General features: G+C 53.2%; 2 protein-coding genes across 8 annotated transcripts; both read left to right on the forward strand.

The window, feature by feature from the left end:
- Nucleotides 1-6270: 6270 nt before the first annotated feature.
- PMVK (phosphomevalonate kinase) lies at nucleotides 6271-20338 on the forward strand. Its single transcript, XM_002715454.5, has 5 exons — nucleotides 6271-6632; nucleotides 11826-11889; nucleotides 15552-15704; nucleotides 17268-17397; nucleotides 18453-20338. Exons 1-5 carry the CDS (start codon nucleotides 6538-6540, stop codon nucleotides 18587-18589), a joined length of 579 nt encoding a protein of 192 aa, XP_002715500.1. The 5' UTR covers nucleotides 6271-6537; the 3' UTR covers nucleotides 18590-20338.
- A 1311-nt stretch (nucleotides 20339-21649) lies between these two features.
- On the forward strand, nucleotides 21650-224473 carry KCNN3 (potassium calcium-activated channel subfamily N member 3). Of its 7 annotated transcripts, none has more exons than XM_070077616.1 (8): nucleotides 21650-21740; nucleotides 110958-111053; nucleotides 159492-159910; nucleotides 198772-198913; nucleotides 206561-206671; nucleotides 216143-216270; nucleotides 217045-217114; nucleotides 224150-224473. In XM_070077616.1, exons 2-8 carry the CDS (start codon nucleotides 110964-110966, stop codon nucleotides 224444-224446), a joined length of 1257 nt encoding a protein of 418 aa, XP_069933717.1. In that variant the 5' UTR covers nucleotides 21650-21740; nucleotides 110958-110963; the 3' UTR covers nucleotides 224447-224473. The 7 variants fall into 7 exon arrangements, with proteins under 7 accessions (XP_069933717.1, XP_069933715.1, XP_069933718.1 ...); XM_070077614.1 differs by lacking the exon at nucleotides 21650-21740 and adding an exon at nucleotides 31551-31682; XM_070077617.1 differs by lacking the exon at nucleotides 21650-21740 and adding an exon at nucleotides 33573-33701.
- Nucleotides 224474-282667: the final 58194 nt, after the last annotated feature.

Below are 282667 nucleotides of genomic sequence, written 5' to 3' on the forward strand. Positions count from 1 at the left end.
GGTAAAGTCACCACTTGTGACACCAGCATCCCATATGAGCACTGGTTCGAGTCCCGGTGGCTCCACTTCCCATCCAGCTACCTGCTAAGGCACCTGGAAAAGCAGTGGAAGATGGCCCAAGTACTCTTGGGCACCTGCCACCTACTTAGGAGACCCAGATGGAGTTCCAGGCTCTGGGCTTTGGTCTGTCTCAGCCCTGACCATTGCCCCCATTGAAAGATCTCTTGCCTATTAAATAAATAAATCTTTTTAAATAGCAGCCATTTTTTTACCTTTTTTTTTTTTTTGACAGGCAGAGTGGATAGTGAGAGAGAGAGACAGAGAGAAAGGTCTTCCTTTTTGCTGTTGGTTCACCCTCCAATGGCCGCCACGGCGGGCGCGCTGATCCGAAGGCAGGAGCCAGGTACTTATCCTGGTCTCCCATGGGGTGCAGGGCCCAAGCACTTGGGCCATCCTCCACTGCCTTCCCGGGCCACAGCAGAGAGCTGGACTGGAAGAGGGGCAACTGGGACAGAATCCGGCGCCCCGACCGGGACTAGAACCTGGTATGCCAGCGCCGCTAGGTGGAGGATTAGCCTATTGAGCCACGGCGCCGGCCAATAGCAGCCATTTTTATTTTACTTAGCCACTACGAGGGAAATTGGGAGCTGCTGACACGGGAGGAAAGGGTGTTGCCAGAGCAGGCGGCAGGTGCCCATGGTCCCTGGAGTCAGCACCGTGCTTGGTGCTCTGGGACCTCCAGTACTGGCTGCTGAGACTCCCGGGGTACGTTTAGCATAAAGCACCCTAATGCTGCTGGGAGGAGTGGGCCAACTGGGTGAAGAGGAAGGGTGGGGGCCTCAGAGTTGAATCTGGAAGGATTTCTGTGATGCAGGTGCAGCCTGGGTGGAGGTGAGGCTGTGGGTCCCTGGCTCAGGCTCCACACAGGGTGTGGATTCCCCCAGGGCCATCTGCATGTCTGGGAGAATCTAACTCTGGACCACCAGGGTCAGTGTCATTGAAGGCAGCGAGGGGCTGGGCACCTGAATGAAGACGACTACTCAGAGACGTGGCGTGCTGGCAGCCAGAAGGCTGGAGGAGGGGTGTGAGATTCAAGGAGGTGGCCCGGAGTCAGCCGGCTGCCCAGGAGGGAGGCGGCGCTGGCCTGGAGGGACAGGGGCAGGGGCAGGGACAGGGCCAGGGGCAGGAGGGGTCAAGGACACATTCATCCTCCCAGCCTCATTGCAAGTGCATGACTGTCCCCTCTTGCCGTGCTGGGAAAGCAGGAGGAAGGGCCCCAGCTGGACTGGGGGAGTTCTGGGTGGGCTCTGCACCCAGGAACAAGGCCAGTCGAGCCTCAGACCACTGCTCTACTCCACTGGGTGGCGCACCCCTGCCTGGTCCCTTCAGGGTGGGGCCTCTTTGCAGAGGTCCTCACCAGCTCAGGGCACCTGTCTACACTGAACCTGCGGGGGGTTTGCAGCAGAGGCCAGTGACTTACCCACCGAACTCCTCTCTGAGACCTTGCTTAAAGTCAGAGGCACAGGTCCCTGGCCTAGGGCAGGGCAGACTGCTGCCTGAAGCCACACATTGTGTAAGGGTCAGTGGCAGAAGGGTCTAACAGGCCACCGCTAATGCCTGCTCACCTGGGACGGTGCCATTGGCCCTCTCGGAGGGCAGCTCTGTAGGGACGGACTGGCATGTGACAGGGCTTGCAAAGAAGCAGCCACCCTCTCACCTATGCAGAGACCTGTCTACTGAGAAGGAGACTTTGAAGAAGGTAAGAGGGCTAAGGGACGCAGAAGCTGAGACAGAGAGATGAGATGACACACCCCACGGCCCATTGCACCTGCACAGGGACAGTGGGAGAAATCTGGCCTGGGCAGCTGTCAGGACACGATGGGCATTTGAAATGGCTGTGCCCCTGTCCTCATTCTCTGACCCGCACTGACCTTGAACTCTCGTTGTGTCCTCTCTGATCCCTCCTCCTGGGTCCCTGGGCTCCATTTGCCCCCTGCAGCTCCCTGGGTGCCAGGCCCACAGGCATTTTCCCTGTGGCCACCAGCAGCTACCTCACTAGGATAAAGACCAGCTTGGAGAGGCCTTCTTTTAAAGATTTACTATCTAGTTGAAAGAAAGTGTGACGGGGTCGAGGACTGGAGAGAGAGAGAGAGATCGTCCATCTGCCGGTTTGCTCCCGAAATGCCAGCAACAGCCAGAGGTAGGCAAGCTGAAGCCAGGAGCCAGGAACTCCATCTAGGTCTCCCACATGAGTGCAGGGGCCCAAGTACTTGGGTCATCCTTTGCTGCCTTCCTAGGTGCATTAGCAGGGAGCTGGCTCTGAAGTGGAGCAGCTGGAACTGGAAGTGACACTCTGATATAGGATGCCAGCGTCACAAGTGGTGGGCCAGGACGCTGGGGAGGGGCCCTCTTAATCCTTAGTTCTTCTTGTTCAGGGGCAGAATCTGAGGCTGGGAGAGCAAGTGACTTGTCGAAACTCACAAAGCTTGCTAGTGACAGAGGGAGGCTGGAGCCCATTGCCGCCGGCCCTGGCTGACAGTTCTGTTCTTGCCTCCTGCTCTCTCTGCCCCTCCCCCAGCTCTAAAGGGAGGTGGAGAGGAGCCGGGGCTTCTAGTCGGTGTCTTCCTCACCCTGACCAGCAGCCGTGGCTTCCCTCAGCTCGTCCTGCAGAGGTGTCGGGCAGTGGCCACAGGGGGGCAGCAGCAGGAGCACAGGCGTTGCCCTGGACTTTGAGCAACCAGACTTGGAGTTTTGAGGTCTCTGCCTTGAGGACACCCACAGAGTGCCCCCCAGCCCCAGGGATGAAGTCCCAGCCTTCCAGCTTCCCTCTGAAGAGCCCCCATTCATTTGTTCATTCGTTTATTCATTAGTCGTTTATGGAGGACTCCCCTGATGCCTGGCTCTGTCTGGGCTGGCATCATTTGCCGTCCCTTCCCCGTACAGCGCTGGGGGAGGAACTTAGGGGAGGAGCTGCCACTGCCTATGGGGTGGGGGGAGGGCAGGGGCGGGGCTGCCGCCTGTCCAGGAGGCAGCTCCTGGCTCTAGAGCCCTGGCCCCAACTTAGAGCTCCTACTTTTTTTTTTTTTTTTTTTTGAAAGGCAGAGTTACAGAGACACACACACACACACACACACATCTTCCATCTGCTGGTTCACTCAAATGGCTGCAACAGCCAAGGCTAAGCCAGGGGCCCAGAACTCAATCTGGGTCTCCCATGTGGGTGGCAGGAATCCAAGTACTTGAGCCAGGGGTCTCCCAGGGTGTGTAATTAGCAGGAAGCTGGGTCGGAGTGCAGGGGCTGGGACTCAAAACCAGAAACTCCATGAAAATGGGATGCAGCTGTCCCAAGCAGCATCTTAACTGCTGTGCCACACGCTGGCCTCCAGCTTCCACTTCTCAGTGGCCTTGTACTTCTCTGTCTCCCATGAGCACGTGTGCCCTTTGAGAGCAGGTTCTGTTTTGCTCACCATCATGTCTATAGCAATAGCTGATCCATTTTAGATATTTAAATACACGTAGAATGAATGAGTGAATAAACAGACTTTCCTCCCCAGGTCCCCAAAGACTCAGCCTCCCCTTCTTCTCTTGCTCTGTCACTTTCCTTCCTTCCACCTCTCATCAGCTGGGCTCCATTGCCCCTGCAGCAGTGGTGGTCCCACGCAAGGGAACTGAATGGCAAATCCCATTCACGATTGCAAGCAGGTCAGCTGGGCGGCCGCTATGGGAAGAGCATGCAATCAGCAGCGTGGAGCTGAAGCAATCGCAGGTGGTGGTGGCCCTGAGCCTCGATGGATGCCATCAGGAGCTGCTGTGGGCCAGGCTTGCCTGGGGTGGGGGGATGACTTTGGCTCCCTGCTGCTCAGGGCTTCACCCCCTGGGCAGGGCTGAGGGGGCACCGACAAAGCCCAGCTGTCCTGTCTTCTGGGCTCTGCAGAGCTGGAAGAGCTGGGGCCCCTGCAGGTGCAAGCTGTCTCTGAGTGCGTTCATATCGTGAGCAAGCTTCCTTTGAAGAGGCCTGGAAACTCTCTTCTAGTGGCCAGCCCCTTCCATGGCCAGGAACTGTGTTCCTGAGTTCTGGGGCCCTCTCTGTTGTCCTGGGCCAGCCCCAGTTTCCTCCTACATCATCTTCCTGAATCACCATGAGGCAGTGGGGTCAGATACCCTGGGCTCCCAGGCTGAGTCCCCAAGGCCTCAGGCCACTACTGCCCCAGTTTATCTCTCTGGCCCTGTCCTATGCCCACCCACCCCGCCCCAGCTTTCCTGCCTTGCCATCAATCAGCCTCCAGCCTTCTAAGAGCGCCTCACAGGGGCACAGCCCTCAGCAGCTTCCCTGCTGTCTGCACAGTGCCGTTCCACGCTCCCCTTGGTTGTGGATGGCAGAGTGGGAGTCACATACTAATAACGAGTTTCAGGGGTTGGTGGTGGACTTGGGAGGGAAGCACTGTTTGGGGGAGTATTTGAGCAAGTGGCCAGGAAGGGTTGGGGGGTGAGTACATGAATTTGTCGGTTGAGCGGCTTCTGGGGATGACAAGGCCCAGGGTGTGTCCATGGGAGATGCATGAGGAGAGGAGGGAAAGGCTGCGAACAGTGCAGGCCAAGGAATCGGGCAGCAGGGAGGCGAAGGCCTGGCCCCCAACATAGTGAAGTCACTGAGGACGATGACAGCAACTGAGCGGGAAGGGGGCTGGGGGCCAGGGGCCAAGTCTCGGTCAAGCAGAATGAGACACCAGGATTGGGAGTGCAGCAGAGGGGAAGGGGGTGGTCCAGCCTGGGAGTCTTCCAGGAGCCAGAGCTCCCAAGAGGCAGGAGGAACGGAGGGAGGGAGGCAGACTCCACATCTGCACTTAGCCACAAGGCACAGAGCGAGGAGGGGCCAAAAGCCCCTGTTGCGCAGGGCAGTGGGGCCAATGGGGCTGAGCTGAGGCCGGTGGCAGGGAGGAAGTGTCCGAGCAGAGGCTAGCTTTCAGATCACTGCCTGGATTTCCAGGGGTCTTGCTTCCAGGGTGGGGGGTCTGGACCCCACAGGGAAGAGACCCTGGGAGCAAGTTCTGACTCAAGTCAGCAGGAAAGCGAGAGTGGAGCAAACCCTTTCCTTTCAGCCTCTGCTGGCAGAGCTGAGGGCTCGCCTTTCAGTGGCGTCCCAAACAGGCGTGGAAGACAAACCCCCTGTGGCATTACCACCTGTGAAACCACAAAGCGCCAAGTCCAAAGCAGTCTATTAGGACTGGATGACACTGCGGGACTTCAAGGCATCTAAGGGTATGTCATCACATATTTTCCTCTCTTCCTACGCAACCCTGCAAGATGGGCCATTATCAGGGTGAACTCAGAGTGGCCTGCTCAAGGCCACGTCCTTAAGAAGCATCAGGGCCGGGACACAAGCTCTCTGCCCTCTGCGCTGCCTTCTGAGTGCTCTGAAGAGGGCTGTGCTTTCTGAGTCGCTTGCAATCCTCGAAAGGCCTGCTGCCGCTCTCTGCGCTATCACGGAATGACTGCCTTCTCCCCACAGAGGCCTCCACGCTCCACCTCTCCTTACAGGACTTCCTAGCTGGTACGGTGGGGGCAGTGAGGAGGCCAGGCCCGCGAGTCACAGCTAAACTGAGCACAGCTCCGTTTGCTCAACTGGAGCAGAGGCAGAACTGGGGACTCAGGGAAGGAGCGGATCCCCACCTCTCATTCTGCCTCCCCAGCTCCTGGCTGGGCTCCGGGGGAAAACTCAAGTTATCTCGTCCAGGGGTGGCTTCCAAGCGCCTACACTATCGCTGTCACTCCCTCTCTGGCTTCCGAAAACCCCTGGACGGAAGAAGGGCTTCTCGCTGGGCTGAAAGCGCCAAACTGCAGCAGCGCCTCCAGTTATCAAACCTGTTCCACAATGAAACCGCGTGCGTCCCACGACCCCCCCCCCGGCGTGACGTCACCAGACCTAGCCCGGTGGTGTCACCGTCTCGCTACCTCTCCAGAACAACCCATTTTCACTGCGGGGAAAATGAGGATTTGCCTTGGCACAGGCATTAAGATATACAAACACGAAGGCAGTTTGAAAAACGTCTTTGACGTTTTACTCTCTGTCATTTTTCCCATAATGTTTTTAGGGCCGTGTGTAAGGGAATGTGAGGTTCATCCCAGGAAATATTAACGTGTAACCCCTCTCGGAGGAAAGTAGTCGCGTCCGGTCCGCCCGGGAGTGGGCGAGGTGGGCGGGGCCGTGACGCACGGCGTTGGGCGGAGCTGGACTCTTCCACGTGAGTCCGGGCAGGGGAGCTGCTCTACGGGGCAAGGCGGTAGTGGGAATGAACATTTGTCTCCGGGTCTCTCTCGTCCTTTCCCTCCATATTTGTCTAGACATGAGTGAAAGCCCATAGAAGCACAGTTGCGGGCTGCCCGCCCTTTCCATAGCCATGAAGAAGGAGAGCGGGCGGAATCCCTTCGGCTGCAGCTTCAACCTGGTGGTCGCGTCCATTTCGCGCACCGGGGCGGGGGGGCGACCTTAGGAGGTAGGGGAGGCGTAGGCTTTAGGGATCCCAGAGTGGTGGCCCCATGGCCCCGCTGGGAGGCGCCCCTCGGCTGGTGCTGCTGTTCAGCGGGAAGAGGAAATCCGGGAAGGACTTCGTGACCGAGGCTCTGCAGAGCAGGTGTCCGTGGGTTGGGGGAGGAGGAGGAGGAAGGGAAGCCCTCTACATCACGTGACACGAGGGGTGTGTTTGGAACTGAGGTGGTGGTGGGGTCCTGCGGGTCAGGGCAGGAAGATCACTGGGGAAAGGGGGAGAGGGGAAGATTGCCTTTGTGACAGCCAGTGGTCTACACACCCATCCCTAAAAGCAGGCGACCACCTTTCCAAAACCCTTAAGCTGTAGATTTCGAATTGCCTTAAGAAGCCCGAATGACAGTTACTGGCAAGGCGTTGTCTATGCGCTGTAGGGTTCCTGATTCTCACTGCACTGTTGCAGGATAACTGTCACAGATGGGGAAACTGAGGCTCAGGTAGGGGATTCACCTGCAACCCCTTCCCAAGTGTGTCTGATTCCCAGGGCAGGATCCTTGTCCAGGACGACGCCTAACAGTTGGGGTGTATTGAGCCTTTATTACTTGCCTGGTGTTGTGTGTATATATAAATATATATATATTTAAATGTTTATTTATTTGAAAGAGTTACACAGAGAGAAGGAGAGGCAGAGAGAGAGAGAGAGAGAGGTCTTCTATCCAATGGTTCACTCCCCAATTGGCTTCAACAGCTGGAGCTGCACCTATCTGAAGCCAGGAGCTAGGAGCTTCTTCTGGGTCTCCCACGCGGATGCAGGGGCCCAAGGACTTGGGCCATCCTCTACTGCTTTCCCAGGCCATAGCAGAGAGCTGGATCGGAAGTGAAGCAGCTGGGACTCGAACTGGTGCCTATATGGGATGCCGGCACTGCAGTCGGCGGCTTTACCTGCTACGCCACAGCGCTAGCCCCTCTGTGCATATATTATGTTACCTCTTTGTTAGGTGCAGTGTGGTATTGTTAACAATTCCACTTCACAGATGAAGAAAGCCAGCCTCTGAAATGGTAAACAACAAATGGAGACTGGTGCTGTAGTGCAGTGAGTTAAGCTGCCACCTGCAATATGGGCACCAGTTGGAGTCCTATCTGCTCCACTTCTGATCCAGCTCCCTGCTGATGAGCCTGGGAAAGCAGTGGAGGATGGCCCAGGTCCCTGGGACCCTTCCACCCACGTGGGAGACCGATGAAGCATCTGGCTCCTGGCTTCAGCCTGGCCCAGCCCCAGCCATTGTGGTCATTTGGGGAGTGAACCAGCGGATGAAAGATCTTTCTCTGTCTCTGTCTCTCCCCCTCTCTCTGTAACTCTGCTTTTCAAATGAAATAAATAAATCTTTATAACAAAACAAAAACAAAACTAACAAATGAAAACATGCCAGGGTTACAAAGTGAGTAGCAAATCTAGGATTCAATTCAGCTCTGACTACAAGGACTGGGTTCTTTCTGCTTTACCTCACTGCCTCCCCAAATACTAACACAGCCGACCCACTGATTCCACAACCACACATTCCACCAATTGCAAATCAAAAATCATTACAGGGCTGGTGTTGTGGTATAATGGGTAAAGTTGCTGCCTGGAATGCCAGCATCCCATACGGGTGCTTGTTTGTGTCCCAGCTGCTCCAGTTCCAATCCAGCTACCTGCTAATGGCCTGGGAAAAGCAGCCAAAAATGGTCCAAGTGTTCAGACCTCTGCCACCCATGTGGGAGACCTGGAAGAAGCTCTCAGCTCCTGGTTTTGGGCTGCCCCAGCCCTGGCTATTGCAGCCATCTGGGGAGTGAACTAGTGGATGGGAGATCTGTGTCTGTCTCTCCCTCTCTCTAACTCTGACTTTCAAATAAATAAATAAAAATCATCAAAATAATTGAATGCTATGTACATGTACAGATTTTTTTCATTTTTCTCTATACCATACAGTGTAACAAGTATTTACATAGCCTTTATTTGGTATTAAGTATTATAAGTAATCTAGAGATAATTTCTTTTTTTTTAAAGATTTATTTACAGCCAGCACCTCAGCTCACTAGGCTAATCCTCCGCCTGCGGCGCCAGTACCCCAGGTTCTAGTCCTGGTTGCTCCTCTTCCAGTCCAGCTCTCTGCTGTGGCCCGGGAAGGCAGTGGAGGATGGCCCAAGTGCTTGGACCCTGCACCCGCATGGGAGACCAGGAGAAGCACCTGGCTCCTGGCTTCGGATTGGCGCAGCGCGCCGGCCGTGGCAGCCATTTCAGGGGGTGAACCAATGAAAGGAAGACCTTTCTCTCTGTTTCTCTCTCTCACTATCTAACTCTGCCTGTCAAAAAAAAATTGTCATGGGACTATTAAAAAAAGGATTTATTTACTTATTTGAAAGAGTTACAGAGAGAGAGATACAGAGAGAGCGAGCAAGCGAGCTTCCATCTGCTGGTTCTCTCTTCTAATGGCTGCAACATTATGAACTGGGCTAGGCTGAAGCCAGGAACCTGGAACTCCATCCAAGGTCTCCCATATTGGTGGCAGGAGCCCAAGCACTGGGCCTTCTGCTGTTTTCCCAGGTTCATTAGCAGGGAGCTGGATTGGAATTGGAGCAGCCAGGACTCGAACTGTTGCCCATAACGGATATTGGTATCACAGGTGATTGCTTAACCCATTGTGCCATGATGCTGGATCTTAGAGATGATTTAGAGCCTAGGGGAAGATGTCTATAGTTACATGCAAATGAACCATATAGTTACATGCAAATGAACCTTTTTTTTTTTTCCTGACAGGCAGAGTGAACAGTGAGAGAGACAGAGACAGAGAGAAAGGTCTTCCTTTTGCCGTTGGTTCACCCTCCAATGGCCGCTGTGGCCGGCGCACCGCGCTGATCTGAAGCCAGGAGCAAGATGCTTCTCCTGGCCTCCCATGGGGTGTAGGGCCCCAGTACTTGGGCCATCCTCCACTGCACTCCCTGGCCACAGCAGAGAGCTGGCCTGGAAGAGGGGCAACCGGGACAGAATCTGGCGCCCCGACCGGGACTAGAACCCGGTGTGCCGGTGCCGCAAGGCGGAGGATTAGCCTAGTGAGTCGCGGCACCGGCCGAACCATCTTTTTTAAAGATTTATTTATTGGAAAGGCAGAGGGGTAGGGAGGGAGGGCAGGGAGAGAAGTCTGCTGGTTCATTCCCCAGATGGCTGCAACAGCTAGTGTTGAGGCAGGCTGAAGCCAGGAGTCTGGAAACTCTATCTGCTCCCATGTGGGTAGCGGGGACCTAAGTACTTGAGCTGTTTTCTGTAGGAAGCTGGCCTTCCTACGTGTATTAGCTGGAGAAGCCGATTGGAAGTGGAGCATGGCCGGTGCTGTGGCTCAATAGGCTAATCCTCTGCCTTGCGGCGCCGGCACCCCGGGTTCTAGTCCCGGTCGGGGCACTGGATTCTGTCCCGGTTGTCCCTCTTCCAGGCCAGTTCTCTGCTATGGCCCAGGAGTGCAGTGGAGGATGGCCCAAGTGCTTGGGCCCTGCACCCCATGGGAGACCAGGAGAAGCACTTGGCTCCTGCCTTCGGATCAGTGCAATGCGCCGGCCGCAGCGCACCGGCCGTGGCGGCCATTGGAGGGTGAACCAACGGCAAAGGAAGACCTTTCTCTCTGTCTCTCTCTCTCACTGTCCACTCTGCCTGTCAAAAAAAAAAAAAAAAAAAAAGAAAAAGAAGAAGAGGAAGTGGAGCGGAGCAGCAGGGACTTGAACCGGCACTTGATGTGGGCTGCCGGCATCACAAAGGGTGGCTTAGCCCACTGGTGGCCACCATGTTGGCCCCAAAGCTGTCTTACATAAGGGACTTGAGTATCCTCAGAGTTTGGCCTCAGCAGGGGTCCCACAGATACTGAGGGGCAACTGTGGTGGCTTTTACTCAGTGTTTCCCCTTGAGTAGGATACTCTGTGTGGAGCATTTTGCTGGGGCACAGGCTGGGTGAATAGAGGAGGGGGAGGAGTGGGGTGAGGCAGTGCTGCCCTTGGAGGCCAGTGATTGGGGTGCCGAGAGGTCGTGGCAGAGCCGAGGGCAGATGGTGCCCCCTGAATCTTGGACCACCAAGTATCACCACTGTTTCCCAGGTTGCTTCCGTCCTTTTCCCAAACACCAGAGTCACACAGTGGTTGGAAGCATGGCCCCTAGGAGGAGACTGCTGGGACTGCGGTCCTGGCTTGCTGCCGCTTCATGTGTGATCTTGCACACGGTGCCCATTCACAGGGGCTAAGAATAGGGCGGTTGTCTGGGGAAAGCGAGATAACGTGTGAGAAAGGCTTAGGACAATTGTTGGCACCTGCCAAAGGCAGGGGTGAGATGTTGGCTATTTTTATTTCACCAGTGCTGGCTTCATTGCCTACAGTGTGGCTTTAGGCAACTCAGTTCTTCTTATACAACCTCAGTTTCTTACTCAAAACATGGAACAATAAGAACAGTTGTCCCATCGTGTTGGAGTTTTTTTTTTTTTTTTAATTTATTTTTTATTTTTTGACAGGCAGAGGGGACAGTGAGAGAGAGAGAGACAGAGAGAAAGGTCTTCCTTTTGCGGTTGGTTCACCCTACAATGGCCGCTGTGGTTGGCGCGCTGCGCTGATCTGAAGGCAGGAGCCAGGTGCTTCTCCTGGTCTCCCGTGGGGTGCAGGGCCCAAGCACTTGGGCCATCCTCCACTGCCTTCCCGGGCCACAGCAGAGAGCTGGCCTGGAAGAGGGGCAACCGGGACAGAATCTGGCGCCCCAACTGGGACTAGAACCTGGGGTACTGGCGCCGTAGGCAGAGGATTAGCCTATTGAGCCACAGCACTGCCCTACATGTTGGAGTTTAACTCTGTGAGCACTCCAGGGCCAGAGCCAGAATCATGGGTCGCATTCCCATTGAATCACCTGGGTCCAAATACAGTCCCCAGTACACAGCCGGCTAAGGATGTGGAATCAATGGGTTATGATTGCCGGGGTGACCAAGCCAGGTGAGACAGAGAGGGCCCTGGCAGTGACAAGATTAGTTCATTTTACCTGTGCTGACCTAATCTAACCAGAGCATGGCCAGGCCTGGATGTCCACACTGTAAGTCGGCATTTTGTGCATTTTACCTGTTAGCCTCAGAGCTCTTTTGTATTTATTTGAATTTTGCAATAGCAACAGAACAGAAGCTGACAAACAGAAGTTGTCACTCCTAACTTACAGATGTGGAAATAGGATCGGAGAAGCTGAGACCCACAAAAGTTGCAACGTCACTGGTAGGAGAGGTGGGCGCCACTCTCCAGGCTCCTGGAAGCTCTGGGTTAACCTGGTTCTGCTCTCCCTGTCCCGCAGGCTTGGCGCTGGCGTCTGTGCTGTCCTCCGGCTCTCGGCGCCGCTCAAGGAGCAGTACGCTCAGGTAGCTGGTGGCCGTGTGGCGTCTTTGGGGTGGGAGGTGCCCTTCCCTCGGCGTAGGAGCTGTGGCTGCTGCTGGGGGCCTCTGTGCGGTCTCTGTGACCCTGCTGGCAGGAGCGGCCGCAGCTCTTGGTTTTCTGTGGGCGACTCTTTGGGGACACTTGCAGCTTCAACTTCTTTCCCAGCGGCCTCACTCACTAGAATGTGCAAGGGTGTGTGTCCTGGAGATGCGGGAAGTGACAGCTGTGATTCGGTGTGGTTAGTGAGGGTCTGCACGTGTCCCCTCACTCAAAAACCAGGGCACTGATGTCACACAAACACACACGCCCCACAGCTGGCTGGAGACCAATCCTGGGATTCTGCCCTTAGAAATTTAGACACATGGGTTGTCCAGATACATTGTTACCTGAGAGAAAACCAACAACCAGGAGTAGAAGGGAGTATACAGAGTGCTACATTTGTGTAAAACTGAAGAGGAAACCTGGGGTTGAGTGGGAATTATAAACGATGTATAAATATGCACTCAGCTACTCTGCAGATACTCTGGGGTGCCTGGGTCACGTGAGGCACTGCTGTGGCTGCTTTTATGTGCACCTGCTACCACCTGGGACCAACACATAGGGGCTGCATCATGGGTTGACTCCAGGGAGGGGACACGGGTAGGAGAGAGACTTTTTCACTGTAAATGCTGTATGGCTTTCAGATTTCGAACCATGTGGTTTAAAAATACAGCTTTATTAAAGCAGAGTTTTTAAAAATAAACAGGAACTTTCAGAAATCTTAGATTTCAGGAAAGGCACCTAGGACGTGAGATTGGTTTCTTGCATAGTGAAGAGCCACCCCCCCCCCCCCGCTTTGTCACCTGTGTTTTTGCTTTTGACCTCTGGGTGCACCCTGCCAGGGACTTATGCTCATGGGGCGCTGGGCAGCTGACCCAGGACTGGCTTTGTACCCATCCCTGTGGGATACCAAAGAGCAATGAGGTTCATAGTTTTAATTTTTTTTTAAAAGATTTATTTATTTGTTTGAAAGGCAGAGTTACAGAGAGGCAGAAGCAGAGAGAGGTCTTTCAGCCCCTGGTTCACTCCCCAAATAGCTGCAATAGCTGGAGTTGGGCCGATTCTAAGCCAGGAGCCAGGAGCTTCTTCCAGGTCTCCCATGTGGGTGCAGGGGCCCAAGGACTTGGGCCATCTTGTACTGCTTTTCCAGGCCATAGCAGAGAGCTGGATCAGAAGTGGAGCAGCTGGGACTTGAACTGGTACCCATATGGGATGCTGGCACTGCAGGTGATGGCTTTACCTGCTGTGCCACAGCACTAGCCCCTGGTTTTAAATTTTTTAAGAAATGTATATAATTGCTAGAATTTATTAGGTATATTTACATATCAGGACCCATGCTGGAATTTTATCTTTTTTTTTTTTTTTTTTTTTTTTTTTTAAGATTTATTTACTTATTTGAAAGTGAGAATTACACAGAGAGAAGGAGAGGCATCCTCTGGTTTGCTCCCCAATTGGCTGTAATGGCTGGAGCTGAGCCAATCTGAAGCTAGGAGCCAGGGGTGTCTTCCTGGTCTCCCACATAGTTGCAGGGGCCCAAGGACTTGGGCCAACTTCTACTGCTTTCCCAGGCCATAGCAGAGAGCTGGATTGGAAGTGGAGCAGCTGGGACTTGAACCAGTGCCTATATGGGATGCCGGCACTGCAGACGGCGGCTTTACCCACTATGCCACAGCGCCAGCCTCCTGTTATTTTTAAAAATAATTTTATTTGGGAATAATTTTAGATTTATAGAAAAAATTGCAAAGATAGTGCAGAGAACTCTTGTATACTCTGCATCCAGGTTTCTGGTAGTAACATTTTACCAAATCATTTACATTTGTCTAAGCTAAGAAGCTTATGTAGGCACAGTATTATTGACTGTCCTTCAGATTTCGTTTGGATCACATTAATTTCCCCTGAATATTCAAGTTTTCAAAAAAATATTTTTAAGCAGGAACTTTTCCCAGTTGAAATTGGCTGCAGAATATCCTTGGATCCAGGCAGGACTCTGGTTAGAGGGGATTGGGAAAGAGAAGGCATGGCAGAGGCACCTGGGAACTTCTGTAGGTCCCCAATGAGCAGTTTCAAACCACCAATCTGCTAACAAGGTTCCCACACTAGGCCCTGCTCTGGACCCACTGAGCTGGACAAAATATGGGGATGAGGGAACAGGAGTTTGAATTTTTTTTTTTTTTAAGATTTATTTGTTTGACAGGCAGGGTAACACACCCACACCCACACCCACACCCACACCCACACCCACACACAAAGAGAGAGAGAGAGAGAGAGAGAGAGAGAGAGAGAGAGAGAGATATGATCCTCCAGGGGGCCCCAATGGCCAAATAGCTGGAGCTGGGTCAGAACAAAGCCAGGAGCCAGCAACTCTATCCAGGTCTCCCACGTGGGTGCAGGGACCCAAGCACTGGGACCATCTTGCTGCTATCCCAGGTGCATTAGCAGGGAGCTGAATTGGAAGTGGAGCAAGCTGGACTTAGTGGTGCTGTGATATGGGACACTGGCATTGCAAGCTTAACCTGCTGTGTTACAACACTAACAGGAGTTTTTATTTTAAAAGATTTCTTCTTATGGATAAAATTAATGAATTTGAAAGGCAGAGAGACAGAAAAAGAGGGGGAGTCACCCAGTGGATGGAAGATCCCTCCCTCTCACCCTGCCTTTCAAATAAATAAAAAATAAATAAATGAATAAAAATAAATAAATAGGCTTAGCCCTCAACAAAAGTGGAAAATCTGAACAAAAGCTGCATGCCAGGGCCTCCCAGCAACCAAAAAGAAATGTTCGTGCACCGATTTCCTAAGTCACTGTGGGAACTACTGCTGATGACCTGGAGGCTCCTGGAGGGAAACCGGGTCCCGGCTTTGGCACTGTCAGCTGCTGAGCCCGTGGGCCCAGGGCAGTGGTGGAGATGGACTCACGTGCTGCAGGGAGGGCAGTGGTGTTTCTCGGACTCCTGCCTGTCCTGGGGCCCCCTGGAGGGAGCCTCCTGCCTGTCCGTGTCCCAGGAGGGCAGCCAGGCCTGGAAGTGTCCCCAGGAGATCAGAGCAGCCCCTCCCTGCCTGAGACGGCCTCCATCCTCCGGGTACGGGAGGCCAGGAGTGCCTGGAGCCAAATGGAGTGATCCTGTTCCAGCCCAGGGCCGGGAACTTGGGATCCAAAGGAGGGGTTGAGTGGAACACACAACTTCCCTGGGATTCGGGGCTGGGGGCAAATGATGCAGAGGGGTGGTGGGAGGCCCTGGCATGCAGCTTTGTTCAGATTTTCCACTTTTGTTGAGGGCTAAGCCTGTGCCCAGGGGATGCAGACTAATTTCAGGATTAGTTTAAGCCAGAAATAATTGGGAAGGTTAAACTTGCAAAACAGAAAAAGCACACAGCACACTTCCAAGACGAAACCCTTTCTGGATTATCCCAAGTCCTAGCCTGCATCTGTCTGCTCTGGGCTGGGGTTTCCTTGTTTCCTGGGCCCTCTCTCCTATAGACCTTCATCTGACTTGACACTCACTTGTTGTGGTATTGGCCTTGGGGGAGGCGGGCAAGGGCGGAGTGGGTTCTTCCGGCTTTTAGGTAGAGAGTCTGGTGCCGTAGACTTCCTACTGTGCTTTGGGCAGGAGCATGACCTGGACTTCCGGAGACTCCTGGATGCCAGCACTTACAAGGAGGCCTATCGGAGGGACATGATCCGCTGGGGGGAGGAGAAGCGCCAGGCTGACCCGGGCTTCTTCTGCAGGAAGGTTGTGGAGGGCGTCGCCCAGCCCATCTGGGTAAGAGAGCTCCGGGGCGGCTCAGAAAACCTGTGCCCCGGCCCTCTGCCTTGGCCTCCTCGCTCTGTCTCTCCTGCCACCGCATTGGTCCATGACCCCTCTGTCAGTCACCAGGACAGTCGCCATAGCCTCTGCGCCAGTTCCTGGCTTGGGCTCTTGCCCCCTGTGACCCATTCTTTGCATAGCAACCAGAGTGACCTTTTGAAAACATAAAGCAAGTCCTGGCCCAAGGCGGCTTCCCCGCGGTTCCCGCCCCAGCGTTTGGGTTTGTGCCGTGGGCTCCGGCCACCCTTTCAACCTCCTTCCTCTTTGAGCTGCAGATGACCCAGCCTCTCTGTGTTTCTCATGTAAGTCCTGCCCCTTCTAGAAGCAGCGCTTGGCACATGTCCCTCTAGCTGCCTGCTTTGCCTCGCCTCCCCGGCCCTCAGCTCCATGTATAGGACACCTGCCCAGGGAAGCCTTAGCTGGGGCTCTGTGACAGGTGCTCCCGTGTGCCCCTCCACTTTCCCACCCTCATCCATTCTGCTAGGAAACCCTGCGTATCTCCTTAGGCCAGGCATGGTTCTGGGTCTGCAGATCCAGCGGTGTGCATCTCTGACTTCCGGGAGCTTATACTCTGGCTGGGGGAAGGCAGGAGGTGGGCACAAAATAAGTGAAGATGTGTCAGGTGGGGGCTGATATTAAGGAGCCAATGGCAGCAGGCCTCACTGACAGGGAGGCATCAGAGCAGGACCTGAAGGAAGGAAGTGCAGGAGGTGGGGACTGGATCGTGGGGACAGAGTTGCATGGAGGCCAGGGGTGCGGCGTGTGCCTCTGAGTGTGAGGAAGAGAGCTGGGGCAGGAGTGGGCAAGGGTGTGCAGTGGGAGGGATGGCCGAAGAGCCTGGGTTTTGCTCTCTGTGAGTGGGGGAGAGGCGTGCTCAGATGGAAGACATGAAGGGCTCTCCCAATGCATAGGCAGGAGGCTAGGTCGAGGGTCATTCTGTAACCTAGACAGAATGACCGCCACTCGGCTCCACTGGAGAGAAGGGGTTGATTTTGCACGTAGTTTGAAGATGGAGCCAGCAGGGTATGCAGATGGGTTGGCTCCTGTGATTGAGCACGGGACACTGTACCAAGGATTTTGTTCCGAGCAGCAGGAGCAGTCAAGTTGTCGTTTTCTGAGGCAGGCAAGGTGCAGAACAGGATTGGAGAGAAAGTAAGGAGTTGCGCTTGGGCCATGCTGAGGCTGGGGCGTTTGCCTGCCTGCACGGTGCCTGCCCGTTGTTGGGAAGCTGCTCATTTACCATCTGTAAGGTCCGAGGGACGGGCATGTAGTTGGTTTTCTGACCACGCTACTCGCGTTGCTGGGCCCAGTGCCAGCACACAAGAGGTGCTTGCTGTATACTCGTGTAATGGTTGGGGGAACGAATGTGTCATCTGTGCTCAGCGGCACACACATCCAATGAATGAGTGAATGAATGAACACGGATGTGTTCCTGCCATGGGGTGGGGGGTGGAGGGGCACCACTGCTCTGGGTTCTGTAGCCCCCTTCCCCTCACCTGTTTGTGTCCCTCCCCTCAGCTGGTGAGTGACACACGGAGGGTGTCCGACATCCAGTGGTTTCGGGAGGCCTATGGGTCCGTGACGCAGACGGTCCGCGTGGTAGCCTCGGAGCAGAGCCGACAGCAGCGGGGCTGGGTGTTCACACCAGGTGAGCTGCTCGTGGTGTTTGTCTCCAGGGCCTGGTTCACAGCTCAGGCACCCCACATGTAGGACTGTAGGGTGCAGGCATGTACCCCCACGTTCTAAGTCTCCTGTTCTTCCCCAGCAGCCCTAGGGGAGTGAGAGAGAGCTTATCAGGGAGTCTGAGGCCTGGGGCTCAGGAGTAGGAAGTTGTGGAAAAGAATTGGAGAGGAAATCAGATTAGGGAGTGGGGTGGCAGAGGGCATCCTTTTGTGACCTTGGCCTGGTCCCTTTCCATGGGCTATCTTCTCAAGGCCAGTGGGCATCTCTGGAGGCCTGGCTGGGACCCACCCCCGTGGTCTATTGCCATTGCTTTCCAGCCTGCTGGGGGCCTGTGATGGCCAGGGGGCGAGCCTGATAAACCTCTCTCCTGTTTGATTAATGGAGCAGTGGGGGCAGCAGAGGAGCTGCTACTGGGCACCTCAGCCATGTCCCCTGCTCCCGGCACCTGCTCTGTGGGTTCAGGGCACAGCTCAGGCATCCTGCCTACCTGAGGTCACTGGGACTCCAGGGAGCTCAACTCCAGTCATATGACCATACAGGCCAGACCTGTGCTAAGCATTCTATACACATTATCTCACTTTATCTGCCTTCCACCCGGTGGCCACTCTTACTGCCATTCCCATGGTCACATGTGGGCGTCAGTGGGGAGGTTCAGTCTCTTTCCTAGGGTCACAAAGAGTGGGAGGAGGAAGTGACTGTCAGCCCTCTGCTTCTAACCCCGGTCACACACTGCCCCCAAGAGGATGGGGTCAGACAGGTTTAGGGTTGGAAGTGGACATAGACAACTTGGCCTAATGTGAAAGTGTAGTGGCCCGTTTGGGTGGTCTGTGTGGTGGCAAGAGAAGAGGTGACTCCACTGGAACCGCTGGGGGGCTCCGGTGACCATGGCTGCTGAACACAACCAAGCATTTCAGGATGGGAGCACGGTTCTGGGGGTGGGAGAGCCTGGCTGGGGACAGCAGAGGAGAGGCAAGGGGGTCTGGGGGGCCTGGGTCTCACCTTGCCATGCCTCGTTCACAGGGATAGATGATGCTGAGTCCGAATGTGGCCTGGATGACTTTGGGGACTTTGACTGGGTCCTGGAGAACCACGGAGATGAACAGCGCCTGGAGGAGCAGTTGGAGAATCTGTTGGAGTTTGTCCGCTCCAGACTTTAGGGCTCAGCACTGCGGCGGGATAGGGGTTGGGGGAGGAAGGTCCCTGATCTTGGCTCGGGAAGGGGGTTGCAGACAGAGGGCCTGGGTCTGGATTTCTGCGGGTGTTGGTGGATGTTGGGTACATCGGAGGGCCAAGGGGGACCCTGTTTTCTCCATGGAGAGAGTGTTTCAGCCTCTGGCATGAGTCTGGCAGCACCAGAGGGTGAACCAGCTGTGGGTGAAGCAGAAATGTCGCCATCCCTGGGGCCAGGCGTGTCGGCACGTGGTGGCCTCATTTCTCTGTGTGGTGCTCTAGCTGCAGGGCTCCCCAGTGTGAGTGCCAGTAAACCGCCTTGCAGCACACGCTCAGAGCGGGGTGGCGCTCATTTCCCTCACACGCTGCGGGCAGTAGGTCTGTCAGTGGCGAAGGTGGGATGGGAGTCTGAGGGTCCTGGCTTTTTTGGGCTGGCCTCAGAGAGGCTCTGTATTCCCCAGCAAGTGCACCTTTGATTTGTGAGGCCTTTGCAATTCCTGAATTTCTTCTAGATTCTTCTCTGCCGCCTTGTGAAACAGGCAAGGAGAGTCATTACCCATCCGTGTTTGGCAGATGCCAAGAACTTGGCTTGCCCGGGGCCAGAGGGTTGATAAGCATCGGTGCTCAGTGTGAAGCAGAGCAGAAGCTGCCTGACGCCTGGCCATGGCCCCCCCTGCCATGTCCCTGGGCGTGTGGTGCGAAGGCCCTGGCCGCTTGGCATCTTCAGGCCGAGCCTCCATGCCCCCTCTGCTGCCTGGCCTCATTCTCCCCCCACAGCTTGTGTTAGTTCTGCTGGATCAGGGGCCATCCAAGGACATGATGATCTCTGTGTGACCCAAACTGAACGTGGCCCAACTCTTCATCCGCTGCTGCTGCCGCCTCCCTTGCTGGGTGCCAGGCCCTGGGACACAAAGGTGAACTGGACACAGGCTCTTCCTCAAAAGAGCTTTCAGCCTGCAGGAGGGACTCAGGTGTACCTGAAACCATGCCTGGGAACTGAAGTCAGAGCCAGAGAGAACAACCGTGGAGCCCCAGGGCCAGAGCTGGGACTTCATGAGCCGAGGCCTGACACGTCCAGGTGAACACGGACCCCTCGTCTCGGGCGCTGCCACCGCTGCTTGGACATTGTGCTCTGGAGCCCAGAGCATATGCTGGAGAGCAGTCCTAGCCATGGAAGTGACCGCAAGTCCCTAGGGCTAGTCTGGTGAATGTGCAGGAAAATGGGTCCCAAAACCAGGAAGAGTATGAAGCAGGCGGGAAGCGTGGGGTAGGACTCTGCAACTGAGAGGAGCCCTAGAGCCCAAGCCTTGTTGTTGACAAGGGCCCCTGGGCGGCTAGTGCAGAGAACCCCGCAGGGTGCCCCCAACAAAGAGACATGCAGGTACTCCAAAAAGTTAGTGGAAAATGGAATTAAAAGATAAGTTTATATAGCACTTAAGGTGCAGTGAAGGTGCCGCTTGGGATGCCTGTGTCTTATATTGCAGTGCCTGTGTTCTAGTCCTGGTTCTGCTCCTGATTCTAGCTGGCATCCTGCTAATGTGCTCCCTGGGAGGCAGTAGCCAAAGACTCAAATAATTGGGTTCCTGCCACCCATGTCAGAGACCTGGATTGAGTTCTGGACTCCTGGCTTTGGTCTGGCCCAGGCCTGGCTGTTGCAGGCATTTGGGGTTTGAACTGGTGAATGGAAACTCTGTCTCTCTGCTTTTCAAATAAATAAAATAAATTCAACATTTTAAGAGATTAAGTTGTTTTGGGACCAAAACCCTAGAAGTCACGCTTAGGTTTTCCATAATACACATTTTCCTTAAACTTTTTGGAGCCCTCTGGTATGTAGAAAATGTTTTGCACCAGAGGCTGGTGCTGTGGTATAGTGGGTAGAACTGCCACCTGTGGTGCCTGTATCTTATATGGGCTCTGGTTCCAGTCCCCTCTGCTCTGCTTCCCATCCAGCTCCCTGCTAATGCTCCTGGGAAAGCAAGAACAGAGGGCTCAATTGCAGGGGCCCCTGCACCCACATGGGAGACCAGGAAGAAGCTCTTGGGGCCTAGCTTCAGATTAGCCCAGCTCTGGCCATTGTGGCCATTTGGGGAGTGAACCAGTGGATGGAAAATCTCTCTCTCTCTCTCTCTCTCTCTCTCTCTCTCTCTGTAACTGCTTTTCAAATAAATCTTGAAAAATATTTTGCACCAAAATAAATTTATTTTTAAATTTTGTTTTCCATGAACTTTTCAAAGTCCCATCATATTGAGCAAATTTAAAAAAAAAAAAGATTTATTTTCTTTATTTGAAAGGCAGTTGTAAAGAGAGGGGGAGAAACAGAGAGATCATCCATCTGCTGGTTTACTGCTCAAATGTCTGCAACAGCTGGGGCTGGGCCAGGCTGAAGCAAGGAGCCAGGAACTCCATTCGGGTCTCCCAAGTGGGTGGTAGGGACCATTTTCTGCTGCTTCCCAGGCACATTAGCAGGAAGCTGGATTGGAAGTGGAGCAGCTTAACCTGCTATGCCACAACGTCAGACCCCCAAATCCAGCAAATTAAATCAGACAACAACAAAGTCAAGGGCTTAGTCTCAAATCGCAGCTGCCTGCGGGCGCCACTAATCTGTGATCCTCCTGACTATGGTTACAAGTTGTCCCCATTTCAAAGAAGAGCCGACAGACTGCGGGGTCTTGTGATACAGTTCTGCTCAGCTGGGACCACAAATTCTGCACTGTGTGAGCTGCCGTTTGAGTTCAGGTTTGTCTTGCAGCCAAGCCCACAGACTTGAGCCCGCCTCCACTCCCCCAACACCTCCTGCATCGCCACTTCAAAGGAGCCCCTTATTTGGGCAGAAATACTCTGGTATTTGTCTTTAGGAAGAACAGTTCCCGTAACTAAGGTGTGTGAGCAGAGCCGAAAGTGAGCCGCTTGTGGCCAGCCGTGCAGGAAGCCGTGGTCGCGCGGCCTGCCAGGAGCGCCCCCGACAGCTGGCAGGGGACGTTTATGTGTAATTCCGAGACTAGGCAGCAGGGGGCGTCTGTTGTGGATTCAAGGGCGGGGGGCACTTGAAGGAGGGTGGGGGAGAGGCAGGGTCGCCTCCCCTACGGAGAAGGTGGTGATGAGGACATCATGAGAACACAGGAAGCGGTGTGAGGCCAGGTACAGCGTGGGAGAGCGCGAGAACCCTACGGGGTCGGAGGGCAGTTCACGTGATGGGGCGGCCAGGGAGGCAGAGCAGACCCAGGATGGGGGGCCGCGATGTCTGGCCGAGGAGGCTGAGAGAGGCCCGTTGATGGCTCTAAGAGCGGGGGGAGCACAGGGGTCCCTGCAGCAGCTTCTGTAGGGTTCCAGGCAGGCGGCGGTGAAGGCTGAAGAACAGCTGGGGTTGCTGGCGGTGGTGTTCAATCCTGTTTCGCCTCAGCGCCCCTGAGCCGGGGAGGCGGGAGTTTTCTGGGCAGCGAGGCCGGCCCGACCCTGGGAGCCGAGCGGTGCGCCGCGCCGCGGGACCCAGCCAGGCCTCTGCGCGCGGGCCCTGGCTCCGGAGCTTCTGCTTTGTGGGCACCCCCCGCGGTCAGCACCGCGTGGCTCTCGGAGCTGGGGGCGCCGTCCAGTGAGTGTCCCAGAGGACTGCACAGGGGCCGCGTCTACAGAAGCGGGGCACCGACAGGCCGCGTGCGTGAGGGAAAGCCATGGAGCTTCCCGCGCTGCCTTCCCAGGGGTAGAGCCCGAGCTCCTGGCCCGTGTGAGCTTGGGGGTCTCGTGGCCTCGGGGCTGGACTTGCCACCCTGGCGCTGGGCGCTGGGAGGAACCGCGGGATCCTGACTTGGGAAGCCAGAGGTGCATCCCCCACCTCGTGGTGGGTTGGCGTCGATGCCTCTTGAGATGGGAAGCCTCCTGGCTGAGCAGAGTCGCTTCAGTTGCGCTTGAAAGTTCCTCCATAGTTTTTTGTTAACCGGCACTTCTCTAAATATCGGGAAGCCACCGCGTGCAAAGCTGGCATCTCATATAGGCGGGGTTCCTGCCCAGCTGCTCCATTTCTAATCCAGCTTCCTGCTATGGCCTGGGAAAACAGCGGAAGATGGCCCAAATCCTTGAGCCCCTGCACACCCGGGAGACCTGGATGGAGTTCCTAGCTCCTGGCTTTGGCGCGACCCAGCCCCAGCCATATGGACATTTGGGGAGTCAACCAGTGGATGAAAGACCTCTCTCTGTGTGTCTCCCCTCTCTCCCGCTCTCATTCTGCCTTTCAACTAAATGAATAAAAGTAAAAAAAAAAAAAAAAAAAAAAAAGCAAAAGTCAGTAATGACACTGCCTTTTGACACCTTATACCATGATGACAACCTAAGCTGTGTTTGTTTCTTCTACCCTACCTCTGCCAGACTGTGCTAACTTCGTGGTTATATTTTCCCAGAACCTCTGTCATTTAGAACATTATGTATATGTTCTTTTAATCATTTGAATTATTTGTAACACATTCTCTTAATTTTTTTATTTGTAGACAACTTTGCTGAGATATGATGAGCATACAATAACTGCATATATGTCAGATGGGCAATTTGGTCAGTTTTGACATATGTGTGCTTAAAATATCACTGTAGTTATCACGGCTACATCTACAGCTCTCAAAATTTTTCCTCGTGTCCCCATTTAACCCCGCCCCTGCCTCTCCCTTCTCCTTACCTGCTCTCCAAGCGGATCTGCAGCTGACTGTATAGATTGGTTTGCATTTTCAAGAATTTTGTATAAATAATCATATAGTATATGTTCTTTTTTGTCTGGTTTGTTTTTTAAAAAAAATTATTTGGGGTGGACTTTGTGTGCAAAAGGTTTAACCACCACTTGGGGCGCCCGCATCCCATATTGGAGCGCTAATGCACCTGGGAAGCAGAGGGTATTGGCTCCAGCTCTTGGGCCCTGCCACCCACATGGGAGACTCTGGTGGAGTTCCTGGCTTCCTCCGGGGCCAGCCCCAGCTGTTGCCACTAGTTGGGGAGTGAACCAGTGGATGGGAGATAGATCTATTATCTATCAATGTACCTGTCTATATCTCTCTGTCACTCTGATTTTCAAATAAATAAACCTTTGCAAATTATTTTCCTAATTTATTTGAAAGGCAGAAAGAGGTGGAGAGGGAGAATAAGGTGGTGGTGGGGGGGGAGGGAGATAGCACTCCCATGCACTGGTTCACTCTACAGGCTGGGCCAGGGCAAAGACGGGAGCGAGGAACCACATCCAGGTCTCCCATGTGGACAGCAGGAGCTCAAGTACTTGAGCCATCACTGTTGCCTTCCACCCAGGGTGCATATTAACAGGAAGCTGGAATTGGGAGCAGAGCCAGAACTCAAACCCAGACACTCTGATGTGTGGTGTGGGAGTCCTAAGAGGTGGCTTAATTGTTTTGAGACTCACCCATGGTCTCGCAGGTACCAGTGGTCATTTCTTTTTACTGCTGGCCTTTGGTACGATTATACCACAGTCACCAGATGATGAGGGTTTGGATTCCTTCCAACGTTTGGATTTGACAAATGAAGCCACCATGAGCATTCATGCACAAGTCTTTCTGTGGACGTGTGCTTCCATTTCTCTCGGATAAAAACCTGTCTAACTTCATAAGAAACTGCCAAACTCTGTTCCAAGTGGTTGTAACACACGGCCACCAGTAGTGCAGGAGAGGGCCAGTTGCCCTGCAGCCTTCCCACTGATCCCAGTGTTTGATTCTAGCCATCCTAGTAAGGATGTAGTGCTACTCGCTATCATTTTATTTGCATTTCTCTAATATAAAGCTGATACAAATCCCATATTCCTGTTTGATAAAATCAGCAAACCAGAAATAGAACGCGATGTCCTCAGCCTGCTAAGAACACCCACAGGAGTAGACATTGTGACGCAGAAGATTAAACCATTGCTTTGGACGCCTCATCCCATGTCCAAGTGCCAGTCTGAGTCCTGGCTACTCCGCTGCCTGTCCAGCTTCCTGCTAATGTGTCCTGAGAAGCAGCAGGTAATGGCTAGCTCTTGGGCTCCAGCCACTCACATGCGAGACCCAGATGGAGTTTGGTCTCCTGCCTCAGCCTGCCCACCCTGGCTGTTGTGAGCATTTGGGGGGTGAGCCAGCACATGGAAGATCTCTCTGTCTCTTTCTAGCTCTGTTTTTCAAATAAGTGAACAATAAATAAATGGACATTAAAAAAAAGAATGTCTACAAAAACCTTAAAGCCAACAGCATACTTAATGTTGAAATACTAAATGTTTTTTCTGTAAGGCTGGGAAGAAGGCAACAGTGTCTGCCCTCATCACATAGTGAGTGTTCCACTGGAGGTTCTAGCCAGTGCAATAACACAAGAAAAAGAAATAAAAGGAATTCATGGGCCAGTGTTGTGGTGCAGCGGGTCAAGCCACCATGTGCAGCGCTGGCATCCTGTGGGAGTGCCTGCTGCTCCACTTCCAATCCAGCTCCCTGCTAATGTGCCTGGAAAAGCAGCAGAGGATGGCCAAGTAGAGGGAGGCCCAGATGAAGTTACTGGCTCCTGGCTTCCACCTGGCCTAGCCCTGTCAGTTGTGGCCATTTGGGGAGTGAACCTGAGGATGGAGAAATCTTTTTTCTCTCTCTTTCTCTGTACCCTCCCCTGCAAATCTGCCTTTCAAAGAAAATAAATTTAAATAAGTAATAAACAAGTAAATGAATAAATAAAAGAGATCCAAGGGGCTGGTGCTGTGGCATAGCAGATTTAAGCAGTGGCCCGCAGCGCCCACATCCCATATGGGTACCGGTTCAGGTCTCGGCTACTCCACTTCCAATCCAGCTCTCTGCTATGGCCTGGGAAAGCAGTAGAAGATGGCCCAAGTCCTTGGGCTCCTGTGCCCGTGTGGGAGACTCAGAAGAAGCTCCTTACTCCTGGCTTCGGATCAGCTCGGCTCTGGCCATTGCGGTAATTTGGGGAGTGAATCAGTGGATGGGAGACCTCTCTCTCTCTCTCTCTCTCTCTCTCTCTTTCAAATAAATAAAATAAATCTTAAAAAAAAAAAAAGAAATCCAAATTGGGAAGGAAGAAATAAAACTATATTTATAGATAACATCTATGTAGAAAATTTGATGAGATTTCCAAAAAAACTGCTAGAATTGATAAATGAGTTTAACAATGTAAAATATCATGTCAGTACACTAAAATCAGTTGTGTTTCTACTTGTTAATGATGAGTCATCAAAATGAAAATAAATAATAGTATCAAAAATATGAAATAGCGATAAATCTGGTAAAAGACAGGTGAGGCCTACACATTGGGAGTTTTACCCAGCAGTTAAGATGCTGCTTGGGACACTTGCATCCCATAGCCAGGGTGACTGGGTTTGAGCCCCAGCTCTGCTTCCAATTCCAGTTTCCTGCTGATGAATACCCGAGGAAGCAATAGGTGATGGCTCAAGTAGTTGGGTTCCTGCCACCCCACACGGAAGACCTGCCCTGAGTTCTGACTTTGGCCTGGCCAGCCCCAGCTGTTGCAGATATTTGGGAAATGAACCAGAAGATCATTCTATCTCTGTCTTTCAAATATATGAAAGAATAAAGAAATAAAAATTAAGAGGCCAGCGCTGTGGCCTAGCGGGTAAAGCCACTGCCTGCAGTGCTGGAATCCCATGTGGGTACTGATTCAAGTCCTGGCCACTCCACTTTCGATTCAGCTCTCTGCTGTGGTCTGGGAAAATGATGGAAGATGGCCCAAGTCCTTGGGCCCCTGCATCTGCACGGGATATTTGGAGGAAGCTCCTGGCTCCTGGTTTCACTTCGGATCGGCCCAGCTCTGGCCCTTGTGGCCATCTGGGAAGTGAACCAGCAGATGAAAGATCTCTTTCTCTGCCTCTGCCTCTCTAACTCTGCCTTTCAAATAAATAAATAAGCAAATATTTAAAAAAAATTGAAAAGACCTGCAAAACTACAAAACATTGCTGAGAGAAATTAAAGAACTAAATAGATTAAACCATACTTACAGATTAGGTGTCTCTTATTAAGATATTATTCATTTAAAAAATTAAGAAATGATTACAGGGCCGGCGCCGCAGCTCAACAGGCTAATCCTCTGCCTAGCGGTGCCAGCACACTGGGTTCTAGTCCTGGTCGGGGCACCGGATTCTGTCCCGGTTGCCCCTCTTCCAGGCCAGCTCTCTGCTATGGCCAGGGAGTGCAGTGGAGGATGGCCCAAGTGCTTGGGCCCTGCACCCCATGGGAGACCAGGATAAGTACCTGGCTCCTGCCATCGAATCAGCATGGTGCGCCGGCCGCAGCGCGCCGGCCGTGGCGGCCATTGGAGGGTGAACCAACGGCAAAGGAAGACCTTTCTCTCTGTCTCTCTCTCTCATTGTCCACTCTGCCCACTCTGCCTGTCAAAAAAAAAAAAAAATTAAAAAAAAAAAAAAAAGAAATGATTACATACAGGGACATGTACTGTATAGCTCAGTGAATTTTTAAAATCTTTTTTTTAATAAAAGATTTATTTGAAAGGCAGAGTTATAGAGAGATAGAGATATTCCATCTGCTAATTTACTCCCCGAATGACTGCAACAGCCGGGGCTGAGCCAGGCTGCAGGCAGGAGCAAGGAACTCCTTCTGGGTCTTCCACGTGAGTGGCAGGGGCTCAAGTACTTGGGCCATCTTGTGCTACCTTTCCAGGTGCATTAGCAGGGAGCTGGATCAGAAATGGGGCAGCTGAGACTGAAACCAGTGCTCATATGGGACGCTGGTGGTGCAGATGGTGGCTTAAGCCACTGTGCCACAACCCTGGCTCAGGTCAGTGGATTTTGACGAATGTGTCCACTTGTGTAATGTAAACCCTTGTGAAGACAGAGGTTATTTCTGTTATTTAGAAAGTTTCCTCTTGGCCGGCGCCGTGGCTCAATAGGCTAATCCTCCACCTTGCGTCGCCGGCACACCGGGTTCTAGTCCCGGTTAGGGCGCCGGATTCTGTCCCGGTTGCCCCTCTTCCAGGCCAGCTCTCTGCTATGGCCAGGGAGTGCAGTGGAGGATGGCCCAGGTGCTTGGGCCCTGCACCGCATGGGAGACCAGGAAAAGCACCTGGATCCTGGCTCCTGCCATCGGATCAGCGCGGTGCGCCGGCTGCAGCGGCGGCCATTGGAGGGTGAACCAACGGCAAAAGGAAGACCTTTCTCTCTCTGTCTCTCTCTCTCACTGTCCACTCTGCCTGTCAAAAAAAAAAAAAGTTTCCTCTTGACCCTTCCCACTACATCCCTGCCCTTCCGGAAACAAATACTGCTTTATTTTCTTTACTGTATGTTAGTTTTTCCTCTTCTAGAATTTCACATAAATGGTTAACATCCAATTTTAAACCAAATTTGCGATATTCATTAATATTTTTGACTTCCCTGATTGCTCACTTTTAACTTTCCTATGGCACCTCAACTTCCCTACTTTTGAAATTTATATTTTAGGGTGTGTGGGCGATGTGTTTTCTGAACCCACATGTAGGAGGGAATGACACTTGGGCAGCGCAGGACGCGTGGCTTCCACTGTCTGCTCCTGTTCAGTGTTGCAGAGTCTGAGGTCACCTTGACTTTGTTCCTTTGAAGGTAACCTCCTTTCTCTGCCTGCATGCTTTTGGATTGTTTCTTCTTCTTCTTTTTTTTTTCATTTCCCCTTCATTTTTGAAATTCAAATCCTGGCATTCTCCAAGGCAGACTGTGGACGTGTCATCTGAGAAAAAAGTTGGCGGCTTTATTGCTCTCTGTAAAACATTCTTGAGTGATGAGATGGAGATTGAAATGGCCTTGTACACCCCAGTGCCTGCTGCAACCTGATGTAGTCACCTTGGGCGTGTGGGCTCAGATGCCTCCCAGCCGCGGCCTCTGCCCAGGGTCTCTGAGGGCTTCTCTTTGCCCAGAGGGCCTGGCCTCAGTGATGTCCAGTTCTCATCCCCTGAGAGTGGATTTGGGTTTTGGAAATTTGGGGCTAAATTCTGGTGAGAGGGGCAGGGTGAAAGATGCCACTTTTGGTGAGGAAAAACAGTGCCTGTGACATAACTACTCTAAAACTGGCTCAGAGTTGATTCTTAGAGGAGGATTTTTTTTTAAATACTTACTTATTTGAAAGAGTTAGAAAGAGAGGGAGAGACAGAGAGAGACAAGAGAGATGTCTTCCATCCATTGGTTCATTCCCTAGATGCCCGGGACCATACCAAGCTGAAGCCAGGAGCCAGTAGATTCTTCTGGGTCTCCCATGTGGGTGCAGGGGCCCAAAGACTTGGGCCATCTTTTGCTGCTCTCCAAGGTGCATCAGCAGGGATCTGGAAGTGGAGCAGCCAGGACTTGAACCAGGGTCCATTTGGGATGCCAGCACTGCAGGTGGTGGCTTACCCTGCTACTCTACAGTGCTGCCCTGAGAAGGATTTTTAAAGGCTGCCTTAGCATTCGTGCCTCTCTACCTCTGCGTAAGGAGCCCTTCCCAGTTGCTAGAGCTTGGCTCCCCCAACAAGCTAACCCAAGCAAGGGACACACCCTCTCCACCCTCAGTGTGAACCTTCTCACTCCACACCCTCAACAACTGAGAACAGGGTGTTTTTATTTTTTTCTTTCTTTTTTTGAATCTCTGATGCTTGGCACATAGTAGGTCTCAATACATGCTTGTGAAAATGTAAAGAAAAATGTGTGTTAGAAGCCAATATGACTCCTACACTCACTGTCCTGAAGTTGCCAACATCCACCATGGTGAATGTGTTTGAACTATGGCAAGCTGACTCCTGTTGCATTACTTTGATTTTTTATTTATTTATTTTCTTTTATTTGACAGGTAGAGTTATAGACAGTGAGAGAGGGAGATAGAGAGAAAGGTCTTCCTTCCGTTGGTTCACTCCCCAAATGGCCGCTATGGCTGGCACTACGCCAATCTGAAGCCAGGAACCAGGTGCTTCTTCCTGGTCTCCCATGTGGCTGCAGGGGCCCAAGCACTTGGGCCATCCTCCACTGCACTCCCGGGCTACAGCAGAGAGCTGGACTGGAAGAGGAGCAACCAGGACTAGAACCTGGCACCCATATAAGATGCTGGCACTGCAGGCGGAGGATTAACCAAGTGAGCCACGGCGCCGGCCCCTTATTTTTTTAAAAGATTTATTTGTTTATTTGAAAGGCAGAGGTACAGAGAAAGGGAGAGGGAGAGAGATCTTCCATCCACGGGTTCACTTCCCAAATGGCCACAACAGCTGGGGCTGGGCCAGGCCCAGGCCAAAGCCAGGGGCTGGGAACTCTAGCCAGGTCTCCCACATGGGTGCAGGGGCCCAAGGATTTGGGCCATCTTCCGTTGCTTTCCAAGGCTATAGCAGAGAGCTGGATGGGAAGTGGAGCAGCTGGGACTTGAACCAGTGCCCATGTGGGATATCTAGTGTTGTAGGCAGTGTCTGACCCAATGTGCCACAATGCTAGTCCCCTGTTGCATTACTCTTATTTATGCCCTAGTGTGCCAGCTCTCTGGAAAAAAAAAAAAAAAAAAAAAAAAAAAAGCAGCACCTGATTTGTAACACTTGACCACTTCTGTGGTGTAAACACTCTCAGATGGCCAATTTCCAGTGGCCAGCGTGATGTCAGCAGGCTAGCGGGATTCCTGAACTTTGAAAAACTGGCTCTTGCAAGTCACTAGCAGCCGCTCCGATCCACTACTGCAAACATTCTGCAGCTCTGTTTCTCCACCGTCACCCAGTTCATTTGAGTGGACCTTTGACTGTTTATACAGCATGTGTCTATGCACTGTATATTCTCCCATCAGTCTGATTAGTACTTTTTAATTTTGTTTTTTTAAAAGCGAGAGAGGAGAGAGCAAGAGAGAGAGGAGGCTCCCATCGATTAGTTCACTCCCCAAATGTGCACAACAGTCAGGAGCCAAGAACTCATTCGGGTTCTTTCCCCTGGAACCCAATCCCTTGAGCCAAGCCCGCTGCCTCCCAGGTATGCATTAGCGAGAACCTGGACTCTGGAGCACGCGGGACTTGAACCCAGGCTCTCTGATTGGGGCTGCGGTGTCTTAACTACCACACCACATGCCCACCTTCTGACTGTTGCCTTTATCTCATTTTATAGCGGTCAAACAAGGCCCAGAGAGGGAGGGAGGGCAGGGTGGAGAATATCATTATGCTCTTAAAGCTATATGATGAAATACATGAAATTTGTTCCCTTTATATAAATTTAAAAAATTGTAAAGTTAAAAACAGGAGCAATAAGTGTTTACGAAATGAAACAAAAAACGAGGCCCACAGACTAAGGAACTTGTCCAAGGTGGCCGAGCTTCCTGTCTCTCCCTGAGGTCAGTCTCTGGAGCCCCCAGCCTGAAGCCCTGCACACAAGGGGCTGGAGAGGCATCTGCTCTGCCCAGTCTTCTGTTCCCTGGTGTCTGCAGTCCCCGGGCCCTGTGGGTGCCACCAGCTCACTCCTGCTGGCAGCTGGGCTCGAGCAGTGCTGGCATTTGTCTTGTTCACTTGTGACCTGATAAACAGATGACAGGGGATTTAGCAACTTTTATCATCTGGGGATCAGCTGCTATCACTTTCGTGGCCTAATTCAGGGTCTGGACAGAGCCTTATTGTCTGACAGCCCAATGAGGTGGTGAGTTTAGGGTTTAACCCTTTCCTCCAGGCAAGTCCAGGGAGTATCCAGCCCAAGGCCAAGAGTGACGGCTGCCCCAGGAGATGAGAGTGATTTTGTCTTTAACGGTTTCCAGTTTCAGGGCCTGTGGAAGGAGTTGTCGGGGACCATGTAAGACTTCCTGAGACAGGCGATGCCACAGAAAGCAAGTGTCCTAAGGACCTCAGTAATGTAGCTCTAAACCCTTTATCTACAGATGAGCAAACCAAGGCCCAAATAGTGGGAGTGGTTTGTTCAAGGTTAGATATCGATTAGTTGGCAATGCCAGGACTCAGCCCCAGGGCTCCTGGCTCTTTTTCTGCCCTAGGTGTCTCTCTCAGATATGAACCTGTGAACTTTATTACAAAATGGCAGAGGAGGCCCAGCCTGAGACTGTGGAGGCTTGTCCCCATTCCCTGCCTCCTGGACGTTTCCAGCTTTCCCTAAGGAGGTCAGGCCACCTGCCACTGCCACCTGGCATGTCTTAGGTGAGTCAAATTTTACCAGGACGAGGAAGACACAGAGTCACTTCCCAGAAGGGAGTATTTCTGGGTGCTGGGGGATGAGGGGTGGGAGAGATGGGTGCAGACTTGGATGTGCTGTTTCTGGAGACCGAGGCTGGGATGCTGGGGTGGAGAGCCCTGCCCGACGCCATGGCTGCCTTCCATCTGGCCACAAGCAGCGTCTGCTAAGTGGAGACATTCCCAGCAATGTTCCTCCATCGTGACGCCTCTGGTGAATTTCCAGGCACAGCCATACCTGAGCCGATGGTGGCCTTGGCACCTGCTGCTGCAGGGACAAGATGGTCAGGAGGCCTCAGGACAGCAGCCTGGGGTTGGGCACTGTTCTAGCAGATCCGGGCTGTTCCAGGAACCATGCTTTAAATCCTGTTGTGTATTGGCCTCGCGAGCCAGGAAGGGCAGGAAGCCAAGGCCTTGAGTCCATTTGGCAAGTCACTTCTAGCACCTGACTCTGGAAGAGAGCACCAGGAGGGAGGGGCTCAGACCCTTGCCCGGGAGGGTCGGGGCGGGGGGAGCAGTGGGCAGGGAACAGCATAAGCGTGGGAGGTATTCTTGACGGTTTGCCACGTGTTTTCCCGTGTACTAGTTCATCTGGTTCTCGCAATAGCCCTATTTCAAATTGTTTAAATAGTTCGCATTTTAAAACGGAAGAAATGGAGACACATACAGGTGAATTGACTTTGCCCGGCACACTGCAGCCAGGTTGAAACCTACCTGTCGCTGTCTACCTGTTGGATCTTGAACAAGCTGGCTCACCTTTCTGAGGTTGATTGCCACCTATAAAATGGTGATAGTGCTATCACTGATAAGGGTTGTTCAGGGCACAGTGTGCTACCACCTAGCAGGAGTTTGGTGACCATGACTTTCCTTTCTGCCTTCCCCCAGGTCACATAGGCAGAAGCAGTGGAGTTGGGCCTGGAATTGAACTTCTATTCCATTTTTAGTGCTTTTGTTTGCTTTCTTTTTGTTTGTTTGTTCTCACCTTACCCTTTGGTGTATGTGTGGTAAAATTGGCATTTTTGGGAAAGGAATTCTTTTCCGAGGTAAAGGGGAAACAAATGTAGACGTGAATGTGCACACAGAGTGCAGGCAGCTGGTGACAAGTCTGGGTAGTGTTGTGCTCAGGCCGACCTGCCTGCGGCTCCACCCCTGTTCCTTTGTCCCCTTTCAGCAGGTCTGGCTGGCTCAGACTTGCAAATACCCCGCAGGCCAGTCCTCCAAGGTGCTTGGGGCCTCTTGGAAGCTTCTCCCACCTGCTCTGGCAGAGGGTCCCACATGTGGGCTCACTGATGGGTGACTGCCGGGCAGCCAGCCACGGCCATCCCTGGGGAAGACCCAGCTGTGCATTTGGTGGGGATGGGGCCTGGAGCTGCTTCCTAGCATATCTGAGGACTTGAACTCCTTCCCACCAGGGCACACGAGCCCCGGGGGTGAATCTGGGAGGTCTACACTTGGGAGATATGGGCCATGCAAGCTCCTTCCAGGTGCAAGTCAAACCTTGGTCATACCTGTTTTCCTTTTGTCTGTCATTCTTCATGGGGCCCTACTTCCATGACATATGGTGGGATTGAACTTGACCAGCTCACAAATGACAATATTCACTCATTCAACAAGTATCCATCACCCACTGCACATGAATCAGGGTGTCTTAGGCTGAATAAGCGAGTCTTTGGGTGACTCTCGGATCAGCTGGAGCCACAGATGACATAATCTCCCGTTGCGATGCTACCAGCTGCAACATACATAGTAACGCCTTCAGGAGCAGGAAGGGCAAGGTGATGGGGTGGGGGCTGGCAGTCTGTGGAATTAGGCATGCGGACTCTGGTGAGCCGTCACGATGACTTGCCCGTTCTGCAGGTGCTGCCGTCCATCACGACCCACCCAGGCATGAGATGAAGGGAGCTTGGGCGCGAAGTAGTGTCACCTCGTGCCAGCCCCAATGCTTCCACTGTCTTGCACAGGACAGCTTCACCCGCCTGGACCCAGGTTGTATCCTCTCATATGTCCTGGGAAGGGACAGACGGTCACCTCCACGTCTTGACACTGTGGGCCTCTGGGACCCATCTTTGCTTTTGGGAGTCTGTCTTCCTGCTGGTCACTGCCTTGGCCCCTGCAGTCCTGCTCCCCTCCCCTTCCAGGGACACTGTGGACATGGCTGTTTTGGTCTCAGAATACAGTGACCCATGGAGGCCCCTACGCATAATGAGATTTTTTTTCCCACTTTTTTTGTATTGTTGTTAGCCATCCCACATAGGCCCTGTTCCTGCAGCCTGAGCCTCACCCTGGGGGTGACCACTTTGGAGCTCTGTTCTCCAGCCTCCTGAACTTTTTGATCCCGGTTCCTGGAACTCGCCAGCCCTTGCTCACCTTCACACCTTTGAGTGTGCTGGGCTTTCTGCCCAGAACGCTCTTACCCCTTCTGTTCTCCTGGCACTGGCTTGGACTCTCGGCTTCCGTGCCACTTCCTGCCCCGATTTTCCTCCGCCTCTGTGCCTCCCCAAGGTGAGGTGTCCTTGCTCTGGAACCCTACTATACCCTCTGTGTAGCCTTCCACTCCCCACGGGAAAGTTTAGTTCATTGTCCCACGGCCCCGTGAGCTCTATGAGGTCAGAGCTCGGTCCCTCTTGCTGATGTAACTCCTACATTTAGCACGTAGTAGGTAGGCAGACAATGTTGTCGAATGATGAAGGAGGAAGTGAGACCATGATCATGACTGTGAAAATGATATGGGTCCTCTCGCTGAGACCCCAGGCACACAGTGGTGGTGGCCGCATTGCTGCTACCCCTTTTCCAGGCATCTGGAAGTCTGCGCAGGTGATGGCAAGTGGAATAGCTGAGCCCCAACCTGTGCCCCCACCTTGCCTCCTCGGCTCTGTTCCTCTCCTCCAGCTCCCCCTGCCTTGGTGGTGAAGGGTCTGGGTCTCCACCTGGGCTGGACTCCTCGTGAGTGCCCTGCCTCCCAGCCTGTGACTTTGCGTTGCCAGTTAGCTGCCTCTCTTGCTTTTCCAGACTCTCCACCCTCCTCCGTGCTGAGCAGCCCCTCAAGTCCCAGCTCAGTCGCCCCGCCCCACTCCTTTGCCGTTTGACCTCTGTGGCTGTCTTCGCTGAAACTGCTTCCCAAAGGTCACCCACCACAGACACAGCCACTTCCCAATTCTCCGTCATGCCCTGTTGGCATCAGCCAATCTCATCACTCTTTTCTGAAATAAACTTTTTTAAAAAAGATTTGTTTATTTAAAAGTCAGAGTTACACAGAGAGAGAAGGAGAGGTAGAGGGGGCCGGCGCCGCAGCTCACTAGGCTAATCCTCCACCTTGTGGTGCCGGTACCCCGGGTTGTATTCCCGGTCGGGGCGCCAGATTCTGTCCCGGTTGCTCCTTTTCCAGTCCAGCTCTCTGCTGTGGCCCGGGAGTGCAGTGGAGGATGGCCCAAGTCCTTGGGCCCTGCACCCCGTGGGAGACCAGGATAAGTACCTGGCTCCTGCCATCGGATCAGTGCGGTGCGCCGGCCGCGGCGGCCATTGGAGGGTGAACCAACGGCAAAGGAAGACCTTTCTCTCTGTCTTTCTCTCTCTCATTGTCCACTCTGCCTGTCAAAAAAAAAAAAAAAAAAAAAAAAAAAGGAGAGGCAGAGAGAGAGAGAGAGAGGTCTTCCATCCGTTGGTTTATTCCCCAATTGGTTGCAATGGCTGGAGCTGCGCCCATCCAGAGCCAGGAGCTTCTTGCAGGTCTCCCACATGGGTGCAGGGGCCCAAGGACTTGGGCCATCTTCCACTGCTTTCCCAGGCCATAGCAGAGAGCTGAATTGGAAGTGGAGCAGCCGGGACTCAAGCTGGTGCCCCTGTGGGATGCCAGCACTGCAAGCAGCGGCTTTACCCACTACACCACAGCACTGGCCCCCTGAAATAAACTTTTATTTGTTTTTCATTTTATTTGAAAGAGGGTGGGGAGAGAAATCTTCCATTCACTGGTTCACTCCTCAAATACCTACAACAGCCAGGGTTGGGTCAGGCTGAAGCCTGGAGCCCAGAACTCCATCCAGTTCTCCCACATGGATGGCTGGAACTTGAGCCGTCACCTGCTGCCTCTGGGGTGTGTATTAGCAAGAAGCTGGAATTAGAAGTGGAACCAGGTCTCAAACCCAGGCACTGTGATATGGGATGCAGGTGTCCCAAGCAGCGTCTTAGCCACTGTGCCAAACACTGGTCGCATGGCCATTTCTTGAATACTCTTGTTCAGTTCTGTCTCTGCTCCTGCCTTTTCTGTTTCTGACTCCTCCCCTCTTCCCGTCCTAGAGATACAGGTGCGCCCCAGACCCCCTTCTTCTGCCTCCTCCCCTCCTCCCTTGGCAAGCTCCCCTCCATCCTGATGATGCTGGGCTCTTTGTGACTCACCGTGGACGGTCTAGATTGGACCCCTGTGTTAGCCATGCTTGTCATTGTCTCTCCAAAACCTGTGCCTTGCTTACGCTCCGCTCCTCTGTTCAGACTGAGACAGGGTGTCCGACTGACATGGAGCTTCAGATTTTTGAAAGCTTGGTAGACCAGAAAGGGAGTGACACTTCCACTGAAAAGGTGTCAGATGTTTTGAGATTCAGAAGTGGTGACTTCAGTTCCCTTTTTGGGATCACGGTCTCTTTATGGCAAGACAGTTGCACAGAGGGGCCCTATCATTGCACAGCTAAGTGGTGAGCAGGTTGCCTGAACACTCTCGCTTTGATTCAGACATCCCGTTTGGTGACATCAGCTCTTGTCATACTTGACTGAGCCTGGCCCAGCCTCTGAGATGGCATTCTTTTGAGGGACGGTGAGGAGGAGAACCATTTCTCGACTCTAAGGGGATCCAGGAGCACTGAGTGGCAGTGGGGGTGTTCTTGTTCATGGGGTGTCCAGGTCGAGGAGCAGGGGACAGCAGGCAGGCCCCACAGGTGTGTCCCATTGCACCCTGGAGCTGTGGAGACCTGGCACAGCCCCATGAGGACGGCTGGCAGTGGTGGCCTATCCGTGCTCAGATTGTGTGTGTCCCCCTGCACTGCAGGCAGCCAAGAGCAGGAACAAACTTGACTGACACAGCACCCAGCAGTGTCCACAGTAGAGAGAGGGCTGGACCTGCTGGCTGCTGTCTTTGGGGCAGAGCAAGAGCGCCCCCCTTTGGTAGGGCTGGGATTTCTCCACCACAGCCCGTCATCCTGGGAAGAGGCTGTTTTTGGTGGGGGAGGCAGGTTCTCCCCATGGCTGAGGAGCCCCTTTATCTCCGCGGGAGTGGACTGGGAGTGTCGGGGAGGAGCCTGTCCAGCAGCCCGTGGGCCTTCTCCCCTGTGCTGCACTTTCTGTCAGCTGTCCTCAGTCAGAGTCTAAAGGCACTGCCAGGGGACCTGCCTGTCACAGCTGAAGGGCTTGAACCTCCAGTAGATGTCTAAACATTCATATGTTAGAAATAACATGAATGAACTGTTACATAAAATATGTCCTAACCTTCTACTTTGGCAGTTCATGGAAAAATCCATAGTAGGGGGCTTTTGAAAAGTTCATGGACAGTGCATATTGCAAAAAAGCTATGCATAAATTTCAAAAGTTTTTGCACTGAAAAAAACTTATCTTTCTGAAAAAGTTGTTTATTTTAAAGGCAGAGAGAGAGAGAGAGATCTTTCATTGCTGGGACACTCCTCAAATGTCTGTAACAGCTAGGGCTGGGGCAGGCTAAAGCCAGGAGCCTGGAACTCCATCCGGGGCTCTCATGTGGGTGGCAGGGATCCAAGTACTTTAGCCATCTCCTGCTGTCTCCCAACGTGCACATTAGCAGGCAGTTGGAGTAAAGAGCAGAACTGGGACTCAAATCCAGGCATTAGGCCAAATGCCTACCCCAAATTTTGAATTCCATTTTCCATGAACTTTTTGAAGTACCCTTGTATACCTTAATGACAAAATTGGAAAATACATAACTCAAAGTTGCTAACATATCAAAATTGACTGTATTGAATTATTATTATGCCTGTCTGTTCTGTTACTGGACCAGAGATAGATGGATGATCAATAAAGACAAATGTCATTCATAAATTGTTATGTAGTTTACACAAAATCTATTTTTATTGCTTTTATTTTAGAAAAATCACAAATTTAAAAAACATAGTTCTGACTTTTAAAAATATCTCTTTATTCAATTACTTAAATTAAATTTTAAGAAGAAAGTGGTTGACCCATTTCCTTTTTAAAACAACTGTTTTTATTATTTTGTTTGAAAGGCAAAGACAGAGATCATACCTCCACTGGTTCACTCTCCAAATGGCCACAACAGCCAGAGCTGGGCCAGGCTGAAGCCAGGAGACAGAAACTCCATCCAAGGCTCCCAGGAGCCAGGTACTCAACCTAGGTCTAACCATCATGTGCTGTACCCCAGGTGCACATTAGCAGGAAGCTGGCTGGAAGCAGAGGCCAGGCTTAAATCCAGGCATTCTGATGTGGGATACAGAGGTCCCTAGCGGCATCTTAACTATTGCGCCAAATGCCTTCTGACTTTTTGTTGTTTTAAACTTCTTGGAAGAGGGGGAGAGAGAGAGATCACCCATCTGCTGGTTCATTCCCCAAATGGCCACAACTGCCAGGACTGGACCAGGCTGAAGCCAGGAGTCAGGTCTCCCACACGGGTGCAGGGGCCCAGGGGTTCGGGCCATCTTCTGCTGCTTTCCCAGACCATTAGCAGGGGGCTGGATTGGAAGTAGAGCAGCCGGGACTCGAACCGGTGCCGATATGGGATGCTGGCATCTCAGGAGGCAGCGTCACTTGCTGTGCCAAGCACCGCCCCCAACACGGAGCTTTAATAACTATGCCTGAAACTTTGAGAGGAGCACAGAAATGAATGCTCAGCCCTTCTGGCCAAGGGCGGACTCTGGTGCTGTGTCAAAGGATTTGACAGATGAGTTTGTCTTTCCTTTACCTAAGCCCCTCTCCATTGAAACCTCCTGAAGCAGGCTCATCTCCAGTGCTGCCTGTGACACCACCCACACACCTGTGTGGCACGGATTTCGCTGCCTTTGTTTGGAAGGCATGGAGAGACTTGAGTCAGAAAAGAGGATGCTGGCGTAGTGGGGCACCCCGTGCCGGCACTGAGCTCTGCTCTGAGGGAGCAAGGTTCCTCTGTGTCCACGTGTGTGTGTGAGTGTTTCATTAGAAGAGTTTTTTTTTTTTTTTTTTTTTTTAAACAGGCGGAGTGGACAGTGGGAGAGAGAGAGAGAGACAGAGAGAAAGGTCTTCCTTTACCGTTGGTTCACCCTCCAATGGCCACTGCGGCCGGTGCGCTCCGGCCAGTGCACTGCACTGATCCGAAGGCAGGAGCCAGGTGCTTCTCCTGGTCTCCCATGTGGGTTCAGGGCCCAAGCACTTGGGCCTTCCTCCACAGCACTCCTGGGCCACAGCAGAGAGCTTTATTAGAAAAATATTCACATACCATACAATTCACCCATTTAAAGAGAACTGTTTCATAGTTTTTAGTGTCATCTACAGAACTGTGCAAACTTCACCACTGATTGCAGGCATTTTCAGCCACCACCCCCCCAAAGAAATCCTGTACCCATCAGCAGTCACTCACTTTCTCCCTCCTCTAAGCCCCTCATAACCATTAATCTACTTTCTGTCTCTGTGGATTTGCCCCTTCTGGACACTTAATATAAATGGAATCATAATCGGGAGCTTTGGGACTTCTTCCACTTAGCATAATGTTTTCTTTCTCTTTTTTAAGCATTAATTTATTTGAAAGGCAGAATGACAAGAGAGAGGGAGAGACAGAGGAAGAGAGAGAGAGAGAGAGAGAGAGAGAGAGAGAGAGAGAAATCTTTCATTCGCTGGTTCACTTCCCAAAAGGCCTCAGTGGCCAGGGCCAGGCCAGGCAGAAGCCAGGAGCCCAGAGTTCCATCCGGGTCTCTTACATGAGTGCAGGGGCCCAACTACTCAGTCCATCTTCTGCGGCTTTTCCAGGTGCATTAGCAGGGAGCTGGATCAGAAGAGGTGCTGTTGGCCGGTGCCGTGGCTCATTAGGCTAATCCTCCGCCTGCGGCGCTGGCATCCTATATAGGCGCCAGATTCTGTCCCGGTTGCTCCTCTTCCAGTCCAGCTCTCTGCTGTGGCCCGGGAAGGCAGTGGAGGATGGCCCAAGTCCTTGGGCCCTGCACTCGCATGGGAGACCAGGAAGAAGCACCTGGCTCCTGGCTTCGGATCGGCGTAGCGGCCATTTAGGGGGTGAACCAATGGAAGGAAGACCTTTCTTGCTGTCTCTCTCTCTCACTGTCTAACTCTAAATGTCAAAATAAATAAATAAATAAATAAATAAAGAAGAAGAGGTGCTGCCGGGACTCCACCCTATGCTCTGATATGGGATGCTGGCGTCACAGGCAGTGAGTCAACCCACTGTGCCGCCACACTGACACCTAGCACAGTATTTTCAGGGTTCATCTGTGTTGTAGCAGGTTCTAGTACTTTGCTTTCATGACTGCATCAGATTCCAATATTTGATAGATTACTTTTTTTTTATTCACTGGTCAGTTGATGGACATCAAGAGTGTTTTCACTTTTTGGCTATTATGAATAATGCTGCTATGAATATTCATGCACACATTTTTAATGGACTTTTTAAAATTAAAGATCTATTTATTGGTTTATTTATTTGAAAGGCAGAGTTACAGAGAGAGAGAATGAGACAGAGAGGACAAGATCTTCCATCTGCTGGTTTGCTCCCCAAATGGCCACAATGGCCAGAGATGGGCCGATCTGAAGCCAGGAGCCAGGAGTCTTCTGGGTCTCCCTCATGGGTGCAAGGGCCCAAGTACTTGGGCCATCTTCTGCTGCTTTCCCAGGCACATTAGTAGGGAACTGGATCGGAAGTGGAGCTGCCAGGATTTGAACCAGTGCCCATGTGGGATGCTGGCACTGCAGATGGCGGCTTTACCCACCGTCCTGCAGCACCAGCCCCTGGATGTATACTTTCAGTTCTTTTGGGTATCTGCCTGCAGTGGAATTTCTGGGCCGCTGTGTTCTTCAACCATGTTGTGTGTGCATGTATGTGCAAGTGTGCATGTGTAGGGTGGGGTCCTCATGCCTGGGTGTAAGGGTGGCACTAGCAACCTCGGCTCTGCCACTCAGTGGGGAATGAAGGGAAGGGCTTTTGTCATACTGGGGCTGGGTGGCCACGAAAGGGTAGGGCCAGAGTGGTGGCTATTGCCTGTGGGAGAGACCATCAGTGAGACGCTAACACACTTGGCTTCAGGGCCGCCACCCTTGCTATCGTGCAGGCTTTAACTGCAGGGTGTGTGTTCTGTGAGTGTGTCTCATCTCCATTAGCTCCGGCATCTGTGCCCCTCCCCACCCCCTCTGCACTGTCGTGGTTTGGTCTCATGTTGTTCACTACCTCTTGGGTGCTGTTTATGTTTTCTGACCCCAGAAGCAATATACCACTACCCAGACTTAAAGCATGGCTGTGATGTGAAATGTAGCAAGTAGAACCCCCCTCCCATCCCAAATCCTAGAAGTAGCAGTCACCAACAGTGTTGTGTATCCTCTTCCAGAATTTCTCTGCGTACACTGACATGTTATTATTGCTGTTTAAAAACAGAATTGGGATAGCTCTGTGGGTGCTGCTCATCTTGCGACTCGCTTTTCCTTTCCATGAAAATATGTACAGATCAGCATCACTCCCCTAAATAGCTATATGTAGTCTATTGTGTGGCTCCACGATGGATTATGTAACCAGTCCCCTATTTCTGGACATTTGAGTTGTTCCCAAGTTTCTGAAATTATAAACAATGCTGCAATGCGTGTTTTTGTATACATACCTCTTTATGCACCTGTGGGCGTTTTTCTGTAGGATACATCCCCAGAAGTAGCAATGTTGGGTGAGAAGATGCAAACATTGAACATTTTAAATAGATACTCCAGAGGCGGGCATTGTGGCACGGAGGGTTAAGCTGCTACTTGAGATGCCCACATCCCATCTCAGAGTCTTGGCTACTTTGTACTTCTGATCCAGCTTCCTGGTAATGTACGCAGGAAGCAGTAGAGGATGGCTCAAGTACTTGGGTTCCTGCCACCCATGTGGAGGCTTGGATGGGTTTCCTGGCTCCTGGCTTTGGTCTGGCTCAGGCCTGGCCATTGTGGCCGTTTGGGGAATGAACCAGCAGATGGAAGATCTCCCTCTCTATCCATCTCTCAGCCTTTCAAATAAGTCTTCTTCCTCCTCCTCCTCCTCCTCCTCCTCCTCTTCTTCTTCTTCTTCTTCTTCTTTTAAATATTTATGTATTTATTTGAAAGTCAGAGTTACAGAGAGAGAGAAGGGGAGAGTGAACCATCTGCTGGTTCACTCCCCAAATGACTGCAATGGCCAGGGCTGGGTTAGGCTGAAGCCGGGAGCCTGGAGCTTCTTCTGGGTCTCCCATGTGGATGCAGGGGCTCGTGTACTTGGGCCATCCTCTGCTGCTTTCCCAGGTGTATTAGCAGGGAGCTGGGTTAGAAGTGGAGCCGCTTGGACTCGAACCAGCGCCCATGTGGGATGTCGGCACTGTAGGCTGTGGCTTTAACCCACTGTGCCACAGTGTTGGTCCCTTTTCAAATAAATCTTAAAAAAAAAAAAAAAAGAAAGAAAAACAGATGCAACAGGTTGAGCATCCTTAATCTGGACATCCAAAATCTGAAATGCTCCAAGATTTTTAAAACTTCTTGAGTGATGTCTTGAGTGATGACAAGATATCACAGAGTAAAATTTCATACCCGACCTCCTGTGATGGGTCATGGTTGAAATGCAGACTAAATGTATACACTAAAAATGCTGCATATAATTATGTTCAGGCTATGTTCAAAAATGTATATGAAATATAAATTAATTCTGTGTTTAGATATGGAACCCATCTGTAAGATATATCATTATATGTGTGTGTATGTGTATAAAAGCCCCCCAAAAGTGCAAAATCTAAAATACTTCTGGTCTCAAGAATTTCAGATAAGGGATTCTGAATCTGTAATAAATTTCCCTGCAAAAGCAGTTTGTATGGTTCATTCTTTTTTACATTAAAAAAAAATTTTTTTTTATTTTTTGACAGGCAGAGTGGACAGTGAGAGAGAGAGACAGAGAGAAAGGTCTTCCTTTTGCTGTTGGTTCACCCTCCAATGGCCGCCACGGCTGGCGCGCTGCGGCCGGCGCACCGCGCTGATCTGATGGCAGGACCCAGGTGCTTCTCCTGGTCTCCCATGGGGTGCAGGGCCCAAGCACTTGGGCCATCCTCCACTGCACTCCCTGGCCACAACAGAGAGCTGGCCTGGAAGAGGGGCAACCGGGACAGAATCTGGCGCCCCGACCGGGACTAGAACCCGGTGTGCCGGCACCGCTAGGCGGAGGATTAGTCTAGTGAGCCGCGGCGCCGGCCACATTTTTAAAATTTTTATTTATTTGAAAGGTAGAGAAAGAGAGAGAGAGGGTAGGAGGGATTTTCCATCTGCTAATTCACTCCCTGAGTGGCCTCAATAGCCAGGACCAAGCACTTGGGCTACCTTCTGCTGCTTTCCTAGGTGCATTAGCAAGGAATTAGATTGGAAGTGGAGCAGCTGGGACTCAACTGGCATATGGGTTGCCAGTGTTGCAGGTGGCAGTTTAACCTGCTGCACCACAATGTTGTTCCCAGGAAAATAATTTTTGAGGACAAAACACTTAAGTTGAACTCTGAGTGATAGCAGCAAAGACGCGGGGAAAGGGACCAGAGCTGTGTTGTAGGGGAAAAGCCTCACATCTGTGGTGCCAGCATCTCATATGGACACTGGTTTGAGACCTGATTGCTCCACTTCTGATCCAGCTCCCTGCTAATATGCTTGGGAGGATAGCAGAGGATGGTCCAACTGCTCAGGCCTCTGTACCTGTCGGGGAGACACAGAGGAGGCTCCTGGCTCCTGGCTTTGGAACTGCTTAGCCCCGGCCATTGTGGCCATTCAGGACAGTGGATGGAAGATTTCTCTCTGTCTCTCCCTCTCTCTAACTCTGACTTTTAAATAAATAAATAAGTAAATAAATAAATAAATATTTGAGAAAAAATGATGCAGGGAAGATGCTAGGCAGAGGGGACAGCATATGCAAAGGCCCGAATGTAGGAAGGACATTGGCCTGGTAAGGAGCTGAAAGGAGCCGAGTTGGCTAGAATTGGGAGAGTGTTGGGCCAAAGAGGATGTGATGAGAAGAGAGGCTCAGCCAGGGTCTGGCGTTTGAAGTCTGAGTGTGAAGAGGAGCCATTGGAGGATCTGAATCACGGGTGTGCTGTCATCTGAGTTGTGTTTTCAGGTCAGGCTCCTTGGGTGTGGAACATAGACTGTAACTGGGCGAGAGGAGGTGAGAGACCCATTAGGAGAGGCCGTGGTGAAGGCAGTGCAGATGGAGGGCGGTGAGCGGAGTTTTGGGTGGTGTAACTAGGTAAATGGTATTGTTCTGTGACAGGGAAGACAGAGCTAGTATGTATCTTAGGGGTAGAAAATCCAGAATTCTGTTCTGCCCAAGGCAGAGTTGGAGATGCTTATTAACCATTCACGTAGAGATGGCAAGTAGGCTGGATATTTAAGTCTAGGACTCCAGAGAAATCTAGGGTTCAGTATAATAACCATGCATTTGGGAACGGAGGTGGCCCACCTAGGAAGACTGTGGTGACAGAGATGAGAGGGATCCTGGGACCAGGCCCTGATGTCCTCCAATGTTTGAAGATCAAAGGAGGAAGGAGTCACAAAGGAGGGGACGGCAAGGGAGGCAGCCATGGAGGTCGGAGGAAATCCAGCCAAGGGGAGAATGTGGAGTCAGAGGAAGGAAAAATCCCAAGGGGAGGTGGCCATTAGGGTTGGCGACGTGGGGATCGTAAGACTCTGTGGCCAAGCCGTGTCCTGGGGTGAGTTTCAAGGTAGAGTGAGGGAGGCAAAGGTGGAGCTGGGGCGGCGGCTGCTCCCCTAAGCTCTCCAGTGGACGGGGAGGAGGCATGGGCCGGGTCTGGCCGGGGTGTGGGATCGAGGGAGGGCTTTCAAAGATCAGAGGACTGCACAAGGAGAGGGATGACACAGTAGAAAAGGAGGAATCAGTGTGGAGGAGAGGCATGGGCGCGGGTTGGGGGCAGGGCCACTTCCCCTCTCACGGGAGGGAGTGGGCAGGATGGTCTCCATGCGGGCCGGCTGAGGGTGTGTGGGATTTTTCCCCAGGGAAATTAGAAGCCGGTCACTTGGCCGGCGCCCCGGCTCAATAAGCTAATCCTCCGCCTGCGGTGCTGGCACACTGGGTTCTAGTCCCGGTCAGGGAGCCGGATTCTGTCCCGGTTGCCCCTCTTCCAGGCCAGCTCTCTGCTGTGGCCAGAGAGTGCAGCGGAGGTTGGCCCAAGTGCTTGGGCCCTGCACCCCATGGGAGACCAGGAGAAGCACCTGGCTCCTGCCTTCGGATCAGCGTGGTGCGCTGGCTGCAGCGGCCATTGGAGGGTGAACCAACAGCAAAAGGAAGACCTTTCTCTCTGTCTCTCTCTCTCACTGTCCACTCTGCCTGTCAAAAAAAAAAAAAAAAAAAAAAAAAAAAAGGAAGCTGGTCACTGTTGTGGTGGTGGGAAGGTGGTGCAGGGGAAGGGAGGTCTGGGGAGTGTGGGAAGGAAGGAGGCATCCCTGGAGCCTGGGGCAATGGCCCCTCCAAGGGAGCCTGGGGGCTTTCCTGGGAGACATCTGAGATGGACGTACAATATCCCCAACTCGTCACCCAGATCTCATTCATTTCTTCCCTGAGGTGTCCTAGGTCGGATCTGGTGGACAAGACCCAGCAGGTCCCCATCCCAGCCCAGGGAGTCACCACAAGCCTGGGCAGTGGCGGGAGACCCAGCTGGCCTGGCCGATAGGGCAGGGCGCAGGGCCGGCCCATTTTCGAGGGCCTCCCGGTTCTATTGTTTGGGCCAGGCTGGGCAGGAGGAGGTTGCTGGTTGTCGGCCGAGGTACCGGGGTGGGAAAGGAAGCAGGGCTGCCTTCACCCTGGGACAGGGATGGAAACTGTGAGCCTGGCCTGTGGGTTTTGGCCTGGGGAGGTCGGGCTCTGTTTCCCACGGAGAAGGTAGGAAGCTGCCCTTCCCCTGACCCCTCGCTGCCCCGAGCGGCTTTTCCATTGTCCCAGCAGAGCGTGGGGGCAGCCGGGGCCCTCAGCTCCCATGCGTGCCCAGGCTCTCAGGCTGGGGGAAGGCTGGGTGCCGCCTTTCGGAGGCACAGGGACCCTGTTTGAGTCCCCCAGTGCCAGGGAGAGAGTTGGGGCTCACACCTCGGAGGAGTTGGTAAGGCCTGGCCCACTGGGGCTGAGCAGTCGCCTGGCCCACTGGGGCATTCTGAAGCTTTCAGAAGGGCACACTTTGGTGCCCTGGTGGCGTTTGCTGCCACACACACGGCAGGCTGGGCAGGCACAGGGAAGATTTTTTTTTTTAAAGTTTTTGTAAAAGAACAGTGGCCGCAGTGCAGAGATACAGAAACGGCCCCAAAGGACCCGTGTTCAAATCCTAGTCCCTCTTGGTGTTACCCGGGTGACCTTGGACAGTGTCCTGGCACTCCCAGGTCCCCTCCGAGTCAGCCCTGCCTGGTTCTCGGGAGGCTGCGAGGCCCCTGGCAGAGATGGCCAAGGCGAGAACCGCAGGAGCGCTCAGGATCACGCCGCTCTGAGGCCACCGCAAAGTCAGGTCCACTCACAGCCCGGGAGGGCAAAGCCTGCTTTTCAAAGGCAGAGAGGGCTCGTGGCACTCATCTGGGGGTTCTAGAACTCTGCGGATGCGGCTGTTGAAGACTTGTGGCCCGCTGGGAGAGGAAAATTCCAAGCCCAGCTGGTCTCTGAAGCCCCGTTCAGGCGAAGCGGCCCTCGGGGCAGGGGAAGCCGCTCCCTCCTTCTCCGGAGGAAACTTGTGCGATTGAAAATTCCGAAGATGACTCGACAGCTGGGTATGTTCTTTGTTGCTGAATAGGTTTTCTCCAGCGAATTCTCCTGGGTTCTTTCTGCTTCCTGCGCAGAAGGAGTCAGCTTTAATATCTCTGCTCCCTGGCAGTGAGCTGCTGCCAGCTGAATGGAGATGAGAAGTCAGATGCATGGGGGAGGGCGGGCCAGGGTGCAGGGCTACTCAGGACCCCAGAGGCTCCCGCTGGAGGGGGACAGGCTGCCCTGAAGGTTAGCCGGCGGTCAAGGAGGGCCTCGTCAGCCATTGCCGGATTCAGCCCTGGTCATCCCCTTCTCTCTCGATTCCTAGCGACTCCTATGCATCCTGCATGTCAAACCCAAGTGATTTCTCCTCTGGGAAGGTTTCTCCATTGTCACCAGACAAATTAATTGGCTCTCCTTTGTGCTCCTATGTTAATAGTGATATTTTTTGTTGTAAGGAGCAGAGAAAAATCAATGTATCTGGGTCTAAAGAATTAGAATTGAGTAACTTAGAGGCTGAACATTTTAGAAGTGACGGCAGCTTCAGGCATGGTTTGATCAGGAGCTGTGTGTCTGGTGAGTTCTCTAGGCTGCACCTGCCTCTGTGGTGCTGGCTTTGTAGCCTGTCTGGCTTCTCCCAGGGTGGTAAGACAGCTGCCACCAGCAAGGGAGACAGTGTCCTTGTGTATTGACAGACAGGAGGAAGGTCTTCTTCCATAGCCAGACAACTCCATGGTTGAACTGGTCTGAACTGGCCAAGCGATGCATGGACTCAGATCAGCCAGAGTGTGCCTCAAGGATGAAACTGTGTCTAGCAGGGCCCACCTTGGAGATGGGGTATCAGTCTAATTCAGATGTGTGGCTGTCCCAGGTCTAAGTACGTGGTTCCCTCAGGGATGGTATGAAGAGAGGGAAAGGGTAATTGTTGCTGGGTGTGCTGCACTCCCACGGCACTTGGTACACTACAATCATGAGCACGCAGGCTGGGCTCCCCAATTCTCCATAAAGTTTTTTTTAAAGATTTATTTATTTGAAAGGCAGAGTTAGAGAGAGAGGGGGACACACACACAAATGCACACACACATACACACTCAGAGAAAGAGAGAGAGAGAGAGAGTGAAAGTAAGAGAGAGAGAGATCTTCCATCTGTTGGTTCACTCCCTGAATGACTGCAAAAGCCAGGGATACGCCAGGCTGAAGCCAAGAGCCAGGAGCTTCTTCCAGGTCTCCCACATAGATGCAAAGGCCCAAGCACTTGGGCCATCTTCTACTGCTTTCCCAGATCAAGCATGCAGCTTGATCAGAAGTGGAGCAACCAGGTCTTGAACCAGTACCCATATGGGATGCTGGAGTTGCAGATGGCAGCTTAACCACTTTGCCACGATGCTGGCCCCTGTCCCCTCTACTGTTTATTCCTTTTTCTGCATACTTTTAGATTATTTTAATAATTCAATTTTATCTCTCTTTTGTGCATATCCACATAGCAATTTTGATGGCTCTTATTCCTTTGTGTTGATTCATATACCTATCTGTTATTATTCTTCCTATTGCTTGAAAGACTTCCTTTAACATTTGTAGTTCAGGTCTCTTGATGATGAATTATCTTTTGTGTGTCTGAAAACGTCTTTATTTTTTCTTCAGTTTTGGAGTATGTTCCTGGATTCTAAGTTCAAAGTTGGTAATTTCCATCTCCCTACTCAGTGGATGTGGTCCCATTGTTCTCTGGTTTGCATTGTTTAGGACAGGAAGTATGCTGTCAAGCTCATCTGTGTTCCTATGTGAGTAATGTCTCTGGCTGCTTTCATGAGTTTGTCTTTATAAATGGTTTGAGCTATTTGGTTATTATGTGCTTTAGCGCAGTTTCTTCATGTTTCTTGGACTTGGGGCTCATTGAGATTCTTGTTTCTGAATTTATAATTTCACAAAATTCTGAATAATTTTGTCCATTATTTATTCACTTATATTTAAAAATTATTTAGCTTTGTATTTTGAGAGGCAGAAAGAGAGAGAGAGAAGTGAAAGGGCTCACTCACACCTGTTTGATTTAATCCTCAAATGTCCACAACAGCCTATGCTGGGCCAGGCCAAAGTGGAGAATTCAATCCTGGTCTACCATGTGGGTGGCAGGGACCCAACCACTTAGAACATCACCTGTTGCTCCCCAGGGTGTGCATGAGCTGGAAGCCAGAATTGGGAGCAGAGCCAGGACTTAGGTCCAGGTATTCCAATATGGGATGCAGGCATCCCAACTGGCATCTTAACTGTGAGATGGGGCTGGCTTGGTGGCATGGTGGGTTAAACTGCCATCTGTGATGCCAACATCCCACAGGGGCACTGGTTCCTGTCCTGGCTGCTCCACTTCTGGTCCAGCTCCCTGCTAATGGTCTGAGAAAGACAGCATAAGATAGACCAAGTGTTTGGACCCCTGCCACCATGTGGGAGACCCAGATGAAGCTCCTGGCTTTAGCCTGTCCTGTGCTGACTATTGTGGCTATCTGAGGAGTGGACCAATGGATGGAAGATTCCTTCTCTCTCTCTCTCTCTCTCTCTCTCTCTCTCCCCCTCTCTGTAACTCTTTAAAAATAATAAATAAATAAATAAATCTTGAGAATCTTGAGGAAAAAACCAACTAAGCCAAATGCCCTCTCTCTTCACATATTTTTTTTTTTGTTCATCTCCCTCCTTTTCCCCCCAAGACCACTTGAAGTTTACTGATGCTCTGAGAAAAGTATATTTGGCAGGCTTAACAGAGATTAGACATAGTAGAAGAAGATATTAGTGAAGCTGAAGACAAATGGATAGAAATACAGAACATGAAACAGAGAAAAATGACTTAAAAAATGAACCCAGCTGATGTTTGACTGCAGCCTCATGACAGAGCATGGGTCAGAACCATTCAGAATTCCTGACCATCTAAAGTTCTGGCTATAAATGTTTGCTGTTTAAGTCCCTACATTTTGGGGCAATTTGTTATGCAGTGATAGATAACAAATCCATCCCCTTCACATTTCCTTCTAGCTTTTCCAGGGGGCAATTCTCTCTTCTTTACTGAGCAAGTTCTAAGTAAAGCCACTGTCAAATCTACTTTCTTAACTTCCATTTGTCCCAAGCCCACGTCAGTCAAGTTTCTGTCACGCCTCCTTTCACCAACACAGTGATCCGACTTTCATCAGTGCCTTTGGTGAGCTCCTTGTGGCGGGGGGGGGGGGGGGGGGATCTTACACCTCACGTCTCCCTCTGCTGTCTGGGATGTTGTTGATCATGCTTTTCCTCTGACTTGGATGCTCTTTTCCTGTCCTTCCTTGTTTTTAGCCACTCTTCCTAGGTCTCCTATATGAGTTTCTTCTCTTTGGTCTGCTCTTTAACTGTTATTTCCCCCAGAATCTTTTTTTTTTTTTTTTAAGGTTTATTTATTTCATTTGAAAGGTGGAGTTACGGAGGATGGGGGAAGATCTTTCATCTACTGGTTCACTGCCCAAAATGGCCACAATGGCTGGAGCTGGACTGATCCAAAGCCAGGAGCCAGAAGCTTCTTCTGGGTCTCCCATGTGGGTACAGAGGCCCAAGAACTCGGGCCATCCTCCGCTGCTTTCCCAGGTGCATTAGCAGGGAGCTGGATAGGAAGTGGAGCAGCCGGGACTTGAACTGGAGCCCATATAGGATGCTGGCAACACAGGTGGCATCTTAACTTGCTGTGTCACAGTGCCAGCCCCACCTCCAGAATCTCGTCCTGGCCTCCCTGCTCAAGTCCCTACTCTTCATATTTCACACACTTCCTCCCAAGGACATCTCATCCACATGTGTGGCTTCCTCAAGGTCCATGCTGCTGCAGTCTTGCCTGTGGTTCCCCCAATCAGCATCATGGTTTTCATTCTTGTCCTCTGGGTTGACGATGGTGATGCTGGCTGCAAATAATAGAAAACCCAACCCAAGCTGGTTCAACACAAGGTGCCATGTATTGAGAAGGTCACATAGTAAGAAGACTGGAACAACTCTGTGATGTAATCAAGCACCCTGACTCTTTTCAACTTTCTACTCTGCCATCACCACTGAATTCTTGAAGATTTATTTATTTATTTGAAAGGCAGGAGCTGGTGCTATGGTGTAGTGGGTAAAGCCGCCACCTACAGTGCCGGCATCCCATATGGGTGCCGGTTTGAGTCCCGGCTGCTCCACTTCTGACCCAGCTTTCTGCTATGGCCTGGGAAAGCAGTAGAAGATGGCCCAAGTCCTTGGGCCCCTGCACCTGTGTGGGAGACCTGGAAGAAGCTCCTAGCTCCTGGTTTTGGATCGGCCCAGTCCTAGCTGTTACAGTCAATTGGGGAGTGAACCAGTGGATGGAAGCCCTCTCTCTCTCTTTCTCTTTCTCTCTGGCTCTCCTTCTCTCTCTGTATAACTCTGACTTTTAAATAAATAAATAAATCTTAAAAAAAAGAGAGGCAGAATTACAGAGAGCAAGGAAGAGATGGAGGCTTTCCTGGGAAGATGGAGCTTACCTGGGGACCCCAGGGAGAGGAGCTGGTGGCCAGTGAGAAACAAGGGTGGGGAGAGGTGTTGGTGGCACTAAAGGTGGAGGACTAACACATGGGAGGGTCCTGGGGTCTTTGAGGAACTGGGAGCAGCTTGCGGAAGCCATGGGGGACCAGGACGGATGACACAAGGGAACAGTGGGATCAGTCCCTGTAGGGCTTGGAGCCACCTGAAGCAGGACCTAGGGTTTCATCCTGAGAGCTTTGGGAAGTCATTATGAGGTTTTAAGCAGAGGATCAGTGGAATCAGACTTGTACATTTTATGTTTTGTGGCTGCCCTGTGGAGGGTGGATTTGAGGGCTGGAGAGGCACAGGGGGGGCCTGTTGGAGGGGTTGGGGTGTGCTTTTGCCAAGAGAGGTGGAGAGAAAAGGGGGTGATCTGGAGAGCTATCTTCCAGGCTGGGGCAGGGCCGACAATGGGGCTGTGCCTGAGGTGGAAGATCCTGAGCCAAGGGATGATCTTGGGGAAGCAGAGTCTATTTGGGACAAAGAGATTAGATCCCCATGGATGAACACGCATATTATTTGTCTCTAATTCTCTGGCCAGATGCAGTGGGGCTCCAGGAATGTCTGTAGAAAGAGTGATGGGAAGACAGCCTTGGGCTGGCTGGCGTGGGTGAACAGGCAGCCCATGGCGCTGCTTCTGGGACTGAACATGGATTGGAGTGGGTGTCTGGCACATTGCACAGCAGAGTACCTGGGTCCCAGTCCCAGCTCCAGCTCCTGACTGCAGCTTCCTGCCAATGCGGACACGGGAGGCGGCAGTGATGGCTCCAGTCCTTTGCATCCCTGGACTGAGTTCCCAGCCTTCCCCTCTTCCCACCCCTGTTGTGGGCATTTGTGGAGTGAACCAGTAAATGGGAGTTCTCTCTCTTTGCCACTCAAATAAATAAAATACATTTTTTTATAAAGTGGGATTATGTTACGTTAATAAGATGGGATTTACTGTAGCTGTGATCACCTTCAATGAAATAAGAGCATAAAAAATCAGGTGCACGCTAATTACAATTGCATAAGAACCCCTGTACATATATCGTAATCTCAATTATGGAAGGAAACCATGATGCATTGCTGGATTGAAATACACTGAATATTTTTTTAAAAAGTTTTATTTATTTTAAAGGCAGAATGATGGAGAGAGAAGGAGAGGCAGAGATCTTTCACCTGCAGGTTCACTCCTCAAATGGCCACAATGACCAGGGCTGGGCCAGGCTCAAAGCAGGAGCCTGGCACTCTATCTGGGTCTCCCACGTGGGTGCAGGGGCCCCAGCACTCAGGCCATCCTCTGCTGCTTTCCCAGGCCCATGAGCAGGGAACTGGATCGGAAGTGGAGTGGCCAGGGTTCTAACCTGTGCTCTGATATGGGATGCCATTGTTACGGGTGGCCGCTTAGCCTACTGAGTCACAATGGTGGCCCCAATACATCGAATATTGACAATACCTATTGTAGGTAGGGGATTATTCATGATTTTTTCTGTTTGTTTTTCTATTTCAAAACTTTTTATAATGAGTAAGTATTTACTGTGAAAATTCAGAAAGCTCCATGTTCGCATGTTGGTGTAGATCAGCAGAGGCCGGCGATCTTGCAACTGCAACTCTGTTCATATCTGTAGCGAGCTCCACACCGTGAAGTGAGAGCTGGGCGGGGCCCCCAAGGGCTGTTTTGCTCCAAAGTGAATTTCACCCAAGTTGAGCAGCTCACAGCTCATCAGGAGGCAGATTTAGTTCTTTCTCATTGGCTCATTCAGTCAACAAATACTTGCGGAACTCCTCCTATGTTCGGCACAAGCGTGGGATGCTGGGTGATGTAAGAAGTGCCTCTGAGGAGGCCCGCGATGGGTGTCAGGGCACAGCCCTGGGGTTAGGGAAGGCCTCCATGGAGGACCATCTGAACAGGGCCTCCAAGGATGAGCAGGAGTTCCCAAGGCAGCAAATGGAGGGCAGGGGAGCCTGCACTGCTTCGTGAATTATTTTTGGAGATGCTTGCATGTGCTATAGGGGAAGATGAAGTCAGCAGACTATTTACAGAGCGTTGTTCCCCATCCCAGCCAGGAAATCAGGGCAAGGGGTTGAGTTCAAAGGTCTGGACTCACCAGGTTAGAAGAACTCCTCTGTGTCCTGGCTATTTTCTTACCCCCACCTCCTGCTGAGTCGTTGTGCTCAAGGCCTCTTTGAACAGTGACCCCTTGGGTCCATCCATGCCACCAGGTCCAGGAACTGGAAACATCTGGATCCTGCTGAGCAGAGAAAACAAGTGAGAGCGCTGGCTTTCTACCCTCCTACAGAAGCAAGGATGGTGTCCTGAGGGAGCTTGGGGCTAGGAATGGCACTCGGAAACTCTTAGTGTGAACTTGGAGAAGTGAGCGCTGCGCGTCTCCTGCGTCCCTCTGTCTTTCCCTCCTGTTTCTCCACTCTCTCTCCTTTGCATCTATTTCCTTCTCTTTCTTGTCTCTAGTCTCTTGGTCTCATTCTGTGCCTCCCTCTGCCTTTTGCAGTCTCTCTCTGTCCCCCCACCGCCCCGCCCTGTACCTCGCGCCTGCATTACAGTCACCTCGTGGTGTCGCCCACTGAAGGGAGCAGTGACTCGCTTTGCTGGTCTTTGGGAGGGTGGCGCCGCTGGGATGATTTGAACTTGGCTGACCTCGCTTGACAAGGATCTCATTCGGAGGAGTGTGGGTTCACAGCGCGAGAATAGAAAGGCCTCCTTCTGGCTCTCACACGCCCCTTCCAGAGCAGAGACATTTCCAGACAGATAATCATCAGGCTTCCTACAGGAAATGAAAAACCTCGGTGCCGTGGACTTGTGCGTTGGCACTGCCCGCGTTGCCCACTAAGCTTCACCGAAGCCTCTGCTTCTCCAGTGTGAGATAGAACCAATCTTTAATAAGATTTCTGTCCCGAATCTCTCTAATGAAGTCGCTGGTGTGTGTCCTCTAGATAAGCTCACAACAAGGCCAGCAGGTCCCCATTCTGATGTGAGCTGGGGCCTCACACCCCTGCTTAGCTGAGCCACAGGGCATTGGGCTGGCGTCCGTACTCGGAGTCCACACTGGGGCACGGCCCTGGGGCCAGAACCCTTACAGTGGGGAGTGTTTGGACTCTGGCTGGCTTGATGAACACAGCGGCACAGCCCTTGTCTGCCCAGGAAGCAGCAACACCCCCCCCTCTCCCTCAAGGCTCTGGCCTCCCCACACCCATGTCCCCACTCTCCAGTCAGCATAGCTTCAGAGGGAGTCAGGACCCAATCCAGCCAACACAGTGACCCAGTCCCTTTCAGTGACTGGTTTAGGTCTGAGCATGTAACTCATTAAAATGTTTTCAAAAAGGTGTTTTATTTGAAAGGGAGAGAGAGAGGGAGTGAGAGAGCATGCTCCCATCTGCTGGTTCCCTTCCCAAATGCTTATAATAGCTGGGACTAGGCCAGGCCAAAGCCAGGAGCTGGGAACTCAATCTGGGTCTCCCACGTGGGTAGCAGGGACCCAAGCAGTTGAGCCATCATCTGCTGCCTCCCAGAGTGCACTTTAGTAGGAAGCTGGAATGGGGAGTGGGGCTGGGACTTGAACCCAGCACTCCTATATGGGATGCAGGTGTCCCAAGCAGCATTTTAGCCATTGCACCCATGGTTTTGACCAGTGTGATTGTGGAGACAGTCTATGGCCATCTGGGACAGTTTGCCTTGTTATTACAGAGAGTGTGACAGGGGCGCATCCCTCTGCAGCCTCTGGATCTGGAAGGGTGATGAGGGCTGCTGGGTGTGTGTGGCCCCCTGGTGACCATCATGCTGAGGGTAGGAGAGCACAAAGTCAGAAAGGATCCTCATTCATAGCGACGTGCGCCAGCCAATGAAGGACCCTAGTGCGGGGCTGATACTCGTCCTTGTTTTTGATCCCTTGAGCTGGGATTTCTTTACCAGCAAAGGGGAGTCTCAGCAGGTACAGACAGGTGGGGAGACCCGGGACGGGCCCGCCATGCTCTGTAAGGGAGATCTGAGTTCTCAGGAAGAAGGCTGGGGGCAGGAGGGTGGCACATGAGCCTTGGAATCAGATGGCTTCATGCTGGGCACGTCGCCACCACCCCTTACTGGACCCAGCTGTGGGCAGGTCCCTCTGCCCCTCTGAGTTGAAGTCTCCTGGGCTGAAGGGAGTCCTAACTGTCCCACGGGTGCCCAATGAGCATCAGCTCCCTTCTCCTTGGATGTGTTTATTTGCCAGCTATTTTTAAAGGGACCAAGAGGTGCCAGGCACAGAGAGCTGTTTAGTGACATTTCAGTGCCGGGGGAGTTTACACTGAGACCGTTCTGAATCCTTTACCCACAGTTGCTCTGAGAACAAATCACGTCTCTAATGCAGCGTTGAGGGGGAGGCAAGTACAGCCAATTCTCAATTCTCCATGGTGATGAGGGCTGTGGATAATTGAAAACAGCAGATAATCCTGAACCTGCTTTGAGTCACTGACTTCCAGAGCCTCCCCCGGTGTCACTTTCCTGGTGCAGCTGACAGACTGCCACGTGGAGGCATGGTTCTCCCCGCTCCCTGCTGGTACATCACCCGGCAGAGCTGCTTACCCACTTCCAAATGCCCAGGTGGACACCGCCTCCCACCCGAGGGCATCCTGGAAGCCCACGGCCGAGCCATTTGACCTTGGATGTGGCTTCTGTCTATTCCTGGGCTGATTTGACTGATTTCTCCAAGCTCCAGGTAGAAGTGAGCACCAGAGATGCAGGGCTCCTGACAGCCCCTGCCCAGCTCCTGCCCAGGCTGGCCTGGGCACCACTAAACCTCACTTGTGCCCAGAATGCCTTCCCACGGGCTACACACTGCTTGGAAACAAATGGCACAGCCTAAGATCATTTGTACTCACTGGAGTTAAAGCTTCTGGAATCTTGACCTAAGCCCCCTTCTGAGTCAGTGAAACACCTTTATACAGAGGGGTGAAAAGTGAGGGTAAGGGGCTGGGATGTGGTGCATCCAGTTAAGCCACCACCTGTGATGCCAGTGTCCCATATCAGAGTGCTGGCTCAGGTCCCAGCTGCTCCACTTCCCATTCAGTTCTCTGCTAATGTGTCTGGGAAAGCAGCAGAAGATGGCCTGACATGGCTTGGGCCCCTGCCACCCATATGGGAGCCCCAGATGAAGTCTGGCCCAGACCTGGCTGTTGCCGCTATTTGTGGGGAGTGAACCAACAGACGGAAGACTTCTCTCTGGCTGTCTCTCCCTCTCTCGCTGTAACTCTGCCTTTCACTGGGTACCTCCTGCTGTCCGGCTCTGTGCTAACCGCCTCACCTCTGTCACTCCATGCAGAGCCCAGTTCTTCCAATTTAGAACTTGTGTCGCCTGAAGCAGGAGATGCTGGCTGCTGGCTTGTCCCTGGCAATCTGTTCTGGAAAAGTCCCGCCTTTGTACCAATACCTCCCAAAGAGGTTTCCTGCAGTCTCAGAGTGCCTCTCAGGATCTCTCGCCATCTCGCTCTTCCTCAGCCGTGCTTCCAGCGGCAGAGGTGTGTGGTGCCGAAGCACTGGGCCACCTGCTGCTGCTTCACAGGGCAGGGGACGTTGGGGGCTCCCTCAGCTCTGCTGGGGGATGCAGATGTGCATGACTCGCACTGCCAGAGCAGCTTATCATAAGATACTGGGGGAGGCCTTCTCTTTGTGACTCCCTTCTGCAGCCCCCCTGGCTGGCCCAGAGGTCTTTAATAGACGTGGCCAAAAGTAAGTAGGAAGCCCTTTGGCCTTTCTCACCTGCTCATTTGCCAGTTCCTGGGGCCACCAGCAGGCTTAATCACTGGGCTTGCAGGAGGGGAAAGCTACGGTGCTGAGAAAAGAGGATTAGTGCCCACCAGGCCTCCCGGGCAGCTGTTGGAGCTGCAATTTGCCCTAAAATTGGCCTTGGGAACACAGTTTTGGAAACAACAAGAGGAGGCAAGGCTTTCGAAATGGTAGGGAAATACTCCCCACTGGCATAAAGGCTTGCATCTGGCACTCGCTCTCGCTGAGATGTCCAGCCTCATCCATTTCCACTTGGAGACTGGACTTGCAAATGCCGGACGGGCAGCCAGCCAAGAGGGGGGCGCTGGGCCTCGGGGGCGGAGACGCAGCTACCGGCTCTTGGGCAAGTCCCTAGGCCTCTCTGCCTCCCAGCCTCTCTTTGTAAAATGGGGACAGAGAGAGGTATGTACATGGGGGTGGGGTGGGGGTTTGGAAGCATCTTTGGCCCCTCCCTCCGTGTCTCCCCCAGTCCTTTTATGTATATCATGTATGCATGAGTGCACACATACATGCACCTATATGTGTCTGTGAGGACATGCAGTTGGCCCTGTGCACCCACGGGTACTGTGTCTGTGGATCCAACCTGCCCCAGATTGAAAATATTCGAAGGAAAACAAGTCGTGTCTGCACTGAACACGTAGAGAGCTTTCCCCTCGTCGTGATTCTGCAAACAATACAGTCCAGCAACTCCTTCCATACACTGCACGTGTCAGGTACCACAAGGCAGCTAGAGATGATTTAAGGTACTTGGGGGAGATGGTCTAGGTTATGTGCAACTACTTTGTGTCTCTGAGTTTGGGAATCCACCAAAGGTTGTGAAGTCAACCCCCCAGGGACAAATGCACACACCCACAAACACACACGTATCCATGTCCAGCTCCAGGGTCTCCTGTGATGGAGATGGGCTTCCCTAGGCTGTTCATCCCTTCCTCCAGGCTTGGCGGGAGTGGAGGGGGTGCACGGCTCTCTCTGCCCTCCTTCGGGCCATGCTCTGATGTCACCAGGCATTCCTTGTGCAGGGAGACAGGCACTGCGTCCAGAGGGCCACACCCATGTCTGGTGACCCCCATCAGGCCTGGCAAGCTGTCCTGTGTGCCTGCTATTTGAGGGTCCATGGTGACGCCTGGGGCACTGGAGGGTGAACCGGGCAGCTTGGGGGTCTTCAGTTGGGGTGCTCCACCTGGGGCCCATCCAGTTGGATCCACATCCGTGGATGTGTTCTTGGTGATCTTATGTGTAGGTGAGTCAAGTGGACAATGCCGTGATTTCATGTGGAGACCGCAGTGGTGGGGGTAAGAACTGTAGTGACAGTGTCTCAGTCTCTTGGAGCTGATGTTCCTGGAGGTGAGGGGCTCTTGCTCATGCTAGGGGCAGGATCTGAGCTGGTGGGAGCACGCCCTGCGGGCACAGCGGGGAGACCAGCAGTGGTGATAGTGATCTGATTTCTGATAGGGACAAACGAGGCAGGCCTGTGTGGCAGTGGCAAGCTGGGTGCTTCAGCCTGCAGGGCAGCAGAGCTGGCCCAGAGTCGGGAGTCGGGACCCTGGCTGTTCTTATGTAAGAGCCACAGGGTGGGGCAGGCCTCTCCTGCAGACTGCTCCTGCCCGGTGCCCTGGGGCCTCCCCTCCTTCTCCCTGCAGCCTCCGAGCCCGAGGGACACTGGCCACAGTGATTAAGTGTCCATGTGCCGGGAGCCTGTTAAGACACTATTGCTTTTCTAATTCCGCTGACATCGACATTGGTTTTGTCAATCTACCTACACAGGTGGAGCTTGTTGCTTCCAATTTCAGGCGATTTCCATCTTGTCACTCTCTCCTTCCCTGCTCGGCCCATCGAATCCTCCGGCTCCTGGCCCCAGCGCCTCCTGCCAGGCACCCTGGCTGCCTCAGAGACTTGGCAATTAGAGATGGGACTCCAGCAGGGAGGGCAGCTTTGGATTATTACCGAGGAGGGAGAGCCCGGCCACGGTGTCCATAGCAACCCTCCAGTTTCACCTTCGCTGGGAGAGCAGGCAGGCAGGGAGGAGGCATGGCCACCCTCTGCATTATTGATGGCAAGCGTGGGGCTCCCGGCCACGGTGCCCTGTGGACCTGGTGAGGGCACGCGGCTTCTGACAGCGGCGACTTGAGCCGAGCTGTAGCTGGCAGCGCAAGCTTGGGGTGTGTGCGTGGGAGGCCCTGCTTTGACCGTTAAACCACATGGGCAGGTCACCCTCTGCGCTGGAAGATCTCTTACGAGTTGGGTGGGCCCTGAGGCCTCCCTGGGGTCCCGTCCAGCCCCTCACTCAACGGCTTCACGCTGCCATCACCTTGGCCACACCACAGGTGTAGTTCCTTTTTCCATAGTGCTAGAAAACCCAAGGAGACTTGACGGTTGGGGGCTGTCCCTGGCCAACATCTACCAAGCTGGATCCTGGCACCGGGGTCCGGGGTCCCTGGGCTTCCAGGGAAGAAGGCAGAATGTTGAGGCCGGGGTTCAGGTGTTGGGCCTGGGGTCCTCTGCGACAGCCTCCGGGGCCTCGTGGGGCCAGAGGGCGAGGCGATGCACGCGTGTCACCAGCAGAGGGCGCCACACTCCTCACAAACCCGCACCCGCGGCTGTGCCCCTGCTGGGGGCGCCCGGGGAGTCTCGGGACCTCGGACCTTCCCTTCTGGGTGGTGGCTGGCTCCGAGGGCTTGCTTGCGCTTGTGCCTCTTTCTGTGCCCTGGGCCCTGCCTTGGGCAGCACAGGTGTCTGTCTGGGTTTGGGAAACTGCTTGAGACCTTTTTTTTCTGAGTCTTTTGGGCGGGGGGGTGGGGGGGGCCCAGGAAGCTGATGTGTCCCATAGACCTGAATCCAGAGTGTGCTCTGTAACAGAGCAAAATGGCAAAATGGACAAAAACCCCGCAGAGTGAAGCTGAGGCTCTAGGGCGCTGTTCCCTCACCTGCACTGCTGTGTGGGGCTGGGAGAGAGCACAGGCACCCACCCAGGACCAGTGCACAGGTCTGGCCACTGAAGGGTCTACACAGGCTCCCTCAGTCACAGGCCCTGGCACGTGCCAGGTGCACACTGGCAGGCAGCGCTTCTTGGTCTGCAGAGTGTGCACCTGTGCACCTCCACCAGCTCCCTGTGAGCCTCGCAGGCACGGTGGTGGCAGAATGCTGGCACCTGGTGCCCATTTCCTGGGTCTTCTTTCCAGAGGCAGTATGAGCACCTGATATTTGAACTTGACCCCCGCATCTGGCCTTATTTTGTCTGTCCAGACAGCAAGTTTCCACACCAAACCATGGAGGAGGGGGCAGCAGCAGCACTGGAAAAGCATGTTGAGGGTGGGATTTGCATGGCAGTTAAGATGCCACTTGAGATACCACATCCCATATCTGGGTTCCACTGCTGGCTCTGCTTTCAATTCCTGCTTCCTGTTGATGCTCACCCTGGGAGGCAGCAGGTGCTGGCTCAGGGACTTGGGTTCCTGCTACCCACATTGGGGACCCAGATGAAGTTCCAGGCTGCTGGCTTTGGCCTGGCCCAGCCCTGGCTGTTGGAGGGCATTTGGAGAATGAACCAATGGATGGGAGATGTCTCTCTCTCTCTCTCTCTCTCTCTCTCTCTGTGTGTGTCTTTGCAATATATAAAGTTAAATGAATAAAACAGTTCACAAGCTAGCTGTGGCGGGAGGCTTGGTTGCATAGGCTCAGAGTGGTGCACCTGGCTTGGCATGGTCCCCAGCAGGAAAATGCAAATTCTGAACCAGAAGGGTGGATTTCCAGCCCGAGATTGCCCCTGGCACCTGCCCTGGCGGCTCCGCCCACCTTCTCTCTGCTTTAGGAGCAGCTCTGCCTTCCACAGTGAAACTATCTCCCCTTCCTGTGGATGGAGGGAGCAACCTTGGGCCTGGGCCACCAGGGACAGTTTTCCACGCCAGGGGCTGCCATGAGAGCCTGGGACCTGCAGAGGACAGGTTTGTTTGGCACACGGCAGGGCTTGTTGCCTCTTCTGCAAACAAGAGCAAGCCACTTACCTTCCCTGGAATTTGGTTCGGTTTCCCCATCTGTGGAATGGGGGTGGTAATCTCTCTCCTGGGACCCCATTGCATGGGGTAGGCCCTCAATAAATGCCGCAGGCTCAGGGAGTCTGGCCGTGCATCCCCTTGATGGTGAGACCCGGGCAACGCACAAGCGTTTCAGCTTCTCCCCAGCAAAGCAGGGCACCGGGAGGAGCCGGTGATGCACACACAGGTGGCCGTGAGTTGTGCTCTGTGCCCTGGTGGCAGGAGGCGGGTGCTGTGATCCCAGCTCACTCCCTGGGCAGTGGCTTGGGGAGGGCTGGGTGGGTGTTCGTCAGCAGAGGTCTCACCCAGTGTCTGGACGTCCAGGGACTCGGAGAAAGAAGCACTTGTCAGTTGGCCTCCCAGGTGGACTGTGACCTTGAGAGGGTCTCTTAACCTCCTCCTCCCTCCCTCTCTCTCCCTCTTTGTCTCTCTCTCTCTCAAGGGAACAAATTTCATATATGAAGAATATAATGATACTTCCCACCCTCCTTCCTTTCTTGTTTTATTTTATTTTATTTTTTTAGGATTTATTCATTCATTTGAAAGGCAGAGGGGGGAGAGACAGAGAGATCTTCCATCCACTGGTTCACTCTCTAAATGGCTGCAACAGGTCAAGCTGGGCCAGGCTGAAGCCAGGAGCCAGGAGCTTCTTCTGGGTCTCCCACGTGGGTGCAGGGGTCCAAGCACTTAGGCCATCTTCTACTGCTTTCCCAAGCCATAGCAGAGAGCTGGATTGGAAGTAGAGCAGCCGGGACTCGAACCAGCACCCATATGGGATGCTGGTGCCTTAGGCAGCAGCTTAACCTGCTACACCACAGCTCTGGCCCTACACTTTCAATTTACTTTATAATCACAATGTAATCCTCCACTAAATAAATAATACAACAAGTAGTAAGTAGAAATCACTGTTCCTCAGGAGTATAGCCAAGAGCTGTAAACAATAATCAAATCTTAAGATGTGAATTTCGCTCATATACATTTTTTTGTGCTCTGTATATTACCACAGATCAGGGAAAACATGATATTTGTCTTTTTTGGGACTGTCTTATTTCACCTAGCATAAACATCTCCAATTGTGTCCATTTTGTTGGGAAAGACTGGATTTCATTCTTTTTTATGGCTGAGTCATATTCCATAGTGTATATATACCACATTTTTTTAATCCAGCCATCAGTTGATAGACATCTGAGTTGATTCCATATCTTAGCTATTGTGAATTGAGCTGCTTTAAACATGGGGGTACAGATAACTCTTTCCTATGATGATTTCATTTCCTTTGGGTAAATTCCCAGGGATGGCTAGGTCATATGGTATAACTATTTTCAACTTTCTGAAGAACCTCCATACTGTCTTCTATAATGGTTCTTATGCCTTCCTAACATTTGGTTGATGGGAGCGGAGCAACAGAATCTCCCCAGCTTGCCTTCCAGGGCTGCCAGCATGAAGTATTTTTCCTGAAAGCAATGGGGAAAGTATAAGTGCTACACAAACACGGTCTTTTTAAGTTATTAGAGCATTCATTGGTTCAGTAACCAAACCCCTAGGTGAGAACACAATAAAGACTGGACTAGAACCATCTTGACCCAACCATCTGGGGTCTGGGGAAGGGTGTGGTTGATTTAAAAAAATTAGTTTAGGGCACAGTGGCATAGCAGGTAAAGCCACTGCCTGTGACACCGGTATCCCATATGAGCGCCAGCTGATGTCCTGGTTGTTCCACTTCCCATCTAGCTCCCTGTTAATGTGCCTGGGAAAAGCAGTGGAAGATAGCCTAAGTGTTTGGGCCCCTGCCACCCATGTGGGAGACCTGGATGAAGCTCTTGGCTCCTGGCTTTAGCCTGGCCCAGCTGTGGCCATTGCAGCCATGTGGAGAGGGAACCAGCAGATGCAAGATCTCTCTCTCTGCCTCTCCCTTTGTTTCTGTAACTCTGCCTTTCAAATAAATAAATCTTTAGAAATTATTTTAGAAAAGATTTATTTGAGAGGCAAAGAGAGAAAGAGAGAGCGAGCGAGCGAGCCCTCTTTTGCTGGTTCACTGTCCACATGCCCAAAGTTAGGAGCCAGGAGCTGGGATCTCAGTCCAGGTCTCCTTGTGGGTGGTAGGAACTCAATTACTTGAGCCATCACTCCTGTTCCTGTTCTATATTGGCAGGAAGCTGGAGTCAGGAGCTGGAACCAGGACATGAACCCAGGTTCTTGCATGTGGGGTGTGAGCATCTTAACTGCTGGGCTAAACTCTGCCTCTAGGGTGGTAGAGCTTTATCATACTACCCCCAGAAGGCTAAGGATAGCCCTCAAACACCATAGGCTTTTCCAGAAAACCACACTGCATCTAACATCCACATATCCATCCATCCACCCACCCACCCATCCATCCATCCATCCAGTAGGCCTATATGAGTGTATTTATGGCTAGGCACCCTGCTCAGAGGTGGGGATGCAGACGAAATTCGATCCCCCTTTCTGCTCTCAGGGAGTGTCCAGAGCCAGGGAAGGACAGCCGTATCAAACATCAGTCATTACCTCTCTTAAGCCCATCTCCAGTGCATTGTACCTTTGGGGGATAGCAACTTCCATGGACCATAGATGATGGAATTTTAAAGCTGAGTGATCCTGGAAATCATCTCTTCCAGCTCACTGATTCCACTGATGGGGACACTTACTTATTTGTTGTGAAAAGGATGGCGACTTCGGCCTCTTCTAGGTCTCAAGTGCAAACGTCCTTAAGCCCGGCGTCCTACTTATTTTCCAGCTTCTGTGGCGTAGCTGCAGATCGGGAGAGGAAGAAGACATCCCTCGGGCCCTCCGGGAGCGGGCGGAGTCGGGGAGAGGACCACCGCCAGGGAGGAGGCGGTGCTGCCGGCCCTGCGCGCTGAGGGTCCCGGGCTTAGGCCCGGGGAGTTGGGGGCAGGCGTCTTGGAAAGGGGCTTTGGGTTTCCAGTGCAAAGGGAACCTGGAGGGATGAGACTGTCAGGGAAGGGCGTGCGGGAGAGGGAGCGGGAGCGGAGGGAGCAGAGGCGCGGGGCGTGGAAGAGCGCGTGGCTTGTGCGCGACCTACAACACAGTCGGTGAGGCTGGGACCTACGAGGGAGGCGCGAGGGGGGATGAGGCTGGGAGGAGGGCAGGGGCCAGCAGCAAAAGCAGACCCATGGCGGAGCTGGTACATCCGAAGGCCGCCGCTGCCCCCTGGTTCTGGTGAACGTGTCCTTGTTCCCTCCCCCTTTGCTTGCTGCGAGGAAGAATCCATCCGCCTTTCATTTTAGGGGCAGTCTGAGGAGTTGCTGCCCCTCCCTCGCCGTATGACCCGAGTCCCACCCCCTCCGGGAAGCCTCCCTGGACTGCCCTCTGCCTTCCGTGGACTCAGCTGTCTCCGCCAGGCTTTGGGATCTGACTGTTGCTCTTGGCCACCCTTCGGGTGTGCAGCGGGACTGTGGGATCCTGAGGGTTGACCCCGGGCATCTCGTGGTAAAGTTGGGGAACAGAAGCAGTGCTCCCCCCATCCACCTGGTGTAGGGGCCCTTATTTACTTCCATTTTGTAGGGTAGGGAGCAGCGGACCTCGAGGTCATCTTGTCTGGTCGTGCAGCTTTCCCATGGCCTAGAGCGGCCGTGGCCTGGCTCTGACTCCAGAGTCCTGGCTCTACCCAGGGCACTGTCCTCCTCCTGCTCTTGGCGGGGCAGCTGCGATGAGGGGTGTGAGCTACCTCGGTGGCTTCGGCTGTCAGGCTCCAGCCCATTCCCAGGTGGGCCCTTGGTTTCTGGCTGTGGCACAGTTTGGGCCCCTCCCAGGCTGCTTCTCATCCCCACTCACAGGGGCAGCCCCTTTGGAGCCCAGGGGCACTGTCGGAAGGACTGTGGCAGGGGGCCAGCCAGGAGGCCAGCACTGGCGGGAGGCAGGTCCGGGGGTGGGGGACCAGAAGTGCCTGGGCCTGGAGTCTGTTCCCACAAACTGAATTTTCACAGCGCAGAAGCTGTACCCAGCCCTGGAAACAGATACTAACAGCATGTGTCTGCTAATAACATAGTAATGATAATTTATTAGGAAATCATTCAACCTAAATATGTGATCTGGAGCCTTGAACCAAACAGGTGGCTCTGTTAAGAGATGGAAGAGAGGCAGAGAAATTAAGGAGCCAGAAGGGGAGGCAGAGCACGCGGTGGGGGGGGGTACTGGAGGGGCTGCATAGTCTTGGGAAGACATGTGAGGCCCAGGCTTGCATCTGAGCCCAGCGCTGTGACTCGCAGTGTGTGTGTGTATGTGTGTGTGTGTGTGTGTGCGCCTGCGTACGTGTCGGGGATGACTCCATTTCTGATGACGACACTCCTCAAGAGTCCCGCACAGGAGTAGTGAGTCAGGTATGTGGGGTTGCAATACCTTGTATTGCAAGTACTGCTTGGGACCTGGGGGGAGTGGGGAGGTGGGCACCAACACGCAGAGGGCACTCTGGGCTCCTTTGGTGGGAACTCTGCCCCCCCCCCCGCCTGCCCCTGGCCACTAGCGACTCACCATTCAGTGGAGTCGCTTGAGGAGCTCTCTGTGAGCATGAGCCAGGGTGTGCACACACTCACATACGTAGGCACGCATTTGTATCTGTGTGTGTGTGCATGGCTCTCCTGCCCGTCCCTCCTCCATCTATGGAAGGAGTTGGACAGAGACCAAAGCATGATGAGGAATCCACACCCAGACAGGAAGATGCCTGCCTCTTACGGCCCCAGGTGTGCCCAGGGAATTCCGTCATGGTGTCTTTTTCTCTGATCCCTAAGACTGCCGAGGTTAAAAATGGAAATAAATTCTACTCTTGCCCCATCCCTTTGGAACCCCCTCTGTACACAGTGGGAGCTTAATAAATACTTGATGGTGATGATTCTGAACCCGGGAAGCCAGCAGCTGTTCTGAGCTCCGACTCTCTGAGCCCCCTGGGGCAAATCAGGCAGGGGCGACCATGGGTGGTGTTTTTTCTTCCTGCCAGACCCTCTGGTGATCCCGAGTCTGGCAGCTGGGGCACGGTCCACTTCACGCATCCCATTTTGGGGAGGCTGCTTCTCCCCAGACTTCTTCTTTTTGGCTCTTTTCCATCAATCACTTTAAGGACATTTATTGAAAGACTACTTAGTGCTGAGCAGCCTGGGTGACAGTGTAGGAGCCACGTGTCAGACTGACCTAAGCTCAGATCCTAGCACCTTGGACTACAAGCAGGACAACCTCTGGCAAATTACCCAGGCTTGAGTGTTCGTTCTTTCTTTCTTTCTTTTTTTTTTTTTTTTTTACATTTTTCTTCTGTAAAAGGATAATGGTGACATCATTTCCATTGGGTTGAAAATAACAGGCACCTGTACACACATTGCAGGCACCCCCTCAGTGGTCGGTGAGCTTTTCCACCCGGCATCAGAAGGAGTGGATCCCCTGGGCTTTTGTGACCTTGACATCTCTGAGCATCAGTTTTCTTCTTTGTGAAGCGGGCACACAATGCTCAGCTCCTTGAGTGTCTGCAGGGTGTATGTACCTGGTGTGCGGCAACCAAGTGGACACTGCCATGAAGAAATGCTGCCTTCCCTCGCCCCGCCCCTCTCGTCACGGGGCACCGCTTCCCTCTTTAGGAGACCCTCTGTGCCTCGTCCTCACCGCCCCGCGGCAGTGTGCATCCCTGACCGCCGTGGGCTTGCGGCTTTCGGCCATACCTGTCAAGGGGAAAGGACGGCAGCGGCTGCGCTCCGGGTTCGGGGAGCAAAAACTACAGTTCCCAGCCTTCCCTGTGCGGCCACTGGGGCCGGACCGAGGGCGTCAGGCCCCTCCTTTGGGGAGGGGCCTGGGAGGGGGCGGAGTCAGGGGGTGGTTGGAGAGTTAAGCCAAGCCAATGAGACCAGCTGCTAATAAGTGGGCTTGGCTTACAATATAACAGTGGCAGGAGGAGGAGAGCAAAGCTACCGAGCCAGCGAGGAGTGAAGCAGAGCCCGGCCTCACGCGCGCTAGAGGACCACCTCCTGAGACAGAGTTCTTTCCCCCTTCTTCTCGCCCTGCTCCCCTTCTGCCCTCCCTGCCTGCCCACTACAATGCATTCTTGAGTGGCAGCGTCTGGACTCCAGGCAGCCCCAGAGAACCGAAGCAAGCCAAGGAGAGAGGACTGGAGCCAAGACACTCTGGTGGCGGAGCTTGGATGCCTGGCTTTCTTTGAGGACATCTTTGGAGCGAGGGTGGCTTTGGGGTGGGGTGTTGTGCTGCAGGGAATCCAGCCAGGCCCCAAGATGGACACTTCTGGGCACTTCCATGACTCGGGGGTAGGGGACCTGGATGAGGACCCCAAGTGCCCCTGTCCATCTTCTGGAGATGAGCAGCAGCAGCAGCCACAGCAGCAGCAGCTACCACCGCCGCCAGTGCCACCAGCAGCCCCCCAGCAGCCCCCGGGACCCTCGCTGCAGCCTCAGCCTCCACAGCTCCCGCAGCAGCAGCCGCCGCCGCCGCCGCCACCGTCGCATCCCCTGTCTCAGCTCACCCAACTCCAGAGCCAGCCCGTCCACCCCGGCCTGCTGCACTCCTCTCCCACCGCTTTCAGGGCCCCCCCCTCGGGCAACTCCACCGCCACCCTCCACCCTTCCTCCAGGCAAGGCAGCCAGCTCAATCTCAATGACCACTTGCTTGGCCACTCTCCAAGTTCCACAGCCACAAGTGGGCCTGGCGGAGGCAGCCGGCACCGGCAGGCCAGCCCCCTGGTGCACCGGCGGGACAGCAACCCCTTCACGGAGATTGCCATGAGCTCCTGCAAGTACAGCGGTGGGGTCATGAAGCCCCTCAGCCGCCTCAGCGCCTCCCGGAGGAACCTCATTGAGGCCGAGCCCGAGGGCCAACCCCTGCAGCTCTTCAGCCCCAGCAACCCCCCGGAGATTGTCATCTCCTCGCGGGAGGACAACCATGCCCAGCAGACCCTGCTCCACCACCCCAACGCCACCCACAACCACCAGCATGCCGGCCCCCCTGCCAGCAGCACCACCTTTCCCAAAGCCAACAAGCGGAAAAACCAAAACATTGGCTATAAGCTGGGACACAGGAGGGCCCTGTTTGAAAAGAGGAAGCGACTGAGCGACTATGCTCTGATTTTTGGGATGTTTGGAATTGTTGTTATGGTGATAGAGACCGAGCTCTCTTGGGGTTTGTACTCAAAGGTAGGGACTGTGGTTTCTCTTTATACCTTGAACAAAAGGCATCTGTAGGTATCGAGAGAGAGAGAGAGAGAGAGAGAGAGAGAGAGAGAGAGAGAGAGAGAGAGAGATTGACTGGGAGAGAGGAGGTGGTGGTGGGGAGAGGCGTTTGCTCAGTTATATTGAACACTCTAACTTCCCATGGTTTTCCTTCTTGATCCCGGGAGAATTCATTCCTCCCTTCCCTTTGGGGGGGACATCCCCACACACTGTGCCTAATTTGCCCACCGTGGTCGTGAGGATGAGAGAACCCCTTCTGAGAAATCGTTTCTCCTCCTGGCTCACTCGTACTGAAGCATAACCCAGCAGCTTAACGCACCAATTAATTACACACAGCCTTGACGTGTTTGCCAGTTCCTGCGACTTCCCCTCCTCGCCTCCCCTCCCTGCTCCACTCCATTTTCCTGAGGATAAAAAAGAAATAAATGCCTGGGTGGGGGGTGGGGATTCCGTCCCCTTGCCCTGGTCCCTTCCCTTCCTGTCCTCTCCCTCTTCCCAAGTTACTGCTTCCCTCTTCTTCCTGGAGGACTCGGGCGAAAGAGGAAAGCACCAGCGCCGGTGACCTAAGTCTCCGGAGGGCGCGGGGTGAAAATACAGGTGCAGGAAACCGGCAGTCCCTCCACTCCCTGGGGAAGGAGGACTGGGACTGAACCTGACACTACCTCGTAAACATCCCCTGATAAAAATGGCTACAGGTGTTCCCCGGGCCGAGCAGATGGGCGCCGCCTTGGCATCAGCGAGGGGAGCGCCCTCCGCGGGGTGGGATGACAGGGCTTCCCCCGCGTCCCCGTGAGCCCGCGCCCCCAGCTCAGCCCCGGCGCTTCCCTCCCGCCCCAGCTGCTTCTCCTCTGGATAAATAGAGATGAGTGTGTGTGTGTGTGTGTGTGTGTGAGTGAGCGAGTGAGCTGGGTGGAGAACGGCAGGCGTAGGCTTCAGGGGGAGCTGGCCCCTCTGCTCCAGTCTCTCAGTGCAGCCCCAAGACTGACGAGGGGGCTTCCCTCCCGGAGGGAATGCAGATGGAGGAAGGTGGGTCCCCATGGGTGTGATGCTTGCCGGGAGCCCTCCTGTTGCGAACTGCAAGGCTTGGAGACCTGGGGAGTCGCAGGACAAGTGGCCTTTCCATGTGTGCATGTGCGTGCGCTTGCTTGTTGCTTGGCTTTACTCTATTTATTTGTCATTTGGGGCAGGGGGTGGCTGGGCTGGCCGGCGGGGTAGCTGGGAGGGATTCAGCTGTTGAGGTTTCAAATAGAGCTTGTTTCAGGCCAGGCGCAGCTGCTGCGAGACTGTCACATTCCTTGTTGAAATCCAGCCGCAAAAACCTGGGAGGTGCTGATCGGATTTCCCCCATTCCCAGCATCTCGCTTTAACCGGGGATGGGCAGGCTCGCTTGCCCTGGAAACGGGCGGGGCGGACCTGTTGGCCGACCTGCATGGCAGAACACAGATTTCCAGGGTCCCCGCTGCTCCAAGGGGGCCGTGCCTGCTGCTCAAGGCTGAGCCCCTGGGCGAGCAGAAGCGTGGGGGTTTCCCCTGGAAGCGCAGCTCACTTAGTCATTCCCTCTAACGAGAGCCGGGAGCCGTGGAGCCCGCGGGTCCTTCTGCCCGCTGCCTTCTCAGAACTGCCTCTCTCGCGGGGTGCTCCCAGGGACGGGGCTGGCTGCTGCCTGGACACAGCCCTAAGCCCTTCCAGTCACACCCTGGAGACCTGCAAACCCTTGCTGGGGGAAACCAAGGATGGCCTAAGTGCTGGGGGGCAGGAGGAGAAGGGGTGACAGCAGCACCTCCAATTATAGTGGCCCCCATGGTCAGAGTGCTTCAGGAAGTGGCTCTTCCTGGGGATGGTGGCTGTATGAGGTTCCCATCATGGGAACCACACGTGGCTGTGTAACACAATGGAAGGAACACGTCCTCTCCCTGCCTGGGGCAGGAGGCACCCTGATGGAGTACTCAGGGAAAGGCTTTTGCAGGCCTGGGTGACAGAAGCAGACTCCAGGTGAACCAAGGGCAAGGCCACCAAAGTGCTTGTTCCCCATCTCCATTACTGACCGACTGGCCCATGGTGATCTGGCAGCTGAGCAGATCCTGCTCTGCCCCAGCCGGTGGGGTGGCTGCTTCCTGTGCACCTTGTGGCTGGTGCATGGCAAGCAGGGCTCCCTTTAACAGATCCTGCATTCCACCTGGCTGTCTGTTCTTTTGAGTCATGTCTTCCGGGGGCCTCCCATGTGCCAGGCCCCGTGGACACAGGCTGGGGAGCAAGGCACGTATCCCTATCTCTCCTGGAGGTAAATGGGATCATATTAAAGAATCAGGCCACAGTTGGAGTCCAGCCCTGCCACTAGTGGTCTTGTGATCTTGGACAAGTCTTATAGCTTCTGCGAGCCAGTCTTCGCAGCTGTCAAGTGGGGAGCATTATACTGGCTGAGTGTCAGGCACTCCAGACGGCGCCTGCTCAGTGTATGGACTCCATTGTGATTGGAGTTAGTGATGATAATGATGGGAGGAAAAGAGAGGTCTTTTCCCTCTGTTATTGAATAACACTTGCTCCAAAACTGCTTGGGGCCTTCCCAGATTGGGACTAGGATTTGTCAGCAGAGTGAGAAGTTGTGTGTTGCAGGGGAGAGGTGCTGAGCCAGGGCTGAATCTCAGCAGAGACCACCCTGTGAATGTGGGCCTGATGCTGAGGAGGTGAACATCCATCTCCCAGCCTCACAGAAGCCATGGACCTTGTGAGAGGGGAGTTTGGGTTAGAAGAAAGAGTTACCAGCTGGGAGAGTGCAGAGACAGGCTGTGCTGTGCCTTGTGGGAGAACTTGGTGTGCTGGGTTGGTTTTGCTTGCCAGTCTGGAGGCGGGAGGATGCACCGGGTGACAACAGGTCCTGGGTTAGGCTGGGTAAGTCTGCCTGGATGGTGGCAGTTCCCATGCAAAGACCCCAGAGCCTGGGCTCACATTTCCCCAACGATAGGAGACTTTGAGCCTGGGCTGATGCTTTTCAGGCTCCCTCTTATCCCGCGGGCTTATGGTCTTGTAGGTCGCGCCTGTCGCTGGCTGCCGTATGTTGTTAGGAATAGAATAGGCCCTGGGCTCTTGGAAAGGAACCTGGCATGTGCCCCAAGCGTGTGTGCAAAGTTCAGGCACCAGAAAGCTGGAGTGAGGAGGCTGAACAGCCAGGACTGCACGATCCACAGCTCCCACCCTCCTGGGCTGTAGGCGATGACACTGGGAAGAAGTGCTGAGCTGCGAGGGAGCCGGGGTGGGAGGTGGGATTTGCTTCCCAGGAGAGATGTTCGCTGTTGGCCTGGGCTGTGGGGAAAGGCAGAGGGGGTGCCTTGGATAGCCCCCAGGTGCTCCTGGGTACCCAGAGCTGAGTGTGTATGTATGGTTTTGTTTTTTTTTTTTTTTTTTTTTTTTGACAGCCAGAGTGGACAGTGAGAGAGAGAGAGAGACAGAGAGAAAGGTCTTCCTTTGCCGTTGGTTCACCCTCCAATGGCTGCCGTGGCCGGTGTGCTGCGGCCGGTGCACCACGCTGATCCGATGGCAGGACCAGGTACTTATCCTGGTCTCCCATGGGGTGCAGGGCCCAAGCACTTGGGCCATCTTCCACTGCACTCCTGGGCCACAGCAGAGAGCTGGCCTGGAAGAGGGGCAACCGGGACAGAATCCGGCTCCCCGACCGGGACTAGAACCCAGTGTGCCAGCGCTGCAAGGTGGAGGATTAGCCTAGTGAGCCGCGGCGCCGGCCTGAGTGTGTTTTTAAATAAGTAGATTCACCCTGAAGGCTTAGGTGCTGCCACAGGGCTGGCTGGGGATCCTGCCTGTCAGTGCTGGTCGGGGGCAGAGCCTGGAGGATCTTCACTCTCTTCTGGGGCACAACACACCATTGCCTTAAACTGCTGCTGGGACCTCGCCACTGGGGGTGGAGTGTGTGTGTGTGTTGAGTCCTCCTTCTCCTCCCCAGGCTGTGGAGATCACTCCTGCCACCGTGTCCTTGGTCGTGGGCTGTTGTTTCGACCTCCTTTCTTGGGGTCTCCAGCTTTGGGTTGTGGGTGCCCCCTCAGGCTGGCTGCAACAGTAAGTGCAGCCAGGCAGCTCTCCCTTCCACCAACCTCGGAATCCACCACGCCCACCCCAGCCTCAGTCCATGTGCATTTCACCTCCCAGGCAGAGACCATCCTCTGTCTGCCTGGCTCATGCCTCTCCTGTCTTCCCCACCAACTTCCTCCTCTCTGCTCCTCCCTGCCACCCCTGCAGGTTGCTGGGGTGAGCCAGGTGCAGAAAGCAAAGCTGGTGTGAAGATGCTCACCTGGGCTGCTGTCCCCTTGGTGGCTGCTCTTCTCACCTCTTGTTACCCTTCTTCTGGCCACCTCGTGGGAGGGCACGCTCTTTAAGGAAAGCGGTGTCCCTTAGGGCCAAGGCCAACTTGGAGCCATCTCTTTGCTTACCTGAGAGGCCAGTGGGCCGCCCCCAGGCCACAATCTAAAGAACCAAGCTGTATCCCAGTTGTTCTTTTTTCTTTTTAAAGATTTATTTATTGGAAAGGCAGAATGAGAGAGAGGAAGAGAAAGAACTTCTGGGAGAGAGAGAGAGAAAGACAGACAGACAGACACATCTTCTATCTACTGGTTCACTATCCAAATGGTCACAATGGCTGGTGCTGGGACAGGCTTAAGCAAGGAGCCTGGGTCTCCCACATGGGTGGCAGGGGCCCAATCACTTGGCCCAAACTCTGTAGCTCTTCAGGCACATTAGCAAGGAGTTGGATTGGAAGTGGAGCAGCTGGGACTCACACTGGTGCTCATATGTGATGCAGATGTCACAGGCTGCGGCTTAAACTGCTGTGCCACAGCGCTGGCCCCTCCCGGTTCATCTGAGCTCCGACCCTCCCTGGGGAGGTCTTGCCTGAAGCAGGGCAGAGCAGCAGCTGGGTGAGGCTGGGTGGGTGGCTGTGCACCTCCTGCTCAGACCCGGGACCACTTGTCGGGTGTAGGGGCAGTTGGAGGATGTCCTATCATTTTTGAGGAGATCCCTCAAACCAAGGCTCAGTGTCTGTGGAACCAGGCAGGTTGGGAAAGAAGGAACAGGGCAGACCCCTTTCCAGGGACCCTCCATGTGGGATGAGCTGTGGGACAGGGCCACCGAGGGTTGTAGACTGCTTATGGGTGATCTGGAGAGGGGCAGGAGCCGAGAGCCAGCCAGCTGCTCCTGGCCCCAGGCACACGCTTGGTCTTCACAGCCTCGCCGGGCATGTTGTCCCAGAGGAGGCGAGCACAGCCCGGGTGGCATGAAAGCGGCCCTGCTCCCTGCCAGCGTGGTGGCCACTTTGTCATCTTTGTGGACAGTATGCAAATGAGTCAAGCGTCTGCAGCCCAAAGGGGACAGCTCCCCTTTGAGATATGCTTTCCTTTGCATATCATCACACTATTTATAACTGTCCAGGGAGAGGGACTTCCTGACACGTCTGCATCCCTTCCCCACAGGCAGTGCTAGCGGGCTGGGCGCTGGCAGCGCGGGCTGGCCGTTAGTCCCCTCCCCGGGCTACTTCGGAAGCCTGGGGTTCCCCTGAGTCAGCTTTCAGGAAGAGGGATTTGTGAGGCCAGCATCAGAAGACCTGCTTCTAAAAATATGAGATAAAGAAAAACAAAATGAAAAGAAATTGGAGTAAGCTTTGTAGTGAATCGCAGGCCTGCATGGAATGGAGATTCAGAATGGAGAGTGCTGGTTCTGTGGCAGTTATTTGTACAGCACATTTTGGGGGAGAAAAATGCGTGTGCCTGTGTGGTTGTGTGTGTGTCTCTGTATGCACGTACATGCACCTGTGCATGTGTGTGTCCCAGTGTGCCTGTGTACACATGTGTGTCCCCATGTGTGTGTGCACATGTGCTTGTGTATGTGTGTGTGCACATGTGCCCGTGTGCCTGTGTGTGGTGTGGGAGGTGTCTATGTGTTGAGAAACACCACCTTACTCAGCTCAGTGACAGGAAGACCAGCGTGTTCATTCGTGGCTGTTTTTGTTCTTTTTCTTTCAAAACCCCAAAGGGAGAGAGAGAGAAAGAGAAAAGCAAGCCACCTATTCCTCTTTAAATAGCGAGGGTGGGGGATTCTAAGACTGCGCTGTTCTCAGGAGCCGTGGGGAGGAAAATTCTAGCGCCTGTTCTTCTGGTGAGGAAAGTCCAGAGCAGGCTAATGGTGATGGGGGCCCCCTCCCCTCACCCTGTCACCACCCCACCCAGGAGCTCAGCTGGGATCTGGGAGACAGGCAGTGAGGAAGGGTTGGGACAGTGGCCACACTGCTTCCTCTGTGCCCAGCACTGCATGGGGACAAGAATGCTGTGAGTGACAGGGAAGGGGAGGCACAGGCTGTTTGCTGAGCACTAGGCTGGTTTGTACCTGACCACAGTCCTGGGAGAGGCAGTGCTCATGGCCTCCCATGGAGCTAAAGTCACTGGGCCAGGCCACGCTACCTCTCAAGTTCAGGCCCTTTCCCTTGCATGTGGATGACAGACAGATGGCTTATTCTCTTTAAGGAGACAAATCAAGGTTTATGTGTCTGAGGTTCTTGATGAAAAATGTTGAGACAGGACAAGCTTTACCAAGAGATGGACAGGAAGGCTTGGAATACTGGGGAAAGTGCCAGTGCAGGTACCGAGAGCAGAGTGTTTGGGGGGCTGGCCAGGGCATGGGTGGGCCCTTGGGGGCAGCAACGTTCAGGACGAGATTGTGGATGGGCCCATGGTTGGTTCTGGAGGTGCCTCCCAGAGGGGGCATCTGGTGATCCTGACACTGGACCAGCTGTGATGGGCACAGTTGTGGGGGTTAGAGAAAAGGAGAGACCACCCTGCAAGCAAGGGATGCTGTGGGGACAGCCGGCAGGAACCCCAGCCCAGCTGCACACACAGCTCTCTTCCCCTCTTTCCCGTCCCTTGCTCCTCACTCACTCCTGCTGCCCTCTCCAGCTCTGCCCATGCGGTCACTCCCCAGCGGTGATGCACATAGGCTCAGCATTTTACGTCTTACTCAGCATTTTTGTGCCTCTTGTCCCTCATGGTCCTCACAATGGATCCAGGAGTCATCACCACCAACTGAGTCTCACATACGGGAAAGCTGAGCTGCAGTCTTATGATTTATCCAGTGCCTGTCTCAGGAGAGAAGGTTCTAGAACAAGAAGTCTGGTTTCTAGTGCACTGCTGATCTCCAGTTCCAAATCCCATCATACTCCTCTGTGGTGATTTGCATGCAGGGACCAGAAAGGGTTTCTTCACTGCTTGTTCTAGAATGTTCTCCCTCGCCCTGGAGTCCCATTTTCCTGCTTCTCCGCCTGTGCCTCGTGCCTTTGTTTAGGTCTGGCAGCAGCAGCCATGCTGCAGGCCTGGCTCTGCTTTGAAGGCACCCCAAGGAGGTGCTTTGACCTCTTGCTTCTGGCTTGGGTGTGATCTTCGCCATGTCCCTTCGCTTCTGTGGGCTCCAGAGCTGAGCTCCCTTCCTGCCCTGAGGCTTTGCAGCCTGACTCAGGTCAGGGTGGCTGGCTGTGGCCTGCAGACTCCTGTTCTCGTGGCGTGCTAGGCAAGCACCAGACACTACCTGGGGCTGGACTGGTTTATGGTGTTGGCGCTTGGGAGCCTGTGAACAGAGGCAGGAACCCAGGCTGGGGATATCAGATCAGCCAGCACGGGAGGGTCAAGGGCGTTTCTGAGCGTGAGAACACTGGGTGCCAGGGTAGAGGAGGTGATGAGTGTAGAGAATGGTGGGGTGTGGGGGTCAGCTTGACCTTTCTGCCCTTTTGCGTGCGCAGGTGCAGGAAAGGGAAGACTGGGCAAGCTGCTGGGTCGGCAACATCCTGAGAAGTCTGAGCTGGAAACACTCACTGCCAAGGGCAAGGGCACAGTGTGGACTTCATGTTTGGCTGGCACCTGTGATTGCAGGGCCAGCGTTCTGCACTCAGGCCGCCCTGAACACCTGTTGTTCTTTTCGCAGAGGTGGTCTTCACTGGCCCAGGTGGGCTGCTGTGGTAGTTAAAGACTTGGGATCTGGGTTCAAATCCTGACTTGGTGGCATGCCTTGGGCAGTGTGCTGAACTTGGTGCCTGTTTCTCCAGGTGGTAAGAGGGAATTAAATGCCACCCCCTCTCCACCAAAGAAGAGCACCTAGGACAGGGACAGGCACATGCTGAGCCCCAGCATTTGCCATTATTAGAATTGCTGCTTTGATTAGAATCGCTGTTGGAGGATGCCACATGGAGGGTCAGGACGGGAGGACATGAGTGCACATGTCAGCATCCACATGCTACGGGTGTCCTCGCTGGAACACAGGGGCTCTGGAAGAGCTGAGCATGTGGAGTGTGTGTCCTGCCCCTAGAATCCTGTGGCCTCCCTTTGGCGACAAGCTACCCAGTGCTCTTTCTGGCGGGTCTCAGTGAGAGAGCAGAGGTTGCTCCCTGGAAGGCGGGGCCTGGGCTGTGACCGAGGCTGGACTTCTGGAGCCTTCTTACCCTTGGGGCTCAGTTGTTCTGCCCTCGGAGTCAGCAGTCTGGGGCCTGGACTTAGCTAATTGGGTGTGGACATGCAAACAGGACAGGTGGAAGGAGAACAAAAATAAACCCGTGGGGCCAGGCCAGAAGCCAGGAGGCCTGGAGGAAGGTCAGGGGGACACATGATGACCAGGCAGAAAGAGGCGGACAGAGCAGGGCCTGAGGGGACGGCTGCCCAGAGGCTGGGTGGGACAGCAGCAGGGACGAAAAGAAGTGCTCCAACTTGCCTGGTGTGTCGTCAGAGCACAGCTTTCTTTTCAAGACTCGAGACAAGGTGCTCTCTGGAATTCAGAAGGTTCTTTCTGTCCCTTTTGCCCAGCTTCAAGCACCGGGCCTGTGGCAGTTGGTAACTTTTCCAGCCAGGTGCCAGGGGGCACCAAGAGCAACTGGGTAGGGGAGTGATGGGCAGGGGACCACGGCCTGCCCTGTGGAGCAGCCATTTGGCCTCCCCAGAAGGCCTGGTCGCAGGTAATCACAGTCGTATTCTGAGCAGAGCCTTGGTGATACTAAATGAACAATATGCAAATGATGTGTGAAAGAATATGCAAATTGGCATCTGTTATTTTTGAGTCAGCTTGTTGGGCATTTTCCTTAAAGGACGAGAGCAGGGCTCCGTGTCACGTGAATGGGAAAGCTGGCTGATGGGTCACTCCTTGCAGGGCTGAGGGGGCTGGCACCACCCCTTGGGGCTCACAGGGAGTAGTCCTGCTAGCCCATGGCCACAGGGACAAGTGCTGGGTGCTTGGGAACTTCAGGCTCCAAAGATGTGCCCAAGGTTAGCAAGCACACAGGGAGACGAGGATAGGTGAGCTGCTGCCTCTCCTTGCTGACTTGGGGTGACTGTGACCTGAGGGAGGCCTTGGCAGGAGCCGGAAGGAGTCTGCCCTGGCCCACTCCTTACTGCTGGGCTACTGTAAAGTGTGTGGTCTTGGTAAAACTGGGGATACCAGCATTCACTAGCCTGCTGAGAATTTCACTTGATAATGACCGGGTAGGCGGCCAGCCAGTGACAGGCCCATTGCAGGCTGCCCACAAATGGCGGTCCCTCCTCGCACCTCTCCTGAGTTGGCACTGCTGTGTGTTGGCCAGGCTCTGCCAGCAGAGCCTTCTGCAGAGCCTTTTCTCTCTCTTGAGATCTCTGGCTTCACAAGTTGGGGCTTAGCTGTTTTCTTCCTTTGCCAGCTTCCACTGGGAAGATGTTGGCTCCTGCACGTGGGAATGCCTGAAGTGGCTGATGGGGGGCTGGGTGTCACTGTCTCCCAAGGGGAGGGCTCGGGGTAGGCACGTTGTTCTGGGTCAGGGGCTCAGAGCTGGATGGCATGGGTGGAATGACCCAGGGCCCAGGAGAGGCAGCCAGTGGTGTATCTGGCCCCGTGTAGTGCCGCACCTGCCCTGAATGGCCAGCCAGGTGTGCCAGCCTGGAAGGGCAGGGCCCCTGCACAGGCACCACCCCTACGAGGAAGGCAGGTTAGGGCCCAGAGAAGTCAGGTGACTTGTCCAGGGTCACTCAGCCTTGTGAGTGGCAAGGGTACAGCGAGAATCTAGGAATCCTGGGGTTAGGGCTGTAAGTAGAGGTGATGACGTTTTCTCTCTCATGGGGGTATGGGGCGTGCAGAGGTAGTGAGATGAGATGCAGGCAGGGTGCATGCTAAGGGCTTGGTAAATGCTAGCTGTTAGTGTCATTAGTCTTCTCATCCCACAACTCTGACAACTCCAGGTGTAGACTTAGCAACACCCAGAGGCCTAAAGTGAGTCCTTGGCCCAGGCCCCTCCACACAGGGCCATTTGGGCTGCTAGGCCCCACACCCCTGGCCCTCATCTCTTTTTTTCTCTCCCATTCAGCTTCTCTAAACATGTCCCAGGCACCTGCAGTGTGGCAGGCCCCGTGCTGGGTCCCAGGAGTTCAAAGGGCATGTGTGTGTCCTTACAGACTCAAGCCAGCTACAGATCCCTCTTTGACGTGTGTGTTGTTTTCCACTGACTTCCTGAAGGAGCTCAAGCCTTCATCACAGACCCTGGCTCCGGCCTGGGCTGTTTGGTTGGCTGGCCTCATGCGACAGACTCTGTTTCTGGAAGGTGGGCTTTTCATTCCTCTCATTGGGAGTGCAGTGAAGGTTCAGTGTGGGACCCAGTGGGCACCATGGCCCTCATCCACGCTGGTCCGTGGGGGCGGGGGTCTTGCCTTGGCTGTTCCCTCCGAGAGTTCAATGCCTTCAGGATCACATGGGGCCCTCTGTGGCTGGACCCGTGTCCCCTGGCCTCTCCTGCCCTGGGCCTGGCCTTGTGCTTGGTTCTGCCCAGACTCCCTCTGTTCCTGGGGAAGTCACTGTGCTAAGTTGGGGGGGGCGTGTCTTGGCCCCAGACACCAGGCTGGGTCCACGCTGTCTGCTGATGATGGAAAGATGCCTTAAGGGTGCAGTGAAATGTATGGGAGCTGAGAGCCAGCCTGGGATGGAGGCTGGGTCACCAGGGTTTCCTCCTAGTGGATGGTACTGTGTACCACGGCCATCCTCCGCAGCCTGGGAGAACACACTGCTCCCATAAAACGGAAACGACTTTCCATGAAAAAGACTCCAAAGCAATACTGAGTCTTACTCGGGGATCAAAGAAGGGCTGGGTTGGGGAGCGGAGGAGGAAATGAGTATCTATTGAGGGCCTACTGTGTGCTTCGCCACCTCGTCCCAGCAAAGCCTCCTGACAGCCCTATGAGATGCTATAATCACCCCCATTTCACAGATGGCAGGCCCGAGGCTCAGCGAGGTTAGGAGGCTTGCCTGGGGTCTCAGTAGGAACCCAGTTCCCCTCCTGAACTGGGCTCTTTCTTTCTTTAAAGATTTATTTATTTATTTGAAAGAGTTACAGAAAGAGTGCTTCCAGAAGACAGGGGCTCCATCCAGGTCTCCCACATGGGTGGCAGGGACCCAAGGACCTGGGCCACCTTCTACTGCGTTCCCAGGCCTATTAGCAGGGAGCTGGATGGGAAGTGGAGCAGCCGGGACTCAAACTGGTACCCATGTGGCCTGCTGGCGTCTTTACCTGCTGCGCCACAGTGCTGGCAGATTCTCTTGCTCTCTCCCAGGGTTCCACCTGTATCTAGCCCACTTCCCGCCCTTCAGAGGGATTCAGGTGGTGGGGCAGGGGCGGCTGTGGAGGAAGCATCTGTGGCAGGAAGGCTGGGCGGTGGGGCTGGAGGCTCAGCACAGCTTTTGTTGAGGACGGTGACCTCTGTGCGTCTAGTATCCAGGTCTGTTGGTGGGGTCGATGGTGTTTTCTCCCTCATGGGGGTGTGGGCCGGGCAGAGTCAGGGAGACAAGGTGCAGGCAGAGTGCACGCTAAGGGATTGGTAAATGCCAGCTGTTGGTCACGTTGATCTTCTCATCCCACAGCTCTGAAAACTCCAGGTGCAGACTTAGCAACACCCCGAGGGCTGGAATCAGTGCCCTGCCCATGCCCTCTCTGTTCAGAATCATCCAGGCTCCCAGGCCCCCTTCTCCGGCCGTTATCCTGGGTTCATGCAAAAGCTCAGGCTTTCTGTCTTCTTCTTCCCCTGTGGGTCCCTCTTGTTTCCAGGAAACTGAAACCCACCTGCACCCTCACCACCACTGCCTCTCCAGCCCTGCCTCTATAGTGGCTAACAACTCACCAGGGCCTGCTCTGTGCCAGGAGCTCTGATGGGTTCTTGGGTTCAACACTGGGCAGACATGGAGCTCACAGGCTGGTGGCGAAGGCAGGTACAGTGTGGGTTTTTTTCTTTTTTACATATTTATTTATTTTTACTTGAAAGAGAGAGAGAGAGAGAGATCTTCTATCTGCTGGTTCACTGTCCAAAGGGCTGCAACAGCCGTGCAGCTATCTTCCCAGGCCATTAGCAGGGAGCTGGATCAGAAGTGGAGCAGCCAGGATGAGAACTGGTGCCCATATGGGATGCCAGTGCCACTGGCAGCGGCTTAGCTTGCTCCGCACTACCATGTGGGTTTTACAGGACACAAAGGTATACCCACAGGATCTGGAGCTGGCCTGCAGGCCCGAGCCCGCTCCTTTGCCCTGTGTCTCCCCAGCGTCTGTCCTGCTTTCGTTCCTCCTCCCTCCTGCCTGTCTCCTGGGTTCTTGTACACGGGCAGTGCAGCCTGGCACAGGGAGAACGGGCTCTGGCGCTGGGCAGAGCTGGGCGGCAGTCCTGGCTCTGCCACTGGCTTTGGGCAGTTACTCTGATGCTTTGATTCTGTTTCCCGGGGGGTTAATCAGCCTGATTGCCAGGGCCCTTGTGAGGATGAAGCGAGACGCTGCCACACGTGGGGCATGTGGTGTGGTTTTTGGCCTGTTTTGAACACTCAGTGAAGGCTGAGCTTGTAGGGGAAGAGAGAAGGTCTGGACCGATCATGGGCAAACTTGGTTTCTGGGCCTCTTTTTTGTTATCTGGGAAATGGGAGAGTGAGCTGGAGGAGGAGGAGGGGGAGGGGGAGGAGGAGGAGGAAGGGGAGGGGGGGAGGAGGAGGAGGGTGACATCTCCTACATCCCTGCAGGGGTCATGAGCAAGAGAGCTGTGATGCTGGCTGCCCAAGCTGCTGCTCCTGAGTGAGCATGGGCTGGGTAGGGGGTAGGGGCCGTGTGGGTGAGGGGCTGCGGGGGGTCTCTCTTCCTGTCCCAAAGGTGAAAACCCGTGAAGGCCTCATGGTTAAGTGGATTTTCTCACTCTCAGGAGACAGCCGGGAGACAGGCGCTTCTGGCCAGCCGCCCGCCCTGCTGCCTCCGCCCTGCAGGCCAGCCCCTGGCAGGAGGCCGGCCGGCCGGCTGTCTCCGGAGCCCTCCTAGCAGCGGGGATTTAATTACCGTAATGTAAGTGGCCGGCGAGGCCTTCTGGCCGAGGGTGAGCACATTTGTCTTCTCACTGGGAAGGCAGGGAAATGGACCTTGCCTGAGGTGCCCAAGGCCGCCGGGCTCTCCGGGAGCTGTCCCAGAGGTGGGGGTCGGGGAATGGTGTGCTCAGCAAGGGGGACACACAGTGCCCAGGCCAAGGACCCTCAGTGCCTGCTTGTGCCTTGGCTTGGCTGCCTCTGTTTGCCCGTGATTCTGGCAACAGAGCAGCCTACCCTGTGAGGCCCACAGGCCCAGCACCACCCTTGAGAAGCCCAGGCAGAAAAGAGGGCATTTTACTTATCCAACAAATACTTTTCAGACACCTGTTACTCACCCGTCTGTTGTTCTGGAATGTAGTAGAAATTTTGCCCTCGAGGAATTTACCTTTCAGTAGGTAAACCTGAAAGCAAACTGCGTAAATTAATTGTAGAGTTGGCCCGCTGGGTCTGCCCGCTCCATGCCTGTGGCTTCTGCGTCTGTAGACTGAATACATACGTACACACACATAGAAAAGAGTGCCCCTCGACGGATCATGCGCAGACTCTGTTGCGGTCATTATTCCCCAAACAATGCAGTATAATGACAAGTTCCATAGTGCTAACGTTGTGTTAGGCACTAAATCATCTGGAAATGACTTCAAGAGCACAGGAGGACGAGTGCAGGTTCCAGGCAAATGCCACGGCACTGCGTATCCGGGACTTGAGCACCTGCCAATATGCCCCCCCCCCACCCCCGCCCCAGCCAGGAGGAGGGAAGACTTATCCTGGGAAGGAGCGAGGAGTGCTATGAAACAGTGGAGCTGGGATTGGATGGCAGGGCTTCCAAGGGCAGAGTGGTGATTTTAAATAGGCCCAGGGAAGGCCTGGAGCCGAGGGAGGGCAGAGTTACAGAGAGAGAGAGAGAGAGAGAGAGAGAGAGAGAGATCGATCTTCCATGTGCTGGTTTACTCCCCAAATGGCTGCAATGACCAGGGCTGAGCTACTCCTTTCCTAGGTGAATTAGCAGGGAGCTGGATGGGTAGTGGAGTAGCTGGGACTCAAACCGGTGCCCATACAAGGATGCCGGTGCCGCATGTGGCGGCTTTACCTGCTTTGCCACAGTGCCAGCCCCTTGATGAGGTATTTTATCCTCTGCTTTTCTTTCTGAGTCTTTGAGATGCAGGGTGTAGCTTACCCTTACAGCACATCGCAGTCAGACAGTAAATCTTCACTGGGAACACCTGATTTGTAGTTAGAATACATAAAATGTATAACTAAGAAGAGTAGACTCACACCCCCAAGCGGTGTGTGACATCCTTAAAAGTTTCCAATAAGGGAATGCAGCGTCAGATTTTGAATTCAAATGAACAGAAGTGAAATGCATTTACAAATTCAGTTGTACAGGCCACAGTGTAGGAACTCAGGGGCACTCATGGCCAGTGTCTACCATACTGGAAGGTGAAGGTAAAGGGCTTAGAACCTGTGGGCCAAGATCACCCTGTGTGGGTAGCCCGGGCCTGCTGCAAACACTTTGCCCATCTGTTGAATGGGTGCAGTTTTGGGAAGAAATGTTAACAGATGACCTTAACCCAGGACTGAGTCAGCACTGGATCAGTGGGCGTTGATTCCCTTCTGTGTCCAAGGTCAGGAACAGCTATGGGCAGGCCATCTCTGCCACTGGGCTGGAGGGAGTGGGTGCAGAGGGGACATTTGCACTGGCGTGGGGGTAGGAGTGGGGAGGACTCACCTGTCTGAATGGGGCAGAGGGTGAACAGCGGGGAGTCTCCCTTTCCTTTGTGAGTCCTGGGATCTAACTGTGCCTTTAGGTCAGGGCGTCTCACCCAGGGTGTATGTGGGGTGTTGCATCCCAGGAGGACATGTGGCAAAGTCTGGGGCCATGAAGTTTGCTTGTTACAACTGGGGGAGTGTGGGAGGGAGTCTACGGGCATCTGGTAGGTAGGGGGTGGGGCTGCCCCACTGGCAGACTCAGCCAGCCCCAAGGTCAATGGCATGCAGCTGAGAAGCCCCACTGGGGATTACCCACAAGTTGCAAGGAGGGTGAATGAGCAAAGAGATTGTAGTGCGCCCCCCAGGTCCTCTTCTTCCCCACCCTTTTCCAAGAGGCAGCCTGGGACAGGAGCCAGCCAATCTGAGTTCAAGTCCTCACTCCCCTCCCCAGGACTCCTCAGTGGGGATCTTGCTTGGTTTCTGGCTTCCGAGTCTGTTCTTCCACGGAGGTCTCTTCTGTGAGTGGGGCAGGGTGTGGAGTAGGGAAGCCAGTAATGGGGAAAGTGCTGAGTCAGCAGCGATGGACTCAGCCCTGCTTCACAGCCCTGAAGGGTGACCCCTGCAGGGGTGCTGCCCAGAGCCCTCCCTGGCCCCCACCAGGCTGCCTGGCTGCTCTCCGGTCTGCTGCATCTTGCTTCTCCTTTTGCGTTTCCTTGAACAGGTGCAGCTGAAGGCTCTGATCGGGGAGGGCAGAACTTGCAGGAAGCTGCAGGGCTATTATTTCCGTGCCGTGCATGTGTGGGAGACAGAGCCGGGTGAACGGCAGATCTCTTGGCAGCTGAGTGTCTCAGCCCGGGCATGGGTAGCATTGCTGGGAGGTGAGTGGGCCAGGACTCCCTGGTGGCCACCTGGGGAAGCAAGTGTCTGTGCTGAGGTCAGGACCAGCCCTAGGGCAAGACAGGACATGCTGCCAGGGAGAGGTCTGTCCCGATATAGCAAAGTGATCTGAATGGTAGAGAGGCGTGGGTGACATCATGGTCAGCAAACGCCTGCGACGATGCTGCTGTCTGTGGGCTTCTTAGATGCAGTGGGGGAGCTGGATGTGGAGCAAGCAGGGAAAGGGCACTCTGAGTGGAAGGCGCACAGGGACAGAGGCCCAGAGCGGCAGCGTGCCCCGGGCATCGGGGGCTCTGAGCAGGCGGGTGTGCCTGGAAGGGTTGGGAAGAGCAGTGAAGGGGACGTGGGGGCCTCCTGCTGGTGGCAGCTAGGCACAGGAGCCTGAGGAGTTCGTGCTTTAAGGGCACAGGGCACCACGGACGGCGTGTGAGCAGAGCAGTGGCCTGAGCAAGCAGGAACCTGGACGCAGTGTTGCGGCCAAAGTTCTAGGGAAGGAGAAATGGAAGTTTGACCAGACTGGGGGCAAGGGGTGGGGAAGATGTGGGAGCAGGTGGGGCCCCAGGGAGCAGGCGGCCCCTGGGTTCACATCTCTCCTCCCTGGACGCCGGCTTGTGTGAGGGTCGAGTGAGTGCTGTGGCTCTGGCACCTCCCTGCCCTGCTCCAAAGCCAGCCCTTGCTCGGAGGATGGCAGCAACCAGCAGTCATGCAGCCTGCAGGTCCCAGGAGCAGGGCGGCTCCGTGCCCATGACTTGGGGGCTCTCCTCCGGGAGCCATCAGCACTGGGTTCAGGCCAGGCTCGAGGAGGTAGCGTGCACGCTCTTCCTGCCCGTTTCTGAAGCCATCCCTAGGAATAGCGGCAGCCACTCTTGGGCTCTGGCTGCAGCTTGGGCAGTGACTGGCTGTGTGGATGGGCAGGTGGCCCGACCTCCCAGAACCTCGATTTCTGTGGTGTGGGGTGACAGGGCAGAGCCTACAAGGGGGCTGTGGGAGAGGATACCTAAGAATATGGGTGTCCCAGCCCTAGCTCACTGCTTCAGTTGGCAGGGTGTGCAATGATGTATGGGTAGGGGTGCCTGGAAGGCATTGCCCTTTAGCGGGTGAAGCCCTGGGAAGTAGTTGAGATGGGGAGGTCTGTCCTGGGCCTGTCAGCTTCAAGGGGGCAGAAATTTGCTGTTTTCCAGTGGGGAAATATGTGACCCTGACTAGCTACCTCAGAGTCAGCTCTGTGGGCCACCCCAGGTGCTGTCTGGGGAGCAGGTCAGTGGGCTCAGGGTGGCCACTCAAGGTGGTCAGCCTCGTCATTGGCAACCTCCGGGGTCCTTGAGCCTCCCTCTGATGGCCTTTCACAGAGGATTGCTGGACCTTGGCCCAGGGTTCCTGCTGGGTCCTGGCCCAGCTCAGGGTCCAGGGAGGAAACAGCCTTTGATTTGGGACCAGTGACCCGATGTTCATCCTGGCTCTGCCCCTTGCCTCTCAGTGGGACCTGGACAGATGTGCAGCCTCTGGGAGCATGGAGCAGGGATGGTTTCCTTTCAGGGGAGTTGCAAGGAGTCCAGGAGACAAGGAAGAGGGTGGTGTAGGCACCATGCCTGGCACACAGGGCCCTGCACGGGTGCTTGGTGAATGAATGAGGGCAGGGCAGGTGGGGTGCAGAGGGGTTTGGGGGAGGGAGGAGGACCTGAGGGAGGCCCAGGGCACAGGGATGGGCAGGGAGGGGTCAGGCAGACCTGGCTCCGCTCCTTCCTCTGCCCCTTCCAACAGGATGACCGTGGGCTCCGGGTCTTCGCCGAGTGCCCCCTGTGTGGGTGCTGGGGCTCTGAGGAGTGCTCTGATGTCTACCTCACAGCATTGGAGTGGGGCTAGGTGGATAAGCGGCACTCGTTCCTCTTTTAGTAAGTCCCCAAGTCCCTAAAAGGCAGTCCCCTGATGCCTTGATTACCCGAGACAGTGGCAGCCCAGGGCGCCTGGCTCCACTTTCCTGCTAACGCGCAGGCCCTGGGAGGGATCCGAAGGCAAGAACATCCTTTGTGCTCTGGCTGTTTGTTCTTTGATCTCCTGAAACGTGCCCAGGCCTATGGACACTGGCTGAGCGGTGTATGGCAGGAGCAGGGCGACGGGCACCTGCTCCAGGTGCAGACGCTGAGGGGCACAGCCATCTGCAGAGCGTGGGAAAAAGTAAACAAAAGCGCCTGAGAGGGAATCTGCCTTTTCTGACCACCACGCCCCGCTCCACCCTTTGAAGCAGGTTGAAGTAGAACCCTCTGCCGTAGGGTCACACGTCCCTGCCTGGTGCTGCTGCCTGACCCCTGGGGCAGTGCCTGGGAGCGCCTGGAGCTGTGGCAGAGGAAGCTCAGGGTGACTGAGACTGGAGAGGGGAGGGTGCCTGGCTGTGAAGTGAGTGCAGCAGAATGGGGGTGGAGGCGGCAGCTGTGGGGTTCGGGATGGGAGGAGGGGGTGTTCTAGATCCCTTGGGGCAGGCAGGAAGCCAGGGCTGATGAGTTCCAGAAGGAAAGCCCGTTGGCCAAGGCGCTGGTGCTGGCTGGGGTGGGCCCTGAGCCCACCTGTTCTCTGGGACCAGCAGGCTGCCGCCCCTCCCCCACCCCAAGAGAGAGGGTAGTGTGTTGACTGGGGAGGAAAGGAGCCAAGGCTGAGCGATGGGCTCAGGGCTGGGAGGGGCTTGGGAAAGGCAGGATTCTCATTTCTTCATCTTGGACCAGGAGGATGCACGGAAAGATCAGAAAGGGTTCAATGACCTGTGTTTATTTGTTTATTAAATTTGAGATAGCCAGCTCCCATTACTCCCCAAATGCCTGCAATGGCCCTTAGCTAGGGTCAAAGCTAGGAGCCAGGAACTTGATCCAGGTCTCCCATGTGGGTGGCAAGAACCCAATCCCTTGAGCCATCACCTGCTGCATGCCAGGGTCTGCTGGAGTCAGGAACCAAACCAAGGGATGGAACGCAGGTATGCGATGCTGGACGCAGGCGTCCTACCTGCTGTCCTCACTGCTTGGCTAGATGCCGGGCCCTGATGAGCCTGGTTGAATCCGGTTTCCTAGTGGGGTAGCGGAAGGCCTGTGTGGAAGGTGGTGGGGGCATGTCTCTCTAGAGACATGTCCCTCTCTCTGGAGGGGGCTCGGTGGAGGTGTGAGGGTCCTTTAGAAAGTTTATGGAAAATGTGCATTATAGAAAACTAGGCATGGATTTCAATTTTTTTTTGGTAGTAACAGCAGAATTTTTGAATTCTTTGAATTCTGTCTTCCCATGATTTTTGGAAGTATTCTCATACAAGGGAGGGAGGTGTGCTGTGTTCCTGGGGTTGTTGGTGTGTGTTGTGTGTGTGTCCAGTGGTATTTGGCCTCTTTTTTTGGCTAAACCCCTAGGAGGGCCTCCTGGCAGAATGGGAAGGCTGGGGTTGATTTCAGAGGCAGACCTCTTTGGCCTCTGCTGCCTCTGATGAAGCTGGGCTTTGGTGGGCCTTGGTGGGCCCCTGGTGTAAAAGAGCAGAAATCTCTTGGACTCAGGGTTATGGCACGGGAGGCCACCTTCTGGACCTGTCCCCAAAGCAGGTGCGTCTGGTTCCGTTTTGGGCCTACCTGGAACCAGTGAGCAGGCTGACGGGTAGCTAGGGGGGCACAGGGGGCAGAGGGGGTGCTTCTGGGACTGAGCAGCCAGGCTAAGCTTGCCTTTGGGCACTTCCCAGAAGTGTGTGGCACTGTCACAGTGTTGGCTGGGTTCTGAGGGGCTGGCAGAACACAGTGCAGGACCAGCAAACAGCTTTTCCTTGGTGTCACTCGGAACAGTTGGGCTGTGTGGAGAAGGGTTCTGAGACGCTGTCTGAGCCTAGTGGGATGCTTCTGATGCAGAAGCTGTGAGGGATTTGCCATTCCTGGGTGATGGGAAGGAGACACAGCGTAGGTTTGATCTTAGGGGAGTGTGGTTTTACGTGTGGTTTTACCTCTCAGGGCATAAAAATGCCGCCCTGGGAGCTGGGAGTGCATTGTTCCAGACACCCGAGCCACACCCTCGTGGGGTATGGGGTAGCTGTTACTGAGTTCCCTGACACGACTTCGCTGTAACCATCTCAGCAGTCTCTCTGCTCTGGCCCCTTGGGGACCGCTCCAGGGTCTGAGTGGGGTGATGGGTACAGAGCCCTCAGTTCACTCTCCGCCAAAGTATCACTTGGTGTCTGATCATTTGTCCAACTGGAAGTCACTTTGTTTCTGTCCCTGACTCTCTCCCCAACTTGCGGTTTGGAGAATGAAGAAAGCAGGAAGGAACTCTTTCTCTAGAAGCTTGTTTCTTACTCTCCATTAAAGGTAGTGAAATGGCTTTATAGAGTCTAAAAGCCTGACAAGAATGTGTACTAAGAACGCATAAATTATGCAAATCTGTGTGTAGTCACTGGATTTGCATAATGGAGGGGCTGGAGGAGAGTTGGAAGGGGGAAAGGGAGGGGGGCCAGGGCTCCTGCCCAGATCCCTGTAGAAAGGGGGACAATCATGGCTCCTGCTGTGATTGAGCCCACCCCTGGCCCTGCCCTGCTGACCTGCAGTGTGGACCCCCCCCCCCCAACCTTCAGGGGCAGACCCTGCTCACCACTTGTGTGCAGGGCTTCATTCAGTCTCCCAGCCGCCCTCCCTGTGCAGATGGAGGTCCTGAGGGGTCCCCCCGGGGCATTATTTCTCCAAATGTCTGTCTTGCCCAGCGCTGGCCTTCCTTGAGCACAGACTGGAGCTGCAACAATGGCCCGGAACCTTCTCCCTGGATGGTGAGGCTGAGGTGTGTGGAGGGGGAGCACTCGGCTGACTGCCTGCTTCTCTTGCCTGTTCCTGCCCTTGCCAGCCTCATGAGCCTCTGCTAATCCCAGTTTGATGAGGCCAGCCGGTCGTGAGGACCCAAGGCACTTGTGGCCTGAGCCCCGCGGTTGCTGCCTGGAAGCCTGGGGCTTGGGGGCTCAGGCTGAAGCCACGCTGTGCCTCCAGCACTGGAGGTTGGGCAGGTGCTGGGAGGGGCTGCTTCCTGTTCTGACAGAGGGGAACATAGTGACTGGTGTAGGGAGCTGCCCCAGGTAGGGGCAGACAGGTGAGGGTTCGGCTCGGTTCAACAGATTTCATTAAGCCCTGAGCTCAAGGGCTGGGCCCCGTGCTAGATGCTGAAGCACTGGTAGCACTGGTAGTGAGTGCCTACACTGAGTTCTCTCATCTAGCATTGACGACAACTTCACAAAAGGCCGCCCCTCTCACTGCCCCGCTTCCTGGAGGAGCAAGCTGAACCACGGACACGGGGCTGGGAAGCAGCAAAGCAGAGCATCAGGCAGAGCCTTCCGACCCCCAAGTCTGCTCCTGGGACTGTGGTGCTTTGCCCGCTCTGCGGGATCTCACCTAGACCCTTCCCTAGATCGCCTTATGGCCACAGAGCGGAACCTGATGTCGGGCACCGCACAGTGTGATGTGTGCCCAAGAGGCACAGAGCATTCCATCAAGGCAGGGAGAGCAGGGAAGGCTGGTGGAGGACGAGGGCCCCAGCGGCCAGCCAGATTCTGCCTGGCACTCGGAGAGGACACAGGTTGGTGCGCTGGAGTGGGAAGTAGGAGCTTCTGGGTAAGCAGGGTCACTGCGGACGCCCCCAGCCCCCTCCTGCTCCCTCCTGGGGTACGATCTCCACCTCCACCTGCTCAGATCGAAGAACTGTGAAGGATAGGGCAAGGGAGGACCATTCAAGGTCATGAAGTCCTCCTCACCCCCACCCATTGTTGCCCAGGGCAGGGATCTAAGAGGGGAAGAGCCTTGCCTGGAGCCACACAGCCCCTGAAGAAGCGGCTCAACCCTTGTTGGGGGGTTCACAGCTCTCCTGGGGTCCTCCTCCCTTGCTCACCCTGGCCCGTCTCCCAGGCCAGGCTGCCGCTTTGCTTGGGAGAGGACTTAAGGGTGTTGCCAGATGAGCACTGGCAGGACCTGCTGGTTTCATCACTTCCTGCCAGGCCCTCTGCCCCGAGCCCTTCCAGCCCTGAAGTTCCCTGCTTCTACTCCAAGGAGAGGCTCTGATGGGGAGGAGGGGGTGGGGTAGAGAGAGAAGTCCCTGGTAGATAGGGCCTGAAAGAATTTCTGCAGAGCTTGGGCAGGGAGGGGCCTCCACGTGGGAGCCACAGAAGTATGGATGGAATCCTCTGTTGCTTATCAGCTGGGTGACTTTAGGCAAATGACCTACCCTCTCAGACAGTCCATGCCCTTATTAATAAGATGAGGGACAGTAACACCTTCCTCCATGATTCCATCTTGGGATCACCTGGGGATTTCTAGGAAATACTATGCTTGGCTCCCGCTTCCAAACTCCCAATGCTGTTGTTCTGAGGTGCAGCGTGGGGGTGGGGATTTGTAAAACACCCAGGGGATGTTATTGCACCGACAGGTTTGGGGTGCACTGTCATAGGGTGTGTTGGGTTCCGGAACATGGCGAAAGCACCTGGAGAAACCTCAGAAGTTGCAGGTGGGGGTTTTGTTCTTCATTTCCCGGCCTCTCTGATGCGGGACCTGGTGCTGCCCTAAGTAGCCTTTTCCCTCTCCACTTCTGCGGTCCCAGGACCAGCCTGAGTCCCCAACAGACCCTGAGGTCCTGACTGGGTTGGGGGCTGGGAGGGGAGTGGCACTTGCTGAGCCAAAGGCTCTGGGGGGGGGGGGGATGGACACGCAGGTCCCCACGGAGGCTTCTGGGAGACAGAGGTTGAGGGTGCCGGCGAGAGCGACACACGCCCTGGCCGGTGGAGGGGGCTGCCCCTTGGGAACCCTCTTCTCGGCTCCATGGCACTAACTGTGAGGGAAGATGCAGCTCTTGGGCTCAGCTCTCGGGGCAGGAAGTTGTGCATCACAGGCTGACAGGAAGGAAATGACTGCGCTGTGGGGAGACAGATGCGTCTGCCTGGGGCCCAGGGAAAAGGTGTCTTGCGTGGGAGCTGGTCGCTCCGCCTGGGCACCAGGACGCTCTCTGGCCTGGTCCTCAGGTGGCTTCCCTGTTTATCTCCCTTTGAATGATAACGACTGGATTTAGCTAATGAGCACAGAAATCGAGCGGGGCCTGCGAGGCGCAAGGGTCGGCATGCTGGCGGGATGTGCCGCCTTGTGTCTTTAATCAGCCGTTCTCGCCTGGCTCCCCGACGGCGGCGCGGGCGTTTTGTCATCTCGCTTGCCGCCCTTTCCTCCGTCCGCAGCCTGGGCTTCCCAAGTGCCTTTGATTTCTCTTTCTTTCTGCCAGCCCCAAACACAGGGACACTTTTAATAGCACAAGGCCCTTTGGGTCCCTAACCAGTCAGTCACCAAATCCTGTCCAAAGTGCACGCAGAACAGACGCTTGTAAGGAAATGTATTAGCTCTAAGCCAGCGCAAACCTGTGAAATTTGTACATTTCTTTCAGAGCGTCTCCACAAATTTTACAATATTGAAATCACCACCGGGTGACCTTTCGGGAAACACTGGATAAATTGCAAGAGCCAAACAGAGTAGCTGGAGGGAGTGAGTGCAATGGCCACTGCATTTTCTGCCAGCTTCTCAGCTGGAGTCTTGGAAATCCCTGCCTCCCCGGGGGCCTTCCTCCTGCAGACCTGTGACCTGGCCCCTGCCCTGCAGGCCCCTCCTCCTTCCCTGCTCCTGGCCAGGAGCTCGGGGCTAGGGTGCCCTCTGAAAACCACGTGCAGCCCCGGGAAGCAGCTCTGGTATGTGGCTGCCGGCACCTTGTCCCGTCTGTGTTTGTCTCTGTGCTCCATCATTCAAAACACTTCCACCGGCAGTGGCAGTGCCGGGGCCACTCCTGGGTGTGGCTGAGGGTGGTTTGCAAAGGGCTCACATGCTCTGTGGCCTGGGCAAGAGGTAAGGAGGCCCTGGGACTGGGTCCAGCACTCTTCCCTGTGCAGGATGAGGCCTGGCTCACGCAGGCCTGGACTGGCTGCATCTTCCTGTTCCTCGCCAGGTCGGGTCCTGCTGTTGTCTCCTACATGGGCGCCTTCCCTCCCTGCCAGTTGGTGGTGCTCAGGGGGTGTGAACCAGGTGGAATACCCTGTTTATGTTTTGTATGGGGAAAGCAGAACTCAGAAGGTGCATGACGTAGAAAACCATGTTGTTTGGAGCCCTCGTGGGGTCTCCTGGAGACCTGGCGGCTGTGTGGTCCCGTGTGTATGGGCTCATTTCATGGACAAGTGAACGTGGTCACCAGCCTGGCTGCTGTGCCGTCACTGCCCAGCGACCTGTGTCAGCATCAGCTGGAGCTGCCACTCGGGTCCCCTGGGCCTCAGCTGCTGCCTTCCCCATGGAGTCTCTACCTCCCATGGGACTAACACCCTCCAACTCCGGGAGAATGAAAATGGGAGGCTTCAGATTATCCCGAGGGGCGTGGGCTCTTCTGTGGCGTCAGGAGCAACAAGTGCTATCTGAGCAGCCTGAGGTTCATTCATTCCTCAACTGGATAATTAATTCCACAAACATTAATGGAGCTTTTCTCACATCCCAGGCACTCTGCTAGCTTCTGGGGGTGGGGGAGAAACAGAATGAAGACACCGACTCTACTCAAGTCTGTAACCACATCCTCAGGCACTGAGCCCGGCGCCCGGAGGCCTGCATGCTGGCTGGAAGAAGCCCGGGAGGGTGGGGCAGTGGGAGGGGTGAGAGCGTAGCTAGGTCTTGAAGGCTGGCTAGGAATGAGATAGGCCAAGAGAAGAGGGTCCCTCCAGTTCAGCCCATGCCATGACGGTGCTTCTTGAAGGAGTATGATGTTGTGGTGTGAGAGCTGGACAGGGGTCAGGCCACGCAGGTGCCTTGCTTCAGAGACTCGTCTGCAGTCCCAGGGGGCCGTGGGGAGACCCAGAAAGGCTTTAAGGAGTGACAGGGCACGATCTGTGACTTTGGCTACTTGCTCTGGAATCTACCTGGGCTAGCAGAAGGGACAACGGAGTAGGGCATTCTAGGGAGCTAGATTCTAGCTCTAGATTCCAGATCTGGATCTAGCCAGCTGGTGACCTGTGTCCTGGCCTGCGGCATGAGAGGACTCTAGTTTTCTAAGCCCATGACCACCTTCCTCGAGGGCTCCCACACCCTCTGCTGTGCACTTGTCTGTCCGCCTCCGGCTGCCTGACCCCTGTGTCCTGGTTGTCCCAGTGTGGTCAGCAGCTGGTGGTGGCTGGAGGCAAAGGGGGCAGTCCTCCAGGAAGAATCTGCACTCCTGACCCCCTTAGTGCACTGACTGCCTGGCCCCTCCTTTTCCGGCCCGGCAGGAACACCTTCCTTCCCCTGGACCCCAGCCCACCTGGCTCCCTACAGCACACGCCCCAGGCCCAGCTGTGTCTCCTCAATGAAACACTCCCCAGGGCCTAAATTCCCCCTCCATCCACTCCTGCTCTGCTCCCGAGTGACGAGAGGCAGCTGAGTCAGGGTCGCCGCCTGGCAGCCAGTGATATCTGTGCAGGGACATGTCACTGGCTTCCTTCCTTTCTCTGACCCAGGTCTTAAAGCCCAGCATACCTTCGCCTGCAGGGATTGCTTGCGAGCCCCAGCACCGGCCCCTCCTGCCCAGGGAGCCTGGAGCTGCTTCTGCAGGAGGCTTGAAAACAGCCGTGGTGGGAAGCCAGCTCCTGTTCCCTTTCCCGTTCTATCCCAGCCTTAGAGCTCCTCCCAGGGAGGGACCCCAAGGAGGAGTGGGCTGGGGTCTGTGATCCCAGCCGTTACATGGGAAGGCTCAGGCAACAGGTTCTAACAAAGAAATAGCTGTTTAGTCAGTGGAATGAGGAAATCAAAAGTGACTCTGATTTTTAATTCCCAATTCCGAGTGTCGTGTACCCTCTGAATGATCAGATCTGTCATGGGGTAATTTTACTCAATTCTTTTCTCCTTGGGAATGAGGCGGGGTATTGTGTCCATTCGGCCACTCATCGAGTATTTATTGAGGACCTACTGTGTGCCAAGGCCTGTGCAAAGTGGGGGGGAGAGAGTAGAGACGAATCAGACCTAGTCTGTGCCAGGAGCATCCCAGTGCTGGGGCTCCCGCAGTTCCCTTCAGACTTTTGCCCTTTAGCTGAGACTCCTAATGCGCCTGTTTCCAGAAAACAGAAACAGCGCAGGAGGGAAGAAACGTGGAGAGTGGGATGAGGGTGAAGGGAAGAGAAAAGGGAGAAGAGCAGCAGTGGGGTGGGGCCGCTGGCCGAGGTCAGCCCAGCTGGCAGGACCCAAAGAGGGGAACGCCTGCGTCCTCCCTGCTCGCTGCCCTCAGAGTCCTCGGCTGAGAGTGAGGCACCAAGGACTGGGTCACCGTGGAGATCTGCTCAGCCCTGAATTTTGGGGCCTTGATGGGTGCTGCAGGTGTCTGGCCAGAGCCCCTGAAGTCTGAGGCGAGGTGCTTCTCTGGCTCCTCCCATCTCAACACTGAGGGACCCCGCAGCGGGGACCCAAGGGAGTTCCCACCATCTCCTTGCTTGCAAGAGGTGCCTTCCAGCTGAATGCTGGAGGAAGGAAGGGCCAGGACTCCTTGCACATCTCCCCATCTGGACATACTCTTCTTGGGGTTTTGGGAGAGCCGCTTAAAACTCAAGGCCAAGGACAGTTCTGCCTGCCTGCTGTGCACCAGCTCAGGCATTTGTCGGGCTCCTTGGCAGGTGCTGTCCCACAAGCCACGCGGGTCCCATTCACCAGTCTATAGAGAAGACCTGGAAGCGTGTTGGCAACACAGTGTTAGAACATTTGGGGTTCCCAGCTGTGTAACCTTGGACAATAGCTTATACACTATGAGCCTCAGTTTTTCTGTCTGTGAGATGGGAGTGGCTCTGCTTATCTCCCAGGGATCAAATAGGAAACTGTGCAGAAAAGCCTGCTTTGTAAACAGGAAGCCCTAAACTGACACCCAGGGCACAATGATTTCAGTAGCAAATGGATTGTGATACTCGTTCCTATTCAAGGTTCCAGTCCTCTGTGGGCTGGGAAGTTTAAGCCACCAAGGGTTAAAGCGGGCTAAGCACATGACTGCGATTGTCCATAATTGATGGAATAAACCTTAAAGGAGTGACATATAATTGCAATTAATCCAGGCACTGTGACATCGCCTTGCTAAAAATAGTGTCTACTAATAATTGCTTTGATCTAATAAAACGATGCCTGTCTATGAGCCTGGCATGGGTTCTGCTAGTGGCTGCCCTGTCCCCCAGCTTGCTACACAGGGTGCTGTGGAAGCTGGGAGACACGGGGGCAGAAGGGCAGACGGAGGACCCTGATTCACTGAGACCCCATGACAGCCAAGGCTACAGCTAGAGGGTGAGCATATGACTCATTGGCTCAATTGGGGCACTTTTGAGTAGATGATATTAATTACTATTTATCACATTCATTATGCCAGACTCCAGGCACGCATGGGGCTCTCCTGGGCAAACGGGGAGGCTGTGTCACCCTGTGCGGAGACAGGGTCAAGCTCGTGGGAACCCTTGACTGGGAGAGTGGTTTCTCATCCATCATGTGGTTTTCTTCGCAACAATGTGCAGTAAAGATGGGGATTTTTTTTTTTTTTTTTTTTTTTTTTTTTTTTTTTTTTACTTTAAGACGGTGGTGGAGCCAAGTGGTGCAGCTGTGGCCTCTGGCCTGGTTTCCTCGCGGCTGGCCCCATGCAGGTGGGAGACAGCTGGCCAGGATCAGGACACTCTGTGGCTGAGGAGACGCACGCAGCTCAGAGGGAGGAACCAGCCAATCTGGCCCCAGCAGAGTGGGGGCAGGTGACCCCGTCCGCAGAGAGACAGGGCGTGGGGTTTGGCGGGGACTTGGGATGCTGCCTGATTCTGAGCTTGGGTCCCATGCCTTGAGTTTAAAGTCCAGTTCTACGAGCTAGCAATCATCTTGGCAAATGGTGTGATCGCCCTCTGCCTCAGTTTCCTCATTCGTCAAGCAGGGACACAGATTCCTTTTTGTGAGGCTCGAGAGCTCACATGGCAGTGAGTGGACAGCCCCAGGCAGGGTCTGTCATGTAGAGGCTGGAGGGGTGCCGGAAGCAATACCTTTGAGGAAACCTTGGGGGTCCTTGTGCCTTGAAATGGCTGTGGTTGAGCCAGTTAGGGTACAAAAAGCTCCTGCCTATAGATGGGGCTGCTTCAAGTTCTTGTAGGAAGAAAGTGGATGAGATCGATACACAGAGGAGCCAAGAGAGCCCATGACCTCCACAGGCCGTGGTTAGTGTACCCACACTGAGCGAGGCAGGGGCTTTCCCCAGAGATCCTTCATGCCTTGTAGCTCCCTGGAAGCCTTACCCAGGCCCTTGGCTTTCTTCTGACCCTTGGTTGAGCTGGTGCAGATGTAGGCAGGTGGCATGGCTTTCGTGGTGCCCCATTACTGGACTTGATGGCACCTGCAGGCATAAGGTAGGCAAGTTGGCAACAGTTTGGTGCCAGCGAGCTCGGGGGAGACAGAAGAAGAGTTATAAAAGGACCACACTCGGCCTATTAATAGCCTGTGTTTGGTCTCCATCGCTTCTATCAACATCGTCCATCACAGGCAAACAATTGGAAAGCCTGTGCCAAACAGGGAGGCTGTGCCGTCTCTGCAAATGCCATTTCCACTTCTTATGTGGCACCAAGATGCCAATTGTTCCATGCCAACAGGCTGTTCTTCCAGACCACTTCCCTTAATTTACGTTTAAGCATTTGACTTTTTTTTTTTTTTAAGCGAAAAGAAGATGGAGAACATGGAGGAGGTTGTTACCATTTCTCCTGACTTGCCCCTGGACGAGGATTGCTTGTGCATGCCCCCATACCCGAGTCGAGCACCTGCAGGGGTCGGGGGTAGAGAGAGGACTGAGATGGGCCCCGCCCCTTTCAGGAGCCCTCAGGCTGATGGACAGGCAGATTGGGGATATGGCTGAAACACCAGCCCAGACCCTGCAAGACACAGGGCTAGATTGGCTCTTTCTGTTACCTGTGTGTGCTTTTGGGGAAGATGCAGCCCCTCCCTGGGGCTCCTCTGCTTCCTTGCCTGTGAATTTGGTGGTGTTGGACTGGGCGGCCTGACAGGCCCCTCCCGGCTAAGTGTGAGCATTGGGGGAGGCCTGGCTGCCTCCTCTTCATTGGCTGGACTTGGTCAGGACACTGCAAACTCTAGGGAGCCTGGAATGATGGCCAGGAGTGCGACAGGGCTGGGCTTGGTTCAGGGAACTTGAGAGTAGCCCTCAGAGGACTCTGCCAGGTGGCTGTCACTCTCACCATATGTGATTTCGGGGCATCTTAAATAGTTTCATGTGGCTCAAGCATTGCCAGGCTTGAGGGATGGTTTTGCCCAGGGAAGGCATGGAAATGGGTTTGCTCCACCCTGGAATCCTCTGGTGAGGGTGGGAGGTTACAGGCAGGGTCTCTGGGTTGCCCCGGCCACTGCAGAGCCTCCGTGCACACCAGGCTGGGGCTGCAGGGAGAAGGGAGGGGAGGCAAATTGCAGGGGTGATGAGCTGAACTGATGGGGAGTGTAGTTCCTGCCTTGTGTCTTTAAATCTAACACCTGCTCCTTTGTGGCTATGAGGCCATGCGAAGGCACCTGCCCACTTCGAATTGTAGCCATGGGAAGGTGATTTAGCCAAGAGATTGATTGACTGCAGCTGTTTCAGAGAATCTGGGAGTCTGTTGTATGCTTAGGGTGGTCGATGGTTTGGGGAGGGTGGAGAGGAGTTCAGGCTTGGGGCTAGCCAATCCGGGCTGGCTCATTCTAGCTGGGAACCCTGGGTAGCTTTCTGCAGTGCCAAAGGATTTCCTGCTAGTTCATAGGTTGGGGTGGCAGAGGGAGAGGGTTGCTGTGTTGTTGTTGTTATAATTATTATTATTATTATTAAGATTGCAAGGCCGGCGCCGCGGCTCACTAGGCTAATCCTCTGCCTTGCGGTGCCGGCACACCGGATTCTAGTCCCGGTCGGGGAGCCGGATTCTGTCCCGGTTGCCCCTCTTCCAGGCCAGCTCTCTGCTGTGGCCCAGGAGTGCAGTGGAAGATGGCCCAAGTACTTGGGCCCTGCACCCCATGGGAGGCCAGGATAAGTACCTGGCTCCTGTCATTGGATCAGCGTGGTGCGCTGGCCGCAGCGCACTGGCCGTGGCGGCCATTAGAGGGTGAACCAACGGCAAAGGAAGACCTTTCTCTCTCTCTCTCTCTCACTGTCCACTCTGGCTGTCAAAAAAAAAAAAAAAAAAAAAAAAAAAGATTGTAGGAGGAGAGAGAGCTCATCCACTGGTTTACTCCAAATGCCCATAATGGGCCAGGGCTGGGCACTGAAGCTGGGAGCCTTGGTCTAGGTCTCCCACATGGATGGCAGGAAACTAATTTCAAGCCTTTGCTATTGCCTCCCAGACAAGGCTGTAGCAAAGGAAGCAGTCAGGGGTGGAGTGTTGTATTGAACCAAGCATTCAGGTATGGGATGTGGGCGGATTATCTACTAGGCAAATGCCCGTCCCCAAAGATTTATTTATTTTATTTGAAAGGCAGAGTTATAGAGAGAAGGAGAGACAGAGAAAAATAGATGCTTCTGTCTGCTAGTTCATTCCCCAAATGGCCACAGTGGCTGGGACTGAGCCAGGCCAAAGCCAGGAGCCTGGGACTCCATCTGGGTCTCCCACATGGGTGCAGGGGCCCAAGCATTTGAGCCATCCTCCACTGCCTTCTCAGGCATGTTAGCAGGGAGCTGGATCAGAAGTGGAGCACAAGGGACTTGAACCAGCGCTCATATGGGATACTGGCATCACAGGCAGTAGCTTAACCTGCTGTACCACAAGGCCCCTTCTCCCCCCATATAGGTTAATTTTGTAAGAGAAAATGACATTGCTTCAAGGCAACCCATCTCATAAGCACATTTATTTGCTTCAAATATTCTTGAAGAAAATGAGGGCTTCTGCAGTATGGATGAAGGATAGGTACCTTGGGCTTGGTGAGGGGAGAAGTAAATATTTGCAAGGAAGCCCTCATGGCACTAGCAATGCTGGGCCTGTGTCTGGAAGGTGGGTAGAGAAGTGGTTCCCTGTCACCCTGCAGTCCCAGGATGCCAGGGTAGAGCTTGGGGCTGGGCCAAGACACCTTCACGTGGCCCTCCCCGCCCCCACTTTGAAGGTGTGGCCTGGGAGTCTTCCCAGCGCAATGCACGGAGGCAGGTGTGCATTCTGCTAAGCTGGAGAGGGCTGGAGGGGCCTTTGACACCGCAAGAGTGATGTCATTGCTGGCTGCCACGGGCAGTTAGCGCACAGGCAGGGGAGGGAGGAAGGCAGTCAGGAGCCGATTGTTTATTAGGGAAGGAAACAGAGTGACTGGGTGACAGGTTCGGAGGTGACATACAGGATAAGAATCCAGGATTCAGCCGGCGCCGTGGCTCAATAGGCTAATCCTCCACCTTGCGGCGCCGGCACACCGGGTTCTAGTCCCGGTTGGGGTGCCGGATTCTGTCCCGGTTGCCCCTCTTCCAGGCCAGCTCTCTGCTATGGCCAGGGAGTGCAGTGGAGGATGGCCCAGGTGCTTGGGCCCTGCACCCCATGGGAGACCAGGAAAAGCACCTGGCTCCTGGCTCCTGCCAGGATCAGCGCGGTGCGCCGGCTGCAGCGGCGGCCATTGGAGGGTGAACCAGCGGCAAAGGAAGACCTTTCTCTCTCTGTCTCTCTCTCACTGTCCACTCTGCCTGTCAAAAAAAAAAAAAAAAAAAAAAAAAAAAAAAAAAAGAATCCAGGATTCACCGAACAAATGAATTCAGAGACCACTGGATGTATCAGCACAAATAGGAAAAGCGGAGCAGGCAGGGCTGCCTGCCCCTGTGAGCAGAGGCCCGGTTGCCGCAGTGCCTGGTTCTGAAGTTTGCTCCAGCACAGGCTGCTGTGTGACAGGGCACACGGGCCTCAGTGTCCTCAGCTGGAATGGTCTCCAGGACACCTCTGTGCCTGGGGATTTGCACTTCATGAGTGAGTATCAGCTGGCGAGGATGCTGGCGCGGGCACGTAGGATGCCAGACACATTGGCTTGTTTAGCTTTTCTGGGGGCCAAGCACTGAGAAAGCAGAAGAAAAACTTTTGTAAAAATCAGAGCCATCCCAAGTAGAGTCTCTTAAGGGCTGTCTTGTGAGGAAGTGAGTTCCCTGTACCTGGGGGTAATCAAGCGACTGAGGCCCAAATGCCAGCAATCTTATAGAGGTGAACTGATGCACTAGGTGGCTTCTCAGTTTCCTTCCGACTCCGAGACTCTGGGGCTTCATTGCTGATGTGTGTACAGTCTGTTTGGGGATGTTTCAAGGTTGCAATGGCCACCTCCATCTTCGGGCCTCTTTTCGTATGCTCTCAGCAGCAGTTCCCATTCCTAGCCTGCACGTTGGGTCCATGGAGATCTTTTTACAAATGATGGTGCCCAGGCCCCACCTGTAGAGATTTTGACTTCATTGTTCTGAGGCGGAGCTGTTCTAGAAGTGGCTGTGCCATGGGTGCCTGGTAGGCCTCTGTCCTCCCTCCGTAATCCCTGCGGGTCTGGGCAGGTACAAGCCTCTCTGGTTTCCTTGTGCCTCTGTGCAGAGCTGAGGAGTTGGGCCTGTGTGTCCCATCCACGTTCTTCCACCCAGGAGATGTTAGTGAAGTCCTTGCTTTGTCTCCAGCAGGCTGCTGGGTGGGCTGGCTGCTGGCTGCTGTGGCTGCAGCAAAGCCCTCATCCTGGGTGTTTCTCCCTCCCACGCTTAGCACAGGGCCTGACACATGGCGAGCAGGGAATAAAAATTGATTAAATCCCATGGAATCCTAGCCAATATTGTAAGTGGAGCAGGAACATAAATTATGAGTAAGCACACAGTAGAGAATTCACGAGATGCCAGTTCCCCTGTGCCCAGGCCCTGGAAAGGAACCATCTCCTTAATTGGAATGGTGTTTGTGGCCTTGGGGGGTGACCCACACAACTTGATATTTTGGGAGTGTGGTCTCCCAAATGACATCTTCCTGCCTGCTTCCATCTGGTGGGAGAGCCTCCACCTGGGGAGAACCCTTTCCTCTGGACTGGAGTCCTAGTCCTCACGCTGGCCACTCAAGAGCCAGGCCACCCTCTGCTGAGGGTCCCCAGACCACCCTCAGCTGGGCCTGGCGGCCCATGTGATGGACCCTATGGTGTCCCTCAGGTGCCAGGTTCCATCTCCTCTGGAAGTGACAAAGTGGAGGGCCCTAGAGAAATGTCATTCACTCCGGAAGCATTTCCTGCCTAGACCCCTCACCCCCACCCAACACCCAGCCAGGACCTCGGGCTGTTCACCCTCTATCCCACCACCACCAGGGCCCTGCTGGGCAGCAGGTAAGACAGGGAGTTAGTCGCAGCTAGGAAGGCTGGGCCCAGAAGGGTGAGGTTCCAAGGTGGACATTACCTGTCCTGAGACTCCCGCCAGGCCTGCCAGTGGTGGGGCTCTGAGCTAGACTCGTCCAGGTTCCGATCTAGCCCCTCCTCTTCCTCCACCAGGAGCTGTGGGCAGTGCCTGACCCACTCTGGCCTCAGAGCCTTCATCCCTCTTGTGGGCCCGTGGGGATGTTTGAGGCTCTGATGCGGGTGGCACCGTGCACACTGGTGCTAACTGTTGTTCGCGTCATGCCTGTGAGTTTTCATGCATCAGGAAATTCAGGAGGGAAGTAAGTGCCTACTCGCTTGGCACGTCTCTCAGGGGCTCTCTTCCTTCGCACCTCCAATATTCAGCTAACGTTTGTCAACCTATTGTGGACCATAGCCTAGGCATGGGCACGTAGGAGCAGAATTTGAAACCCTGGCCTCCCGGCCTCCTGGAGGGTAGACACAGTGCACAGCGTCAGTGCTCGGGTGGGGTCTGATGGCTGTCAGTGCTCTGGGTGCCCTGGCTGGGGCCACCAGGCATGGCAGCCTCAGGACAAGCAAGGAGCCCAGGGAAGATGACTGAGGGGGGGTGGTTGTGGAGCTGGGGTTACTCCTAGTGGCCCCGTGTCATGTCTGGGAGTGACAGTGGGGTGTGGCTGACTTAGTTTCAGCTCTAGGGATGCCCAGCCACAGGGCTGGGGGCGGAGCCCAGAGCAGAAACTCCATGGAAGAAGGAAAAGGTGGTGGCAAGGTTGAGCCCATCCCCGGCCCCCACAAGATGCACCATCACCCCCAGCAGGGGCTCAGGCCGGCAGGAAGGCTTCCTGATGCTGGGCCTTGCAACTCAGCTGCAGGGGACACCCAGCAGGGGCACAGCCCGAGTCCTCAGGATGCAGCCCCTCCAAGGGGAAGGCACTCTCAGAAGCCCCCTGTGCCCTCAGGGGGGCCTGCAGGCCTCCCCTCACATTCAGGATGGAAGGTCGGGTTCACTGCCTCTCCAGAGTCACCTCCAGTGGCCCTCGCCACTCCCCAGTCATCCGAGCCCAAAGGAACTGCTTGTGGGTTTGGCTGTCAGTCCAGGTGGCCCAGCCTGACTGGCCCTCCAGGGCCCCCTTCCCTGCACCTCCATCTACAGGAGGGGATGCGGAGGGGCTGTCCCTGTGAAGGTGAGGGGGTGGTGATGGTGCCCAGGGCGACTGCTGGGAAGAGCTCCTGGGAGGGCTTTGGGTTCAGCAGTATAGGGCTGGAGGGGCATTTTGGCTTTTTGCTGGTGCCCAGCAAGGTGCATGGACGAAGTAAGTGCTCAGGCAACCCAGGTCCTGTGTAATCGTCAATGTTTGGTTCACCCAGGCTGCTCCAGGGGTCTTTCTGAAATGCTTGGTGGGGGTTGTTTCTTTGCCGTTACTGCAAATTGTTTCTGAAATGCTGACACTGGGTGTTCAGCAGCTCCAGACTGGAGGCCAGCTGACTTTCTCTGCACTGTCTGTTTGGCCAAAGGGTACTTGTGTTAAAAAGAATGAGTTTTTCCTGCACGTGATCTCCCCTGTCTCCAACACCTGTGAGTAAAGTAAGGCAGGGTTCTGGTTTGCAGAAAAGGACTCAGAGGCCCAGAGAGGTTAAGGGACTCATCCAGTGCCACACAGCCAGCAAGTGGCAAAGATGACTTGAATTTTGGCTTCAAATCCCATGCCATTTAGGAGGAGACAAGGCAAGTTTTCTGTTATCCTCCATGGCTAAAATTTAGGAGACTCATCTTGTTGTCTTTGAGGAGAGGACATTGCTGGTGGGTCTGCAGCTACTGTCTTGTATTCACACGTCTGTGGTGTCCCTGTGGCCTGTATGTGTGCCACGGCCACAGGCGCTCGGCCCAGCCCGCTTCAGGGTCTATGCAGTGGAGAGTCTACTTTTGCAGGGCACTGGGGCCTATGGGAGTGAGGCAGCTTGTCTAAGGCCAGGCTTTTATGGTGGTGAAGTGGAGACGCTCCGCTGCCAAGCCCAGGGCCCATCCTCCAGTGCCCTCCCGGTCATAAAGCATCTGGGGTCCAGGAGCATTTTCCTTCTTAGGCCTGTTGGAGATCCAGGTGCCCCCCTAGGATCCCTAGGGCCCCCTGAATCCCAGGATGACAGCATGACCCGCTTCCCTTGCTCTCAGCAGTCCAAGGAAGCTGAGGGCCTGGGTGACTGCCTCCTGGACCATGAGTGACCAAACTAGGATTCTAGCAGTCAACTTCTGGCAGGGCCTGTGAGCGTCATTAAATCTGGCAGCTCGACCTGACAGGAGGAGCCTGAGCTGAGATCTGCACGTGAGGGTGAAAGACAGGAGCCTGGGATCTCAAGAAAGGAGCAGGGTGACAGTGGAGGAAGCGAGAGGCCGCGGCTGGGCGCGGATGTGAAGGCACCAGGTTGAGGAAAGGAGCTGTGAGTCTCCCTGGAGAACAGTGCCCAGGAAAGCCGGCTCCCCTGTCAGAGGAGGAGGGGCAGGCTTAATTTGCATAGCATTAATTAGCAAGAGTGTCTAATTAGGACAACCATTACAGAGCCGCAGTATTAGGCTGATGTGAAGATCACTCAATTTCGCAGCCTCTGCGTGGAATGGAAGAGCTGACCCTTATTACACAAGGAGCCTTCTTTTTAAAAATTTTTATTTATTTGAAAGGCAGAATTAGGGGGAGAGGGAGAAGGAGAGAGAGATCTATTCACTGGTTCACTCCCCAAATGGCCACAATAGCCAAGGCTGGGCCAGGCTGAAACCAAGAGCCTGGAACTCCATCTGGGTCTCCCACATGGTGGCAGGGGTCCGGGCATATTAGGCCATCCTCCTGCCTTCCTGGGTGCATTAGCAAGGAGTGAGATCAGAAGTGGAATATCTAGGACTGAAACCAGTGCTCATAGAGGATGTCAGTGTCTCAGGTGGTGGCTTAACCACTGCGCCACAACACTGGCCCCTAGACAGGATTTCTAATTCAATTATTTCCCAGATTTTTTTTTTTTTTTTTTTGACAGGCAGAGTGTACAGTGAGAGAGAAAGGTCTTCGTTTTGCCGTTGGTTCACCCTCCAATGGCTGCCGCGGTCGGTGCGCTGCGCTGATCCGAAGGCAGGAGCCAGGTGCTTCTCCTGGTCTCCCATGGGGTGCAGGGCCCAAGCACTTGGGCCATCCTCCACTGCACTCCCGGGCCACAGCAGAGAGCTGGCTGGGAAAAGGGGCAACCGGGACAGAATCCGGCGCCCCGACCGGGACTAGAACCCGGTGTGCCGGTGCCGCTAGGCGGAGGATTAGCCTGTTGAGCTGCGGCGCCGGCCTATTTCCCAGATTGAAAACACAAAATACAGTGATGCCAGAGAGGCACATCGGACCTCAGTTCAGTAAATACAGGCTGCAGGTGTTGTTGTTTTCCTTCTGGGGGCTCCAGCAGGGGCCCGAAATCATGAATGGATTACATGTGTGTAGACACATGCGCATACACATGTTTAGTTGCAGAAGGAGCCTGCACCCCCTTCAATTGGTTAAGCTAATATTTCACTGGGGCTCAGCGCCCCTCCCTGCCCCCACACTCTGCCTGAAGCATAGTTTTTGTTTTTCCCAATGTACCAAACAATAAACCACATTTAGGACTTCACAGTCTCGGGGAAGATCTACTGTCATCATTATGATTCTGGGCTGCTTTTGGAAGCTACGAGGCAGGCCAGGAGAGCAATTTATACGGCTGGCTCGGAGGCCGGGAACACACTCCATCACGCTCGGCACGGCCCCGCGGGAGGCAGAGGCCTCACTGCAGAAATTGGAGGGGCCAGCCAGACCTGCCAGGAGGAGCAAGGCATTGGTACGGGGTGGGGTACAGGGTCTGAAGACAGGCAGAGCTGGGGGTAAAAGCTGGCTTCTTCCAGTCTTGACGTTGCCGTTTATGGGTCATGCCCACAGACAGGTGACCTGACCTCTCGGTAGTTGGGGGGCAAGGCCCGGTTTGCAGCGAGACTCCTGGAGGTGTGCCTTCTTCCAGGTTACTGTGGTCATTGAGGAGTCCCAGGGCTGTGAAGGGCTGGCTCATGGCTGGGAGCAGATGGGGGCGTCTCTCAGGAACCTGGTCCCTCCTCCCACCCTGCCAGTACCCCTGACAGGGTAGCCAGACTCTACCAGTGGGTCAGGAAGTATCTCATGTGGGAACCCGCGTTGTTTTGAGAGTAGGGGCAAGTGTGGTCTATAGAAAAATTGGGCCCATAGCTAAAATCTGGGCTAGTGTGTGACCTTGGAAAAGTCAAGCCATTTCTGGATCCTCAGTTGCTTTTCACCATTCATATGACCTTGTATGTAGGGTGAAGATTTGAGGTTAAGTGTGCAGAAGGCATATTCTAGGAGCTGATACTTATAGGCACTCAAAAAATGTTGGGTAAAGATGAAGTACCAAGTAGTTTCAAGAAGCACTTATTAAGCACCTGTTATACTCAAAACATTGAGAAGATGGTGGAGCTCATACAGAATCAACATATTATTCTGTGGATTCTGGTAGACTGGGAATCACGTGAAGCCGCAAACTCATCCCAGGTGGAGTGAATCTGCCCAGTCCCAGGGTTCCAAAGGACCCTGCCCAACTTGCTGGGGGGTGTCACTTTGTGTTGTGAGTTTAGTACTGTGACCATTTTAAAAAATGCTACTTGTTTGAAAGGCAGAGTGACAGAGTGGGAGAGAGAGAGATAGATCTTCCATCTGCTGGTTCACTCCTCAAATGCCTGCAACAGCTAGGGCCGGGCTAGCCTAAAGCTTCAATTTGTTTCTCCCACGTGGGTGGCAGGGACCCAAATACTTGAGGCATCACCTGCTGTCTCCCAGGTTCATTAGCAGGAAGCTGGATAAGAAGCAGAGCAGCTGGGACTAGAACCAGCGCTCTGATAGGAGATGTGTGTCCCAACATTTTATAGCGTGATAGTAGGAAGTGGGCATGGAGGGCATGCAATCGTGTTTAGAAGGCCAAAGTTTCGAGTCCTTTATCCCCATGTGTGTTCTGACAGCTGCCCCAGGCTGCGTGCTTGCAGCGTCACAGGGAGGGCTTCCACGTGGAAGCCCCTTTCTAATAGTCCGGGGTTCACATTTGAAACAGACAACTTTTATGATTATAAAAATAGCAGGTTCTCTCTGTAGGGATTTCGAGGAAAGAACAACAATAAGAAAGACACTACAGTACCTTGAGACATTTCATGTAGCCTCACAATTTTTTCTACGTGGAAAAAGTAAAAAAAAAAATTGGAAATATGCTACCCATACAGTTTTGGGGTCTGAGTTTTCACTTGATATTATGTCATGAATCTTTTTTTTATAATTTTTTTGACAGGTAGAGTTAGACAGTGAGAGAGAGGCAGAGAAAAAGGTCTTCCTTCCGTTGGTTCACTCCCCAAATGGCCGCTACTGCCAGAGCTAAGCGAATCCGAAGCCAGGAGCCAGGTGCTTCTTACTGGTCTCCCACACAGGCAAAGGGGCCCAAGTACTTGGGCCATCCTCCACTGCCTTCCCCGGGCCACAGCAGAGAGCTGGACTGGAAGAGGAGCAACCGGGACTAGAACCCGGCGCCCATAGGGGATGCTGGCACTGCAGGCGGAGGGTTAACCAAGTGAGCCACGGCGCCGGCCATCTTCAACTATTTTACCCAAAAGCTTTTCTTTTTCTTTCTTCTTCTTCTTCTTCTTCTTTTTTTTTTTTTTTTTTTTTTGTGGCTACATAGTGTTCCATCATGGTGGTCTTAAATTTACTTAACTGCTTGAATTCTGGGGTATTTAGGAATAAATGGCTTTAAAAAGTGATTCTCATCAAATGGGACACAATTCTTAAGCATTCCTGTGGGTTAAGGATTATCACTCTGCTGTTGAAAGTCACTGTAGAGCACAGGACTCCCCACCCAGGTCCAGGTGTCTCTTTTCGGCTCTCAGTTGAGCGTAAGTGGGGCATGGCAGGTGTGGCAAGTGTCCTACTGTGGGGTTGGTGGCAGCTAATTAGCCAGTCATGTCTTGCTGCTATCACCCAAAGAACTATATCAATTTCATGCTTCATTGGAGTTCAGGCAGCAAAGAAAAGATGATAATTCAACATTTTAACGAACAGAAAACATTTCCAGTCCAGCCAGATTGCTTTGACGTGCTTTCTGGTGATTAAAAATGGGTGATTTTAAAAATTAAATCAAGAATCAAGGCAATCTGTAAAGGGTCGCGGGACCCCGTTGGCCTGGTGCACGGCTGAGTCCCCCTGAGGCTTGAGCTGGTCCAGGAGGGTGCCCCAGCCCAGGTTGGGAAGCAAATGGGAGTTGCCTCTTAATGTGAAGACTTGGAGTTTTAGGACAAATGGAAAGGTTCAAGGGAGAGCAGACAGCTTCTGGCCGCTTTCCCTTTCCCTCTTCCTCTAAAAGTGATGGAAATAGACTTGGATTCTGATTTCACTTAATTTCTGCCCAAGGAAATAAATTAGAGGTTGCACTGTGCAGCTGATCCCAGATCCTTCCCCGGGGGAGGCATGATGCTCCCCAGATGCCTTTAGACCCCTTTGAGAAGAACGTTATGGTCATTTCTGGCTGGAAAACGTGGTGTGCTCCCCCTGGTTCATTCCTGTGGGAGTTTTGCTCCTAAAATAGTCGGAGCCTCCTGAGCTCACTGCCTGCTCTTCAGCCCCACGTGGGCCTCGTGGTTGGGCTGGAGCTTTGGGGCATCAAGCCGTGTTTGTGAAGACTGGGACTTTTTTTTTTTTTTTTTTTTTTTTTTTTGACAGGCAGAGTGGCCAGTGAGAAAGAGAGAGAGAGAGAGAGAGAAAGGTCTTCCTTTTCTGTTAGTTCACCCCCCCCCCCCAATGGCCACTGCAGCGGGTGCACCATGCTGATCCAAAGCCAGGATCCACGTGCTTCTCCTGGTCTCCTATGTGAGCTCAGGGCCCAAGCACTTGGGCCATCCTCCACTACACTCCCAGGCCACAGCAGAGAGCTGGCCAGAATCCGGCGCCCCGGCCAGGACTAGAACCCGGAGTGCCGGCGCCATAGGCAGAGGATTAGCCTATTGAGCTGAGGCGCCGGCCACTGGGACCTTCTTAAAGGCTGGAGCTATGTTCTGCTTTCCTTTGGGATCACACTGGGCCAACACAGCACCAGCCCCACTTAGGTATCCCTGGACGGGTGTGCTGCTCTAGTTTGTTAAACAGTGGGACATGGAAGATACCAGAGGAAAACTTGTGATTGAATATGCATTAAATCCTGACGTACTGCCTGTCACAGACCAGCTACTCAGGGATAGCAAAGGAGATAGAAATCTCACTCTGTAATATAACCAATATAGATACGACCCCTTACATCGTGTTCAAGGGACTGATAACTAGTCTTCAAGTTGGTCACACCATTTGTCCTTTGTAGCTCGTCCAAGACTCACCTGGTTCTGGGGGTGGCTGTGTGAATTACGTGGCTTATGTTTGGAACAACCTGTGGGCAGCACTGGGTGGAAACCTTTCTCCAAAGGCAGTGTGGAAAGTCAGTAGCTTCTGGTGGGCGGGGCCCCTCTGCAATCCACGGCCTCTTGCACACTGTTGGAGATCTCCTAAGCACTCGACAAATGAGAAGCGGTTGAAATTGCTGTGAGCAGATGAGTTACTTCATGAGTTCTCCCACACATCCCCAGAGCCAGCTTGTGCCTGGCACGACAGGGACCTCAGGGGCTGTAGCGAAGAGATGAATGGTGGGGTTGACAAACACCAGGAAGGCGGCTTTCACTCTGCCTCCACCCACATGGGCTGGCTGAGGGCATGGACTTGGGCATCTGGCAGCCCTTGCTTCTCACCCCAGGTCCTTCCTTGTTCTCACGGTTGCCCTGGTGGGCTGCAGAGCCCTTCCGTGCAATTCTTAGCTGCGTCTCATGCCCGCCCTGAGTGCTTTCTCTGACCATCTGGGGTGACAGTGCCCTCCCTTGGGCTCCCCCAGCTCTAGGTTTCACTTGAACCTCTTCCACCACCATCATAAACTGTCATTCAGGTCTGTTTAAGTGGATATTTTGCATGTTTCTCTTCTGCTCCCCGCTACAGAGTGGGCCTGAGGGCTAGTGGGGAGTTGGAGGTGCTGACACTGAGCCCTGGCCCAAGCCACGCACTCCTTGAGCTTCCGTCTGTAACATCTATAAAGCAAGGGTACATCAAGGGGCTATTGTGAGGGTAGATGGGAACAAGTTTGTGAAGCCCCTTTGTAAACCCTAGAGTGCTTTGCAGCCATCACGCATACTGGTGAGCTCCTGGGGCTGTTTCTTAGGTGGAGTGAACTCTCAGGACAGAGCATAGGGCCATCACGCGAGGAAAGCTTGCTAATGCTGCCTGGACCTCCTCTGCTGCCTTCACTCAGGCCTGTGTTCCCACCCCCTGGGGCTGGAAGGCATCTTCATTTCAGGCTTCCACATGCTCAGGAGTGCACCATGCTACAACCCAGGTGCTCTGATTTGTGGAGGATATGCAGTTCCCGACAACACAGCTGGCATGTACCCAGCCAGGCCCTGTTCTGGGCACTTCACACAGACTAGCTCCCTTTCCACCTGACGTGTGAGGCAGTCAAAGGCAGAGTGGTGGAGTAAGCAGCCCAAGGTCATGTAGCTCCAAGTGGCTAAGTCAGGGCTTGGCCCCAGCAGCGCAGTGCCAAGCTCATGCTGCTAATCACACAGCTACAGGCTCTCTAAGCCGCCCTGGGGCTGGATGGCTGCAGTGAAGGTCACATGGCCACCCCGTTCCTCCCCCCATCTCCAGCAGGAGGGCCCCCTGAGGACTTCTCCTGCCCATGACCCCCCTCTGCTCCTGTGCTTCCTGTATCTTCTCTCTCCAGGAGCTGCTCTGCTGCCCTTGGCCTAAGCCAGGAGAGGAGAGCAGCTTCCAGGACGTTCTCATCCATTCCTGAGTTATCAGAGCCATAAGGGGCTTTGGAAATCCTCTGGTTCAGTTTTATAAGAGAAAACAGAGACCCACGATGGCAAAGTGTTAATAATGTCCACACCATATAATAGTGGCACCAAAAGGAATTAGGTCCAGAGGACTTATGAGCATGGGGATGAACATTCTAAGTAACACATCAGAAACAATCTAGCCATGTGTAACCAGCATAATACATCATGTCCGAATAGAGTTCATCCTGGCGATGCAGTATGATTTCTTATTTAAATATTTATTTATTTATTTAAAAGGCAGGGTCATAGAGACAAAGAGAAGAATCTTCCATCCGCTGATTCAGTGATGCCAGGAGCCTGGAACTCCATCCAGGTCTCCCACATGGGTGGCAGGGGCCCAAGGACTTGGGCCATCTTCTGCTGCTTTCCCAGGCGGATTAGCAGGGAGCTGGGTCGGATGTAGAGCAGCCGGGACTCTGGCTCAGGCTAACTCGGTGCTGTGGGCGGCGACCAGGAAAGGCTGGTGACAAGTGTCCTTTGTCGTACTCCTTCCCCTTCACACAGCCTTGGAAGAAAGAGAGACGCTCTTTCCTGGCCCTCCCTAACCCTCTCTTTCCATTTCTCCTGCAGGATTCCATGTTTTCGTTGGCCTTGAAATGCCTTATCAGTCTGTCTACCATCATCCTTTTGGGTTTGATCATCGCCTACCACACACGTGAAGTCCAGGTAGGTGTGCCCACGCCCACCCATCACTCAGGGGCCTTGCTCTGGATAAGCCCATCCCCACCCCAGAAATTCCCCCTCTAGGCAGCTCCTCGGGTGACTTCACAAGATGGTGTTTCTTCTCTTCCCATTGTGGCCCTAGCCAGAGAAGGAGTTGAGAGGCCGCCCTCTGTCTTTAAACAAATGTGACATCATCTTCGTGGGGAGATCTTGGAGGCAGACATGGCTTAGCAGTTGGGGGGCTGTTCTGCTTCGGACCCTCGTTTAGCGTCACTGTGCTCGGATGGACCCTGGGGAGCTGTGCTGTCTCTCGCTGAATCCTTTCTGAGCTTGAGCCACTGAGTCCATCCCCTCATCAGTGAGACAGGCGCACGCACCCAGCAGCAAACAGCACCGGGGAGGGAGGCATCCATTTCCAGACAGAAGTCTCACGTGGTTGAGTGGGCCTCTGTTTCCTGCTGCCCGGGTGGGACGTGGCACCCACACAAACGTGGGCTGGGTGGCTGACCCAGGGGGATTGCTCGGCGTGGGCTGGGAGGGTGAGACTGGAGCGGGCAGAGCCGAGGCAGCTTCTTGTGACAGCGAGTCCTCTGTCACCCAGCCCTGCAGGCTGACCTGCTCTGCTGTATCATGCTGCTTACCCAGATGTTTTTCCTCACGTGTGTGTGAATCTGGAAGCCATCCCAGCCATTTGGCGGGAGTAGCAGGGATGGATTCACATCTGGACAGCAGGCGAGAGATTGACAAAGACCAGAACTCAGAGTCAGAAAAACTGGGGTCGAGTCTCGGCCACGACCTCTTCTCGCGGCGTGTCCGTGGCCAGCTCTGTGACTTCCCGGGCCTCAGTCTCCTCGTCTGGACCGTGGGGGCTTTGTGCCGACTTTGCTGGGAGGTGGTAAAGATGGCACGAGGTGTATTGGGGGAGTGCTGTTCTCCAACGTATTCAAATCCAGGCCCTTTTGTTACCCAGTGTTTTGCGGGCGGAGCAGTTGTGCGGATGCAGGGTTGTGAGGGCTGCCTCCTCCTAGAGAGAGGCTCTGCCTTCGGGCTGTGTCGGGGCCATTGTGGCTGGCCAGGATGCAGAAGCCTTGGCGGGGCTCCAGTCTCTGAGGACCGAAGGACACTGATCTAGATGCCGGGATGCTCCAGTTCTTGGAGAGTTGCAGATGCTCGAAGCTGTGCTCCGTGGGCTGAGAGTCCCAGGCACCACCAGGCAGCTTCCTTCATGGAATTGGAACTGGATGAAGCTGGTGGGCTTTAACCCAGACCATTGTCTAGCGAACCCCAGAACAGAGCCAGAAGTACAGGCAGGGAAGAACCAGGCCAAGGAACCAAGAAAGCACAGGAACTGACAGTTGGGACTCCAGGCTGTGTCCTTCCCCACCCAAGACCAGCCAGGGGACCCAGGTTGTCCCTCAATCCCTGGGGTGCCCATGTTGTCATCCCTAGAGAATCTATGCTACTGTATATATCATCCTGACCGGAGCAGGACGGTTTCACACAGGCCAAAAGAAAAAGGATGCCAAAACTCAGTTAGGACCCAGGCTTGAGCAGTTACCAGCCTCAGCCCGCACAGTGGTCCTGCTGAGCCTGTGTCTTCTTCCCGTTGCAAACACTGGGGTGATGAGAGCCAGGTGTCCCTCCCTGATTCTCCTGGGGTCCTACTTCCTCATCTGGGACCAGCAGCCTCAGATCTGGTCTGGCCCAGCTGCAGTGTTCTGTCCTGATGCCAGGTACCCATTCCCCATCTTTAGTTCACGGTCAATATGAGGTTCAGCCCAACCGTGGGCTGTGGGGGATGCTGCCTGGGTCACTGATCTTGGTTCGACACTCTGGAGAAACAAAGTGAAATCTGCAGCGTTAAACCCCAACTCAGACACTTCAGCCTGAATGAGCCTTGGGCTGGTAGCAGCTTCTCTGGGTCTCAGTTTCCCCATAGGAAGTAAGGGAGTTACATTGCCATCACCCACTTTGTTAAACTTTCCCAGCAGGGCTGGACAGGCTAAAGTTAGGAGGCTGGAACTCCCCCTGGGTCTCCTGTGTGGGTGGCAGGGAAGCACTGAGCCATCCGCTGCTGCCCTCCCAGGTGCATTAGTAAGAGCTGGACTCGAAGTGGAACAGCTGGGACTTGAACTGGCGCTCCAATATGGGATGCCAGTGTCACAAGTGGCGGCTTAACCTGAGACACCATGACACCCGCCCCAAATTTGCTGACCTCTTAAGGGGGTTGTGAACAGTGTAGAACCCAGAATGAACTTTCATGAAATGGAGAGTTTGGTCCCTTTCCTGTGACCTCTGTCTCACTGCTTTTTTTTTCTTTTTTTTTAAAGATTGATTTATTTATTTGAAAGAGTTAACAGAAAGAGAGAAGGAGAGGCAGAGAGAGAGAGAGAGAGAGAGAGAGAGAGAGAGGTCTTCCATCCACTGGTTCACTCTCCAATTGGCTGCAATGGCTCAAGCTGCGCTGATCTGAAGCCAGGAGCCAGGAGCTTCTTCTGGGTCTCCCACGTAGGTGTAGGGGCCCAAGGACTTGGGCCATCTTCTACTGCTTTCCCAGGCCATAGTGAGAGCTTGGATGGGAAGTGGAGCAGCCAGGACTTGAACCGGTGCCCAGTGGGATGCTGGCACTGCAGGCAGTGCCTTTAACCCAGTGCGCCACAGCGCCACCCCCCCCCCCCCCCCCCGTTTCTAAATGGGCTTCATTGTGTACCAGCTGGGCCTCTGGATGGTCATGCCTGCCTGGTACTGGCCTGGCTCTGTCTGCACTGCCAGTCCCCATCACCCAGCCCCTAACCCCGCCCCTGTTTCCTCCCCCCACCCCCCATACCCTTAGTCATGTGAGAACAGTCACCTGCACCTGGCTGCCTTTGGGCCTCTTGCTTTTCCCATAAGGTGTTCTTTCTGCTCCTAACGGGACCGCCTTCAGTCAGAGGGAAATGGGACTGCTTCGGGTCCAGATGGCCTGCAGGAGGAAGGGCTTGCTCCTACCTTGTAGGGGCCCGGTCCAGCCATGTGGTGTTTTCCCCTTTGGCCTCTCTCTCCCCCAGTGCAGGGACAGTGATGTCATTGATCTCCCTGTTCCAGGGACCCACAGTGTCTTACAAGGAGCAGGTGTTTGCAGCATGTGTTTAATGAAAGGGCTCTGGTTTTCACAGCTGGTTACAGCACTCACTGGCCTATGATCTGGAGCCTCACTTTCTTCATCTGGCAATTAGGCATCCCAAGCCCCCAACTTTGTAATTCTCTGGTTCGGTCTGGCCGCTCAGCTGGCTAACAACTTGCCTCCTGAGCGTGGAGGAAAGGGCTATCCCGGGGGACCCACAGAGGGTCTCTGGAGGCCACAGCTGGGAGAGCCCCTTCTGCAGGGTAGGCCAGCTAGTGCACTCTGAGGCAGGGGCTGGTCACTTGGCTGCCTTTTAGCAGAGACCAAATGACTGTCCCCAACCCTGGCCACCACAGGTGTGAGGCTTGGGGGGGTACCTTCTAGAACATTGTTCCTATTTGTGTTTAGATGACTTCTTCTTATGAGGAAGAATTCCAAAATGCTGTTGGATGACTCAAACTCTGGCTTAAAGCCAAGGAATCCCAGGCTTGGGCTGTTCCGCCAGTCTGAGCCCATTTCTGCTGCCATAAGAAAATGGCCCAGCCTGGGTAAGAACAGACATGTATGTCTCACAGTTCCAGGGGCTGGCAAGTGCAAGACCCAGGCGGCAGCGGGCACGGTTGTCTGGCGAGGGCTGCTGCTAGCTCCCAAGATGGCGCCTGTCACTGCAGCCGCCAGAGAGCGTGAGTGCCGGGTCCTCACATGGCGGAAGGTGGAAGCCAGGGGGCAGGGCAGGTGAGGCCGACCAGTCCTGGAGCCTCTCTTCTAAAGGCCCAGCCCTGTGCTGGAGGGGAGGAGCCCTGGCGATCTCCTCTTAACGGCCCCACCCACCCTTGTGTCCTTGAATGTGTCCTCTCTAAGGACCCTGGCCACCTCCGCATCCCCCTTGCGGTGGTTCCTCTACTGAGGGGCAGCAGAGAGGAGATGGCCTCCCTAGGAGTTGCCCCCAGTCCTGTTCTGCCCCAGGAGCCGGGCAGAGAAGGCGCCTGTGTCAGTCGCTGGCGGCCCCGTAGCTTCTCAGTCTCCTCTGCGCGTGGCTTCCAAACACTCAGCCTGGGAGTCCCCGAAAGAGAGGAAAATACGGAAAACAGTGCACTTCGTGCATTTGCTGAGACTTTGAGAACCGTGCTGTCTTTGAAGGGCCCATTCTCTCCTGCGTTTTTCTTCTGTCACCAACAACTTCCATGTTGGCAGTGCCAGCCTCCCTCCCTAGGCTGCAGATACCCAGGGCCCCTCCCGCTGTAAAGGAGTGAACTCCATCCCTCCCTTACCCCCTCCTTCCTCCCGCTGGCCAAGCTCCGTCATTCATTCAGTACGTGTTTAACGAGGCTCCACTCTGCAGAGCCTGGGGCGGGAGCTCAGCTCTCAGAAACCCTGAAATGGCCGTGGTCTCTCCGGCTTGCTACCTCTTAGAGGATCGACAGCTCTAATTAAGGCTTTTGGGGCCATCCTGGAAGAACGTGGACTTCAGGAAACCCAGCTTGGGCTTAAATCATGCTGTTTGTCACATTTTAAGGTGTATGGCGGCCATTAGCAAATGTCTTAGTCCCTGTTAGTCGGTTTCCTTTCTGTAAAATGGGACTGACACTAGTACCCACTGCGAAGGGTTGCTGTTCACATCAAATTAACACATGTGGAACAGCTCGGCCTTGATGAGGTTGGGTTTGCCTGGCAGTCAGGGTGGAGATAATGTCCCCAGCAGGGGTCTCCACACAAACAGAGGCCCTGAGATGGGAAACTGTGAAGGCAAGGCACTGGGCAGCGGGGTGGGTGTGCTGCGGAGGGGGCAGGCCCAGTAGGAACCAGTCGGCCTTGCTAAAGGGTTTTAGAATGTCCCGTGGGCAGCAGCAGGAACCATGAAAAGGTTTCAAGCTGGGGAGGAAGATGATTTGCATTTTATAATTTAAAAATTATTTGACAGGTGGTGGGGGGGAAGTGGGGAGAGAGAGTGCTCCCACCTGCTCGTTCATTCTCCAGTGCCCACAGGGGCTGGGGGGCCGAAGCTGGGAGTTTGAAACTCAATCTGGGTCTTGTACCTGGATGGCAGGGACTCAACTACTTGACCCATCACCTGCTTTCTCCCAGGGTGCAAATTAACAGGAAGCAGGAATTGAAAGCAGAGCTAGGATTCGAACCCAGGCCATCCATATGAGATACAGGCATCTTAACAACTGCCCTAGATGCCTGCCCCAGATCTGCTTTTTTAAAAAGATTAATTTATTGGGACTGGCACTGTGGCACAGTAGGTTAATCCTCCACCTGCGGTGCCAGCATCCCATATGGGCACCGGTTCTAGTCCCAGCTACTCCTCTTCTGATTTAGCTCTCTGCTGTAGCCTGAGAAAGCAGTAAAAGATAGCCCAAGTGCTTGGGCTTCTGCACCTGGGTGGGAGACCTGGAAGAAGCTTCTGGTTCCTGGCTTCAGATCAGACCATCTCTGGCTGTTGGGGCCATTTGGGGAGTGAACAAGAGGATGGAAAACCTTTCTGTCTCTTCCTCTCACTGTCTATAACTCTACCTATCAAATAAATAAATATATCTTTAAAAAAATATTTATTTATTTATTTGAAAGTCAGAGATACAGGGAGGGAGATCTTCTGTCTGCTAGTTCACTCCCCAGATGGCCACAGCAGCCAGTGCTGGGCCAGTCCAAAGCCAGCATCCAGGAGCTTCTTCCAGTTCTCCTACGTGGATAGTGTGAGTCCATCTTCTGCTGCTTTTGCCAGGCCATTAGCAGGGAGCTGGATCAAAAGTAGAGCGGCTGCAACTCAAACTGATGCCCATATGGGATGTCAATTGCAGGTGGCAGCTTTACCCGCTATACCACAACACGGGCTCCAAATCTGCATCTTAGAGCTCCCTAGCAGCCGTGCACAAATGCTAGAAAGGACAGTTTCAGGGGCAGGAAGACAGAAGCAGGTTGGTTACCACGGTCTGGGCGAGGGTGGTGCCCTGGTCTGTTTCCTGTTGCTATGGCTACATACCACCGTCTGGGCAACTTATGAAAAATAAAGGTTTATTTCACTCACAGTTGGATCTAGAGGCTGGAAGGCCCAAAGTTTGGGGGTTGTGCCTGGTGTGGGCCTTGCTGGTGGGGACCCTGCAGAGTCCCAAGACAGTGCAGTGGGCACATACAAGAGAGAGCCAAACTCTAGCAATGTCCACTCACACCTGAAACAGCCCATTAATCTGCGAATAGATTTGCACTCACGACTTCCTCACCTCTTAAGGGCCCCACCTGGCCCACCTCACAATGGAGGTTAAATCTTAACATGAGTCTTGGTGGGGACATTCAAACTATAGCAGGTGACGAGGTCCTGAGCCAGAGCAAGAGCAGGCCCAGGAGGGGCTGTGAGAGAGTTGTTGAGCAAGTGGAATTGGTAGGACTGGGATGGAGGCACTACCTGCAGGGAGAGAGGAGTCTGGGAGTTACTGGGTAACCATGGCTGGGAGCAGCATTCATTGCCACTAAAACCACAGGAGGAGGTCAAAGTGGGGAATGGCAATAGTTCAGTTTTGGATACTTTGAGTTTGAGGGCTAGATGTGCAGGGGCCAGTGAGATGAGAGGAGGGCACAGGGCAGATCCCTAGAGGGATGACCACAGCCCAGAGTAGGCAGAGTAAGAAGAGCCTGCAAGTGAGACCAGGAGGGTCAGAGTTAGGTTCAAAGAAGTCAGAGGGCACAGCTTCTGGTACAGGAGCATGCAGCCTGGCTTGGCGACTGGGGACAGGGTAGGGTCAGATCCACCTATATCCAGAGGAGTGGGGCAGGGCCCTGATGTCCTTATTAAAGTTGTAGTGGGTGGGGGCAGCATCCAGACCAGTGCCTGGATGTTCCCTAATGCTTGTTGAATGAAATTGGGGCTGCTGTAGACCCAGGTTAGAACACAGCACTCCCAGCGCCCTGTGCCTGGATGGGAACTTCAGAGGTCATTTATTTCACCTTGTGGCTATGGCCATGGTCATGGTGAAAGGCATTCGTGTCATTGCTGGGCCGGGCTACCCACTCTGGTTCAGGGGTGCCCGTCACCTCAAGGTTAGCTTCCAGAGGCTTCTTCAGTCTTCCTGAAACAACATGTCAACACCAAGATGCAAGCCTTCAGCCTCACGAATTTGAAACATAAGGGACCAAAAAGAGGGGAGACATTTCATTTATTAACTATAGGAAGTGGATATTTTTATTAAATACCAATAGAGGTCTCAGTGGACAGGGAAATTACTTCCAATTATGGGACATAAATTATATTCAAGAGCCAGCTCATCGTATAAAAAGGCTCACCCGGCAGCATGACTGTTCCGTGGGTGGGAGCGTCCTCCTGGGGTATGTAACATGCTGTCACAGGTACTCCAGTGGCTGTCATGCAGGAGTGCCCCAGGCCAGGTGCTCCTGGTCCCCAGGGCTGAGAGAGTTAGTGGCATCTCTCGTCAGGATGGCTCAGGCTGAGCCACACTCTGTGCTCTGTGCCTCACCCTCTGTTTTCCCTATAAGAGAGAGTGGCCTCGAGTTACACCCCAAACTCACCTATAAGGTGATCTGGCACTGAGAGACAGGAGAGCCCTGGACCAACCTCTGTAAATTAACTAATCCCAATATAATTTATAAAAATAATGAGCCCATTTATTTAGTTATTCCATGATCATTTATCACAGGACTATTTCATGCCAGGTACAGAGAACACAGAAATCGTTCAGAAAAAATGTCTACCTTTGGGAGCTGCTTTGTGCTAGACCTTGGTCCACTGGGACCAGGGTCACAAGCCCTGTCAGCTGAGGTGTGCTGGAGACAGGGCTGGTGACAGGTGTGGGCCTTCCGTGGAAGGTGCAGAGCGCATCTCCTGGGAGGACGGGGCAAGTTTCCCAGCGGGGCGATGCTGAGCCTTGAATTCACCAAGAGCAGAGACTGCGTGTTTGGGCCAGAGCTGGCCTGAGCACTTCAAAGTGGGGGCAAAGGGAAGCACAGGCTGGAGGCGGCTGCTTCTCATGGGGTCTGGCCTGTCTGTACTTTAAGAGACTCTCAACAAGGAAATATCTGGTGGCGGCCTCGTGGGCCACATAGACAGAGAGAAAGGTCTTCCTTTTTCCGTTGGTTCACCCACCAAGTGGCCGCTATGGCTGGCGCTTTGAGGCCCGCGCTGCGCCGATCCAAAGCTAGGAGCCAGGTGCTTCCTCCTGGTCTCCCATGAGGGTGCAGGGCCCAAGGACCTGGGCCATCCTCCACTGCACTCCCGGGCCATAGCAGAGAGCTGGACTAGAAGAGGAGCAACCAGGACAGAACCGGCGTCCCAACTGGGACTAGAACCCAGGGTGCCGGCGCGGCAGGCAGAGGATTAGCCTAGTGAGCCGCAGCGCTGGCCTGTTTGTTTTTAAAGATTACTTTATTTTATTTGAAAGGCAGAATGAGAGAGAGAGAGAGAGAGAGAGAGAGAATCTTCTATTTGCTGATTTACTCCCCAAATGTGTGCAATGGCTGGAGTTGAGCTGATCAAAGCCAGGAGCCAGAAGCTTCTTTTGGGTCTCCCATGTGGGTGCAGGGGCCCAAGTATTTGGGCCATTTTCTACTGCTTTCCCAGGCACATTAGCAGGGAGCTGTATCAGAAGTGGAGCAGCCGGGGCTGGAACTGATGCTCATATGGGATGCTGGCACTGCCATGCTGGGGTTGCGGGTGGGGCAGGAACCTAATTCCTTGAGCGATCATGGCTGCCACCCAAGGTCTGCACTGCCAGGAAGCCAGAGCCAGGAGCCAGATCTGGGACTCGAACCCAGGCACTCTGATGTAGGACACGGGCATCTTAACCATGAGGCCAGACACTCTTCTGCATGGCATTTTGCATCCTTTCCTGGGCCTGAGGACTGTGTCCTGGGTTTGCTTTTGTGTGTAGGAGCTGAGGTGTCTAGTGCACAGGTAGTCCTGAGTTAGTGGAGGCTGACCGTGTGTGGCTGCACAGTACCCCTGGGGGTAGGTGTGGCACGTGTGTTCTCCCCTCAGTTTGTAGAGAAATCAGCATCCCTTAAAGGCTGAGAAACTAACTGGGAGCCCACAGCCCTGGTTTCTGGCCTGTGCCTTTTGCCTCTCAAGGGGCTGGGGATCTCAGCAGGCTGCCCCTGTAAGCAGGCTGTGCCCCCGGGGCCCTCCTGACCACCCCCTGGTTGACCCATCTCAGTCCTAGCACCTTGGCACTCAGATCTGCAGCTGCCCAGGGCTTGTCATGGTGACTATTTGGGCCCTGCTGTCTCTGCAATGCTGTGAGTTTATTTGCCAAATATTTGAACCCTTTTGCCTCAGAGAGGGTCTCCCTGCCCTGTAGCCCCTTGCCTCAGGCAGGAAGGCATGCTGTTGCTGACTGGCGGCCCTCTGTGGCCCAGGGACGCTGGTGGGCTGGTGTGGGGCCAGGATGGTATCTGGGCCATCTGGTTTGACTTTCTGTTTTGTCCCTTGGAAGTGTCATCCTGTGTCCGCTTCCTGCCAGGGCGTGTGCTGTGTCTGTTGACAGGTGTCAAAACCCCTGTCCCAGGCATGTTTAGGCTTGCCCTGGCCAGGAGGGACAGCCCCAGACCTTCCACTCAGCCTGCTGGGCCTCTGATGACTTCCAGCTTCCTCTGTTGCAGGAGTCCAGATATTGGGGGGTGTTCTGGCGGGGACCCAGGGAAGCTGGCTTGGGACAGGGTCAGTACTTATGAATGAGGACTCCTGAGAGTTGAATCCATCCAGCTGTGTGTTACCTTGGTTGCCACATATTTGTCCTTTCCCTGGGCTGTGTGAGCTGTGAGGCTGTAGACATGACTTCTCAAGAAGCTTCTAGAGTAATTCAGGGAAACCGGAAATCACCATTGCAACTGCAGCAGCTGAGGGAAGAGCTGGGTGCCCCAGCCAGCCCAGGGCACTGGGGCCAGAGGTCTGGGCCCCATCTGTGCGGGATCCCCATCACTGTGTGAACATGGCCACACATCTTGTGCTGACTCCATCTCGGTTTTGTCATCTGTAAAGTGGGCAGATTGGGCCGGATGATCTCTGGGGCCTCTGCCTGCATCCAGGTTCCATGTCGGAGGGATGTTCAGAGGCAAGGAGAGGAAAGAGTGCAGGGAGTGGAGGGAGAGTGGCCGTGAACGGTTTTGGGTGCCGGTGACAGTCAGTCTGAATTTAGCTCTGTCCCTTCCCTTCTGACAGCCTTGCCTCTACTCACAGAGCTGGCTGTCCCCTTAACACAGCCTCAAGCTCAAACTCAAAAACAATAAAAAAGACAGTGCTTTGGCTCCAACTGAAAGTTTAAAAGTGACCGCTTTCGAGTCTGTGTTAGTCGTAAACCGGACAGAGAGCTCCAGGCTATTAGGATAATTACAGTAAGTGACCAAGCACCCTGCCTGGGTTCTCAGTCCTGTTCTTCATCTATGGATGCAACCCCCTCCTCCTGAGTCTTGGGGAACAAGTGGCCACTTAACACAGGGATCTGTTTCTCTGTGCCTGCCAGAGGGTGCTGCCCGTGAGTTTGTCAGAGTGGAGTCCTTCCATTCCCTATTTGCTGTGGATTCCAATTCATGCAGATGTTGAAGCCTCAATGTCTTTTGTTAGCAGTTAGTGGATTGGTGCTGACAGTGATGATTTAGGGTGGAGACTTGATCTATTATGGCGGCCAGGAGGTGGGTCCTCTGGGAGGGCACTAGGGGCTTCTTCTTGGATGGTGGTTCTCAAAGGGCTCCTTTCTTTCTTTCTTTCTTTCTTTCTTTCTTTCTTTCTTTCTTTCTTTCTTTCTTTCTTTCTTTCTTCCTTCCTTCCTTCCTTCCTTCCTTCCTTCCTTCCTTCCTTCCTTCCTTCCTTCCTTTTAATATTTATTCAATGTATTTGAAAGAACAAGAGAGAGAGAGAGAGAGAGAGAGAGATCTTCCACCTGCTTGTTCACTCCCCAGATGGCAGTAACAGCTGGGATTGGGCCAGGCCAAAGCCAGGAGCCAAGAGCTTCATCCAGGTCTTTCATGTGGGTGCAGGGGCCCAAGCACTTGGACCATCTTCCAGTGCTCTTCCCAAGCCATTAGCAGGGAGCTGGATTAGAAGGGGACCAGCTCCTCTCCCCACCCTCTGCCTCTCCTTCTCTCTCTGTGTAACTCTGACTTTCAAATAAATAAATAAATAAATATTAAAAAAAAAAGAAGTAGACAAGCTGGGACTCAAACCAGTGCTCCAATATGGGATGCCAGCATCACAGGTGGCGGCTTTACCTGCTATGCCTCAATGCTGGCTCCAAGGGTTGATTTTTTAAGGTGAGTTGGGCCTACCTTCCCTCTCTGCTCCCTGGTTTACCATGTGACCATTCCTTTGCACGTGTTGTGCTGTGGCCACCCTCTGCCAGATGTGGGACTACTGAAGCCACCTGGTCTTGAGCTGTGACCTCCAAACCATAGCTAAAGGACTTTCCTGAGGAGTCCCCTTGGCTCTCGCAGCAGCCGTTCTCCATTAGGAGTGTACATCAGGGCCCTGAACTGTGCCAGGGCCCCCCAATGCACTAGTGAACCCCACTGCCTGTGAGGTGTGTTTTGGCAGCACCAACCAGGGGGGGTTCCAGTGTGTCCCTGGTTGAGCGATGTCGCGCTCAATGAGGATGGAGTGTTCTCAGGGATTCCTGTGGCCAGCCGGGGGGTGCCCAGCAAAGGGCATTGCACACAGTGGGATCCATGATTCTTCACCAGAGCTGAAGGTAGGGGACTCCCCCAGGGTTTGGGAATTGGGGTGGGACTGTAGGACTTTAGGCGTCTGGTGGTTTCTGTGTAACAGCCCTTGCATTGTCCTACCACGCGAGTTCTGGTTCTTCCAAGTCTCTCATTGAGCAGCAAGCTAATGTAAAATGACATTTCCCTGTTTTAAGACCAATTTCTCTAAACCCCGTAACTGGATTAGGAAAAGCAGTGAGTTGCCTCAGTTTATCTTTGGCTTAAAGAAGTCCAGGCAGCTCAGTGACACACGGTTCTGTTTCCTCTGAACACATCTCCCTGTGGGCCCGTCAGGCAGGTGGAGGGACACCGGGTGGACACTGGGCTGTGGTCAATAGACCTGGGGCCAAGTATGGACTTTATCATTTAAAAGCTTTTAAAAATTGCAGTAAAATATACGTAACATAAAACTTACCTTTTAAGCCATCTTTTTTTTTTTTTTTTTTATTTAAAAGGCAGAAGCAGAGAGAGAGAAAGAGAGAGAGAGAGAGAGAGAGAGAGATCCCATCTGCTAATTGGCTCCCTAATGCTTTCAACAGCTGGGGCTGGGCCAAGCTGAAGTCAGGAGCCAGGAACTCAATCTGGTTCTCCCATGTGGGTGTCAGGGACCCAAGTACTTGAGCCATCACTTGCTGCTTCCCAAAGTTTGCCCTCGGGGAAAGCTGGAACGAGGGGTGGAGCTGCGATTGGAACCCAGGCACTTCAATGTGGGACGCAAGCATTCTAAGGGGTATCTTCACTGCTAAGCCAAATGCCTGCCCCTAAACCATTTTTTAGTGTAGAGCTCAGTGGCATTAGGTAATCCGCATCACTGTGTGACCATCACCACCTGCTGTCTCTGGGACTGACGTCATTTCCCATGTGACCTTATTTGCCTCCTCCAGAGCTTGCGGTAGGATTTCTCCATCCCCTCACCACAGGCATTCCCTGCCTTGCCAGCCCCGGACTTATCCCGCCTGACCCCCTAGCATCCCCGGCTGGGGTTGGGTTCCACGTGTGGATTCGGGACAGTTTGTAAACCACCAGTGACCTTGCTGGCATCTCCTTTTGTTGAACTCTTATGTCTTTACTTCATTGCCTCAGTCGTTCCTGACTCAGTCCTATAAGGTGGAACCTGTGTCATCATGTTTTACAGAGAAGGCAGCTGAGGCCGAGAGAGGATCAGTGATGTTCCCAAGTCCTGTGGCTGGTGAGAGGCAGGCTGGCCACCTGAAAGCCTGCTAGCTTTCTCTGTTTTGGAGAGAGAAGTCTGACCTTAAACCATCTCCCCCCACCCCCATCCTACAAGGGCCCATAAGGGAGGGCTGAGTCATGGGGGCTCCCTGCACAACAGAAAGCATGCATGCGAGGAGCCCAGGGCTGAGCAGCCACCCAGATGCTGCCAGTCCGACCCTGCACCAGCTCCCCAGGTCCTCATTCCAGCCACATCTCCAGCAGGGACCCCCGCCTCTGCTGTGCCCCTGGCTCCTCTCCTAATAGAACCCCCTCCTTATCCTGGTCGCAGCCATACCCTGGAGTGAGGTGGCTCCCTCTCAAGAGTAAATCCAGCCACTAGGACTGGGCCTGCTGCAGGTCCCCACCTTCCCTCCTGACCCCTGGGAGCCTGACTCAGCGCTGGGGCCGCCTCTTGTGCTTTACTGCTCACTGCCCTCCCAGGGTCTGGCTTCCACCTCCTGGGCCAGGTCTCTGCTTGCCTGGAGCCAGTGTCCGTGCCAGTGCCCTGGCCCTCAGCATCAGATCCGCCTCTGCCCCCAAGTGATGCCAGCCGGGGCTAGGCATGACCTTCCCTTCAGACATTGTGTCTTAGGTTGCTAGTGGCTGCAGCGGGTCAGCCGCCTCCTTTTCTGACTGTTCTCATGGGGAGGTGCCAGCAGCCTCACACCCTGATTCCCCTGAGGTGGGCCCGGGACTTCCTGGGGTCTTCCCTTCCCCAATGCCACCAACCTCCCTGGCATCGTCAGAGATCCTGTCTCAGCCCTGACCGTGCCACTCTGCCTGGGAACCATACTGACCCCCACCTGGCTTCCCATTCTGTCACTGCGGCCCAGGATGGCCAGTGCCGTCTGACCTGTGCAGCCTGGGAGTCCACGCTGAACAGAGGGTTTGCTGGAGTTCCTCTGTCAGCTCTCCAGCCCCGGCCCTTGGTCTCCCAGCCCCTCCTGGATAGTTATCAGCCTGGGGTGAAGGCTGCACCTCCCACTTGCCTCGGGTGCATTTGCCTGTGTTCTTTTCTGCCCCTTCTCTCTGGTCTCGGGGTCTGTTAGTGACATGTGTCTGAGGCCCTCCCACCTCCCTGTCTTCCCACAGCTGATGAGCCAGACCTTGATAGCTCCACCCTAAACCACGATGCAAAAGTGGAAGCAGAGAGGGAATGGGGCCAGTAAGCTTTGTTTTGTTGGTTTATTGATGAGAGGACTGGAGAAAACAAAGACTTGCAAATCTTTTTCATTCTAAAAATGTTGTGGCCTCTCCTTAGGTTGTGGTTTTATGCCCCTCCCACCCCAACTCCCAGGAGTGAGCTTTGCTGTGTGTTTGTCTAGCAAGTGTGCGTTGAGCCCTGTTCTGGGACAGCATGCTGCTCAGAGCTGGGTAGGCCTGAGAACTATGGACCAGCCCCCTCCCCCCACCCCCCTTCTCAAGTTCTGTGGAATGAAAGCCCCCTGGCGAGATTGGGTTGCAACAACATAGCCCCAGCAGAGCTGTGTCATGGGAGAGTGTTGGTACATGGCCACATGCCACCATGGCTCCGACACTCCCAAAGACACTACTCAGACACAGCAGCTGGGCTTGGCCATGGCTGCTGACCTGTGACAGCACTGGCCACGGTCACAAACCAGAGATTACGCAGCAGCCATGGTGGAGCCGTCTGCCAGGTTCAGAGCAGCCACAGTCTGGCAGCTCTGCAGGAGCACTGGGCAGGGAGTCAGGTACATCCCTGACACCTGCCTGCTGTGTCCGTGATGACAGACCCTGTGCCTCATGCCCTCAGGAGACAGGCAGCTCAGTGCTCTCCAAGGTTCCTCCCAGCTCTCTGTGTTGTCTCTGGCTGGAATGTTCTAGAAACATTGACAGGAGAGCAAAGAGCTATGACCAGCACCAGGAGTGTGTGGGGGGAGGGTGGGGGGGGTGGAGGGTAGGGAATGGGCAGGGCCATATTTGTCTTCCTGCTGCTGTTAGAAATAGCAATGTTCTGCACTGCTCCTGAGGACTGGACAAAAGGGGATTAATTCCTTCAACACAGAGCTGTGGAAGGGGACGGCAGGTCCCTGCCCTAAACGGGCTTGTGATCTAAAGGGGAGATAAGCACACAGCTACTCCCACACCCGCTGCAGCGGGAGCTGAGGGCACTGCCTGCACTTCCACCCCAGTGGATCTTAGGTGGGCCCTGAAGGCCAGGCAGAGGCATAGCAGGTACAGGGGTAGGGGTGAGGGTCCGCATGAAGGGATAGGGACCTGCTCCAGCGGCTGTGAAGAGCGAGTAGCCTGCAGGTTTTGAGAGAACAGGGGAGGGGGATGCAGCTGACCACAAAGCAGGTGGTGAGAAGTGGTGGGGGCGGGGCGGGTGGAGCCGAAGCAGGTGAGCAGGAGCAAGAGAGACGAGGCGTCCGTGGCTGGATCGGTGGCAGACCCGGTGTCTGAGAGAGCCACAGAGAGCCATCTGACAGAGGGCTATGGACTGTGTCTCTAGGCTGCACAGGCAGAGCATCTGATGCAAGATTGAGGCCACACGGGGTCCACACTGAAGACCCGGGGCTGGGAATGGCGGCAGGGAGGTGGGTGTGGATTCTGGGGAAGTCCGACCCACAGCCACCAGCACCTGTTCTGACTTTAAGTGTAGAGTTGAGCTAGAGAGAGGGGAAAAATCTCTCTTCTAGGGGAGCCACCTGGCATGCTCCTGTGCAGGAGCAGAGGAGTGGGAACCCTCGGGTGCCCCAGGCTCCTAAGCTCACTGAGGGAACACAGCCCCACCAGGAGTCAGCCCGGTCTGTCTCTGTAGGATCTTTTTAGATGTTCAACAGGAGCTTTGCTGATCAGACTTAACAAGAACCTGGGGATTTTACAATTTTGCTCTTATTGTTCCTAAACCAAGCCTGCACCTAAAAATATACTGTTTCCCCAGCAGCCTCAGGGACTGAGCCACGGGGTTCCTGCTGCCTTTGCCTGCAGGTTAGACCAGATGCACGTTAGCAAGATGGACAACCGTCCCCCTTGGCCTGACCACCACTTACAGCTGCTATGGGGCTTCTCCCAATGTGGTGGGCTCCAAAGGTGCACATGCAGGGCTGTGTGTGGGAGAGACGCAGGTCTGTGGTGGGCCAAGGAAGCGGCTAAGGTCACCCAGGATCTGACTGGCTGCCGTGGCAGCCAGCAAGAGCTGTCAGCCAGCATGCTGATGCTTGGGGGCCTCCGCCTCGTCTCTTCTACCCTCTTTTCAGCCTCACCCTGCCCTGCCCTGTCGTGCTTCTCTCAGCATTCCTGGCCCTCCTGTCTCGCCGGCTTCAATCTTTCTGCCCTTTCTTGTCCAAATGCGCAGCATCTGTGGCTGTGGGTAGGTTTCTGTGTGTTGGTTTCAAGCTGAACCAATGGGGCTGAATTTCATGGCCGGCAGCGGCTGGCTTTGGAAAAAGAAAAGGAGGACAATGAGGGATGGAATCTCATAGCAGAGAACAGTCTGATCCAGAATTTAGTTCCCAGGTCTGGTGCCACGTTCTAATTCAGTGGGAGTCCTGGGCACCCGCAGTGGGGGGTGGACATGCCTTCCCGAACTGCCTGGCTGACTTCGAGGCCACGGGAAACCCGAGGGTCAGGAACGTCACGCAGAGCTATGATGATGGCAGCCCTGCGCCGACACAGGATTCATTGATCTTTCACGGCTGGTGCCTCTCAAGGAGAGACTGCAGGGGAATGGTCTGCGCTGGCTGTGCTCTTCTGCTCCCGGGATTGAAATATCAACTGGGCCTTTCTGGGAAGAAAATGAAATATAGCACAGCATGGAATGTTCTTGAGTTGACATCGAGAGTCGGCATCTCAGCTCTGCTGCTGTCTAATGGGCAGATCACTGATTTCCTCGAGTCCGTTTCCCTCTCTGGATAAATGGCTCATGGGCCATGCAGCGGTGTGGTGACCCTCAGCCAGAAGCACTGGGTAACAGTGCTCCCGGGGCTGGCATGAGCAGGGGTCCTCTGTGCCAGGGAGATCCCGCTGCAAACCCAAACCTTTTGCTCAAGGCACAGTGGTCCAGTACTTGCCTGCTGGTGGCAACTGCTGAGATCCTCAACACCTTTAGTCCTTGAGATGAGTCCCTGGAGCCCGTCCTGGCCATTCCCAAGGTCCCTTCTTTGCCAGTGGTCAGGGACACTCTCTGTGGCTTCCCTCTCCAATCCCTCGTCCCCCTACCGCCCCCAGCTCTATTTCCTGTTGTTTCTCATGAATGCAGCCAGGAAGCAGAAGTTCTAGGGGGCCCCTTGCCCTGTCCAGTGAAGTCCAGCTGATTCTCAACGTTGGGCCTGCACCACAAAACCAAGACTACAGCTAACACACAGAGCAGGAGTTCAGCCAGGGGTGGTGGCCGGACGGTGGGCAGCCACACTGCAGCTGAGTGGCCTGCGGGATGCAGACAGTAAAGTAATAAAGCAGCTGATGATTAGAGTGCCAAGGCCAGTGCCCCAGGCCTGTGTGTCTTACACATTTTCTTTGATCTTCACACTGTCCCCAGTTGGTTCCCTTCCATCCTGTGTCAGTTTACTGGGGCCGCTGTAACAAGTCACCATAAGCGGAAAGGCTTGAAGCAGCAGATTTATTATCCTGCCACTCCGGGGGTCAACGTCCAGAATGGGTCTGTCCAAGCTAAAAGCAAGGTGTTGCTCGGGTTGCTCTCCTGCCTGGAGGCTCCTGGGGAGAACCCATTTCCTTCCTTTTCCAGCTTCCAGCAGTGACTTCCTGTCCCCTTCAGAGCCGCCCCTGCCTGTTCAAGTCTTTCTCACATCTCTGATGCCATGTCGCCTGCTCTCCTTTTCTTTTTAAAAAAGATTTTTGTATTTTGTTTGAGGGTCAGAATGATGGGGGGGGGGGAGAAAGAGAGAGAGAGAGAGAGAGAGAGAGAGAGAGAGAGAGAGAGAGAGAAATCTTCCATCCATTGGTTCACTTCCTAAATGGCCTCAGGCCAGGAACCTGGAGCTCCATCCTGGTCTCCTATGTGGGTGCAGGGGCCCAAGTACTTGGGCCATCTTCTACTGCTTTCCCAGGTGCGTTAGCAAGGAGCTGGATTGGAAGCAGAACAGCCTGAAGTTGAAACTGGCACTCCCATTTGGGATGCTGCCATTGCAAGCAGCAGCTTAATCCACGGCACCACGATGCCAGCCCTTCTGCCCTCCCTTTCCACACTGGAGGCCCACCTGGATCATGCAGCTAGTCTCTCTTCAGGTCAACTGGTTAGCAACCTTAATTCCATCTTCCTGCTGAGTTCCTTTTTGCTGTGCAGCATATTCACAAGTTCGGGGGCTTAGGATATGAACATTCTGGGGGGGCCATTATTCTGCCCACCACAATACCCTATTTGCAGATAAGGAAATGAGGCCTGGATGTTAGATAACATTCCCAAAGTCACACAGCTGGTAAGTGGCAAGGCTGGAATCTGACTGGAGCTGCATGATCAAGCACCTACCACCACCCTGAAGGGCTCTCAAAGAAACACACGCGCACAGGGTGGCCCAATCAGCTGACTGTAGTGGGGGAAGGGCAGACTCAGGGCACCTGCCCAGTCTACACTCCCCTCACCACCTTCTTTTCCTTCTCCTTTTTCTTAGATCTATTTATTTGAAAGTTAGAGTTATAGATACAGAGAGGGAGAGACACACACAGAAATCTTCCATCTGCTGGTTTGCTCCTCAAATGGCTGTCCAATCTGAAGCCAGGAGCCAGAAGCTTCTTCCAGGTCTCCCATGTGAGTGCAGGGGCCCAAGCACTTGGGCCATCTTCCGCTGCTTTCCCAAGTGTATTAGCAGAGAGCTGGATCAGAAGTGGAGCAGCCAGAGCTCCAACCGTTGCCCATACGGGATGCCAGCACTGCAGGTGGTGGTTTTACCCGCTACACCACAGTGCCAGTCCCCTAAACTCACCTTCTTCATCCTCAGTGATAAGGTCAGATATCTCTGCATGGGCTCTCAAGTCCGGCTGTTCTTTGGGAATCCTTGGGAGCTATTGGGTCATATGGTGCCCAAGTCCCCCCACCCCAAGACTCTGATTTAGCTGCTGTGGGAGACAAGGAACACAGGGATTTTCCCAGGCTCCCTGGAGCTTCTAAGTGTAGCAGAGGGTGAGAAGCACTGCCCTGAGCTGGCCTATGGCCCAAGCGGAGCTCTGCTTGCCATGACTGTGTTCACAGTCCCATTTGACCAGGCCCCGAGCCCCTACTCTTATTCCCGGGGATCTTTGCTCTTGGGCCCTTTCCTTGAATGGCCACGGCTTCCTGGTCCCTCTTCACTGTCTCAGGTGAACCCTGGCTGTGGGCTGAGCAGCACTGGATGTGCACGGAGGACCCTCCTGTCTGGGAACAGGGTGGATTCTCCTCCAGAGCTGCTCCTGCCCTCTTGCGTGGCTGTCTGCAGGGCTGACTTCATCCATTTCCCCGTGCCTGGGTGATGTTTCCTGTTGCAAATGCCCCTGGCTTTCTGCAGGCAAACAGTGACAGTCCCCTGGCATTTCAGGGCCACTCTGTCTCCTCACAGGATGCGTCCCAGAGAGCAGCCGAGTCCACTTATGATGGCAGCAATTAAAGAAGGATGCGGCCCTGTCTCTCTCAGTGCCTTTCAAATATAGATAGATGGATGGGAGCACCCGTGCTGGGCAGGTGGCTGTGAGTTAGCCAGAAGCTCTTCAGAGAGGAGCCACTCCCTGGGCAGATTGCGTTCTTTCTGTCCCCTGCAGCCAATGACCACTCATGCCTCCAGCTTGCACCTGTTGGCTGATGTTGCTGGCAGCTGTGAGCCTTGCTGCCAGCTGTGGGGACAGCTGTGCCCCATCCCTGAGCCACAGGACACACCCTGGCTTGTTTCCCATCCCTGCTTGGTTGAACACGCTTAAAAGCAGGAGAGCATGCCGGGGTGAATCTTCAAGTGTAGGGGCGTGTGACTTTTCCTTGTTTTGAAGAAAACTGGCGATCTCAAGGCAGACAGACGTTGATGAGTTGATGAGTGTGTTTGGGATGTCCGCAGGGGACACTGTGTGCTGGTAGTGACACCAGGTGTCAGTGCTGGCCACAGGCTCCCAGGAGCCTCATTCAGTCCCTCTCTGTTGGCTCCACTTAGCCCAGCCAGGATCCATGGCAAAATGTTGACAGCAGCCTGAGGCTCGCTGGGACACCCTTCTTGTCCATCTCAGTGCCTTACTGCTGGTCAGAAATGTCCCTGCTTCTTCCTTAGAGTCTCTTGGATCCCCCGCAGAGGGCAGGGGGTCACACAGGGCCCAAGGGGAATTCTGAGCCACTTCGCAAGGCTTGGCCAGAGACAGAGAAATCCAATCTGTGCAGCTGGAGGGGAGGCAACATGATGGCAAAGGCTCTGGATGCGGATCTCGGTGAGGCCCGAGGGAGGCAGGAAGAGGCCCTCGCAGACAGACTCACCCTCCAGCCAGCCAGACAACTAAGCAGAAGGCCGCTGTGCTGGGGATGGAAGCTCACCGTGACAGCGGGAGTCGGCCCAGGCGGGGGCTCCTGGCACTGCAGAGTCCCCGCCTGCTGGGGGGCTTCATGCACGCCTGCATTAGCAGCTGGGGCTGCATGGAAGACTCCGCTTTCCTGGGGCTGAGTCTGATGCCTTGCCTAGGTGGAGGGGTTCAAGGAGTGGCCCTTCGTTTGTTTCTGCAATATTCTAGTCTTGGTGCTCTGCCTCAGGTGCTCGGTTTCTCCACGTGACTCTGCAGCTGTTAGTCTTGCTGAAACAAGACTCACAGTGTCATCTGCTGTTCACCTTTGCTGACTTCCAGATAAAGCTGAACCCCCAAGCTTGGACTTCAAGGCTCCCCAGCACAGCGGGCTCCATACTTCCCGGGGCCCTGCCTCTGTCCAGCTGCCCTGTAGTCACTGAACACTGGATGAATCTCAGCCGTCCCCCATTCCTGCTTTGATTCAAGCTTCCCTCCTTCCTGGCTCTCACGTGAACTCCTGGTGGCTGGGTGTGGCCTGGGCCTCCCCCTGCAGGTGTTCACAGGACAAGCTCAGTAAGTGCATGTTGACGTTTGTCTTTCTCGAGCCATGAGACACGTAGACCTGGGTAGAAATCCCAGCGTTGCTTTTCATCGGCTGCCTGACCTACTCTGCCTCACTTTCCTCATCTGTAAAGCGGCTGTGACCACGAAATGAAATGATGCACAGAAAGCTGCCGGGCGCTGGTCCAGGGCGCGGATTCACTGTGCAGCTGTGCTTAGTCTGTTGCTATCGTTCTCTCTTCCCACCCCCACTGCCAGTGCCTTGCGTACTGTGGGTGCTTATAACTGAAGGAAGACACCAGTGAGTGGAGGTTGGGCTCTGGGCTCCCATCCTCCTCTCCTGGGAGCGGCGCCCCACTTTTCTGGTGCCCGGTACCCACCACCCCTCCCAGCGGGCTGCAGGGAGCCTTCTTGGAACGTCCAAGCTGTGAAGTCAGCAAGCGGAGCTCTGGAGGTTGAGCTTTTCACACGAGGCTGGCGCATCCCCTGGGGGTGTCAGCCCTTCGCGTCTTCCCAGGAACCCTTTCCAGGTCCTGCAGCTGTTGGCTAGGGATGCCAGCCTAGGAAGCAGCTGTGTCTCCACCATCTTGCCTCTTCCTCCCCCTGGATTTCTGCTAGCACTTTAGCAGGCAACTGCACTCAAAAATAAGTGGCAAAAGTTGCACTTGTTTGAAGTGTAAGATGTGTCACTGTCAGGGAGAGATTTTTCTTGCTGGATAAAAGATAAGAAATAGATAGCTAGTTAAAGAACTTTTTCTGGCCGGCTCTTCTTTCAGGGGGCGGCAGTGAGCATCCTTTGTCCTCTAGGCGTGGGCTCTGGGGGAGGGCTGACCATGCTGGCTTCAGAGGCAGCGACACAGGCTCACTGGGCTGTGCTGGTCTCACTGATCTCTTTGCCTCCAGTGAATGGGCTTTATAGAAGCTGTGCAGAGATTTTCCCCTAATGATTGTGGAGAGAAAAGAATAAAAAGTGACTCTAGAGGTATCTTGGGACCTTACCGTCATTGTCTGCTGACGCTTCATTTCAGAATGTAAAGGGCCCTCTCCTGTTTTGCCAGGATAAATGGTTCTCTTTAGTCAGAGACAGAAGAGAAGCAGGGCCTTCCACGTGAAAACGAGGGGCCTGCAGATTTCCCGATTTCCCCCAGAGCCCCCAGGAAAGAGGCCCGACTCTGCCGGTCCAGCGGGAGCCCAGAACAGTGTGGTAGACAGAGTCTTCATCTGCTTCCTCCCGACAGGCATCCCCTGGTGAGGCCTGGTGCCTGGGGAAGAAATGCCTGCTAAATGGGCCCTGGGAAAAGCCCCCTCAGGCTGCCTGGCGTCTTAAATGGTGCCGGGTGGGAGGGCCAGCGCTGCTCTGCTCGGGGCTGACGCAGTTTGCTTTCACCTGTGGGTCCCGCGTCCTGGCCAGGTTACAGCAAGGCTGGCTCCAGAGCTCTGGACCAGGACCTCCTCAAACGCTGGCCCTGAGCACGCATCTCCCAGCTGAGGGTTTGGTCCGAAGCATGCCCTGAGTCAGCTGTGGCTTTTGTATCCTTGTCCTGGGATGGAGCCACAGCTGTGCTGGACAGAGCCAGGCTGAATGGCCACTGTGGTGTGCCCCCAGCAGCTCAGAGGGCACATGCGGGCGAGATGGAGGAACTTCAGCCCCTCAGCAGGGGTAAGTGGATCCTCCTGGTTCCAGGTGTGGCTGTGATCTGCGTGGCTGGGTCAGGGGAACATGGGGGGTCAGGGTCACCATTGGCTCATAGCCCATTAGCTGCCCTTTTTTTTTTTATTTTATGTATTTATTTATTTGAAAGAGTTACAGAGAGAGGGAGAGATAGAGAAAAAGAGATCCTCTCATCTGTTGGCTTACTCCCCAGAAGACTGCAATGGCCAGGGCTGAGCCAGGTCAAAGCCAGAAACCAGGAGCTTCATCGGGGTCTCCTATGTGGGTGCAGGGGCTCAAGCGCTTGGGCCATCTTCCATTGCTTTTCCAGGCACATTAGCAGGGAGCTGGGTTGGAAGTGGGCAGCCAGGACACAAGCTGGCGGTGCCCATGTGGGTTGCAGTCATTGCAGGTGGAAGCTCTGCCTGCCCCCGTTAGCTTCCATGCCCTATTCTGTAGGAGCGCAGCCAACAGAGCTGTCAGAAGCAGCATGATGACAGCCATGATTTCGGGGCCCTAAATGGTGAAATTAAAGCCCCTTGCGTGTGTTCAGGACTCCACAGCTCTGCAAAGCCATTTCCCATGCACGTGTCCCTCAACCTTCACCGCAGGCGAGCAGGCCGGTGTGCAACCTCAGTCCACAGGGAGGCCATCGAGGGGCTGTCAAGACACATGCCCAGGACTGTGCAGGCAATGAAAGGCAGGGCAGCTGCCTCCCAAGGGGTGCACAGCCCCAGCTGTTCCCTGCACTCAAGGCAGTTTCAAGTCCAGCTACAGGACGAATTTCAGTGACCCTCCACAGGTCCTGTGTTCTGCTGCCTGGTTCCTTGTGGGATGAGGCCACTGTGCTGACCAGGCAGCTCCAGGCTGTGACTGTGCACTGTCAGCTGTGGGGGTGGGGCTCTCCCCACCCCAGGAGGAGGTTAGCACTTGCTCCTGCCACGCTTTAGGATATTTCCAGCCAAATTCCTTGTCTCTGCAACCCTGTGGTAGATTCACTTCACAGACTTGGAGTCTCTGTGGGCTCCAGAAGTAGCAGTCAGGACTGCATTATGGTGCAGTGGGTTAGGTTTCTGCCTATGATGCCAGGATCCCGTACGAATGACAGTTCGAGTCCCTGCTGCTCCACCTCCTATCCAGTCCCCTGCTAATGCACCTGGGAAAGCAGTGAAAGATGATCCTGGTACTTGGACCCCTGCCACCCTCAGTAGTGTTCCAGGCTCCTGGCTTTGGCCTGGCCCAGCCCCAACCATTGCTGCCATTTGGGAAATGAACCAGCAGATGAAAGATCTCTCTCTCTCTCTCCCTCTCTCTCTCTCTCCCTCCCCCTCTGTAACTCTGCCTTTCAAATAAATGAATAAATATTAAAAAAAAAAAAAAAACGAGCAGGCCCACTTACCCATGTCCTAGGGGAGTCTGGCTGTACTCACTGGTGGTTCACGGGGATGATGTGCAGAGGTACCCTGAGCGGAGCGTGGAGATGCCTGGCTGTGCACTCACCCAGTGAGTGACAGTGATCTTGAACCCTTGACCCAGTCCCACAGTGTTACCCAACCCTTGAGGCCTCAGTGAAGTCTGAGACTGGCGACCCTGACCTCCTTCCTTTCAGTTTGATCACATTCTAAGTCCTGCCTGAGCATGAGCACAAAGCCTCTTATATGCTTTGTAGGAATATGTGGTAAATCTTAATGCTACCCACATACAGTAATGTTGACATTATGTAGTTAATGTAATGCTTTTTCACCCCAAAGGCCTCACCGGTCTGCTCACAGTATGGCAAGGTTATAGCCTCCATTACTTCCAACTTGCAAGATCTCAGGCTCTCATTAAGCCTCAGGCTTCTCATCTGCAAAGTGGTTACAACATCTTTGTGGCCTGCCTTGCCCTTAGGAAATGCTTTATAGGGTCCTCTCCGCTTATTGCATTAATTTATTTTTTTATTTTTATTTTTATTTATTTATTTATTTATTTTTGACAGGCAGAGTGGACAGTGAGAGAGAGAGAGAGACAGAAAGAAAGGTCTTCCTTTACCGTTGATTCACCCTCCAATGGCCGCAGCGGCTGGCGCACTGCGCTGATCTGAAGCCGGGAGCCAAGTGCTTCTCCTGGTCTCCCATGGGGTGCAGGGCCCAAGCACTTGGGCCTTCCTCCACTGCACTCCCTGGCCACAGCAGAGAGCTGGCCTGGAAGAGGGGCAACCGGGACAGAATGCGGTGCCCCAACCGGGACTAGAACCTGGTGTGCTGGCGCCGCAAGGCAGAGAATTAGCCTATTGAGCCGCGGCGCCGGCCTATTGCATTAGTTTAACCAGTGCTTCCTGGGGTGGTGGTGGGAGTGGGGTGCTGCTCCTGCATTAACAGTGTGTTCTTCCCATAAATTACACGTGGGGTACAGCCCGATCAGCAGTCACAGAAAGGAGGCCTAAGGTCCAAGCTCTAGTAAGTTCTGTGGGGTAGAAGACTTAGGGTCAGAAATCTTTTTTTTTTTTTTTTAAAGATTTATTTATGTATTTGGAAGGCAGAGTTAACAGTGAGAGAGAAAGAGTGAGACAGAGAGCTTCCATCTGCTGGTTCACTCCCCAAATGGCTGCATGGCTGGGACTGGGCTGAGCTGAAGCCAGAATCCTGGAACTCCATCTGGACACTGGTATTCATATGGGATGTTGGCACTGCAGGCAGCAGCTTAACCTGCCATGCCATAACACAGCCCTGAGTCAGAAAGATTTATCTCTTGCTTGGCCTTTGATGCTTTTGTGGGCATAACTAATGTACCCTTGTCTCACCTGGCTAGAGAGGCCTGGGTGGGCGGGTGCCCATCAGTGCACCTGGCACAGGGCCTGGTCCATGTCAGTACCCACCTGTTTTCCCTCTCTTCCTCCCTCCTTCCCTCCCTCCCTTCCTTCCTTCCTTCCTATACTGTCAAACCCGGTCGGAGGCTAATGGTGAGAGTAGGCAAGTCCAGCAGAGTGCCTAATGCTGGGCAGTGCAGGTACGGGAAGGGAGCTTGGGGCTCGGGGTACCTGCTGCCTATTCACACTTCCAGCTATGCCCAGGAGCTGTACCCAGGCCTCTCAGGTTGGCTCTGCGTGGCAGTTGTGGAGGCGAACGTTACACAGTGGCTTTCCTGTAGTGCGGTTCGTGTCAGAGCCCATGTGGAGAATGAGAGCCAGAGCGAGGACAGTGCCCCATGGACACGGCTGTTTCCAGTCCGTGAGCTCTTCCAGACAGCCCAGACCCACGCCTCTCTGAAGCCCCTCGGCAGCACCCGGTAGAAGGGGCTCAGGGCACATGAGCTAAGTGCATGATTTAGTGCAACTCCAACTGTATCTTCAGTTATGAACTTGAGACGTCCTGGAAATGAGCCTCTACTTTGCAAGAGGCTTCTCTCCATGTTTTAATCAGGAAGGGGAGAACTCAGCAGCCTCTGGCCTCAGTAGCTCACAGTCTCATAACAGGCCAGACTCTCATCAGAGAACTGCACAGATCGGTGTGACAAGTAGTATGAGGAGCCTAAGACCAATTTGGTCAGACTTGGCACAGAGCAGAGGGGACTGCGTGCACAAAGGCCACGCATGTGTCAGGAGGGAGGTGCACGTGGCAGCCTGGAAGATGGCCAGCATGGCCGCAGTGGAGAGCAGAGAGCAGAGGGAGGACACAATTCGTCTTCGTTCTGTGCGTAGCTGGATACCCTCGGACAGGGCCCCTGATTCTCTGTCACTAGCCCCTGGGATGGTGCCGCGCACCTTTGAGGAATGGATGCAGCACTGAGGATGGAGGGACCCCCACCCCGAGGGAGCTGTGGTTGCTCCCTACCTGGGGTCCTAGCAAGCCCTGCCACGGACTCACCTCCCACGCTGCCTCTGGGCATCCGGGGCAGGTAGAGATTTTAGCTTCGGGTCTTTGGCCGCTTTGTGTTAGCTAGTTCCCTACAGGCATTTTGTGTTCTATTTCTGCCTCCCTCCTGCCCCCCACAGCGGGGTAACCGTCCCAAGTGTCTTGAACAAGTTCCAAGATTCAATACCGACTTGCTTTTTCTTTATTAAAAGTATTGTTAATGATTTATTGATAATTTGGTTTCCATTAATCACACTCATTAGTGGGAATCCTTTGATGTGGTTTCTGGTTTTCAAATGGGGCCATTAGTTCCAAAGCTAGTGGCTTTGTCCCTAGGTTGTTTTAGGGGGTCTGCTACCCCTCCCTGGTGGCTTTCTACTGTCCATGCCTCTGCCAGCCCCACAGGGATGGGAATACAAGGGCAGACTTTGCAGTGTCAGCCTCTTATAGGCATCTGGGCACTGCCAGGCCGGGGCCTAGCCTGGGGCAGGAAGAAGCAGGGCTGCTGCTAGCCGTTCATAACAGCGATGCAGCGAAGCTCCGACGTGCCGTTCACAGCTCTCCCGCTTGGCATTCCCCGGTTGCGTGTCTGACACCTCACTTGGCACATGATTTATTACAGCTTTTAAATAGCCCTTTCTTTCTGGATTGAACTGTCTGCATCCATTTGGAATGGGAGGATTGGCTTTTAGGTGTTGTGGTGAGAATGTGCCTGAGGGTGGGGCTTGGGTGAAGGCTTCCTGTCTTGGTGCAGAACTAGGGACCACAACCCAGGGAACTGGCCTGTGTCTGGCCGGAAGTGAAAGAGGTAAGAAGGGCACACCAGGAGCTGCCAAGGCCTGGCCGAGGGAGGCCAGGGGCACAGAGAACCTTTCTTTTTGTTTTGTTTTTGCCTTGCCAACTCCTTCAGGGAGAGAAAACCAGCCAAAGTTCTGCCTAGATCCCCGGCAGGGGAAGGTAGAATTGGAACAGCCTGGAGGGGCGGCAGCATCCTTTCAGGCCACTCCCCTGCCTCCAGGGCAGCCTTTCTCTCCCAGACCCTCAGATCCATGTTCTACTTTGAAACATCCCAGAGTGGGGAGTGAGAAGGGGAACACCCCCCCCCCCGCCCCAGCTTCTCTCTCTCTCTCTCTCTCTCTCTCTCTCTCTCTTCCTCGAAGCTTGACAATCTTTCTAGCCAAAATCCCTCTTGCTGTAGTTAGGGCCTCTTAGGGACCAGTTAAGCTAGAGTAAAGGATGGTTATAACAAAACATGCAAATTCCCTTTGCTTTTAAAGAGAAGTATGCCTCCTGGTTATTACCTGAAGGACTGCCTCCTCAGCCTGTTAGCACCGCTCCGGGGTTTACTTGGCGAGAACAGTGGCAGGAATCCCTGGGTGGGAGGGTAAGTCCCACCAGCTTTGTGGTGGAATCTTCTGGTCTTTGTGGCTGGGCTGCACGGCGAGCCCTCCTCCTCCTGTCACTGGCTGAGCTGCTGTTCAGTACAACCCCAGTTAAAGGGATGAGGGCTTGGCGTGGTTGTTGGAGCGTGAGGGAGACAGGGACTTGGAGGGAGTGACCCCGTCCCGGGTGAGGGCGAGTCATCTGGCTCTCCAAGAAGGAGCACCCATCAGCGCTGCCTTGGCCCTGTGTTTCCTCCCAAGCTTCCTGCTCTAACCCTAACCCTAACCCTAACCCTAACCCTAACCCTAACCCTAGTTCTGTTCTTTCCTTTTCTTTCCCTTCCTTCCCCCCTGCTTCCCTCCCTCCCTCCCTTCCTTCCTTTCTTCCTTTCTCTTTCTCTCTTTCTCCCTCCCTCTCTTTCTTTCTTTCTTCCTTTCTTTCTTTCTTTTCTTAAGATTTATTTATTTATTTGAAAGTCAGAGTTACATAGAGAGAGGAGAGGCAGAGAGAGAGGTCTTCCATCGATGGTTCACTCCCTAACTGGCCACAACTGCTGCTCTAATTCGAAGCCAGGAGCCAGGAGCTTCTTCCAGGTCTCCCACACAGGTGCAGGGTCACAAGGACTTGGGCCATCTTCTACTGCTTTCCCAGAGTATTAGCAGAGAGCTGGATCGGAAGTGGAGCAGCAGGGACTTGAACCAGTGTCCATATGGGATGCTGGCACTACAGGCAGTGGCTTTACCCACTACGCCAGCCCAGAGACCCCTTTCCAGAGTACATAGGTCCCCTGTTCTGTACCTCACAGCACTGCATGTATTGTTGTCCTGTCTGTCTCCTCCCCAGCCTCAGGGCCTGGTGCTTCACTGTTTTTTTATTTTTATTTTTATTAAAGATTTATGGATTTGAAAGACAGAGAGACCGAGACAGAGTTCTTCTATGGCTGTAATAGCAAGGGCTGGGTCAGGCTGAAGCCAAGAGCCAGAAACTCTATATGGATCTCCCATGCGGGTGATAGGGACCCAAATATTTAATCCACCATCTGCTGCCTTCCCAGGTGCATTAGCAGGGAGCTGGATCAGAAGCAGAGCAGCCAGGACTCAAACAGTGCTCATATGGGATTCTGGCCATGCAGGCAGTGGCTTAACCTGCTGCACAACTCCCTGGCCCCTGGTTTTGTTTCTAAGGAAGGTTGGAATTTTGGTTACTCACCAGTGTGTGGGGCTCCCAGAGGTGCTATCCCACCCACCCAACCTGTTTTGTGGTCATCGAGTCACTGACTGACCTCGGATGGGCCCTTGCCATGTGCCAGCCATGAGGAAGGGCCAGACGTGGTAAAACCCACACAATATGTAGCCGTCTTGAGTGCATACTTCAGTGATGTTAAGCGCATGCACCACGTTGCTGTATAACAGCCTCCAGAACGCTTTGCATCCTGCACACCTGAAGCTCCACACCCACTAAGCAGCTCTTCCTTCGCCTCTGCACAGCCTTGGCAGCTGCTAGCCTTTCTGTCTGTGACTTTGACTACTCTGGGTGCTCCCATAAGTGGAGTCGCACAGTATTTGTCCTTTCGTGCCTGGTCTATGTCACTGAGCGCCGTGCCCCCATAGTCCATCCCTGATGCAACAGCCTCCTACGGTTGGGGCAGGATTTGGCTCCCAAACTCTTGCAAACATTTAAACCCCAAAGCCAGGAGTTCATGACACTAATAGGGTGAGAACTTAATCTAAGGATGGCGTCTGGGAGGTGGGCCTAGGGAGAAGTCTTAGGTCACTGGGGGTATGGCCTCAGAGGATGCTTCTCATGAGAGGGTCGATTAGAAACACGGAGTTGAAGCCAGCTGTTGTCCCTCTGCTTCCTGGCTTGTCATTTGATCTTCCCTCTGCAGAGCTGAGTCAGTGCCCACTTGATCTTGGACTGTGAGCCTCCAAAACCAGGAGCCCAAAATAAGCCTCCTTCCTTTGTAAGTAGCTTCTCTCAGGTGTTTTATTATAGTGCTGAAAAGCTGACTAGCGTGGGTCAGAATTTTCTCCCTTCTTACGGCTGAATAATAATAATAGTCTGTCATCTGTGTATACTACATTTTAAAAAATCCTTTCATCCATTGGTGAGTTGCTTCATCGTTGTGAACAGTGCAGCTATAAACACCGGTGCACCACTATTTCTTAGAGACTCTGCTTCTGAGAGCAGCCATTCTTAACCCGGGATCCTTGTTCTAGGGAAAGCAAATTCATGGCTCCCTACAGGCTCCCTGTGGGATTAGGATGCCAGAAGGGTTCAGTCCAAGCGACACGAAAGCAGCACGTCCATCAGAAGCTCCCGAGGCCCTCTGGCAGCAGACTCAGGTGTAGGAGCAGTCATCCATGCCTGGCTTCCAATCCTAGCTTTGCTGTTTAACTGCCTGGCCAACCCTGGGCACTCAGTGGACTTCCTGGAGCCTTAGTCCTCTAATCTATAAAATAGGCATCTTCCCGGAATTGTTGGGAAGATTGACAGAGCACAGTGGCTAAGCGTATGGTGTGGTGGCTGAATCATGGCCTCCCAGAATATCCAGGTCCTAATCCCTGGGTATGCTGGCCAACGGGACTATGCAAGATGTGGTTGCACTGAAGGTGAAATGGAGAGATTATCCTGATAGTCCAAGTGGGTGCTAAGTGTAGTCACGGGTGTCCTTGGCCCAACAGCAAAGACACCATCCTGCATCGGAGTGTCCAGGCTCAATCCCAGCTCTGCTCCTGCCTCCAGCTTCCTGCTAATGAGGCGGCAGGTGATGACTCAAGTACTTGGGTCCCTGCCACCCACATGGGAGACCTGGAGTGAATTTCCAGCTCTGGCCTAGCCCCAGCTGTGGAAGTCATTTGGGGTGTGAACCAGTGGTGGGAGATCTGTCTCTGTCTCTGTCTCCCTCTGGTTTCTCCACCTCTCAAATTAAATGAATAAAAATCTTTAAAAAAGGAGGCAGAGAGAGGGAGATTGAACTTCAGGACAGCAAGTGTGAGGCGTGTTGAGTGAAGCAAGAGGTGGCAGTGCCGGGAGAAAGGGCTGTGAGGCCAGGCGGGCAGGCGCTGTCCAGCAGCAGGAAGAGAGAGAGATGCCCTCCCCTCCCCTGCACCAAGATCCCCCAGCAAGCGCCAGTCCTGCTGACAACCTTGACTTTAGTCCGACCTCCAGAGCTGCAAGTGTAAGCGGGTGTTGTTCACTAACGTCATGGTAACTCGCAGACCCCGGAGCCAGACTGCCTGAGTTTCCTCCGGCCCACACCCCTTGCCAGCTGAGGGGCCTCAGGCAAGTCCCTCCACCGCTTTGTGCCTCAGTTTCCTCCCTTGTAAATAATAGGGCCCACCCCATAGGGCTGCGATGAGGAGTAAAGGAGTTGAGAACAGAGCCGGGAGCCTGCTCCTCACTGGATGCATGTTTGTAAAATAAAGGAACCGGGCGGAGGGACACGCTGGCTCCCAGGAGGCCTTGGGTAATGCCAGGTGGTGCTGACTCGGTGGTGGCCGCTCGGTTGAGCAGGTCCTCAGAGAGGCGCAGAGTCAGCCGCTGTGGCTCGGGTGAAGCGCAGGGGCTTGCTGGGATCAGCCCTCCATGGCCTGTTACAGCTGTGCTAGGATGGCTGTTACCGCAAAATAAGGGTCATGGTCACGTACATTGGAGAAATCGCATTCTAAAGCCCACCAGCTTTATTTTCTTTAGAAAGCCCGGGAAGCTTTACTATCCTAATAAGACTGGTGAATGTCCAAGCATTTCGCAAACACTGGGCCACTGATGCCCTTTCCCGGCTGCTGCCATCGATGGGTACGAAGGCAGAGCAGCCCCGCAGAGAGGAGTGGCAGGGTCAGGTTTACCTGGCCTCAGGACAATCTAGAAAATACAGCCATCAGTCGCTGAAGGATGGGCCGTGTTCTGAGAATGCCGTGAGTCCGACGTTTCTCGAGCAGCATAGGCGAACCACGATAGTTAGAATCTGAGGTTATGGACCCACTGTGGTACTGTGTGGGCCGTGCTGCTTCGTGCGTGACTGTACCGCTGCTGCTGCTGTACTGATACCGCAGGCAGCCCTGGTATCTGCAGTGTCTGGGGCCAGGCCCATACAGAGGCGCCCCCGCCCACAGCCTCCTGTGCCCCCTCTCTTCCCATGGCCCACTCGGTACTCTGAGGACACCTCTGGGCACCTCAGCCCCCAGATCCATGCTCCACCCAACTCCCCCTCCAGCTGTCCCCGGCTCTGTCTCAGGCGTGGAGATGACCCTACAAGGAGCACACTCAGCCATGGGAAGATGCGGGGAGGGAGCTGTGTGGGCCCTTTGGGCAGGGCATTCTGGGTTTCCAGAGAGCCCAAGGGTGGTATTTAGGACAGGGGTAGACAAAGCCCCAGGGGCCCTTTGGGCTTCTTGGCTCCATGGCAGGGGAGGGGCAAGAGCAGAAGCCCAGGTGAGTAGGTGGAGGGCAGGCTGGTGGGGGACATGGCAGTGCAGCAGCTCAGGACCCCAACCTGCAAACAGAGCGTGTCCCCCTCTGCCCCTGCCACCTGTGCAGCCTTAGCTTCGCTCACTCCGGGGCACACAGTTCTAGGCTCAGAGTTCGGCAGGAACTTGTATGCGTGGAGCAGGCCTGCCTCACCACCAGCGGCTGCCTTGGGGATGGAGTCCCCTGACCTCCCGAGTGGAGGAAGAATGGAGAGTGATTGCTCTCTGCAGTTGTGAGGAGGGCACCCCTTCCCCCAGGGAGTTCCGGGCCCTGCCTGCCGGTGGGCCGCTCTGACTGAGGGGCGCTGCAGGTGTGCGTGGCGAGGTGGGCCTTGACGTGGTGCCTTTGTTTCAGCTGTGTGCCCTGGATCCGTGTCTCACTGGGCGGCTGAGTCAGAAGGGGCTGGGAACCGGTATAAGGCTGGCCTTGGCAGGGAGCCTTGAGGGAGGAGCCCAGCTCCCACAACTCCCAGCAGGGCCTCAGCGACCGGGGGCTCCTGGGGGGTGGGAAGCTCTACCCCATGATTATAGGGCACGGAGGGACTCGGGGTGACTCTCCCTGCAGAACAATGGCCATGCTGAAAAAGTCCCCGTTAGACTCACCTAGTGGCTTTCCCCAGGATCCTTCTTTTTTTTTAAAAAAATACTTTATTAGGTTTTTAAAATTACAAATGCAATATTGGCTTGTTTTAACACAGAGCTGTGTTCTAATTATTAAAGGGGAAAAAATCCATCGCCTCTCCGCTTCCTACGCCCTTGCCTCCCCAGAGGTCACAGCATGAACAATTTGGTGTTCAGCCAGAGGGGATTAACACAGCTTGTGTGTGTGTGTGTGTGTGTGTGTGTACACAAAACTACCCCAACCTACACACATATATAGGGGATTTTTCAAAAAAGATTTATTATATTTATCTGAAATACATGGTTGTAAAGAGAGAGGGGAAGACAGAGAGAGAGACAGAGACAGAGAGAGAGAGATCTTTCATCTGCTGGTTCACTCCTCAGTAGCCACAGTGTGGCTAGAGCTCCATGCGGTCTCTCTCTCTCTTGGGTGCCAGGCACCATCATCCTTCCTCTTGGGCCATTTCCACTGCTCTTCCATGCGCATTAGTAGGGAGCTGGACTGGAAGTGGAGCAGCCAGGACTCAAATCGGCACTCATGTAGGATGCCAGCATTGCAGGCAGCAGCTTACCCCACCGTGCCACAACATGGGCTCCAGGATTTTTGTTTTTACGTACTGGTGTTTAAAAAGTGAGGAATCAGGGCCTGATGGCACAGCAGGTTAAAGCCCTGGCCTGAAGCGCCAGCATCCCATATGGGCTGCTCCTCTTTCAATCCGGCACTGCTATGGCCTGGGAAAGCAGTGGAAGATGGCCCAAGTCCTTGGACTCCTGCACCCATGTGGGAGACCCAGAAGAAGCTCCTGGCTCCTGACTTCGGATCGGCGCACTCCAGCTGTTGCGGCCATCTGGGGAGTGAACCAGCAGGTGGAAGCCCTCTGTCTCTACCTCTTTCTGTAACTCTGCCTTTCAAATAAATACAATAAATCTTTTTAAAAAATGAGGAATCATAGTATACCCATTATGCTACAATTTTCATTTTACTTAATATACCATGAACATTTTCTAAATCGATACACATAGATCCATTTCATTTTAGAAAACAGTTACATAGTGTTTCACAGTGTGAGTGCTATAATTTATCTACTGTTTCCCTGTTAATGTGTTCAGGTTGGTTTTAAATATTTTTTTTTGAGAGAGACAGAGACAGAGAGCTCCCGTCTACTGATTCACTCCCCAGATGCCTGCAAGAGCCAGAGCTGGGCCAAGCTGAAGCCAGGAGCCGGGATCTCCATCCCTCTCTCACACGGCTGGCAGGAACCCAAGCACTTCAGCAATCACTGGTGCCTCCCAGGATTTGCACCAGCAGGAAGCTGGAGGCAGCAGCCAGAGCTGGAAATTGAACTCAGGCCTGTCCACTCCCACTCCCACCCTTTTAAATTACAAAGAAGTAAATAAGCAGTTCTTTTTTTTTTTTTTTTAAGATTTATTTATTTATTTGAAAGAATCACAGAGAGAAAGAGGGAGCTTCCATCCGATGGTTCACTACCCAGATGGCTGCAACGGCCAGGGTTGGGCCAGGCCAAAGCCAGGAGCCAGGAGCTTCTTCTGGGTCTCCTACATGGATGCATGGGCCATCTTCCACTGATTTCCCAGGTGCATTAGCAGGGAGCTGGTTCTGAAGTAGAGCAGCCAAGACTTAAACTAGTGCCCCTGTGGAATGCCAGTGCTGCAAACAGTGGCTTTAACCCATGATACCACAGTGCCAGCCCACAAAACCACAGTGCCAGCCCACAAATAGGCAGTTCTTTTAAAAATATTTTTAGTTGCTTTCTCTGTCTTGTAAAAATGCTACAAAAGATTCTTTTGCCCTGGGAGAATTACAGAAATGGTGAGTGAGTGAAATATTTTTCTCTGCAGTCACACTGGCATCGCCTTGATGCCTTAAACTGCGTATGGAGTCATTGGGTAGCCTGTGTCTCCCAAGCATGGTGCCTGGCACTGTGGCAAGTGCTCCAGGGACCCTGCACTCGTGCCAGCAGGTGATAGGCATGCCAGCAGGTGAAGAGGCTCAGATGAAGGATTAAGAGGGAGGTTTCAGGGCTTGCGTTGTGGCACAGAGTGCTAAGCGGATGCTTGAGGTGACTGCATGCCTATCAGAGGGCTTGGCTGCAGTCCCAGTTGCTCCTCGCTGCCTACCTAGCTTCTGCTAACGCACCGAGGTCAGGTGGGAGGGTGGCCCGAGTGCTTGTTCCTGCCACCCAGTGGAAGACCCGGGATGGAGCTCCCAACTCTTAGCTTCAGCCTGGCCCAGCCCATGCAGTTGCAGGAAAATGGGGAATGAACCAGAAAATGGAAGACTAACTCTGTCTCTCCCTCTTTTCTGTTACTCTGCCTTTCAAATCAATCAATTTTTAAAGATTGAGAGAGGAAGACACACACACACACACACACACACACACACACAGAGGGGGGGGGAGATCTTCCATCCACTGGTTCATTCCCCAAATGACTGCAACAGCTGGGGCTGGGCCAGGCTGAAGCCAGGAGCCAGGAGCTTCTTCCGGGTCTACCATGTGGGTGCAGGGGCCCAAATACTTGGGCCATCTTCTGCTGCTTTCCCAGGTGCATTAACAGGGAGCTGGATTGGGAGTGGAACAGCTGGGACTCAAACAGGCACCCATATGGGCTGCTGCTGCTGCCCTAATCAATCTTTTTTTTTTTTTTTTTTTAAGAGTGATTTGGTTCTAAATAGATGCTTCAAAGATGAGAGCATGGACTACAGGCTCAAATCCCTCTGCTATCATTTACCTACTATTAGATCCTGGGGAAGTCAGCTCATCTGTAGCTGCAGTAACAGCAGTGCTTTTCCTGTAGGACTGTACTGGATTCAAAAGACTGACAGAAAGCATCAGGCTGTGGTTCTGGGTTGTGGAACAGTGGGTTAATCCCTTAAGACTCCAGTTCGAGTCTCAGTAGCTCCATTTCACATCCAGCTCCCTTGTTAATGCAGCTAGGAAAGCAGCAGAAGATGGCCCAAATGCTTGAGTCCCTGCCACCCACATGGGAGACCCAGATGGAGTTCCAGGCTCTTGGCCTTGGCTTGGTCCAGACCTGACCATTGTGTTTATTTGGGGAGTGAACTAGTAGATGGAAGATCCTTCTCTCTCTGTAACTCTGCCTTAAAAAAAGAAAAGAAAACCCAGCCCGGGGCTGAGAAGGAGCCAGCAAGTTGGAAGTGGGGAGCTCTCCCCTCCCCAGGGTGACCTTTCAGCTGGTCCTTGAGGAGGAGTTGAAGGGCATCCAGTCAGCTGGGGAAGAAACTAACGCTCCCGGCCCCGCGTGACCACCCACACTGACCTTGGTTCACCAGCTCCTGGGCAGGCAGCTCAGAGATCCAGACACCTCTGTATTTTTTTATGCTAAAAACACCCTCTAAAGAGTCTCTCCCTGAGGGGTAAACAGGTCCTAGTTAAAACCAGCCAGGGGCTGGCAGCCCTGGTACTCGTGGTGGTACCCAACCTCCCGAATGCTCCCTGCACCCTTCTGTGTGATGCAGTGGAAAATGGTCAGAGACTGCCTGTTGAGAGAACATTCCTCCTACCCCAGACTCGGGCTCTGTCTCTGAGACCTCCAATGCTCCAGTCTGCCGAGGCACATAGACAGCCAGCAGTGCCCACTGGCCTGAAGGGCAAATGCCAGGGAGTTAGCCCACCGGCACATCCTGGACCAAGACCCAGTCTTGGACCAAAACTCCCAGGGCTGGTGCTGTGGCATAGTAGGCTAAGCCCCCTCCTACAACACCAGCTCCGGCCGTGTGGCCATTTGGTTGAGTGGATCAGCAGATGGAAGCCCTTTCTCTCTGTCTCTCCCTCTCTCTCTCTCTGTAATTCTACCTCTCAAATAAATAAATAAAATCTTAAAAAAGAAAGAAAGAAAGAAAGAGAGAAAGAGAGAAAGAGAGAGAGAGAGAGAGAGAGAGAGAAAGAGAGAGAGAGAGAAAGAAAGAGAGAGAGAAAGAAAGAGAGAGAGAGAGAAAGAAAGAGAGAGAGAGAGAAAGAGAGAGAGAGAGAAAGAAAGAGAGAGAGAAAGAAAGAAAGAGAGAGAGAAAGAAAGAAAGAGAGAGAGAAAGAAAATGGACTGGAAGCTGTCTACTTGCTAAGGAGTGGGAACATGCAGCACACGGGCCATGTAAGGCCCAGCGCCTCCCCAGAGATCTCTGTGCATCCTTGACCATTTCAGTTTCTCTTGTAATGCTAAATTCCTGCCTCTGCTGAGTTCTCCACCTTCCTGCTGCACTTTGGGACCCCTCTGGGTCCTGGGTTGTCTCCCTGTGGGGCCCCCAGCCGAGGCTCTTGGGTCACCTGTCCTGGGTTCTGGGGCAGGGGCAGGGGCAGGGGGAGGCACAACGAGCGGGTCTGCATCGGGTTCTGCTTGGTCTCATGGTATTCCTGTCTCACAGGAGGGGCCAGCAGCAGCTATTTTCCAAAAACTCAGTAATTTTCATTTTATTCGAAAGGCAGAGGGACAGAGAAAGGAAGAGAAAGATCTTCCATCTGCTGATCTGCTGGTTCATGCCCCAGATGCCCACAACAGCCAGGGCCGGGCCAGGCTCAGGGCTGGGAACTCCCTTCAGGTCTCTCCTGTGGGCGGCAGGGGCCCAGAGATTGAGCATCGTCTGCTCCCTCCCGGGATGTGCATTAGCAGGAAGCTGGACTGCACTTGAATGGGGCCTCTTCGTGTGGGATGCAGGCGTCCTAAGTGGTGACAGCCAGAGGCCGGCTGGTGCAGCCAGTGGTTTTCTGACCCGAGGTGTGGGCTGGGAGAGGAAAGCAGTGGCCTCGCAGGCGCCTCTCTGCCCTTCCAACTACAACAGCTCTGAGCCTGTTTTTTTCCTGTACTGGGGCTTCCGTGAAACAAATCTCATGAGCAGAAATGACTCCACAGCTGGGAGGAATGAAAAGCCACACTTTGGAGCCAGTCCTGCACATCGCATCACGGGGAGAGACTCGCCCCTCGCAGACGGTCAGGGACAGGAGGCTCTCTCTTCAGCGGTGCTGTGGGCACGGATTGTGAAATTCTTGCTTATGTGGGTGAAAAGCGCTAGTGTCTTCAACTGTCGTAACTTGGCTCTCGTTCTCCAGGAACTGGGGACAGGGGAAGGATTTACGGTCTCCAGCCAAACAGGCTCTGGGCTCTGTGTCGTCCCACAGGGCCCGTGCCATCTGCCTCCTCTGGTAGCTTCAGGTGGGGAGGTGCAGAGTGGCCTGCAGGACTGCCTTGGTAGAATCACAGTTTCCGACTTGCTGGGCTTGGCACTGCCTCCGACCAGCTTGCCTGGTGTCCCTTACGGAGTAACAAATTCAGAGAGATGGAAGTAGGCGTAACAGAGCCAAAGTTCACTGAAATATGTTCCAAGGGAGGAACGGGGACTGGACGGTAGAGAGAGCTCATGGCACCCTTTCTCCCTGCCAGAGGTTTTTATCCCTAAAGTAAGTCAGGTGTGGACTGGTGATGTATCCACCAGCACTCACCTGGGCATTTGTGATTGACACCTTGGTGCTGCATTCCTTTGGGCTCTCTCTCTGAATGTGGCTACAAAATAGGTTTTTTATTAGAATACTTTAATCTCGAGTTAAACTGTGAAGTGGATGGTCCTGCGTGGGTGCTGGGTGCAGTGCCTCCCCCTGCATGAGGGTCTTGTGGTCGCTCCCATCTGACTATCCGCCTGATAGCCTCTTTCTTTTCTTTTCTTTTTTTTTTTTCTTAAAGATTTATTTCTTTATTTGAAAGGCAATGTTACAGAGAGACAGGTCTTCCATCCACTGGTTCACTCCCCAAATGGCCGCAACAGCCAGAACTGGGCCTATCTGAACCCAGGAGCTTTTTCCAGGTCTCCCACACGGGTGCAGGGGCCCAAGCACTTGGGCCATCTTCCACTGTTTTCCAAGGCCATAGCAGAGAGCTGGATCGGAAGTGGAGCAGCTGGGTCTCGAACCGGCACCCATATGGGATGCTGGCACTACAGGTGGTGGCTTTTCCCACAATGCCACAGTGCTGATCCCTGACAGCCTCTTTTAAAGCCACCTTCCTTCTGCCTTTGCTCTTGCTCCTATCCCACTTGCTCCCTCTCTGTATCCAGTTCCTTGGAGCATTTGCTGACTGGGAATTTTATGTTAACCATCACTGCCAGCCCAGAAGTTCATTTCATCACTGGCAATCAGCTCTTGTCCTCAGGGAAACCTAATTAGGTGTTACAGGACTTTTGATGTTGTTTCCATGGTAACTCCCATAGTAATCCTGTGCACGTAATATATGCTCCAGGGAGTTTAAATTTTTATATATATAATATATATTTAATAATACATTTTTAAGAAAATTTGGACTTTGAGGAAATCTGGACTTTAAGGAAATATGGAGCTTTTTTCCTTTTGCTTTTTAAATATATATAGATATATTTATAGATCTATCTATCTATAGATCTTTAAATAATGGAAATTTTTCCCAAAGTTTTTTCCCCCACAGAGAGGGAGGACAAGAAAGCCCTTTTCCATTTTCTCTCCTTTAATTTAGACAATTCATAGCTGTACAAGAATGAAGGCTTTTCAGGTTGGTTGGAAAATGTCTAAGCAGAATCTCCCCTGACAGCTGAGAACACTCTAATGAAAGATTTTGCTTAAATGAAGAACCTGAAAGGCCTCAGGTTTTCAAATAGAATGAGGGAAGACCAGCCCAATGAGTCAGCTCCAAACTCACTCACCCGAGGACAAAAGGGTGGAGCTTCCCCTTGGAGGGAAAGGCAGGGAGGCCTGCGGCCAGCAGCCTGGCAGCCTCAGAGCGGTCTCCTGGTCTCATGAAGACAGCCGGCCGTGCCCTGCAGTGACTGTAGTGGGTTCCAGAGATTCCAGCTGGACTGGCCTGTCCAGAGGTGACAAGGAGTTGGCCCCTGGGGGGGAGCTGTGGATGACACGGTTGTCTGTGTGACATTCTAGTGAGGGACAGGGGCAGCCCCGGTCTCACCGAGGGGCAGATGCTGACGGAAGGGCTCTGGAGAGAGAGCGCGCCACTGACTGAACAGAGCGCGAGCTTGTTGGCACCCCATGCCCAGCGGACAGCCAAGGGTTTCTGGAGCCTCCTTAAATACCTGAAGCTGATTCCCTTGATGTCCTTATTGGCCATTCGGAAGTGCAATGCCCATGGTGACCTCCTTGCTAGCTGCCAGCACATCAGTTTGCCCCCCACCCAATTTGCCGCAAGAGTCACTGTTCCCAGATTCCACTTGTTTCCCTGCAGCACCCCTTGACACCCCCACTCCCCAAATCCTCCCTTGCTTTGTGCCTTGATGGGATCCACCTCACTTTGTATGCAAAAATCACTTAACTGCTGGCAAAATAACTTTTTAGATGCTTTGAGGTTACTCTTTGCTGTCTGAAGTGATGTGTGCACAGGTTGGGGGTAGCAAGGCTCCTGGCTGTGATTTAGTTACCTCTGGATTTGAGCAAGGCTGGCCAGCCAAACAGCTGTGTGGAGCAGGTGGAGGCACTTTCCAGGGGCTTGGCAGGACCATCTGAAAGAAGCCTGCCGGGCAGGGTATGCAAAGGGCCTGCCTGTTCATCCATGTGCTAACTTACAACAGCACTTGGAGAAGTTAGTGGAAAAGATGGAATAAAAGAGAAGTCTGTTTTGGGGCAAAACAATTGAATTCCATGCCTGGTTTGTCATCCTATCCCTTTCTCGTCCCTTTCTCGTGAGCTTTTTTTTTTTTTAAGATTCCTTATATGAATTAGTTTTATTATATATGTTTCATTGAATAACTATTTTTCTTTATTTTTGTTTTATCTTATTTGAAAGAGAAAGGTGGGGGGAGACAGAGGGAGGGAGGGAGAGAGAGAGCGAGCTTCCATCCACTAGTTCATTCCCCAAATGCTTGCAATACCTGGTACTGAGGCAGGTTGAAGCCAGGAGCCTAGAACTCAATCCAGGTCTCCCACAGGGTGGCAGGGACCCAACTACTTGAGTCATCACCTGCTACATGCCAGGGTGCACATAAACAGAAAGTTGGAACTGGAAGCAACTTTCCTACCTAGGAACCCAAACCTAGCCATTCTGATGTGGGATCTGGGAGTCCCACATCTCCCCAGCATGCTAAAACTCACTGGCTTAAACAATAACCAGTTGGCTCATGATTCTGTGGGTCAGTGACCTGGGCTGGGCTCAGCATGGCAGTTCATCTGCTGCCCCCAGCTGGGGTGAGCGTCTCCCATGCAGCTGGTCTGGGACTGCCTCACGCTGGTGCTGGGCTGCTGGTGGGAGCCACAGGCTGGAGAGACAGGGGTGTGAGGCCACATGTCTGCAGCAAGCCCCAAGGCTCTAATATTTCCCAAACCTCTGCTGCATCGTGTTTTCTACTGTCCCATTGGCCAAGGCTAGGAACAAGGCTGAGTTCAGACTCAAGGGGTGGAGAAATGGAACATGCCTCTTGCTGGGCAGGTCACATGTATAGAAGCCAGTACACGAATGAGTAGCGGGACTTTGTGGCTGTTTCTGGAAGTTAGCATGCTAGGGTTGTCTGGAACAGGGCTTCCAGATGCTGCAGGAACCCTGTGTTGCCCGGGAAGCTTTGCAAGGTGGGTCCTGATCCCGCCTGTCATGACTGGGCTGCCTGAGGTCGCTACTGAGCTGACTGACATGACCTGTGTTTGATTCTCCTTTCCACCTCCAAGGGGCTTAACCTAGTTAGTTCTCACCAAGAACTAACTATTGAATTTAGTCGAGTTCAATCGAATTGGTTCTCCTTTTCCTCAATTACAAGCTCCTTAAAGGTGAGTTAGGCATCCTGGTGTTGAGTACAGGCTTCCAAAGCTCTCAGAAGTAAAAATCCTCCAGGCTCTCAGAAGCCCCCGAGGAGGCAGGGAAGTATCGGGTGTGGAGTGTCTTCCGCACAGGGCACTGTGTGAGGACAGAGTAGGGCTTGTGGGAGACCTGGGGTCATGGTACCAACGCATTGCACACCCTGAATGAGTAAAATCTCAGGAGGCAGATAGAATGAGCAGCTGGGAGAACATGGCTTTCCTGCCCCACTGTGGGAGGCTGGCCTACAAGGGGCAAACCACAGACAGGTCAGGAGGAGACCTGTCCATCGGCTCTGGGCCCCAGAGACTTCTCCCCTTGAGGGTTTCCTGTCCTGTGCCAGGTTCTGTCCATGTCTTCTCAGTCCTTTTCCAAAGTGTACCACCGGCAGTCAGGCTATTCCAGACCTGGGGCTGGGTGACCCAGACGAAACCCTGGGACAGCTCTAGCCCTGATGGAGCCACAGGCATGCTTCCCAGCCCCTCTGGTCCAGCACTCCTTAGGATCATACCCCCAGCTCCAGATGAATTCTAGAACTTTCTAAGAGTTGGGGGTCACCTGGGACAGTTTATTCCGGACTGGACTACTTTTTGGGGACTTTCCCATGGTGTGAAGTGAATTGTCAGGTCCTTTGTTAGCTACAGGCTTAGGGCTGAGTTTTCTACAGGGAGTTCCATCGTGGGTGGTTAACAAGGCCACTGGCAATTCATCCTTTCCTTGGTACGACACCGTCATCCACCTGCCCAGCCCTGTAATCAGTGAGACTGTACTCACTGCCTACTGTGTGCCGGGTACCATCTCAGCCCTGGAGGGAGATGGCAGGACTCTGCGGAGCCCCCCGGTGCTGACAGCACATGAGGAGGCTATGTGCGGAGCCACAGAATATGGCTCTGTGGTGCAGCAGGTGCGGGGTGGGTAAGGGCTGCAGAATCCACCCCCTCATTCCTCAGGGGAGATTTGTTGTCCAGGGTCACGCAGTAAGTGGTAGTTCTTGATCCACTGTACAAGCACTTACTGAACACCTGCTATAGGCTAGGATCTGGACCAGGCAGTGGGGCTTACCATGAGGGACAGGAGGACATAGACAGGGTCTGTGACCAGTGGGTCCCAAGCCTGGTTACACTGTGGACTCATCTGGGGAGCTTTAAGAAAAAGCCCAGTGCCACTGCCCCCCTCCTAGATGTTCAGATTTCTTTGGTCTGGGGTAGGCCCACACATGGGTATTTTTTAAAAAGATTTATTTATTTGAAAGGCAGAGTGACACAGAGAGGGAGCAATGCAGATCTTCCATCCTCTGGTTCATTCCCCAAATGGCTGTCACAGCCAAGCCCGGGCCAGGCTGAAGCTGGGAGCCAAGAATTCTACTCCGCTCTCCCATGTGGGTGGCAGGGGCACAAGCACTTGGGCCCTCTTCTGCTGCCTTCTCAGGTACATTAACAGAGAGTTGGAACCAAAGCAGAGCAGCAGGGATTCAAATGGGCAGTCATATAGGATGCTGGTGTTTCAGGCAGCTTTACCCATTTCACAACAACACTGGCCCCTCAAGTAATCCTAATGTGCAGCCAGGTCTAAGAGGAGCGACAGCAAATCTAGCAACACAAATAAATGCATAATTGAGACTTGTGCTTTGCAAGAACCGCAGAGGCTGCTGAGGGAGGAAACAGCAAGATGGGCATCTGTAGCCCGCCCCAGAGCTGAAGGGAGTGAGGCAGCGTTTGGAGTATTTGTGATTCTGGGCTCAGCAGGGAGAAGGTGTAGGGTGTCCTCATACGGGACAGTGGTGGCATCTTCTGGGACAAATTGTCCCACCCTGCAGGCCCACAGAACCCTGGGTGGAGCCCTGCAGAGCCTGCTGAGGTTCTCAGTCTCTGCCCCATTGCCCTACCACGATGTGCTCCCACGCGCCTGATATGTCCAAAACCCCTAGGCCAGCAGGCTTCCCAACCCCTTGTGCAGTTTTAGAGTACCTGGCAAAATGCAGTCCTCTTGGTATCTGTGTTAGAGGATCTCAACACGAATCTCAGGAGGCAGACAGGGTCGGGATCAACACTCCAGGGACAAGAGGTGGGCCCCAGGCTCACGTGGCTGGCCCAAGGTCACACAGCTAATAACTGCTCATGGGAAACTTCAGGCTCGCTCTCTGGCTTCCAGCCCCACAACCCCACGTGGCCCCCACTACCTGCAAGGCAGGCAGACACGGCCCTTGGACCAACACCGTCGGTCCTCCTGGGCGGAGCTGCTGGTGGCCGTCCCCTTCAGCTCTGGTGGCAGAAGATCCTGTTCCCCATCAAGCTATCAAAGGCATCTGCTACTTGGGCGCCTTAGTTCCTGCCCGGAGCAAACCCGGTTACCATAGTAACCGGATGTGAGTCTTTGTTGCGGGGTGGATGGCTTTAATTTCGTGTTTGAAGAGTTTGGCCAGGCAGTCGCGTTGCCATGGCTTGGCTTGTCGGGCACAGTTAGGGGCAGAGGGAGGCCTTGGAGTGGCCGTGAGGTTTTCTGATGGAAAAGCCCAAGCCCTGGGGGCGGGAAAGGGAGGCCCCAGGTGGTGCTGGTGGCTGCCTCTCCTGTTCAGAGCTGGGCCTTCCTCACTGGAGCTCTCTTCGGGCAGACCCTCAGCAGACAGGGGCCATGCCCAGAAAGAGGGCCTTCTGCTCATGTTTGTTGAGTGACTGAATGAGCAAATGACCTTTGTGGTTTAAGAAGCCCTTGCACACCCGTATCTCTGTTCCTCCCCATCAGAGTTTAGAAAAGTCTCAAGGCTGGGCGAAGGGGAAACTGGGGCTCAGCCAGGGCAGAGACTGCCCACGTGGTGCTGCCACCCTGCCCTGCATTCTCACTGCTGCTCTTGCTTTCCATGGCCCCAGGGAGGCGGAGGAGACTCCTGTGTTCACATCATGGGACTGGATTGATTCGCCTCAAGTTCATGTCAGACTGATCCATACTCCTGGAGGGATCTGGTTTCATCCCCAGAGGCCCCGGGGCCCTGGGCAGGCACCACAGCTGCTCAAGGGGTGGTGAATGGGAAGGCAATGGAGGAGGAAGAAGAGAAGGCACATGGGATTGAGCTCAAAACTGAGCAGAAGCCCAGTCCCTGGAGGAGACAGTGGAACGTGCAGAACAAAGGGGGCACCCCATTCCCTAACCTCCCAGTGCAGGGCACAGTAGAAGGGAAGTGGGGCTCTGCCCAGCTTCTGCCCAGCCCCTTTCCCAGCCATGCTGACCCAGCCTCTGCCCTACCCCCTCAGGGTTGAGAGTGTATTTCTAGGTTAAATACAATCCCCCACCTACCCACCCTTGATCCAACTCATGTCTCTAACCCAGCCTGGTTTCCTTCCAGCCTGCAGCTCAGGCCCTCCTGGTTGTTCATGGGCTGCCCCAGGCCAGGATGTGCCTATGCTGGTGCCCTTCTTTGGGTTGACCGTATCACAGCACCTCCTGCCTGGAGGCCAGCACAAGCTCCGGGAGACAACAGCTCTCTGGGCCCTGCAGCAGGGCTGCTGTCCTGAGCGGGGCATTTGCAGGTGAGCTGGGACAGACAGCAGCAGAGGCACTGGAATGCTGAGAGCCCAGAACATGATGCAGTGGGGGGCACGCCTGCTAGGAAGTCTGCACCCCGGCAAATGCCCCGTCTCAGGCCTCCAAGACTCAGAATCGGGGGAGTGTTGGAGCTGGCTAGGACCTTCAAAGCTTCTCATTTCCCAGATAGAGAACGAAGCCACAGAGGGGAAGGATGTGAAGTCCCTTTCACAGTCACCAAACATCATGGGGACCCCACAGTGGACCCTCCGTAAGAGCAAAGGCTGGGCCTTCCCCGTATGTGCAATCCAGCACTGAGCATAGGCTGGGCACACAGCAGGTGCTCAGGAAGTGCTTGTCTGAGCAGGCGTCCTCATGATGTGACGGCAGGAACCTCGGCTGCGTGCAAGGTCAGGGCTAGAAGGAAGCTTTGACTTTATGAAGCTCAATTCTCATTCTGGAGAAAGACTGAGACCCCACCCATTAATAATGCTAAAAGTGGGGCAGGTGTTTGGTTTAGCAATGAAGATGCCAATTAAGGGGCCAACATCATGGGGTAACAGATAAAGCTCCTGCCTGCAATGCTGGCATCCCATATGGGTGCCAGTTAGAGTCCTGGCAGTTCCACTTCTGATCCAGTTCCTTGCTAATGACCTGGAAAAAGGAGTGGAAGATGGCCCAAGTGTTTGGGCCCACACCACCCATATGGGAGACCTAGATGAAGCTCCTGGCTTTAGCCTGGCACAGTGCTGGCCATCTTGGTCGTCTGGGGTGTGAAACAGCAGATGCAAGAGCTCACTGTCTGTCTCTCTCTCTCTATTTATTTGAAAATCAGAGTTTTATATATAAATAAATCTTTGGGGAAAAAAAAAAAGATGCCAGTTGAGACGCCATGTGCCAGATCAGAGTGCCTTACTTCGAGTCTTGGCTCCACTCCTGATTTGAGCTTCCTGCTGATGCACACCCTGGGAGGCAGCAGTGGTGGTCCAGTAGTTGGGCCCTGCCACCCACGTGGGAAACCCAGATTGGGTTCCTACCTCTCGGCTTTGGCCCAACCCTGGCTATTGCAGGCATTCTGGGAGTGAACCAGTAAATGGAATCACTGTCTCTCTGTCTTCCTCTGTCTCTCAAATCTTAAAAAATGCTTAAAAATAATAATTGCTGATACTTAACAGCAGTGTGTGCTGGGTGCCAGGCAGCATTTTTTGCACATTGTTTGTAGTAGCCCATTGCAGCCTAAGGGGGCCTCTGTGCAGCAGATAATACCATCATTGCAAGCACAGAGAGGCTCAGGAACTCGCTCAGGATCATAGAGCTAGTTAGTGATAGGGTCAGGCAGCCCGGCTGCAGAGCCAGCACATGTGGCACTGCCAGCAGTGCCCCGGCCCCCTCTCTGAGTGGGGAGCAGCCCTCTGTGCCAATCCTTGTGAGCTCCCTCATGCGGGAAATGTCACTTTCATTTCTGCATCCTCCTCTAGCACTTGGCTCCGGGTCTGCACACTCAGGGCTGTGTGTTTAATACAAATGAGCTGCTCATCGTCATGAAACAGCCAGCTGGGGGCCTGGCACTTTGCAGCTGGAAGCGACCTTGGGAAGTGTATACAGTGGGGAAAAAAACCCATCCTTCTCTCCTTGCTCAGTATAGAGCATCTGGTGACCACAGCACGTGGGAATTTTCCCCAGGCACCAAGCACTTCTCCAGTAGTCCCTGAGTGGAGTCCTACATTTCATTCAAAAGTGACACTGTCTGCTTTCTACTGGGATCTAGTGTCACAGCCCACAGGTTAAGGGCTCTGTCTCATAGGCTATGCTTTCTTCAGATGCCACAAACCCAAGGTTGTGTGTGTGTGTGTGTGTGTGTGTGTGTATGTTTTAATATGAGAGAGAAAGAGAGAGAGAGAGAGAGAGAGAGAGAGAGAGCTCCTATCCTCTAGTTCACTCCCCAAGTGCCTGCAGCAGCTGAGGTTGGGCTAGGCTAGTCAGGAGCCAGGAGTTCAATCCATGGACCAAAGTACTTGAGCCTCCTAGGGTCTGCATTTTTCTAGGAAGTTTGAGTCAGGAGCAGGTCCTCTGATATGGGATGCGAGCATCTTAACCACTAAGCCAAAGACCCCCATCCCCACCGGCTTGGGAGGAGAGGGAGAGAAAGAGAGAGAGAGATCGATCTTTCATCAGCTAGTTCACTCCCCAGATAGCTGAAATGCTGGGACAGTCAAAGTCAGGAACCAGGAGCTTCTTCCAGGTCTCCCACATGGGTGCAGAGGCCCAAACACTTGGGCCATCCTCCACTGCTCTCCCAGGTGCATTAGCAGGGAGCTGGATCAGAAGTAGAGCAGCCAGGACATGAAGTGGCACCCATATGGGATGCCTGTGTTGCAGGTGGTGGCTTTACACACAACTATGATTATTTTTCTAGCATTTTTTATAATTTGAGAGACAAGAAGACAGAGAGACAGTGATTCCATTTACTGGTTCACTCCCAGATGCTTGCAATAGCCAGGGTTGGGCCAAAGCCGAGAGCTGAGAACATGAGGGCTGTATGATAAAGGGTATCACAGGGGCACTGAACAGCCAGAGGGAACAAGTGCAGAGGGCAAAGGCCGCAGGAAGGGCTGGGGGCTTTGACCCCTCTCTGGGTGGCCCCTCCAGCTCCTCCAGGTAGCCCTGTCTGGAAGCTCCCTGACCCTGTCCTGCAGGAGTGGTACAGAGGCTTCGTCCCTGGCCATAAGTGATCACCTCACTGCCGCCTCTGCCTCCTCCCAGGCATGGTGGCAGGGCTGCAAGTTGCAGGCCTCTGAACAGAGCTCAGTTCCCCCGGCCCCCAGCCCCCATCCGGAGGCTGCCCAGGAGGCCTGGCTGCTCATTAGCAATCAGAGACCCTTAACACATTAGGAACTGTGTGCCCAAACCAGGCTGAAGACCAGACCTATGATTTTGCATTATACATCACAGTGTCCTAGGAGGCCCTCTACAGAGGAGGCAAAGGAGGCCCAGAGGGCGAGAGTCTGAGCCAGGGCCCCCAGGCCACCAGCCAGGGCCCTCTCCATGCAACAAGGGCTCTAAAGCACACTCCAGGTGGGCAGGCCACCCCGCCCGCCCATCCTCCCTCCACCCTGCGGCGCGTCCCCTGCGTCCTGGCCACTCTAACGGGCTCTCTGCTCCTGCCAGCTCTTCGTGATCGACAACGGCGCGGACGACTGGCGGATAGCCATGACCTACGAGCGCATCCTCTACATCAGCCTGGAGATGCTGGTGTGTGCCATCCACCCCATTCCCGGCGAGTACAAGTTCTTCTGGACGGCACGCCTGGCCTTCTCATATACCCCGTCGCGGGCCGAGGCCGACGTGGACATCATCCTGTCCATCCCCATGTTCCTGCGCCTGTACCTGATCGCGCGCGTCATGCTGCTGCACAGCAAGCTCTTCACCGACGCCTCCTCGCGCAGCATCGGGGCCCTGAACAAGATCAACTTCAACACCCGCTTCGTCATGAAGACGCTCATGACCATCTGCCCGGGCACCGTGCTGCTGGTGTTCAGCATCTCGCTGTGGATCATCGCCGCCTGGACTGTCCGCGTCTGCGAAAGGTACTCCCGTGGCTTCTGTTGTGCGGGCTCGCGGGCCATCTGAGCCGAGAGGCCCGGGCTGGCTGGGCTGGGAGCGGGAGGAGGAGCGGGGGGTACGCAGGCTGCCAGTCTGACGGAGGAGGCAGGCATGTCCCCAGCCACCTCATAGGCGCAAACAGGAAGTACAGAGGAAAACTCTGAAAGTCTGGTGCGGAGGGAAGCTGGGACAGCACACGCACCCTCCCCCGCCTCTCTCTGCCTTCTTTGCCTAACAGGTTGTTGACCCTGACTCAGGCACAACAAGGTTGCTATTTCCAGGACACCTCTCCCTCTCGGGGACGAATAGTGTCTCACTTCTGGTTTTTTAAAGGCTCTGAGAGGTCCTGCAGTGATGAATCCAGTTTACTTTTATTCCTCCACTTTTTCTCAGAAGCAGGTGCCCGCAGTCCCCTCTTTGTTGTAGAACACTCTTGGGGGCTGGCTGCTCAAAATCTGGTCCACACGCCAGCTCCATCAGTGTCCCTGGGCAGGAGGGAGCCTGTTAAAATGCAGAGTCTCAGGCCTGACCCCAGAACCGGGCAATCACAATTCACATTTTCACGAGCTCACCTGTGATCTGTGTGAGGCACATGTCGCTGGGGGCAGGACCTTCAGGAGACATTGTTTTAGGAGGCCAGTGGCTGGTGGCGGGGCAGCAGTGCTGAGAAGGGGGTGTGGCCTATGAGAGATCTGGGGCCTGGGAACGCGATGCTGGCTCCTCAGAACAGCCACCCCCAAGGCCAGGGGCAGGACTGTGGGTCCCTCCTCCTGCCACCACCCAGAAATGGCCTTTGTGACTCTGTTCCCTTTCAAGCTGGCCCTGGGTTTTCATTTTAATCTGATGTCACTTGGGAAGTCTGAACCATGTTTAGAAACCTGGGTTCTGCTCCCTCAGTGGCTGTGAGACCTCAGGCAAGTTGCTTAACCTCTCTGAGCCTCGGTTTGTTTGCTTCCCCAACAAAGGTCGCTTGAGTTAGAACGAAGATGTGTTCACTGAGATTGATGGCTTTTGTGGTGTTGGGGGACAAGGCCAACATCCTGTGTGGCTTACACGGGTCCTGGGTGTCATCAACATCTTAATTCATCGACACCTTATTTGGTCGTGGGTGTTTCAGTCAACCACAGACTTCATACATGGAATTGTGTCGCCAGGGGACACGGTGGGTGTATGGGAGAAGAACACCCTGCGGCGTTCACACCGCCATGCCCTCAGCTAGTAACAGCGTCCTCGGCATGGACCCTGTCGCTAAGCGATGTGTGGCTGCACCGGCCAATCCCTGCTGCGCTGCGGGGACATGCCCCAGGGGAACGACACACAGCCAGGGAGGAGCTGGCCCAAGCAGGTGGGCCTGGAGAGCTACATTCCCCACCTATTTTGAGATGCTGGGTTCACAGATGTTTTCCTTGGATTCAAGCCCAGCAGACACGAGGGCAAACTGGGAGGGCCGCCCCAGAGACCCCGTGCAGTGTCCCCAGGATGTACCATACCCTCTTATTGAGACCTGGCCCCTGCCCCTGACTCAGCCCCTGCTCTCAGAGGGACCACAACCCACCAGGCCTCCCGGCTCTCTCCGATGAGCAGATGTTCTTCCTGCCATGGAGACAGCAGGTGCTTTCCGACGAACGCCTCGTGCTGCTCTTAGCTGGGCAGTGTCCCGCCAGTCACTTGATCACTTTGGGCCTCCGTGTTCCCATCTATAAACCTGGGCTGGTGTACCTACCTCACTTTACTGTTAGGGTCAAACAAGGGACCGTGTTTGAATTGCATATTGCATACGAGAGTGAAAATGAATAAGAGTGGGGGTCCCTCAGCAACTTTTGGGGATTTTGCCGCTGACTTAGAATACACTGACTCCCACCATATGTTGGCCTATGCTCTTCCTGTTCTCCTTTCTTATTGATGGAAGCTAAGTTTTGCAACTGCCTTAATAATTGATATTGCAAAGCCCTTCAAGCACTTTAAGTTTTCCACGTCCTCTGATTGACGCTTATTTCAGATGAGCAAACAGGCTGAATGAGCCGCAGAGTACCTGCAAGAGAGCCTGGTTGTTTCTAGAAGCTGTCAGGAGCAGAAGTGATGCTATTGTTTACTGGAAATAAGCATGGTTCAAAGTGTGTTGTTTGCAAAGTTCTTTGTTGTATTTTTTTGTGCTGTTGGGGGGCCCTCCATAGTTTCTGAACCATGTCTGCTCTCCTGAAGGCGACCATGGAGCCTTTGTCTCTGCAGACTCACAGGCCTGACTGAAGACCAGGGCAAAGCTGCAGAGAAACATGTATGGCAGAAATTCTAGAATTTTCTGTACTCTTGCAAGAGCCCGCAATGACCGGGGGCTTCTGCTTAGATGTAATGGCAGGCATGTTACAGCTGTTGTCATGGGGTTAGCATCACCTCTTGTTTTTGGGAGCTCACCCTGTGCTAGTTTAAAAAAAAACATAAAACAAAAAACAAAAAAACACAGGCCAGCGCCACGGCTCACTAGGCTAATACTCCGCCTGCGGCGCCAGTACCCCAAGTTCTAGTCCCAGTTGGGGCGCCAAATTTGGTCCCGGTAGCTCCTCTATCAATCCTCTCTGCTGTGGCCCGGGAGGGCAGTGGAGGATGGCCCAAGTGCTTGGGTCCTGCACCCGCATGGGAGACCAGGAGGAAGCACCTGGCTCCTGGCTTCAGATCGACGTAGCTCCGGCCGTAGCGGCCATTTGGGGGGTGAACCAACGGAAGGAAGACCTTTCTCTCTCTCTCTCTCTCTCTAACTCAGCCTATCAAAAAAAAAAAAAAAAAAAAAAACACTGATTTTATTTATTTAAAAGGCAGAGTGATACAGAGAGAACTCTTTCATCTTCTGGTTCACTGCTCAAATGGCTGCAACAGCTAGGGCTGGGCCAGGCCAAAGCCAGGAGCCTGGAACTCAATCCAGCTCTCCTACATGGGTGGCAGAGACCCAAACACTTGGGCCATCATCTGTGCCTTCCCCAGGAGCACTGTTAGCAGGGAGTGGGACTGGAAGTGGAGCAGCCGGGCACCCCATAAGGGAGGCTGGCATTGTAGGCAGTGGCTTAGCCTACTGTGCCAGTTCTGTGTAGCGTGCTTCGTATGTGCCCCTGCTTGTCCTTGAAGCAGACTTGTGATTGACAGGCCCCATTTTAGAGTTAAGTAAGCTGATGTAAATAAAATAAGGCCGAGGTCATGGAGCTAGGACACAGGGGCCAGAATTTGAACCTGGTTCTGATCCGGGCCTCATGCTTGTCTCGCCAGCCCGGGCTGAATCCTGCCTCTTAGGAGTGTGGTGGCCTAGACTCTCCCTGTGACCTTTCCACTCTGAGAGGCTCAAGGCCATGAGGCTGGCACCTAAATCCCAGGCTTGCCGCTTTGCCTGCCTCCACAGTCTGTGCTCTTGCCCTTTGGGTCCCCGGCTCCGTGTTCAGTGCAAACGTGTGTGTAGTGGGCCCTGTGTGCAGCGCCTGGTTGCCCCCACTGGAACCCGGGCTCTTTTTCCCTCAGCTGGGCTCATGTTGGCTGGGTCTTGGGCTCCTCTCTCTGAATCGTTGTGCCTGGCAGGAGCGACCTCACTCAAGGTCAAGGCCCATGTCCAGAGGCAGCAAGTATTTGCTGACTGTCATGGTGGGAGGCTCAGCCCCTCTGCTTCCAACAGGACAGCCAGGCAGGGCTGTGGCGCCAGAGTCCCCGTGTGAGGACTTCCACCTGTGTCCAGCCCTGCTTTTCTCACATCCCTCAGACAAGGATCCTGAGAGCAGCCCCAGTAAACCCCCTGCCCCCGGATCTCAGAGCTCCCCCGGGACTCTGACCTGTGGGCCTTGTGGGAGACATGTGTAGGCATGCTTTCTCCTAACCAGGAGGGGCACTTCTCCTGCAACGACCAAGCAATTTAGCAAGCTTAATGATCGTTGTCCTTCCCTGGTGTGTCTGATGAGTGGGATTGGCAGAGACCTTCAGACGGGAATTATTGAACCGGAGGCTAGACTTTCCAAAGCCGGAAGCAGGGGATGCTTTGGGGGAATGAAGCCTCAGTGCTGGCTTGGGGCTGGGGGTGGCAGTGCGGGCAAGATGGACTTGACCTCTCTGAGCCTGACCTGAGGGTACTTCTGTCATCTCCGGCATCAGAGAGGGTGAGCGACACCCGGGACCACACTGCAGTGTGACAGGTTCTAGCACAGCCCATAGCAGCTGGAGCCCGCATGCCAGGTGGCTTTCGTCAGCCCAGACTTGGCTCTGACTGTGTACACACACTCCATGAGTTGCTATGGAAATCCCTCAGCAGCAAGTCGCATTTTAAAAGACAGTTCTCATATCTTGGGTTGACTTTTATGTGACAATAAAGCTTTTCCACATCTCCTCCTCCCCCCAGGCGGAGAGGGAGTCGGTAATTCCGCAGGGCCCTGGGGCCCCGGGGGGCAGGACCTCAGCGAGACGTCGCATCACGGGCTGCGAGGCCTGCCAGTCGCGGCAGCTGGCCTTCGCCGGGATTCTCCTGGCTGCCTGCCCACCTCCCACACGCCTCCCAGGGCTGGTGGTGGAACCTCCCCATCAAACACTGTCACACGCAGGGCAGCCTCCCCGGGGAGGGACTGGCCAGCAGCAGGGGTCTCAGTCCCAGGGGCTGCAGGGTTGGGCAACACCCCCTGAACACCCTCTGCCCGCTCCCACTGGTGTGTTTATATCTGCGGGAGAGGAGCAGCAAGGCCTGCCACCATACTGATACCTGGGCCGAGTCTCGCTTGGTAATGGCCTTCCCGGCCTCTCACTGGAGCCCCTCCGGACTCCTCCCTCCTGCGGCTGCCAGTTCTGCACTCAGGCTGGCCCGGCGGCCGCCTCTGGTTGTGCTGCCATACGTGTTCGTCTTTCCCTGCAACCTGGTATTTCCTGGAGCAGTCTGGTTCTAATGCTAGACAGAAGCTGTGAGAGACCCATTACAGGCAAGACCGGGGAGGATGCTTTCCTGCACCGTCTCCCACCTGCTCGGCCCCAGCAGTGGCAGGGAGCAAGAACACGATTCCTGCCAGCTCCCAGCTCTCACAGCGGGCTTGGGCTCCAGGAAAGCAGGAGGGAGCCCATCTAGAGCCCAAGGAAATTGAGACACTGGCTAAGCCATGTCTCTTGGGCCTCAGAGTAGGGAGTTGAGCCCTGTAGGGCAGTGCTGAGCAGAGCCCGAGGGCCACGGGGCTGAGGACTGTGGCTTCACAGGAGCCTCTAGTTTGAGGCCCAGCCTCCAAGGTGAAGCACATGCACGATGATCCGCGGGCACTGTGGGAAGAAACAATCAGGACTTCTGCTCATAGTTATTTTTAGCTAAAGACTCATTTTTAAAATACAGGTGGAGAGTAGTACATGTGTGCAATTCATAACAAATAGATGTCTAGCAGAGGATGCTGGCTTATACATTTTAACTGGTAGGAGAACGTGGTTTAAAAGTTCAGGGTATTAAAGATGAGTAGGGACAGGAGCGTATCCTCCCACACTGGAAGGAGCCTGCTGGATTGAGGAACGGTACTGTCTTACTGGAATCCTCCAGAGTCAGCATTCTGCAGGGCGGGGGGCAGCCCAGGGCGGCTGGTGCCAGGTCTGGTAGATCACTCAGTGGGGAACAGGCAAGGATCCCACGCGAGGCCTTTGACAAATAGCTGCAGCATCAAGAGCGAAAGATAATCCTGAAGTCGCAGAGGAATGCTTAATTAGGAGAGACAAAAAGCCCCATGGGAAGATTCCGAGGCCATCTCTAACAGGGTACAGGAAAATGGCATCTCTGATGGAGAAGAGTGGGCAGATGGGGAATGAAAACGTACCTGGTGCAGGTGAGCAAAGAGTACCAAAAAACGAAAGCTGAGTTTGCAAAACTGAAACTCCGCGCTGAGGGAGGGCATTGAGCTTTTGCTGTTGTTGTTGTTCATGTGGAATAGGGAGGCCAAGCTTTTAAGTCCGGTAGGAATGCAGAAGAGATGAGACAGAGGGGTAAAATCCCAGGAGAATTATTGTGGAGGAAGAAGTGAAAAGCACGGGAGAAAAGCATAGTCAAGGATGTACGTGATGAAAACTTTTCCAGAACTGGCTTGGGTGGGGGATTTCCAGGGGGAGGGCTGGGAGCTCAGAGCAGGCACAGCAGTCTGGCTTTTTTTTTTCCAGTTAGAAGGGAGGCAGAGAGCCATCCCTAGACAGAGCCTGATACATTTATTTATTTATTGCTTTTTGGAAAATGTATCAAGTCACAGGTGGAACCATCCCAGAAGCACCTGGGCAGCACACGCTGACTTCCTTAGGAACCCTCCATTCCAGGAGACTAGGATCCGTGTGCAGGGCTGCAATGCTGTGATCTATGTCGTCACTCAGGCGAGACACAAAAGAGGACTCAGGTCCTTCCAGTCTTGTGGACTCAGGCAGTGAACCATCTACACTCGGGGAGCCTGTGCACCACGTGACCGAGGGACGACTCGCAATTCAATTTTACTGGTGGAATGATGTGAAAGACAGGTGCACAGCCCTGAAACCAGGCCAACCAGACACTGGCTAAACGATGTGCCTTGGGCCATAGAGCCAGGGAGTGACAGACCTGGGAACCCAACGTCCTGCCCGAGGCTCTCGCTATTCCCAACCCTGAGGTTGTTACCTTCAAACAAACATTAAGGACCGCTACTGTGGCGTAGCAGGTAAAGCTGATGCTTACAGTGCTGGCATCCCATGTGGGCACCAGTTGAGTCCTGGCTGCTCCACTTCTGATCTCTGCTATGGCCTGGGAAAGCAGTAGAAGATGGCCTAAGTCCATGGGCCCCTGAGCCATGTGGGAGACCCAGAAGAAACTCCTGGCTTCTGGCTTCAGATCGGCTCAGCTCTGGCCGTTGTGGTCATTTGGGGAGTGAACCAGCAGATGGAAGACCTCTCCCTCTCCCTTTCTCTTTCTCTCTCTCTCTGCCTCTCTGTAACTCTGCCTTTCAAATAGTAAATGAATAAATCTTTAAAAAAAAAAAATCAGAGCCCGCAGAAAAAATAAAGAAAGCAGAGTGGAAAATTTTTGGAACAAATCATGAGACTTAAAATATGTAACAGTCATATATATATGATATATATAACAATTGAATTTATCCCCCTCATCAAAAGCCAATGTCCTTTATTTAGATGGGAATTAAAAGCAAAATTTATTTTCATGCCATTTACAAAAGAGGTACCTGAAACTGAAGACCCCAGAAAAATAAATGAAAAACACAGACTTTTTGCCCAAGTACAAATCAGGGGGCAATCAAGTAGAAATCATAATTTGAAGTCATGTTGAATTCAAAGCAAAAATCATTAAATGGTCTAAAGGAACCATTTAATGTGGGTAAAAGCAAACACAGTAAAAACTGTGAACTTTTATGCAGAAAAAAATGAGGTTGAAAATCTGAATTATTAAATGCTTTAATTAATTGAGAAATATTGATCTTTATAGCTGTAAACAAACAATGCATCTTCTTTTTACAACCCGCTGAACATCTACAAAAAAGTGTTCAGTGTTTTTTTTGGTTACACATTTGAAAAGATCAGAAAAAATGGTTCAGGCTGTATTCTCTGACCACAAGCTCATAAAACTTCAATTAAAAGGAAGCTTTTGGGGGCTTTTTGAAAGCAATCTCCCCAATTACAGCTTGATCAAGAGAAAATTCAAAACTCCCATTAAAGACTATTTAGAAGTTACCATGGTGATGACCATGTATATAAAAATGCTCAGATGAAAAATATCCTTGAAGTTTTTTCATATTTAAAGAAATGGAGGCCAGTGTCGTGGTGCAGCAGGTAAAGGCAGCGCCTGCAGCACCAGCATCCCATATGGGCACTGGTTCATGTCCCAGCTCTCCACTTCTGATCCAGCTCCCTGTGAATGGCCTGGGAAAACAGAGGAAGATGTTCGAAGTGCCTGGGCCCCTGCCACTCACATGAGAGGCCCGGAAGAAGTTCCTAGCTCCTGGCTTCAGCCTGGCTCAGTCCTGGCTAGCAGTCATTCGGGGAGTAAACCAGCAGATGGAAGAGTAGTTCTGTCTCTGTCTCTCCTCTCTCGCTCTCTCTCTGACAAATAAGTAAATAAATCTTTTAAAAAAATGAGGAAGGAAAATAAGTTCATTAGAAGAACAAAATAAACCTCAGGAGAGCAGGTTAATTTTATAACAAGACAGGAATTAATAAATTAAGAAAATGGAAAAACAGGGGTGCAGCATTGTTGTGGTGCAGCGGGTTAGCCACTTGCAATGCTGGTATCCCAGATGAGAGCTCCAGTTCCAGCTGTGTCCACTTCCAATCCAGCTCCCTGCTAATGTGCCTGGGAAATCTGCAAAAGATGGCCCAAGTACCTGGGCCCCTGCCACCCATGTGAGACACCTGGATGGAGTTCCAGGCTCCTGGCTTCAGCCTGGCCCAGTCTAGGCTATTGTGGCCGTTAGGGGAATAGAAGATCATTTGTGGATGAAAGATTCTTTCTCCATCAGTCCCCTCTCCCTCTCCCTGTCATTCTGCCCTCTGCCTTACACATAAATAAAATCCTTTCAAAAACCAGAATTTACAAACCCTAGAGATAACATCTTCTAATAAATGTAATCAGATGTTTGTTAGAAAACAAAATTAGGAATTTTAAGGAGGATAACTTTGATTTTGATGACACTTGAATAAGTCAGAATATTTAATTTTTTTTCTGAAAAGAGATCATTGAGGGAGAACTTTTTATTTTCGATATTAAGAGTTGTTATAAAACAAAGAGTAATTAAGTCTCTCTGGCATTGCTGAAAAATTAGTAATGATGGATCTGTAACTAACAACCCTGAAAAAGCCTAGTATGTAAGAAGCTAATATAGGAGAAAGAAAACCAATTAGGAAGCAATCGATTATTCAGTAAACCTTAATGGGGAAATTGGAAACTTGGCAGAAAAATCACCTCTCATCACCCACCAAAATAAATTCCAGGTGGATGGAAAAGAAGCTACAAACAAGCTCCAGGAAAAAAAAAATCAATCCTGAGATGAGAAGGAAGGAACTGTCGAGCATAAAATCTCTGAAGAGACACGAAGGGAAGACGATTGTGTTTGATTACCTCAAACAAGAGATTTTAGATTTCTGTCCTTCAAAAAAAATCAACTTATTTAAAAATCAAATGTTACAGTAGGAAAAAGACTTGCAGCTGGGGTGGTAAGAGATGAAGATCCTGGCTACACAAAGCAGCCTTAGAACCAATCAGGAAAATGCATCTACCCAGTAAAAAAAAATTAATAATAATAAAAAGGCTAAAAATAAAGGCAATCGCAAGGGAAGAAATACAAAAAGGCCAATAAAATGAAACATGCAACACATCTTCAGCCTCACTAAACAAGGAACTACAAATTAAAACTGCAAAGAAAATTACTTTTTCTCCTCTAGGATTGAGAAAACTTTAAATGAACATAATTCAGTGCTGGGGAAAGTTGGAGGTGGATGGGTTGTCTCGCATATTGATGGCAAGAAGGAAATTACCGCCACCTCCCTGGAAAGCAACAGCAACAGTTTGTCACAGGAGTCTTTGCAAGTTCGTAACTTTAACCCAGTAATTCTCCCTCTAGGAAGCTATTTTAATGGAATAACTAAATTACAGCAAGATTCTTCAGCATGGTGCCATTAGCAATAGTGAAGAATGAGAAACAAAGCACATGTCCAGGATTTAAATGACTACATACGTTACAGCACATCTGCAGAGTGGGTTACTGGGCAGCAATTAAAAGGTCAGCCCTGGGTGGGCGGGCGCTTGGAGTGCCAATGAAGATGTCTGAATCTGGGGTTCAGTCCCACACAGCCCATATCAGGGTGCTGGTTTGAGTCCCATCTACTCCACTTCCGATCCAGCTCTCTGCTAATGCACCTCTTTAGGCAGATGATGGCCCAAGTACTTGAATTGCCGCCAGCAGTGGGAGACCCAGATGGAGTTTCTGGCTCCTGGCTTCAGCCTGGCCCAGGCCCAGGCCCAGCCCCAGCCATTGATTGCAGCCATCTGGAGTGTGACCAGTGGATAGCAGATTGTCTCTCTCTTTTTCCTTTTAAATAAATCAATCTTGGAAGAAAAAAGAAGAGGATTGAATCCCATGTCCAAGTACCTGGATTCAATGTCTCCCTCTGGTTCCTACTTCTTTGAGCTTCCTGCTGTATGGACCCTGGGAGGCTTCAGTGAGTTCCTGTTACCCATATGGGGAGCCCTGGATTGAGTCCAGCTTCAGCCAGGGTGTGGTCATTTGGAGGAGAGAAGCAGCTGGTGGGAGTTCTCTCTGTCTACTGTCTTCTCTCTCTCTTTCTTCTTTCTCTCTCTCCCCACTTCTCAAATAAATATAAAAAAAGTTAATGAAATAGCCCTTTGAAAACTATAATAGGCAGGAAAATAGTCATGATGTAGTTTCTGGAAAATAAACACCTAAAACAGTATTATATAGGATGTTACCAGTTTATATAGATACATACTATGCATGGGCATGCTGGAAACATACATACAAAAAGCTGCTTTCTGTGTGGCTGTTCTGTGTGATCTTTGATACATTTTATATTTTCTACAGTGAGAATGCATATACATATAATTTATTGTCTTTAATGGAGAGAGGCAGCATTTGAAAAAAGCCCCTTTTCGACTTCCACAGGAACTCAAGTTTCACATCAACAGGGCTTGGAAATAATGTAGAAAGGCTATTTTCTGAACAATTCTCTCTGAAAAGCACGAAGTTTCTTCCCGAAGGAGTCCATTTGCCACAGAGCAGCCAGTGGCTGGAGTGGACAGGGCAGTGGCCGGCGGGACACCTTTTGTGTGAGCCCTCACCGTCTGCTGACTTGTGGGAGCTCCTGGAGTGGGCGCAGTGGTCTGCAGGGTTCCTGGGGTCCAGGTCACCAGTTCCAGGCTGCCCAGGCTCAGGGCCCAGCCATGCCTCTAGATGCCTCGTGGGATGGGGGGAGACCCTGTGTCTCTAGGCCAAGGTCAAGGTTGGAGCAGAACGAAGAGGTGGGAAGGCAGGGTCTACAGGCCCCTGGATAGGCTGTGGGCAGGAGCAGGAGCAGAGCCACTGGCTCCAGGTGTTACTAAGACTCAGGTTCAGGTCTGGTGCTCCAGGGCTGCTTCTGGGCCCTGCCTGCAGACGGACCGCCATTCTGGTTTCACATGTGTGCTGTGTTTTTTCCACGTCTTTACCAGTTTCACAGCCACTTCTCTTCCTGCTATTTTTGATTAAACAAACCTTTCCTCTTTTTCATCTATAGTATTTGTTTTACTCTTTGGCATTGAACTTGTAGCTAGTTTCTTCCTACTTTTAGTTATATTAAATAATCGAATAATTAATGTATGATATCTCTTAGAAAGCAGAATCTAGAAATGGGGACACAGGAAAATTTATGTGAAATTTGCATTCTTAAAAAAAGTCAATTTTTTTATTTACCTGAAAAAGAGAGAAAGAGATTTTTTTTTTAAAAAGGATTTATTTGAAAGTCAGAGTTACAGAGAGAGAGAGGGAGAAACAGAGAGGTCTGTTAGTTCACTCCCTACATGTTGGCAGCAGTCAGCAGTGGACCAAGCTGAAGCTGGGAGCTGGGGACTCAATCCAGGTCTCCCACGCTGGTGGGTGGCAGGGACCCAACTCCTTGAGCCTTCACTTGCTGCTTCTCTGGGTGTGCATTAGCAAAAAGCTAGATTCAGAAATGGAGCTGGGATTAGAACCTAGGCACGCCGCCATGGAATGCAGCTGGTCTGAGCTGCTGCTTAACCTTTGTGAAACACCTGACCATAAAATTCGCATTAAGTGAATTTTAAGATTGGGGCAGTGAGGATGCAAAGGGAACTAAACATTGCAGTAAGAAGCCATTGCGAGCTTCCAGTGAAATCCACTCCACAATTACTCCAGCCTGTATCATCCTACACCTGCGTCGCCCTCCACGCCATCCTGTTGAGAAGCGACCAGCCTGTCTGCCTCCAGGGTTTATGCTGTAGGAAGGCCCAGCTAAGCTCTGGAGTCCTCCCTGCAGCTGGGGACAGTTGTCCCACCTTTCTCCCCGTGGAGTGACTGATTGCCAAGGATGGCACACTGGGGGTACCATGCTAGCTGCATAGGAGAGAGTTAAGTCATTTCTTATAGTGGACGCCTTAAGGGTACCAGGGCTTAATTCATGTCCCTGGTGCAAGTTGAAGAGGGCTGTGCCGCTGGGAGGAGACAGTGCCAAAAACCCTACAATGGTGGGAGCCCTTGGAGGGGCTGAGCTGAGGAAAAGGGAAGGGTTCCTGTAGGCTGCGTCAGCCGCATCTATTTGTGGGCTGACATTAGTCAAGACAGGAAGTCCAGATTTTGTCAACTTTTCCATTTTTCAACTTTGGGGTTGTTTTGTGTGTTCCTCGTGATCCCATTGTGCCCTTCACTTCCTGTGTAGCATGGACCCCCCCCCCAGCCCACCCCGGGCTGGCACCTCTGCCCCATGGGGCCTTCCCTGCATGCACCATGGCCTGGATGCCTCCCCCCGCCCCACCCTCTACAGTAGGCTGTGGCCACCGCTGGGCAGGTGTGGAACTCCGTGTCCCCACAGTCCCTGCTCTGCTCACACAGCACAGCTGCAGGAGGGGGCTTTTCCTGGGGTCGTCTCCTTCCATTTACAGTGGACAGCCCTGTCCCCCCTCAGCCTTGGCCGTGGTCCCCTAAGGCTGAGCAGAGAGGCACTGTGAACAGAAATGCCACCCTCCATGAATAGCCCCTACTTCACTGCACTCTGCCTCGATGCCTGCTCCCTCCTCTGTGCTATGCCAGGAGTTTTTCTGTTTTAAAAGATTTACTTATTTATTTGGAAGGCAAAGTCATACACAGAGAGGGAGAAACAGACAGATCTTCTATCCTCTGGTTCACTCTCCAAATGACTGCAATGACCAGGGTTGGTCCAGGCTGAAGCTAGGATCCTGGAACTCCATCCAAGTCTCCCACATGTGTGGCAGGGGCCCAAGCACTTGGGCCATCTTCTGCTGCTGTCCCAGGCACACTATTAGCAGGGAGCTGGATCGGAAGTAGAACAGCCCTCCAACACGGGATGCTGGTGTGGTAGGTGGTGGTCCAACCTACTGCACCGTAACGCCAGCCCCTCTGCCCAGGGGTTTAAGGGTAACCATGATCCCTCAGTTCCTTGCAAGGAGTGGCCTTGGGAATCCACTGTCCCTAAAACACCTATAGGCTCAGCTGGTCAGGCCCAGGTGGGCTTGGAGACCCTCACAAGAGAGGGGCACGGAGCCTAGTTAGTAAAACTCCTTTTGAAAAAATTTAAGCATGTCCCTGCTGAGTCCAGGGAAAACGCCCCGCACATGGAGGCAATGACAATGAGCATCAGAGGGTTCATCCTGTGCTGGGTGCAGCCCGAACTCAAGGTTAAAACAACAGGCTTGGCCCTTGGTTGCACCATTTATCTTGCTGTGTACTTAACCTGCCCAGTCTCGCTGGCTCTGTTAGACACCCTCTGGGACAAGGACCTCATTACTTTAAAGGGTCATTCAATCTACTCGCAGACAGCTCTGCCTCAGAAAGATCCTCTGAACATCGCTTCCGAGTTAAATCTCTGCTTTCTAGGTCCATGCAAAAGAAGTCCAAGCAGCATAGATTGCTGCCTGAACCACTGATGTCAGGCCAGGTGTGGGTTTGGGACCTTGATCACACTCTTACTGCAGGTGACATTGGGTTGGGAAATAGGAGAATTCACAAAGTGCCCTTGGCACAGGGCAGGCCATTTAGCACACGGTGAGCCCCCAGTGAAGCAGGCTATACTGCCTCTTCCACTGAAGGCCCCTTAAGAATTCAAAGATGGGGCCAGCGTTGTGGCACAGTGGGTTGAGCCACAGCCAGCAAAGCCAGCATCCCTTATCAGTGCCAGTTCCAGTCTCAGCTGCTCTACTACTAATCCAGCTCCCTGCAAACGTGCTTGGGAAAGCAGCAGCGGGTGGCCCACGTACTGTGTGGGAGACCTGGATAGAGTTCCAGGCTCCTGGCCTTGGCCTGGTCCAGCTCTGGCCATTGTGGCCATTTGGGGAGTAAACCAGCAGATGGAAGTGTGCTCTCTCTCTCTCTCTGTATGTGTGTGTGTGTGATCCTACCTTTTAAAAAATTGTTTACAAATTACAGAGAGAGTTACAGAGAAAGAGAGGACCAGGACTGAGCCAGGTCACAGCCAGGAGCCAGGAATTCCATCTGCATCTCCCACATGGGTAACATATCCTTGGCTGCTTTTCCCAGGCCGTTAGAGGGAGCTGGATGGGAAGTGGAGCAGCTGGGACATGAATTGGCACCTATATGGGACACGGGCGTCGCAGTTGGTGGCTTTACCCAGAACACCACAGTGTTGGCCTCTTGTGATGCTGCTTTTCAAATCAATCAATCAAAAAAAATAAAAAAAAAAACAGAGAAAAAAGAATTCAAAGACAGGTTTCCTCTTCTCTTCTCCAACTACAGCCTAATCACTTCACCCATTCCTCACAGGACATCTCCTGCTCACCCTGTACCCTGACCATCAACAGTACCACAGAGTGGAGGCCCGGGACTGAACTCAGAGCCCCAAGTGCTAGACAACCTCCCGTTGCCTCAGCACTAGTTTCCTTTTAATGCAGCCTGAAAGCAGCCCCTAGGCAGGGCCTGGGGAGTTGGGGAGTGCACCCAGGCCACACCCCTGCTGGGGTCTGGCCTTCTCAACAGCTGCAGGGTGAGGTCCCAGGCTCTATTGCTGGTGTCTCCCCAGTGCCCCTGCAAGCGCCTGGCACCCAGCCACAGCTGACTTAAGGCTGCACAGGTGGGTCTGCTGTGTAGGAACCAGCAGGACTCAGAGTGACAAGAGACTCCCCTCCATCCGCAGCTTTTGTGAGGAGTAGGGGCTGGCCTACTCCACACTCGGTGCTCGGGCAGCCTCTGTTGAAAGATCTGAAAGACCTGATGCACCATTGCTCTTTTTGAAAAAGATTTACTTATTTATTTGAAAGGCAGAGTAGACAGAGATAGACGGGGAGAGAGCTTCCATCTGCTGGTTCACTTCCCCCAAATGACTGCAAAGGCTGGGGCTGGGCTAGGTTGAAGTCAGGAGGCCCAAATTCCACCCAAGTCTGCCATGTGGGTGACAGGAACCCAAGTACTTGAATCATCATCCATTGCCTCCCAGGGTGTGCATTAGCAGGGAGCTGGATCAGAAGCTGGGTAGCCAGAACTCAAACCATTCACTCTGATATGGCATGGGGGCATCCCAAGTGACAACTTGGCTACTGTGCCACATGCCTGCTCCATGCAAGGATTTTTTTTTTAAGTAGTGGAGTTGGAGATGGCTCTTCCTTGGCTGGGGGCATTTGGAAGGTGTCGGGAGAGGCGTTGTTGCAGCTGAGACCTGGAAGATGAGAAGGAAGGCGGCCTCACAGGCCAAGGGGGTGAGCTTGCCAAGAAGAGGGAACAGGGTGTGCAAAGGCCCTGAGCAGGCCAAGAGTGGGCTGTATGGGATCTCCACGAGGAGGGGCGGCACGCATGCAGCGCATGGGTGTAGCAGGAGCCGAGTCTCAGAAGGGGGTGGAAGGCCGACAGTGGGGGGCCCTGAGGACCCTGTTAAGAGATTGAAGCCAAGTACAGGGGAGCCTTTGAAGAATTTCAACTAGGAGAGCAACACAGTCTGGGCCATTCTAAGAACTTCACTTGACACCTTTGTGAATAAATTGGGTGGAGGCCCTTGGATCCTGGTGCCAGGCTAAGAATTTTATATGCACATTCTCATTTTCTTTTTTTTTAACTATTTTTTTGATTTTTAATTCTATTTATTCTATTTATTTATTTATTTAAATCAAGGGGTCAGCAGAGGGTGAATCCATTTCCTTGCCTTTTCTTTTTCTTTCTTTCTTTTTTTTTTTTTTATTTGACAGGTAGAGTTATAGACAGTGAGAGAGAGAGAGAAAGGTCTTCCGATGGTTCACTCCCCAAATGGCTGCTATGGCTGGCACTGCGCCAATCCGAAGCCAAGAGCCAGGTGCTTCCTCCTGGTCTCCCATGCGGGTGCAGGGGCCTAAGGATTTGGGCCATCCTCCACTGCCCTCCCGGGCCATAGCAGAGAGCTGGACTGGAAGAGGAGCAACCAGGACTAGAACCGGTGCCCATATGGGATGCTGGTGCCAAAGGCGGAGGATTAACCAAGTGAGCCACGGCACCAGCCCCACATTCTCATTTTCTGCATTGGTCCCATGCACCAAATCTAAAATCAAACTCATGCTGCTCTTAAATTCTCTCTCTACTTCTGTTTTTGTCTTCTTTTTCCCAGAAACTTTATCAGTTAATATTCTTTTTGGCTTCCAAGTGGCAGCAAACCCAAAATAACAACAGCTTTGGGGAAATAACAATTTCTTCCTCACGCAGAATAAGACAGGAGAAGGTCTGCCCAAAGCAGGTGCCCAGGGACTTGGGGAACACGGGTTCTTTCCTCATGGCTCAGAAAGGCTGCTGAGCTCCAGCCAATCTACTTTCAGGAGGAGGTAGAGGTACTTTTCCTTGAAGGACATGTCCCGGATGTAGCACCTGTCACTCCCATTGCCATCCATTGGTTACATGGCTGGGAAAAACCCTCTTTATTATTAGTAACCATTACTCCCCCCTCATTTCTCTTACAAAGGAAAGAGGAGGAGGGATGTTTGGTCACAGCTATGTCTTGGTTCAAAATATTCACCATCCTGTGTCCACCCACCCCACCCCATCCCAGCCCACTGCTCAAGTTCTGTGGTTCTTATTCTATACAGTCTTACAAGGCTGTCTCTTCCCGCCCTCCCTGACACAAGGCCCCATCATCTGATGCTGGCTGCAGGCTTCCAATTACACCACCAGATGCATCCTGTGACCCCTCAGAAACCCTCAGCTGCGCCCCGGAGGAGGGAGCCTGTGCTCCCAAATGCGGTGCCCAGGGCTATCCACCGGCAAAATGCAGTCTAACTACAATAGAACCAGTGTGGTCCAGCTTTAGTTACAGTGGCAATGGTTGTGATCGTAACACCTCACGCTCTATACGGCAAGGTTGGTCAAGTTTTATCACTCGCAGAGTGGAAAGCAGGTATCTAGAATCAGAAAACCTGGGCTCCGGAGCCTCGCTGAGTAACGGGCCAGCTGTGTGGACCCGGGCAAGTCCCTTACCTTGCATTGAATAAGAGCTCATGACTGCAGCTGGTTCTTTTTTTTTTAAAGACTTATTTATTTATTTGATAGGCAGAGTTAGAGAGTGAGAGAAAGAGACAGAGAGAGACAGAGATGTCTTCCATATGCTGGTTCACTTCCCAAATAGTCAAAATGGGCAGAGCTGGGCAGGAGCCTCTTCTGGGTCTCCGAGAACTTGGACCATCCTCTACTGCTTTCCCAGGTGCATTGACAGGGAGCTGCATGAAAGTGGAGCAGCTGGGACTCACTTTGGTGCCCATAAGGGATGCTGGCACTGCAGGCAGCAGCTTAACCCACTATGCCACAGTGCCAGCCACTGCAGCTGGTTCTGGACAATTCCCAGGTCCTTTTTGATCTGGATCTCATTCTTCCCTTGTGCGGATCAGAGAGAAGCCCGTCCTACCTCCTTCCTGGGCAGATCATGGAGTTTAAATGAGAAAGCATGGAAAGTATGAGAAACCACGGGGCATCTGCTCTTGTCAACCAGGGGCCCTCAGAAGTGAGCAGGCAGGGCAGGGAGCCCAGCCTCCTCTTCCACGGACGGGAACACGGAGCTCAGTGAGACTCGGCAGCCTGCGCTAGCCCCTGACCTGCAGGACCGCCCGGGCTGGGGGGGACTGGGGACCGGCCGCCAACTGCAGGCTCTGCAGGGCCCTGTCCCAGAGCTGTACTGTGCCGCGAGACTGTGCTGGGGCCACAGGAGGAAGGCGAGACGTGCAGAGTGAACCTTGCTTTTCTTCTAGCTCGGGCTGTGTGTGTGGTCCCCTGGTCATTTCTGAGAGGGCCGCTCTCTGGCACCTAGAGCAAACTGGTGATTTTTAGTGGGAAGCCACTTCCTGTTATTGGACATAGGTAGGAAAGGGCCATTGTCCTTGAATGGGTGGGATGGGGTTTGGTGACTAGATAGACTTTTTCTGGAAAAAAAAAGTTTTTGAAGATTTATTTATTTATTTGAAAGAGTTGCAGGTGTAGAGGGAGAGAAAAAGAGAAGTCTTCTATCTGCTGGTTCACTCCCCAGGTGGCTGCAACATCTGGGTCTGGGCCAGGCTGAAGCCAGAAGCTTCTTCGGGTCTCCTATGTGGCTGCAGGGGCCCAAGTATGTGGGCCATATTCTGCTACTTTTCCAGGTGCATTAGCAAGGAGCTGGATTGGAAGTAGAGCAGCCAGGACACGAACTGATGCCCATATTCCCATATGGAATTCCAGCGTCATGGGCGGTGGCTTAACCCATACACCACAATGCTGGCCTCCCCTGAAAAAATTTTACATCAAATTAATAAAGATAACATCTATATTGTCAATTTACGGAGCTAAGTAAATGTGAATATAGCTAATTGGGTACTAGCTTTATAATTATTTTGTCAAGTTGAGCATATATAATTGTTTCCACTTAGTTACTAGTATTCTTAATTTGTTTTGTTCCTGTTTATAATTTAAACTGTGGATTTTTTTTCCAGGGAACAAATGTGCCTTAAGGCTTTTTGTTATTTCAGAAATTAGACTGTGGCACCCTGAGGTTACGGGCCTGTTGCCGTGGCTGAATCATGCCAAGGCGGGGAGCTGGAGAGACCAGCCATGGGCTTAGAAGCTCATTTGGGGCTGGTGCCGCAGCTCACTAGGCTAATCCTCCACCCTGCGGCCCCGGCACACCGAGTTCTAGTCCTGGTCGGGGCGCTGGATTCTTTCCCGGTTGCCCCTCTTCCAGGCCAGCTCTCTGCTGTGGCCCGGGAAGGCAGTGGAGGATGGCCCAAGTGCTTGGGCCCTGCACCCGCATGGGAGACCAGGAGAAGCACCTGGCTCCTGCCTTCGGATCAGCGCGGTGCACCGGCCGCAGCATGCCAGCCGTGGCGGCCATTGGAGGGTGAACCAATGGCAAAAGGAAGACCTTTCTCTCTGTCTTTCTCTCTCACTATCCATTCTGCCTGTCAAAAAAAAAAAAAAAAAAAAAAAAAAAAAGAAGAAGAAGCTCATTCAGGGCAACCTCAAGCCCAAGGGATGAGACAGCACCCCCGATTGCCAAGGGCCGGCTTCTCACGTGCAGCGTCCCCCTTATCGCTCACAATCACTGAAGGGCAAACTGAGGCCATGGGCGGCATGTGTGAGGACCCATTGCCTGTCTCCCAGCAGGGTCTGCTAGAGGGCCCCCCCCCCATGTGTGTGGCAGGGACGGTCATTATTTCTGAATAAACACAGGGCACGCCTGAGAGCTCACGGCTGTCCAGTCCACACAGCTTCTCTGTTGCCAGTGCCGTGAAGTGAGCAGGGCAGGAGTTGCAAGCAGAGGCTTTGGGGGGAAAGTGAGCCAGGACCTTGCCCCTGTCCGAGGGTCCTCCACTGCAGCACCGCATGCCGTGCTCCCACTGCCTCCGTGGTCCCCAGCAGCCGGGCGCGCCCACCCAGCCTGAGCCACCACCAGTCCTGTGCATGACCATCTGGACCCAGAGTTGCTCAAGCTGACCAGCCAATGCCCCCGTGTCTGGACGCTGCTGTTGCGGATGGCGGTGGAGCTCTGTTTTAGAGCCGGTCAGTTTCCTGAAGAGTCCGTGGGGACTGTGCCTGCACATCTGAGTGCTTCATAAAGACCACTCAGCAGGGTGATAAGCAATAATCATCGTCTTCCCCCTTATCAACAACCTTGCTTCTGATCATGACTGCTTTGACCCACAAGAGATCTTCCAAGGACTTAGCCTCCCCTCTCTGGCCCTCCCCGATGTTCCCAGTCCCTCTTCCTCCCTGTCCGTGTGCTCGGTGGCACCTCCCGCAGCTGTCCAGGCTCTTGCTTGTTCAAATCTGAAGTCTGCCCTCCCACTTCCCCTCTGCTCCCTGGCAGTCTCCTCTCCTCTGCCGGCTTCCTGTCCTGTGAAGAGTCACAGCATCTGGTTGCCTGGCAACACTTAAGGCATGTCTTCTGGGAGCCAGGGAGGGTCACTGGAGGAAGGAAACTCCGGGGGAATCTAGGGGTCTGGGGAGGAGGAAGCGGGAGACAGACAGATGGACAGACTGGCTTCCACTGTGAGTCAGTGTCGCCATTTACACGGTTTTAGAGTTTGCCCCTCCTGTTTCCAGATCCCAGGTGTCCAGGGGTCGGAAGTCATCGGGGACTCCGTGTGTCTTGGGAGCCTGGTGCTGCTGCTCTCCGAGGCGCAGCTAGCCTGAGTGAGGTCTGCAAGGTGGTTTCCACCTGAGCTGAACTCTGCCTCTATCTCGTCACCCGCCGCCCTCCCAGGGATACCACAGACTCCCGTCTGCATCTCCTGCCCAGATTCCGCAGCCACAGGCTGGCCCCCAGGCACGGGCAGGGGCAGAGGAGAGGCGGCCCCTTCTATGCAGGGCTTAGTCACCTGTAAAGGTGAGGAAACCAAGGACCAGAGCAGGGAGGCTGCGTGCACTGAGTCGCACATGAGGAGCGTTCCCTGGAGCTGAGACAGACCAGGAGGGTGGACACAGAGGCCATCGTCTCGTTCCCTTCAGGCCCTGAACGTGGCCCTCCTCCTCTGGCCCACGCCTGCCTTTCCTCTGACGAGACTTTCTCAGTGCAAGAGGCAGAGACAGGGGTTCCCATGCTGGGCATTGCCTGTCTTCACCACCGTGTGCCTTCATTCTGCTCCTGGGCAGGGGAGAGGAGCAAGGAGGGGCAGGCCCACCTGCGCCCTGCCCGGGAGCCCACTTCCTGGGCCGCTCCCACACATGGCAGGGTCTGGCAGCTCTGAGAATTTACAAATCCTTCTGCGAGAGACAGCCCCTCTGTGGCCAAGGATGGGTGTGTGACTGGCCGTCTCCATTCCTGTTTCCACGGTGCTGAGCTTCGGGATCAGAGGTGAGAGGCTGCTGCGCTGCTTGTGGCTGGGGAGCATCCGGCAGGCCCCCACAACCAGGATCCCTGCTCAGCTGTGGAACCCCTGCCTCAGCCCCCTTTGCTCAGGCCAGACCCTGACCAGCGCTTACCCTCGCGTTCTTCTGCCTCCAGGTGCTTGCTCTCTTTCTCCCTCACTCTCCTAACCCCCACCCCAGAAGTGCTCTGCAAACTCTGCTGAAAGGGCATTGCTCCCCCATGTTGGGACTCCTCCCAGGCACCCCCTCTTTTCAGTGGCAGGGGAGCCACACAGCCAGTGCTCCCACGCCCTGCCCTGGAAGCCCCACTGCTCTGGGAAACAGAGAACTCCTGCCCAGCATGTTTTTCCCACTCTGGGCCTCTTTGTTCTTGGCTACATGGTGATCCCCAGCTCCTTCCCACACTCACCCTGACCGGGCAAGACTGCAGCTCTGTGGCCTCCTGCAGAGCTGCCTCCCTTTCATTCTCTTTGGAAAGCCCCCCTGCTGTCCCTCAGGGCCTCAGCCAGGACCATCGCCTACACAGCACTTCCCTCCGGGAGGCGCCACTCACATTGACGTCTTGGTGAATGGCACTCCCTGGAGTTACACAGTGCACAACCTACGCTGCTGAACAAGGCAGCCCAGGTTCTGGCTTACTGCCCTGTGAATAAGCATGGCTCATTGTAACACAGATCCAGGGGCAGATACCTGTGAAAGGGAGACTCTCCAGCCATCTCTACACTCACCCCCACCCCAGCCTCCGCTTCCAAGGGGGTGTCACATGGTCAAAGGTGGGGCCATGGGCTCGGGCAGCCCCAGGCTCATACTCAGCATGGCCACTTGGTGGGTCACTTGGTGGGTCTTTCATTCTGCACACGGTCCAGCTGAGCCTGGGTTTCCAACTCAAAAACTGGGAAATGGCCGGCGCCGCGGCTCACTAGGCTAATCCTCCGCCTAGCGGCGCCCGCACACCGGGTTCTAGTCCCGGTTGGGGCGCCGGATTCTGTCCCGGTTGCCCCTCTTCCAGGCCAGCTCTCTGCTGTGGCCAGGGAGTGCAGTGGAGGATGGCCCAGGTGCTTGGGCCCTGCACCCCATGGGAGACCAGGAAAAGCACCTGGCTCCTGGCTCTTGCCATCGGATCAGCGCGGTGCGCTGGCCGCAGCGCGCCGGCCGCAGCGGCCATTGGAGGGTGAACCAACGGCAAAAGGAAGACCTTTCTCTCTGTCTCTCTCTCTCACTGTCCACTCTGCCTGTAAAAAAAAAAAAAAAAAAAAACTGGGAAATGACAGCTGAGGGTGGGGCCACGTGGCCCACGACTCACACCTGATAAACGATGGTGATGCTTTTTCTCTCTTTAAATAAGGCCCAAGTCCTTCTCTCCCTGCCTTTCGGAGATCGGCCCAGCAATAACGCGAGATGAGAAATAGATCATCCCTCAGATCCCCGGGGAAATACTGTGCAGGAATCCCACCTGCCGTCTGTCTTGTCTCTGTGTATGGAAAAGCTAAGCGCCGTGAAGGCCCTTGTGCTTCCGAGTCACGCTCCGTGACTGATGGTGGTTGTCGGAACAGGCTCGAGCAGGAGGGAGAAAGTATGCAGACAGCGGGCTGCAGCCGCAGGCAGCGGAGCTGAGTGAAACCCAGGATGCAGCCGTGAGAAAGAGCAGAGACCTGGACTGGCTGGCCCCCAGGGGGCTGAGATGAGACCTTGCTCACTCACTGCAGGTCTCCTGAGCGTCCTCTCAGTCCTGCCAGGCGGGGCTGGCAGCGGGTGTGGCAGGTGGGCGGGCCCCAGGTGCACCCTGCCACTGCTCGCGGTGGGTGAGAAGTGGCAGAGAGGGCAGGGCGCCAGAAAGGCTCACAGAGGGCGTGTGAGCCTGGTTGGTTTTTGCAGGAGGTGATTTCTGAAGCCCAGGGGGCTCCCGCAGAGGAACCCGCGTCAGCTAAGCTCAGAAGTGGGGGACGTGGGAGAGAGGAAGGAGAATGTGCGACCACATGCCAGGGGCCCCAGCTGCCCTCTGGGCCAGGGAGTGAGGCTTTTTTGCAGTGTACAGACTCTGGGGTGTCCCTGGGGGCCTGGTTCCAGGACCCCCTGCAGGCCCCAAGTCCTTGGGTGCTCACAGCCCTGACACGAACGGCCCAGTGCTTGCATGTAACCTACCACATCCTTTGGATCAACTCTATATGACTTATACCTAATGCAATGCAGATGCTATGTAAATAGTTGCTATGCTCTATTTTTAGGGAATAATGACACCACCCCCTAAACGTGATCTGGGGTCTGAACACGTTTGGTAGAGATGCAATTGAAAAGCAGTGTCGGCCAGCGATCGGCTGTCGCTGCAGGCTCAGTCCCAGAGGTGCGATGTGCTCCCCTTTGGTGCCAGCCCAGCCCCCGCCTTCTTTCCGGACTTGCTGCTCTGTATGCTGGCGATACGGGGAGATGCTATTCTGCTGGGGGTGTGCCCCAGCTTATAAATCACTTCCGTCAGGCTAACGCGAGCGCCAGGCTTCCTCTCCATCAAAGAATGCGAAGCAGCGTGCACAGGAGCAGGGGTGATGCTGTCACAGGGATAGCCCTGAAGGTACGGTGACAGGCAGCACATCTGTCACGAGAGTCCACCCCTCGGCTATGGTCAGTCCCAGGGAGATGTTTGTGTGCCCCAGTGTGCCCACATGGGGTGGCTGGGAACACACACCCCTCACGCCCTGGGTCAGTGCGAGCCACTGCGGGATTCGGAGCAGCCAAGGGCCTTGGGAGGAGCCCCCTGGCTGCAGTATGTAGGGGGCGGAGGCAGGGACATGGGATGACTGTAGACAAGGAGACCAGCTGGGGAGACCGCCACAGTGATCACGGGGACAGGACACCACTGCCACCAGGGCCAGCAGGGGTAGCTGGGAGGGACAGTGGGGCAGCTCTGGGAGGAGCAGGAGCCTGGGCTGGAGGGCCAGCTTGTTGGATGTTTGGTGGTTGTGAAAGAAGTTCAACAAGGCCTAGTGTTCTGGCCTGGCCGGGTGAGTGTTGCCCACAACTAGGAAACGCAGGACCTAGCAGCAAGGGGAGAGCAGGTGACAGGCAGGGGCAGGGCTCAGATGGGCTTGGTTTACCTGCTCTTTCCCTGGAGCTGCCCTGCGGCAGCAGAGAGTAGCCCCCGGCCCACCCTGCCCACCTTGCCCACCTCCCGACTAGCTCCACCTGCGGGGTGCTCACGGGCCACCCAGGAGGTACGAGGTCCAGGTTTGCTGAAAGAGCAAGCCCAGCCTGACGCCAAGACTAGGGTCCCACAGGCAGGCCTGGCTCCCTCAGCTCCCGGGGTGGGTGGAGGCAGAAAGCCTCTTCCCCTTGAGGGAGGGGCTCCGTGGAGAGGCTGGGGAAGAGGGAATGAGTGGGAGAGGGCACGACAGGGAGGGCGACAGTGGCTCCAGGGAGGAAAAAGGAGAAAGGAGGAGGCGGCAGAGGAAGGAAGAGAGAGAGGCAACAGCAGGGACAGCAGAGGGGCCGGGGGAAGGACACGGCGGGGTTGGCAGCCGGGAGCCAGCGCACCTGCTTGCGTGGCCCAGCGCTGGCGACTTTGAGGAAGCTCTGCTTTGTCTGCTCTGCCCAGCCTCTAGCCCCCACCCACTGGTCTTGCCCCTGCCCCTGCTGTGTGGCTGTGTGGGAGCTCCCTGCCTGGGCAGCCCATGTCTTGGCTGCACTGTCTCAGTGGGAACTTGGCCTCTCGCTGTTTCAGTGTGGCATGGGATCTGCTTCGTTGTTTGGCTCCATGCCTGCTCCAGGAGGCCCCAGGTCTAGCAGAGGTCTCATTTGCTGTCTGTTGCCTGAATGGATACGTTCCTGAATGGATATGTACCTTCCTGACGGTACTCCGCAAGTTCATGAAAAAGTAGAATTAAAAAATAAGATTATCTTGGTGTAAAAATTTTGGAAATCCCTGCATTGGCATGGGCTGTGTGTGTGTTGGCGGGGGGGGGGGGTGTCTTCACAAATTAGATGGAAAATGTGCACTATGAAAAAAAACTGCACAGATTTCAGAATAACTGCACAGGCTTATCCTTTTGTTCTGTTTTCCATTGACTTTTTTTTTTTAAGGTTTATTTATTTATTACTTGAAAGGCAGGGGGGGAGGAGAGGGAAGGGGGGCATGGAGAGAAGAGAGAGATGTCTTCCATCCCCAAATGGCTGCAATGACCAGGGCTAGGCCAAGCTGAAGTCAGGAGCCTGGAACTCCGACCAGTCTCCCACATGTGTGGCAGGGGCCCAAGTCCTTGTGCCGTCTTCTGCTGCTTTCCAGGTACACTAGCAGGGAGTTGGGTCAGAAGCAGAGCAGCCAGGATTTGAATTGGTGCTCATGTGGGATGCCAGCATCGCAGGCGGAGGCTTAACCCCGCTGCATCAAAACGCCAGCCCCTCCGTTGACTTTTTGAAGGAAGCTTGGACTGCCAGGCTCTGTGCGGAGTTTTGCTATTTGTTAGCACATGAAGTGATCCACTCGCTTCATCTTACAGAGGGCAGCCTGAGACACAGGGGGTATGGGCCCCACCTGGGCCATGAAGCCAGTCGGCCTGGGGCTGGCTGGGTCCAGGCCTCCATCCGCTGGGCTCTCTGTTCGTGCTCTCGTCCACGCCGCCTGTAGACACCGTGAAAGACGCGCTTCCGCTGCAACACTGCCTCTCCCAAGCATATTGTTTGTCTCCATTTTCATGCATTTTATTAAACATTTCCAAATCAGGAAACATGGAAATATTTTTTAATAAGAAGAAAGAAAACATTGCAAATTGAGAAACTGACTCAGAAGGACTTGCCAGAGGAGCCATCTGGCTTTTAATTTAATAACTACTCAAAGCGGGTGACCGCTCCCCTTCAGGAAGAAAATGGGCTGTGGGAAGAGTGGCAGCTGGCTCCCCTCAGACCGGTGTGTGCGCTCCCACGGTGGGGCGGCTGGGGAGACCCAGGAGGAGAGATGGGGCCTCAGCCCCAGCATTCGCCTGTGGGGAGATCACCTCCAGACGTGTGGCCCCAGCCCCACGTCCTGGCTCCTGCATTGTGGGTCAGAAGTCCCCACGGGAAACTGGTAGAGGAGCCAGGGAGAAGGTCCCGAGCTCACAGCCCAGACCGTGCCACGTGCCCAGTGTGCCTCGCAGCCTGTGTGCTAGACCGCTGGCTTTTTCAAAACCCCGCAGGCCTTGTAGCCATGCTGTGAGTCCTTGGGGCTGGAAATAAAAGACTGGATTTAGATTTGCCTTGGAAAGAGCCAGGGCTGTTACCTTGAATTACCTGGTCCAGGGGAAATGTCCTTATTTTCCTAAATTCAAGGCCAATTCTGGAAAAATAGGACAGCATTGATAGGGGTGAAGCGGAGGAGGGAGTGACGTCACGGCTGCAGGTGTCACGGGCACGGGGTCCTCAAAGCCATCTCTCTCACATTTTAAGGTGTTTGTGTGGGGAACCATTCATAAGGAAGCAGTGACTGTTTTCTCTTTTGCCTTGATGTGAATTCACCGTAGCTGGAATCAGCAGTCATAGGCCTGCAGCCACCATAAGCCGTTTATTCCTCAGCCAACTTTGAATTTCAATGGTGCTCTCTCAAGCACCCCAAGCGTTTCTCAAATGCTCCTAAACCAAGGCCAGTAATACCCTTAAGAAATGGTGATTTCACTGCATCTTCTCCACAGAGCTGGCAGCACCCCCCCCACCCCGCCCCGTGCCCTAGCTGGCTGAGGGCACTCCATAATTAGGAGCTGACTGCACTGGGACCCTGGGCAAAGCAGGGGTCAGCACTGGAATAGACCCCAGGACTCTTTGATAACCTCGCCCCTGGAGTGATGCTGTCTCGGGCTCCCTCACCCAGGCTGTTGACAGCCAGTCATTCGCTGCCACTGCCACCATCACCGTCCTCCTGCCAGGGTCCCTGCCAGGCACACAGGTGCCGGCTCCACACCCCACCCCCTGCCCTGCTCACTGCAGCTACTGTTTCTGGTGGCAGAAAAGACACAGGCTACAGTCCCTGTCCCCTCCCTCACTTGTTATCAGAAGATAGTAGGGGCCGGCGCCACAGCTCAATAGGCTAATCCTCCGCCTGCGGTGCTGGCACACCGGGTTCTAGTTCCGGTCGGGGCGCCAGATTCTGTCCTGGTTGCCCCCCTTCCAGGCCAGCTCTCTGCTGCGGCCCGGGAGGGCAGTGGAGGATGGCCGAAGTTCTTGGGTCCTGCACCCCATGGGAGACCAGGATAAGTACCTGGCTCCTGGCTTCAGATCAGCGCAGTGTGCTGGCCACAGTGCGCCAGCCCTGATGGCCATTGGAGGGTTGACCAATGGCAAAGAAAGACCTTTCTCTCTGTCTCTCTCTGTCTCTCTCTCTCTCACTGTCCACTCTGCCTGAAAAAAAAAAAAGAAAGAAAGAAAGAAAGAAAGAAAGAAAGAAAGAAAGAAAGAAAGAAAGAAAGAAAGAAAGAAAAAGAAAGAAAGAGAGAAGATAGTAGGACCAGTTAACTAACTGAGCTCCTCTTTGGGGTAGCGGCCCTTGTCCATCTGACCTGGTCCTGCTGGCCCTGGGTGGAGACTACATAGGGTCATTCATTCATTCACTCACTCACTTGACAAGTGTTTCTGCAGGATTAGGGGCACAGCAGTGAGAATAGAAGTCCTGTGCTTCTTGAAGCTTCTGTGCTGATGTCCAATAAAGACAGAAATAAACCAAATGTATGCGATGTCAGGTAGTGAGAGCTGCTGTGGGAGAGTGACACAGGACAGGTGTGGGTGGGTGTGGGGCAGTAGCACGACGACAGGCGGCACTGTCAGAGAACGCCTCACAGAGAAGCTGGCATTTGAGCAAAGGCCTGAAGCTCCGTGCGGTAAGGATCTGCCAAGTAGAAGGAACAGCAGGTGCACAAGTTCTGAGACAGGAGTCAAGCTGGGCTGTTGGAGGAGCCGATGAGGAGACTTCAAGTAGATCAGGAGAAAATGGAATTAGAAAGACAAGTTTATTTCAGTGTCAAAAAAAATTGAAGTCTATGCATAGTTTTTTTTGAAAAATAATTTTGTTTCTTTTTACTCTATTTGAAAGGAAGTGAGACAGAGATAGACACAGAGAGATCTTCCATCCGCTGGTTCATTCCCCAAATGTCCGCAACGGCCAGGGCTGGGCTGGGCCAAAGCCAGGAGCCTGGAAACTCTATCCAGATCTCCCACGTGGATGGCAGGGGCCCAAGGACTTGAGTCATAACTTGCTGCCTCCCAGGGTGTATATTAGCAGGAAGCTGGATTGGACTTGAACCCAGGAACCGGTATGGGATGCAGATGTCCCAAGATATGTCTTAACTTCTATGTCAAACACTTCCCCCCTGCATAGTTCTTTTCTAATGTGCATGTCTATGAAATTTTTGAGGACTGGTTGAACAGATACCAGATGGGTGATGGGGAGGGCCACAGGAGATGGGCTCAGAAAGGCCCCAGGGGCTTGGGGGCAGGGTGAGGGTTTGCTCCTTAGATTCTTGCAAGCCCCATATCTGCCCTTGTTCTGAAGGTTCCAAGAAGCTTTGAACAGAAAGGTGATATGGTCTTAGTCCCATGCTGTCACGAGGTAGACTGAGGCTGGTGGGCATGGATCGGACAGGCAGAAGTGGGGAACTCAGCTAGGTGACTCCTGTGCTGGGCTGGGTGAGAGGATGATGCTGGCCAGGGTGCCAGCATCAAGGGGTAAGAAGTGGTCAGATGCCTGACTGTTTTCAAATGAAGCTCATAGGGTCTGATGGAAATAAGGGCTTTAAAGTGCACATCTCCCTACAAAGGGCTGGGGCAGACCCAGGACCTCGGGACAAAGAAGACTGAAAGGAGAACCCCAGTGGCAGTGATGAGGCCTGTCCCCACTCCTTGCCCCCTGTGGATGGCCTTGTCTCTAGGACTCAGGCCCAGGACGGGGCAGTCACATGCCTCTGTCTGAAGGCTAGCAAAGCCCTTGGACGTCGCCCCTCAGCGCAACTTGTGAGCCTGGCAGGGCAGACGCTGTTACATGCTGCTTCCCTGAAGAGACAGTAGAGTGGTTTGTTCAAGGTCACAAAGACATGAGGACGTGAAAGGCGGCCTTTGGGCTCTGGATCCTGTGGTCCTTCTGCTCTCCAAGGCCAAGCACATACGCACAGTCTGCTCCTAGCACAATAGCGGTTACCATGTAACAGGCAGCATTTATTTAGTTGAGTAGTCCTTGTGCCCGGCAATATGTTCTAATTGTCTTAGACGTATGTCTTATTTAACCCTCACATGACTGTGTGAGTTGGCACGAGCATTGCCCCCTTTCACAGGTGGGAAGACTAAAGACAAGTTCATGCCCACACCAAAGACACCTGATTCAAACACAGGCAGTCTGTCCCTGGAGCCTGTGTTCAACCATGACACTGAGCAGCCTGGTGGGCTCCTGGCAAGACTGTGTGGGCAGCAGATGGACAGTGCAGACACCGGGTGGCGTGGGATTGGACACAAAAAGCTCACTTTGGCCAGGCTGGCTGCAATAGGATTCGTGTAGGGTCTTGAGCAGTCAGTTGGAGGGATCAGTGATGGCAGAGCCAGGCAGGACGTCAGTAAGAGAGGCGGATGTCCAAGGCTATCTTGGAGCTTGGCAACATTGAAGAGGAGGTAAGAGGAGGCAGCCAAGAAAGCATGGTCAAGGTGGGAGGAAACCAGGCCAGCGAGCCATGGAGACAGCCACAGGAGGATGGAGGAGCCCCCTCCAGGGTCCAGGGCCACCCAGGGTCAAGTCAGCTGCACATCCTCAGGTTCTTCATTGGAGAACTTTGCGAGCACAGGGTCCACAGTTCAGTGTGCAGGGCTCGGGTTGTGAAGTTGAGGAGTGACTGGAAGGGGAGGACAAGGCGAGCCCCCCGGCTAGGGTTCTGCAGAGGCCAGGCTCCACTCCTCGCACAGCCAACGACCAGGCAGACCCAGGACAAGCAGCTGGAGCCATCATACCACTTAGAGCAGTGTGAAAAGAGTTCAAACAAGCACACAGCAACGAGTTTGTACAAAAGTGTTCCAATTCCTTTGGAAAAGAAGGCAGAAAAGGCAGCCGTTTCATTCTGGCTTCATTTTCTATCACCCTGGTGCTGTAATGGGTCACAGCTAGTGTCAAGAAGTTGAGTTCTTATTAATGGGGAGAACTGACTCCAAGCCCAAGGAATTTGGCAGCCACTCTAACAAAAGTTTATCTGCCGAGGAGAACAGCTGAAGTCACTTTAACACGCTCCGCTGAGTTACTGAGGGAAGCATCGCTTTCACGGGGGAACAGCAAGAGCAGGAAGCAGGCCACATTTGTTCCGATTATTTACTGAGCGTCTCTGATGTGTTGGGCCGTGGACAGTCACCAAGAGAAGGCCACAAAGCAGACCATACTATAACCTGAGGAGAGAATGGAGAACCTGCACACAGTGCAGACAGTCCATATTGCGGAGTCAGCAGTGAAAGTCAGGGATGGAAGGGTGGGGCCGGGATGATTGGTCACCCACAGGAAAAGCCGTGGAGTTGTGTCCCTACCTCACACCACACACACACACATCAATTCCAGGTGAATTAGAGACTTACATGAAAAAGGGAGCATTTTAAAACATCCAAAAGTTGGCCGACGCTACAGCTCACTAGGCTAATCCTCTGCCTGCAGCGACGGCACACTGGGTTCTAGTCCCGGTTGGGGCACCAGATTCTGTCCCGGTTGCCCCTCTTCCAGTCCAGCTCTCAGCTGTGGCCCGGGAGTGCAGTGGAGGATGGCCCAGGTGCTTGGGCCCTGCACTCACATGGGAGACCAGGAGAAGCACCTGGATCCTGGCTTCGGATCAGCGTGGTGCGCCGGCCACAGTGCGCGGGCTGCAGCCGCCGTTGGAGGGTGAACCAACGGTAAAGGAAGACCTTTCTCCCGGTCTCTCTCTCTCTCACTGTCCACTCTGTCAAAAAAATAAATAAATAAAAACATTCATCGAAAGTCTTATAGCCTCAAATATGGAAAAACTTCTTTAAAAATCATGTTACTATAAATGAAAAGGGTTAAATCCAATTACAATAAAATTTAACATTTCTATACATCAGATATACTATAAAGAAAATAGAAAGGCAGGCATGAACTGAAAGGAGATATTTGCAAAACATAAACTAACAAGGTTCTTGTTATCTAGAATGTATAAACAACTCTTATAATCCGTAAGGAAAAGACTAAAACAAGCCAATAGAAAAATGAGCAGAAATTAAGCTTGGCATTCCACAGAGGAGAAGACGTGAATGACGAATGAGTGAAGGACACCAGCCTACTCACTGGTTTGGTAGAAATTAAAGTCAGTGATGGCAAGTCAGATGAGCAGATGGAGAACGGGAGCTCTTTTTCATTGCTCGAAGAAGTCTGGTAGCTGCTGCCATCTTGGAAAGCAAGCTGGCATTCTCTAATGACGTTAAGTATGTGCATATGCTAGCAGCAAGCAAATTCCCTCTTAGGTATGTTCTTTAGAAACTGCTATGCAGTGCGCTGGGAGTGTTTGTGGCAGTATTGGTCGTTGGAGGAAACCCCTGGAAATGAGCCAAATGCCCTTTAATAGCGCGTTAGTAAGTAAGTCGCAGCATATTCCTTTGGTGAAATACAATGCAGGAATGAAAAACCGCTACAGCCAGATGTGTCAACATGTATGCGATTGATAAAAGAGTTCATTTTATTAGCTATATATTGCTTCATAACAAATTGCCCCAAACTTAACAAGTTAAAATAATACATATTTACTATCTCATGGCTATTCTGAGTCAGAAATCCAAGTACTTAAATGAGCACCTCTGGCTGGAGGTGTCGCATGAGACTGTAGACTGTGGTCTCTGGGCTCAACCTAGAGAGTGTGTGGCTTCCCAGCTCCCCAGTGAGGTTGGGGGCAGCTGTGCTCCCTCATGCTCTGGGCTGCTCCCTGGGCTTGGCCTCAGCCTCGGAGGGCGGCTCCTGCCAGGGAAGCCACAATCTTATCACAACCGAAGTGAAAGTCCACTTCAGCCTTGTTCTATTTGTTCTACACGAGGTCCAGCCCACAAGTAGGTGAGTGCCTTGGGGGGAGGGGAAGCATTAGGGGTCATTTAGAAGCCACACCCTTGTAGTACCATTTCCTTTTCATGATGTTCACAAACACACAACACAAAATTACTGCATTGTTTGGGGAAGTAGCTATGTGGAAGTGTGGCAAAGAAAAAAACAAAAAATGATAAACACAAACATCAGGGTAATGATTCTGTCAGGGCTGGGGGTGGAGACTGAGGCTGGAGAGCACCCACAGGTGGATGCGGCCGTTGGGGTCAGATGTGAGTTCCTGGATGCTAACTTCCTGCTTATGTTCTGTAGCTTAATACTACATGTATTTTCTTTTTTTCCTCTTTGGTTTGCTTTTGCTTGTTTGTGTTTAAGGTTTGTTTATTTATTTGAAAGGCAAAGCATCAGAGAGAGAGAGAGAGAGAGAGAGAGAGAGAGATTTTCCATCTGCTGGTTTACTCCCCAAATGGCCACAGCAGCCAGGGCTGGACCAGGCCAAAGCCAGGAGCCTGGAGCTCCATCCTTATCTCATGCGTGGGGTGACAGGGGCCCAAGCACTTGGCCATCTGCTGCTGCTTTTTCAGGCACATCAGCAGGGAGCTGGATCAGAAGCAGAGCAGCCAGGATTGGAACCAGTGCTCCATACAGGATGTAGGCTTTGCATACAGTGGCTTAACCTGCTGTGCCACACGCCTGCCCCTTTGGTTCGGTTTTATGTTTTTTTTTTAGTCCTACGTGTGCATACTTCCAGGCTGACCTGTCTTCTGTCCGCCCTCGAGTTCCACTTGCCCTGCTCCAGAGGAGCTGCTTCCTGCTGGGCTGGTTCTGTGCATCCTCTCTCACTGCCCTCCAGGGAGGCTGAAGACTCCGCCCCCTTCCCTCCCACCCTCCTTTCCCGAGTCCCTCCTCACTTGCGTTAATTCAGCAGTCAGTGTTTACATTTCTCAGTCAACACTAATTTGACTCTATTCATAGCTGAGCCCCGTAGTAAAGCAAGACCAGTTTTCTTCTCCTGCAAACTTTTTATTTTTTTTTTCCTGGAGCAGTTAATTACTGCATTTGCTTGTTTGCTTTGGTTCGGATGTGTTTACCACCAATCCAGCCCCAAGCTCTGGCTGTGGTCTGTCTACATCTCTTCTCATGAAGTTCAGGCACACTGGGCCTTTATTTATTTATTTATTTATTTATTTATTTTATCAATGTCACCTCCCTGGGGACATCTCCCAGAGCCTTCTCATCTGCTCCGGTCTGGACTGCCTTCCTCCATGCCTGCTCGCATCCTGCAGAGGTCTCACCGTCTCCATCCTGCCGTCTTCTTCCTTGGTCTTGGGGAACCACCCTCCCCTGTGGCCTCCTGAGGAAGGCACGTGGGAGGCACATCCGGGAAGTATCTTCCTTCTGCCTTCAGCCTTCCCAGAGCTTTGGCTTGTGTGGAATTCTGGGATCCCATGGAAACAGGTCGTTTCCATTCATAATTTGGAAGCCTTTGCTCCATGGCCGCCCAGCTTCCAGTGTTGCTGCAAAAAGAGTCCAGAGGCGTTCTCATCGCTGTTTCTGTGTCCTGCGGGACCTTCTCCTTTCCCCTGGTGCTCTGAAATGTCACAATTCTGTGCCCCACTGTGTGCCTGCTTTCTCCCGCCATGCTGGGGATAGTAGTTCTTTGATCCAGAAACTCATTTGTTTGAGGTCTGGGGGATTTTTTGTTATTATTTCCTTAATGCTTACTTCTCTCCTTCCTCTTCTTTTTTCTTCCTCTCCTCCTCCTTTCCCCCTCAATTCTTTCTCCCCGGACCTACTATTATTTACACTGTAGACAGAGTCGCTACCTCCCTCTGTTGTAGTTCCACTTTCTTGTTCTGCCTCTGGGAGACCTCCTTGGTCTCCTCAGCCCCTGCAGGGAGACTCTTTGTAGAGCTCTACATGCCTGTCTCGCGGGTCCTTGTCTTAATTTTATGTCTCCCGGGGCGCTCCTCGGAGGATTGTGTTTGAGAGTTTGTATGTGACCCAGAGTCTTTTTCCCTTTGGCTGTGTTAAGTGGCTGGTCCCTGCATCTTTAATGTGAGAGAATCCCTCACATGCTGAAGATTCCAGGTCGGCTGCTTGCTTTTCAAAGTCGGAGCCCGTGAACCAGAGTAGTATGAGGTTCGAAGGGGCACACGTAGACACACCTGACTAACCCACCATCTTTAGCACTCATTTATTTCACAATAGTAGAAAGTGGGGAAACCCCCACAGGCCGCACCCTGAGAATAGATTCACAATGACTGCCCTGAGCTCAAAGGAAAATCATGTCTTTCCCTCCTCGGCCTTAAAGAGAAACATGGAAACCTGCCACCAGCTCCCTCCCCCTACCCATTTCTCTGTTGCAAAAAATAGCATGAGATTAGTACGTGAATTTGTGACATGTGTAAACCACTCTCAAACTGTGACTAGGTTAGCAACGTTTCTCCCTCCTCTCTACTCCCACAGTCCTGAATCACCAGGCCGGCTCTCTCGCTCATCACTTCCTGCTTGGTGAGTTGCATGCATGCCTTGTCTCCATGACAACGCTCCACGCCACAGGAGCGCAGGGGTGTGTCCCATCCATCTCACCTTCTCTGGCCCACCCCACAGAGAGACGGCTGAGGTCTCACAGAATGACATCCTCAAGAGCTGCTTCTCTCCTCAGCACCTAGGTAGCGCCAAGGGGATTTTACATGGTGAATGACAAAAGAACCCACAAGCATATAAAGGGATTTTTTTTTAAAAAAAGAAAAGGCAGTAAATTGGACATGAACTTTAAAAAGAGCCATTATCTGTTGCTTTGGACTTAATGCCGCTGGGATGTCTAGTGTCTACCTCAGAGTCCCTCCCCCCGCCCCCCACAGGAATGGGGTGGTCCGTGATCCTGGTAGCCATTGCACAGGAAGGGCACAGAACTTTAAACCTCAGAGTCTGCATGGAAAGGGGTGGGGGAGCTTTGGAGAACTGTGTGCACAGCAAAACCAGCAAGGTGCGCAGAGGCGGGCTGCAGATTGGATCCCGGTCTCGTGGTTGGGCACTCAGGGCTCTCCATTGCTTCTCCCCGGGCACTTGCTACCCTCCTAGTGGTCCTCACTGTCTGGGGCCTGACTTCTTCTTCTTCTTTTTTTTTTTTTTTTTTTACAGGCAGAGTTAGACAGTGAGAGAGAGAGAGAGAGAGAGAGAGAGAGAGAGAGAAAGGTCTTCCTTCCGTTGGTTCACCCCCCAAATGGCCGCTGTGCCGATCCGAAGCCAGGAGCCAGGTGCTTCCTCCCAGTCTCCCATGCAGGTGCAGGGCCCAAGGACCTGGGCCATCCTCCACTGTACTCTCGGGCCACAGCAGAGAGCTGGACTGGAAGAGGGGCAACCAGGACAGAATCCGGCGCCCCAACCGGGACTAGAACCCGGGGTGCTGGCGCCATAGGCAGAGGATTAGCCTAGTGAGCCGCGGCGCCGGCCAGGGGGCCTGACTTCTTAATCATTTCCAGAGAGCAAGTGTTTCATGCCCCTCCTCTGTCCAAGAACTTAGAGTAGATCCATTCTGTAGAACTTAGAGTAGATCCATTCAAATAGTTCTCCTACCTAAACTTCAACACACACCCCCAGGCACCTCATCACAGCCCGCAGCCCACCCAATGCCCGCTGCACTTGGAGACTCATGCCCTGTTGTTTTTCTGAATATCGTTTCTCAGAACGATGGCACCAGGCCCCCTCTCAACACAGCTGTAACTACTGCTGTTAGTGGGCACAGGCTCTGGGACAAGCACGGTGCTTGCTTGTAGGTTGGTTCAGCAGTTAAGGCAACTTCAGGCTGGCAAGCCCAGGACCATGGGCTCGCAGCTTCTCACTACTCAACCCCCACACTCTCATTGTCCTTAGACCCGCCCCAGGCTCCTTCTCCCAAGGAATGTCCTTCGGATGAACTGATAACCTTGGCTTTGACTCTTACACAGTTGCTTATGTGTTGCTGCTTGTGGCGTGGAGCTGCCTAAAGGCTTCTCCCTTCTCTGTCCCTGCCCCTGCCCCTGCCCCGTGCCCCTGCCCCTGCCCCTGCCCCTGCCCCTGCCCCTGCCCCGTGCCCAGTCACTGAGTCTTACCGCTTCACAGTCTGGTTTTCCAGCGCCACCTCAGCACGGGACCTGCCACCGCACCACCCAGCCAGAAGGCAGCAGGCAGGAGTGCAGAGAATTGCACAGCCTAAGGGGCCTGGCAGGGCAACAGAGCAGGACAGGGCAGGCAGCTGCCCATTCAAGGCCACATTAGAATGGGGATGGTGCTAATATACGGGGGGCAGGAGCAGTGCTGGGGGCTAGAGCTGAGCACCACCAGCTCATGTGAGTCAGATACACACTGAGTAAGGAACATAGGCTCAGCCTCAGGGAAACCAGGCCCAGTGGAAGCAGCAGCCACAGAGCATCCCTGGGGAGCAAGGGAAGCGGGAGGCGAGGGCAGGGAAGGTCATTATCAGCCAGACTTTGGGGAGGAGCTGTCTGCGCTTCAGATGTCCCTGGCAGTACCAGGCACCCTGCCCTTGTGCAGACAGTAACACAAAGTCCATGCCACCCCCACTCATGGCTGGCGGATGACTCAAGTTGGGGCTGGACAGGTACTGCTGACGTGCCTGCAGGGGATCCGCTAGGGCTGGGCTCAGGAGACTGCACCTGCTTCTCACCTGGCCATCCCTCTCCCTCCACCCCCGGCGCCCCGCGTTCCATCTTCACAAGCATCCTGTTCACCACCTGCAGCTCAGCCCTCCCAGCAAGCCATGCCGTCCCATCATTCCTTTGCTCAGAGACCTAGAATTGCTTCCAAAGCTATGAAATTCAAATCCAAACTCCTCCTCCTAGAACCCCAGGCCCTCCAAAAATCTGGCCCCTGCTCTCTAAAGCTACCTTGCCAGCTGCTACTGAAGTCCAGGTGCCCTCACTAGAACTTGCCAGGCACCCCTCAAGGCACTTTCTCCTCTCTGGTGCTGAGTGGCTGGCAATAGGGCCTTCTGGGCTTCGCTTCAGTTGCTTCCTGTGTATCCCCGGACAAGCAGGACAACCTCTCTGTGCTTCCAGTTGCTGACCTGTAAAGTACTTTAAAGGGTGTTGTAAGAATGAGAGCGATTGCAGGCAAAGCACCCGCCACACAGCAGGTGCATAATAAAGGGTGTTCCTCAGACTGCACTCTGGGTCCCTGTCCCTGTTCTGTCTGGCACAGCATCTGCCTCCTTCCAGGCCCATCTCGATTCACCTGTGCCTGCAGCCCTCCCTGCACACCTGCCCTAGGAGGGAAAGGGAGGACATGCAGCATTTGCCGATGTCCCTGGGCCGTGGACAGACCCTGCCTGATGGACACTGGGGCCAGCAGCCGCCGCTGCCTGAGGGCCTCTTTGTTCCAGGCCTGCATGTGTGTGTGTTAGCTCATCGTCGCCTCCTCAGTAACGAAGTGCTGCGCATTACGTTTCCTAAGTAGCTTTCTGCCCCATCCGGCCAGGTCGGTCTGTTCTCCATGGCCCTGTCTCAGTTTCCCCGTCCTGTGGCCCACAAGTGGCTGGCTGGAAGAGTGTGTCAGCAAGTGATCTCCCCACGGGATAAGACACAGAGGTCACTGCGTGCTCACCAGCCCTGCCCGCCAGGTGCAGCCTGGCCACCCGCTGTGTTGACCTGGAGCCCTGGGCGGTCTCACCTCCCAGGATGCCTGGTCCCCTGGCCTGCCCTGGGCGGTCTCACCTCCCAGGATGCCTGGTCCCCTGGCCTGCCCGGGGAACTCACACCTTGCTCCTGGGTCTCGGTTTGTTTGTGGTGCCACGACAGAGCATCACAGGTTGGGTAGTTCGCAAAGAACAGAAACCTACGTGTCACGTTTCTGCAGGCTGGGAAGTCCAAGACCCAGGCGACAGCACTCATGGCTGTCCTGTGAGGACAGACAGCTCCTGTCAGTGTGTCCTCACGTGGAGGAAGGTGGGCCGTGGCATGGATTCTCTGTTATAAGGCTGCAGCCCCACGCGTGTGACCCGACCTCCTCTCGAAGGCCCTACCTCTTCAACAGCCACGTTGGCAGCACCTGCATTTTGGAAAGGCTGCACTGGAACCATAGAAGGCACCTTCTCTGACTCACCCTTGTGTGTTTGGGCCAAGGTCATTGTCTCCAAGGTGCCTGCCACCTCCTGCAAATGCCTGAGTCCTCAGCAGACGCCCCTCCTGGGCTGGGCTGGGGTGGGTACCTCGGGCATCGGGAGAGGGAGTGGTGGTGTTACATCCCCCGCTGGTCCCTCCCACGCCAGGGCAGCCGCAAGCCCCTGGGGACACTGCAAGGTGTCCCTGGAGCCAGCTCCCCAACAGCCTGGGCGCCACAGCCTCCCTGCAGACAGCCCGGAGGTGCGGGCTTTGAGGGCCATCAACTTCCTCAGAGGAGATGGGAAAATGTGTTTGGTGATTTGTTTTTTTGAATATTTTTCCCTGTCCAGGTGCTTGGGATTTCGAATTAATCACATCCACATACATTTAGACTGTTGGAAGGGAAAATTCACATTTTATTAGTGCATGAGTTCACCCAAAGCTATCTTCCCAGCACTAAAAAGATGTCGACAGTATGGTGCAAATTGTGACAGCACATTTTGCCTCTGGGAACAAGGACCCAGCTCATGGCAGCGCTTGGGGTTGGGGGAGGGAGAGGGAAGAGGGTGCTGCAGGCAGGACCTGGGTGGGCACTGTGGCTGCACCTTCAATATCCTAGAGACCTGTGTGTGTCACGGCCACTGCTATCTCATGCCTTCTCCCCTCTAGGTTTGTCACAGCCTTGACTCCCAAGAGTGGCAGTGGCATCAACTAACTCCTGTCTTCCCCCTTGGCAGGTACCATGACCAGCAGGACGTAACTAGTAACTTTCTGGGTGCCATGTGGCTCATCTCCATCACATTCCTTTCCATTGGTTATGGGGATATGGTGCCCCACACATACTGTGGGAAAGGTGTCTGTCTTCTCACTGGCATCATGGTGAGTACCCGCTCTGCCCACTACCCTGCCCTCAAAATGTTGCCAAGAGCTTTTATCGCACACACAGTGGGACCTTCACAGCCGGGGCTCAGGGACGGCTGCTGCTTGGCAGACCTGTGTGCATGTCCCCCCCTGCACACAGAAAGGCCCATGTGAAACCTGTGATCATGGCTCGCTTCTCAGCTAGCTTTGCCAGGTTCAGGGTCCTGGTAGTTAGTGGTCTAGTCACAGCCCCCGCAGAGTGGCTGGGGGTAGCTGGCTGACCTCTGCTCCCCACCCCAACTCCAGCCAGCTGCCCGATCTTCTCCCTGCCTTCTTCCCTGTCCCCTGGATCCCAAAGACCTTGACACCCTTTCTGATGAACTGGAACTCACAAAGGGAGGGACCGAGGAAACAGCACTGAGCAGGCCTCCAGGGACCGGTGTCGGGCACTGGGCTGGCCACCAACATGGGTCTTTGTTTGGCCCTGTGGCCCTGGGCCAGCTCTCAGCTTGCTCAGGCTTTGGTTTCCACATATGCGTTGTTGAGGTGCCAGGTACCGAAGGAGCCCAGTCCCGTCCGGCACGGGCATCTGGCAATGGTGTGGCTGCATCCCAGGTGCCCAGCAGGTAAGCCACATCCTTGTAAGCAATGTTTCTTGGCCCATCACTCTGCTGCTCCCCTCCCCCTACCATTAACCCTTGTGTGCTTCCCGAGGCCCACGCCCTTCAGATGTCCTTGTCACATGGTGTATGAGAAGAACGTGGGCTGGGGACTCAGAGCAGGGTCTGAATGTCCATGGCCGCCCCTCACTGTGGCCCTGGGGAAGGTGCTGCCTGCGGGACCGCCCACTCTGAAGTGTTGGGGGTGGGGGTGGGGCATGGAAGGCCTGCCCAGCCCTCCTCTCTGGCTTGTGAGGACCAAACAAAATGCCTTCCATTAAGGTGCCTGTGAGCACCGGTGCTCACGCTCACGTGTGAACAGGGAAGGTGCCCCCTGGGCGTCTTCCATGCTTGGGGTGCGGGACCTCTGACCAAGAATCCTCGAGCAGGGGGACTCTCTCTGCAGAGGAAGAAGCTGAGGCTGAAAGATGAAAGCCTGCATCTCAGCCTGGGGAGAGGGTGGGGCGGGGGAGGTGGAGGTGGAGGCGAGGAGGCCGGGGCCGGGTACTGCGGGGTCTCCAGGCATCCCTGCCCCACACCCCCATGCTGCTGCGGGGAGCCCCTTCCTCTCAGCGCCCCTGCGGGTTTCCTCTCTCACCACTTCTCCCTGCAGTGGGTAGGGTGGGCTGTGCTCCTCCCGCAGGTCCGAGCTGAGGCCTCCCGTGGCTGGGGGCTGCCCCCATGCCACACCCAACTCGTCCTGTTGGCCTCTAGGGCCCTGCAGAGCACAGAAGGCCCTGGGGTCAGAGAAAGGCCAGGGCCAGTGGGCCCGGGGCTGGACACAGCCCTCTCCTCATTTTTGATGCCAAGCCAGGGCAGCCCATGTGAGCAGGCAGCCTCTGAAACGGCAGCTAATGACAACAGGCTTAGCGCCGGGGCTGGGATAAATCGCGGGTAAGTGTGAGGCTTTAGAACAAACACCGCCCGGCGTTTAGTAGGAGTCTGCCTGGCAGGGCTCCAGCTGTCACCAGGAAACCAGGGAGAGCGGCTTCCTACCAGAAAGCTCGGAAATGCCACCCGAAGGCCAGCGCACCCCTTGCAGGAGCCGCACCCGGGGCGTGGGCTTTGTCCTCAGAGGCAGCCCAGAGCCTGCTGCCCACCGAGGCTGGGCTGTACAGGGAGCCCCTGCAATTTTTTTTTAATCTTTTTTTTTTTTTTTTGACAGGCAGAGTGGACAGTGAAAGAGAGAGAGACAGACAGAAAGGTCTTCCTTTTCCGTTGGTTCACCCTCCAATGGCAGCTGTGGCCAGCGCGCTGCAGCTGGCGTACCACACTGATCTGAAGGCAGGAGCCAGGTGCTTCTCCTGGTCTCCCATGGGGTGCAGGGCCCAAGCACTTGGGCCATCCTCCACTGCACTCCCGGGCCATAGTAGAGAGTTGGCCTGGAAGAGGGGCAACCGGGACAGAATCCGGCGCCCCGACCGGGACTAGAACCTGGTGTGCTGGCGCCGCAGGTGGAGGATTAGCCTAGTGAGCCGTGGCGCTGGCCCCTGCAATTTTTAAATACCAGCCATTCTGCCTGGCTCCTGGACCGTGCATCTCAGGGCTTCTGCCGTGACCAGGCTGGGTGGAGCAGGCTGCACCCCTCGCCCCGGGCTGTGGCCTTGCGGCAGTACCCTTCTTTGCTACCAAGGTGCACAGCCCTCCTGGGCATTTTTGCTCCTTGAGGAGGGAAGGGTGATCAAAGCAGAAGAACAAACAGATGGGGAGGAACGGGTGTCCACCTTCCACATGAAAGATAGAGCACCTGCCTTTCATCTTCTCCTTCTGCCTAAGCCCCGGCGGCATGGAGACAGGCCCCTGTGTTCCCAGCCACAGCCAGGCTGCTTCTGCCTGCTCTCAGGCCTTTTACACAAATTGAAGCTGGTTGCCTCACTCTGGGGCCAGCCACAGCCGTGAACCCTGGTGGCATTTCTCTATCAAATGTCACTTTTCTCGCTGAGTCACTCCTTTCAGGGACTTCACGTTGCTGAAGATCCTGCCCCTCCCGCCTCCCAACCAACACTGTGTCTGTCTCCCCTTTATTCCTGCAAGTGCCTGTGCTGAAGGTAGGGCTTCCTGTTTGGTTGCCATGGACACCATGAAGGCCAAGGCAAGGCCTGCCTGGGAAGCGAAGGGAAGGATTTGTGTGTGCGGGTTGTAAATAGTCTTAATCATTGTTTTCTCTTGGCAATCCCAGTAACGGTGTAATTACCAACCATTAAGCAGGGTATATAGTTGTCTGAACAACTTGATGTTGCTGGCACACACGCGGTGCGTTGGAGGGCATTCGCCCTGGAGAACAGATGTGTCAAAGTCCAGCATCTTTCTGTGAGCAGTTTTCAGGGTAACGGTTTCCATGCAGCCGAGAGAACACTGGCAGCCCTTAGTGCCCAGCATTGAACGTGACAGCAAGCGTCAGACGTGCTCTGGCCTGGCCTGTTGGCTCTGCGGTCACCCAGAAGTCCCCTGGGGCCCCAGAGTCTGCATGGTGGTAACTGCATTTCAGTACAGCCACTTCCTAAAGCTGGGCTCGCTCTGTGACCCTTCACAAGTCCCAGCCAAATATCTAAAAGCTTCCAGATGTCCATGGGGACACGGAGCATCCCCCCAGGGCCCCCTGAGAGATGGCCTCTTTGAACTGCAAACAGAAAGTGACAATGAAGGAAAAGGTAGCACAAATTGAGTCATCTGGGGAGGAGGCAAAAAGAGGGCTCAGCAAGACATCTGCTTCATGTCGGTTTTAGAAGACGAGCTTGTTCCCAAACACCTTGGTTTCAAACCGGTCCGCGTTATTTTAGCCGTTCCATGGGATCTGTCGCAGAAACAGAATCCGACCGTAGCTCCTCCAGGCTGCCCTCCTCCATTTGTCACTTTCATTTATGCTTTATTTTCTTTTATGCTTCTTTAGTTAAGAACACCTCATCCTTTTCCCCTGGGGATACGTGTTTTTCCAGCTTCTAAGGTTTTCCAGCTGGAAGATGTGTGTTGGAAACCAGGAGTGGGAGGACCCGTGTGGAGGAGGCTGGGCCCCGAATTGGATCCAAGTCATGGATGAGTTAGGCATGTTCTCCCCACGCCAGCCCTCCCCACTCCCTGCCGTGTTGCACTCACCCTGTGTTCCCTGCTCGCCCGCGCACCTGGGAGAGCTCCACCCCACGGGAACAGGAGCTGGGCAGAGCAGACCCCTAGAATCCAGGTGGTGTCAGGCAACTTGGCACATCCCAAGGCAAAAAGCTGAGTCACAGACCTGCCCCCGTGGCAGCCACGCCAGCAGCTGCTTGCCTTTTCTGTCCCACAGCCGCCAGCCTCTCCTCACTTGGCCCCTCTGCCCCGCGGCCATGGCTGAGATTCCCCACAAGGACGGCACGAGCTCCCACGAGCAGTTAACCAGTGTCTGCCGCTTTGTGTTCCATGAAGCCAGCCCCCATCACTGCTGCTTCCCACGAGCATGGCCTGGCTGCCGTGTGGCCCCGTCAGAATGATAAGTTTGTCCGAGTATAAAGGCCCACTGTCCCCAGAGGCCCTCCGGCGACAGGCAGTCCCCACGCCTCTCAGAGGAACACAGCAGGGCTGCGACGCGTGTGTGTGGCAGGAATCCCTTGGTGTGCTACTTCCCCTTACAGGGCCAAGCTTGACCATGAACTTCTTTTTTCTTTTTCTTTTTTTTTATTCTATTTCTTTTTCCTTTCCTTTCCTTTCCTTTCCTTTCCTTTCCTTTCCTTTCCTTTCCTTTCCTTTCCTTTCCTTTCCTTTCCTTTCTTTCCTTTCCTTTCCTTTCCTTTCCTTTCCTTTCCTTTCCTTTCTTTCTTTCTTCTTTTTTTTTTTTTTAAAGATTTATTTGTCTATTCAAAAGTCAGAGTTACAGAAAGATAGGGAGAGAGAGAGAACTGAACCAGGCTGGAGTCAGAAGCTCCGTCCAGGTCTCCTATGTAGGTAACAGAGGCCCAAGCACTTGGGCCATCTTCCGCTGCTTTTCCCTGGCCATTAGCAGGGAGCTAGATCAGGAAGTGGAGCAGCCAAGACACAAACCAGCACCATATGGGATGCTGGCATCACAGGTGGTGACTTTACCCACGCACCACAGCACCAGCCCTGACCATGAATTTCTGACTTGAGTCTTAGGTTCTGTGTTCTTCCCTCCCCTCTCAATCCCATCAACCCATCAGTTTTTCTTTTTTTTTTTTTTTTTTTTTTTTGACAGGCAGAGTGGACAGTGAGAGAGAGAGAGAGAGAGAGAAAGGTCTTCCTTTGCCGTTGGTTCACCCTCCAATGGCCGCCGCGGCCGGCGCGCTGCAGCCGGCGCACCGCGCTGATCCGATGGCAGGAGCCAGGAGCCAGGTGCTTTTCCTGGTCTCCCATGGGGTGCAGGGCCCAAGCACCTGGGCCATCCTCCACTGCACTCCCTGGCCACAGCAGAGGGCTGGCCTGGAAGAGGGGCAACCGGGACAGAATCTGGCGCCCCGACCGGGACTAGAACCCGGTGTGCCGGCGCCGCTAGGCGGAGGATTAGCCTAGTGAGCCGCGGCGCCGGCCTCCCATCAGTTTTTCTTATTCCTTGGCTTCCCCCCTTCCTTGCCCCTTACGACTCTTGCTGTTGAGGGTGCAACACAACGTATTCCTGTCTCATTCTCTGCTGCAGCCCTGCCTCTCTCTGCCTCTTCCCCGTCTCACTCTGGCTGCAGCACTGTGCCCATCCCTCTCTGGAGGCTGGTGCTGCCTGCCTGCCTTCCTTCACAAATTGCCTCTTAATGGAAATGACCATGTGAGGCATCATTAGGGTGACTTTCCTGGTTACATCCAGACAGTGGATTATCTAAAAGAAAAATGAACTTGAGAGCAGCCACTGCTAAGTGTTCATGTTGAAATCAGGGGCCGAGAATGTACCTCCTCCAGAAAGCTGTCCGTGAGGGAGTCTCAAGATCTGAACGCTGAAAGACACTGACGAGTGTCACCTGGCTCCAGGCAGGCCGTTATCTTCATCGTTCCTTGGCTAAAATACTCTGATTAGAAGCCCCCTGTGGTCAGGTGGCCAGGCTGCAGTCCATGCCAAGAAACTCCACCTGTCCACTCAAGACGGTGGACCATTGCTCGTTTTATTGGTGTTCCCCTAGGTGGCATGGTGAGCAAGGAGACTCCCCACTTCAGGCTGGGTGCACCCCAGCTCTCAGGGAGGGCCTGCCTGGACCCAGGCAGCCGAGGGAGCCTGGGGAGGCCCTCTCGTCTGACATTCCATTTTTAACACAATGACAGATCCCTCTTTTTGGGCTTTCAGCCCCAAGTACTTCTGGAACGCCACATAAAGGCGAGGGCTGGTGCTGGGTCTGGAAGAGGGAAGGAGAGCACACATCTGCCCTCCAGGACGGCTGCTTTTAAGTTATTTTCTGCCTCTGGAGGCCTGGCCAAAGGGATTGCAGCCACAGACCAGGCTGTGCAAGGCCTGTATCCTTTGAAAATTGGGCACAGAGTCTCCTGTAAGCCACAGACGCCAAGAAAACAGCGACAGAAGAAAACGAGGTCAGAACGGGAAGGTTCACGCAGACACCGCTCTCCCCACCTTGTTGCTGTGTGGCCGACCCCAGCAACAAGGCTCCCTGGGTGGTTTAAAGGGGAAGGGAAAGCACCATCCACTTCAGCCAAAAACTTTCCGCTGCCCACGGGGAAGGAGAAAGAGAGAGAGACAGAGACCAGGCAGACGAGAACAGGAAGCTGGTCTCCCCGTGGAGGCTGCTCCCAGCGGTGGGAGATTAGGGTACTCCTGGAAAACATTCTCTTCCATTTCTTGTAAGTTTTGTGAGACCTGCTGAGCCCACATGTCACTGATCAATCCCGTCAATCCCAGGACCCCAGACTGCTACACTGGCTTCTCTGCGAACAGAAATTTCTGTTTGTATCTAGAGGAGGAGCTTGTCGGCTTTAGTGAGTGCATCTTCTCATGCCATGAGTGGCAGCCAGGGTGGTGCCCGGTCCAGCATGCAGGGTGAGGGCCGTGGTCTCTGAGGAGAGTCCTCTCTCTGCAGCCACAGGGCTGACTCCTCTCATCGGCCCCAGGCGAGTCAGGGAAGGCGGATTCTCCATTCTCTCTCTTACCCTAGTGCCGGAGAATATTCCAAACCCAGTGGCAGGATGCTGGAATGGCCACTTTCCTTTCCCCAATAGCCAAGTGTGCACCCCAAAGATTAGGAGGGGCTGAGGAAGTCCTGCCACTCTGTGACTCAAGCAGACCCTGGCTCTCTCCTCTCCACCCTGAACCCGCCCCCGTAGCCTGGAAGTGGTGCAGCAGGTGCTGGACAGGTTCTCTGAACATCCTGGTCTTGGGCAGAAGTGTTGTTCTCATCTTCCAGTTCTTTGCGTGACCCATAAACTTCCTGGTGAAAGCCAGAAAGCTCCAACTCCCTGTGCTGAGTCACAGCCTAGACTTCCAGGTAGAAGGGCCCAGCTGTGGAGCAAGCAGAGCACCGAGTGCACACGCTCACGCTAAGCAGGTTCCCACTGGGAAACCGTCTTTGGGGAAACCGGGTGGCGTCTTCATCCCATTATTCTCAGGAAAACTTGCAAATGTAGCAGGCATTGCATCCAGGCTCCAGTCTCTCGGGCCACAGGTCTGGAGCTGGGACAGGCATGGAGGAAGGTAGCCCCTCTATGCTGGCTCTTCTGTTATCTGCTGGGCTGCACAGCCTAGGAGGGGACCCGGTGGTTAGCCATTGGTTAACTCTCCAAAGCCTCAGCCTCATCCAGTATCCTGCCCCTTGAAGAAGCAGGTAGCACCATGAAGACTCTGTCCCTAAGAGGTCAACTGTGCAGCACAGCCAAGAGCACGGCAGACCCCCTTGCGGCTGGGGGCCAGGGCCCCGATGGGTTTTGACGGCCGTGTGGCTTGGTCTGGACCAGCCAGAAAGCTTGAGTTCCGACACCACTCCCAGGGAACCCCTCCAGTGGGCACAGGGCAAGTTAGGTCTTGAGCCTTGCCTCTTACTGATGTGCTGTCTCCCCTCTGGTCCTCTTGGTGTCCCCCCCTCCCCAACAGGGTGCGGGCTGCACTGCCCTCGTGGTGGCCGTGGTGGCCCGGAAGCTGGAACTCACCAAAGCAGAGAAGCACGTTCACAACTTCATGATGGACACCCAGCTCACCAAACGGGTAAGAGGCCGAATATCCGCGTCTCCCCGGGAGACTGGGGACCCGAGCAAAGGCCAAGCAGAAAGGAAGAAGCTCACTCGGCATGAGCACTGCAGGAGCCCTGACACAGTCCCTGATCATTAAATCCATCGCGTACAGTGGTAGAATCCATACCAGCTAAGTCCCCCGGCGTGAAGTGATGTTTTTGTTTATGCTCCAATATCTTCATGGTTCTCATTAGGAAAGCTGTAGAGGGTCTGGAAGCTATATTGGAAATGTATCTAAATTGAGTCCTTTAAAAAAAAAAATCGTTGGACACAATCATTCCAGTGGAGCTCACGTTCCTGGATAATGTCGTTCCTCAAAACGTCATCATCCAGTTTTCCCCTCTCGGCCTTGCTGGATAATGTCTCTCACTTGTACCCTTATGGGCAGGCATGGGGAGATCATTCAGCTGAGCAAAGTCTGACACCCGCCCTGAATTGTGGGGAAGAAAGGGCCATTGGGAAGAGAGGGGAATGAGCCTTCCAGGCAGGAGCTGTTTACTTAACGACAGCTTTAATGGAAAATCCTTTAGAACTGTAGTCTGAACGAAGGTCAGGCGTATGATTTTCCTGCAAGAATCTCTTTTGGAGACTGGAGAGAACAGGCCCCGGGCTGGGGTCTCAGCCCCCACGCTCACTGCCTCGCTTAGGACTGAAGTGGGTTCAGGGATCCGTGAGCCACCACATTTTGATCCGGGGTTTTGAAAGCTGGGGAAGATATTCGGTGATTAATGTTGCAGAGCAGTAAAAATGTGTTAGAAATAGACAAAGGCAGGAAGGGAGAACAAAGAGAGAGAGAGAGTGACAGAGAGAGCGGCACGCACGCTCTCAGGGGAAGGCAGTGGGGGAATGCAGTTGCCAAGGCCTCTTCAGCTTCTCAGCAGAATTATTTATGGTGTTTGATTGTTTGGTCTTTGATTACATTTATTGGATTCTTTAAAGAGCCTCCACAGATGTTGAAAGGAGCGGGTACAGGCAGCTATTCTTGTGCTGTTGACACGCGGACGGGCGGATGAGGCGCATGGTAGCCCTGAGCTATCAGCTGTACAAAAGAAAACATGTGTGAGGGCGTTTGGCCCAGCAGTGAAGACACCCTCGTCCCTCACTGGGGTGCCTGGGTTCGATTCCCGGCTGCGGCTCCTGACTCCAGCTTCCTGCCAAAACAGAGCCCAGGAGGCAACGGTGATGGCTCGAGGAATTGGTTTTCTTGCCTCCCCCTGGGAGACCTGGATTGAATTCTGAGCTGCAGGCTTCAGCCTTGGCCCAGGCCCAGCTGCTGCAGGCATTCGGGGAATGAACTAGCAGATGGGAGTTCTCTTGCTGTCTCGCTCTCTCTCTCTCTTAAATAAATAAATATTTAGAAAAAGGAAAGCATGCTGTGTAGCATCAAGATGGCAGAGTTGAAGGCGGTCTGAGTAGGAAGGCCTGCTGGGCCCCACCTGGAACCCTGCCCCCTGGCCCCTTTCAGTACCTTCTGATCCATGCACACGTGAAACCGGTATCAAGGAAATCACAGAAGTTTCGGAACAGATGCACGCAAATACACTCGCACGCATCACCCAGGACAATTTAGTGGGGTTCCACTGAGTTGAAAGTAGGTGCAGGCGAGAGGGGAGCATTTCCTTACCAGTCTCTGTTGATTCTGGTTTGCTTGTTTAAAACAAGAATATACTTGGTGTTCCATGTTATTCTTTCGTCCTCTCCATTTTTCACCCACTAAATCAGACACTAGGGGAAAATAAAGCCAAGAAAAGCCAGCTCCCTCATAAGCCAGGCAAATAAACAATTTTTCTGCAACATAATTGTAGGAGATGAGGTTGTAGTGGCTAATTTCAATCTTTCAAAAAATTATTTCTCCAAAATCCTCTTCAAGTCCACTTCCTTTGTGAAGAGAACTGAGAATCAAATCAACAAATATTTATTGCTCACCCGCGAGTACCAAGGCACCTTTTTAATCGAATAACGTCTCACTTTGCTGAGAACACTGAAATCTGTTGAAATGTCCCTTTAATACCCAATGTTTGCTCCCAGAGAAGCAAACACCACAAAAGTGGTGCTTACAGAGGGGCGATATTCCAAGCCAGCAGGACTGGCTTCTTTTACATAAGCTTCAGTGTAATGACGCTGTGTGCCACCCTGGCCAGCCCTGGCTTGAGCTCACTTTTACCAGCCCACTGACGAAGACCCCTTGATTTCCTCTTGAGGACCTTGGTCTACCCTTCCCCGTCCTCTCCAGTAGCTGTCGTGTGCAGCTGGAGTCGTATGTGGATCAAAGAGATGCCCAGCTCTGTCTGCTCACAGGCTCTCCGTGAATTCTCAGAGAGCTGCAAGCAGGAAGCAGGGGATAGCCACAGAATGGTGAGCCCCTTCAGAGCGGACAATTAGTGGATAAAAGATAAAAGCAATCTCCCACCAGAGCCTGCAACCTTCAAACGCCAAAGCAGAAAGGAATCAATGCCTGTTAATCATGACAATACTCAGGTGGCTCTAGCAATTACTAATCCTACCTGTCCTGCCAGGGAGGCCTCAGCCCAGCCTCTACTTACCATAAGAGAGCACTGTTTTTGTTTACTCGTGGGGAGGGGAGGTCTGACAGCACCAGGTAAGAACGTGGTTCTGCTTTTCCTGAATCCCAGGGCTTGTCTTTCGCTTGTATAACTTATCAACCCTGGTGGCACCGTCATCTCTGTATTTAATGCAATCAGATCTTCCCACGCTGACTTTGCAATGTCACTGCCGTGGTTATTCTATAATTGTAACTTATTGCTAACCTCTGGGCTCCCAGATGAAGTATCAGTAAACGACAAAGACTGTAAAAAGCAGCCTAGAGCCCACCCTTTCTGCCCCCCAGTGCTCCATGTCCCCGTGTGTCTGTTTCATAGAAGCAAACATGCCCACCGCGGAGGTCACTCCCGGGGGGCACCACGAAGGTAAGAGCAGGTCCTCGTTCTGACACTTAACCTCTGAGGACCGGCTGCCCTCAGAGAGGCATTTCAGAGGCATCATGGGCAGGAGGTCTGTGCACCTGGCCCAGGTCATCCCTCCTCCTCCTTGCTGCAAAGCTTCCTGGCCCTACTTTGTCCCAGTGACATCCCACAAAAATCACTGAGCGAGACCAAAGCCAAACTCATACCTGTTCTAAACGAGTCCCCTGCCCGGACTTCCCTGGTCTGCTGTGACGATGCCCTTGTTCCTGTCTCCCACACTAAAGACTGAGTGCTACCTCGGACCCGTCTGTGCCCTGGGACCTGAGCACTTGCCGGGCCGGACTGGAGCTTGCTGTGTCTGTCGGTGCACACCAGCCCCGGCGCGGCCTCTGCCCAGCCTTTTCGCAGCACAAGGGCTTGCTGCCTGCCCCTCGCTGGGGCCTCCTTTGCCCCTGTCATCCTGCACATGGTTTCCCTATGGACCTCAGATGTAGCCCTGAACAAGGCTCAAAAACCTTGATGCCACCCGCCTCAACCCTCAGTACCTATTCAACAGTGCTAAAAAAAAAATTAAAAATCTTCCTTTAAAGATTTATATATTTAGGCTGGCGCCGCGGTTCAATAGGCTAATCCTCCGCCTGCGGTGCCAGCACCCTGGGTTCTAGTCCCAGTTGGGGCGCCGGTTCTGTCCTGGTTGCTCCTCTTCCAGTCCAGCTCTCTGCTGTGGCAGGGAGTGTAGCGGAGGATAGCCCAGGTCCTTGGGCCCTGCACCCACATAGGAGACCAGGAGAAAGCACCTGGCTCCTGGCTTTGGATCAGCACAGCGCGCCGGCTGCAATGTGCCGGCCATAGCAGCCACTTGCGGGGGTGAACCAACGGAAGGAAAACCTTTCTCGCTCTCTCTCTCTCTCTCTCTCTCGCTGTCTAACTCTGCCTGTCCAAAAAAAAATTTATATATTTATTTGAAAGGCAAAAGGACATAAAGACAATAATCCATCCACTGATTCACTCCCCAGATGGCTGCAACAGCCAGGCCTGGGCCAGACCAAAGCCAAGAGCCAGGAACTCAATCCAGGTCTCCCATGTGGGTACAAGGGCCCAAGTACTTGAGCCATCATCTGCTGCTTTCCCAGACACATTAGCAGGGAGCTGGATCAGAAGTGCGAAGTATCTGGGACTTGAACTTGTACTCTGATGTGGGAAGGCAGTGCCATAAGTGACAGCTTAACTCACCAGATCACAACACTGCACCCCAAATTTTTCTTTAATCATGAACATATGTCAAAGTTTTATCATACTAGGAAAAAAAAAACTTTTCTGCATGTTGATTCAAAGGTTACTCTTAGGAGAGGCATTTTGGCCGGCGCCATGGCTCAACAGGCTAATCCTCCTCCTTGCGGCGCCGGCACACTGGGTTCTAGTCCCGGTTGGGGCACCGGATTCTTTCCCGGTTGCCCCTCTTCCAGGCCAGCTCTCTGCTGTGGCCAGGGAGTGCAGTGGAGGATGGCCCAAGTACTTGGGCCCTGCACCCCATGGGAGATCAGGAAAAGCACCTGGCTCCTGGCTTCGGATCAGCGCGATGCACTGGCCGCGGCAGCCATTGGAGGGTGAACCAACGGCAAAAGGAAGACCTTTCTCTCTCTCTCTCTCACTATCCACTCTGCCTGTCAAAAAAATAAAAGGAGAGGCATTTTGTGGGCAAAACAGCAGTGGCCGTTGCTGTGGCAGAGATGAAGAGTGAGGCCAGCATGCACTCGCCGGCGACCCACAGCTGGCTGGCCACCAGTAGATTCCCAGAACATGTCTTTATCTCTTTAACATTTATCAGATAATCAATTAAGTGGTTAAAATCAGAAATGCTAATTCTCCCTGAGAGAGGACTGTAAATTCTATCAGCCGCCAGGGTTCCGTCCCAGACGGATTGGGCGCAGTCTTCCTTTAAACACCGTCACGGAACACCGTGCAATGGAGCTGGAAGGACACTTAGGGCTGAGCCAGTCCAGCCCAGACGACAACGCTGAGACCCGAGAGGGCCCAGGATGAGCCCGGCTGGGTGTGTCAGGGCAGATCCCACCCAGGAGCCCGTCTGTCCCCAGGCTAGCAGGCAGCTTCTCTAGCCTTACGGGGAGGGGGCTTACCTGGGCAGTCAGTTCCTTGGAACTATCCCTGTGGCTGCGGTCCCAGCCTGCAGCGAGAAGAGCCAGAGCATCCCCGGAACGGATTATAGAGCGACCTGCCGCTCGCTACCACACTGGGAACCACAGAAACACCTCTGGCCTCGCCACAGTTCCTTGCCCGACACAGGGCAGAGTCCCCAGTTCCCAGCGCAGAGGCGGCTCCTGGTGAGGCAGAAGTGTGGGATGCAATGGGGAAGTAGGAGAGGTGGGGTAAGCAGGGTATGAAAGAAGACGACCATGGGAAGCCGCAGGAACTCTGCACTGGCAGATGGGGAGGCAGCCAAGCCCCCTCCCCAGTCCTGTGTGCAGAGTGCACCGTGGGCGTCTGAAGACAGGGCTGGCCGGCTGGCTCTGCGATTGCCATGTTTACCATCGCTCAGGCTGTCCCGGTTCAACTGTGTAACTGCTTGGAGTGGTCCAGCCCTGATTGGGCCCCCTTCTCCCCCAGGCAACCCCCAGGCAGGGCACTCCTTCCTGGGCACAGCTCCAGTGGTTTCTTCCTGGGGGTCTGCCAGCGGGGCTTCTGGAATTACTCTCCAAGGCGCCCCGAGGCTGCTGGACACGTGGGGGTACCCCGGAAGGCAGCTCCTTCCACCCCTCTCCAGCTTCCTCCTGCAACTCACAGGGCCCCTGTCATACTGAGTGGCAGAGAGGTGGCCAGAGCCTGCCACTGGCCTGGGACACTGGGCCAAGAGCTCAGGGAACAGACGTGTGTTCTGCTGTTTCCTCTTGTTGAGGGGGGAGAAAGAAGCTGACATGTCCTGGGGGCAGGGGATGGAGGTGCAGGGCACCCAGGCTCCCTGCTGCTGCTGGGAGTGTGTTCTCATTTACCAGCCCAACAACTCCGCAGCACATGTGCACTCTCTAGCCCTGCGCCTGCCTTCATGTTCCTTTGAAGCACTGATGGCCTGGTACAGTGTTGCAACCTGCATCCCATGTGCACCACCCCCACCCCCAGCCCAAGACCATAAACTTCCTGTGGGCAGGAATGCCAGGGGCTTGTCCATCAGAGCATGTTCACTGTTGGCAACAGTGTCTGATGCTTTCCATGAACTCCTGAGCAAAGTGAGCCTCGGTTCCGTGATGGGTGCCGGGTGGAGCCCAGGATCCCACCGACTTGTCAGGGTTTTCTGGGGGTTAATGAAACAACGGAGACCCAAGTGTCCCGCCCAGGGCCTGCCACAGAGTGAACATCCAGTAGCTCTCCACCACCACTGTGCTTTGCAAGATCCTGCCCAGGCCTGGGGGTCTCCCGGCCGTCCCCAAAGGTCGTGGGCCACAGAGCCCAGGCTCTGGCCCCCATCAGAGTGGAAACATCCGTTTTGGGGGGGAGGGAGTTAATGGACCCCCCAGGAAGCAATCAGATCAAGAGCTTATGGGGGTCTGAGGGAGGGGGAGGCAGTTGGCCTCCCGCACACAAATGACCCTGAAGCCTTCTGAACCTGTCCTGTCCGCGCCAGCCTTGCCAGTGTGCTGCCCCCATCCCGAGCCCCGCCCCTCCCACTCCCGCACCCTGGGAGCCTCTTTCCGGCCTGGTGTCCCCTGCCCACCTGGAAAGCTCCCAGGAAGGGTGCACGGGGCCGTGCAGGGGCCCCACACATGCCAGGAGGGACGCGTGACCTCGTGTGCGCCCCACTCCGGTGATGCTCAGAGCAATGAGCCAGGTGAATTGGCGGGAGACCCAGGACACAACAGCCTTGTCCACCGGAGAAGGCGCCGTGCAGTTAAAAGCCTATTTCTTTTTCTCTTGCAGATATTGATCCACTTAGCTTTGTGCCAGGCCATTTGCTGGCAATTAATTTCGGGGTCAGCACAGGGCTTGCATTTAACTTCACTTTCCAGATACACAGGGGCCTCCTGTTCAAACCTGTAGCGATGACGCGACGGCCTCTCCCAGCTGCCCGCGCCGCGCCGTGGCTTCTGCGCGTTCCCTTTGGGCTGGAGTTAAGTGCGAGAGCTGGACTCTGTGTTCTGTCACGTGGCTAAGTGAGGGCCGTGATGACTAAGGAAATAAATTCTGAGCTCCTTTCCAATTCCTGGATCCTGGAAAACAGGAAGTCATTTTGTCTGTGTGAGATGAAATGTCATCAGGTCTTCCTTCAGACCCTGGGAAAACCTTATGTGCTGCGGGGCCCTGGCTCTTGTTTTGACTTTGCCATTAGCTAGCTGTGTGATTCTGGCCTCGCAGCCCAGCTCTGAAACCCTTGTCTCCTGATTCCAAAGGCGGTGGGGGGAGGTGGCTGTGGGCTAGATGACAGCCAGTATCTGTGCAGTGCTCTACAATTTGTATAGCACTCCAATCCATGTTGACTCAGCTTGCCCGACTTGGGCTGTGCCTCAGTTGCTTCATCTGTGAAATGGGAACAATAGTGGCAGCTGCCCCATAGGGTTGCCCTGAGGAATGGATGAGTGACTTGATACAGAGGAAGTATTCAGATCTCTTGCCTGGCCCCTGGCAAATGCTGGCCATTACCCTCAGCTCTGTCTGCTGCACCAACGTGGCCTAGTCTGGGCCCCACCACAACCCTTAGGGTAGGGCCTGCTTTTTCCCACACTCTAGACAATGAAGCATTCGCTCTGAAAATGCCAACTACCTCACAGAACAGAGTCACCCCAAGGCTTCCCAGCCTCACGTGTGTGCTCCACACCAACACCACGGCCACGGTCCCGGGCCTGTCCGCTGTGATGCCGCGTGGCTCTCTCAGCATCCGGGGAGGAGGCCTGTGGAGCCCGACCTTTGCCGAGCGTGGAAGCTGGGCCGGGGTGTCTCCTGCTGGCTCTCTGGGAGGAGCTCTGGGAGGTTGAAGAAGCCCCGTGGCAGCGTGGCCCTCTCGGTGGTACGGCTTCCACGGGGACAGAGGCTTCCCTTCAGGGCCACCTCCCTCGCCAGGGGGCCGCTGCACACTGCGGCCCGGGTTCCCCCATGGCCCACCCTCCCCGTGCCTGCCGCTGCCTGCTCGCCGCACGCCCACTGTTTCAGTGTCTGCTCACGGCCACCTGCTTCCTTTCAGGCAGCAAAGTCCCAGGGGTGGGCAATTAAGCCCTTTAGAAGCATGTTCACAGTGGGTTTTTACTGAACAAAAAAGCAATATTTATGTCACTTAGACATTTCTGAGAAGACTTAGCTGTTCTTTTAAAAACATCACTTCAGCGCCAATGAAAAATATAATCCAGCCTCAGTAATAAATTTTTTAAAACATACACACACACACATACACACACAAGTTATCAGCCTAGGCCTTCCCACACGTCTCAGCGTTTTAACAACGTCCCATCTGTCGGTGTCAGTCTGAGGAAGCGGGTCTGGACTCTGCAGTGTGACTAAAACCCTTTCTGGCGAGTCAGCTGAGTTCCGCTGGCCTGGCCGCCGCACCTCCGGGCCCAGGCGCGGGGACCTGCGCCAGCGTGCGCGGCTGCCGGCGGTGGGGCTGGGGCATCACAGATCTGTTGAGCTTGTGCTGCATAAGGAATGTTTTCGCTCGCTCGCCTTGCTAATTGCTGAAGATGTCTGTGTTTGGCTTCAAACTTTGTCCCCTGCCATCTGGAAGCCACTGATGTGTCTCCGCTCCGCCGTGAGCCGGGGGACGGCGGTGGTTTCCATGTCAACAGGTGACAGCAGGGTCTGTGGAAGCGAGTGCCGAGTGCGTGCGGTGCGCAGCCGAGGAGCCAGCCTTGGGAGACAGGCAGCTCTGGTTCCACACCTAACACTCTTCGCCGCTTGTCAGACAGGGCTTCAGAACGCGTTCGGTTTGATGCCAATTCCATTTACATGCGAAACTGCAGCGTGAATGTTTTTGGCTGTTCGGGGAAGGAAGCAGCAGACTCGCAGCTCCCCAGAGTTCCAGTTGGTGGGAAAGACATTTCTTGCAAGAAAGCCTTTTAAAATCTTCCACTGGTAGGAAATCTGTTCCCGCTCTCCATCCAAGAAAGGTACCCTGGGCGCTGACTGGGGGTCTCAGGGAATGCAGGGAGCTGTGGATCTGACTGGGCAGCGGTGGCTTCTACTTACCTACCCAGAAGGTAGCCGGGGCTCCAGGGCTCGCTAATGCCACCTGTCTAAATATATCACTGGCAACGGCAGCTGGGAGGCGGTGCTGAAATCATTAAGGAAGGGGAATAGATGCACGCCTGCTCTCCACGCTCTGCTCTGCTGGGGCCAGGAGAGGATTAATAAGAGATGTATTTTCATCACCTTTTCTAGGACTTCCATGATTTTGATGAAAAAGGAGAACGCCACAGCAGCGTTGCCTTACGCGCTAGCTGCAGCAGCAGGCATGAAAAGCCTGTTCCGGGAACCCAAGACAATTAACCTGATAGCAGGCTGCGTTATTTACTGTTCCGTAGATCAAGAACGCTGCAGCCAACGTCCTGCGGGAAACGTGGCTCATCTATAAACACACGAAGCTGCTGAAGAAGATTGACCACGCCAAGGTCAGGAAGCACCAGAGGAAGTTCCTCCAGGCTATCCACCAGTGAGTATGCCAGGGCCACGGCCAACCTAGGGGCACCCCTGCGGCTGCAGGAGAGATGTAGAGAGCCTTTGAGCTTCTGCACAGACATACACAGACACATGCGTGCAGACACATATGCACACACTCGCACATGTGTACTCAGACATGTGTGCACGTACACATAGACACATGCACACAGACACGTGTGCACATGTGCACAGACACATGCGTGTATGCACTGCACAGGACAGGCATGTACACATGCAGACATGTGTGCACACAGAGACACATGTGCAATGCATGCATAAGCACACATGCACACAGACACAAAGGCATACAGACACATATGCACATACACACAGACACACAGACCCACATGCATGCACCAGGCATGGCAATACCAATCAAAATCATCTGACATTTTCTCTGGGAGAGGAAACACTTCTCAGTGTAATGGAGAAGCACAGGATGAAAACACTGGTTTTGACTTGGGGGTCTGGGAGACCCTTTTCCGGGCTGCAAGCAGAGCATCCAATATGGGAGGCACAGCCTGGGCAAAGGCCGGGAAGGCAGGCGGTGACCTGAGAAAGGCAAGGAAATGAAAGTGATGCGAGCAGGCATACGTGGCGACAAGCGCTGGCTTGCCCGGGGACCTTGGCTCTGTCAGTTTCCTGTGTTCAAGTTCCCAATGCCAGGTTTCACCATCGAGTGATTGATGGGGCTGTAGAATTGGCTGGTGGGGCTGAACCTTAGCACGGACTCACAGGGTGTGGCTGTCACAACTCTTCCCTGCAGACTGAGGAGCGTCAAGATGGAGCAGAGGAAGCTGAGTGACCAAGCCAACACCCTCGTAGACCTTTCCAAGGTGAGTGGTAGGACTGGCAGACTCCCTAAAGAGTTCTCCGACGCTGGCATCTGGACTTCTCAGGTGCCAGGAAAGCAAACAGCGATTCCTCCTTGGTTAAAAGTAATCCACAGGGGGCCAGCATTGTGGTGCAGCGGGGCAAGCCACCAGTTATGGTGCTGGCATCCCATTCTGGAGAGCTGAGTTCAAGTCCTGCCCGTTCCACTTCCATCCAAGCTTCCCGCTAGGAGACCAAGATGGAGATCCTGGCTCCCGGTTTCAGCCTGGCCCAGAACTCGCTGTTGAGGCTGTTTGGAAAGTGAACCAGCGGGTGGATCGCTCTGTCTCTCCCTCTTTCTCTGTCACTCTGCTTTTCAAATAAATGAATCTTTAAATAACAATCTGAGAGACAGACATTCGGTGCGGCAAGTAAACTGCCCCTTGGGACACCCACATCCCCAGGAGAGCGCCTGGGTCCGAGGCCCAGCTCTGCTTCTGACCCAGTTCCCTGCTACTGCGCACTCTGGGAGGCAGCAGGTGATCGATCAAGTGCTTGGGTCCCTGTCACCCACCCGGGAGACCCGGACAGAGCTCCCGGCTCCCAGCTTCCGTCTGTCCAGCTGCTGCAGGCATGTGGGGAGTGAACCAGCAAATGGAAGACTTCTCTCTGTCCATCTGCCTTTCAAATAAATTGTTAAGAGTGTCGCTCTAGGTTCAGATGTGTTACATCTGCAGCCTACCAGTGGACCTTCTTGTGTTGTAACACCTGGCATTTGCTTCTCACGTGAACCAGCTCAGGTTGCTCTTTGCTGGGATGAGGTAGCCGGCCTGCTCATTCTTCTGAGGATCTTCTTTCACTGGCTCTGCCTTGAGGGCTCCTCAGGGTGAGCAGGAGCTTGCTCAGGGGCGGGGCATGTTGACGAGCACCGGTCCTGAGGGGGTCACGTCCCGCTGGGCGGGCGCCGAGGTCCGCCTCCCAACCTTGCGCTTTGCCAGTGTCATTGGGAATCCACTGCCCTGCATCCTCACAACCAAGTTCTTCCGGGCCCAGATATGCGACGGTGGTGGGGGCGCCTTGCTTTACTTCCTGGGGGGGGGGGGGCAGCCTGTGATGAGCTCGAGGACGCTGGAAAAGAGAGCCCTCCCTTGGGAGCCTGGGCCACCCCATGTTTGTGGCACCGAACCCCAGTAAGCACCATCTAGAAGTCGCTTCTCTTGTGAGCCCCGCAGCAGAAGGACCTGAAGTCTGCACTGCCCGCGGAGCCCAGGGGTGGCGCCACTGCAGAACGGGCCTCCCCCTCCGTGGCGCCTTCTCCCCGCTGCCTCTAGATAGAAATTGTGAGGCCAGGGTGGATCCCCGGGGCTGGGCTGGCAGAACACCCTGGCAGTGAGCAAATCCACTCTCTCTGAAGAGAGGGAGCAATCAGAGATGCCTGGGTGGGGGCCATGTGCGAGTGGTGCATTCAGGAGGGGGATGGAGCCCAGGAAAGGGCCTCGTGATCCTGTGAGCACCGCAGCCGGGCAGCAAGGGGCCTGGCACGCGGGGAGAAGGCTGGGGGCGCGGCGGGATGCTCAGGTGGAGCGCCGGATTCCTGAGAGCTGGGGTGGGGAGGCGGGCAGGACTCGCTGCTGCAGGGAGGCCTGGGGTGGGGGTTCCAATCATCTCATCTCTTCAGAAGAGAATGCACTGTGCCTGGGTTTGAAAACTGAGGAATTCATCCTAAGGGTATGAGGGGGCCTCTCTCTAGGCAGGACCTCAAAGCAGCCCCCCTCAAAGTGGGGCTCCAGGAGAGGACTGGCCAGCACCGGCCTGGGGCGCAGCCTCCCCTGCCTCGCCCCCTCCTGTCCACGTGCCTGCTTCACCTCCCTCCCCGCGGCCCTCTGTGCCACCTCTCTCCAGCGCAGAGAGGTGTATTATATTTTAGCCACAGGTAAAGACTTCTGTTTCTCTTCATTTGAAAGTCAGAGACAGAGAAAGAGAGAGCTCCCATCTGCTGATTCACTGCCCAATTGCCCACAACAGCCAGGGCTGGGCCAGGCTGAAGTGAGGAGCTGAGGACTCCATCCAGGCCTCCTATGTGGACGCAGGGACCCAGCCACTTGAGCCATCGCCGCTGCCTCTCAGGCGTGTGTCAGCAGGAGGCTGGAAGTGGGAGCACAATGGGACTTGGACGCACATCCTCTGATGCGGGGTGTGGGCGTCCCAAGCACCACCTTACCTGCCACGCCAGAGCCTGCCCCTGGTCTTAATAGTAAAGCCTCAGAAGAGATGAGATGATTGGCCAGTATGGGACATGTGCCCACCCCTGGGCCAATCAGCTGTGACTGTGAAGGTTATATAGGACAAGAATGTCTGGGGGCCCATCCTGTGAGCTTTAGGAATGGCCCAATGCAAAGCCTTAAAGGTGTTCCTTCTTTTTCTTTTTTGAAAGATTTATAAAGGCAGTTACAGAGAGAGAGAAGGAGGGCAGGGGGAGAGAGAGATCTTCCAACTGCTGATTCACTCCCCAAATGGCTGCAATGGCTGGGGCAGGCCAAAGCCAGGAGCCTGGAACTCCATCCGGGTTTCCCACATAGACAGCATGGCCAAAGCATTCAGGCATTCAGACCATCTTCTGCTGCTTTCCCAGGCACACCAGCAAGGAGCTGGATGGGAAGTGGAGCATGTGGGACTCGAACCAGCACTCACAGGGATGCTGGCATCAGAGGCAGTGGCTTAAGTGGCTGCACTACAGCGCCGGCCCCAAGTGCTCCTTCCAAGAGCAGCAGTGAGTGCTGTGCCACCTCTGTCACACGGGAATTCTGGGCATGGCCAGCTTTTGTGCGGGCTGCCTTTCTGAAGTGCTCCCCCCAGGCCTTTCAGAGAGAGGGGACCCCGCAGAGCAGGGAGGGCGTGTGAAGCAAACCCTCAGACAGCAGGAGAGGTGCTCTCGCCACCTGGGGAGCCGTTAGCTGCCCAGGAGGAGTGTGCAGGAAAGGGTTAAGAGAAGATCCTGCAGAGCATTGTTGGGGGGACAGGCTTGGAGGGCTGGAGAGGAGGTGAGCCCTGTCCTTCCCAGGAGACTGGCCCAAGGCCCAGGCAGCAGCCTAGCACATTTCACATTGGCCCCTCCCACCTGCCCCCCCCACCCCGTCACCAGGCAACAGAGCAAGGGCAATCACACTGCCTGCTCCCTGCTCCTTCTCTGTACTTCCACTTCACCCCCTCCCCACCCCAATCCTTTGGTCCCCCCTAGATTAGGAATCTGGGGCGTGGCCTCCGCATAGTCGTTCCATTCTGAATCACTACCTAGGAGCGTGATGGAGCCTGGAGGGGCTGGCCTGCATCCGGTTGTTTCCATCCCTCCATCCCGACGTGAAAAATAATCGCTTCCATCCCAGGCTCCTGTGCTGAAATCAGAGGACGCTTTGTCAACTACAAAGGTTTTACAAATGGCAGTTCTGACTGGGAACGTCAGATGGGATGAGTGATCTTCCCAAGGCCGGGCAGCTGGCACACACACCAGTGCTGGGGCCTGCCCTCCGAGCCCGACCTCGCCAGGGCAGCCCCGTGATCACACATGGGTGCACCTCCCGGAGGGCCGGTGCCCGTTCGCTAGTGAAGAAGTCCCCCCATCCTCCAGGGCGTCCTCAGGAAGTGTCCAGCCTTGGCACTGACGGAGCTCATGGGACAGGCGCTGTCCTCCTACCACCCCTTGTGCTGGCCCAGTGAATTCCCCATGGGGCATGTGGTCAGCTGGCAACGTGTGGTGTGTTCAGACCCCTCCCCGCCTCTGGCTTCGTGTATTTTGCCACCTTCTTTTCCGCCTGTGTTTTTCTCTTGCTGTATTTCTGGCTGCCTTTGGCCCCTGGGAACACCGACAGTTCTCACACCTTCCTGGAGTAACTTGAAATTTCAGGGAGAATAGGAGCGGGAGTCCCTGGCAGCTCACCAGCAGCCCTAAGAGCCGCAGCGCTCTGGCTTGGGGGGACGGGCAGGGGCTCTGATCAAGCTGCACCAGCCTGGGGCCCTGGGGCTGCCTCCACGGAGCCTGTGTGTGGCTCGCTGCTGGGTCTGTGTCCACAGCCTGGGTGGCCCTGCTGAGTTTGCTAGGAGAGATGACTGCCATGTGGACCAGGATGTGCACACCCACTCAGAGGCTGTGGGGTGTCTGGGGCACGAGCCCTGGCATACTGCTGAGAGCAGGAGGGCTCCTGGGGCAGCAGGGGGCAGAATCGGTCAGAAGACCCTTTGGCTTCAGCTGTGATCCAGTCCACAAGGGCCTTGGCCGGACAGCAGGGTCTTCCCGGGGTGCCCTGTATCAGGCAGCATGGCTGTGGCCATGGCCTTGCCCTTGCGCCTTGCGCCTTGCCCAGGGAGGAGAGGGCCATCCCTTGGCGAGGCAGCTCCTTTTGGCTGAGGATTGCGCCCAAGAAGTCAATTATATTTTACGTTCTGGCTGCTGAGTTGAAGCCAGGGGGTGGGGAGGGCCAGTAACTCATAAGTGTGTGTGGCTATGATTAACTCCAATTTTATAAGGAGGCCAAGGTTGAGAAAGGTTAAGTGGCCTGACAGAGGGCACATGGTTAGTGAGCTGCAGACTTGCACTTGAACCCGGCCTGCTAATTATGAGTCTGCTGCATTGTCCGCTCCCCGCCGGTGTCTGCTGTTGACTCGTTAGGTGCCAGCAGCCCGTGTGCGATAAGAGCACGGGGACAGGTTGGAGCATCTCTGAAGGCAAAGGAGCTGCTCCTTCTCCTTTACACTATACTTTCTCTTTTTTATTTTATTTTTTTTTAAAGATTGCATTTATTTATGTGAGAGGTAGAGTTATAGACAGAAAGGTGTCTTCCATCCGATGGTTCACTCCCCAAATGGCCGCAATGGCCAGAGCTGTGCCGATCCGAAGCCAGGAGCCAGGAGCTTCTTCCGGGTCTCTGATGTGGGTGCAGGGGCCCAAGCACTTGGGCCATCTTCCACTGCTTTCCTAGGCCATATCAGAGAGCTGGATTGGAAGAGGAGTAGCTGGGACTAGAACCAGCGCCCATATGGGATGCCGGTGCCACAGGCGGAGGATTAACCTACTGCGCCCCTCTTTTTTTAAATTAAAAGATTTTTAACTTTAATTGTACATATGAGGGTACTTCAAAAAGTTTATGGAAAATTGGATTAAGGGGCCGGCGCCGTGGCTCACTTGGTTGGTCCTCCACCTGCGGCGCCGGCAACCCATATGAGCACCAGATTCTGGTCCCAGTTGCTCCTCTTCCAGGCCAGCTCTCTGCTGTGGCCCAGGAGTGCAGTGGAGGATGGCCCAAGTGCTTGGGCTTCTGCACTCAAGTGGGGAGACCAGGAGGAAGTGCCTGGTTCCTGGCTTTGGATCGGCACAGTGCCTGCCATGGCAGCCATTTGGGAGATGAATCAATGGAAGGAGACCTTTCTCTCTCTCTCTGTAACTCTTCCTGTCCAAAAACAAAAACAAAACAAAACAAAACAAAAAAAAAAGAGAGAGAGAGAAAGAAAAAAAGAAAATTTGGATTAAAAGATCAATTTATTTTGGTGCAAAAAATTTTGAAATCCATGCATTTTTTTTTTCAATGTTTTCCATAAACTGTTTGAAGACACCTTGTACCTGCAGGGAATTGTGTGATGTTTTAATAACTGATCAATCAGGGTAACCAGCATTGCCATCTTATTATCATTTCTTATATTTAAATTTTTGTTTATTTGATCTATTTAAAAGGCAGAAAGACACAGAGTGAGGGAGAGGGAGGGGGGAGGAGGGAGAGGGAGGGGGGAGGGAGAGGGAGAGGGGGAGAGAGAAAGGGAGAGCGAGCTGTCATCTACTGGTTCACTCCCCAAATGAAGCCAGAAGCTGGGAACTCAGTGCAGGTTCTCTACGTGAGTGGCAGGGAGCCAACCACTGGAGCCATCACCCGCAGCCTCCCAGGGTGGTCATCAGCAGGAAGCTGGATCTGAAGCAGAGCCAGGACTCGAACCCACGCCCTCTGAGAGCTCTAGAAGCCTCTCCACTGCTGCACCCAACACCTCCCCTCCTGTATCTCATGTTGGAGAGCCCTCCTGGTTCTCCCCAAATATGCAGGAGGTTGTTGAGAACTGCAGCCTCCCTGTCGCTCCCCGTCTTCGTGGAGGAACGACACTAAACCCTGCCTAGGCTTCATATCCGAGTCACAGCACCATTATGTCGCTCCCCGTCTTCGTGGAGGAACGACACAGGACCCTGCGCTGTTCTTTTGTCTGCTCGGCCCTCCCCGGGTTTGCTGCTGGTTCTTCCCGGGTTGGCTACCGTCCCTTCCACCTCCATGGAAGGGCGGTTCCCCCTGCCACTTTCCCCACTTCCGCGGGGGAGCGGCACACCGCCGGCCAGCTCTCTTGGGGGCTGCACAGGTGTTCCTTCAGATAGATGTTCCTGGTGCATGTTGTCTCTCTCCTCCTTTATAGTCCTCTTCCACCAATCCCAACTCTGCTACCCACACGCCAAGTACGCTGCTCTCCTCCAATCAGGAGCAGGTCCCACAGTTTATTGGTTGAACTGGAGGCAGCTGTGTAGAAGCTGTTTCCTCCTCTCCCAGCGCCATATTGTGGGAGAGCAGATGCATAGAATAAGTCTTAATTCCAGTAACTTAGTCTAGTCCGAGTTGCTCCCCACACCTCGCCTCACCCCGGGGTGGCTGAAGCACCTTCCCGCCGGCTACCTGGGGGAATGAATGCCTCTTTTCAGCCCCCTCTCTCTTTGCCCTGCTCGTCTCAGCCCCTCACCATTCTACTCTTTGTGCTTTTAGATCAACCATTGAGCTCCCACAAACGACAGAGAACACGCAGTCCATACAGGATTTCTAATAACACTGTGTAATTAGGACACATTGTTTTTTATAATAAGAAAGAAAAAAATGTGCCCCTTCAGCCGCCCCATCTCCCAGAAAGGACGTTGGTCCCTCCTTCCCCGGCCAGATCAGACAAGGCAGGTGCGGACGTCACTCCCCCGTGACGCAGGGCGCGCTCAGCTTTCCCGCGCTGACCTGTCGTCTTGTCCCTCCGTCCTGTGTCCCCGCACACAGATGCAGAATGTCATGTACGACCTGATCACGGAACTCAGTGATCGCAGCGAGGACCTGGAGAAGCAGATCGGCAGCCTGGAGTCCAAGCTGGAGCACCTGACGGCCAGCTTCCACTCCCTGCCCCTGCTCATCGCCGACGCCCTGCGCCAGCAGCAGCAGCAGCTGCTGTCTGCCGTCCTGGAGGCCCGGGGCGTCAGCGTGGCGGTGGGCACCACTCACGCCCCACTCTCCGAAAGCCCTATTGGGGTCAGCTCCACCTCCTTCCCGACCCCGTACACAAGCTCAAGCAGTTGCTAAATAAAACTCCCCACTCCAGAAGCGTTACCCGTAGGTCTTAAGATGCAAATCGACCGTCTCCTGGCCGCTTCGCCACCGAGGAACGTTGAGACCTGGCAACGGAAGCAAGCGAGGCCCAGCTGACTGACGGACTCGTGTTCATCCAGCGTGCTTGGTTCGACTTGCCTTGAAACCGGAAACCGAATCTCTGTCTAGGTGCCTCTACTTGGGAGCGGGAAGACGGCAGGAAGCGCCGCCTCTGGCAGGGCCCTTGCTGCAGAGTTGGTGGAGAACAGAAACCCACGCTCAATCTCAGGTCTTCACGCGGGGGTGGGGGAGGCTGGGCGCACTGCAGGAGCCAGCCGCGGAGCCAGCCGGGGAGAGGGGTGGTGTCAGGCTTGGGGAGGGGCTGCTTGCCAAGGAGCCTGTTTCCTTTGGTCTGAGGAAGCCTTGGAGTGGGGAGGGGACAAGAGTAACAGAACTGCCCACAATTTGCCAAACCAGACACACCCAGTTTAGATGAGGGGTGGGGGAGACGCAACTCAAAGCCAGATATCCCATCCAATCTTCCTTAACACCCGTATCTACCCGTGTGTGTGCAATGGGCACGCACACACACACACACCCCACACTCAGTCCAGCTCCTTTCTAGTTTGAGCTTAGCCCACATCATAAAAAGGGGAAAAGGGGACCTGGTACCTTATCCTGCACACAGTAGGTGCTCGGTAAACGTGCGTCTAGGTGGTTTGATGCTGACGTGGGGGTGCTTGCGGTGCAGGTAGTCGGCTAGTGTCGGCCACTTTCTGAGCTGCACCCAAGAGGTGAGTCCCTTCCAAAGCAGTGTGGGCTGGTTAGCCCGGCGTGTGCCCCGCGCTTGGCTTGAGATGAGTGCCACGCCACAAGTGTTGGCATTCGGGAGGGAGAAGTGGGTTTCTCAAAACAACCACTTCTGCGGAGTTTTCTGTTTCCATCGAAGCAAGCTGCGTACCAGTGGACCATGTGACCAGGTGTATGTGAGGGGCCAGGGACGGGTGCACACCAGTGACACCTCAGTAAGCAGATGTCCCACCTGGGGATTTGCTGCGCTGTATCTGTCCAGCAGGAGGTTTCAGTCCCAGGCATCAGGAGTGCAAAAGGGTCAAGTGCCTCACCTGTGAGCTGCCGAGCTGGGAGGAGAGGGGGTGGAGAGTGGCCGCAGGGCCCCTTCTGCCTGACCTGCGAGGCGGTGAAAGGAAAGGGAGCTCTTAGGGAGCCTTGTGGGTTAGGAAAGAGGACAGCGCTGCCCAGAGCCTGACCCTGTTGTCCCAGGTCACTCTCGGTGCAAAGACTATCCAACACATCTCAAACTCCAAGAGACTTCAGAAGCATCGAGATCCAGTGCAGTGCCAGGAAGCAAAGCTTCCTCTCAGCGCTCCATAATCTGACCACACAACATTCGCGACGCGGAAGCCAGCGTGTTATTCCTCACTTTTCCCATTCAGAGGTCTTCAACTTCTGCTTGTGGAAAACCAACGCTAAGGCATAGTTCATCTGTTTAGGGTAAAGGGAAAGAGGGTGGCTTGCCTGTGGTTGTCATCTTGGGCTTCGCTGGGTAACCAGACAGCAGCACCACGTGGAAGGCGGTGCCTGGATGAGTCCCCTTGTACAGCACGGGGCCTGGTCTCCTAGCACAAGCGGCTCGCCGCAAGCCAGGGTGGATAACCCGAGAGTGAGAGCTGCTCTGTGGCTCGGCCCCGCCCTCTGGCTCTGCTATTGCTGCTGCCCCAAGCTCCCTCACGGTTTATCTTAGGAACTGCCTTGAGCATTTTCTAGAATTGTTTCGCATACCAGAGATGCCACACCTGCTGTTGGCTTTTTATTTTTTTACTTGTTCTTTTAACGTATTACTTACCCGAAAGATCTCTCCCTCACTTTTTTTATGTCCCAAGAATGGTGCTCCTGTTTTCAGTGACGGTCCCGCTGAACCTAGAAGCAGATATCTAGACAGATGAAATACCCATGCAGTTCCTTTGTGGCATTGGTTCCACTTCACAAAGCAAAGGCCACTGACAGGCCCGCCCTAGTGTGCCAATCTTTTAACCAACCCACAGCCCTCAACTACTGGCTCCCACTCGGCCCTTCTATTCTCCTGTAACTCTGCGAAGTGAGGGTGTGGGTGTGGGTGTGGGTTTGTGCACATAGAAGGACTTAGTCTTTATTTCAAATAAATGATGTGTGAGATTCCACTGCCACTCCTCCTGCCTAGAAGTGCACACAGACTGTCACTTATCCGTCATGGTCTGTGGAGAGCTCTTCAACCCATCCCCGAGGCTCTCACTTAGGTAAACCCCGAGGACCAAGCCAGCAGCACTAGCCCAGGGAGTGGTGGGGGTCGTTTCCATAGCAGTAGCCGCCGGCATCCTGGAGACACACGAGTGTTGGCGGCATGACTGACCAATTGGTAGTGCAATAGCTATCCTTGGCAAAAGAGTGCTTTAAAAAAAAAAAATAATAAGTGACTGACTCTGCATGTTGATCCGCAGCAGTGCTTCTCTAGTTCGGTATTTTAGCTTTAAGTGGGGGAAGTTATGCCTTCTCCGGCAAGTACAATCAATCCTTGCTGACTTAGCTACTGGTGACCCTGGGTGTAGCTCGCCCAGGTTTTCCTCCTACATCTGTTGGCTAATTCCTCTCAGTCAGATGAGAAAAGGGGGCAGGTGGATTCTCACGCCAGGCCTTCTCATACCCTACTTCCGAGTTTAGTAGTGGAGATTTGATTATCTACTCTACAATCAGCTGTCATAAAACTGACTTCTGGGTATCCTCACTCCAGTACTAAACTGGTTGATTTCTGCCCACTCCTGGAAGGCTGACCCAAGGCAGTGGCTCTACTGCCGTCTTTCTGATGACCCAGTGACAGGTCAAGGCTCTCGAATATTCCTTGCAATGTCTGGATGCTTGAATTAGAACTGCAGAGCCACCCCCTTCCCCCATCGCTTAAGCCATATTCTAGCTTCACGTACTGTAAAGCCAGGACGCCCTGTGCTGCCCTCAGACCACTGATTCAGCGAGACTCCAAGACACAGCATCAGTGGTGAATCACGCCAGACGAGGGGCTCGCTCCTCCTTAGATTGAAGTCCAAATAAAAACCGCACCTTTGGATCCAAGGCCACCTGTGTGTGATCGTCATTAGTAAGTCGCCATGCAGCACCTAGGATGATGCCTGCTATCTTCCGGACACGTGACTCATGCCGCTCAGTCTCTGCAGTCCAGAGGAACAAGCGGGGTGAGGCCCTGAGTTCCTGCTGACATCTGCCCTCAGCAGGAACTGGTGGTTGCAAGCAGCCTCATCCAGCAGGAGACGGAGAGAAATGCCCAAGTGCCCAGCGAGGGCGCGCTGTTGTTCTCATTAGATGCCAAGAAGGAAGAGCACCGCAGAAATAACCATTATAATGTACTTGGGGATCTCCCTTTACATTTCAGTTCTTCCCTTTAGAATGAACAGTCATGGAAAAGAAGAAAACCGGTGATACAAATCAGCATCAGTAAAGATCTAGGACATCAGTGGCCGAGTAATACGCCCACCTCATGCACCACTTCCGCTGTATTTAAATGGAGACGTGGCTGATATCCCTAAGTACCAAATATCCAAAGAGAAACATTGTCATTAGCAGTGGCCCAGCCAGACTCCATCCAGTCCGCACCTCGTGCTGATTTGAGTGCAGTCGGGAGTTAACCAGTTATTACCTACCCACTAGCAAGTGAGCTCAGCAGGGAGAAATACAGGATCTGCATGCAGTTTCAGGACCTCCCTCCTTCCGGGCACAACTTGACGAACAGTGCAAACCCCCTTTCAGACTCAGTGTTCCTCCCCAGAACAACCGGCATTGCCGCCGCCACGGTGCCGCGGCCGAGGCCCCGAGCAGCCATTGCACTACCAGTAGGTTACCGCTCTTTTAAAGCCACTGTCTTTAAACCTTGAAGTGTGTCCCCGGCTTATGCAGTCATTCTGCTTCCCTGAAAGTTGCTAGCAGCAGTTTGAGGATCCGCTGGTGGTGGCTTTGCCGTCCCTACTGACTCGGCGGCATCTGGTTTCAGTACCTTAGACAGCTATCTGCTGGCTTCCCGGCAGCCACGCCCAGCCCCTCTCCTCCCCCTCCCCCGGCAGGCAGTCTGCCCGCTCGACGACGCCCTGGGCAGTATCCCTTCCTTCTGCACTGCCACAGAAGTTCTGGGTGTGGGACTGCTGGTGCCACTGGAAGGGAGCATCCCAGGGAGGGCAATATTTCCCGTCCGCCTGTGGTGGTAGAGAGCTTGAGCCAGGCTGCGTGACCAGAAATTAACAGTATACTCCTGTCAGACAAGTAATATGTAGGTTTTTATTGAACTAGACCACAGCTTATTCAAAAGTACTCAGTGCAATGGTATATACGTATATACAGATAGAGAAAAAACAACTGTGATCTTTTTGTCTTTCATCATTACTGGAAATACCCCCACCATGAACTGGAGTTCCCTCTGAACAAAACCAATGTCAAATCTTCAACGTATGACCTCCAAATCTAGGTGCCAAGCGCCCTGCGACACTTGTTTACACACCTGAGAAATGTATGCTGGAAGCTGTGAGCTTGGGCCCTGGACCATGTGTTGAAACCAACAAAAGAGACGTCGTGACCAACCCAGCTGGTGGAGGAAAAGCACAAAATTCAACACCAACCTGTAGTCAGGATTCCAAAGAGATGCTGACCTTTATAGCCAAAAAAAAAAAAAAAAAGACAAATCAAATATGAATCTGATTGGAACAGCCAGCATCCAGCTTCACAGGACGGGGCACATTCTGTGGTTGTGTCATTGAACCAGGTTTCTGAACCCCAGCCAGGACTGTTCCATCTCCGTCAGACACAAATCTGATGGTGCGACAGCTCCGTTTTGGCCCCAGACTCTCCATTCTGCACTGGCCACAAGAGGATAACAACAGAGTGACAGATGTCCATGGAGGAGACGTTATCATGGCAAACTCGGAAACTCAAGTGTTTATACTCAGAATCGGACGAGCTTCAACATGAATTTGCGTCTTGCCTCTGTACTGCTTGCTATTTTTTAACCATAGGAGAAAGCATAACAGTTTATTTTAAATATGAAATATATTGCTATATTATAAAATATATTGTAACTTTCAATTAACATTTTGTATCAAACTAGTCTTTAGCAGGTCCCGTGTCAGCCTGCTCCGCCACGACTGTTTCTGAGTACACATCATCGGTGGTGACTGCCTGACACCCACACCAGGGGTCCTCCCACCCCCACCCCACCCCCACCCCCACCCGCTGGGCCGCCACAGTGTTCTTCTGCAGGAGCTGAGCCTTGGACACAAAAGAACACTGGTCCCAGCTTAGAAAACAACCATTTTACCCTAAATTCTATCAAGCCATTTCCGAGGAGATTTTAAAAGCCATCACTCCTTTAGTAGCTGTGCAAAGCCAGTTTAATAAAAGCGCAGGCTCTTTCTATGTAATTGCAAGCACCGTAGTCCATAAATTAAATGTCGCAATCCCAGCCAGCCGGTTTCCCTTTGGCAATGTCAGCATTAGGCAGAAGGAAGACTCCTGTTTTCCTGTGACTCAAAAAACATTCGTAACCCTGGGCATCCCGACTTTCTCTTGGGAAGAGCCAAGCCAGGATGGGAGTGCCCTCTTGCCCAGCCAGAGCCCGGCGACCTGCAGCTGTGTTTTCTGAGCTGGCGACGCCCTGGCGGGAGCGAGGTTTCCACACACTTATCACCAACATGGAGCCCAGCTCCTTAGGGGACGGTGCAGGGAGGAAGCCGAGAGCTGGGCTGAGCTTTCTTCCAGTTATTCTAGCTGGGGGCACATGCAGTCCAGTGGAACCGTGTCCTTTCATAGCAGAATTGGGCAGCTCATGAAATCTGGTCCCCGCCCCAGTGTGTGGCAGCCAGACGCGTGGTCTGATGCATGGCCCTCCCGCAGTAACTGGGGCACTGGATGGAAACGGTCGTGTGTGGTTTCAGAGCGAAGGTCTCCTGGAGTCCGTGTAGACTCTGCTGAGCCCACGTGTGTCTCGTGCCTCCACAGACTCTGAGAACTCACACAGACACACACACAGAAAGCGAAACAACAGCGCTTCTCCTGGGAAACAGGCTGGCATCCTCTCAAACTTCCATTTATTTTAGCTTACATGTAGGTAAGGCTTAAACCTCCACGACATGAGTTGATTCGCGCCAGCCCAGAGAGAAGTACCGAAATGCCCAGCTCCAGGCTGCTGGTGCACCCGAGCCCTACCTTGTTTTATCTTTATGAAGCTAAATTCTCTCAGTGTCTGTGTTACTCCCCAGCCATATGTCAGGCAGGCAGAGCTCTGCTAAAGCCATCCGAATCCCAGGTGCCTGTGCTGAGCCGGCCCCTTCTTCCTGGACAGTGGAAACAGCTTATTCTGTTTTACAAATGACTGATGAATGTACCGGGGGTAACTGACTTGCTTCCTAAGAATTTGCTGCTGCTAACTGGAACTGTCTCTTTGGGCTTTTTCTTCTTGCACCTCCCAGACTAAGACATTGACATTGATAGAGAGCAAATACTGTCTGAACTTTCCCATCAAAACTGTCACTCCATCTAGAATTAGGGAAACCAATACCATTTCTGGACCAGGGGAGAGCAGACTTTTGCCAGTCCTCTAAGCACGTGCCCGTGGCTACCCTTGCCGTTCAAAGAGTGGTCTGTAGCCCAGCGGCACTGGCACCAGTTTAGGAATGCAGAACTGTGAGCTGAGACCAAACCCCCTTCATCAGGTGGGCATCATCCCATCTTCCGGTGCACGGCAGAGACCACACCTCAGTGAGGACCAAACTCATTGCTAGTTGGAGAATTAAACCATTTCGCCTTCGAGCCTCACTTATGTGATGACGTCAAGGTCCCGTATGAGCATAAAGACAAACGTGTGTGATGATTCCACATGGGGCGACATAGCTGGAGTGGCATACAGAGAACTCAGTGACAAACCAGTCAGTGGCCAGCTTTTTTCTGGTCTAATTCCAAAAGGGCTGACTTCTTAGCCTTGAGGCTCCTCAAAGCTCCTGTTAGGTTTTTAAAATTTGAGTCTAAACTACCTGGGCCATCAGAAGATCAGGTGGAACTCAGAGACACCCCCCTCCCCACCCTTAGAAGGTCACACAGTTCTCAGCTCAGCTCAACATAGAAACTGCCCTGTGATCTGGTGCCCTCGTCCCCTCCAGAGATGGCTCCCTCCCCGAGAGGAAACGAGCAAGCAAAGTTAGTGCAGCCATCCAGAAACACGCCTAATCGCTTTTCAAGCCAATTTTCTCATTCATCACACCAAGCAGAGACACTCCAAAGTGGACAAGGGAAGACATGAATTCTGATCTTGGCACCGCGAATCGATATGTACCCAGAAACAGTTCTGTTCTCAACTCATGGCTTTAACCTGTTCCTTGTAAAAAGTGCCTTGGACTTCAGTCTGAAGAGGTCAGTACAAATATGTATGTATGTGTGTGTGACTTGTATGTAGACAAATACTGACATATTTATACATACATAGGTGCACACATATATACCCGCACACTCATCTATAAAATATACATATATATAAATGCTTCATAATATATCAGATTGCTATTCACAGCTCCATTTCTTTTGTCTGGTCCTATGTTTATTTGTTTAGTGAGAACTTTACATAGAGAGGTTCTGTTCAGGACATTAATGTATTTTTTGTTTGTTTTTTACTTTTTATTAAAAAGGTAAAGGCTGTTAAAAAAAAAAAAAGTCAAGTGCCTGAAGGTTTTGGATGGAGTTGTGGTAAACTTTTCTCAGGTCGCCAAAGAGGAAGCCGATTTGTCCTTTGGGAAACATTCTTTTGTTTCAATCACTTTGTTTTCCCTTGGTGGATGGACATACATAAGAGTGGTTTAAGTGATCCCACAGCTTTTGTTATCATCCAGCAAAAATCACGTTCCGTGCACCGCCCGCCACCCGCTGCCCAGCGCTCTGGTCCCCCACTCTGTAGGGTTTGGTCGGTATTGTCGCTGTTTTCCTTCCAAAGAGAAAGCAGGATAGATCGCAGGGGGTAGGATCTGGATCAGCTCCAAATACGGCTGCTTTTCAGGAGCGCACCCAGGAGAGCTGGCGGGGACTCCGCGTGCACCGCGTGATCCTGGGCGTGGCAGGCTGGCGGAGGGGCCCCAGGAACTTTTTAGAGTTCCCAAGGCCTTGCCTTTCTCCAGTAACACCATCGCCCGGATGAATCAGCCTCTCTCTCCACCTTAGCGAAAGGTCTTTCCTTTCTGGGGTGTGACAGCTTGTAACGTCCCCACTCACTCTGGTTGGAAGTTCCCCAGGCTCCAGGGACAGCTGCCAAGTTCCCACAGCTCTGCTCACGAGCCCCAGGACTCATTATGCTTCTGGAAACCAACTAAATCTCTCTAGTTCCCTGCCCTACCATGGGGAGTCAGAGGGTGATGGCCCGGGTGTGATGTCAATCAGAAGAGACACTGCAAAACTTCACAGGAGGAGGAAGGCACGGGCGTCCAGCTGTGCTCATGACTACGGCCACACCAGGGGGTGGGAGAGGGAGTTCTGCAAATTCATAGCCCCCTCCCCAACCAAACCCTCACTTTCCTCCTTTGTGAGTTTTTCTGTAGCTCTAGACCAAAATAATAATAATGCAATTTAGGTGCTTTCAAAACAACTATCTGATATTTGAGACTTTTTCTTAGTAGACTTCAAAATATTTTCAAAAACATACCTAGCTGCATTTTTACTGCTATTCCTTCCTTAAAGCTCTCTTCCCCAAATTCCTTAGGCGTGAATATGCTTATCAATTCAGTGACTCCTAAATAATAATACTTTGTACTTATAAAGGGCCTCAGATATCTATAAATGGTCTGGTACCCCGTGAAGGAGACAAGCTTACCCTTCCACTGTTCCAGCAGAGAAAACTCTGGCTGCATGAAAGCGAGCTGCAGCGGAGTCATCTCAGCCAGACATTCAACGGCTAGTACAGGCCAGGACTTCCCAGCGCCTGCGGGAAGTGAGGGGAGGCTCAGGCGCTCTGGGGAGGGTCGAATCCGGGATGCACGTGGCCCTGCGCTGGAATGAGAGAGCTGGGCCCGGCTGCTGTTTGCGGGCCTCTTCGGGAAGCTGCCCGGTCTTCGTGCTGAGACGGAGGGAGCGGGGCAGGTGGAACGGTTCCATGACCTTCCCCCCGTCTCTTGGACTGGAGCTGGAGAGAATGGCATTTTTAAATGTTTCTGCAAATGCTGATACATTATGATGGCATTAAATAAAATCAAGACAGGAACTGACTCAAACCAAACACCAAGAACGCAAGAGGCTGATTTCCTTTCCTTGTATCTTCTTCCTTTTCTGCATCTGTGAAAACAGATTTTTTTTTTTTTAAGGAGGAAATCTTAGTTTAGGGCAGAAACAGGATCCCCTGGGAAAGGGGCTCCTTTCAAGCTCGGCCGGGGTTGCCCGGGGTTCAGCAGGTAGCGCGACTCGGGAAGGCTCCGGCGAGGGCCAAGGCCTCCGCACACTGTACAGCCTGGAGAGCATGGAGAGCACCGAGTATGCGTGGCGCAGCCAGCCCCAGGCGCCAACTATGAGCCACGCTGCCGACGACGCAGTCCCAGACCTGATCCCCCGGGCGCAGGGGCTCGGTCTTCATGTCACGGCGGAAGCACCCCGGGGCCCTAGGAAGCCCATGAGCCCGCGGCGCTGGCCCCTGCAGGCTCAGCAGTCCTGGGAGCCACGTGGGCCCCTCCGCAGAGCCCAGTGCATCCACACCCGCCCCGAGGCAGGCGCTGGGGCCGGCGGGAGCCGGGGAGCGCCAGGGGGCAGTGTTTGAGAAGGATTCGCTCCATGCTCCACACCTTGCCATCATGCAGCCCAGGGCACACGGACCCGCGCCCACCCGCACTAGAGGTGCGTCTGCCAGCCCCTGCACTCTCTCTCAGAGCGCGCTCTGCCTCTTTCTTTGGCCTTAGCTCAGGACAGGAGTTGGGGGAGGGACACGCTGACATTTGTATTTAGGCAAAAAAAAAAAAAAAAAAAAAAAAAAAAAAGTTAAAAATACCACGTTGCTAGCAGGTGTCTCAACCTCACGCAGAAATAATGGGACCTGCCGATTCCATCTACTTATATTTTTCTAACCATAGTTAAGCATTAAGTAAAAGTCTGCCCCCTTTCTTAAAGAAAAATTGACCAGCCATTACACCAGCATAAGTGAAAGCTATAGCCACAAAGCATCAGGACTCCCACGTGGGCCCGGGGCTCCGACCTGGACCGCTCTGCTGAATTCAGACTCTAGGGGACTGCGGGTCAGAGCGCCCCCTGCAGGTCAACGTGCATTGAGCCCTGGAAGGGAGCCGGCCCCGCCGCAGGTCTCCAGGGAGAGGCTCACCTGTGGGTGCAGGTGCCGGGCAGGCCAGCTGGTCACCCTGGTCACGGCCCTTGCCTCACACGGAGGGGATGGAGATCCAAAAGGAGATCCAAAAGGAGAGATTTGTCCAAAATCAAGTGCAAGATTTGGGGCAGAAGCTGAGTGGAATCTCCCAGGACACACCGAGACAGCTGTCTGTGCCGGTGTGGTACACTGAGGCCTGCTCAGAGCCTGGGTGTGCTCCCCTTGGAGTCACCCGTCAGTTACCGATTTTGCAGATTAGGTAAGAAGAGGCTCTTGCTTCCCAATGCACACCGCGTTATCAACGTCTCTAAAGCGAGGCATGTTGTAACTGGCTCAGTTAATGCACCTTGTGTTTTATATTTCACAGGCCTTGGTCACTTCTTCAAAGTTATCTGCCTTTAGTTTTTTTTGTTTGTTTGTTTGTTTTGTTTTTTTGTTGTTGGTTTTTTTTTTTTTAACAGGCAGAGTGGACAGTGAGAGAGAGAGACAGAGAGAAAGGTCTTCCTTTGCCGTTGGTTCACCCTCCAATGGCCGCCGTGGCCGGCGCGCTGCGGCCAGCGCACCACGCTGATCTGAAAGCAGGAGCCAGGTGCTTATCCTGGTCTCCCATGGGGTGCAGGGCCCAAGCACTTGGGCCATCCTCCACTGCCTTCCCGGGCCACAGCAGAGAGCTGGACTGGAAGAGGGGCAACTGGGACAGAATCCGGCGCCCCGACCAGGACTAGAACCCGGTGTGCCGGCGCCACAAGGCGGAGCATTAGCCTAGTGAGCCACAGCGCCGGCCTGCCTTTAGTTTTAAAAAGCATTCCGAGCTAATACTTGCAAAGCTACAAGAACCCCCACTGTTAGGAAACATTAAATTAGATTATTAAAAGGATGCGATTGTCTATGCAGCATTACAGTGGATTATGCTAATAGTGGTCAAGGTTATTCCTCTTCACTGCAGTCAGCGCTGCAAACAGTACAGGAAGATTAGCCAAAATCAGTGCTCTTTTTGCAGCGTGAATATGAAATATATGCTTTTATTAAATGCAGTCCTGTCCCCTGCAAACCAATGGTGGGGAAAATGCATGCACTGTGTCACCCCACCCCCCGCCTATGGGCGATTTCCCCTTTCCTTGGGTAAAGCCACTTTCCAAATCTGTTCTGCCACCTACTTTCAAACACTGGGGGATCTCACTTAAAAGCCATCAGGTACTGTGCAGAAAAGAACACATGCAGTGACGGGGTCCCCCCACCCCAGTCACCATCGAGGGAAATGGCAGGGCTCCTGGGTGCACCTGTAAGCCGTGGCCCAATCGCCCTTTGTGCACCTGCCTCGCCTCCCACCCGTTGGAATGAGAAGGTAGACACATAACTCAGCCTGAACTTCAGAATTTAGGAATCTGAACAAATGTACTCCTTGGATTTCCCAGAGAATTCTAAGAGTAACAATCCAGTGTCCACCTGCTGTACAGATCCGGGACCATCAGACCCGGGTGGGTTTCTGTCCAAATGAGAAAATGCTCGTCTGGCACTGTCGGCAGATGCGCAGCAAGAGGAACAGACGCGCACCGCTCTGCTTGGGAAATCAGGCCCGGCCGTTCGTGTGCTTCCGCCCCACCGCCATTCCCCGGGTCTTTGGTGGAGTCACCCTTCCCCACTCCCACCGAGCACTACTTCTGGACCTACCGTGGGCCCTGGCAGGCCTCAGGCAATCAGGGTACCACACCAAGCACTGGGGTTGACTGAGGGCCACTAAGTGAGCCATGAAGATGAAGCCAAGACCACCAAAGCAGAAGAGAAAGAGGGGAGGAGGGGGCCTGGAGCGGCGTAATAAGGGGCAGACACATGTTCGGGGAGAGGGCGCTCGCCGAGCAGTAGGATGCCTGCGTCCCACATCGGAGTAGCCAGGTTTGATTCCTGGCTCTGGCTCCTGACTCCAGCTCCCTGCTGATGCAGACTGTGGGCGGCGGTGGTGATGGCTCAAGCAACTGGATCCCTGCCACCTACATGGGAGACCTGGCTGGAGCTCCTGGCTCCTGGCTGAAGCCCCAGCCCAGCTCTAGACATTATGGGCATTTCCGGAGTGAACCAGGGGATAGGAGCTTGCTCCCTCCTTCTCCATCCCAAATAAACAAATCATGTCTATGTATACAGTATATATATATGAAACACAGGGGGTTTTTGTCCCTGGTTCCTGATATAGACCTCCTAGACCCCTTAGAATGGCCTACGTGATGGAAGCATCTTTTGTCCTAATGAGGTGACCCTCAGTGGACACCTGGATACCTTCAGGATGGAGACTGGGTCCCAGAAACCCCAAGCCTTAGCTAGCATACTGGGAAGTCAACCGCACACCACCTGCAGTCCCTAGGGAGGGGAGAGGGTGTGGAGGTTGAGTTAACAACTGGTCATGCCCACAGGACGCCGCCTCCACGAGAAACCCTAAACAGCAGGTTGCAGTGAGTGCGTCCATGTGCCAGAAGGGTGGCACGGCCCAGCTCCAGGGCTCAGGGGCTCCTGCCCTGCACTGCCACATGTGCCTCTTCCCCTGTTTCTTCCTGTCCTTTACAACAAACAAGAAAGCGAGAGAGCATAAGGAAAGTGTGTCCTGAGTTCTAGGAATTCATCAAACCTGACGAGGGGGTTGGAGGAACCCGTGGTTTTAACCCAGGTGCCAGGGGTACGAGGGGCCCTGGAATTGAGGTTGGCCCCTGCGATTTGAAATATTTGAAATCGAGGGCTCGAGCCCTCGACCTGTGGGGTCCATGCTAATGCCAGGTGGTTCATGTCAGAACTGAATTGAATCGCTGACCTGCTAATGGATGTCTGGAAAAACCAAGGCGTGCTTGTTGGTGTTGGAAAACATGCCGCCTTAATAACACCCTGGGAGCCACTGAACTTTCTCATTCCCTACAGCCAGTCATTTACATGCAAGCTATTTGAAGGGGACTTTTCTGTCACATCCAACACAAAAAAGAGTCCCAATGGAGAAGAGCCCACCTTGTCCGCATCTGTCTAAACGCCCCCAGGAGCAAACAGAATGAATTAAAGGGAAATGCCTATTCAGTAGTTACAGCACTTAAAAAGTTGAAAGCCAGAAATGAAATAAGATAGCAAGAAAAGTGGGAGTGTCGGCGGCATTGACTCCGGGGGGGGGGGGGGGGGGCCTTGAACACCAAGGGGAGGGAAGGGGGCTGGAGGGAGAAGACCCGCAGGGTGAGATTCTATTCAATGAACCAAGTTGTTTGTTAAGGAAAAAAATCACAGCAGGAAGTGACCTGTCCATCAGGAGACGAGTGACGAGTGGAATAAAAGCGACCCAGAGCCAGGCCCGTGTCCTCATCTAGTTTTTAATTTATAATGGACAGAATTCTCTTGGCTCGCACAGTTCTGGAGCTCAGAAGTCTAAGGCAAGGGACCAGCCTCCGGTGAGGGCCTCCCTGCTGTCAGCCCACCACGGAAGGCGGATGGGCAAGACAATGACTTGCAGCCGCAGGCCCTTTTTGTCATCAGCGTGAATTCACCAGTGAGTACACAGAGCCTCTGGGACCTACACACTCTCTCCAAGCCCCACCTCCCAGCTCTGCTGCGCTGGGGGTGAAATTTCCAACACACGCTTCCGCAGAGCAGTTGCAATGTTTGGAAGGAAAAGATCGGTGTCTTCAGAGTTGGTTAGGCTGAGCTACAGAGAGTGAGCATGACTCGTGTAACTGAAATCAAGTCTATAGCTGCCAAACGAACAGAAGTTAATAAAACAAATGAGAGGGGCTGGCGCTGTGGCTCACATGGCTAATCCTGCGCCTGCAGCGCTGGCACACTGGGGTTCTAGTCCCGGTTGGTGCGCCAGATTCTGTACCGGTTACCCCTCTTCCAGTCCAGCTCTCTGCTGTGGCCCAGGAGTGCAGTGGAGGATGGCCCAAGTGCTTGGGCCCTGCACCCCATGGGAGACCAGGAGGAAGCACCTGGCTCCTGGCTTTGGATTGGCGTAGCTCCAGCCATAGCGGCCATTTGGGGGGTGAACCAACGGAAGGAAGACCTTTCTCTCTGTCTCTCTCTCTCTCACTGTCTAATTCTATCTGTTAATGAATAATAAAAAAAATTTTAAAAAATAAAATAAAACAAATGAGAGAAAATACCAGTCCAAAGAAGGGAAGAAGTGGGGGGATACACAGAAAAGTTGGGAGGACTAGAAAGTCAGAGCAAAACGGGGTAAATGTATCTACATAGCTCCATGATCACAATGAGAATTATGGAACCCAGGCAGAAAAGAAGGACTGTCAAGCCAAAAGTATTTTTTAAGATTTATTTCATTTATTTGAAAGGCAGAGTTACAGAGAGACAGGGAGAGAGAGAAAGATCTTCCATCTGCTGGTTCACTCCCCAATGGCTAAAATGACCAGGGCTGGGCCAATCCAAAGCCAGGAGCTTCTAACGGGTGCAGGGGTCCAAGGACTCGGGCCATCTCCCACTGCTTTCCCAATCCAAGGAGCTGGATTGGAAGTGAAGCACCAGGGATTCGAACCGGCACCCATATAGGATGCTGGTGTCACAGGCAGTGGCTTTACCGGCTACACTACAGGGCCAGCTCCACAAAAGTTTGAAATTAGCCAAATTAATGCTATTTACAAGAGACACATCTAAACACAGGATAAAGAAAACCTGAAGTGCAGATTTGAAAGATTCAGCAGGTGTATTCCAACCAGTACAAAGTGGGCACTGCTATGGCACCTCGGTGGGGGTGAGAGACTCTGATGCAGAGAGCAGTGAGTGGGGGCAGGTACTTGGTGCAGCGGCGAAGTCGCCACAGGGGACTCCTGCATCCCATGTCTGAGCACCTGGTTTGAGTCTTCTGCTTCCAACCCAGCTTTCTGCTAATGCACAGGGAGGCAGGCAGGCAATGGCGGCTCCAGTTCCTGGGTCCCTGCCACCCACGTGGGAGACCCGGACTGAGTTCCAGGCTCCTGGCCCAACCCTGGCTATTCCAGGCATTTGAGCAGTGAATCAGTCGATGAAAGATCTCTCTTTGTCTCTCTCAGCCTTTCAAATGAAATGAATAAACCAAATTAAAAAAAAAAGTATTGAGTTCACCAAGCAAATAAACAATCTAAATGAATATGATATGTTTAATAATATGGCCTGAAGGTCTGGCGCTATGGCATGGCCAACATCCCATATGGGCACCAGTTCGAGTCCCAGCTGCTCCACTTCCTACCTAGGGCCCTGCTAATTTGCATGGGAAAGCAGCAGAAGACTGCCCAAGCACTTGGACCCCTGCAGCCCATGTGGGAGACTAGATGAGGCTCCTGGCCTCAGATCAGTTCAGCTCCGTTGTGGCCATTTGGGGAGTGAACCAGCAGATGGGAGATCTCTCTCTTTCTCACTCTGCCTCTGCCTGTAGCTCTGCCTTTCAAATAAATAAATAAATCTTTAAAAAATAATAAAAAGGCCTGAGAATCCATAAAACAAACATTTAAACCACAACAAAGCACAGACAAACCCACAATCATGATGGAAAATCGTTGCACATCTGTCTGAGGAAGTAGGACATCAAGCAGGCACAAAATTCTGAAAAGACGTAAGAAAATCTGAATGACATAATAATCTTAAAATTATATGCTTTTTCCTAGAACGTGGAGTATTAATCAAGATTGAGCAATTAATGAACCCTAAAACCATTTTACAACTTTTAAGGGAATTGCAACCATACAAACACAATTCTCTTGACTACAATGTGATCTCTACTAAAAATTAGCAAAACAAAAAGTTATAACCAAAAAAAAAATGCCATTGGAAATTAAGAAACATAAATAACTCACAAATCAAAGAACAAACTGTAATGGGACTTTTAAATATGTAAAAGAAAACATTAATGAAAATACATTTCAAAATGAGTTGAGTGCAATTTTGAGAAATTAGAAGGCACGACATAATAACAACTAATAAAATAGAAGAGACAGGTGGCGTGGCGACAAGGGTAGCAATGAAGTCCGGAATAAACACACCCCAGGGAAGACGGCTCTTTTTTTTAGCTTTCTGCATGGGAAAAGCCCTTGATTTCACTTTGGGGAGTGCATTTCTTGAACCCCCGGGGCCGAGTCGTCTGCCCGCAGAGCCATGGGCGCAGGAGCACGCGCATGGCGCTCCCACAGGGGTCGTCCTGTCCCGGCGCGCCTCCATCCTGGCCGATGGGGGACTAAAAAGCAGACCCGACGAAGGCCATCCCACAGCTCCCCGCCAGCGCGTGCTACCTGCAGGGCCTGCCCATCGATAAACAGAACGGGACGGAGGCCCCGTGTAACAAACACCAGCCGAGACAGGCTCCAGGTTTCCATGGCAGGCTCTAGGCTGCCATAAGGACCTGCCGGAAAGACTGACCTCCACCCCCACCCCGCCCCACAGGAGCTAACGGCAGCCCTGCCTTTGCTCCTTGGAGATAGAGACCCGCAAATACCCGAGCCGGCGCGCCCCCCATGTGCTCTCTTCCTACCGCGCCCTCCCACCCTGCTGTTCTGAGCGTCTCTTCCTCTTACATTAATAAAACTTCGCTTCTACTCTCACCGTCGTGTCCCATCACATGAATCGCCATGGACGCCAGGACACGAGCCCAGACTCATCTCACGGGGTGTCCCGCAACACCAGCACGCGGAGTGCCACGTTCCGAGGGGTGGGGGGCAGGGGCAGCCTCAGAGCTCCGTGGGGGTCCTGGCACACAGATCCCAGGCCCAGGACCCTCTTCTCGCTTCTGGTAGGTGGGGGTGAGCCTGTACTTGGTTAGCCTGACTGCTGGCAGGTGGCAGGAGCCCCAGGCACATCCCCCCACCCCCTGCTAAAGGGCCTGTAATTGCTCCCAGGTGTGGCCCAGGCCCACTAGGACCACCTGGAAAGCTCCCCAGCTGGGTGACCTTCAAGCTGATTGGAGAAGCAGAGCGGCACCAGTATCGGCTGTATCCTATAGAATTAGTGTTGCCCGGAATTAGCTACGCCCCCTCTGCCTGCCCTTTAAAAGGTGCGCTTGGTCCTTTGTGGTGGAATGAGAAGGTCATGTCAAGATGGCCGCTGGCAACAGAAACTGCCTGGTAACAGGTCGTGATTGGATGGCTTTGGAAACTGCCTGGCAACAGGGTGTGATTGGTTAGGGCACAGACCACTCCTTGACTGGATTGGCTGTCTTGGCCATATAAGCTGCTGTAGCAACTGAAATAAATGAGTCTGCGGGCTGCTCGCCTCAGGCCCGATTTCACCTGGCTCCTGGAGTCTGTGTGGTGACTCCCGGACTCTTGCCCCCACCACGCTGCTCCTCTCAGAACGAATCCACAGCAACAGTCCTTAATGAAGGGGACGTGTTCACCGAAACGTATCTCCGGTGCTTCTTGTCGAAGAACGCCATTGCCTCACCATCCCAGCAGTGTGGACCTCGAGGGACGAGGCCGTAGGTAGGTAGGTTCCCGCCCTCTGGGCGACTGCCGTCATGCCGGAAGAGCTAGCTTGGAGTTTTCAAAAGCCAGAAGTTGATAAGGCTCTCAGGGTGACCGGGATGGGGTGGGGGGTATTCAGCATTAGGAATGATGCTATAGACATTGACAAGGTAAAGAAGATATTTGGAAATAAGTGAAAAAGATTCCTAGGAAAATGGACTCTGGAAAAAATAGAAAAAAATGGAATAGTCACAAATTATTTTTTAAGACTATAAATCAATAAATAGTTCAAAAGTCCCCCAACGATTCTCCCCTGAGTCCCAGGCTGAGCAGGCAGCCTTGGCCAACAGGCGGCCTGCGCCCTTGAAGGATGTGGGCAGACAACACAGTTAAGCCGTCCCAGCCCACAGAAACTGAGGAAATACTGGTGTGTTGTTTGGGGCCAACAAACTTGTTGCTGACTATGGAGCAATGGAAAATTCATCCAAGGGCCAGATGTTCGGCGCAGTGCAGCCAATAATCCCCTACAGCCACAGAACCTGGGTGCGAGTCCTGGCTCTGGTTCTGATCCAGCTTCCTGCTAATGTGCACCCTGGGAGGCAGAAGATGATGGATGGCTCAAGTAGGGGGGGTGTCTGCCGGCCACCTAGGAGGCCAGGGTGGAGTTCTTGGTTCAACCCCAGCTGTTGTAGGCATTTGGGGAGTTAACCAGTGGACAGAAGTTCCCTGTGTGCCTGTCTCTTTGTCTCTCACTCTTTCAAATAAAAATGAAAAAATAATTTTTTTAAAAAAATTTATTTTGAAAGTGAGAGTTACAGAGAGGGGAAGAGAGAGAGAGAGAGAGCTCTTCCATCTGCTAGTTCATTCCCCAGTTGGCTGCAATGACCACCAATGGACCAGACTGAAGCCAGGAGCTTCTGCCAGGTCTCCCACGTGAGTGCAGGGGCCCAGGGACTTGAGTCATCTTCCGCTGCCTTCCCAGGCCATTTAGCAGGGAGCTGGATAGGAACTGGAACATTGCATCACAGGCAGTGGCTTTACCCACCATGCCACACGCCAGCCCCTAAATGAAATTTTTTAAAAAGAAATTTTTTAAAGATTTATTTATTTATTTGAAAGTCAGAGTTACACAGAGAGAGGAGAGAGGTCTTCCATCCGATGGTTCATTCCCCATTTGGCCGCATTGGCCGGAGCTGCACTGATCTGAAGCCAGGAGCTTCTTCCGGGTCTCTGATGTGGGTGCAGGGGCCCAAGGACTTGGGCCATCTTCTACTGCTTTCCCAGGCCACAACAGAGAGCTGGATAGGAAGTGGAGCAGCTGGGTTTCGAACCGGCCCCCATATGGGATGCCGGTGCTTCAGGCCAGGGTGTTAACCCACTGTGCCACAGCACCAGCCCCTAAAAAGAAAATTAATACAAAAGGGAACTTCTTTAATCAAAAAAATCTTAAGGCACACATCACAGTTCATGGTGAAATCAAAGGGTTCGATATTTCTCCTTCAGCAGTGAAGATTCTAGCAATGAAATACAGCTAGAAAAATAAAGAAAGGGTTAGAAAGGTAGAACATTTTGTCTTTACCTGCAACTGATAGGATCAGAATGAGCAAGACTGAGGGGTGTGTGTGTGTGCGGGGGAGGGGGGTGTTGTGGAGGCCGCCTCGGATCTCAGCATCCCACTACGACCACAGCTGCGCCACTGCTGATCCAGCTCACTGCTGCTGCGCCCCGGAAAGCAGCGGAGGGTGCCCCAAGCACTTGAGCTCCTGTCTCCCACGTGGGAGACCAGGATACAATTTCCCAGCCACTGCAGCCATCTGGGGAGCGAACCAGCAAAGGATCTCCGTCTCTCCCTCTCTATGTAACTCTGCCTTCCAGATAAATCAGTAAAGTAAGTGAGGATGGTTGTCGGATACAAATTCAATAAATAAAGGTTAATTACATTCCTAGAATCTATCAACAAGAGGCTAGAAAATGGGTTTTTGAAGAGGACACTGGGACGGGCATTTGGCCTGGTGGTTAAAGTCTGTTGGGATGCCCCCTCCCATCCGGGAGGGTCTGGGTTTGACTCCTGGCTCTGCTTCCTGTCCCGGCTTCCTGCCAAAGCACAACACGGTAGAGAGCTAACAATGGACTCGTCCATCAGCAAAAACGTGGTTCATTGCAGAGCTGGCGTCGAAATGAAGTTGAGGGGAAACGGGATGTTCACTAAGTGGCATTGGAAGAATGGTTATCTAAATTCATACACATTCATTCCGGTTGGATTTAAAACATCAGTAAAGACAAAGGTGACACTTTCAGAAGACAAGGGAAGTATTTCTTAAACAAGATTCCAAAAGCTCAGACCACAGGAGAAAGGATGGACAAATCTGAGTTTATTAAACTAAGATCATATTTTAAAGTGATAAGGCGCAAATTAGGAGATGTTTACAGCTCATGCAACTTGAAAGAGATAAAACAGGCAAAAGGAAGTAACAGGGACCTCACGGAAAAGGAATCGCTAATGGCCCCAAACACGGCCGCTGGGCAGCTGATGGTGATGGTCAGCTGCCTCCGTGACCCGAGAAATGTGAAGGAAATTACAAGGGACCACGTCACAGCCACTAGAGCGGCCACAGCCCTTCCAAAGAAGGTGACACCAAGCACTGTGTGCGGAGCAACTGGAAGGCTCCCCCGGGGCCGCCCCCACACTACCTGGTACCAGCACTTTGGAAAACATTTGGTGCCTCTTAGACACGTTAAATATGTGCCTATTCAAGGATCCAGTGTTATTTGTAAAACAAAACCCACCAAAATTAGCCTAAATCAAGACTAGAGGGGCTGGTGCTGTGGTGTAGTGGGTTAAGCCACTGTCCGTGACACCAGCATCCCCTGTGAGCACCGGTTCAATTCCTGGCTGATCCAGTTCTCTGCTCATGCACCTGGGAAAGCAGTGGAGGATGGCCCCAGTGCTGGGGCCCCCGCACCCATGTGGGAGACCTGGGTGAAGCTCCTGGCTCCTGGCTTCAGTCTGGCCCAGCCCTGGCTGTTGTATTTAAGGAGTGAAACAGCAGATAGAAGATGGGGAGAGAGATGATGGGGAGAGAAATTAGAATGGATTGGTAGTTTGCGGGCAGTCACACACTAGGATATTATACGGCAGAGAAAGTGAAATGAGTGAGGGTGGGCAGTTAAGTCTGCAGCTGGGACCCTGCATCCCACGTCAGAGCGTGAGTTCAAAGCTCTGCTCTGTTCTCGATTCCAGTTTCTCGAAGGTGAGAGCTCAAGTAGTTGAGTCCCTGCCTCTCACGTGGGAAATTCGATTTGTAAATATTAATTTATTTTCATCTAACTTGAAAGGCAGAGAGACAGAGAGAGAGCTTCCATCCACTGGGTCACTTCCCTAATGCCTACAGCACTCAGGGCTGGGCCAAAGCCGGGGTCCTGGAACTCGGCCTGCATTTCTCACATGAATAGTAGGGACCCAACTACTTGAGCCATCACCTGCTGCCTCTTGGGGCTCAAACCAGCCAGAGCTGGACTGAAAATAGAGTAGCCATGGGGTCAGCGCTGTGGCGCAGTAGGTTAATGCCCTGGCCTGAAGCGCTAGCATCCCGTGTGGGCACCAGTTCGAGGCCCAGCTGGTCCACTTCTAATCCAGCTCTCTGGTATGCCCTGGGAAGGCAGTAGAGAATGGCCCAGGTCCTTGGGCCCCTGAACCCACGTGGGATACCCGGAAGAGACTCCTGGCTTCGGATCGGCACGGGTCTGGCCATTGCGGCCATCTGGGGAGTGAATCAAAGGATGGTAGACCTCTCTCCCTCTCTGCCTCTGCTTGTCTGTAACTCTGCCTTTCAAATAAAATTTAAAAATCTTAAAAAAGAAAAGTATCCAGGATATTGGATGTGGGTCCCCAAATGGAAATTTAACTTCTGTGCCAAACCCTACCCCAAACACTCACCCAGGGGAAACCAGGGTTGAATTCCTGGCCTGGCCTCAGTCTGACGCAGCCTCAGCTGTTGCAAGCATTTGAGGAGCGAACCAGTGGATTGAAGATCTCTGTCTGGTTTCTCTCTCTTTCTTTCTCTTGCTCTTCCTCTCTCTCTCTCTCTCTCTCTCTCTCTCTCTTTTTCTCTCTCTCCCCCCTCCCTCTTCCTCTTCCTCTTCCTCTTTCTCAGATAAAATCTAAAAAGAAAATGTGATGTATGAACTACAGCCAGGTCCATCGCAGGAATGAGTCTCAGTCCCATAATGCCAAGGGCAGAAGCACGCTGGGAGGAGTGCATGGTGCATGTTCCAGTTATACGATGCTCAAAACCAGGCAATAAAATAAGTTTTAAAAATTAAAAAATACAAGCCGGCACCGCGGCTCACTAGGCTAATCCTCCACCTTGCGGCGCCAGCACACCGGGTTCTAGTCCCGGTCGGGGTGCCGGATTCTGTCCCGGTTGCCCCTCTTCCCGGCAGCTCTCTGCTGTGGCCCGGGAGTGCAGTGGAGGATGGCCCAAGTGCTTGGGCCCCGCACCCCATGGGAGACCAGGAGAAGCACCTGGCTCCTGCCATCGGAACAGCGCGGTGCGTTGGCCACAGCACACCGGCCGCGGCGGCCATTGGAGGGTGAACCAATGGCAAAGAAAGACCTTTCTGTCTCTCTCTCTCACTGTCCACTCTGCCTGCCAAAAAAATTTAAAAATACAGACAAAATGAAATACTGTGCTGCCTAAAGACACTGCCCTGGCCTGGCTGGGGAGGGGCACCAGGGGACTTCTGAGCGCCTGGCAGTGCTCAGCCCCCTGCTGGTCTTATTTATTTTTTTAGGAGACAACACTTTTGTTTTTGTTTATTTATTTGAAAGAGTTACAGAGAGAGGGAGAGACAGAGAGGTCTTCCATTTGCTGGTTCACTCCCCAAGTGGCCACAATGGCTGGACGCTTCTTCCAGCTTGCCCACCTAGGTGGCAGGGGCCCAAGCACTTCAGCTGCTTTTCGCAGGCCATTAGTAGGGAGCTGGATTGGAAGTGGAGCAGCCAGGACGTTAACCGCACCCAGAGGAACGCCTGTGTCGCAGGCAGCGGGTTTTCCTGCTGCGCCACAGCGCCAGCCCCCCATTTAATTCCTCTTTAATGCACACACTTTTGTGTGTGCCTGCTACACTTTATATTCTGAGGAAGCTCTTCATACAGCAGCACCCCCAAAACGCAAGGTATCCCCTGTGCCCAGGGCAGCTGGCTGGCGTCGGTGGTGAGACAGACATGGTAGGCGAGGAGCAGAGAAGGCTGAAGGGACACCCTGGAGGCTTTGAGGCCATCTTGGCCCTGCAAAATCAAACAGATGCCACAAATGGCACCCGTATGTCCACAGAGACCTGGGCCTCCAGCCCAGACAGGACCCCTCTGAGAAGGGAGGCAGGAGACGGCAGGCCTGGCGAGCTTCCGCACGGATCATTTTGAATCCAGAACAACCCAAGGACCCCATGCTTGGATTTCCAGTCAGCAAGGTCGGGATTGTTATCCTGACTTAGGTATTTACTAGCTAATAACCTTCTGACAAGAGAGTCACGTAAATGCCAAGTCTCAGTTTTTCCATCTATGAAGTGGGAACACTAATAGTACTTTTGCCAGAGGGTTGCCATGAAGATGAGATAACACAGGCGAGTTCAAGTTCGCCTCGCCAGCTCTAGTGCGGCCAGCAGGGGCTGGCACGGCTCGCGCCGAGTCCTTTATTCCCAAGCTTGGTGTTTTCCTCGGAGGGCACTGGCTACTTGGCTGCTGCCTCTTTGCATCTGACGATCACATTTTCTCGTCTCTGCCCCCTCTGGCTCCTCCTGACTCTATCAAAATGAAGTAAAGAGGCCTGGAAATTCCTGCAGAGCGTCCCGAGGGGCGCCAGCGCGGGGCGCAGAGCGCAGCGGGCACTGTTCATGTGACGCCCGGGACTCTAAGCACATCCTGCTCTGTGATTAACAAGAGGCTTTGCTGCCTCAGAAACACAATCTCCACAATCCTCCCCATCATCAAGGAATCGTTGGGACTGACAGAGATTTCCTCCCGGTCCAATCTTGCAGACAGCGCGCAGTGGGGACCGCGCGGAACACTAAGGGAAACCGGGGAGGGGAGAGGGGCTTCTGCCTCTGCTGCGTCCCCGCCCGCTGTGCCCCACCCCCCGGGACCACCGTCCCCCTGACCTCAACCAGGGCGGGCCGAGCCCTCCTGCCCACCCCAGCGGCCGGTTGGACCCCTCTGCCACCTGCACAGGGGCGATCAGCCCGGCGTGTGCTTCCAGCTCCTGCGCCGTGAAAACGCTTTCTTCCCCCTTCCCTCTCCTCCAGCGGGTGAAATCAGAGCCACTTCACCACGCATCCAATTTCAACAGTCTACTCTTCTCTCACCAAAAGTGCTACGATGCTTCCAGCAAAATTAATTATAAACTGTGATCTTCCTTTTCCTGCTATGTCCGTTTTCTCTCAATATGTCAGAATTCTTGGAACCAAGAAGAGGAGCTTTGCAATGAAGACCATCTAGAGTTCCAGCGCTGTGCTCCCCCGTGTGGGAATTCTTCAGGGCTCCCCTTTTTGTAGCACACAGTCCAGACGTCCAAGCCTGCCACCGGTGGCCCCAACCTGCCTCCCCAGCCTCCTCCGCTCTCTCTTCCTCCTGTTCCCCTCCTTTCCTCGCCCCCTGCCACTCCTTCCTCTTCAGCTACGCACGGCCAACTCACACACACACACTGGTTCCGCACACGGCCTGCACACGTTCCTCCCTCTGCTCAGCGGGCTCTGAGCCACACTTGGAGCAGAAAGCTCTTCTGCCTGGCCAGCACTGTGGCCTAGTGGGTTAATCCTCCACCTGCGGTGCCAGCATCCCATATGGGCGCCGGTTCTAGTCCCGGCTGCTCCTCTTCTGATCCAGCCCCCTGCCAATGGCCTGGGAAAGCGATGGAAGATGGCCCGAGTGCTTAGGCCCCTGCATCTGCATGGGAGATCTGAAGGAACTCCTGGCTTCGGATCGGCCCAGCTCTGCCATTGTGGACATTTGGGGAGTGAACCAGTGGATGGAAGAGCTCTCTCTCTGTCTCTCCCTCTCTCTGTCTATAACTCGACCTCTCAAATAAAATCTTTAGAAAAAAATTTTATCTTTTTTTTTTTTTTTAAGATTTATTTATTTGAAAGACAGAGTTACAGAGAGAGAGTGAGAGAGAGAGATCTTCTATCCACTGGTTCACTCTCCAAATGACTGCAATGGTTGGGCCTGGGCCAGGCTGAAGCTGGGAACCAGGAGCTTCATATGGGTCTCCCACGTGGGTGCAGGGGCCCAAGCACTTGGGCCATCATCCACTGCTTTCCCAGGCCATTGTCAGGGAGCTGGATTGGAAGTGGAGCAGCTGGGAAATGAACCGGCGCCCATATAGGATACTGGCATCATCACAGGCAGCAGTTTTACCTGCTGCACCGCAATGCTGGCCCCTAATATGTTCAGTCCGTTCTGGTTGAGCCCCTGGATGTGGACCGCATAGATGCAGAAGACCAACTGCCATCCTTGGGGGGGAAATGAGCCACAGAGACAAAGAACTCCCATTCACTGGTTCACTGCCAAGTGCCCTAGACTGCTGGGGCTGGGCCAGGTTGAAGCCAGGAACGAGGAACTCAATCCAGGTCTCCCACGTGGATGGCAGGAAGCCAAGCACTCGAACCATCATCGTTGTCTTGCTCCTTTAGCAGGAAGCTAGAGTCAGGGGCTCTGATGTGGAACACGAGCACCGCAGGGTGAACGCCACCCCGGTAAAGCCTTCTGAGGAGGAAAAATTCAGGAACCGTCAGGTCTGGAGCAGGCGCTGCGCTGGGATTTCAGATCGAATCAGGTATAATAACCAAGCATCTCTTCCGAGGCAGCTGCTCCAGGTGACAGGTGAGGGTCACCTGGTCGTGGCCAGCGGGGCTGGTACGCTCTGTCCATGCAAAGGCCCGGCTTGCCCGCCCCACCTCCCCATGAAGGCCTCCTTGGCAGCACATCGAGGCCCAGCATGAGCAGCCCCGATCAGGGGGGACCCACCAGGTAGAACCTGAATGCCGAGGAGAGATGGGAGCCAAACAGGCCGGACCGGAAGCCACAGCTTAGGCAAACGTGTCTCTGTCTCTTCCCATCCCCTTCCTCCATGCCCTACCCTTTCTGCACACACGTTGCCTCCGGGGGGTCAGGCTGAATGCTTTTGTGCCTCAGGGGCGTGGAGGAGGTGCCGGATAATAAAGACAGAGCAGACTCATCCTGCATCTCAGGCTCACGCGTGGGGCTCAGCCGCTGCTGCACCCCGCAGCCGACGCGGGGATTTGCGGATCCACTTCTAGCGAAAGCCCACCAGCTTTGAGTTCCTAATTTATTTCCACAGACAAACTGTGTTCTCTCTCCATGGGCAAGCTAATGGATTCCATAATTACTTGCTTCTGCCTTATTTTCACATCATATTCCAGTTTCGAAGTTGGAGTCTGGTGATTAAGTACCTATAATATCAATATTTCATTTCCAGAGACATTTTCATTTTAAATGAGGAGGGAAATGCTCATGCCCCCTCACACACAAGTGCACCTGTTTTTCCAATTTGGCAGTTTTCTTCATTACTTTCATAGCAAAGGAATTGCAAAGATGAAATATTGTTGCTAAAGCTTTTTTTTTTTTTAATTTATTTGTTTGAAAGGCAGAATTACAGACAGAGGGAGAGACAGAGGAAGAGAGGTCTTCCATCCACTAGTTCACTCCCCAAATGTCCACAATGGCTGCAGCTTTGCTGATCTGAAGCCAGGCGTTTCTTCTGGGTCTCCCATGTGGGTTCAGGGGCCCAAGCACTTAAGCCATCTTCTGCTGCTTTCCCAGGTCATCAGCTGGGAGCCGGATCGAAAGCCAAGCAGCCTGGACTCGCACTGGAGCCCATATGGGATGCGGATGCCTCAGGCAAAGGCTTAGCCAACTACTCCACAGCGCCGGCCCCCTAAAACCCTTAAAAAGCACCGCGCTGCTGTTGGATAAAGTCTCCTATTCATTGGAGCCTCATGATTCAGAGACCCCACCCACCCACCCCCCAAAGGCCAGAATTATTCTGTTTTCCATAAAGAAGGGCGCGGCAGCAGGAGGAACAACCGCGGGGTGTCAGAGTGACAGCGGCCGTCAGCCCAGCCCTGGCCCTGCCACCCAAGTTCCCGGCGGCAGTTCCCCGATCTGCGCCTCAGAGATGCCACGCCCGGTGCCAAAGGCGGCAGAGATGCCACGCGATGGTCTGAAGCGGTGGCCGTGGACGCAGATTGTCCTGCCCGACCCAGAGCTGGGACAGAGCACAGCACTCTGGGTTTTAATCGCTCCAGGGGCGGCTGGTTTACAGCACGCAGCATCCAGTTTGCTCGGGTTTAGCTCACACAGGCCCTGGGCTCAGAGCACCATTCAAGGATGAGCGCACGCGGCCTGAAGACGGCACGTCGTTGGCCTGGGGGCGCCGGCTCGGGCGGAGCGCACGGGTGAGGCAGCGGGCCCTGCGGTGGTGGATGGAGGCCTGCAGCACTGTTTTCATCTCAGGAAAAGACAAGCCGGGTCCTTGGACTCCTCCAACAGAGCGGCCCTCCAGAGGAGCTCGAGCCTCGACGAAATGCTGCCACCCTGTGGGCAGGAGCGACACGGAGCGTGACCGCCGCGGCCAGCTCGCGGCCAGGCAGGGAAGGCACAGGCTGCTGAAGACCCTTCCCTCAGGAGCGGGCCACAGGGCGGTGAAGAGCCTATACAGACAGGCGGGGGCCCAGTGCTGGATCTGGCAGGGGCGGGGATCACTAGACGATTATTAAATACTTATGTAATATTCTTCCCAAAGCAATCACATCGGTTCCACTTCTAGTGAGCCCACCTCCAGCTTCCTCATGCCAGCAACCTCCAACCACAGCATATGCGCCCCAAGGCCTCTCTCTCTTTTAAAAACTTATTTATGGGGCTGGTGCTATGATGTAATGGGCTAGGCCTCCACCTGCGGTGCCAGCATCCCACATGGGCGCCAGTTTGTGTCCCAGCTGCTCCTCTTCCAATCCCTGCTCTCCACTATGGCCTGGGAAAGCAATGGAAGATGGCACAAGTCCTTGGGCCCCTGCAACCCACCTGGGAGACCCATAAGAATCTCCTGGTTCTGGCTTTGGGTTGGCCCAGCTCTGGCCATTGCAGCCATTTGGGGAGTGAACAAGCAGATGGAAGACCTTTCTCTCTGTCTCTCCCTCTCTGTGTCTGTAACTCTGCTTCTCAAATAAATAATAAAAACTTGTATTTATTTATTTGTATTTGAAAGACAGATGTAGAAAGCAAGATCTGCCATCCACTGGCTCACTACCTAAGTGCTGAAGCCAAGAGTTGGGCACTCCATCAGGTCTCCCACGTGGGTGACAGGGACCCAAGCTCTTGAGTCATCACCTGCTGCCTTCCAGGGGGTGCATCGGCAGGAAGCTGGAATCCGAAGCCAAGCCGGGACTTGAACCCTTGCATCCCAATACAGGATGCAGGTGCCCCTGACAAGACCATTTAAATATGCCATCTGTTCCCTAAGGACAGCAAATAGCCTGTGTGACCATCACAGAACAAATACACAGTCTTTTAAATGAGAAACCAAAAATAATGACAAGAAAAACTCTGTGCCCAGGCCAGCATTGTGGCAGAGTAGGCAAAGCCACTTCCTCAGCACCAGCATCCCATACAGGCGCCTGTTGGTGTTCCAGCTGCTCCACTTCTGATCCCGCTTGTGGTGGAATGAGAAGGCCATGCCAAGATGGCCGCTGGCAAGCAAGCGTCAGTTTCTCAGGGTGGCTTTGAAACCCACCTGGCAACGGAGCCTGCTTGGCAACAGGCTGTGATTGGATGGCTTTGAAACCCACTTGGCAACGGAGCCTGCTTGGCAGCAGGCTGTGATTGGATGGCTTCAGAAACTGCCTGGCAACAGGCTGTGATAGGTTGGGGCATAGACCGCCCCTTGGCCGGATTGGCTGGTCTCGGCCATATAAGCTGTTGTACTAACAAATAAATGAGTTTGTGGGCTGCTTGCCTCAAGCCCACTTTCACCCGACTCCCGACTCCCGACGCCCGACTCCCGGGGTCTGTGTGGTGACTCCGCGCCTCTTGCCCCCACCAGGCTCCTCTCAGAAACCAACCCACTGCAACATTGTTGAGAAATCAACTGCAACACTGCTCTCTACGAATACTCCTGGGAAAGCAACAGAGGATGGCTCAAGTGCTTGGGCCCATGCACCCACCTGGGAGACCCAGAAGAAGCTCCTGGCTCTGGCCTGGCCCAGCCCAGCCCTGGCCAGTTTGGCCTTTTGGGGAGTGAACCAGCAGATGAACAATTCTCTCTCTCGCTTGCTCGCTCTCTCTCATCTCTCTAACTCTGCCTTTTAAATAAGTAAATAAATCTTTTTAAAAAGAAAGAAAAATGCTGTGTCAAGGCGCAGTTGCTAACAGAGAGAACATGGATCCAGTTAATTTCTCCTGGTGGGGCGGATGCCTTGTGAGTGCACCCACTAGCAGATGGCGGCTGTCATTCATATCTGCTCACACCACACGGTGTAAAACTCGGGGAGGGTATTTCATCGTGACATACGATGCCACCCTTTGAGCAAATGCAGTCAAGCTAAATGCTATAGATACCTAATGCAGCCTTTCAGATAAATTAAAATTTTATGCATCTGCCAAAAGAAGAAATTGCTGGATGACAGAGCATGTCAGAAGCATATGGAAACTGGCTGGAAGGCACTCCCCATGGCCAAATCTGGAAAAATTAGAGTTGGAGTCAGTGCTGTGGCTCAGAACCAGGTGGGCACTGGTTCTAGTCCCGGCTGCTCCTCTTCTGATCCAGCTCTCTGCTATGGCCTGGGATAGCAGTGGAAGATGGCCCAAGTCCTTGGGCCCCTGCACCCATGTGGGAGACCCAGAAGAAGCTCCTGGCTTTGGATCGGTGCAGCTCCAGCCATTGAGGCCAATTGGGGAGTGAACCATTGGAAGGAAGACCTCTCTCTCTGTCTCTACCTCTCTCTGTAACTCTGTCTTTCAAATAAATAAAAATAAGTCTTAAAAAAAAAAAAGAAAAATTAGAGCATCAAATTAATGAAGTAGCAGGTTACAGCCCATCGAGTAAAATAGGAAGCATGAATCTAAACTGATATGAGTCGATTATATAAATAGAAAGTTTGGCGATGATGGGGTATGTACGTGGTTTTGGAATACTTGCCTGCAAAATCTGACTACCAAGGGGACAAGAGTAACTGCAGGGAAGAGCCCGGCAGACACACCATCAAGGGGCCCCAGGGTGCGTTATCAGCGATGGAACAAATCAGAGTCTCGCTCCCCTGACGGGAAGCCGTGGGGACAGAGGATCACTGCTTCTGCAACACTCCTCCGTGGAGAGCAGCAGCCAGACCCAAAGGAGGGACATTTTACAAAATCGCCTTGTCCTCGCCAGACGTGCCCACATCAGCAAAGTCCAGGAGTGCAGCCTGGGTCTCCGACCTGGGTGCTCGCCCCTCAAAGGCCATTATCCTGATGACTGGCAGTGTCTGCATGCGGACGCGGGCGGTGAGGGCTCAGCATTAACTTCAGACGGTGGCGACCGGGTTAGGGCCGGAGACACTAAAAAGTCTGGGGGCACCCCAGGTTCATAACTGACTTGGAGGGGATTCTTTGAACCCCATGTGCAACTGCCTTGCAGATTTGTGATTTTTTTTTATTATTTATTTATTTGATAAATAGAGTTAGACAGACACAGAGAGAAAGGTCTTCCCTCCTTTGGTTCACCCCCCAAATGGCCGCTACGGCCGGAGCTACACTGATCCAAAGCCAGGAGCCAGCTGCTTCCTCCTGGTCTCCCATGCGGGTGCAGGGACCCAAGCACTTGGGCCATCCTCCACTGCCCTCCCAAGCCACAGCAGAGAGCTGGACCGGAAGAGGAGCAACCGGGACTAGAACCCAGTGCCCATATGGGATGCTGGCACTGCAGGCGGAAGATTAACCAAGTGAGCCATGGCGCCGGCCCCAGGTTTGTGATTTTTTTAAATGAACAATTCAACCATGTTTCAATGTTTATTTAATTGAATTGAGAGGCAGAGAGACGGGGAGAGAGGGAGATTTTCCAACTGCTGGTTCACTCCGCCAGACACCTGCAACAGCCAGGGCTGGACAGGGCAGCGACTGGCGTGGACAGCAGGGACCTGAGTACTGGAGCCATCAGCTGAAGCCGGAATGCAGAGTGAGGCCAGGCCGTGAGTCCCGGCCTCTGATGTGGGATGCTGGCCTCCCAAGAGGCATTTTAACTGCTGCCCAAGCACCAGCTCCCAGACCTTTTTTTTTTTTTTTTTTTTTTTTTTTAGTATAAACTCTAGGATCCGATTCTTTGGCTCATGATCCAGTCTCATCTCCTTCGTGGTTATGTGATTTGGGGTAAGTTATTTAACTTCTCTGCACCTCAATTTTCACAACTGTACAAGGGCCACCTCCCCAAAGAGATCATCAGAACAACCTGTCAATCAGCAAGGCCCAATCCGCTGCTTACTGCCACCAGAAGACCACGGCCTTGACAGTCCGCTGGGTGGTAGGAGGAGGGCTCACAGGTCGGGTATTCATGAGGCTAGGAGGCTGTGGTTTAACCTGGATCTTCCAACGCAGGAGTCTAGGGGAGGAGGCCTGGGAGTTGGCAAAATGCAATCATTTAGGATTAGCCAACACCAGGCAAAGAGGGCTTGGAAAAGCCAGCCCTGAGGGGTCGGCACAGCGTGCTAGGCCAGTTGGGCAACTCCTGCTGGAGAAGAGGGCCACTAATCTGATGCAGGCTAGCTGAGCCCCAGGTGCTCAGATAAATGCGTTTTCTAGAGGTTCCCAGAACAAGCAACAAGGCTGTTTGCAGCTCCATCATCGTGGGCAGGAGTTTCCTGGAATTCAAGTCATGTTATGCAGTCTTGGTTCTTAATCCTATTAAACCACGCCGCTATGGATAGTTTCCATTCTCAGCAGACTCTAATAAGACCACGACTTAGGGACAACAGGCGTAAAATCCAGGATGCACAGTCACCCTACCTGCCACCAAAGTCATATAGCACAGGTATTATTATCTCCACTTTGCAGTTAAGGAAACAGAGGCCTGTGGCCATTAGGAAGAGCAACTAATTGAACCTTGGCAGTTCAAGGAAAGCTTCCCAGAGGAGGCTGGAGCCAAGTTTAGTTCTGAGTAATTAGCAGGAGCGCATCAGGGGACAAAGGGGAGAGGGGATGAGAGGGGAGTGGGGCAGGAAAGGGAAGGTGTAACTGCAACAGGAGGCAGGGCCTCCTGTGCACCTGCAGGCGCCTCCTCTGGGGAGGGCTGCAGGGGGGCGGGGGGCAGAGGAGGGGCCCGGGATGCCTGGCCGTGAGGGTTGGGCTCTCTTGAGGGTGACCCCGAGTCCCTGGAAGGAGGAAAGCAGGGAGCAACATGCTCACTTGGGCTTTTCTGTTAGACTTGGCTGCTGCTGCCGAAGACATACTGGAAAGCAACACTGGAGAGCTGACTCAATAATTCAGAGAGAAAAACGCAAGACTTGAAACACAGGAGAATGGGAGGGAAAAAGGCAGTTGGAAAGGAAAGGAGGAAACAGAGCCAATAGGGCTTAGGGTTTCGAGTAGAAGGAGGAAACCCAGGAGAGGGAGAGGGGGTCTTTGTTGGAATCGCAACTGACATGAGAGTGAGGCACCCAATCCATGGCCATATTTCATCTTTTAAAAAAATTTCATTTTGGCGGGGCCAGTGTTGCCACGCAGCAGGTTAAGCTGTTGCTTTCGATGTCTGCATCCCCTGTCTGGAGCACCAGTTCAAGTCCCGGCTGCTCCACTTCTGATTCAGTTCCCTGCTAATGCACCTGGGAAGGCAGCAGAGGATGGACCAAGCGCTTGGGCCTCTGCCACCCATGCAGAGATCTGGATGGGGTTCCTGGCTTCTGGCTTCAGCCTGGGCCAGACCTGTCTGTTGTGGCCTTTGGGGGAGTGAACCAGCAGATGGAAGATCTTTTTCTCTCCTGCTCACTTTCTTGCACGCATACCTTTCAAGTAAATAAATCTTTTTTTTTTCCTTTTTTTGACAGGCAGAGTGGACAGTGAGAGAGAGAAACAGAGAAAAAGGTCTTCTTTTCTGTTGGTTCACCCCCCCAGTGGCCGCTCTGGCCAGCGTGCTGCGGCCGGTATACCATGCTGATCCGAAGGCAGGAGCCAGGTACTTATCCTGGTCTCCCACGGGGTGCAGGGCCCAAGCACTTGGGCCATCCTCCACTGCACTCCCTGGCCACAGCAGAGAGCTGGACTGGAAGAGGGGCAACCAGGACAGAATCCAGCTCCCCGACCGGGACTAGAACCTGGTGTGCCAGTGCCGCAGGCTGAGGATTAGCCTATTGAGCCGCGGCGCTGGCCTAAATAAATCTTTTTTAAAAAATAATTTTTTGTTTTCAATGTTGACATTCAGGAAGGTTTTCGTCATAGAGGTCTGAGCTTTATCCGTTCCTACATAGAAGTGCTACCAGTTAGCTACCGTAAGTGCTGACTCAAAGCGTGATTCCTGGGGCAGATGGTCTAGAAGGCAGCCATCAACAAAATGACCCGTTTTACACTCAGGCCAAATGCCCAGCTACCGCGCTGCCATCCAGGGCAGCAGCCAAGTGTCCTAAGAGCCGGAGAGTGGATCTGGTTCCCTGAGGGCTTTCCCCCCGGTGGGGGTGGGGGGCTGCAGGCTCACAGCTCCAGCAGCTCCAGTCCCCAGTGGGTGCCAAAGCTGGAACCAACTGCAGGGGGAGCCCTTGACCACAACCTCCAAGGTGGGCTGGGGACAAGGGCAGAGCCCAGAGGCTTCCTCTCCAGGGAGGTGGTGCCCGGTCTGTGAGGATGCGGCTGAGCTGTAGCAGCAGGCGGCGAGGGAGACCTCGGCTTAAGACTGAGCCCAAGTGTGCACGGGAAACACACAGCCCTGAGCGCTCAAGGCTGCACATTGCCGCGCCCCTGTCGCTTACTTGGGAACTGAGGAAACCGCCTGTGCTATTATGCTTGCTCTACTCAGCGACTGAGCCGTATACAAATGGTATTTTGGTCATTAGCTATTAAGTTCTAATGAATGAATGGATTTTTTTAGAAGCTATTCAGAATGCTATCTGGAAAATAAGCAGTATTTTTATCTCGCTTGTTTTCCAAAGTTCTTCCCTATGCATTGTTTCATCTGAGCCTCCCCACAAGCCTACCAAGTAAGCAAGGATATTTTTAGCCTGATTTTTGGACTGAGGTTCAGTGGTTTCAAGGCTTGACCTAGGAGAGCCTTGGGGCTGCCTCCCAGGACAGCCAGGACTCAAAGGTCTGGTCTTGGGCTACCAGACCCTCGACAGCTCCTACAGCTTTGCCTGTCACTTGGAAATCTACTCGGAACTATTCAAGGTCTCTTGCTATGTTGAAAATTGAACTTAAACATCTGCAAGAGTTGGGGGAGGAGGGAGATCAACAAATACACCAGGGCTGGTGCTGTGGTGTAGCAAATTAAGCCTCCACCTGCAATGCTGGCCCCCGACATGGGCACCAGATTGAGTCCCTGCTGCTCCACTTGGAATCCAGCTCCCTGCTAATGTGCCTGGGAAAGCAGTGAAAGATGGCCCAAGTGCTTGGGCCCCTGCCACCCACGTGGGAGACCCAGATGAAGCTCCTGGCTGCTGGCTTTGGCCTGGCCCAGCCCTGGCCATTGTGACGACTTGGGGAGTGAGCTAAAGGATGGAAGATCTCTGTCTCTCCCTCTCTGTCTGTAACTCTGACTTTCAAATAAATAAATAAATCTTTAAAAAAATTTTTAAAAAGATAGATTGAACTTGACCTACAATTTTATCCTAATATCATTCAGGGTTTTGCTCACTCATGAAGTCACGGGTGAGGGAGGTTCTGAGGAGGAGAGGAACGTGGCTGCCCCTCAGGCTGGAGTTGATCTCTCCCGTGTTCGTGGACCAGTGACCCACGGAGCTCCCACTGAGAGCACCTTCATTCTCGGGATGGGAAGACAGTGCCGTGGAGGGTGATCGCCTTTTATTAAGCATGCCATTAGATGACATAGCTTCTTCCTCCTGGGAACGCCATTCCTTTGGTAGAATATAGACTAAATGGTCTGTCCTAGAATAAAATGCACTGGAGACTATTGGTGCCAGCAGCCAAATTGACTTAAATCATTTTCCAAAAATCCTGTAGTTTCCCTGAGACTTATTTTTTCTTACCCTTGGGATAGCAAAAGCCATTGGAAACCAAGAACACAATAACAAATAACTTTAATCTACACTGAGGAGGAAATAATTCGAACGACGCATTGCGGCTGTCAGTGGACACCAGGGATCTGTTCCCCTCAGGTGTCGCCAAATACTCAGCCTCCCACGGGAGTTGCTCGGCGGGAAGCTTTATTTACTTGTGACAAGCACAGGAGACAGTGGGAGGGGGCGTTCCCTAAAGAAACCACCTCCCTGAGAAGCAGGTTGCCGGCTTTTTATAGCGAGGGTTAGGGGCGTGTCCAAGGGGAGGGGAGGGCCCTTCCCGCTCAAGCTCCTCCCCTTCTTTCGCAGCTTTTCTCGTCGCTGGCTCCGTGCAAGTACAAGGTGGCAAGATGAGTTTTCCTGGAACCTCCCGGGACACATCAGCTCAGAGAGAGTAAACTGTTGCAGCTTCCGGCCCCTGCCGCCCGCCTCCCTCTTACATAGTCCCCACTCTTGTTACAGAATCATTTCCGTTTTTTTTTTTTTTTAAGATTTATTTTATTTATTTGAAAGTAGAGACAGAGAGGTCTTCTATTCACTGGTTCACTCCCCAGATGGCCGCAACAACCGGAGCTGCACCGATCCGAAGCCAGGAGCTTCTTGCAGGTCTCCCACGTGGTGCAGGGGCCCAAGAACCTGGGTCATCTTCTACTGCTTTCTCAGGCCATAGCAGAGAGCTGGATCGGAAGAGGAGTAGCCGGGACTCGAACTTTTAAGGAAGATTTTGGAAATTATCTGTTGTTTCAAAGTAAAGCTTCTGTTGAGTACACCATTGCCTCCACTTTCATTTCAATGCTGCCTTGTTTCTATTAATTAAAGCCCAGCATAGCACTTTGTTAGGTAAGCCACCCTCAGCTGCAGGCCGACGCAAACACAAGCACTAAGAGAATTTTCTAACAGACTGAGAAGCCAGAGGACGCCTCTGGGTCCCAGCAGAGCCAGGAGTGGCCATGTCCTCAGCGCTTGCTCTCGTCATCCTCCAGTCTTACATGTTCTTCCTCGGCTCCACTGTCCAGACATAGGCCCCCCAACACACACCGTCTCAGTCTAACACCCATCTTCTTTCTTAGCTTCCTTGCTAAAGCTGATTGGCCCCCTACTCAGTTGAGTTGCATGCCCTGAGCCAATCTGGGTGGCAGAAGAGTGGAAGCAGGTTCTGATTGGCTAGACTTAGGTCATGAGCCCACCCCCAGAGGGCGGAAGGGCAGCCCAACCTGATCCTATTGGATGGTTCCTCAGAAGGCGGGGCTCTACGGTATGAGGAGGGCCTGCAGGGCTTGGTGTGGACCCAGAGGTTCAGTTCCATACTTCTCCGGCTAGTCTCTGCACGGTAGGCGTGGGGCCACATTGTGCTTCTCTGTGTATGTTAACTTCTCCACGGAGATTACCTGTTGTTTTCATAAGTAAAAAATCAATGGATGCAATATATATTTCAAAAGTGTTCTGTACAGCAAGATGAATGATTCAGCGAGATAAAGTTGCGGGACCATATATAAGTAATACCACGCCGTTTGTGTAAAACGCTCCTGAAGCACACTACAGGAATTGCTTGGCGATGCCGACGCCAGGGGGTGGGCGGGAAGCAGGGTGAGCGGACCCCAGAAAGGGGACAGTGGGGACGTGGGTTCCGTGAAGAAACCGCCTGGTGGAGAAGCAGTTCACCAGGGTGTTTACCGCGAGGGTGTGGGGAGTGTCCAGGAGGCAGGAGAGGCCCTCCCCTTGCTTGCCAATGGGCCTTTGCACAGTGTATCCTTAAAGCTCTGCTTTCCCTGTGGGTAGTCTGGACACAGCATGGCAAGACCATCTCTCTGGAACGCCCTCGGATAAGCAAGGCCGCGGCGGAAGCCGGCAGCTTCTCCACCCTGTTTCTGCAGCCCCCTCTCGCCCAGATCCTCTCTCCTGATTACTGAGGCCAAGTGCAGGCTTTGCTGTAGACCATGTGGACCGTTGGACTATTTTCCATCCTGCACATGCCTGCCATTGACAGTAAGTGACAAAGAGCACATAAGACAAGTACTTACAATTTCTTTATTTTTATTTTTTATTTGAAAGGTAGAGTTACAGAGAGGCAGAGGCAGAGGGGGAGAGAGATCTTCCATACACTGATTCATTCCCCAAATGGTCACAACTGCTGGAGATTAGCTGATCTGAAGCCAGGAGCTTCTTCTGGGTTTCCCACGCAGGTGCAGGGGCCCAAGGACTTGGGCCATCCTCAGCTGCTTTCCCAGGCACATTAGCAGGGAGCTGGATCACAAGCGGAGCAGCCGAGACTCGAACCAGTGCAAATATACGATGCCGGCACTGCAGGCGGTGGCTTTACCGGCTATGCCACAGCACTGGTCCCCTTATAGTTGTTTTAAACATTTACTTATTTTTTGAAAGGTAGAGTGAGAATGAGAGAGGGAGAGAGATCTTCCATCCACTGGTTCACTTCCTCAATGCCTGCAACAGGCAGGGCTGGGCCAGGCCAAAGCCAGGAGCCAGGAATTCCATCCCAGTCTACCACGTGGGTGGCAAGTACTTGAACCAAGACACAGACATAGCAGCAGGAAGGCGGATCAGAAGCAGAGTAGCTGGGATTCCAGCCAGCACTATATGGCATGTGGGTTTCCCAGGCAGCCACTTAACCCACCGGAAGTACTTAGAGTTTCAAGCAGGGGTAGGAATAACACCCTCCAACCCCTACCCCCACCCCTGCAGGCTGAATAAGACCTGAGAAATCATTTGGTCTGGCCCTGCCAAGGCAACCACACGTGAAACCTGGATCTCCACGTGCAAAAGCATGAAGCAAGACCCCTACCTTACACCTTACACAAAATCCACTCAGCATGGATTAAAGACCTAAATCTACGACCCGACACCATCAAATTATTAGAGAACATTGGAGAAACCCTGCAAGATATTGGCACTGGCAAAGACTTCCTGGAAAAGACCCTGGAGGCACAGGCAGTCAAAGCCAAAATTAACTATTGGGATTGCTTCAAATTGAGAAGTTTCTGTACTGCAAAAGAAACAGTCAGGTGAGTGAAGAGGCAACCGACGGAATGGGAAAAAATATTTGCAAACTATGCAACAGATAAAGGATTAATAACCAGAGTCTACAAAGAGATCAAGAAACTTCACAACAACAAAACAAACAACCCACTTAAGAGATGGGCCAAGGACCTCAATAGACATTTTTCAAAAGAGGAAATCCAAATGGCCAACAGGCACATGAAAAAATGTTCAAGATCACCAGCAATCAGGGAAATGCAAATCAAAACCACAATGAGTTTTTTTTTTTTTAACAGGCAGAGTGGACAGTGAGAGAGAGAGAGAGAGAGAGAAAGGTCTTCCTTTTGCTGTTGGTTCACCCTCCAATGGCCGCCACGGCCGGCGTGCTGCGGCCGGCGCACCATGCCTATCCGAAGGCAGGAGCTTCTGGTCTCCCATAGGGTGCAGGGCCCAAGCACTTGGGCCATCCTCCACTGCACTCCTGGGCCACAGCAGAGAGCTGGCCTGGAAGAGGGGCAACTGGGACAGAATCCCGTGCCCCGACCAGGACTAGAACCCAGTGTGCCAGCGCCGCTAGGCAGAGGATTAGCCTATTGAGCCGCAGTGCTGGCTACAATGAGGTTTTACCTCACCCTGGTAAGAATGGCTCATATTCAGAAATCTACCAACAACAGATGCTGGCGAGGATGTGGGGGGAAAGGGACACTAACCCACTGTTGGTGGGAATGTAAACTGGTAAAGCCACTATGGAAGTCTGTCTGGAGATTCCTCAGAAACCTGAATATAACCCAGCCATACAACCCAGCCATACCACTCCTTGGAATTTACCCATAGGAAATTAAATTGGCAAAAAAAAAAAAAAAAAAGCTATCTACACCTTAATGTTTATTGCAGCTCAATTCACAATAGCTAAGACCTGGAATCAACCCAAATGCCCATTAACAGTAGACTGGATTAAGAAATTATGGGATATATACTCTACAGAATACTATACAGCAGTAAAAAAAAATGAAATCCAGTCATTTGCAACAAAATGGAGGAATCTGGAAAACATCATGCTGAGTGAAATAAGCCAGTCCCAAAGGGACAAATATCATATGTTCTCCCTGATCAGTGACAACTAACCAAGCACCAAAAAGGAAACCTGTTAAAGTGAAATGGACACTATGAGAAACGATGACTTGATCAACCCTTGCCCTGACTGTTGACGAACAACTTAATACTTTATCCCTTCTAGTATTTTTGTTTGTTTGTTCTACTTAATACTATTGGTTGAAGTCTGTAGTTAATACACAGTTATTCTTAAGTGTTGAAACTTAACTGAAAAGTGATCCCAGTTAATTATAAGAGTAGGAATAAGAGAGGGAGGAGATGTACAATTTGGGACCTGCTCAAGCTGACTTGCCCCAAATGGTAAAGTTAGAAACATACCAGGGACGCCGGTGCCGCGGCTCACTAGGCTAATCCTCTGCCTTGCAGCACCGGCACACTGGATTCTAGTCCCGGTCGGGGCACCGGATTCTGTCCCGGTTGCCCCTCTTCCAGGCCAGCTCTCTGCTGTGGCCTGGGAGTGCAGTGGAGGATGGCCCATGTGCTTGGGCCCTGCACCTCATGGGAGACCAGGATAAGTACCTGGCTCCTGCCATCGGATCAGCGCGGTGCACCGGCTGCAGTGTGCCGGCCGCGGCGGCCATTGGAGGGTGAAACCAATGGCAAAGGAAGACCTTTCTCTCTGTCTCTCTCTCTCACTGTCCACTCTGCCTGTCAAAAAAAAAAAAAAAAGAAAAAAGAAAAAAAAAAGAAACATGCCAGGGGATTCCACTTCAATCCCATCAAGGTGGCATGTACCAATGCCATCTCACTAGTCCAAGTGATCAATTTCTGTTCACAATTGATCATAATGATAGGACTATAGGACTAAGAGTCAAGGGGATCACATAAACAAGACTAGTCTGAAAATACTAACCAATAGAATAAAAAAGGGAGAGAATGATCCAACATGGGAAGCGGGATACACAGCAGACTCATAGAATGGCAGATGTCCTAAACAGCACTCTGACCTCAGAATCAGCCCTTAAGGCATTCAGATCTGGCTGAAAAGCCCATGAGAGTATTTCAGGCATGGAAAAAAAAATGACCTAAATGAAAGATCTCCGTGAGTGAGATCCCAGTGGAAAAAACAGGTCATCAAAGAAGGAGGTATCTTTCTCTGAAGGGAGGAGAGAACTTCCACTTTGACTATGACCTTGTCTAAATATGATCAGAGTCGGTGAACTCAAAAGGCTTCCATAGCCTTGGCAACTCATGACAAGAGCCTAGGGTGATTACTGATGCCATAAACAAGAGTGTCAATTTGTTAAGTCAACAACAGGAGTCACTGTGCACTTACTCCTCGTGTAGGATCTCTGTCCTTAATGTGCTGTACATCGTGATTTAATGCTATAACTAGTACTCAAACAGTATTTTTCACTTTGTGTTTCTATGTGGGTGCAAACTGTTGAAATCTTTACTTAATATATACTAAACTTATCTTCTGCATATAAAGAGAATTGAAATTTATCTTGATGTGAATGGAAGGGGAGAGGGAACGGGAAAGGGGAGGGCTGCGGGTGGGAGGGAAGTTATGGGGGGGGCGGGAAGCCATTGTAATCCATAAGCTGTACTTTGGAAATTCATATTCATTAAATAAAAGTTAAAAAAAAAGAAATTCAGTAAATCTCTAGCAGCCTAATTTTTAAGCTGATAATTTTATATGGCCCACAAATCATGTTATAAATACCCACATGGCCCGTAGCAGAAAAAAGTTTCCCCAGCCCTGGTTTAAAGGAAGGGACAGTCAATAAGCTTAGGTTACAGTGATCTGATGCTGAGTGACAGACTGACCACACTTTCGTGGCTAAAAATAGCGCACACTTACTCTCTGGCCATTTCTGTGGGTCAGGAATTCAGGCCCAGCCCGCGGGTCCTCTCCTCCAGACTCTCCCCACGCTGTGATGGAGGCGTCGCCTGGGGCTGCCGTCCCCGTGAATTTCCAGTGGGACAGGATCTGTTGGCAAGCTCCTCCCACAGTCCTTGGCGGGATTCAGTTCCTCGGGCTTTGTCCTGAGGCCTCCCTCAGCTCCTTGCCGCATGAACCTCTCTGTAACGCACCTTGCGACATCAGAGCAGGCAGGGGAGCAATAGAGGATAATAGGACAACAGTGATGGCAGCGAGCTCTGGTTACCCCCACTGTGTTCTGCTGCCTTGTGGAACAAGGGGTAGGTCCAGCCCACACGCTCAGGGGAGAGGGTCGCGCAAAGCCATTGAAGGTGGGAACCCTTGGGAGCCAGGTCAGAGGCTTCCCATGACAATAGAAAGAGCCTGCAAGGCTTCCTGGAGGAGGAGGAACTTACGTGCAACTTGAAAGGATAAAAAATGGCACAGAATGGCAGGAGAGCAGAAGGAAATGTGGAAGGGCAGAGCAGATGCACAGGGAGGAGAGCAGACAGGCAGGCAGAGGACGAGGCCGTGGGGTTAGGGAGAGTGAACTTCTCTCGGGAGTAACAAAACGAGAGGGGCAGGTTAGGCGCTGAGGGCCAGACAGGCGTTTTAATTACCCTCTGCAGTGACTAGCGCCGCTCGCTCGCCATCCTCGTGGAAAGTTGACTCTGTTATGACATATTAAGGAGTCACTCGGGTCATCGTGACCGGAGGAGACAGTATGCCACCATAATACCTAACACCCAGAGGAGATAACGCGAGAGAACTTCAGAAAGGTTGTGGGGAAATGGAATTAAAAGATAAGCTTATCTTACAACACAAATTTGGGGGTCGATGTTGTGGCACAGTGGAACTGCACTTTGTGATACGGGCACCCCATATGAGCACCTGTTTGAGATCTGGCTGCTCTGTTTCCTACCCAGCTCCCAGCTGATGTGCCTGGGAAGGCAGCAGATGATGGCCCAAGTACTTGAACACCTGCCACCCATACGGGAGACCTGGATAAAGTTCCTGGCTCCTGGTTTCTGCCTGGCCCAACCCCAACTGTCACAGTCACTTGGGGAGTCAATTGACAGATGGAAGATTCGTTTCTCTCTGTGTCACTCTGCCTTTCAAATAAATTGGGACTGGCACTGTGGTGGCAGTAGGTTAAGCCACCACCTATAGCACCAGTATCCCATTTGGGCGCTGGTTTGAGTCCTGGCTACTCCACTTCCAATCCAGCTCCCTGCTAATATACCTGGGAAAATAGCAGAGGATCGCCCAAGTACTGGGGCCCCTGCACCCACGTGGTAGACACAGATGAAGCATCTGGCTCCTGGCTTCAGCTTGGTCCAGCCCTGGCCTTTACAGCCATTTGGGAAATGAACCAGCAGATGGAAGACCATTCTCTCTCTCTCGCTAACTCTGCATTTCAAAAAAATACCTCTTTATGGGGCTGGTGCTGTGGCATAGTGGATAAAGCCACCACCTGCAGTGCTGGCATCCCATATGGGTGCCAGTTGGAGACCCGACTGTCCCACTTCCAATCCCGCTCTCTGCTATGGCCTGGGGAAGCAGTAGAAGATGGTCCAAGTCCTTGGGCCCCTGCGCCCACATGGGAGACCCAGAAGAAGCTCCTGGCTCCTGGCTTTGGATTGGCACAGCTCTGGCTTTTGCAGCCAATTGGGGAGTGAACCATTAGATGAAAGACCTCTCTCTCTCTCTCTCTCTCTGCCTCTCCTTCTCTCTCTGTATAACTCTGACTTTCAAATAAATAAATAAAATACATCTTTAAAATAAAATACATTTTTTTTTGACAGGCAGAGTGGACAGTGAGAGAGAGAGACAGAGAGAAAGGTCTTCCTTTGCCATTGGTTCACCCTCCAATGGCCGCCGCAGCTGGCGCACCGCGCTGATCCAAAGGCAGGAGCCAGGTACTTCTCCTGGTCTCCCATGGGGTGCAGGGCCCAAGGACTTGGGCCATCCTCCACTGCACTCCCTGGCCACAGCAGAGAGCTGGCCTGGAAGAGGGGCAACCAGGACAGAATCCGGCGCCCTGAGCAGGACTAGAACCCGGTGTGCCAGCGCGACAAGGCAGAGGATTAGCCTAGTGAGCCGCGGCACCGGCAATACATATTTTTAAAAGTGCAAAAACTTTGAAATCTGTGCATTGTTTTTTCACAGTATGCATTTTTTCATGAACTTTTTTTTTAAAGATTTATTTTTTTATTTGAAAGTCAGAGTTACACAGAGAGAGGAGAGGCAGAGAGGGAGAGGGAGAGAGAGAGAGGGAGAGAGAGGACTTCTATCCGCTGGTTCACTCCCCAGATGGCTGCAACAGCCAGAGCTGTGCCGATCTGAACCCAGGAACCAGGAGCTTCTTTTGGGTCTCCCGCATGGGTGCAGGGGCCCAAGGACCTGGACCATCCTCTACTGTCTTCCCAGGCCATAGCAGAGAGCTGGATCAGAAGTGGAGCAGCTGGGCCTTAAACTGGTGCCCATATGGAATGCCAACTTCAGGCCAGGGCATTAACCCACTGTGCCACAGTGCCGGCCCCTCATGAACTTTTTGAAACTCCTTGTATGCATGGATTTCAATTTTTTGCACCAAAATAAATTTATCTTTTTAATTCCATTTTCTCACATGCTTTATGAAGTACCCACCTATACTCATATAAAATTGAAAACAAATTATATATTTATTCTTCTATTTTAAAAAAATATTTATTTATTTGAAAAGCAGAGTGAAAGAGAGAGAGAGAGAGAGAGGAAGGGAGTGAGAGAGATTCAGAGAGATTGTCCACCTGCCGGTTCACTTTCAAATGGCTGCAACAGCCAGGGCTGGGCCAGGCCAAAGTCAGGAGCTGAGACCTCTGCAGGGTCTCCCACATGCATCACAGGAACCCAAGCGCTTGGGCCATCCTCTGCTGCTTTCCCAGGCGCATTAGCAGGGAGCTGGATCAGAAGTGGAGCAGCCGAAACTCCAACCCGCGCTCCAATACAGGGTGAGTGTCCCAAGCGGCAGCTCAAAGGCGGTGCCACATGCCAGCTGCGAGTTACATGTTCATTCTAACCTCACCATATTGTTTGTTTTGATTTTGTTTTGTATGGGTAAATGTCAGCTGTCATATAAGGAGTCTATAGGTCTTGAAAATACCTTTGCCATGAACTATGTTGATTCCAGCGCAGTCAGCTAAACAACTATTTAATATTAAGTATGGGTGCGAGGCATCATGATGTAGTACAACAGGCAAGAGGTTTAGAAGCCAGAATGAGAGTGTTAACATCATCTGAAGCTACTCTTTGAATGTCTCCAGAGAAACATCGTGGTAACGTGCCAAAGCCTGCTCTTGGTGAAGTGAGGCCGGGACACGGAGATATCCTCTGGCCCCGGCCGCCTGGAGGTGGCTGGCGGCTCCCACCAGAGCCTATTTAGTGACGCAGTAGGGCAAGAAACTGGTGAATGAATGGGACTCCATTCTGAAGGCCTAGAAGACAAGTGATTCTTAAAGACACAGCACAATGCAAACCCCTCCTGCTACAGAAAAACTCCTGAATCTACTGAATGAAATCTCAAACAAACAAACAGAACTCTTCCTATGCTTAGCTGAACCGGCAAGAAAGCAAGAGAATTCTTCAGAGGCCAAAGCGAAGCAAAGCACAAACTTAGGATGAAGAGCACTGAAGCCGGCTGCTGTCCCGCGGGTGGCTCACGATCGATCCCCAATCCCCAGGAACTTGTAACTTGGGTTTTCTCAGCCGTGCTATGAGTCAGAAGTCGAAACTTAGTACCCTTGCTGGCTGGAGATTTGGTCGTAAAACCTTCCATAAATCCTGGACCCCAGGAGGCTATACTCTCAGGGAAAGAATGAGCTAGAAAGAAAACGTCTCGTGAGGGAAAAGGACACAGCTCCGAACAGAAAGGAGGTACGAACTCCCCCCAAATAATTCATATGCATCAAGCTGGCCTTCTCTACGCCTTGGCACCAAAATTCATTCTACTACTTGGCCAAAAACAAAATCTAAGCCAGGGTGAACGTTGTGGTGCAACAGGTTAAGCCACCCCTTGGGATGCCCACATCCCATATCGGATTGCTGGTTCAAGTCCCGGCTCTTCCACTTCCAATCCAGCGTCCTGTGAATGCACCCTGGGAGACAAGAGATGATGGTTCACGTGCCTGGGCCCCTGCCACCCATGTGGGAGATCCAAATGGTGTTCTGGACTCCTGGCTTCCTGCCTGCTGTGGGCCTTTGGGGAGTGAAACCACAGATGGAAGATCTCGCTCTCTTTCTCTCCCTTCCTCACTATCTCACTCTGTTTACCTTTCAAATAAAATGAAAATTAAATAATCAAAAAAGGCTACTTCTTTTAAATATATTTTTAAAAACTAAAAGGTTGGAAATTAGTAATTTAAATGCTTATAATTAGAAAAGTAAAGATTTGAGGCCGGTGCCGTGGCTCACTTGGTTAATCCTCCACCTGCAGCACCAGCATCCCATATGGACGCCTGGTTCTAGTCCCGGTTGCTCCTCTTCCAGTATAGCTCTCTGCTGTGGCCTGGGATAGCAGCGGAGGATGGCCCAAGTGCTTGGGCCCCTGCACTCGCGTGGGAGACCAGGAAGAGGTACCTGGCTCCTGGCTTCAGATTGGCATAGCTCCGGCCATGGCTGCCATTTTGGGGGTGAACCAACGGAAGGAAGACCTTTCTCTCTGTCTCTCTCTCTCACTGTCTAACTCTATCTGTCAAAAAAAAAAAAAAAAAAATCAGGGGCCAGCATTGTGGCATAGCAGGTAAAGCCTCCACCTGTGATGCCAGCATCCCATATGAGTGACAGTTTGAGTCCCGGCTGCTCCATTTCTGATCCAGCTCCCTGCTTTCCCTGGGAAAGCAGCAGAGTACAGTCCAAGTCCTTGGGCCCCTGCACCCATGTGGGAGACCTGGAAGAAGCTCCTGGCTCCTGGCCTCAGAGCAGCCTGGCTCTGGCGGTTGCAGCCATTTGGGGAGTGAACCAGCAAATGGAAGACCTCTCTCTTTCTGTGTGAATCTATGCCCCATCTCTCCCTCTGTCTCTCCCTCTCTGTAACTCTGCCTTTCAAATACATAAGCATTTTTAAAACCAGAATAAATATGAGGAAAATAGTAGGAAGACATAACAAGTAATGAAAAATAATAAAATTGAAAACAGAGAATCAGTGAAACCAAAGTTGATTCCTTGAAAATTGCTAGACTTCTGAAAAAATTTGTTAAGTTTGTGGTGGTGGGGGGAGAAGGCATGAGTAAGCAATACTAGAAATGGAAAAGGAGATAAAACTTACAATTATGGGCAAAGTGAACATTGAAAACAGAGAAGTATAAACAAATCAATGCCGATAATTAAAAAATTAGATGAAATGGACAATTTCCTAGAGAATATAATTTTCCAGATTCAAGAATAGAAAAGCAGAATGAATAGTTCTCTAAACATTAAAGAAATTGAATCAGTATTTAAATTATTTTCACAAAGAAGATACCAGGCTCAGCTATTTTCCAGGTAAAATTGATGAAAACTTCCTAGCAAAGATTGCTCTAATCTTACACAGATTCTTCCAGAGAATAGAAAAATAAGGGACGCTTTCCAGCTCACGTTTGGTGGTGTCACCAGCTCTGTGGTCATTACACAGGATCTCTCTAGCATAGTAGCTTCAGGGCAGCTGGCTTTGGGCTCCCAAGATACAGAGACAGGGAGAGACACAAGGAGAGATGATGTGACCCTGTGACTTAACTAAAGAACCATTGGCCGGCGCCACGGCTCACTTGGCTAATCCTCTGCCTGTGGCACCGGCACCCCAGGTTCTAGTCCCGGTTGGGGTGCCGGATTCTGTCCCGGTTGCTCCTCTTCCAGTCCAGCTCTCTGCTGTGGCCCGGGAAGGCAGTGGAGGATGGCCCAAGTGCTTGGGCCCTGCACCCCATGGGAGACCAGGAGGAAGCACCTGGCTCCTGGCTTCAGCGCGCCAGCTGTAGCAGCCATTTGGGAGATGAACCAATCAATGGAAGGAAGACCTTTCTCTCTCTCTCTCTCTCTCTCTCTCTTTGTCTAACTCTGGCAAAAAAAAAAAAAAAAAAACAAACATGAGAAGACATGGCAAAGCTCTGGTTAGACGCTGAAGAGCCGCTGCATACCGCCTGATCTCTTTCCTCCTCCACCCAGCCGGCAACATCCTTCAGTGGTTTCCCTTCTCGCTTGCGTCCCATAGTGAGGATGATGAGGCTGTGGAGTGAACTGACTCATGATAGACATGGCTCATGAGAGAAACAAATCTCAGTAATTTTGTGACCATAGCACAATCGGGTTTTCCTGACTCAACAGGCACCTGGGAACAGATCTAACAAAAAGAACTACAGTATCACTGTAGACATCGTTCACACTTTGTTGAAATGCATTAAGAAGAACTAAGCAAAAAGAGTTATGTCATCCCAATGGTTAGAAAGAGTCAGCATCATAAATTCTCCCCCAAATGACTCATCCAATCAACATTCTAAAGGGTTTTTGATTATTTGACCAGAAACTCTAAAATACATGGGATGGGATGGGATGGGATGGGATGGGACGGGACGGGACGGGATGGGATGGGACGGGACGGGACGGGATGGGATGGGACGGGACGGGATGGGATGGGATGGGACGGGACGGGACGGGACGGGACGGGATGGGATGGGATGGGATGAGATGGGATGGGATGGGATGAGATGGGATGAGATGGGATGAGATGGGATGGGATGGGATGAGATGGGATGGGATGGGACGGGACGGGACGGGACGGGACGGGACGGGACGGGATGGGATGGGATGGGATGGGATGAGATGGGATGGGATGGGATGGGATGAGATGAGATGGGATGGGATGGGATGAGATGGGATGGGATGGGATGGGATGGGATGGGATGGGATGGGATGGGATGAGATGGGATGGGATGGGATGGGATGGGATGGGATGGGATGAGATGGGATGGGATGAGATGGGATGGGATGAGATGGGATGGGATGAGATGGGATGGGACGGGACGGGACGGGACGGGACGGGACGGGATGGGATGGGATGGGACGGGATGGGTGTTTAGCCTAGCAGATATGTTGCCGTCTCCATCCCACAGCAGAGTTCCTGGGTTCAGTACCCAGCTCCGGCTCCTAACTCCATCTTCGTAAGAACGCAGACCCTCGGAGGCAGCAGGATGGCTCAAGTAATTGGGTTCCTGTCCCCACGTGGGATTCTTGGATTGAGTTTCTAGATCCTGGCTGGCCCAGCCCAATGCCAGCCTTGCAACCATTTGGGGGAATGTACCAGCAGTTGGGAAACCCCCCTCTCCCCATCTCTCTTAAATAAATAAATAAGATATTTTTGAAAGATTGATTTATTTATTGGAAAGGTAGAGTTACAGAAAGGGAGAGGCAGACAAAGAGAGAGAAGTCTTCCATCGCTGGTTCATTCCTCAAATGGGCCAGACTGAAGCCAGGAGCCAGGAGCTTCTCCTGGGTCTCCCAAGTGGGTACAAGGACCGAAGTACCTGGGTCATCTTCCACTGTTCTCTCAGGTGCATTAGCAGGGAGCTGAATTGGAAGTAGGGAGGCTAGGACTCGAACCTGCACTCACGTGAGATGCCAGCGCTGTAGGTGGCTGCTTAATTGGCTATGACACAGGGCTAGCTCCATAAATAATGATTTTTACATGAAATGAAATATATGTGGTGCTGGCGCCACGAATCACTAGGCTAATCCTCCGCCTTGTAGCGCCGGCACACCGGGTTCTAGTCCCGGTCGGGGCGCCGGATTCTGTCCTGGTTGCCCCTCTTCCAGGTCAGCTCTCTGCTGTGGCCAGGGAGTGCAGTGGAGGATGGCCCACGTGCTTGGGCCCTGCACCCCATGGGAGACCAGGATAAGCACCTGGCTCCTGCCATCAGATCAGCGCGGTGCGCCAGCCGCAGCACACCGGCCGCGGCGGCCATTGGAGGGTGAAACCAATGGCAAAGGAAGACCTTTCTCTCTGTCTCTCTCTCTCACTGTCCACTCCACCTGTCAAAATATATATATATATATATATATGTGAGGAGCAGGCTTTTAGTGGTTAAGATGCCCACGTCCCACATCAGAGTGCCTGGGTTTGTTTCCTGGCTCCACTGCCTGACGCCTAACGCTAGTGCAGACCATGAGAGGCGGCAGCAGTGGCCCAGGTAACTGAGTGCTTGCCACCCACAGGGGAGATGCAGGTTGCGTTCTCAGCTCCCAGCTTCAGCTCCAGCTCAGCCCCAGCCCAACATCGGCCACTGCAAGCCTCTGGGATGTGGACCCACAGCTGGGTGCTCTGTCTCTGTCTCAAATTTTAAAAAACGTTTTAATAAAATAAATTATATGTGAAAGAGCAAGGGACCAAGAAAATCCAAGACACTCTCTAAAAAAGAACAAAGTTGGGTTTTTACCTTGGGTATTTACCCTGGAAAAATGAAGACATATTAACAGAAAACTACTCAGATGTTCATAGCAGATTTATTTATAATAAATAAAAAATTGAAAGCAGCCGAGATGTCCTTCAGTGAGTGAATGGTTAATTAAGCAAACTGGTGCATCCTTGTGGTGGAATGAGAAGGCCATGGCAAGTGGCCACTGTAAGCAAGTGTCAGTTACTCAGGAATGGCTATGAAACCCACCTGGCAACGGAGCCTGCCTGGCAACAGGCTGTGATTGGTTAGGGCATAAACCGCCCCTACCTTGGCTATTTAAGCTGCTGTAGCAACTGAAATAAAGGAGTCTGTGGCTGCTCGCCTCTGGCCCACTTTCACCCGACTCCCAGGGTCTGTGTGGTGACTCCGTGCCTCTTGTCCCCACCATACTCCTCCTCTCAGAACAAATCAACCTCAACATCTGGCGCCCAATATGACAGAGAGAGACAGCGTGTCGGACTTGGCGAGGTCCCCCCTGGATTTCAGCAAGTAGGCCCCCTGGTGTTTTGTGTGCTGTTCGGTTCTGTGAGGGTGAGCACAGAACCTCTCCTACGCCCCTTTCCTTGTCCTTGTCCTCGGTCTAAGTGACCCCAGGTTAGGCACACACTGCTCAGAAGTGTACGCCACTTCTCGGCTCCTCCTTTTACTTTCGATTCACCAGGCAAATTCAGATAAGGGACTGATCATCCCAGAATTCGGAACCAAGTCATCTTCCCTCACTCGAGAGAGGTGACGCTCCGCAGACACCGTGTGGGCATATGGCCTTGACCTAATGAAGCAAGGAAGTCCCCCACTAAGCACAGGACATGCATACGATCTGATACACCACTGTCTGTTCGTCTAACGTAGGGACCCCCTGCAGAATGCCATCAGCCGCTGAGTGCTAGGAATTTGCATTGTTATGGCAGCAGTGCTGTGCGTGTCTTTCCTTTGGCTAGAGTTGGCGTGGTGCACCACTATTAAGCGCTCAAACATGGGAGAGATACCCCCCTCTCAGAATCCCATGCAGATTACCAAACATAGTGAATCTGTGAGTGATAAGAGTCTGACACTCCAGGCCTCTGCCTCATAGGCAACAGTTGATGACTTAGGGAGAGAGAGCTCCCACAGTGAAAATAACAAGGTAGCAAACAAGGTAGCAATGCCTAGTCAGCCACCCCCCACCCCAAATACTCCTGGGATAAACACAGACGACCTCGAGGCAATAACCCACACAAAGTCATCCCATCCACACCCAGTGAGGATCCCCACATTTGTGGTGGTCCCCAGGCAGCTAAAGCTCTCAGGGCAGCTGCTAGACCCCATCCCACCTGCATGTTTGCCATTAATGTAGAAGTGGATGCAAAATTCAGGTCCTGTAAAAAGGCTTCTGCTAACCAAGGGTCAAGGATATGCTTCTGTCTTTCCAGAGAATGTGGGACAGCCCATTTGGGTACCAGCCAGAAACATCAAGCCCGCAACTGACAGCCAGCCAGAACCAGCTGAACAAGACTGAGAGCCCGCCTTGTTAGCACACCCACCTGTTCTATCATCCTACCCCGAAAACTGCCCATAGCCACATCTGTTACTGCTTTATACCCCACTAGCTCTGGTCAGCCACTCGAGCAGCCCACAGCCTATGTGCGGTCATGCCATTCCTGACTACCATTGTCCCTCATTCCTACCCCCATCTGAGCAAGCACTCCTGTGGTCTCCCGCTTTGAGTGCTGGTTAGTCAATGACGGGTAAGATCCTCTGGGGGACAACCTAAGACAGGCACAGCCACGTACGGAAACCAATGGAAATGGGGTCAACAATGGTATGGCCAAGAATCATGCCTCCTGTTGCTCAAAAATAAACAAAAAGGGGGAAATGTGGTGGAATGAGAAGGCCATGCCAAGATGGCCACTGGCAAGCAAGTGTCAGTTACTCAGGAATGGCTTTGAAACCCACCTGGCAACGGAGCCTGCCTGGCAACAGGCTGTGATTGGATGGCTTCAGAAACTGCCTGGCAACAGGCTGTGATTGGTTAGGGCATAAACCGCCCCTTGACCGCATTGGCTGCCTTGGCTATTTAAGCTGCTGTAGCAACTGAAATAAATGAGTCTGTGGGCTGCTCGCCTCTGGCCCGCTTTTACCCGACTCCCAGGGTCTGTGTGGTGACTCCGTGCCTCTTGCCCCCACCACGCTCCTCCTCTCAGCACAAATCAACCTCAACACATCCTTCCCATAGAATAGGACTCACTAGGAAAAGGCTATGAATGCAACAGCCCGGAGGGCCCCCAAGGGAATTATGCTGAAGGAAAAATGCATACATCAAAAAGCTACATACGGGTGCTGACATTGAGCTGCAGTGGGTTGAGCTACCTCCTGCACTGCCAACAACCCATAGGAGTGCAAGTTGAGTCCCAGCTGCTCCACTTGTGATCCAGAAACCTGCTAATGCACCTGGGACAGCAGTGGAGGATAGCCCCCCGAATGCTGGGGCTCCCACCACCTATGTGGGAGATCTTGATGGAGTTCCTGACTCCTGGCTCAGCCTGGCCCAGCCCCAGCTGTTGTGACCATTTGGGGAACAGACCAGTGCCTGGAAGACTGCCCCCCTCATTCTTTCCTTCTCTCTCTATAACTCCACCTTTTTAAAAAAAAAATAAGATTTATTTTATTTATTTGAAAGACTGAGTTACAGAGAGTGGTTGAGACAGAGAGAGAGGTCTTCCATCCACTGGTTCACTCCCCAGATGGCTGCAACAGCCAAAACTGTGCAGATCCAAAGCCAGGAGCTTCTTCCAGGTCTTCCACATCGGTACAGGAGCCCAAAGACTTGGGCCATCTTCTACTGCCCTCCCAGGCCATAGCAGAGAGCTGGATCAGAAGAGGAGCAGCTGGGACTAGAATCGGCGCCCATATGGGATGCCGGCACTTCAGACCAGGGCTTTAACCCACTGCGCCACAGCACCAGCCCCAAACTCTGCCTTTCAAATGAATAAATAAAATGAATCTGTTTTTTTTTTTAAAACTACATTTAGTATTGTTTCATTGATAAAACTTTTTTTAAAAAAAAGAGAGATTTATTTTTTTGGAAGCCAGAGTTACAGAGACAGCAAGAGAGACAGAAAGAGAGAGATGGAGAGAGAGAGATCATTCTTCCATCCACTGGTTCGCTCCCCAGATGGCTGCAACAGCCCTGACTGGGCCAGGCCAAAGCCAGGAGCCAGGAGCTTCATCTGAGTCTCCCACATGCTTGGGCCATTTTCCACTGCTTTTTCCCAGGTCATTAGCAGGGAGCTGGATCAGAAGTGGAACAGCAGAGACTTAAACAAGCATCCTTGTGGAATTCTGGCGTCGTGGGCTTTACCCACTATGCCACAGCTCTGCCCCTAGAACATTCTTAAATAACAAATTACAGAGCTAGAGAATACATTCGTGGTTGCCAGAGTTTAGAGATGAGAGGAGGGGAGGAGTGGCTGTAAGGGGTACCACGAGGGAGCCTTGCAGTGATGGAGTGTTTTGTGTCCTGATTATGGTAGCAGTCACACAGATATGCACAGATGATAAATGTGAGGAAAGACAGTAACATGCACATCCCAGGAACTCCAAGTAAGATGGCTGTTTGCAACCCACCTTAAGACACATTGTAGTCCAAGTGTTGAGAGACAGCAAGACAAATCTTGAGAGCAGAAGGAGGACACACAAGGGAGCCTCAATAAGTTTATCAGCAGATTTCTCCTCGCATCCTTTGGAAGCCAAGAGACAGTGGGCTGATATATTCAAAGTGCTCAAAGAAAAAACTCTGTCAAAAAGGAAAAAAAACCTGTCAACCAAGAGTCCTGTATATAGCAAAACCTTCTTTCAGAAGTAAAACAAAAATTAAGACTGGCCCAGGGAAATAAAATCTGAGCTTCTTTTGCCATTGGCACTGCCCTATAAGAACTGCCCGAGGGAGTCCTGTGAAATGCGTGGACGCTGGACATTCACTCCAAACTGGAGGAAGAAATAAAGATCTCCATAGAGGGAAGTGCTTCATAAAAGCTAATATGATGGAAAGAGGGAACTCTACTTTCTGTTTTCTACATGACTTAGGAGCCTAATATATTTTAAAGAAGTTACTAGTCTAAAAGCTAGTGTCAGGGCCAGCCTTGTGGCACAGTGGGTTAAGCTAGTACCTGCAATATTGCTGGCATCTCATGTTGGAGTTATCAGTTGGAGTCTCAGCTGCTCTGATTCCCCTCCGGTTTCCTGCTAAAGCATCCAGGAGGAAGTAGATGATGGTCTAAGTACTTGGGCCCCTGCCACCTATGTGGGAGACCAGAATGAACTTCCTGGCTCCTGAGGGCATTTGGGGAGTGAACCAATTGATAAAAGATCTCTCTCTCTCTCTCTCTCTCTCTCTCTCTCTTCTCTCTTCTTTCTTTCTCTTTTTCTGCTTTCCCTGTTGCTCTGCTTTTCAAATGAATAAATGAACCTTTTTAAAATAAAGTAAAAGCTATGTTGGGATTGACATTGTAGTGTAGCAGGTAAAACCACTGCCTGTGGGGGCTGGTGCTGTGGCATAACAGGTAAAGCCTCCAGCTGCAGTGCCGGCATCCCATATGGGCACCAGTTCAGGTCCCAGCTGCTCCTCTTCTGATCCAGCTCTCTGCTATGGCCTGGGAAAGCAGAAGATGGCCCAAGTGCTTGGATCCCTGCACCCACGTGGGAAACCTGGAAGAAGCTCCTGGCTCCTGGCTTTGGATCGGCACAGCTCCAGCCACTGCGGCCAATTGGGGAGTGAACCAGCGGCCAGAAGACCTCTCTCTCTCTCTCTCTCTCTCTCTCTCCCTCTCCTTCTCTCTCTGTGTAACACTTTCAAATAAATAAAAAAGAAAAAAAAAAAAACACTGCGATGCTAGCATTCCATGTGGGCAGCAGTTCATGTCCTGGCTGCTCCACTTCCCATCCAACTCCCTGCTAATGAGACTGGGAAAGTAATGGAAAATGGCCCAAATGTTTGGGTCCCCTGCCACCCACATGGGAGACCTGGATGAAGCTCCTGACTTTGGCCTGGCCCCATCCCCTCCATGATGGCCATTTGGAGAGTGAACCAGCATATGGAAGATCTCTGTAACTGATTTGCAAATAAAGCTATTGTCGTTATAACCTTAGTCTGTAACTATATTTCATTTTCTATGTAATTTAAGAGACAGACAATTACAAGTTTATGTTTGGGGCACAGTGTGTAAGGATTATAGCTCTGTGACATCAACAACCAAAAGGGGCCAGGTCAGAGCAGCAAAGGAGCAGAGCTTTTGTATTATATGGGAGTAAAGCTGGTATCAATTCAATTCGAGTGTTAAAATTCTAGGGCCTTAAATGGAATCCCCATGGTAACCACAAAAAATAGATAGGTCATATACACAAAAGAAAATGAAATAAACATTTCATTACCAAAAGATCAACTAAAAACAAAAGAAGACGGTAATACAGGAAGTGAGGAACAATAAAAACCATAAAGCATTTAGAAAACAAATAGCCAAATGACAGAACCCCCTCCATATCAGTAATTACACATTAATGGATTGAACTCTCCAATCAAGCATGAGAGATTGGGAAAATGGATAAAACCAGATGATTCATCTATATGATGTCAACAAGACACTCACTGTAGATCAAGACACAAGTAAATTGAAAGCGATAGGAGGAAAGAAGATGTTTCATGCAAATAATAACCAAGAGAGGGCAGAATGCCTATATTAATATCACATAAGACAAATCTTCAATTTTAAAAAAGGACAAAAAATAAATTTTTTAAAAAAGCTTCAGCATAGCACGAACACAGAACACATAATAATTACAAGCATGTATACACCCAGTGCTTGGCCATCAAGATACATGCAGCAAAAATGGAAGGAATTGAAAAGAGTGGGCCAGTGCTGTGCTGTAGCTGGTAAAACAGTGCTGGCATCCCATATGGGCGCCTATTCAAGTCCTGCTGCTCCATTTCCAATCCAGCTCTCTGTATGGCCTGAGAAAGCAGCAGAGGATAGCCTAAGTCCTTCGGCCCCTGTACCTGCATTGGGAGACCTGGAAGAAGCTCCAGGCTCCTGGCTTCTGATCAGCCCAGCTCCAGCCATTGCAGCCATTTGGGGAGTGAACCAGTAGATGGAAGACCTCTCACTCTGCCTCTGCCTCTGCCTCTGCCTCTCTGCAACTCTGCCTTTCACATAAATAAATAAATCTTTTTTAAAAAAATAAAAAATAATTGAAAAGAGAAATACATTGTTCTTCAGTAATAGTTGGACTTCAGTATTCCACATTCAACAGTGAAGGAAAAACCAGACAGAAGTGAGGGAATGGGGGACTTCAACAGAGTAATAAATCAACTATCTCTAACAGTCATAAAGAACACTCTGCTCAACAATGAGAACATCACATTTTTCTCAAGTGCACATGGAACATTTTCCAGGATTGATGTTAGTCCTATACTTAAGTATCAATAGATTTCTAAAGAGAGATACCAGGCTGTTGTGGTGCAGCTGGTTAAGCCACTGCCTGCAACACCAGCAACCCATATGAGCCCCAGTTGGGGTCCAAGCTGCTCCACTTTCTATCCAGCTTCCTGCTGATGTGCTTGGGGAAGTGGCAAAAAATGACCCAAGTGCTTGGGCCCCTACCACCCATGTGGATGACCCAAATGGAGTTGTAGTCTCCTGGCTTCGGCCTGGCCCAGTCCTGGTCATTGCAGCAATTTGGGGAGCGAACCAGGGATGGAAGATCTCTTGATCTCTCTCTGTCTCTCTCTCTCTGCCTCTCCATCTCTCTGTGCAACTCTGACTTTCAAATAAATAAATCTTAAAAAATAGAATAAAAAAGATGTCATGTGGGGCTGGTGCTGTGGCATGGCAGGTAAAGCCACCGTCTGCAGTGCTGGCATCCCATATGGGCACTGGTTCCAGTTCTGGCTGCCCCACTTCTGATCCATCTCTCTGCTATGACCTGAGAAAGCAGTAGATAATGGCCCAAGTCCTTGGGCCCCTGCACCTGCATGGGAGACCTGGAAGAAGCTCCTGGCTCCTGGCTTTGGATTGGCACAGTTCCAGCAGTTGCGGCCATTTGGGGAGTGAATCAGTGGATGGAAGACTTTCTCTCTCTCTCTCTCTCTCTCTCTCCCTCCCTCTCCCTCTGCCTCTGCTCTGTAACTCTGCCTTTCAAATACATAAATAAATCTTTTAAAAAAACTTATAGGAAGCTGCAAAAGCAGTGCTGAGGGGTAAATATATAGCTTTAAATTATTACATTAGAAAAAGAAAGATCTCTCGGAGGCCAGCGCTGTGGTGCAATGAGTTAATCCTCTGCCTGCATTTCTCCTCTTCCCATCCAGCATGCTGCTATGGCCTGGGAAAGCAGTAGAAGATGACCCAAGTCCCTGGGCCCCTGCACCCACCTGGGAGACCCAGAAGAAGCTCCTGGCTCCTGCTTCAGATCAGCTTAGATCCAGCTGTTGTGGCCATTTGGGAAGATTTTGGAAGATTTTTCTCTCTGTCTCTCCCTCTCACTGTCTGTAGCTCTACCCCTCAAATAAGTAAATAAAATCTTAAAAAAAATAAAAAGTGATGTTAAGCAAACTTTACAACCTGAGGCATAAAAAATGAAAAATTAAACCAAAAACCACTGAAAGGAAGGCAGTGATGAAAATTAGATCAGGAAGATCAACAAAAGTCACAAACCTTTAGTGAGACGAAGGAAAACCAGAGAAGACACAAATCATTAAAATCAGAAGTGAAAGTGGCAACATTACTACTGATTCTATAGAAATAAAAAGCACTGTAAGAGAGTTCTATGAGCCACTATAAGCCAACAAATTGGATAACCTAGATGAAATGGACAAATTTCTAGAAACACAAAATCTATCAAGACTAAATTATGAAGAAATAAAAATTTTATTTAGACCTGTAACTACCAAGGAAACTGGAACAGTTATTTAAAAAAAAAAAAAAAAACTTTCCCACAAAGGAAAGGCCTAGATTTGGCCACTTCACTGGTGAATTTCTCCAAACATTTAAAGGAGAACTAATACCAATTCTTCTCAAACTTTTCCGAACAGGTAAAGAATAGGAAATGCTTCCTAATTTACTCTATGAGCCCAGGGTTACCTTGATATCAAGGCCAAACAAAGACTACAGAAAACTATAGAATAATATTCCTTATGAATATTGGTACCAAAATCCCCAACAAGCAAGCAGGAGATTAAAAGGAATACACACCATGATCAAGTAGAACTCATTCCAGGGATGCAAGGATGGTTCAATACACAGAAACTGATCGGTACAACACACCACATTGACAGAATGAAGGAAACAAGAAACATGAGCATCTCACTCAGTGAAGAAAAATCACTGCACAAAATTCAACACCCTTTAATGATAAAAAAATTCAACATCCTTTCATGATAAAAATTATACAATTGTATAAGTAGAAAGCCCTCCCCCCCCCAGAAAAAAACCTGTTACAACTAATAACAGATTCAACAAAGTAGCAGAATCCAAAATGAACATGCAAAAATTAGCTGCATTACTATACACTAACAATGAACACTTTGAAAAGGACATCACGGCCGGCGCCGCGCCTCAATAGGCTAATCCTCCACCTGCGGCGCTGGCACCCTGGGTTCTAGTCCTGGTCGGGGTGCCGGATTCTATCCCAGTTGCCCCTCTTCCAGTCCAGCTCTCTGCTGTGGCCCGGGAAGGCAGTGGAGGATAGCCCAAGTGCTTGGGC

This window comes from Oryctolagus cuniculus, chromosome 7, assembly GCF_964237555.1.
Source record: "Oryctolagus cuniculus chromosome 7, mOryCun1.1, whole genome shotgun sequence".
Classification (NCBI taxonomy): domain Eukaryota; kingdom Metazoa; phylum Chordata; class Mammalia; order Lagomorpha; family Leporidae; genus Oryctolagus; species Oryctolagus cuniculus.

Excerpts from the sequence above, each read along its gene's own strand:
- PMVK (XM_002715454.5), top strand. The coding sequence starts at position 6,538 with ATGGCCCCGCTGGGAGGCGCCCCTCGGCTGGTGCTGCTGTTCAGCGGG. Across the intron at positions 6,633-11,825 it reads ACCGAGGCTCTGCAGAGCAG|GCTTGGCGCTGGCGTCTGTG; the intron begins GTGTCCGTGGGT and ends CCTGTCCCGCAG. Across the intron at positions 15,705-17,267 it reads GCGTCGCCCAGCCCATCTGG|CTGGTGAGTGACACACGGAG; the intron begins GTAAGAGAGCTC and ends CCCTCCCCTCAG.
- KCNN3 (XM_002715455.5), top strand. The coding sequence starts at position 67,206 with ATGGACACTTCTGGGCACTTCCATGACTCGGGGGTAGGGGACCTGGAT. Across the intron at positions 111,054-159,491 it reads ACCACACACGTGAAGTCCAG|CTCTTCGTGATCGACAACGG; the intron begins GTAGGTGTGCCC and ends TGCTCCTGCCAG. Across the intron at positions 159,911-198,771 it reads ACTGTCCGCGTCTGCGAAAG|GTACCATGACCAGCAGGACG; the intron begins GTACTCCCGTGG and ends CCCCCTTGGCAG.